Genomic DNA, 288,358 nt, shown 5'->3' on the forward strand with positions numbered 1-288,358 from the left:
AACCGAATGTGTCGTTGAAAAAGAAAAAGTCGACTGAAACTTGACACGACTAAAAGGAGAATGAACGTGACTAAAACTAATAAAAACTAAAATGATAACTTGACCCAAAGACTAGACTAAAACTAAGATTGAAACAGGCTGACAGACAGAAACCACACTACCACAGATGGTGGTGGAGGTGAAACTCCAAACAGAGCACATGGTGAAATAAAGGGAAAAGTTTTTTTTTTGGCAGATAAAACAAAAAAAATGATGAGTACAAAAAAAAGGAAGCGGGCGCGGAAGAGTCAACGCTATAAATCTCCACCGTTCACAGCGCTTCCTACCCACCAGGGTGGCTTCATCACTGCTCTCAAGTCCCCCCTCCAGCGCTCCCTCCCTCTCTCTCAGCTGCTCTGCCTTCCTTCCCTCCCCTCCCTATTTCGCGTGGATGGTGTAGCTCTCCGGCAGTCTGCTGGAGCCGCACACACGGATTAGAGGGCTGCCTCGCGTCAGCCAGCGTCTGAACGGAGAGAGAGAGGAGCAGCAGCCGTCGGTCGGAGAGAGGACGCCTGCAGCAGGAGCAGGAGCAGCAGGAGGACCAGCCTTGGTTGGATAATTGTTCTGCTGGAGCCTGACGGAGGTGAAGCACCTCGCCTCACCGAGCCGGAGCAGCACCTGGGGGGGAGGACGGAGAAACCAGAGGCACCGGAGAGCCTCCACCCGGGGAGCCATGTGAGCGGCGCTCGCCCCTCGGCCAACTTCACACCACTCAACTCCCCCTAAGTGTCTGCCCTCGGAGCTGGGGAGGGACAGCCAGGACCCCCAACCCCTCCCCTCCCCTGTTCTCCCTGCTGGAACCCGCAACACTTTCCAGGCTCTTGTGGAGGGACCCCTATAGTCACCCCCCCCCACCGGGCTGGAGGCGGCTCCCCAGCACCATGGATTACCTGCTGGGGGTGGTGGTGGTGCTGCTGTGCGGGGCGGCAGGAGCGGAGCCCCGGCACAACGTACCCAGACTAAGGCTGTCGTACAAGGGTAAGCCCGTTTTCTGCCCCCCCTCAATCCCCCTTACCGGGGCTTTTAACACACACCGGTTCATTCCTCTCGCCCGTGGGTGGCCCTCTCATGCTCTTCATCTCCTCACCACGCTGAAAAGTCCCTCTCTCTTCCTTTATCTGAGTCTATTTCTGCCTTTTTCTAACTCTCTCCTCCGCCTTCTTTTCTTTTCTTTATAACTCACCGTTCTCCTTTACGGATAGTCAAACTGCTTCCATATGCCGAGGAAAGGGGGCTCCCGGGCTGAAATTAAATGTATATATTGGCCCCCGACCCTTTTTCTGCTGGTACTGTACGACCCTGTTAAGTGCTCTGTTTTAATGGCTTCTGTCCCAAAAGCTCCTAAAATAAAAATAAAAAAGGCAAAAAAGAGGGTGAAATGGGGGGGTCTCTGTCAATCAAGACTTGGGGCCCGTATTCAAGGGGCCAAACTGCTTCCTCGGTTTAAATTCATTCAGATTCGACCTCGGGCGTCTCTCTACTATCGTGCACGTGTACGTTTTTGACGTATACAGCAAACATGTTATTCTCTCTCTCCTTCTGTGTTATTTTGAGGGGAGACTGCGGAGCGCCGGCTCTTCCTCTCCTCCTCCTCCTCCTCCTCCCTCCGTCCCTATCCCTCTCTCTCTCCGTCTCGTCTCCTCTCTCACACCCCGCACTAAATCAGGCTCTTTGTAATAGCAGACTTTTCATCTCGGCCAGAAATAACTGGCAACATTTTTGCCATATTTTGGGAATTTTCTCTTTTTTTCTTCTCCTTTTTTTTTGGACTGAAAGTATACGGCTCGGAGTGTGGTCTCGCTCCGTCCTTTATTTTAGTCCCGTTTGGGGCCAAATCACGCCCTCTGAAAATTTATGAACGGGGCTAATTTGCGGCTGACAGCAGTGTGTGCGCTTGATTGTCACCCAAAGATCTGGTTCTTCGGCCCGTTTCGATTTATTTCCAGCGAGCATTAAACGTCACGCGGGGGAGAGAAAATTCTGTTTGCCACTAATTCGATCTCTATCTTTAGCCGAGACGTTTAGCTTAAACTTATGTTTAGAGGCCTGCTATATGACATGTTTTATTCTCTCCAAAGGAGTGCAAGTTGTAATTTTGAGGGTTGTATATTTTCCTTTATCACCCTTTTCGGCTTGTTTTAAAATCTAAAATAAAAGCGTGGCTGAAGGGAGAGTTTTTCGGCTCCGCGTGGCGAGGACGTCACGGCGCGTCAGGCGAACCGTGTGAAGGAAACGAAGCCGGAGGGAACCAGAGCTGAACTTACCTGCTGTAAGTCATACATCCCTGGGGCTCCATCACGTCAGCTGACACCAAGCCCAGCCTGTAGGCATGATGGGAAAATGTCAACTCCTCTCCTTTCCCTTCGCGCAGCCATCTGTTTAAAGAATGTGGACGCGGTTCCCTCCTTCCTGCAACCCCCCCCCCGCGATGCTCTTCGCTGCTTGGTCTGACAGGCGAACGTGTTGCTGACAGCAGCGTCAGACAAAAGATGTGCCACCGAGCATCAAAGTGTGTGCTGACTGATGGACGTGCGTCGCGGCCCGTCTTTCTAGACAAATCGTACTTTTTTACTCCTTTAAAAGAACATTAAAGCCGTTTTTATCTGTTTCCCCGACTGTTGTGGATACTCAACAGCCTCGTCTGGCAGTTTTCTCTCCCTGGACTGTGAACGGCGTCTCGGCGGATGTGTTTTAGTGCAGCAGACACATGTCAGGTGTTTGTCCTCGTATAATTAGACACCTGGTTTCTCAAGGACTAGGAACTCCGAAGCTAACAAGCTGTATGAGACAAATTGATGCAGATCATGAATGCAACAACAAACGTGTTATGGACTAGAAACTCAGACTCCAGATTCCAACAACAGCAAAACCTCACTGAGCTACGAGCAGAAGAAGTCTCTGTGGCCTTATATCAACATATTTAGAAACGTCTGATTGGTTTATACATGAATCAATGGGGATTTGTGGACTTCCCATCAACCCCATCAGCTGTGGCAAGTCCACAGAGATGTCAATCATTCAGATTGATCACTCCAGAACTACATCCTCACGTGTCCACAGCTCATTGGGTGTTCTACATGGGAGCACATACACCCCTTTTCCACCAAACCGGTTCCTGGGCTGGTTCTGGCCCAGTGCTAGTTCTGGTTCAAAACTCGTTCAACTTGTGAACCAGCTGAGAAGCTTGTTTTTCCATATCTTGGGGTGCTAACAGGAGTCACATCGCTGCGTTGGTGTGAAAGTTGAAGCAACAACAATGTATTTGCTCTAATAGGACTTGGTCCACGTAGCACCTCCGTGGACACATCTAGAAAGTCTCCCCACATCTAACCCTAACCCTAACCCTAACCACTGCTGCTTTGCTGCATCCAGATTCATTCTTATTTGAAAATGTCTCCGGTTTGGTGGAAAAGGCTTAATAAGAACTCAGCAGACCCCAAAATGGTTAAATCTGAAAGAATCCAACACTTTTTATGACATATATATAAAATAAAACATGTTTTATAGTTTATAGTTTGTGTCACTCTAAAATCTCACTGCTGCTAGGTGGAAATCAGTCGGTAAAATAAATGGTGAGATGAGGTTTAAGTTGAATCTCTGACCAAGGCCTCGTTTGGAAGGGGCTGATGGTCCCGCCGAGTTTTCCCAGAAGAATGCGTGACCCGCCGGCTGCCGTGGTCTCGTGTTTTTATGCTCGGTCCGAGGCGTATCGTGTGCCACGTTTCGTCTCATGTGTCCTGGGTCCCACAGGTGTTTGATGGCTCCCAAGATGTCTGTCAGGAGACAACGCTCCGTCAACGCCGCCCGCATTGTGGCGGATGGTGGTGGCGGCGGCGGAGCAGGGGGGGGATGAGATCTGCCTTTCACGATGCATATGCTGGCAGGCGTCCAGGAGATGAGGGAGAAGGAAGGGAGGCGGGTCGTTAAGTGAAGTGTCACTCAACCCCCTCGCCCCGCGTCAAGCCAGCATGGTAATTAAGTCAAATAAACAACGGCGAGGAATCCTCCGGGGACGGACAGTCAAACAAGCAGATCTCCGGAGCGAGGCCCTGGAGTCGGGCGATCGCATTCCCAGGACTGCGGTTTGGACCCGGCAGATAAAAACAGGAGAGAAATTGAAAAGAATGGCATGAAATCCCTCCCGGAGGGGCTGATGGGAAGCCCTCGCACGGAGACGACAGGGACGGAGGCAGGTGGATGAAACGACCTCTCGAGGGACGGTCATCCGAGCGATCGGGGAGTCAATGATTTCCCAGCGGGGGTCAGTTACATGTTCAGGTTGTCATGTGGGTACGGAGGGCTGATCGCAGGAGTTAATAATTTCCTCTCCTCCTCCAGACTGAAACAGCACCTAGTTTTCAAACCTCTCGGCCGAATATCAGGCAAGGAAACACTTAATCTGGTCCAGGGGCTGACCTGGCAGTGGATGCTGGGTAATCACTGCCTGGAATCTCCGAGACCGAGGACATTACTGCATTTCCTTTTTAAAAAATCCAAAGGATCAGCGTGGATCAGCAACATACCTGCACACGGCCACATTCCTGCAGGGCTCTGCCTCCGATCGCAGCCGCTAGGTGTAACACTGACCCCTAAAGGTCGAGATGGGAACTTACAAGGGAGGAAGAGGCAAACCTCAACCAAAGGTCGTGTCCGTGCAAATTTATCAGAGTCTGAGAAACAAGTCTGGAACCGACGAGGAGGCAGATGAGCTTTGAGGAATCTGGAAATAGATGCTTGGCGTAGAACCGCACTCAGGACGGTCGTGGCGAGGTTGAACGCAGCCTTGTGAGTCTGCCGCTCTTCACACGTGATATTTATCCCCTGATACGCGCAGAAGCATGTGAGTGCCACTCACCGCGTCTATCGGCCGGCTTGGCGGATGTGGATAATTACAAGGTGTTCTCCCGAAGCGCCAACTTTGGAGATGCCTGCCACCACCTCCTCCTCTTCCTCCCTCTCTTTCAGGGAGCCGCAACGCCGCAAACCCCTAAGTGTAATCTTCATGCAGGGTTTCTCTTTCCCCCCCCTCCCTCGACATGTCTTCTCCTCCTGTCTCCTTGATTGCAGCTCTGTTGATACATGTCCTGCTTCTTCCTTTGGTCAGACACCCACACGCTCCGCGCTGCCCTTCGTCTCGGCTCCCACGCATCGGCTCATCTCTAGCAACGACCCGACGTTCAGCCGTGGCCCCGGGTTCACCTCCTCCGCTTCCTTCCCTTGACTCAAAACCCCGAACCGCAGAGTTCGTTACGATCCCATCAGCTCGGAGATGAAAGCTCGGGCGCGAGCACAACTCGCGCCGGCGCTCGTAACCTCACAGATAATTGTGCAATGACACAGCTCTGCTTACAAAACAGCCAGCCATTCATCAAGCCGGTCCCTTGTTTGCGTTACGGGCCCTGGGTGGTGCCGGTAATCAGATTATTCTCAGCTGAAATGATGATGTGGCAAGTTTCCTCCGCTCCCACTTCTGTCACTCCTTATTAGTCATGTTCAAACGTTGGCTCTTTTCTGCAGAAAGGCTGTATTTACTCAGGTTTGCTTGTGAATCATCCTCTGGGTCTCGCTGCACGAGAAAACCAGTCCGAACGTCCGTATTTCAGATGTTGCTGCAAAAATGACATCTGAAACGAGGACAAGCGAGATCCACTGATGTGCGCGGCGAGGATGAGCTCGTCACCCTGGGCAACCGAGCATCTGGGACCTGGTAGGGTCGAGTGCTAATGGCTACCTGTCGGCTAAAGGTCTGACTAGTTAACTTGAGGCGTTTTTAGATCGGATCCTGCTAATATCGCGTCAGGTAATGTAAACGTAAGTCAGACAGGTGTAGTTTTCAAAACTACGATGGATGAACGTCGTTATGAGCGTTTATTAGTCGGGCTTTGCTCGTTGCAAAGACCCGTTTGTCATCTTTGTGTCCAGTTTGTTTTTGTGCTTCCTGACATACTTGGGTTTATGGCATCCTCGTCTCCCCAGTTACTCATGTAGTAAATATAGATCCTACCTGTGACCTCCTGCTGTTGTTACTCTCAAAGTTTATTTATATAGCACCTTTCACAGACAACGGAATGTCACAAGATGCTTCACAAAAAATAAACAACATCAATAATAACACAAATAAAATACTACAATAAAAGTAAAAATACGATAAAAACATGACAATACCCATAAAAAAAGTACATAAAATCAACATGGTGGTCATAAAACAAACCTCTCACTACAAATGTTTCAAAGCTCGGAGAAACAGGTGGGTTTTAAGTTTGTTCTTAAAAGCATCGATTCCAGAGTCCAGAGATCGTAGAGACAGCTATATATAAATGTATAATATTATTATACATTTATTATCATTTATATAATAATCATATATTAATTATTTATAAAATAATAGTAAATACATTAATTAAAAAAACCTCCCCTGGTGGGTCGTACTCAGGTTACGTCATCTACAAACCCTTCCCGCCACCCGCCACCCCGCGTTAGTTCTGTTTACGTTAGACCTGACCCATTAAGGTTAAGATCATTCAGACTGTCATCTAGCTCCAGAGCTACATCCTTATGCAAAAGTGCCCCCCACCGCGTCAGCCGATGTAAAAGGGTTCTGTTTTCGGTATTTCTGGGATCAAGTTGATTTCCTTAAGCCATTAAGCCCCCTTGTGGCGGCGATAGGAATTGCAGTCCTAATGCATGTTTCACCTTAAAGCGCTGTCGTTCAGTTTTTGTATAAAAATTAGCGGTGGGACTCGATTAAAAAAAAAAATTTGAATTAATTAGAGGCTTTGTAATGAATTAATCGCATTAAATATCAATATTTGACACGAGAAGCAACATTTTTCAATTTAAATGGATTTTGGTGTATGACTGAATCATTGAATTGACACATAAATGAGCTTAAACAACAAAATTGTGTTTATTTTGATAACTGAATGTTAACATAAAGTGCAATATGAATAATAGGAATATGATTGCATTGTCCACAAGGCACAAACTTAAATTCAAGTTGGCTATATTCAAGCTTTTCCAGGACTTTTTGTAAACTTTCTATGTCTTAAACACATTTGTTTTTGTTTAGTAAAATTAAAAAACTAGGAGTGTCGTCTGTGCTAGCTGCAACATGTTTGGCATTGTGGTGCTAGCGAAGGCTGGAAGAACTCCGCTGATAGGCAAATTCTTTCTTGCACAATTTGCACACAACTGTGCTTTTATCCAGGTTTCCACTCAGTAGTTTTTTAAAACTAAAGTTTCTGCCCACCGAACCGAGCAACCACTTCCAATGCGTTATTTTTCTGTAATTAATTAATTGTAATTAACACGATAAAGTCCCAGCCCTAATGAAAATACAACGATGCAGAAACAGAATTAAATCCCCTGTTGGGGTCGGCCACGTTTGACTTGTTTTATGAGGTCTCGTTTGCGTGTCTTTCAGAGTTTTGAGTCGTTTATATACCGTCATGGACCCTTGGCTCGAGGCGATGTCGAAAATGAAATCGTGTCTATACAAACGAGCATTTTTAGTCTGCGAGAGCACAAGCGTTGTATCTGCACACTCGGAGAGGAAAATATCTTGTGTCTTTGCATCTGCGTGTGGGACGTAGGCTTGAGTTACAGCGTCGGTGGAAACGCGTGTATGGAGGGGTCGCGCCACCTGCTAAAGTCCGTCAGTCGGATGGAAAAAGGGTGCACCGTTCGATCGTGTTACCAACCAAGGGGGCATCTCTGCAGGAAGACAAAGATGGGGGGGGTTGCATACTTAGATGTTGAATAAATGGAAGGTTTTAGATGTTATTTATCATAATTACAGCCAGTCGTACTACTTCAGAGGTAGAAGTATGAGGGGAAAATTGAAAATCAGCTTCTTTTTCTGACAGTTCATAAATGGGATTTTAGTCATCATCACTTTCAATAAAATGCAAACAGGCCTCGTTTATAACGCGGCGATTTGTGACAAAAAGATCCTCAGACGCTGCTGCCGGGAGCCTCAGCCCGTGGACTCGTCTCCGAGAGCTTCGTCTGCCTCATTGTGTTGGCTGTCACACTTCTCCGGGGCTACGTTCGCGTCTGCAGCCTCGCCTCATTAATTCCTAATAAAATGGCAGCGCTGACATTCGGCTGCGCCGCGCGGGCTGACAGGCAGCTCTAACAGGCACCGGCTCCAGACACGACCACGGCGACCACAGCCGGGTTCCTCTCCAGGTCCATCCATCACAGTTTCTGGCGGCAGCGGCGGAGCCTCTCCGTTTATGAAGCCTGTTTTAGGCTGAGCCCGTCCCGCCTGCTGGTTCCGTCCCAGCGGGTTCACGTATTTGCAGATAGTCTGTGTGTGTTTTCCTGGGAGGTAACCAGCCTGGTTACACCGTGAGCGTTTAGTGGGCTTTCTGCGGCCGGGCCCCGGGCCGTCCGTGGTCGCGGCGCTGGTCTGCGGTCCCGCCGTCCAATGACAGGAGGAGACTCAGCGCTAATGAGACGGTTCCATATTTGACCGCTTTTTGTTGTGTGGGAGCCGTTTCTTTCACGAGCGTTTTCTCATGTTTCTGCCCTCGTGCGTCGCCATCATCCACCGAGCTTTCCCTCTGCCGTTGGCTTCATCGTCCTCGGGCCTCTGCTTTTCTCATCCTGGCCTCTCGTGCTCCGGCTCCCCGAGGGGGAACGGGAATGCTGTGAGATCACGAGGAAGTCAAACACTCGGGTTGAGGAGGGTGAATGTTGAAATTCAACACATACTTGGACGGCTCCGGCGCTGGCTGCGGTTCGGGGGTGTGGTCACGCGTCCGTGCTCGTCCTCCTCGCTGCTCTTTACTCCCCTCGCTCGAGTCGATGTGACAGCATATCGATGTGTCTCAGAGGTTCAAAACTATGAATCACAGTTGTGACTCACGGTTTGTGAAGAATTGGAATTGGAAATCCTGTTTTTTTGTGGATGAACATGACATTTCCTCTTTTTTTAATACTCAGAGGTACCAGCAATGACAGGCCAGAAGCCTATAAGCCAGTTTTCTCATCATTGTATGAAGCTTTTTTTGTTTTTAAACATATATATGAGGGGGATGGGGGGTCTGAAATGACACACAACGGGTACACAGGCTTTGGAATCTGCAAGAGAGAAAACAAACAAACAGAAACGGGAGAATCCAGGCAGAAACACAAACAGCAACCAGTCCAGGTCGCTAAATCTTATTATTTGTCCCCAAAACTGTGGAGTGAGGATGTAGGTGAGGGAACAGGTGTGTACAGTATGTCTGTGTAACTGTGTGTCTGCGAAGTGAAAGCCAGGCTTTACTTGAAAGGCTATTTAACAAAAAGGAGTGTTTAAGAGCAGTTAAGGAACGGGACACACCAACTTGACGGCCGACCGTCGGCAGAAAAGCAGTCCGGCTCCCGAAAAATACTCCCCACCCCGAGGCCGACTGAAATGTACATTTTGCACGTGAATGAGACGTAATACCTCCCCATAACTGCATGCGGTGCTAATCTATGATGTCGCCCAGAAAGGAAAGAAGAACCGGAAACGAGTCCTGAACTGAGCCGTTTTCATGTCTGATAGAAGTGAAGAAGGATCGAAGATACGATGCTGATAGAGAAAATGTAGTAGTAATCCCTCGCTGTAACGCGGTTCACCTTTCACGTCTCGCTGCTTCACGGATTTGCATTGTGTCTCCCCGCTTCTTCACTTCCTGTGTGTAAATAACGTTACGGTTTAATATGTACATGTACGTAAAACAGCTTGCCAAATTTAAGTTTGCAAATTTTCTCCAAAACCCATAATGACAAAATCGTTCTGCATCGATTCTCCTGTTCAAATCCAGTCACGGTGCTGAAAATAAAGGTTACTACTTCACGGATTTCACCTATCACGGTTTCTTTTTGGGACGTAACCCCCGCGAGAAAGGACGGATTACTGTACAATCAAACACAAGCCAAACCGATGCCACGATAGAGTAGTTTACCATCTGTACCATCGATGTTTAACTAGTTTACCATCGAGTTTACCATCGTCATGTCCAGTTAACTCTGATCCGTTAGTCGAGGGATTCTATATGTCAAATCGGCCAAAATGAGCCTGAGACCCACCAACCTGACCCGAGTCACCGACCTCGTCCAACAGCCGATTTTGGGCTTTGTGTGATTCTTTGGTCAAACTAGGGTTCATTGTTTGGTCGTCACAGAGTGGTACTTTAATTTGCTGCAGGATCCTCGATTTGGGGATATTTTTCTACGGTTAAAACAGTAAATTACAGGCGTGTTATGTGTCATTTATTGAGTTAACAGATCGTAACAAGAGCCACTTGTACATGTCGTTAGTCAGTGTTTTTACTTCTGATAGAAGTCAAGAAGGATCGAAGATACGATGCTGATAATGAAAATATAACACAATCAAACACAATCCAAACCGGTGCCATGATAGAGTAGTTTAGTGTTTGTACCACAGCTGTTTATTTTTACCATCGTCATGTCCAGTTAACTCTGATCCGCTAGTCGAGGTCTAGCTCTCCACCAATCAGATTGGTCATAACGGCCGACGGACGATTCTACATGTCGAATGGGCCAAAATGAGCTCCGACAGATGACTGTACGGGAAACACCAACCCGACTCGAGTCACCGATCAATAATCGCGTTGTTGTGTCCCGGTGCCGGCCTTAAGAGAGCAGAGAGAAGGTGTCCAGAACTCCTCAAACGTCCCACCGGTCCTACAACGCCGAGCACCATTGGTTCCACCTCGGACCCTGCAGGCCTCGCCGAGCGTATTAAATTGAAGCATATTACTAATAATACTACTGCTGTCATTTAGCAGACGCTATTATCCAAAGCGACTTACATCTGAAGGAACAAACGCAACTTATTGTGGTTAAGGGCCTTGCTCAGGGGCCCAAGGAGGTTCATCTCGGTTGCTTGGTTGAACCTCCTCCTCCAGAGCCAAGACCACCTCTGTAGCCACTAGACTACCACTACCACTTTATATTGAGATAAGGGCTGGGGATCAATTCAAATGTCAAGAATCGATTCGATTCTGATTCTTAAGATTCAGAATCAGGATTTGATTCCATCCGATTTGATTCCATTGCGATATCGATTTGGGTTAGTGTTATTAAAACAGTTGTTTGAGCTGTTGCATGAATTATATAACTGTGTAGTTATGCAACATATTAATACTAGTATTATATTGAGATTCAACAGCAAGTATTGCTGATAGAACTGCTTTCAGAAACAGAGTGGGTCAGAATTATCAAACAGATCCAGGGCAGCAAACAGAGACGTATGAAATCAGTTTTATTTTTTCCCACATTCCATTTTTATTTTTTCCATTTTTGGTCTATTTCGGTTTTAAATTTTTGAGAATTTGGTTTTTATGCAAATGTAACCTCCAGACAGTATATAAAATAATGAAATATAGACAATTTATGCAATTATAACTGAAAACTTTAATGTTTTCATACCTTTAAACATAATTAAAGGCAAAAACATGGCACCAGTTATTCTTGTGTCCAACAAAACATTCCTTTTTTTGGGCATAAACAAAAAAATACCAAAAGTTGTAATGTAATGATGCAAAAAAATCGATCTTTAGACATACAAATCGATTTTTAGGAATTAATATGAGAATCGATTTAGAATCAGAAAATCAATTTTTTTTCAAAACAGGCCTAGTTGACATAATCCAAGAGAATCCACGGTAACACAATTACAAGACTGAACAGGTACAGCTTGTTTGGTTTTTCTGTCTCTAGAGAACATGGGGGGTACTTAGTATTGCCCACATAGTGCTCTTCATTCATGTTAAAAGCGTAAAGTCGCTGTGATAAAAGTGTTTTATTGGTCCAAAGACCAGTTCAGTCAGGACATTGTTGTCGTTCCACGCCCATAAAAAAACAAGGATTAAAGAGACTGTTCGAGTTCTGCACGTGAACATTTGTTCACGTCTGTCAAATCTGTCAAACGTTTGTTTGGTCGTAAAAAAATCCATCAATCATCGAACTGGGATTAGACGCACACAGAGGAAGACCTTCCTCCGCCATTCAGGCGCACCTGAACGAGCACAATCCTCCGGCTGGGGCTTGTGTTGTGCAGGTTGGTCGCCGTGGAAACCGCCTCACACCTGCTACTGTGCTCAGGAGGGAGGCGAGGTGAACTTTTCAGGCGTGTGTGGGTATCCTTGAGCCTAAGATAATATTTGAACACTTTGTTGAGGGAAAAGCTCTCTGCAAATTTCCGTGGCGAGGCTCCGAAGGCTGCGAAGGCTCCGAGGCTCGTCTTTATGTTTTTCCTGCCCGACACCTGCGTTTTTCGTGGCCGCCGCCGTCATGGGAACAGCAGAATGTAATCCGTACCACACACAGAGGAAAGGGGGGGGCGCCGGACATATCGCAGGGCTGCAAGTGTTTGCTTTCTGAAAACCGGCCTCACACTTGGAAGATGTGCAGTTGGCAGCAGCGAGCAGCTCCTCAGCTGCCATTTTCTTTTCCACTGCTGTTTCTTCTTCCCCTTTATTCAGACTCAGACCTGCAGGTTTGAACAAACATCGTGATGATTCAGGGCTGTACAGTGCGACAGTTTTCATCGCATTTGCGAATAAAAATCATCCGGTGCGAAGAGAAATATGTATCCACTCGCATTTGTGCGAGTGAGTTGCGCTGGGGTCATGTTAAAAAAAGTTTGAAAATTATTATGGATGTCTCTTGACCTACATCAGCCTTTCTCAACCGGGGTGTCGTCAAAAAAATTACCTATTCTGACATTTCATATATAAACACCGTATTTTCGCGACCATACGGCCGGGGCGCCGTGTGGAAAGGCTATTAATAGTATTAATACATCCATGATCCGACCGCGCGTGGCGACTGCGCCTCGACACGCGGACCAAAATCTTACTCCGCTCAGAAGAAAGTAGTACCTTTTTGCGGTCCCGATCACGGGACTCTAGCGGGGTTTTGAGGTGTAGAGTTAAGCCTTACCTGATTGAATTAAACCTTTTTCGGGTCGTGAGTAAGATAAACAGAGGAGAACTTCTGCTGAGTTTGAGAGTACTTTACTGTCCGCTCAACAGCGTAGGATTTTAGAACATCAACACAGCAGCTAGTGCTGTATCACTCCGCCCAATTTAAAACAGACTAATCACTACAGATAAACTGACTAGTGTCATTATAGTCCCTGATTTACAGAATATAAATATGAATTACCAAAATAACCTTAACAAAAATAAATCTCCTCTTACACTTATAAGGTGAGCATGAATCAATCTTTTTTATGATGTAAAATTGTATGTATTCATTTACTTTTATTTATTTATTTAATTTTAGTTGTTACATTTCTGGAAAATAAAAAAGTCAAATCATACATGAGAGAAACTATTCAGTTTGTGGCAAAATATTTTTATTGTATGAAACTGAAGATGCATAATGCAAACCTGACATTTACTTTTAGTTCATTTTGTGGAAAATGGTTCTGGCGCTGGTACTGCTATAATATCGTATCGTTATCGTGACCTCAGTATCGTGTATCGTACCGTATCGTGAGATTAGTGTATCGTTACACCCCTACTAACTGTCCACCCGGGTGTGCTAGTACATTTTTATTTGTGCTACTAAAATTTTTAACTTGCTAGCACCAGTGCTACCATTCAAAAAAGTAGGCGTACAGCCCTGTGATTAAGTTAGCCATGGCCAGGTACTTGATGATTTTATATCTTGGTGTGATGAAGCCTTTCTTCAAATTAACGTTTCTCAAACAAAAGAGGTTTGATTTTAGACGTAAATCCCCAGTTCCTCATTGTAGTATTCTTCACAACCAGCCAGTTGAACTAGTGATCAGTTACAAATATCTCGGCGCTATAACTGATAATATGCTTAAATTTGATTTGAACTGTGATACGCTTTGGCAAAAAATGTCAACAACGCCGACGAAATGAGGGCCTTTTTTCCCCCTAAACGTGCCCCAAAAGTCACCAAATTTTGCACGCAAGCCAGGCCCGGCGAAAAATTTGATATTTCATGGTTTGCATTAATGGGCGTGGCCTAATGGCTCAACAGCGCCCCCTAGAAAACTTTGTGCCTCAAGCCCCACAATAAGGTTTGACGTACATGCACGAAAATCGGTACACACCTGTATCATGTCGCAACTTAAAGAAAAGTCTCTTGGCGCCATGGCAAAAACCGAACAGGAAGTCGGCCATTTTGAATTAATCGTGTAATTTTGGCGCAATTTATGCCATTCCTTCGGCCGCTTCTTCGCCCGAACCGTAACGTGCACCCAGGTGTGTTATACATCAAAATATGCGTCTCCATCCTGCGATGATTCTCATTACTTTTCTCAGTCAAAAGCGTTACTGATGATGATTAGTCCATATTTGATAGTCCCTACTTTCTGCCATAACTTTTGAATGGTTTGACATAAAGAGTCATGGGTGGTGTCATCGGACTTAGTTTTGAGTCCTTGACCTTCATTGGCCTGAATTAGCCCCGCCCCTTCTTCTGATTGGTCGATATTTGATAGATCCTATTTTCTGCTATAACTTTTGAATGGTTTGACATAGAGAGTCTTGGGTGGTGTCATCGGACTTAGTTTTGAGTCATTGACTTTTATTGGTGAAAATTGCACGCGCGAGGGCCCGTTCATTGCTGCTTGCAGCTTTAATTGAATCTGTTATCTCATTTTGTGTCATTTCTTGGTACGGAAATCTTGCCAGCAAGGAAAAAAACTCCCTGGGGAGAATTGTGCGTGTTGCTTCTAAAGTTGCTGGGGTGAAGTTCAGCAGTCTGGATGAAATTTTTGATTCTCAGGTGCTTAAGAAAGCAAAATCCGTTCGCAGGGACGATACTCACCCTCTTAACCAAGAATATAAGCTTCTTCCCTCTGGCCTTCGCATAACTGTTCCGCCAGCGACAAAAAATAGATACAAATTTTCCTTTGTGCCTCTCTTTCTCCATTAAGGCTTTGAATGCTGCAGAGAAGAGGAGGTGATTGTGGTTTAGAACCTGGTCCATGCTGCCACTTGTGTTGTTGAAATTTATTCAAACTATTCATGCTGATCGGTAGTCTCCCTTTCTATTGCTTCTCCCTCCTTGTGTTCTGTGGACTATGAGCTTGGTGCATCTGATGTAGTTTTTCTCTGCTCGCATCATGTATGTTTTTACGTCCGAACGTGGCCGTATGATGAATGTGTGCTGAATGTTTGTATCTGCTGCAAACCTAATCGCCCCTTCAAGGGACAAATTAATAAAGTGAAGTGAAAACCAGCGTCAAATATGTCAGCTTTGTGTGTGTCGGTGGAAACTGGCCTCGGTTGCAAATGCGAGCGGCGCAAAAAAACACTCAGAGCTGCATAATTTTAATGGATTATTATCCATCTGTTGAATCCCAGTCAAGTGTTCTCCGCCGCGGCGGCGGAGACGAGGCTTTTAGGTTCCACGTCACTCAAACACCGACGTCCATTTGGATAAACATAATTTAATGCACTGTCGCCTCTCTTTCACGCCGCTTCATTATTCTGCCATCGCGGGCCACGTAGGCGTCTGAAGCGCTGCCTGCTGGGAGGACGGGGGAGTGGAGGGTGCTCCACTCACAACCGCACTCTAAGCCTGGATGTGGAGTTTTTATTTTTTGGTTGTATTTTTTCCTCTCAACAAAAGCTTTGTGACACGAGAGGCGGCTTGTTTTCCACCATGGAGAGACAGATTTATGTGAATGAGTTGCTCGTATTTGCAGGTTTTCAGTAAAACCGTCCATATAATCAGTTCTGTTATACGAAATATGGGAATGTTGTAAGAGCTTCTGTGCAGGTATGTGAGGGTAAGCGTTCATGGTAACGAACGGAGGATGAGGAGACGTTGACCCTGTCGTTGTAAGACTGGCTCAACACAAGAACGTCTCGGAGAGCCGCTGCAAACAAATCCTCATCGATTAATTAGTGCTGTGATGGAAAATTCAGCCTTGGCCACTTGATTAAACCAAAACTGCTGAGAGCAGCAAAATACTGCGTGTGCAGACTGGTATTCTGCCCCAAAAAACATTAACACTGACCTTAAATATGTTTTCGTCTACTCGAATCGTAAGAATGAATCATCCTTTATGCCTCAAAATCATGATGCTTTCTTTGTTTCATTGTCATTCTGCATCGAGACGCCTCATGTACGTTCTGACCCTTTTGCATGTGGTTGAATTAAATCTACTGAAACCTGGATCATCAGTCTTATTCTTGGTAACTCAGTTTCAGTCCAATTATTCACATGGTTGGAAAGAATCTATTAACGAGCATTTAATAGGTTTTTCCACAACAAGCGCGTCAGAAAGAGCTTGTCTGTGTGTAAGAAAGTTTGCAACTCAAATGTTTCCGTACCATTCTATGGAGTCTGAACCTCCAGTTAGAGATTGTATTATAATGAGGGGATCTGTGTTGTTGTAGGGTCAGATTCAGGTTGGGATTGTAAACCACAGGTCTCAGGGAGATGTTGGAACCGGTACAAGTATGGAGGTGGCATCAAGAGATGGGTTGGGAGTGTTGGTCTAGTGGTGTCCGTGGTGGGTTCAAGCCCCAGGATGGCAACCAAGATAAACCACTTTGGCTCCCTGAGCAAGGCCCTTAACCCGAATAATGGCCCACTAGTTAGAGGACAAATTTCGTTGTATATTTCGATGTATAGAGGGTCTGCATTGACGTCACTTCCCCACTGGACCAGCCCCCTTACTCGCACTGAGTGGCAAAACATCAGCAAAAATAGCTGCAACTAGTGGAGAAGACGGGATAACAGCCGATTATCGGCTTAAATTAGAGGCAGTTGGACTTGACAGTGACCCGTACAGTTACCAAGAACCAGTGGTCCATGGACATTAATATTTGGTACAGTTACCTGAAGAACCAGTGGTCCATGGACATTAATATTTGGTACAGTTACCAAGAACCAGTGGTCCATGGACATTAATATTTGGTACAGTTACCAAGAACCAGTGGTCCATGGACATTAATATTTGGTACAGTTACCAAGAACCAGTGGTCAATGGACATTAATATTTGGCCACGAATCCAGTTTCCTGATATTTATATGTACTTAATTTCTAGGCCGGGGAAATACACGAAGCAAAGCTTGAAGGCATACAAAAGTCTTGACGCTTAGTCCTACTTCAAGGCAGGATTTGTTGTAGAAATTAAAGTGATGAGGACACCGAACTTTATGATTTGACCGTTTAACGTTAGATACCCAAAAATCCAACATTACCTGATACAAAATGGGAACCGCAAATCCACGTTTCAGTGTCTGGAATCCAGTTGTTTCTGAGAATTGCAGTGATCCATTTGTCTCTCTTTAGCTTATTTTTCGGCAGTCTGTAAAACGAGAACTCCGATTTCTTGCTAAATCTATGAGTACAGTCGATCGCACAACAGCTCTTTCCCATTTTAGATGTTTTCCAGTTGCTCAAACTGAAAGTTTACGCTGACACTCAGTCTTTCTGCCACTCAGTGGGTGAAACCCGCTGTGAAGTCGCATCTGTGACGTCATGCGCATTCCCTCTATTCTGACAAATAAAGATTATTATTGAGATTGTGGGGGTCAGAGTCGGTGGGTTGGGGGTGAAGCCTAGCGAATACTGAATCATGGAGGTAATTGATATCAGGTCTCAGAGCGGCTCAGGTGACGGGGGTCCTTGGTGTATTTTTCCTCTGAGGTTCATTTATTCACCAACGTTTTTGATTGCCCACCGCTTCTGTCCTCCCAGAAACTGGTGGCAGTTCTAGTCTGATCTTCTCACTGACCATTTGAGAAGCGATCAGAGCCGATCTGTCCGTCCTCGCTGATGTTCCTTAATCCATGTGGTTACTATGGTAACCTACGAGAAGTAAACAGACCAAAGTACAGGCTCATTGTGTTTATTTCCATTTTTTCAGCTGTGGTGTATCTTTCTACCTTGAACACCTTCTGGTTGGAAGAAGAAGTTGTAGTTGTAGTAGCATGAAATAATGATTAGTGGGGAGGGGGGGGGTAGTTATTTTTGTCTCATTATTAGAGTGCTATATTCTCATTTATTAATTTTAACAGGCTAAAAAACTAAATTGTCACGTATTTTTGCAATTTTTTTGGGTCAGAAACGTCCCCCTACTGAACAAATACCTGGATTTATGAAAATCCAAACATTTGAATATCTGAATATGTTGGTTCAGCAGTTTTAGTGCAGCGTTAAAAAAATGTGGTTTTGTTGAGCAAAATGAGGAAACCAGAGCAAAGATTTACACACATTAGACTAATCGGATGACTTTTTAAAGGCTCTGCACTCAATCATTTCCAGTAAAACATTTCAGAGCTTTGTAAATATATAGACTGTGAAGCTTCCTTAAGTCCCAATAAAAAGGGTCTAAATAAACAAGACTTGACGAAGCAGGACTCCGATTTCAGACCAGAGAGAGAAAAGCACCTTCAGATTCGGAAAACTCGTCACCGGATCGCTGCAAAAGTCATTGAGGGAGATTTATCAGACTCGGGCCGGGGGGCGGAGCGCGGTAGCGTCCACACCTGCACAAATACGACCTTCACGCAGGAGTCGTGAGAAGAAAAAAGGCCTTTCCCGCGTCGAAATAAGCACGACACACTTCTGAAACAAGTTCAAATTTCAGCTTTTATGAACAAAAAGCTTCATGACAAAGTTCACGAACAAACAGAAATAAAACCCACTTCCTCCACTGGAAGGTTGATCAATCACTGTGGGTTGAAGCTGCAGCTAGACATTAGGAGGGAAACGTTTCACTGGAAGAGGGAATAAATGATTTACCATCACCCTGGTGAGTCCCCTCCGCCGAGCCGAGGCGAGCAAATCCCGGCAAATCTCCACGGCAGCTCGTTGTGTTCTGTGTAATGATTTGACACAGTTTGTTTTATTTACGTCAGATGTGATTTCCTGACACGACTCGCCCAATTTATGAGGGTACTAGAAGTTGCTTTCGTCAACAAAAATTGTGACTAAATATCGTCGTCAACGAACCTTTATCACGTGAGGAAAACGAGACGCAACGAAAATGGTCATGTGACGATAACGACAATTAAATATATAATGCAATATCGTAGACGAATAAAAAACGAGACTAAAATGTAGATTACAAAATAAAAGCTCTGCTAAAATGTGTCTTCATTTTCGTTGACCAAAACGAGATGAAATGTTCTACCAAAGATCCTTAATGTCCATGTTTTCAGTAGTTTCTCTGGTTTAGTTCTGCTGGGTGACGTTAGTCCTCAATCCCAGTCGCTGCAGCGGGGAATCAGATCCAGAAGATGCAGCTGCAGAGTTAGAGGCTGATGCCGTTAACGCAGAGCTCTAGGTTCACGTAGATTAAAAACAAAGATACACAGAGAAACGCTGTAGAAATGAGGCGGGAGAAGTTTTGCAACTATCTCAGAGATCGTTGATGAATTAAAGTGCGCCTGGACACGAGTCCACAGAGTAAAGTTGCTTTCGTCAACGAAAATTATGACTAAATATCGTCGTCAATGAACCGTTATCACCTGAGGAAAACGAGGCGAGACGCAACGAAAATGCTGGTCATGTGACGATAACGATAATTAAATATATAATGCAATATCGTAGATGAATAAAAACGAGACTAAAATGTAAAACCGAATATGCTGTCGAAAAAGAAAAAGATGGGGAGAAATGCGGAAAAATGAACGTCTTCTGTATCTGGAATGAATGTATTCTTGAGTCTATAAGGTAACAATAATATAATAATAAGATAACCTTGTTTGAATTGTAAAATGGGTTTGGCTAAATACAATCTTTGACTAAAACTAGACTAAAATGGACAATTCTGACTAAAATAAGACTAAAATGCTCAGATTTTTAGTCGATTGAAACTTGACACGACTAAAAGGAGAATGAACGTGACTAAAACTAATAAAAACTAAAATGATAGCTTGACCCAAAGACTAGACTAATGTTAAAATTGAAACAGGCTGACAAAACTGGCGTGTAAGTTATTACCCCCCGCCCACCCAGACGTTGTTTTTTCTTTATTATAACGACTGCAGGTTTTAATTATATGAATGAACTTCCAGCAGTGGAACAGTGAACACGCAGGTGTGACAACAGCTTAGTATGTGCAGGTGTGTGTGTGTGTGTGTGTGTGTGTGTGTGTGTGGAAGTTTCCATGTCTTGAATGAGCTGCGAGCTCTGCAGTGCTCCCATTTCCAGACGAGCGTGTCTGTGTTTGGGTTGGGGGTCCCGAGGTTCCCCCGGCCGTCCAGACCGCAGCAGATCCCGGCCCAGATAAAGACCCTCTGTGTGTTCTCTCCACGTGAGATACGTGTCTGCTATGCTTCTTTCCACTCCGGCCCATTTGGAGGAAACCTTTCATGACAGACATTAGTTTGGAGCGTCCCCCGGCTGAGGTTCACTGTACTCTCTTCATGAAAGATCATGAAACTCCTCAGAAACACGTCCAGAACTGCAATAAAACCAGGTCAAGAGAGGAAACTAGTGTTTGTTCCCCATTTGACCTTTAATCCAGTTTTTTTTTTTTTGTAAAAACATTATTTTTTAATGCTCTTACCTGAGGATATCTTGGTTCAGGGCAAATACTCCCGCAGATGAACAATTTTTTGCTTTTTTTTCCCATCTTGCTAGTATTTATTTAACAAAACTGAAGCCAGAAAGCTGAAAGCAGCATGTTGGCAATACTAAGTACCCCCTTACTGCTTATTCTTAGGATTTAGGAGGGAAAGTTGCAGCAAAATCCTGCTAGACATTAGTGAATTAGTGAATGAATAAAACTTCTATAGAAGAAAACATTTTGGTAGTTTGATGCATGTTTACACAATACCAAGAGAGAAAGAGAGAAAGACATCATCAGTGGTCTTAGAGAAGCAAATGTTGCTGCACATCAATCTGAAATGTATGTATGTGTGTATATGTATATATATATATATATATATATATATATATATATATATATATATATATATATATATATATATATATATATATGTGTGTATATGTACCGTATGTGTATTAGGGCCGGGCGATTTTGGACAAAAATAAAATCCCGATTTTTTCTCTCTGAAAACCCGATTTTCGATTTCGATTTCGATTTTTTTGGTAAAACTACAAAAGACAATGGAATAAATTGTTTCAAATATTTTATCTTTATTTTTAAAGAAAAATAGCAAACAAATTTCCCTATTGGGAGTGAAGTGCAATTGAAAGATACTGTAAATCCTCCTTGAGTTTAGTAAAGTGACACTTATAATTTTCTTGACCCAACAAAGATGACTAGACGAGCTCTGTCTGTAATGCAGCCAGCTGCAAAAAAGGAAAATCGATTTTCCGACTTTCCTTTTTTTAACATCGTCTTGATTAATAAATCCGATTTAGATTTAAAATCGATTAATCGTGCAGCCCTAATGTGTATATATATGTATATGTATGTGTATGTACAGTATGTGTATATGTATGTATGTATGTATGTATGTATATATATATATATATATATATATATATATATATATATATATATATATATGTGTGTATACGTGTATATATTCTATAAAGCATGGAGGTGGAGGTATGATGATGAGCTGCATTCATTAAGTCAACTGTAAACTTTACAGAGAGTCCGACTTGGGGTCCAGTAGCTCAACCCTGACCAAAACTGAGTCACTAAACGGGTCAATGATCTTTAGTACGCCGACAAATCTACTTCCGAACGGCTGAAATACAAAAAGAAAACCAAAAACAATCGAGGTTTTGGACCAATCTGGTGAAAGTGTGGAATCGCTGTGATGGGACCTTAAAAGAGCTGCAGACGGGCCAACGGCCGATAACTCAAGCAATGATTTAAAGGAGAGTTGACCAGAATTCCTCCACAACACACTGACTCATGGGGGTGCTTAGTATTGCCCACATGAAATAGTTATTAGTAGTCTGAGGTTGTTTTTGACTGATTTTAAGATCCAGAACAATCAGATGGCTCTGACTTCTCCACGATACCTCTTCCTTTACTGTATTTGATCTGTTTCCTTTTCTTTCCATTCCTCGCCCTGCGCTGGTCTGCTCTCTGGTCCATCCATTTCCCTTCCTGAAATGCAGAAACAAAAGCCCGACCTCCCGGCGTTCTCCTGACTGGAAATCGCATTTCCTCGCCTGCCTGCTTGAACTCATTTCCTGACCCCTTCAGCGTCACGACTTATCGGTAACCTGAGAACGAGGAGCCATGTGATTGGCTTCCCACATCGCTATAAAACAGTTGTAGCAGCTTTTAAGTTTGACAGTGAATACTTGGTCGCTGTAATCCGATCTGCGCTCGGCGGCGGCCGAGGCTTTCCAGCGGTAGCAGTTATACATGTGTGTGTAGATGCCTGGACGATACCTCAACCCATCTGTGGTACAAATTCTCACACAGATCTCGGTACCACAGACCTCCACTCATGCCCACATCCACCCACGCCGTTTCCCGAGCCTCCCGCCGACGTAGATGAGCTGCAACCGTCTTTATTAGGTGCCGACCACTCCCTCCCTCAGCCCTCGCCTCGGCCAAGGGTTGACACACTGCTTCCTCCGTCTTCCCTTCCCCGGATTCGTCCTTTTATGTGGACACAGATGTCCGAGATCTTGCACACTGTGTGTGGGCGCAGATGGCTCCTGTAGCAGCCCGTCAATCACAGCCTCGCGGGGAGATCGCAGTCCCCTGGACCGCACACTTCTGAGTGTGTGTGTGTGTGTGTGTGTGTGTGTGTGTGTGTGTGTGTGTGTGTGTGTGTGTGTGTGTGTGTGTGTGTGTGTGTGTGTGTGTGTGTGTGTGTGTGTGTGTGTGTGGGTTTACGGTGGTTCTCATCTCAATACCATGTGCATGTTTGTGATGACGATGACAATGATGGATGATGCATCAGCGCATGAATCTGCTGCACATGCTGTACATTTTATGTTTAGTTTTAAATACGGCATCCTGGGATTCTTTATTGTGGGAGATTGCTCTTTTAATTCTGATTAAATATGAAACATCTCTTGATAAATGTCGTTAAAACCTCACTTTTCATTCAGGAATATTCCGGCCAGCCATCTCTTGACGCTCTCTTTTGGCGCTTTTACACCAGTACCTACTCGGCTCGGCTCTGCCTGGTTTCTTTTCCATAACAATGGAGCGAAGCTGCTTTGACGTATTTGATTGTATGATCTAAACGAAGAAGACAACACTAAAGATGTAGAACCTGGAGGAGATGATAGATGTGCTGCTGGGTCTGTGGCTTGTGTTGGATATCAAGTTAAAAAATGAGAGTGAAAGAAGCTTCAAGTGGCTACGCTTTTTTTTTGTTAGTTTGTCTCGGCGCTGCTGAAAAATCAGTTGGTAGCCGTGAGCAGCTATGAAGAGACAGATCTGGTAGATCTGGTCGTTCCTTATCGCCCGTCTAGATCTCTTTTTAATTCTCTCCTCAGCCACCAGGTTTATGAACATCTGCACCTCAGAATGGATCATGAAACAGACTTTTGCTGCCATTGCCTGTTGAATAAAATGAACAAGAAGCCGTCAGAGTCGCTCTTTTCGCTGATTTCCGCCTCCTGACTCAGACGTCTGACTCCAACCCCCCGACCAATCGGTGGCCTGTAGTGTGATGACGTCACAGCCCGACTCAGCCGCTTAGAACCTCTGCAGAGTAGAAACAGAAAAAGTATCTTGTCGGCACGTTAGACCCCTAGTGGAAAAGAACCAAACCGAGTGGAGGCAAGTCCAGTCGGGCTGAGTAGGTACTAGTGGAAAAGAGCCATTTGATATCAAGAACTATTCTGGGTCATCTGGGTTTAGCTTTGGTCTAATCAGAGATCATCTTGGTTGTAAACCCCGCCCCCTGCTTTTTTGAATGGTCCGGTATGTTTTGTGCCTCTGGACATATCTCAAAATGGGCGGGTACCCAACGTATTTAGTAAAAAATGATGTAGCTGGACAAGTTGGTTTAGCATTTTAACAGGCAAACAAAGTATTTGTGTATTTTTGTTGTGAAAACAGCAGCTCTAATCCCCAGAATACTTATCGTATGCGATAAAAGCGTCCTGAGCATCAGTGTCTGTCAATTTAGGATTTAGGAATTTAGGAAGTGTTGCTGAACTGAATTGTGGGTTACCAGCATCTCGGCGGGAGCGTTTGTTGTGGTAAAACCTCATTAAACGCTTCTTTCCAACTAGGTGAACAACTGGACTGAAACTGAGTGTCTAAGTTACTGTACCAAGAATTAGACTTGAGAGATGATTCAGATTTCACTAGATTTAAGGGTTAGAACATACATGAGGCATCTCAATGCAGAATGGCGATGAAACAAAGGAAGCATAATGATTTTAAGGCACAAAGGATGATTGTTTCTTACGATTATAGTAGACAAAAACATCTTTAAGGTCAGTGTTAATCTTTTTTTGAGCAGACTACCAGTCTGCACACTTAGAATGTTGCTGCTCTCAGCAGTTTTGGTTTAATCAAGTGGCCAAGGCTGAATTTTCCATCATAGTTGCTTTTTCTCTGATGGTTTGACATGAGCGTCGGCCACATTGGGACAGTTTTAAAGGTGCATGGCTTATTTGTGTAGCAGGAATGAATATTTATAGTACGATGACAAGCACTGCCCCGCTGATATCAGCTCTAGTTTAAAGACAAACTGAACAACAATAAGTGCAACTGACTGCAGGATTAAACAAGTTTATTACTTCTTTTCTTCTCCTTTTTGAACATGAAGCATTTGGTGTTTAGTTATATTCATTAATTCTTTGTTTACAAAGCTACACTTATTATTTAGTGATTATTATTGATTGTTTTGCTGTTTTTTTTAAACATCTTTTATGTGCTTGTGTTCGAATTAAAAGATATCAATCAATCAATCATCATCACCATCTACTCTGCAGCTTCTGCATCTTTGTTGAGCAGTTCTTTTACCTGCTTTCAGTCTAAAACCAGTTCACCACCGTCCACTTTGGTTTGTTTACTTCCGTTCAATTCTCGTAGGTTACCATAGCAACCACACGGATTAAGGATCTGTGCGAGGATGCACAGATCGGCTCTGATCATTTCTCAAATGATCAGTGAGATCGGATATGCTGATAAACGTAGCCTTTAAAGCCACTCTGTGGCGAAGTACTAGTTCTGACCACATGGGGGCAGAATAGCACGAGAAACTTACGCCTCCATGTGGTCAGACGTGGTATTGCTAGGTAGAGTCGTCTCCTGATGGGAGAAAAATAGCTGCTGGTCCTTTAAGGCTGGGTTGTTATGAAGTCAGATTTTCTAATTATTATTTCAATAAGAATATTACAGAAGAGTATTAGGGCCAGGCAGGAGAAAAATAAAAATAATATTTTAGATTATGCACTTCGAGAAAAAAGTCGAAATGTCGAGAAAAAAGTTGAAAAGTCGAGATTAATGTTGAAGTACAATTTCGTGAATAAAGTTGAAATGTGGAGAAAAAAAGGCGAAATTTCGACTTTATTCACGAAATATCGACTTTTTTCTCGAAATTGTATTTCAACATTAATCTCGACATTTCGACTTTTTTCTCGAAGTGCACACTAAAAAAAAATCTTCCACTCTCAATTTTTTTTCCTCTTGCATGGCCCTAATACTCTTCCGTAGAATATTATTACTTTTTGAAAGAAAAAAAAATACTACTTTTGCTTAATTTTAGTAGTTTTTGTCCAATGAATTACACCGAGAGGAGGGAATGTGAAGTGGTTTTGTTAATTCAGATGAAATTACAATTGTAGTTAACAGTATCAATATATATTTGCAGACCAGTATCATTATTTTGCAGCACTCCCAGTTTGAGTTGTATCAGCATTTGATGGTGAATAAAAAACCTTTTCATGATCCAAAAAAGACATTTAATGCACTGAAGGGAAAAGCAAGTATGGCAGCATGTTTATGAACACAAAAACTGTTTCAGTTAGTCAGACTAGCAGGACTTGTGATCCCCCCCGGAGGGGAGGCGTGTCCTTTGTTAATATAATACTCCTGCTCTTGTGACTGCTGCTAACGCCTGCAGAGTTGATGAAACTCATCCGTACTGATTAAAATTTAACCCACTGCCAGCAGCCTGACTGGACTTTTTCCACATCTCAAATCTTTCCTTTCGGCCTGAACGCCTAAAAACGCTGCACAGAAGAAACACGCAAACCTGCTGATGTTGATTTACAAGACAGGCTATTTGCAGATGCAACCGCGCACGCTTCCCTACACGAAGGAAGTGCGCTGCTCCCGATGCCGCATGAATTATTCAACCAATCACACGGCTGAGCAGTCTGAACCGTGTCCCTGATTGTCACCCGCTGTGTTCTCTGACATGTCTCACGCTATACTTGATTGTCGTGTGTCGAGTGCACATGTAAACGCCGAGCCCATGAGCAAACCTGGACTTTTCTTATTTGTACTTTCTTACAATTGGACATCTTGTCTGCAGATTAACTGGTTTTTAATTTGACTCAGTTTTGCACAGAAGCTGCAGAAGTTCTGCCTGTTTTAAACACTTCCTTAAAAACTAAGAAACTCATTTGACCGACTTGTGGATCTTTGAATTATGCAAATACAACGTTGAACAAACAACACAAAACATTTTCCGCCACACTTTTATTTATTCAGCAAACTTGAAGTCAAAAAATGAATCAACAAATCAAAGGCAGGTGCTGCTGCTCATCAGGTGTTGATGATCAGCAGCAGGTGTGCACAACACAATGCCAAGAGGGAAAGACATAAGCAATGGTCTCAGATGACTAATATTGTTGTTGAACATGAATATGGAAAGTTTTTAAAACCCTTTCCAAGCGATTTAGAGATCATTGTTTTGCGGTGAGATACATTAGATTGGAAAACGTGCCAGTTTTCTTCCCAGAAGTAGAAATACCAGCAAATTAAAGTTCAGTACAACTCAGACAAATACAAAAAAAAAACCAAAAGCTTGCAGACTCTCCAAGCCTCACTGGGCATGTTAAAACGTAAAGTTCATGACAGCAGGATTAGAAGACTGAATAAGTAATGTTTGTTTGGGAAGCGTTTCCAGGAGAAAGCCTGTTCTGTGATGTTTGCTCAACTGCACCTGGGAAAACATCAAAGTCATTTAACTTTGTTGCTACGGACAGATGAGGGAGAGATGGAGGGGTTGGTGTTTGACTCTGCAAACACTGAAACTGGCTTGCAGATTTTTTGATTTTTTTAAATCAATTTTTGCGCAACTTAACCCTTGTGCTGTCTTCAGGTCAAGGAAGGAGGAAGAGAAGAAGGGAGGAAAGAAGGAAGGAAGGAATAATGGAAGGAAGGAAGGAAGGAAGGAAGGAAGGAAGGAAGGGAGGAAGGAAGGAAGGGAGGAAGGGAAGAAAGAAGGATGGAAGGAAGGAAGGAAAGAAGGAAGGAAGGGAGAAAAGAGGAAGGGAAGAAGGATGGAGAGAGCAGTAGGAAAGAAGGAAGGAGGGAAAAAGGAAGGAAGGAAGGAAAGAAGGAAGGGAGAAAACAAGGAAAAAAGGAAGGAAGGGAGAAAAGAGGAAGGAAGGAAGGAAGAAAGGAAGGAAGGAAGGAAGGAAGGAGAAAATAGGAAGGAAGGAAGGAAGGAAGGAGAAAATAGGAAGGAAAGAAAGAAGGAGAAAATAGGAAGGAAAGAAAGAAGGAGAAAATAGGAAGGAAAGAAAGAAGGAGAAAATAGGAAGGAAAGAAAGAAGGAGAAAATAGGAAGGAAAGAAAGAAGGAGAACTAGGTCATTTTGACCCGAAGACAGTACAAGGGTTAAGTCACTGAGTTGATCGAGAATCATGAGATTACTTATTATTACTGATGATTTTTTTCCTTTTTGGCTTCATGGCACAATTAAGAAAAACAGCATGTTGTTTGATGAACTCAAAGACCCACCACAAGGTTATATATTGCTAATATGAAGGGTGATGTTGGGTTGTATTTGGAAAAGTGGGAAAGTGGAAGGTTGGCATTTAACTTAAAAAAAAAAAGAAGAAGAAAATGAAAAGCAGAATTTGATGAATGGTTTGTTTTTGTTTATTTAAATTTTTAGGTTGTTACTGATGTTGTAATTATGTCTGGTGTGTTTGTGTTCATTGGTTTGGTTAGTTTCCCGGTCTTTATATGCTTTGACCGTATAGAAACGTAACTTTCGTCAGTTGTGTGAAATAAGACCTGGAAACAGGAATTGTGGCATAAAATTGTCAAATTGGTTTAATTCACCGTACAAATTGTTACGGATTACTTTTGTAATACTGTATTTGACCCGGTCTTTGTACGTTTTGACCGTATAGAAACGTAATTCTTGCCATTGTAAGAATGAGATGTACCTGCTGTACTCTACTGCCCTTTTTAACAACTTGTGCTTTCTATTATTTTACCTCTTTTCAGATCATTTTATTTAATTTTATTTGTTATTTACTGTTAAATTGTGTCTTGCCGCTTTTAATGTTGATGTAAAGCACTTTGAATTACCTTGTGTTGAATTGTGCTCTACAAATAAACTTGCCTTGCCTTGTTTCAATGTTATTTAGTGTGTTTAAGTGCATTTGTTTTTCGTTGTTTTTCGTTTTTAACTGTTTTTTTTCATTGGTGCTTCATGTTATTTTGTTTTTGTTCAAATAAAAAAAAGAAAGACCCACCACAATCAGATGATAAAAAATGTATTTTACACGACTGTACAACACATAGTCTAAAATGATGTCAAACTTTTCATTTTTCCCAAGTATTCTGTGATTAGTTTGGGATCTTCATTTAACTTCACTCGTTCAGGATGCGTTTCCTCGTTTTAAATGTAGTCTTCTTCTTTCTTCTCGCCCTCCAGAGATGTTAGACTCCAGCAACCTCGTCACCTTCAACGGCCTGGCCAACAGTTCGAGTTATGACACGTTCCTATTGGACGAGGAGCGAGGGCGGCTACTGGTCGGGGCGGAGGATCACATCTTCTCATTTGACCTCATCAACATCAACAGAGACTACAAACAGGTAAAACTGATGCAACTTTCTGAAACCCTGCTGTGGAGTAAACGCCAGAGCTGAATCCAGTGGAGTTTCCTCCTCCTCCTCCTCCTCCTCCCGTCTCTGGAGTCCATTACTCCATCCACTTCTCTCCCGGTGTCTGTCTCGGCCCAGACACGGCTGTCCATAATTCCATTACTCCAGCTGGAGTACGTTAACAGTCTTTTTATCTGATTCGGGACGCTATCATGGATTCGCAGGACTGACACGGAGCGGCCCGCGGGCTGGAAGAGAGAGCCGCACCGGGGAATGAGAGTGCTGAAAAATGCATAGTCAATGCAGGGAGGGGAGCGTGTCCCCGAATTCCTTCGCCCTTGGCTCGGAAGGGATTTTTTTTTGTATCCTTCCCTCTTCTTTCGCTCTAATCCTTGCATCATTAAAAGATAAAGTCCCCCCCAAAAAATGGGTGATTAAGCAAACCCTTAGGTAATGAACATTAACTGTACTACGCAGATTCCTCTGAGAGCAGGACTCAGCTGATCCACGGAGGAGATAAAGTTAAGGAACACAATGAGGAATCTGTGTATTCCAGCGACATAATGATGCGTGGGCATGCGTGTGCATACATTCCCATTGTCTGCCAGCACCTGTATGGCCGGCAGCAGGCCAAAAAAAAAGAGCACGGCCGCCGCGAGCCGCAGATTTGAGTAGATAATCATTCCCTGGCTTATTACGGCTCATGCATGCGCGCTCAGACCCCTCTGTGGGTTTTCATAATTCATGCGACACCAGAGGCCGCAGATGGATGACGCCGAGACCCGTCTCCTGCGAAAGGAAAAAAGAAAAATGCAAATCCCATTTTTCCTCTTGTATTTATAGCAGAGTGAACTGTAACTCAGATGAATCCAACCAGGGAGAGAAGTGAGACCTTTGAAATGTGAACGAGAAGTCTGAAAAATGAGTCCACATCCTTGAAATTCATAAAAACACTGTGCAAAGTTTACTTCCTTTTGACTTTACTCTGAAATACTATTTTGATTTTGTCACCATTGACATAGAAGTTTAAAGTATGACAAGTCTGGAGTCATTCTTGGTAATCTCTCCCTCCCTTGATGCCTCACACCGACTCACTGCCTCGTGGCGTCGGCGACATCCAGTTTGTGACATTGACACATTCATCTCCTCTCAAGCTCCCGACTGAAGTGGTTTTGTTCTTCTCTCGTTTGTGCAGATTGCGTGGCCGGCGACTCCTTCCAAGAGGGACGAATGCAAGTGGGCGGGGAAGGACCTTGGGGTAAGACCTGAACCACAGCGACTAAAGTTGTAGATGAGGAAGCGTCACACGTCTGGGACGGTGTCTTGGACCGGGGAGGGAGGAAGAAGTGTTTCAGCTGTCGGAGGGCTGATGGTTCGGAGTCGCTTTGGCTCCTTGCCCTTGTTGAGATTAACAGGAGCTCCTTTGTAGACTGGACCACTTATTCTGTCACGGTTGAGACCAAGAACTCCGCCTTTTTTGCGATATCGGCATGATATTGGTGTGATATCGGTATGACACTGCTATGATACTGGTACCAATATGATATTGGTACAATATTGGTATGATATTGGTACGATATCGGTATGGTATTGGTACGATATTGGTATGATACTGCTATGATACTGGTACCATTATGATATTGGTACAATATTGGTATAATACTGGTACCAATATGATATTGGTACCAATGATATCGGTACAATATTGGTGTGATATTGCTACGATATTGCTAAGATATTGCTACGATAATGCTACGATATTGGTATGATATTGGTACAATATTAGTAAGATATTGGTGCGATATTGGTACGATATCGGTATGATATCGGTATGCTATTGGTACGATATCAGTACCACAATTAGCTGTTTGTCTGAAGAGGTCTATCCACACTATTAACTGAACTGAATTCAATTCAGCCTAGGTTAATTTATGTGGTGCAAAATCCTCTCCATGTCACGGTTGGTGTTTGTTGAGGACCCAAACGCAGGAGAGCAGGAGGCAGGAGTTGCAAAAAAGCAGGATTTATTTAACAAAAACAAGAACCAAAAACGCTGCAGAACAGGATTAACAAAACACGAGAGCAAAAACCAAAAATCTGACAGGACACATGGAGGAAGGAAACAGTACGGACCGACATGGAGCAGGGAAAGACAAGACCAGATATACCCAGGGGATAATGAGACACAGGTGCGGACAATCAGGGCAGATGGAACACAGGAGGAGCAGAACTGAAAACACAAACTGGGGGAAATGTCAAACCCTGACAAAATCCTCTCCAGGCACGTTGGGAATACAATTCAAGTCGTTCCCAATTAGTCAGAATCAAACAAAGCCAATAAAAATAGCAATAATTGTAACTGGTAGCTAAGAAAACCAACTGGTTGTATCAGAACTGATACAATAAAAGTGATACAGTCCCCAATTCAGAGCGAGCACCAGGCGACCGTGGGAAGGAAAAACTCCCCTGAAACATGGGGGGCGTGGCTTGAGGCTTAATATACCAATCTATTCTGAGTTATACAGATCACCCCCTCTGCCCTCCTCCCCATGGCTGTCATTAATGGACATCTTACTGTAAATATGGACCGCTTTCCTTGACCAGAACTGCCGAGCTTCACAGCCGGTGGTGTTGAAATGGTTCGGAATGCAGATTTTCACAAGTTCAGTGTCTTCATTCAAAGTTTATGATGACATTTCATTCAGCGTCCATAAACTAATAAAAAGAAACACGGCCTCACTTCAAAAAGTAAAAATAACAGCTCCCTGGACTTCCTGAGAAAAGCTTACCTCGCAACTTGACAGTTTCTTTTAACTAAAGATATTAGGAAGCACTTAATTCCTGAAGATTTCCTCTGAACCCTGAGCCCTCGGCCCGGGAACTTTTTAAATCGTTGCCGGGGTCAGGCTCAGCGAACGAAACGGACGAGCCATCTCCGGTAGACATGTTTATCTTTGTGCAGCAGCTTCGGAGGGACAATAGGATGGAAGAGGTGGGAAATTAGCTCCGATAAAAGCCGTGTTCCATTTCACCTTTGCCACGTTGCGCCCGCCGCCGCTGGCTCGTCCCCAGTGACATCGCCGGCACAAAGACAATGACGCAGAGGTTATTCGCTTCGGCTCTCCAGTTTTTGAATCATGTTGTGCATTTTTATGCGGGGGTTGCAGCGTTTGAGGTCGCCTTATCTGTTGTGATGCGTCCACTTCTGCAGGGACTCGTCCGCTACAGGTTTTGTCTGAACGCACGCCGGCGTTACGATATTTATTATCTCTTCTGTTGCCGTTTGGAAACGGTCCCCGTCCCTTCGTGTCTGATCTCAATTTCACGGCTGAGCGAGCCGCTGTTGCCGAGTTTTGGGATTATCCGGCATTACAAACATCCTTTTAAATCACAGAGGTTCCACCGGGGGTCCGGCTCAACAACAACGGCCTTTGTTGCCGAACTTCACCTTCACTCCATCGCACAGAGAAAGAGAGAGAAAGAGAGAGAATAAGAGAGCACAGAATCAGACACAATGGAAGAAAAAAAGCCGTGATGAGGAATGTGCGTGCTGCGAAAATGTTTACCTTTGAAAATGAGGCGGTGAGAGCTGCAGCGAGAGGCCTTGACTGGGACATTACCGAAGCATTCGAAGGCTCCCAAAGTGCATTTCTCCAAAACCCACAATTCAAAGCTGCAAGAGCAGACGCAACAGCTGCCCCGCTCCCTGGAAATGCCTCGGGGTTGTATCACCATCCCCTCGCCGAGCGGCCGTAACACGGCCCGCGTTGTTGCATCTCATTCAGGGAATCCAGGCTTCGCATAATGAAACGGAGCTTCGTTTTTCGACCCCGACTGAAGTCATTCCTGATTAGCTGCCCAGCTGTCACTAACGCGGCCCTAATAATCCGAAAACGATCCGACGTTTCCAGCACGCTTTTTCTGGATTCAATCAGGAAACACTCGTGTTATTCCAAACTCAATCAAAGCTGTCCGCCCCATTCCTCCAACGGGGAGGCAGTGATTAATCTCATTCAGTAATGACTCATTCATCCTCCGTGGGTATTTTGGTTCTCGTGTAATGACATAGTTTGCGATCAAGGAGCATTTTTCACTCGTGGGTGGGGGGGGTTGGCAGCTGCACTTGCCTGACCATTACTAACGCCTGTCAGACGCGAGGTGAGGCCTACAGTACCTACCACGGACTGAGACAGCCGTGCAAAATCGCATGCAGTCGGACGCCGCGGGGCATCGGAGGAGCTGATGAAATGCTCATAACAAGGGTGTGAGAACGATGCGAGGGCGACGTGCGTTCTCACAGTTCAACGGTAGGATACACACAGGGTAAAGCCATTAAGTCGCGCAGATTTATTGACGTGACGGTTTGAGGTCAAACACAAGACATCGTGTTTTTTTTCAAGATCTCTCTTTCGGATCCGGCAGCAGTCCTGTGAATGAAGGGATAACATTCGTAGCTGAAGGGTGCGACAAAAACAGGCTTAAATTAGACTTTTTAAGATTTAGGGGAGGGGGGGCATTAGATCAACACCTCGTTTAGCTCTTCTAATGAAATATGAAGCAATCATCAGCAGGCGTGGAGGAGGAAAGTGGGGGAGCGGTGAGTTAGCGCTAAAAACCTGGCCTGCCAACACCTGCAACGGTCGCTTACCAACGTGTTTGGTTTTCTCGTTTATGTCATCTATTATCAGCCGAGGTGTTTTTATACTTCAGGGTATAGTCTCCATCAATCTGGCCCAAAGGAATCTTGGGATTGTTATCTTTGTAAATGTCCAAATGAATAGAAAACCTGGCCATTCAGTTTATTAACGTGGTCAGCTGACGTTGCTGAATCTGGACTCGGATCACATGATCACACGGTCCCGGCCTCACTAAAAGCTGGTTTTCTCAAGGCTAATACATCTATCTAGTCCCAGTACCCAGAAATCTCTTCATTATTAAACATTACTGTGGATTTATTTGATTAAATTTCACTAAATATTTAACCCTTGTGCTGTCTTTGGGTCAAGGAAGGAGGAAGAGAAGAAGGAAGGAAGGAAGGAAGGAAGGAAGGAAGGAAGGAAGGAAGGAAGGAAGGAAGGAAGGAAGGAAGGAAGGAAGGAAGGAAGGAAGGAAGGAAGGAAGGAAGGAAGGAAGGAAGGAAGGAAGGAAGGAAGGAAGGAGAGAGCAGGAGGAAATAAGGAAGGAAGGAAAGAGGAAGGGAAGAAGGAAAGAGAGTCCAGGAGGAAAGTAGGAAGGAAGGGAAGAAGGAAGGAAGGAAGGAAGGAAGGAAGGAAGGAAGGAAGGAAGGAAGGAAGGAAGGAAGGAGGAAAGGAAGAAGGAAGGAAGGAAGGAAGGAAGGAAGGAAGGAAGGAAGGAAGGAAGGAAGGAAGGAAGGAAGGGAAGAAGGAAGGAAGGAGAGAGCAGGAGGAAATAAGGAAGGAAGGAAAGAGGAAGGGAAGAAGGAAAGAGAGTCCAGGAGGAAAGTAGGAAGGAAGGGAAGAAGGAAGGAAGGAAGGAAGGAAGGAAGGAAGGAAGGAAGGAAGGAAGGAAGGAAGGAAGGAAGGAAGGAAGGAAGGAAGGAAGGAAGGAAGGAAGGAAGGAAGGAAGGAAGGAAGGAAGGAAGGAAGGAAGGAAGGAAGGAGAGAGCATGGCAGGAGGAAAGAATGATAGAAGAATTGGGTCATTTTGACCCAAAGACAGCACAAGGGTTAAGGAAACTCCATGTCCAATCGTTCAAGATGCTTTCTCCACCACATTTATGCAGATTTTAAGAAATGCATAAGAAGTAGTTTTATTGGTCCTTTTATGTTCGACTTAATGATTTTAAAAGCAATTTCAAGTTTCCACAAACATCTCCGCTACTAAAATCTGAGGGTTCTTGGCTGAATTTGGTGCCCACCTCCCTGATGTGGACAGAACCGAATACATTTAATATCAATGAAGGTCTTCTCTTAGCAACAACCAATAGGCACAATGTTATTTGAGTCACAAGATCCTCAGTCTTGGTTAGACTTAAACCTGAAATTTAAAATGCTAGTGTGTCATGGATCATTTTTTATAGTGTACTGTTGCAACAAATCTTTTCCATTATGATGGAAAATTGTTTGCATTTTCACTTCATCGGTCAGGACAAGATAACGTCTCACTAACTAACATCTTTATTTGTCAGTATACATGGAAACACACCGAAATTTGTCTTTATTCTGTTGCCTGGGGAGCAATTAGGGGCCCAAAGTGTTTTTTTTTATCTTTGCTTGAACCTGGGTCCTCCAGACCCAAGCAAGTACCACTCCCCATGATAACATGATATATGATAATAATCAAAGCTGTACTTTTTCTCACCTGTTTGATTAGTTAAACTCAGAGGGTTGCCAGACAGTGCAGTTTTCATCTTTTTTCTTGGGTTTGGGGGAATAATTGTTTAGTTTAAGGCACCAAAACAAAGGCATATGCAGATTTTACTGTGTTCACATGTAATCGTAGCCCATAACACACTTCCACTTTTGTTTTTTGCTGATAATAAATGTGTCTTCTGCTTTTAAACCATCACTATTCAGACTAGTAGCAGTGGGCTGCCTTTATTCTGGTGCCTGGGGAGCAATTAGGGGCTCGGGGGCCCAAAGTGTTTTGTTTTTTTTATCTTTGCTTGAACCTGGTCCTCCAGTATCACTCTCCATGATAACATGATATATGATAATAATCACAGCTGTAGTTTTCTCACCTGTTTGATTAGTTAAACTGAGAGGGTTGCCAGACAGGGCAGTTTTCAGCCTTTTTCTTGGGTTTCGGGGGACTAATCGGTTAGTTTAAGGCACCAAAACAAATGCAGACTCAGATTTTACTGCATTCGCATGTAATCGTAGCCCATAACACACTTCCACTTTTATTTCTTGCTGAGTTTCGTGCATTTCTGTGGCACCCGGGCTTTAATACAGCCAAGAACTCGTGCATCCAAACCAAACAAACAAAAAAAAGAAGCCACAACCCTGAGGAAGAGCCATGCCAGCCGTCCCCATCGCCTGCCAGTTCCAAACACTTCACATCCGACTTCTCTGCAAGAAACGAGTTCATCCTATTCCCCAAAATGTCAAACTTTCCCATTAAGCAGATTACAGCGGAGGAGGAGGGGAAGGAGGCGGGGTAGTCTGCCCTTTTCAATAATACAAGGAAAGTCTGTGTTTTGGAAAAAGTTTTCAGTTCATGATCCCGGAGTGAATTTCAGCTGCGCTGGAAAATGTCATCACACCAACCTGATGCCCTGCGTCTATTCCTGTCCCGGGGGAGAGGACATCATCACATCATCCGCGCGCATCAGATTATCCGCAGATATGTGTGTTGAAAGGGCTAATTTGGACGTCTTGTGGGGCTGCGAGGGCTTGCGTAGCCACTTGTTAGGTGGCTCTGGGGTTTGTATTTATAATTAGCCAAACCGAGGCCTAATCTCTCAAACAGATGCGCCCAAATCGGCTCCTCGTGGGCTGCTAATAACCCTCCCACATTAGCCGGCCCTGCTGATTAGCGCTCTAATAAACAGTCTCGCACCAGCGGGACTATCAACATGTCGCGGAGAGCCAACCCAAATACCCCTCAGTTAAATCCAAACATGTGCACGGTTAAAGGATCGGTGGCGATGCGCCCGATTCCACCTACAGGTGGGCTTTCCTTGAAGTTTCCGAACCAAGTGGAAAAGTCCCCTCTTTAAACTTCTCCGGGCCACGTTTGTTCCCTGCTTTCCATTATTTTATATCTTCAGATGAATCACGTTCTGCTCCATTTGAAAATGTCAACTTTTATTTTTGTAAAGGATAAAAGTTAATGACACAGAGCGACTGCACATGAAAACTTTCATATTTTCCGAGGCCGGCTCGGATTACGATATAAACAAAGATGTGGAATCTAGTTTTGTAGTTCTGGAGACGGTTTTGGTCTCGTCTCGGTGACAGAATCTGGTGATCAGCAGTTCTTCCTCTTGTTAATGTACAGTTTTGTAACTATTTGTATTTTGCATCTGATTTAATGTTTTGGTGCATCTGCATGTGTCTGTATTTAATTACAGTTTTGTGTTTATAACGGCCTTGTTTGAATAAATATATGAATAATATTTGCATATCGTTGTGATTGATTAAGCATCAGGTCCATTTCAGTGATGCTGATATACGATGTAATCTGATTACTATAATGGTAAATAATACAATTTCAATCTTTAATATTTAAAATTCAGGTTTCATCTCCAAATTCAGTCCAATTTAAATCAGTAACATTTACTATTCATGATTTTCTGAGGTGGAGGGGGGTGTTGGAGCTGGTTATTCTGCTAGAGGACTTTGGGACTAGTTAGTAGTCGTGTCAATCCTTAAAAGCACTGGAGTCAATCCTCCAATAGTGTAGAAATAGCGGTAGTGCAGTCGCCACACATATCTGATCTCAGCTGATGGATGGAAACATTTATAGTGAGTTCAACATCATCATCCACTTCTCTGTGTTATTGTGCTGCAGTTGAAAACAAGCTCATATGGAAACTAGAACCAGGATGATGTTCTACAATCAGAGGTGTCAAGTAACGAAGTACAAATACTTCATTACCTTACTTAAGTAGAAATTTTGGTTATCTATACTTCACTGGAGTAATTATTTTTCAGACAAGTTTTTACTTTTACTCCTTACATTTTCACGCAATTATCTGTACTTTTTACTCCTTACATTTTAAAAACAGCCTCGTTACTCTATTTCATTTCGGCCTTTAAAAAAAACTATCCAGTTAAATTGCTCCATCCGGATAGAGTGAATTTGGTTGTGGTTGTTTCAGATGTTCTTGTCCAGTTTTGTTCTTACATCCGTTCCCTCAGATTCCTGCAACTAAACTTGGATGTACATTCCAATAAAGGTTAGGATAAATGATAACATGCCTCTGAAGTTTGACTTTTTGCACCATTACAATACTTATAGGTAACTAGTCATCATATCTGCTGCTCTCTGAAACACATGTTAATGCTCAATAGTACACATATATGGTTCTTTAATATATTTGCATTATACTAAGATTCATTCATTTTCAATGGCTTTTGTCCTTAATGGCTTTTTTCCCCTTACATTACTTTTACTTTTATACTTTAAATAGTTTTGAAACCAGTACTTTTATACTTTTACTTGAGTAAAAAACTTAAGTTGATACTTCAACTTCTACAGGAGTATTTTTAAACTCTAGTATCTATACTTCTACCTGAGTAATGAATGTGAATACTGAAGACACCTCTGTCTACAATCATGCAGGATCAGGAAATTACTAGGTTTCTTTTTGGTCTCAGTGTGGAGCTGAACTAGTCTTGGTCTTTTGGACTACAAGTCTATGGGAATCATATTCACAAACGTTCTGCCGGCCGTGTGTTTGATTGTGCAGAAGTAACCGGATTACGGAGGCTTGATGTCCCGTGTCTTGTCTTTCTTCCAGAAGGAGTGCTCCAACTTCATCCGGGTCCTGCAGCCGTACAACCAGACCCACCTGTACATCTGCGGCACGGGAGCCTTCCACCCCATCTGTGCTTACCTGGAAATGGGAAAGAGGGCCGAGGTATCCGTTCAGACCGTCACATCTGTGCAAAAACCTGATTTACAGGGAAACTGATGTGGGGAAGAGAGTGCAAAGGTCAAGTGAAGAGGGCGGCCGCGGGTCCTTAAAAAGTCTTAAATTCCCTTTTCCTTTTAAATGTCTTAATTTGTCTTAAATCTCAATCTAAGGGTCTTAATTTTGGATGGAATGTTTCCAGTCATGATTAAAAAGTGTTCTTACACTTTGAAAAGGAAAAGTTTATTTAATCGTTTAGAGGAGAAATACATCTGTTTACCAGTTGTTGGACACGCGTTTGCTTGACAACGCCTCAGTCAGGGTTGCCAGATTGGGCGGGTTTCAGCCCAATTGGGCTGAAAAATATAGGACTGGGCGGGTTTGTCAAATTTGGGTTGTTTTTCCTGGTTTGTACAAAATACTTAGGAGAAATTATTAACAAAAAAGTAGAAACTTACACAATAAACTCACTGATATTTTATTTGCTTTAATCTACTCAATTTAATTGTAGTCTTTGATTTTGAGCCTTAACTTTTTTTTGGGCTATTTAGTGGTTTTGTGAAGCTTGAAATGTATTACTCATTTAATAATTTATAGTTTTAACATAGAGAATGTTTGATTTGGGCTGGTTTTTCATTATTTCGGTGCGTTTTATGTCATGTTTGGGCTGGAACCTGTCAGCCAGATCTGGCAACCTTGACCTCAGCGCTGGAAGTGACTTGTCATTTTGGTCTTAAATTTTGTTTGAAAATGGTATTAAAAAGCCTTAAATTCAACTTGGTCAAACCTGTAGACAGAAGTGAAGCAGCACCCGTTCCCTCCGTTCATTATCCTCCCATCAAAGCTGCCTTTTGTGTGAAGAAGTGAGGAAAAAAGAAAAGAAAAGGGTCACCGCCGGGTTCAATTACAGCTGTCGGATATTAAACAAGCGCTCTCCTCCACTGAGGTTTAATCAATCATCTTCATCCCGTCTGCAGGTTAATCAGTGCACGGCGTTGGTTCTGCAGGCCGTCTGTCTGCATGCGTTCAGTCGGCCAGTTCAGTTGTTGCTCGTGTTTCGTTCAGAGGCTCGGGAGGTGATGTCGGGGCTAATCCTGCTTTGCTTCCTATTATTTATCATTCTGTTTCGCTGCTCCAGAAACTTTAGTTGACCCGCGGCCAAAAGCTGAACACGCCAGCGGAAGAAAAGGCATTACTCACTGCTCATGTCAGGCCAGATTTGCTTTGCGTCGTTGCCCGAAATAGCAGTTTGTAATGAGAATACATTGAAACATGAAGCTCGGGCTATAAATGCACCTTTTACTGGGTTTAATGTGGCCTTTGTTGGCCCCTTGTTGAACTCTGACCCCCTTTTCCATCGCAGGACAACGTCTTCCGCCTGGGCTCCCAGTTTGAGAACGGCCGGGGGAAAAGCCCCTACGACCCGAGGATGCTCTCAGCGTCGCTGCTGATCGGTGAGTTGGAGTTGAGTTGAGTTTACGGGTTTTACGGGTTCCATGAAGCCGACGTTCACGATGAAAACGGTGGTTTGTTCCTTGTTCTCTCCGGCAGACGGGGAGCTTTACTCCGGCACGTCCGCCGACTTCATGGGCCGGGACTTCGCCATCTTCCGTACGCTGGGGGATCACCACCCGATCCGGACGGAGCAGCACGACTCCAGGTGGCTCAACGGTACGATCCGGGTTTTCGTCATGGAAACGATCCGGGGTCTCGTCACGGAGACGAGGAGGGTTTGTGTCGGGTTCTAGACAAAAACAGGAAATTGTGGGAAAATTTTCACCGGATGCAATTTACAGAGCGGCATAAATCTTTGTATTTACGGATAAAAAGTTTCCCAAAACACAAAAACTTAAATATATATAAATATATATGCGGCATATATATATATATATATACATATATATGTATGTATGTATATATATATTGTGAGGGACCCAGCAGTCGACACAGGGACGCAGACTCAAAAAGGTTTATCAAAAATAGTTAAATTTATTTTCTTTCACAAAACTCCAAAAGATGACAAGATTTAGGGCCTTTTAAAGTTTACCAAAACTAAAACGACAGGAGATAAAAACCAAACACTCTCAACCTCTCTTCTCTCAAATGAGACAAAGAAACTGCCCTATATACAAACAGACCAAACCAAAATAAATTACAGGATAATTACGAAATCAATTAAGCTTACAAAGGAACAAAACTTGTGGAAAAGACAAACTATATATTTCTACATAAATAACCTACTCCAACTAATATTTACATATATACACAAACTTATCCAACTTAGATTAAATTTAACAAAACCCCAACAAAATCTTAAATCCCCCCACGACTGGAGAGCAGATGGATCATGCCGAGCAGGTCTTAAGCAGGAGGAACCTTTCTGCCCCTCCTTTGCCGTTTCCGCCCGGACACCAGTCGCTGACGCACACCTCACTGGGATGCCGAGTTGGCCAGACTCAGGACCCCCACAGCGGGCATGGTAAATAAATAAACAAACAGAAATTATTAACAAAAGCAAACCCATAGTCAACACAAATGTGTGCACTAGCAAATGAGTGACCATGTGCTTAAAATAAAGTCTGTATGACGTATGAAATCAAAAGACTATGTGTCATGTGTTTATTTGTTTGATGTTCATGTTGTGATGTGTGCAGATCCTAATACTAATAATGTGCAAAAGTAAACTTAAATGTTAATTAAACTAATAAACAAAGCAAACTGAATGAGTGTGAAGGGGAGGGGTTACCGACAGGCAGACTGTGTTGGTGGTTGCCGTGGTGTGGGCGCGTCTGCGACCATCACAATATATATATATATATGTGTGTATACGTACATGCATATGTGCATATATTTATATTTGTGTATATGTATGTACTTACTGTGTGTATATATATATATATATATATATATATATATATATATATATATATACATATATACGTATACATATATACTTTTGATCTCCCTGTACCCATGTATATTGACAATAAAGTATTTTATTCCATACATGCACACATATATATATATATATATATATATATGCAATATATTCTTTTATATTTTAATTAATTTAATTAAAATAAGACCTTATTTTTTAATATATGAATCTATATAAACATTTTAAATAAAGTATTTCTTAAGTGTAACCAGCATGAGTATTTACATTTTCAAAGTTTTTTTGGTACAATTATGTATTTTATTTTTATTTTCTGAAACCTTTTTTCTCAGACATTTTTTTTCCACTTTTTTTCCCTGTTTTTATTAAACTTTTTTGTCTGTCTGGTGACATGATCATTTATTTTTTTTTATTTTCGTATTTGAATATTTCCACAATTTTCTTTTAGTTTTGAAATCTGTTCAGATTTCTTCTATTTTCAACTTCAGAGGCTGAAAGTCAACCAGCTATGACTCGTCTCCAGCCAGCTTTGCTCCCGGAGAGTCAAACTTGGAATAGTTGCAGTCTATTTGCACATAATTTTTCAGCGTAAACGCCAGCCATTGCACCGCTGTCACGGACCATTATGCAGAGAAGACATCATTTAGCTCCTCGGCAGACTTTAAAATTTTCTGCGACCACTTCCCTCCGTTTGCATCCATCAGACATCAGATCTCTCCAGATCCGTGGGTGTTGGTTGAGATTAGAGTCCTCCACGGCTCGCTCTCGTCCGGCCGTCTCTCGGCACCGTCCAGGACTTAGAGGGCCACAAAGGGTTTGAACCCCCACCCTCGTTTCCCACAGAACTAATCCCCTCTCAGCTGTTTTCCTGTAGTGGAGTCAGATTCCCCCCAGGATCCCTCTCCCCCCCAGCACCGTCAGAAACCCCAGACAATGGTCTCCACGGCGCTGATTGCTATGACATATTAATAAGAGCCGTTTAAACGGGGCGAGGCCTTTCTTGGAGGGGCTAATCCCCATCGATCTTTCACCTTGTTCAAACAAATACGCCGGGGATTGCAGCCTTTCAGCCCGGAGAATCCATCACAAAGAGGGGATTGTAATTGCCTGGATTACTGGGGTGGGGTTGGGGTGGGGGGTCTCCCTTTGAGCTTTTATCAAGGAGGTTACATGCTACTCCAGAGTAACAAGAGAGGAACCTGAATGAATCCGTAATGGCACGTTATTCAGGGGGGATTTAGGGGGAAGTTGCAGTTTTTAATGGTTTGATTTGGTTTTTATTTACACATCTGTTCTCCCTTTGCAACCTGATCTCACAAAAATCCGTGAAATGCACACGACCTCTTACCAATATTTTTCATGGTGGTGCCACGGAAAGTGGTAAAAATACCGTGTGAGCACGCTCCGTGTGAGGGAGTGGTGTGATTGACGTTCAGGATCCCGACCTGTCACTCTATGACGTAGAGGAGAACACCCAGAGGGAATTCCCTATTTGTCAAAAGGTTGAAGAAATGAGAGAAATAGGTTAAAATAATGAATTAAAATATCGCCCGTATTCACTCCCTGGTTCAAAAGCCATTAAGAATGATATGTTGTGTTTGGACGACGCTCTGGTTAAGGTCTGGTTAGGTTAAGGCAACCAATTGGTTAGAAGTATGAAACGGTTGCGGGTTGTGATAAATTCACATCAGTTACGCCACCTCCGTCGTCATGGAAACAGCAAACAAAAAGTTAGAAAACACGGTTAAATACTCGCCGTCAAAATACTGTTAAAACATCATTAAAACATCAATAAAACACTGTTAAAACAGCGTTAAAAACATGCTTTTACAAACTGACAGTAACAAACAGTAACTTGTGCGGCAACACTATAATAAATAATAATATATAAATAATAATAATAATGTAATAATAAATAATCAACCAAGTGGTGATGAAAAATACACTGCAAACATATTAGTCTTATTTCTAGTTAAAATGTCTCATTTTTAGTCAAAAAAAATCTCTTTTTTTGCTTGTACTTGAAACAGGTGAAAATTGTCAAAGAACAAGTTATTTTTCTGGTAATGACTCTTGTTTTAAGTGTAATGAGATTTTTTGACTAAAAATGAGACATTTTAACTAGAAATAAGACAAATATTCCTGGTAAGATTTTGAGTTTTTGCAGTGTACCACTAAATACTGTAACATTTTAGAAACAAAAATAATAATATTAAACAACGTCCATTGAACTTCAAAATCCGTGTATATACTGTATCACGACAACGGATCCAATTGACCTTGCATAGGTAAAATATCCGTGGTTCTCACACGGATTTTACCAATTTCCGTGGCACCACCACGAAGAATATTGGTAAGAGGTCGTGGGCATTTCACGGATTTTTGTGAGATCAGGTTGCCTTTTGATGCTGGACTGGATTTAGATGCGGTAAATGAAACGTCGTCCTAACGGCTCGTATTCGCCTAACGCAGCCTGTGTGGGGTTGGCGTGATTCATGGCCGAGGCCTCGCGCCCGCACCGCTCTTATAAATCTGCCCCCCACTTTGGCCGCGCTCTGCTCTTTCACAGCTTCTCCATATCCTCGCCGGCCGCGGAGCTGTAACACGGCCCGGCTTGTTGCTGCGCGGCTAACCCTTAGACGCCTTAGACGCGGCTCGGTTTCCCCCCAGCCAGAGGTGTCAAACGGCTGTGAGGAGGTTGTCATCAGGACACACGTCGGATTGAAACGTTACATTCTGGTTTGATTTTGTGACTTCGTACAAGTCAATGTGAGGAAGTTAGCAGCCCGTCATTTAAACTTGTGTTTTTAACCTTTATAATCATCTGATTAAAGTGTATCAGAGTGTTTGGCAAGTTCAACCTCAGACAAACCAGGACACATCATCATTATTTATCTAAAAAAACATTATTTATAATATACTATACAGGACAGTCTCAGAAAATGAGTATATTGTGATAAAGTTCTTTATTTTCTGTAATGCAATTAAAAAAACAAAAAAGTCATACATTCTGGATTCATTACAAATCAACTGAAATATTGCAAGCCTTTTATTATTTTAATATTGCTGATTATGGTTTACAGTTTAAGATTAAGATTCCCAGAATATTCTAATTTTTTGAGATAGGATATTTGAGTTTTCTTAAGCTGTAAGCCATGATCAGCAATATTAAAATAATAAAAGGCTTGCAATATTTCAGTTGATTTGTAATGAATCCAGAATGTATGACATTTTTGCATTACAGAAAATAAAGGACTTTAACACAATATTCTAATTTTCTGAGACAGTCCTGTAAATAAAAAAGATTAAGTTCCCTCCTCCCTGCCTCTATAGGATTTATCAGCGTAACTCAGCCAGATGATGAAGTGTGCACGCCTCTATAAAAGTGGACATAATAATTAAGTGCAAATATGCAGCACTACTGGAAAAAAAAGGAAAATATTTCAAAGAAAAACTAGAAAGAGAAAGAAATGGCATGCTGTGATCTTTTACTCTGTTTCAGTCTCACTGGATCAAAGAAAAAAGAAAAAAAAACATTTTGACTATTCGTGGGTTGGGAGTATTTAGGCGTGTGTTAACACAATGCTACGGGGAAAAGACATTAGTAATGGTCATAGAGGAGCAGCTGTTGCTTCACGTCAGTCTGAAAAGAGTCATAAAAGCATCTCAGTACAATATGATGTTTAATATTCTGAAGTGAGAGAGATTATTCACAAGTGGAGAGAATTCAAGACAAAAGTGTCCCGGATTGTTCACCCCAAGGTCCTCGCAGTTGTCAGAAAACCCCCCCAAATTCAATACCTACAACCTCAAACCCTGCACTTCTGACTGACCAGCTTAAAATCATGGTGCGTAAAAGCACAACTGTAACAAAACATTCACAAAACTGAAGCTAAACAAAGCACAAAACTTCTGGAACGATCTCCGACGGACAGATGAGACCAAAGTGTTTTCAAGGTGTTTTCACGAGGAAAATGGGTTGTTATACATGCTGGAATAACTCTGATTAGGACGCATTATCTGGGACTAAAAGCTCCATCTCTCAAAGCTTCAGTTTGGTTCCACTACAGCCCGACTAAGGTGTAAACACGGCTGTTATAACTTCAATATCGGATTAAGGCAACAATTGGACTTTCTGTTTGTGCATGTGTTTCTGCAGTCATCAGCGTTCTGGGGAGTGACGTCAGAGCTTGGTAGGAGTTGGGTCATGCATCTACATCTGTGATCTCCAAAAACAAAAAGAGTCAATAATAACCGGTAATAAACGGAAAATAACCGGAGTCAAATTCCCTGTCTTGTTTGACCTGACTTGGCCAATAAACCTGATTCTGATTCAAGGTTTTGGGATCCAGGGATGGCCCGGTCAAATTCCAGACCTCCGTTGAGAAGCCGTGGCAAGACCTTGAGAGCGCTGGCCAAGCGTAAAAGTCCTGCATTGTTCTTACGTTGTAAAGAACAATGCACATAAACGATGTGGTTTGTCTGAGGTTTTAGAGAAAGGAACGAGGCCTGTAGCTTCAAAATATCGTTGACCAGTCTCCACACACACATGGGTCACCCAAAACTAACAGTTCAGACTTTGGAGAATGGAGACTCCTCACAGCAAAGTCCTGCATGAAGCCCCAAAAACACCGCTGAGTCCTCAAAAGTATGTGAATATTCTAAATTTAGTCCCAAACACCTTTTGGAGTTGATACCAGAGCACCAGCATGTTGGAGCATCTAAAGCGGAAGCGGAAGCCTTTGTCTCTTGTGGGCGGGACAATAATAACTATGAAATATAATACGCAAAATAATTGAAAAACGAACGTCACATGATCAAATTGCGGTTTGCATCAACTCCTAAATTTGATCTTTTCTGGTCATAACTCTGTTTACCGGCATGAAAAACTTTTTTTTATCGTTTAGTAGAAACTAAAGTGCCACCGGAAAATGATTCCTACCGAAAACGTGATTAGACTTTTTTATGTGATAAAAATATGTAATTTAGTGTGAAACAGTGCCCTGTTTTATCCAAATATGTTATTTTTTAACACATTTGGATAACATGCCTTTCAGTTTTTTCCCAATCTTTACTCATTTTGTACACAGTACAAAACAGGCTGGCAATATTTTGTATAATTGTATTGTATATTTTTATTTTGCTGTGCAAAACTGTGTTTAATAAACTATATTATTAACATTTTTTTATATTTATTTGATGCATTCTGGTTTTTAATAATCGAACACCAAGAGAGGAGACCGCACACTTTTGCTCCCTAGTGCAGATTTATTTAGCACATCAAACGTCGTAATGTTTCGAGCACATTTTGCTTGAAACATTACGTTTGATGTGCTAAATAAATCTGCACCAGGGAGAAAAAGTGTGCGGTCTCCTCTCTTGTTTTTTCCTGCATCTACAGGACTGTCTCAGAAAATTTGAATATTGTGATAAAGTTCTTTATCTTCTGTAATGCAATTAAAAAAACAAAAATATCATACATTCTGGATTCATTCGAATCAACTGAAATATTGCAAGCCTTTTATTATTTTAATATTGCTGATTATGGCTTACAGTTTAAGATTAAGATTCCCAGAATATTCTAATTTTTTGAGATAAGATATTTGAGTTTTCTTAAACTGTAAGCCATGATCAGCAATATTAAAATAATAAAAGGCTTGCAATATTTCAGTTGATTTGTAATGAATCCAGAATGTATGACATTTTTGCATTACAGAAAATAAAGGACTTTATCACAATATTCTAATTGTTCTGAGACAGTCCTGTATGTTTTGAGACCAGCACCTGTTGAGATATTGGATGTGCGCGACCTATCTTACCCTTTGTTTAATAATCAAACAACAAAATAATAGTTAGAATAATCGTCCAATTACTTGTTAGATTAGTCGACTAATCGATAAAATAAGTGAGCGATTAATGGTTTTAGACAGGAAAGTGTGTGAAGCGTGTCTCCTGCAGCTCATCAGTTTTATTCCTCCCCCCTCAGATCCGCGGTTCGTCGGTGTGAACCTGATCCCCGAGAGCGACAACCCCGAAGACGACAAGATCTTCCTGTTCTTCAAGGAGAACGCCATGGACGGCGAGCACGCCGGCAAGGCCACCATCGCCCGGATAGGCCAGCTGTGTAAGGTAACGCCCCGCCCACCCGCAGCACCACCCCCCCCACCCAGGGGTGCAGGTGGAGGTGAACTCACCCGCTTGTGTTGCTGCTGTTGCAGAACGACATGGGCGGCCACCGCAGCCTCGTCAACAAGTGGACCACCTTCCTGAAGGCCCGGCTCATGTGTTCGGTCCCCGGGGTCAACGGCATCGACACGCACTTCGATGAACTTCGTAAGTCCGTCTTTTGTTTTTGCTTGTTCTGCAGAAGCTATGAATTGGGGCCATAAGCGACATGTTATTTGGAGCCCCCCCGCCTCACACCCTCACACCTCTCCCCATCCCAAATGTATCATTGGTACAAAATGACCGTATAACATCATGCCATTTAACTTGACAACCTTTATCAATAATAACAAATGTACGGTATGTATAGATAAAGTAGTTTGACTGTATGAGTCAAAACATTTTTTTAAATCAGCCTGAAATAAATAAATATTAAATAAAAAACTCAAATAAACAAATCCGAGTCCACCTCAAAAAGCCTCAAAGCAGGTCTGAAATCAGAACTAAACACGCACGTGTGCCTTTTACAGACCCACGTTCATCTCCTTAAAAATAGTTAAACTTCTTAACAACATAAATTGATATAGAACTATAGCCAATATGTTAAATATTGGCTGGAAATTATAGCTTATATATGACCAACTGGTCATGTGACCACTCTGTTTCAACAGAGATGAATGCAGAGGGCGTTAACAAGGCGTTCAATAAATGTTCATTAGGACCCCTAGAAAAACACAATTCTCCAGTCTAGACAAAGATTCCTATCTAATGAGTGGCACCTTAGGTGTTTGTGCCACAACTTTTTATTTCAATAACATCTCCACCTTCAAATGAAGCGCGAGTTTCCTCGTGTTTTGCCCTTTCATCCTCTCTTGCTCCTGATTCGTGATGTCTTTTGAACAACATGTTGAAATCTAACCTTCTGCAGCTCTGCAAGAGCCTGGCTGCAACCCCTCTGATTGGTCAGATGTTGAATAGTTGTGCGGTCAGATTAGAGCTCTCTTTTCCCTCCTCCGCCTCACGGTAGTGCACATGCGTTACCGTGCAAATGTGTCCCCTCGCGCAAAATGTGGCCCCTGTTGGAAGAGGAGGCCGTACGCACAGCACGTGTTCTGCGTTTAGGAAGGTGTGGCTCTGGGTATGAAACTTAACTAAAAATTTCTCACGCTAGCTTTTTCTCGCTTTAAAGGGATTGTGACATGAAAAACACATTTTTCTTGATTTTTTGTGTTTAGTTGGGTGTCTTGACATCAATTACGGGGAATTTGGGAGGAGGAGCGGGGCGATGATTGACAGGAAAGGGGGAAAAGAACGCGTTTTTCTCAGGCAAAAAACACCGTCATAAAAAAAGCCAGGCATGGAGTATTGGAGTGAAGTTTTTCTTGTTACACCCTTTTAGACACATTTGAGGGATATTGGCCAAGACTTTTAATAGTGTTAAAATTTGTTCTTTTGTATTGCACCAAATCACCACAACAAATTCCTTGTGTGCGTTAAACTACTTGGCAATAAACTTCTTTCTGATTCTGATTCTTGCATTTCCTTTCCAGAGGACGTGTATCTGATGAGCTCCAAGGACCCGAAGAACCCGGTCATCTACGCCGTCTTCACCACATCCAGGTACGACCCGACCGCCACGGCCAAGTAGCGTGACAGATGTTGGTCGGATCACGTTTGTTTTGTTGCTCTGTTGCTAGGCGACCAGGAGGAGGATGATGTACGGCATTTCCAAGTTATTTCCACGTTGTATCTGGAAAAATTCCCCCACGCCTTACTGTATATCTCCTTTCAGGAGCGGATTCTTTTCACATCCCTCATCCAATCTTTTTAAATAGAGTTTCCCCGAGCGTCTTAAGCGACGCAGCAGCGCGAGCGAGCGAGCGGCCGAGCGTGGCCCCCGTAAATTCCCAGACAGCGCTCCTGTAATCCACTTAGAGGTGTCCTAACGGTTCCTGTCCAGTGGAAACGGCCAAGGGACGGCTTTTATCCGATTCCTCCGGTCCCGCCGCTACCTGTCCCCCATCTCAATGAAACCTCTTGGCAGGCTTGTGGGGAAATCACATTACGGGGGCAGGAGGGAGCGGGAGAAACACGATATTCCCTCCCCTGACCGTCGCTCTGGTCATGGAAAAGGTTCGGGGCGTGGCCCAGGGTTGCCAACTCCCTGAAAAATAAATAAGGGACACCTGAACTTCAGGGCCGGCCAACCCGATGGCCTTCACCCTTCCTGGCGTGGTGAATTTTTTTAGCCCCTTTTTTTGTGAGTGAAACGATTTTTTAACTATTTGACTCGAACCTGAATTGAATTAGATGCATATTTTTGAATGCCATGAACACATGGAAAACTAATTAGATTAGATTCAACTTTATTGTCATTGCACATGTCAAAAGTACAGGGCAACCCAATGCAGTTAGCATCTAACCTGAAGTCAACGGCATAATTTATCGGTTAGTAGAAACTAAAGTGCCACCGGAAAATGATTCCTACTGAAAACAACTTGTTTTTATTTTAGTTACATCCGCCATAGAAAGGTTCCTTTCGTGAATAGACTTATTTATGTGATAAAAATATGTAATTTAGTGTGAAACAGTGCCCTGTTTTATCCAAATATGTTATTTTTTAACACATTTGGATAACATGCGCTGCATTTTTTTAATCTTTTGTAATTTTGTACGGGAGAGATTTTTGTTGGACTATTAGAGTAAACAGCCTTTTCATTTTGTAATTATTTTGTAAATTATGCGGTGAAAAAAAATACAATGTACAGTATATACACATACACACACACACACACACACACACACACACACACACACACACATACATATATATATATATATATATATATATATATATATATATATATATATATATATATATATATGCAGTTTACATAGTGCATATTAATAAATAACTATTGTTATAAAGTGCACGTCAGATATGAATGAATGATAATACTGTATTATGAACAGATGAGATGTGACTATATGATTTACAGTATAGTATTTTGAGTGTTGAAGTATTTACATGATTGCGGGGAGGTAGTTGGTAAAAAGTCCAGTGCAATTATATTATGTACAGTTGTGCAGAATAGTGCAAAGAGTTAGTGGGTAAATTATTATCTAGCAATTCACTTTAATACAAAATAACAAAATGAACTGAATAAAATAAGTATCTTTCTTAAACAGAAACCTGTCCTGCTTAACTTAAAATTGTATATATTAATATAAAACAATAGAAAGAAAGCAGAACATCCATCCTGTAATAGTGCACATTTTTAGTGCAATTACAAACGTGCAAACAGAAAGTCTGTAGAAAACTTTGTAAACATATTTGTGCCTCAAAGGCCATGACTGTAGACTACAGTTGTAGTGAAACAGAAAAACACAACTTATGAACTCAACAGCTCAATGCCCTTTTCCATTGGCATTTTCGAACAATTTTTTGACTTTCACAGTAACACGGGACAAAGTGCGTCTCTTTTCAGCTCAATGCGGGACGCGTACTTTAGTTTATAAATAGAAGGTATGCATTGACTGGACCAGCACCCTTACTCTCACTGAGTGGCAAAAATGGCTGCAACTAGTGGAGAAGACGGGATAACAGACGATTATCGGCTTAAATTAGTGTCAGTTGGACTTGACAGTGACCCGTACAGTTACCCCAAGAACCAGTGGTCCATGGACATTAATATTTGGTACAGTTACCAAGAACCAGTGGTCCATGGACATTAATATTTGGTACAGTTACCAAGAACCAGTGGTCCATGGACATTAATATTTGGTACAGTTACCAAGAACCAGTGGTCCATGGACATTAATATTTGGCCATGAATCCAGTTTCCTGATATTTATATGTACTTAATTTCTTCTTACAAAAGTCTTGACGCTTAGTCCTACTTCAAGACAGGATCTGTTGTAGAAATTAAAGCGATGAGGACACCGAACTTTATGATTTGACGGTTTAACTTTAGCTACCCAAAAATCCAACATTACCTGATACAAAATGGGAACCACAAATCCACGTTTCGGTGTCTGGAATCCAGTTGTTTCTGAGAATTGCAGTGATCCATTTGTCTCTCTTAAGCTTATTTTTTCGGCAGTCTGTAAAACGATAAATCAGATTTCTTGCTAAATCTATGAGTACAGTCGATCCAAAATCAGCTCTTTCCCATTTTAGATGTTTTCCAGTTGCTCAAACTGAAAGTTTACGCTGCCACTCAGTCTTTCTGCCGGGTGCAAACCCGCTGTAAAGTCGCATCTGTGACGTCATGCACATTCCCTCTACGGGACAAAGTGCGTCCCTTTTCAGCTCCATACGGGACGCGTACATTAGTTTATGAATACGGGACGATTCCGTTTTTCAAGGGACGGTTGGCAACCCTAGCGTGGCCCCGTCCAGTCATGGAGAAGGGCAGATAAGTGAGCTGAGATGGTGCAGATGGTGGCACTCGTCACGAGGAGGCTGGATATGCATTCGGGAAGGCGATGGCGATGGCTTTGTGTCCAGTGCTGCTTTGTAAAGAGGACAAACACTTCACCATCAATCACAGCTAACGATAAGACACGCCGAAGCGAAGCCAACACTCGCATGGCCGGGCCCACACGAGGTTGGCGTGCGTCGGCGGGGGCATCCACCTACGCATCCGCACACATGCTGCACTTAAAATTCAATTACGGGGCACTGAGGAATTAGAGTGGTTTAATTGGTTTTCTAAGTGGCCGGTTTTCAGAGATGAATAGAGCGCAGGATTCAGACGGACCCGCTTTTAATATCGCTGCTTAATGAGGCGCAGGGAACCAGTGTGTGTGTGTTTTTCCTGGAGGTGGACTCGCCTCTAGCCTCCGAGTCTGCATCTGCAGTCACCCTCTTCTTCCCAAGCACAGATACCGGAGTGTCTTTTCTTGCCCCCGAGAGTTAATTGAATTTCTCTATAATTAACATTTTCAAATGCTAATCCATTCATCTTCCGCGCCTTGGCGAGCAGAAAGTGTGTGAATGTCAGCCACGTCCCTAATTAGGCCGATACAACTTCCACCACAGTCAGAAACACAAAGGACATTGAAGTGTTTTGCGTCTTGCAGACGTTAGAGACTGACTCCATGAAGAGTTTGTCTTTAACTTCCACATTTACGCGGAGGTGGAATCGTTCAACCTTGCTTGCTTGAATCTGGACGAGTGACAGCTAAATCTGTCCATCTGGGCGCCGACCGCAGACTCGCAAAAAAATCCTGGACGGGATTTCAAATGAAGCAGGTCTCCCGGTCGGTTTGTTGGTGGCGTGCCCACATTCCTGTCTGTTCTCAGGAGGCTGCAAGCAATCAGAGAGGAGTTCCAATCTGTCATCCCTGCTCTTAAATAACGGAGCCCCGCCGCTCCGAGGTCAGGTAGTCCAATTTAGTCGGGATTTCACTATTTCACAGACTCCTGATCCCTCCGTTGCTGCTATCTCTGTTAACGCAGTAGAAGGATAAAAATGTATACATATATATATATATATATATATATACACATATATGTGTGTATGTATGTACGTGTATATGTGTGTGTGTGTGTATGTATATATGATAAGATAGTCTTATATCTTATATATAAGATAACAGACTAAATAAACGATAAACATAAATTATAAGTATGAAAAATAAAAAATACAGTAAAAATGAAACTGAACAAGTGTACTGTAAACTGAATAAATGTATTATAAACAACATAATATATATATATATATATTTATATATATGAATATTTATATATATATATATATATATATATATTATATATATATATATATATATTTTTTTTTTAATAATTTAAATAAGACCTTTTTTATATATATAAATCTATATAAACCTTTTAAGTAAATTTAAATATTTTTTTAGAGAGAGAGAGAGAGAGAGATATTATTAAGTGTAACTACAATGAATATCTTTATTTTTTCATAGATTTCTTTATACAATTATGTATTTTAGTTTTATTTTCTGAAACTTTTTTCCCCACTTTTGAAAAACGTTTAACCTTTGTTGTCTTTCTGTTGACTTTTGTGCATCTTGATTTTGTTTGAAAAATAATTCATAATTTTTTTTTATTTTTGTATTTCAATATTTTCACGATTTTCTTTTCGTTTTGTGACCCGTTCGGATTTCTTCTGTTTTCAACTTCAGGCTGAAATTCCTCGTGTTTGTCGCTGTTGTCTCTCGTTGTCGTTCTCCTCCTTCCCATCGTCCCCTAAATCCTTGTTTCCTCTTCTGTCTGCAGTAACATCTTCAAAGGCTCGGCGGTGTGTATGTACAACATGGCCGACATCAGGAGGGTGTTCCTGGGGCCGTACGCCCACCGAGACGGACCCAACTACCAGTGGGTGCCCTTCCAGGGCCGGGTGCCCTACCCCCGACCCGGCACGGTGAGTCCCGACATTAAATTACCCAAATATCTTAAAATCACAAGCAGAACCATCTCATCTGAACTCCGCCTCCTCCACCCTCAAACCCAGTGCCCCAGTAAGACGTTTGGAGGCTTTGACTCCACCAAGGACCTCCCGGACGACGTGATCACCTTCGCCCGGGGTCACCCCGCCATGTTCAACCCGGTGCACCCCATCGGCGGGCGGCCCATCATGGTGCGGACGGACGTGGACTACCAGTTCTCCCAGCTGGTGGTGGACCGGGTGGAGGCGGAGGACGGCCAGTACGACGTCATGTTCATCGGCACAGGTACTGTACGCTCCTCACGCCAGGTCCGACTGCAGGACTTAGATATGCAACACCGGGGGCTTGAATCAAGGAAAAATTAAGATGCATTTCAACCAAAAGTGTCCAGAACCTTTAGAAATCACATCAAGGTCACTGGATCTGCCCTCTGTGACTACGTTTACATGCAGTCAAAATTGGGGTTAGGTCAATATTCCAGTTACTGAAACACTCGGAATAATGTGTTTCCATGCGTGAGCAAACAGGGTTATCCCTGTTTACATGGTAATAATCATTTGGGATATCTGGATCAAACCAGCGACGGACGGAGAACGTCATGATGCAATTCCCGTCATTTCCACTTCTTCTTCCTGTATCCAAATCCAAAACATCAACAATAACAGCAGCACGGCGGATAATGAACAGCCCAGTAGAAGTCGTTTTGTTTCTCGTCCCTGTAGTTCGCCTCTTTCAGCGTCTTCCAGCGGTGCTTTATCTGGTCTGGGGTTCTACAAATGCTGCTTCACGCAACTTTTCGCTCACCTTTTTGTAAATCTGGCTATCCCGGTACTTTCTACCGTTTCATTACATTTATGAAGTGATTAGTCTCCTCCTGGTCTTGCGTTTCTCCGTGTTTATAAGAACTTCCTGGACTCAAAAGACCAAGATTCCTTGTGAAAAGAACATGTGCAGGAAACAAATCCATGTTCCTTTTGATGGGGAAATCCCGTTAGGCGTTTACATGACCGAATATTCGGGTTAGAAAAGGAGTAACCCAAGGCTCATATTCAAGTTTTTAAAAACCGGAATATGAGCAAATTCCGGTTTTAAAGGGGTTATTGATTGCATGGAAACTCAGTCTGTGACATCACCCATATTGGCAGCAGCTGACTCCACCCAACTCCAGTTAAGCCACATCTGGGAAAATGTGTGCAAATAACAAGCCTGGCTGCTAGAAAGTTCAGCTGATGCCAATAATGCCTTCATTCTGATCAGATCTGTGGATTTGTCCTCGTTTCTGCTGAAACAACATCTGAAACACGATAGATTGTCGTGCAGCTGTTGCTCATCATTTCTGGGTTAATGTCATGTTAATTGATAAGGAACATTACAATGAACATCTAGCTATAGATACGACCCTAGATGCACCTGTTTCTGCTTCAAAGTTGGAAATTTTAACATTTGGATCAATGGAGATCCACTTGACTTAAGATTATATTAGATTAGATCTTTATTTAGTTATTGTTATATAACAACAAAATGAAAAGTGCCATCAGTCAGTGCTAAAAAACAAACAGATAAATACTATAGTATATACAACACTTTCACACAACACATAATAAAACAAATAGCTGATTAAAACCAATAAATAATTAAAATAGCCTCCACGTGCACACAAACCCTCATATTACTTACAGTTTGTTTTTGATTGTGGCAAAAGAGAAATGCACAAGTGAAGATGTTTTTAGAAGGAACCAATCAGAAACCTTCAGAATTCAACAATTATGGCACTTTTATACTAGTACCTACTCAGCTCGACTCGACTCGTCCTCGTTTGTTCTTAGACACCCAGATCAGAAGTAGGAGGTTGGAGCAAAGCTTCTGTGACGTATTTGATTGTGTAATCTAAACGAAGAAGACAACAACACTAAAGATGTAGAACCTGGAGGAGATGATAGATGTGCTGCTGGGTCTGTGGCTTGTGTTTGATATCAAGTTAAAAAATGAGAGTGAGAGAAGCTTCAAGCGGCAACGCTTTTCTTTTTGTTTGTTTGTGTTGGCGCTGCTGAGAAATCAGCTGGTAACCGCAAGCGGCTGAGAAGTGACAAAGCTCCTGGTAGATCTGGTCGTTCCTCATCGCCCGTCTAGATCCTTTTTTAATTCTCTCCTCAGCACCAGGTTTATGAACATCTGACCCTCAGAGTTGGATCACCAAACAGACTTCTGCTGCCGTTGCTGGTGGAATAAAATGACGAAGCCGCAAGCCGCTCTTGCACTGATTCCCGCTTCCTGATTCAAACGTCTGACGGCCCCCCGACCGATCGGTGACGTGTAGTGTGATGACGTCAGATACAGCCGACTCAGCCAATTAGAACCTCGGCAGAGTAGATACAGAAAAAGTATCTACTCGGCATGCCTCCACCCGCCTCGGCCCGTAATTTAAAAGCGTCGGGCTGAGTAGGTACTAATGGAAAAGCACCATTAGACTTCTAGTCAAGACCACCTAAACCGATACCGATATCCAGTACTCGAGTTGTAAAAAAAAATCAGGGGGGATGGTGGATTTTGTCATATGGTGACAGATCGTTTGTGCTGATTACAAATAATATAATATATTACAAATAATAGCACTGACCAAAACACCTGCAGAAATACTGCAGGAATGACATAGCAGCAGTTAAATGCAGCCTTCTATAAGCTTTAAATATCCACTGGGCTTACATCAAATACATCAAAACACAACAATAAAAAACACTTTTCTGAACTTATCAATATGACTCTGTCCTTCACAGGATAAGTAACATGGATCACTGCAAAAACTCAAAATCTTAACAAGAATATGTGTCTTATTTCTAGTTAAAATGTCTCATTTTAGTAAAAAAAATCTCATTACACTTAAAACAAGACTCTGGAAAAAACAACAATTTTCACCTGTTTCAAGTAGATTTTCACTTGAAATAAATAGAAAAATCTGCCAGTGGAATAAGTTTTATTTGCTTGTAATGAGAAGATAAATCTTGTCCCACTGGCAGATTTTTCTACTTATTTCAAGTGTAAATTTACTTGAAACAGGTGAAAATTGTCAAAAAAGTAATTTTTCTGGTGTTATTTTTCTGGTGATGACTCTAAATGTTGAAATAGCAGTAAAACCACATTCATTGATGAAATGACATAAGGGATGGAAAGGGGGGATGGAAGTTTTACAGGGGGGATGATTTGGACCGTTTTTATTTCAGGGGGGGATGCCGCCACCCCACCCCGCCCCCCCCATCTCCCCTCAACTCCAGTACTGCCGATACCAAGACCAGAGAGTATCAAGACCAAGACCAAGACTAGTTCAGCCCATAACCAAAACAAACCTAGTCCTGATCCTGCGTGATTGTAGATCATCAGCTCCATCCTGGTTCAGCTAGTTTCCATATGAGTTTGTATTCAACTGCAGCTCAATAACACAGAGAAGTGGATGATGATGTTGTCCGAGACCTGGAGAGACGGAGACAAGACCAAGAGAACAAGACTGGTTTCAAGAACTACAAGTCTAGGATCAACACAGAATTGCATTTAGACCTAAATGTGCCTCCTGCTGTGTTTCAGACATGGGAACGGTGCTGAAGGTGGTGACGATCCCCCGAGAGAGCTGGCACGACCTGGAGGAGGTCGTGCTGGAGGAGATGACTGTTTTCAGGGTACGACACTGACATCTGAGCATTGATGACACAAATATCCTTAATGCATGACGTGCTGAATGCCCTGTGTTTGGTTTCTCCAGGACCCCACCCCCATCACGGCCATGGAACTGTCCACCAAGCAGGTAAGAAGGGTTCAGGGAAGTGAATGACGGAGAAAACCTCCTCCTACGCCGGGTCCTCTGGTTTCACGTCCCTGCTCCTTGTTTCTCTCCCACAGCAACAGCTGTACCTCGGCTCGGCCCTGGGCGTATCGCAGATGTCTCTGCACCGCTGCGAGGTGTATGGGAAAGCCTGCGCCGAGTGCTGCTTGGCCAGAGATCCCTACTGCGCCTGGGACGGGGCCGAATGCTCCAGATACTTTCCCACCGCCAAGAGGTAGGAGCCTGGACACATTAACCCTCCTCTGACGCCTCGTTTACCCCGTCTGGTCCTTCTCAGCTGCATCCTACTGTCGTTTTTTTTTGTCTGCATATATTAATGGTTAATACCAAGTTTGGTAAAAACCTAAAGCATATATATGCATTTTAATAGAGGGTCTGCATTCCCCACTGGACCAGCCCCCTTACTCTCACTGAGAAGACGGGATAACAGTCGATTATGGTCTTAAATTAAAAGTCAGTTGGACTTGACAGTGACCCGTACAGTTACCAAGAACCAGTGGTCCATGGACATTAATATTTGGTACAGTTACCAAGAACCAGTGGTCCATGGACATTAATATTTGGTACAGTTACCAAGAACCAGTGGTTCATGGACATTAATATTTGGCCACAAATCCAGTTTCCTGATATTTATATGTACTTAATTTCTACGCCGGGGAAATACACAAAGCAAAGCTTGAAGGCTTACAAAAGTCTTGACGCTTGGTCCGACTTCAAGGCAGGATTTGTTGTAGAAATTAAAGTGATGAGGACACCGAACTTTATGATTTGACCGTTTAACGTTAGCTACCCAAAAATCCAACATTACCTGATACAAAATGGGAACCGCAAATCCACGTTTCGGTGCCTGGAATCCAGTTGCAGCGATCCATTTGTCTCTTAAGATTATTTTTCGGCAGTCTGTAAAACGATAACTCCAATTTCTTGCTAAATCTATGAGTACAGTCGATCGCACAACAGCTCTTTCCCATTTTCCATCCCATATAATGTCTTTTTTTGTGTGTGTGTGGGGGAGTGACATCCGCTGCTAGTCTGAAAATGGGCACACAAGCCTTTGAAATCTGTAAGAGAGGGAACAAACAAACAAACAGACACGAGAACAGGCAGAGACACAAACAGCAACCAGTCCAGGTCTCTAAAACTGAATCCAGACTAGGCTACTGCGATTAACTGGCCCCCAAAACTGTGGAGTGAGTATGTAGGTGAGTGAGCAGGTGTGTATGTCTGTGTAACCGTGTGTGCAAAGTGAAAACATCCTACTCTCGTGATTACGTTCATTTCTGTGAGAACGTTGAGCTGAACGCAACATATTTGCAAATAAAGCTTCAGATCTGCAGATCATGAACTGGAATCTGAACTGTTCAGATTATGTTTCAGCTTCACTGTTTAGGTCCAATTATTACGGAATACATTTCATTTAAAATACTCGACGAGACGACGACTTCACACTACATTACCCACAATGCAGTGCACACTAGCATAGCAACGGGCACCAGCTCCATAGCAACGGCGGTCCGAGCCCGGTGCAGTCTTTACATGACCAGTGAAAAGAGAGACGTCAGATGATGCTCCGCTTATGATTATCTGAGGGAATTTTACACATCGTCTCCCAAAGAGTCCGACGGTAAAAATCTAACCTTTCTGTGCAAATTATGTCCACCTGCGCTGAGAAAACAAGTCCCAACGTCAACTTCAAATCTGAAACGTCATGTGGAGTTAAAGCATCCGTCCAGTGTGAGAAAATATATGGGATTCCTTGACAATCAAAAAGTGATCAGGAAAGAGCAAGAAGACCCAACAGCCCCAAACGACCCCAGTCCCACTGCTGCACCTTCAGGGGAAGATTTAGACTGAGGCCACGTTTACACATACACGGATGTTTCCCCTCTACGTTTTGAAAAATACCATCATTACATCAGATCGTTTTCAAAATCTCTTCATTTACACAAACCTGCATAAATACGCTGTTAAGGTGCTATGAGCAGCCAAACCTACAGGGGGCAGTGTAACGAGAAGCATAAAGTCATGCTAGCCAATCAGAATCCTGGAAAAAAACATCAACAAATGACACGAGTAACTTCAGTGGCCAAACAAATTGTAAACACAGGTTGCACACTGGTGATGTTTCTGTCGCATAATGTGACGTTCTGAAGCCTAAATGTTTGTTTCCTTCTGTTTACAAGCAAACGTGAAGACAGAGTTTTTGCAAATCTCCACTTTGGTAGGAGTTTCAGAACTGATCGTTTTTGGTGACTTTGAGCTTCGTTTTCGTGTAAACGAACGGCCAAAACGCATGAAAACACCACCGTTTTTGCTACGTGTAAACGGGGCCTGGACTACATTGTTGGAGATTTACAGCCTCTGAGTAAAGTTGAAAAGCCACTAGGACAAAACATGATTTAGGATAGGGTTGCGTTTCATTCGTACTTCTCACCTAAAAATATTGAAACAAACTGAATTTGAACTAGTTCAAAGTGAAAATGGTGAATTAGGAACGTGAACTATTCATTTTTAAACCATGTGAACTGAACTTTAAACTAGTTCATGAGAAGTATGAACTTTCACAACACTGCGTTTTGAGTAAGTAGCCGCACCTGGGAGTTATCAGTCCACCTGCGTTTTGCTGATGCCGTTGGCTTTGAGATCATCGGTTCGTCCTGATGAGCGGTCTGTTTCTGTCAGCGTCAGACCTCCAACCGGCCGATTAGCAATTATAGTGACTTGAAAAAATGAAACAAAAAGGAAAAAAAAAAAGGCCTAAACATGGAAGTAATCAGAATATTACCCGGAGAACCAAAATACCATCATTAAATACACATTCGCACAAGAATGCACTCCAAGAAACACAATCCAGCAACCTGGACTGGAGCTGCTGCCAGCAGCAGTTGTGCTCACACACACACACACACACACACACACACACACACACACACACACACACACACACACATGAACAGAACCACATGAATGTCCACACACCGGCTCATGTGCGCTAAATTACAGCCAACAGGAGCCGTCCGACCGCGTCACCCTGCAGCCAGGAGGTATGAACACACACCTCAAATTACCCTCCGCTGCTACAGCAGGCCCGGCTGCAGCTCAGGCCTCACACACACACACACACACACACACACACACACACACACACACACTCACCCCCCACCACCACCTGATCCAGGGCTGCATGCACACACTCGTACCCCCACCCCCACCAAGGGTGTCAAAAGTATTCACATTCATTACTCAGGTAGAAGTATAGATACTACAGTTTAAAAATAATCCTCTAGAAGTTGAAGTATCAACTCAAGTTTTTTACTCGAGTAAAAGTATAAAAGTACTGGTTTCAAAACTACTTAAAGTATAAAAGTAAATGTAATGTAAGGGGGAAAAAAGCCATTAAGGACAAAAGCCATTGAAAATGAATGTATCTGAGTATAATGCAAATATATTAAAGAACCATATATGTGTACTATTGAGCATTAACATGTGTTCCTTCTTTCCTCCTGCTCTCTCCTTCCTTCTTCTCTTCCTCTTTTCTTCCTTCCTTCCTTCCTTCCTTCCTTCCTTCTTCTCTTCCTCCTTCCTTCTTTTCATTCTTCCTTCGTTCCTTCCTTCCTTCCTTCCTTCCTTCCTTCCTTCCTTCCTTCCTTCCTTCTTTTCATTCTTCCTTCCTTCCTTCCTTCCTTCTTTTTTCCCTTCCTTCTTTCCTCCTGCTCTCTCCTTCCTTCTTCTCTTCCTCTTTTCTTCCTTCCTTCCTTCTTTCCTTGTTTCCTTCCTTCCTTCTTTTCATTCTTCCTTCCTTCCTTCCTTCCTTCCTTCTTTTTTCCCTTCCTTCTTTCCTCCTGCTCTCTCCTTCCTTCTCTTCCTCTTTTCTTCCTTCTTTTTTCCCTTCCTTCCTTCTTTCCTCCTGCTCTCTCCTTCCTTCTTCTCTTCCTCTTTTCTTCCTTCCTTCTTTCCTTGTTTTCTTCCTTCCTTCCTTCCTTCCTTCCTTCCTTCCTTCCTTCCTTCATTTCATTCTTCCTTCCTTCCTTCCTTCTTTTTTCCCTTCCTTCTTTCCTCCTGCTCTCTCCTTCCTTCTCTTCCTCTTTTCTTCCTTCTTCTCTTCCTTCCTTCCTTCCTTCCTTCCTTCCTTCCTTCCTTCCTTCTTTCCTTCCTTCCTTCCTTCCTCATATTAAAGAAGCATATATGTGTACTATTGAGCATTAACATGTGTTTCAGAGAGCAGGAGATATGATGACTAGTTGCCTATAAGTATTGTAATGGTGCAAAAAGTCAAACTTCAGAGGCATGTTATCATTTATCCTAACCTTTATTGGAATGTACATCCAAGTTTAGTTGCAGGAATCTGAGGGAACGGATGTAAGAACAAAACTGGACAAGAACATCTGAAACAACCACAACCAAATTCACTCTATCCGGATGGAGCAATTTAACTGGATAGTTTTTTTTAAAGGCCGAAATGAAATAGAGTAACAAGGCTGTTTTTAAAATGTAAGGAGTAAAAAGTACAGATAATTGCGTGAAAATGTAAGGAGTAAAAGTAAAAAGTGGTCTGAAAAATAATTACTCCAGTGAAGTATAGATAACCAAAATTTCTACTTAAGTAAGGTAACAAAGTATTTGTACTTTGTTACTTGACACCTCTGCCCCCCACCACCTGATCCAGGGCTCCTCAGGCCGCTGGGTTTATCCTGCAGGGAGCTGGCACGCCCCGCGGTTAAAGGCCAGGCCCGGCTGGCTGCTGCCGGCTCTCCTCTGCTCTGGAAATATTTTCCCTCCCAGAACGAGAACCAGACGTCGGGCCGAGCACGCGCTCAGACAGCCGAACAGACGGGAATGGTAGCCGTGTGAAAACTCCGGTGCCCCCTGAAAGTATGTGATCAAAGGCGATGGCAGTAAAAGACAAATACAACCTCAGACTAATGATGATAACCACACCTCCATTTGGACTGAGGCCGGGACTTTGATTGGTACCACTTGTGTGTATTTTGTAGCTTTTCTAATGTGGATTTACACGTGTGCTTTTGTAAAGTTGCATTAGTCAGTGAAAATTATGAGTAAATATCATCGTCAACGAACCTTTATCACCTGAGGAGAACGAGACGAGACGCAACGAAAATGCTGGTCATGTGACAATAACGAGAATTAAATATATAATGCAATATCGTAGACGAATAAAAACGAAACTAAAATATAGATTACTCAATAAAAACTCTGCTAAAATGTGTCTTCATTTTCGTTGACCGAGACGAAACGAAATGTTACAACAAAGAAACAAAGATCCTTATTTAATATATATATATATATATATATATATATATATATATATATATATATATATATATATATATATATATATATATATATATATATATATATATATATATATCTGCTCTGGGGCTGGAGAAGAAGAACCATCTTTGGATAAACTTTCCTACATAGACGTGGAAAAGAAAACCCAATGTGTCGTCGAAAAAGAAAAAGATGGAGAGAAATGCGGAAAAATAAATATGATGTAAACTCAAATTACAGTCTTCTGTATCTGGAATGAATGTATTATATCAATAAGGTAACAATTAATTGATAATAAGGGTTTGGCTAAATACAATCTTTGACTAAAATGAGACTAAAATGGTCAATTCTGACTAAAATGAGACTAAAATGCTCAGCCTTTAGTCGACTGAAACTTGACACGACTAAAAGGAGAATGAACGAGACTAAAACTAATAAAAACTAAAATGATAGCTTGACCCAAAGACTAGACTAAAACTGAAATAGTAACAGGCTGACAGAAATAACACGTGTGTTTTGGATTATTGTCCTGATGGATTTAAACCCACGTCCGTCTAACCTTCAGGGACGGACAGAAGTCCTCACATTTACCTGTTTGACTCGGCGACTACAAGGTCTCCAGGAGACGCGTTGGGTAATCCACTCCCAAGTGTTGAAGTGTTGAAATCTTGTGGTTTGTCCAGTTTGTTAGTTTTGTGAACTTTAGTCTTAGTCATGTTGGTTCTGGACAATAAGGGCCTCTTTTTCTCGAGGAGCCCCTTCAAACAAACGTTTGGTTGTTTAGGTGCCTTGTAATTGTGTTGTTTGGGAACTTAAACATTTCTGCTGCTCTATGAGACCTGTGGGGTGTTTTGTTTTTTAATCTCTTAATTGCATGGTCTGCCCTTGGAGTAAATTGGCAGGGAGGATCAGCAACTGTCTTAAATACTTCAGAAGAACATTGGAAACAGTTTCAAAGTCCTTTCCCTTCCTTCCTTCCTTCCTTCCTTCCTTCCTTCCTTCCTTCCTTCCTTCCTTCCTTCCTTCCTTCCTTCCTTCCTTCCTTCCTTCCTTCCTTCCTTCCTTCCTTCCTTCCTCCTTTCCTTCTTTTCTCCCTTCCTTCCTCCCTTCCTTCCTTCCTTCCTTCTTTCCTCCTGCTCTCTCCTTCCTTCTCCCCTTCCTCTTTTCTCCCTTCCTTCCTTCCTTCCTTCTTTCCTCCCTTCCTTCTTTTATCCCTTCCTTCCTTCTTTCCTCCTCCTCTCTCCTTCCTTCCTTCATTCCTTCCTCCCTTCCTTCTTTTCTCCCTTCCTCTTTTCTCCCTTCCTTCCTCCCTTCCTTCCTTCCTTCCTTCCTTCTTTCCTCCTGCTCTCTCCTTCCGTCTTCCCTTCCTCTTTTCTCCCTTCCTTCTTTCCTCCCTTCCTTCTTTTCTTCCTTCCTTCCTTCATTCCTTCCTTCCTTCTTTCCTCCCTTCCTTCTTTTATCCCTTCCTTCTTTCCTCCTCCTTCCTTCCTTCCTTCTTTTCTCCCTTCCTTCCTTCCTCCCTTCCTTCTTTTCTCCTTTCCTTCCTTCATTCCTTCATTCTTTCCTCCCTTCCTTCTTTTCTCCCTTCCTTCCTTCTTTCCTCCTGCTCTCTCCTTCCTTCTTCCCTTCCTCTTTTCTCCTTTCCTTCCTTCTTTCCTTGTTTCCTTCCTTCCCTCCTTCCTTCCTTCCTTCCTTCCTTCTTTCCTTGTTTCCTTCATTCCTTCCTTCCTTCCTTCTTTCCTTGTTTCCTTCATTCCTTCCTTCCTTCCTTCCTTCTTTTGCTTCATTATTGTTGAATAATTATAATCTCATAGTAAAAACCTAATATTCTGTGGTCCATTTGAGGGTTTTTACTCATAAATCGAACATTGGAAATGGTTTCAAACTCCTTTCCCACACTGATGAGCAGCTACCTCTTTGTTTCTAAGGCTATTTCTTATGTCTTGTCCTCTTGGCATTGTGTTAACACTAACAAACTGCAAAAGCACCAGTTTTTATTGAGCTCTGAACCACAAATCGTCGAGGGTCGATGATTTACAGCAACTTAAATCCTGCAGAAGCGTTAAGGGAGAACTTAGTGTTGCCCAAATTATTATCACATGTTCTTTATCTCTTTTTCTTCAATATTGTTGAATAATAATGATCTCATCGTGGAAAAACCCAATATGCTGTTGTCCATTTGAGGGTTTTCCCTCATAAATATCAACATAACAGTCAGAAGACATTTTTTACTGTTATTGTGCAAAAAATGAAACAACATGGATCAAAAAGTGGGTCGGAACTTCAACACGTCCGAAATCGTGAAGTGAAACACTTTGCAGCGTCTGTGCATGTATATTCAGCTCTTTATTCATTTCTTCTGTTAGTTACTCCCTCAAGCTCCCCTCTTTGTCACCATTACATCACCTGTCAACAGTTTAAGGCCCTGCCAGCGAGGGATACATTTGCAGCTCGTCGGAGGAGCCAGCGGATGATTACGGTCCTCCGTCACGGTGAAAAAAAAACAAATTACATCGTGGGATTTCAGAGGAGCAGGACGAGGAGCGAGGCCGCTTTTTTTTTTTTACGAGGCTTTTCAAGGGCAAAACAATCCCGAATGTGTTTCATAAAAACGGCTCATCGGACGGAAACGAGGCGCAGGAAAAGCGGCTTGTGTTTCTTACATTATTCCAGGGTGGATTTGGTTCCCTTTCACCCGTGTGGTTTAGTTTGGGAGCCAAACTTGAGCAGATGCCCGTCTCCTCTACCGCTGGGCAACATTGCTCCCTAGTGGTTGAAGTCAGACAGTGCAGAGAGGTTTATCTCTCCTCACGTTATCCTTTGCTTCCTTCGCAGGAGAACCAGGCGGCAGGACATCAGGAACGGAGATCCTCTGTCCCAGTGCTCCGACCTTCAGCATCACGGTACGGTTCCTTCCTTCCTTCCTTCCTTCCTTCCTTCCTTCTTTCCTCCTGCCCTCTCCTTCCTTCTTCCCTTCCTCTTTTCTTTCTTCTTTCCTTCCTTCCTTCCTTCCTTCTTTCCTCCCTTCCTTCTTTTCTTCCTTCCTTCTTTCCTTCCTTCCTTCCTTCCTTCCTTCCTTCTTTCCTCCCTTCCTTCTTTTCTTCCTTCTTTCCTTCCTTCCTTCCTTCCTTCCTTCCTTCCTTCCTTCCTTCCTTCCTTCCTTCTTTCCTTCTTTCATCCCTTCTTTTCACCCTTCCTTCCTCCCTCCCTTCCTTCCTTCCTTCCTTCCTTTCTTCCTTCTTTTTCCCCTTCCTTCCTTCTTTCCTCCTGCTCTCTCCTTCCTTCTTCCCTTCCTCTTTTCTTCCTTTCTCCCTTTCTTTCTTTCTTTCTTTCTTCCCTTCCTCTTTTCTTTCTTCTTTCCTTCCTTCCTTCCTTCCTTCTTTCCTCCCTTCCTTCTTTTCTTCCTTCCTTCTTTCCTTCCTTCCTTCCTTCCTTCCTTCTTTCCTCCCTTCCTTCTTTCCTTCCTTCCTTCCTTCCTTCTTTCCTCCCTTCCTTCTTTTCTTCCTTCCTTCTTTCCTTCCTTCCTTCCTTCCTTCTTTCCTCCCTTCCTTCTTTTCTTCCTTCCTTCTTTCCTTCCTTCCTTCCTTCCTTCTTTCCTACCTTCTTTCCTCCCTTCCCTCTTCCTCCCTTCCTTCCTTCCTTCCTTCCTTCCTTCTTTCCTTCTTTCATCCCTTCTTTTCACCCTTCCTTCCTCCCTCCCTTCCTTCCTTCCTTCCTTTCTTCCTTCTTTCCTCCCTTCCTTCTTTTCTTCCTTCCTTCTTTCCTCCCTTCCTTCTTTTCTTCTTTCCTTCCTTCCTTCCTTCTTTCCTCCCTTCTTTCTTTTCTTCCTTCCTTCTTTCCTACCTTCTTTCATCCCTTCTTTTCACCCTTCCTTCTTTCCTTCCTTCCTTCCTTTCTTCCTTCTTTTCACCCTTCCTTCTTTCCTTCCTTCCTTCCTCCCTCCCCCTTCCTTCCTTCCTTCCTTCCTTCCTTCCTTCTTTCATCCCTTCTTTTCACCCTTCCTTCTTTCCTTCCTTCCTTCCTTTCTTCCTTCTTTTCACCCTTCCTTCTTTCCTTCCTTCCTTCCTTCCTTCTTTCCTCCCTTCCTTCTTTTCTTCCTTCCTTCTTTCCTTCCTTCCTTCCTTCCTTCCTTCCTTCCTTCTTTCCTCCCTTCCTTCTTTCCTTCCTTCCTTCCTTCCTTCTTTCCTCCCTTCCTTCTTTTCTTCCTTCCTTCCTCCCTTCCTTCCTTCCTTCCTTCCTTCCTTCCTTCCTTCCTTCTTTCCTTCTTTCATCCCTTCTTTTCACCCTTCCTTCCTCCCTCCCTTCCTTCCTTCCTTCCTTCCTTTCTTCCTTCTTTCCTTCCTTCCTTCCTTCCTTCTTTCCTCCCTTCCTTCTTTTCTTCCTTCCTTCTTTCCTTCCTTCCTTCCTTCCTTCCTTCCTTCTTTCCTCCCTTCCTTCTTTCTTCCTTCCTTCTTTCCTTCCTTCCTTCCTTCCTTCTTTCCTACCTTCTTTCCTCCCTTCCCTCTTCCTCCCTTCCTTCCTTCCTTCCTTCCTTCCTTCCTTTCTTCCTTCTTTTTCCCCTTCCTTCCTTCTTTCCTCCTGCTCTCTCCTTCCTTCTTCCCTTCCTCTTTTCTCCCTTTCTCCCTTTCTCCCTTTCTCCCTTTCTTTCTTTCTTTCTTTCTTTCTTTCTTTCTTTCTTTCTTTCTTTCTTTCTTTCTTTCTTTCTTTCTTCCTTCCTTCTTTTCTCCCTTCCTTCCTTCTTTCCTCCTGCTCTCTCCTTCCTTCTTCCCTTCCTCTTTTCTTCCTTCCTTCCTTCCTTCCTTCCTTCCTTCCTTCCTTCCTTCCTTCTTTCCTCCCTTCCTTCTTTTCTTCCTTCCTTCTTTCCTCCCTTCCTTCTTTTCTTCTTTCCTTCCTTCCTTCCTTCTTTCCTCCCTTCTTTCTTTTCTTCCTTCCTTCTTTCCTACCTTCTTTCCTCCCTTCCCCCTTCCTTCCTTCCTTCCTTCCTTCTTTCATCCCTTCTTTTCACCCTTCCTTCTTTCCTTCCTTCCTTCTTTCCTCCTGCTCTCTCCTTCCTTCTTCCCTTCCTCTTTTCTCCCTTCCTTCCTTCCTTCTTTCTTTCCTTTTCATTTTTCCTTCCTTCCTTCCCTCTTTCCTCCCTTCTTCTCTTCCTCTTTCCTTGACCCGAAGACAGCACAAGGGTTAAAAGTACAGACGATTGGGGAAAAAGTAGTCCTGAAAAAGGTGGGATGGAGATTGTTTGCAGACCTAGTATTGAAGTGATGAATTTGGGAATTTAATTGAAATAAAGAATGAAAACTGGTTGGAAGTAGCTTGTGAATGGATTGATAGACAAAAAGACAAATCTGAAAAACATTTACAGCAAAAATAGGGAGAATACTTAAGGATTGGAACAATGGGGTGGATCTAGTAAGTCTATTGGAAAATGTAATCATTTTGATAAAACGTTTTTGCAGGATTAAGATACAGTTTAATTTGCTCATGAAGGTACTTGCCCAAATGACATTGCAGTATGAAATGTAAGGATAAATCATAGTATAATATAAATTAATACAGATTTTTCTTGGTAATAGATGCCGTATACGTCTGATTATTCCAATATTCTTTGCAATCATGTTGGAGATGAGTGTAATATGCTTTTTCCAAGTGAGATTTTCATCAATCATAACACCTAGAAATTTAGTTACCGTAACTCTTGAACATTTGGAAGGGCGTTAGTAGCTTGTTGGTTTCTAGGGGAAAATAACATGTATGAACTTTTCATTATATTAAGTGATAATTTGTTGGCCTTGAACCAGGTGTCAACCTTCATCAATTCCATATTCATTTCAGATATTAGTTTATGTCCATTGTTACCAGATAAAAAAATGTTGGATGTTTTTGTGTTTTCAGACGACGTGGACGGGCTGGGCAGCGTGGAGGACCGCAGCGTGTTCGGCGTGGAGAACAGCAGCATGTTTCTGGAGTGCAGCCCCAAGTCCCAGAGAGCGTTAATCTACTGGCAGCTGCAGAGCCCCAACGACGACCGCCGACAGGAGGTGTGGACGGGAAACGGGGGATAAAATCCACTATGTGGTAGACGTGTAGTCAAGACCAGAGAGAAGCAAGACCAGGACTAGTTCAGATCAAGACCGAGACCAAAAAGAAACCTAGTAAAGTCCTGATCCTGCGTGATTGTAGAACATCATCCTGGTTCAGCTAGTTTCCATATGAGCTTGTTTTCAACTGCAGCTCAATAACACAGAGAAGTGGATGATGATGTTGAACTCACTATAAATGTTTCCATCCATCAGCTGAGATCAGATATGTGTGGCGACTGCACTACCGCTATTTCTACACTATTGGAGGATTGACTCCAGTGCTTTAAGGATTGACACGACTACTAACTAGTCCCAAAGTCTCTAGCAGAATAACCAGCTCCAACACCCCCCTCCACCTCAGAAAAGGAAGGAATAGTAAATGTTACTGATTTAAACTGGACTGAATTTAGAGATGAAACCTGAATTTTAAATATTAAAGATTGATATTACATTATTTACCATTACAGTAATCAGATTACACCGTATATCAGCATCACTGAAATGGACATGATGCTTAATCAATCGCAACAATATACAAATATTATTCATATATATATTCAAACAAGGCCGTTATAAACACAAAACTGTAATTAAATACAGACAGAGGTGTATAAAGTACTTGAAAAATGTAACTAAGTAAAAGTAGAAATACCATAACTGAAAAAGACTTTGGTAAAAGTTAAAGTCACCCATAAGAAAATTACTTGAGTAAAAGTCTTAAAGTAGCTCACATTAAATGTACTTAAGTATCAAAAGTATCTAGTGAAAAAATATACTCAAGTATCAAAAGTAAAAGTACAAGTATTTTATAGTACGCATGAAAAGAAGCAACACGACCAAAAATGATCTTTCCCTTGTTTTTTTTTATTTCACTTTCAGGTGAATGAAATGTAGTATAGAATACAACACCAAAAATAAACTCTTTCTTAAAATATAATTCTTTGATTATTTTAATTTGTAATGAGTAACAAGGTGACAAATGTCAAAGTAACAAAGTAAAAGCATATTTTTTTAACTTTTAAATGTAGTGAAGTAAAAGTAAAAGTCTGCAAGTACAAATCCTCAAAAAAACTACTTAAGTAGTGTAATGAAGTACATGTACTTCGTTACTATACACCTCTGAATACAGACACATGCAGATGCACCAAAACATTAAATCAAATGTAAAATACAAATAGTTTACAAAACTGTACATTAACCAGAGGAAGAACTTCTGATACCAGATTCTGTCTCCTTGGTGCAACGGCATCTCAGTTATCCGAGTCCGAGACAAAACAGTGGTCTTGAAACCTCCAAGTCTACTATTTGGTAACACACATATGCACATATTAAAGTTGATATACTGCTAAATCATTTAAAACTCCGACTCAGCGCGCAGAGCCTCTCCCTGCCCCGAGCCTCACCTCCGCCTCTATCTGATGAACTCTGCAAGGTTAATCTTTAACCTCGGGGGCCGTGGGCGTGGAGCTGCAGACCCACTCCTGACCCGGGGATGTAACTGATTAGCTCCGCAGGAATGTGTTTTTCTAGCTGGCCGTCGAGTGCGAGGCGTTTCAGGAGACACGCGATACAGGAAGTCAGGTTGAGTCGGAGATAAATGAGGCTGAGTGGCTTATCGGCTCAACCACGCCGGCGTTTCACGAGTTATCCAGACTTATCTCACATTAGGCCTGTGTTGAAAAAAAACTAGTTTCTGATTCTAAACTGATTCTCATATTAATTCCTAAAAATCGATCCGTATGTCTAAAGATCTTTTTTTTTCATCATTACATTACAACTTTTGGTTTGTTTTTTTTCTTTATGCCCAAAAAAGGAATGTTTTGTTGGACACGAGAATAACTGGTGCCATGTTTTTGCCTTTAAATATGTTAAAATGTATGAAAACATTAACGTTTTCAGTTATAATTGCATAAATTGTCTACATTATATTACTTTATATACTGTCTTGGGGTTACATTTGCATAAAATGCTAAAAACCAAATTCTCAAAAATTTGAAACCGAAATAGACCGAAAATGGAAAAAATTTAAATGGAATGTGGGTAAAAATAAAACCGATTTCATCCGTCTCTGTTTCCTCCCTGGATCTGTTTGGTAATTCTGCCCCACGATGTTTCTGAAAGCAGTTCTATCAGCATTCTGGGAGCTGATTGGTCCTTACAGCATCATTAGCTGCAATACTTGCTGTTGAATCTCAATATAATACCAGTATTAATATGTTATTAATGCATAACTACAGTCATATAATTCATGCAACAGCTCAAAAAACAGTTTTAATAACACTAACCCAAATCAATATCGCAATTGAATTGAATCAGATCGAATCAAATCTTGATAATCGATTCTGAATCTTAAGAATCCAATCGTTTCTTGACATTTGAATCGATCCCCAGCCCTACAGTATCTCACATCCTATTCATTCCTCTATTTTTTTGCTGATGTCTTGCCTCTTGTGTTTTCAGATCAAGCTGGACGAGCGGGTCCTGCGGACGGACCAGGGGCTGCTGATCCGCAGCCTGAGCCCGGCCGACACGGCCGTGTACCACTGCCAGGCGGTGGAGCACGGCTTCATCCAGCCGCTGCTGCGCCTCACGCTGCAGGTGATCCCGGCCCAGCGTCTGGGCGACCTCCTGCCGGGGCTCCCCGCCGCCGCCGGGGCCGCCGGGGCCGGCCAGGGCCACTCCGCCAAGCACCGGGTCTGGTACCGCGACTTCCTGTCCCTCCTGGACCACCCGGAGCTCAACAGCGTGGAGGAGTTCTGCGACCGGGTCTGGAAGAAGGAACGCAAGCAGAAGAAGGTGAAGACGTCCGGAGGGAAACCCGATGCCGGGGCTGTTGCCGGCAGCTCCGGGGCCGCCGTGGCGGCGCGGCCCAAAGCGATGCCCCCCACCGCCCAGAAGCAGCAGGCCGGGCCGTCGCAGACCCGGGCGTGGCTCCAGGCGGGGACTCCCACGGCGGAGGGGCCGACCCGGGGCCAGAACCCGCCGCGGGGCCAAGCCAAGCCGAAACAGGGCGGCCAGGGCGGGCAGGCCCGAGCGGCCGGGCCCGCGGTGGCGGGGGGGGCTCGCCTGAGCAGCCAGCACACGGCCAAGTGGAGGCGGATGCAGGAGAACAAGAAGGGCCGCAACAGGAGGACCCACGAGCTCCAGAGACCCCCCCGCAGCGTGTGAGGGCGGCCGACCCGCCCGCACCATCAACACGTAGTCCGAGTCGTGAGTCCAGCCACCTCTTCATCAAATAAGTTAGCCCCCCCGAGCCCCCAGCGCAGCTTTCAGCTGAACCGCATACACCTAGGTCAAATAAAACCCATTCAGAGACACCAACGCGCATCAGGATCGGAGGATTAACCTGTAAATGTGTGCCGGAGTGCCGCCTGGCACGTGCTTCGGCCTCCTGTACATAAGCTACTAAGATAAAACCGGGGTGGGGGGGGTTTAGGGTAAGCGAACGAGCTGAGAGGACAAATGTGGAAGACGTTCGTAGATCTTCAGACGCAGAAACGATGCGTTCGCTTGCAACGCAGCGCCCCCTACTGGACCCGAGCATGTGAACCTGCATAACGTGGATTAAAAACTCTTAAACTCTTATTCTGAGGAAGTGTTTGAGGAGGAAAAGGGGGTGGACACGTGTTCAGACGAGCACTCTTAACGTGAACAAACGTTGCAGATCAGACGCTCCGCCGTAGCCCCCGCCCCCCCCCGGAGCTGGGAAAAGCATCATGCATGTTGTTGTCAATCAATGTTTTAATAAGCTAATTATTTTATGGAAAAATCTACAGGCTTTTTAAAAAAAAAAAACGAACAAACAAATATTTACTTTCCTTTTTAAACCTGTGCTTTGATTTTTTTGGTGCAGAAGCAGCAGGCGACATAGCAGCCGTCATTGTGCATAACCCCCCCCCCGCAGCCCAGTTCCTGTGTAACTTATGTTGCTTCTCTCTCTCTCTCTCTCTCTCTCTCTCTCTCTCTCTCTCTGGGGATTCGTGGATTTTATTTTTTTTTTCCCACAATTCCGAGCTGAGACTCTGCTAAACTCCCAGTCTGGCCCCAGACTGCCGGTTGTCTTGTGTACATATGTACCAACCTAAGTCTCTGTGTATATAAAGTACATATACAGTACAAGAGCACCACTTGATTATTATTTATTGCTCATTGTTTTGTGAAAGGGTTGCATTTATTTTTGATATTATGGTATTTTTGGCTCATCAGTATCTGGGGAGAAACGATGGCAGCAGCAACAAAGACTTTGATGGACCAACTGGCTGAAACTGTGTCAGAGAATCTCCTTCTTTTTCTTTTGTTTTGTTTTTGTTTCTTCTTCGGGATGTGAGGTTTGATTATATTTAGAAGCGTGACTACGGTGGGAGGGGGGGGGGGGGGTCGTGAACCACGTTTTTGACAACGATAAGCACAATTTTGTCTCCTTTTGCCATTCGCAGCGAGCCTGGCCAGCCATTCCCGCTCATTCATCATCTAAACCTTCCCCGCTCAGCTGTTCAGGGGCCTATTTACGGTCTCTTTGGGGTAAAAAGGCCAGAGTTCCCCCCCGGGGTGGGTCACCGGTCCCCCACAACGCCACATATAGATGACCTGCAGTCACACTCACTTATAGCGGCTATTTAAGGTCCTAATAAGCTCACCTTCGACCTGGCACTCCCCCCTTTCCACCGGTACAGAATGTACCGAGCCATCAGATAGGGTTTATGCAGGGACGATTCAACCAAGAAGGCTGCAGAAATGCTCAGATCGGCAATTTTTGAGCGTGAAACTGATCGTTTTAGACACCCCACATTGGTACCACCCCCTTTCCACTGGTACAGAATGTACCGAGCCATCAGATAGGGTTAATGCAGGGATAATTCAACCAAGAAGGCTGCAGAAATGCTCAGATCTGCACGTTTTTAGCGTGAAACCGATCATTTTAGACGTCCCGCGTTGGCACCGCCCCCCTGGAAGTCCAACCCAGCAGGGCGGCATCAGGATGGCTGGCCAGGCCCGTTCTCAGCATCTCATTTCACCCTCCGTGTCTCCTTGTCATCCAGTACTTCTTATGTGTAACATAATTCCCCCGAAAACAGGAAAAACATTAGCTGTGAATTTTTCTGTGACAAAATAGTGGAGAAAAACTCCAGTCTGAGGAGAAGACACATTATACTGCATGTGAATGCTACCTACAGTAAGTGCATCTTTTCTATCGTCTTTTTACGTGTTTTGTGTGAGAGGTAAAGCTCCCCTTATTTAAAAGTTTTTTGTCCTTCTGCCAAAAACAGCGATATATGATCAGCTAACGATACTCCGGCCCGAGCTGCAGAAGATCCCAGCTCTTTTATGTTTCAACAATGGCACCTTCTGTCTCCCGCACTCCTCAAACGTGACAAGAGTAATCTGTCAATGCAATAAATCAGAGCAGATAGCGTTCTGAACCAACATCCAGATGTTTGTCCCTCCCTCAGAGGTAGAAATACGAGAGAGCTGCTGTAACACAGTTCTTTCTGGCATGCATTCAGTTGTCTAAATAAACATCTCGGTTCCAAAAAGTTTCCGTGTTCTCATTTCTGATTAAAAAAAAAAACCTGCAACAAAGCTCTCACTGTCTCCGATAGCAGGTTAACGTTTCTCATTTTCATGTTTTTCAGTGTAATTAGATCATTTCAACAGCTTCATTTTCACTTAAGCGAGACCTCGGACCCGTCCAGATCTCCCGGCCTGAGGGGGGGGGCTTTAATTGACGTCACCTGATAAGTGATTGAGAGGCCGCGAGCGGCTGAAAGAGCTCGGAGAGGAAGGAGGCAGGACTCCGGGACGGATCGCGTTACGCCGGCCGCGCCAACACATGTGTTACTGGTTTGGAACAAAGCCGCTCGCTGGATCGGATCTGATGAAAGCACATTTGGACTTCATCATCGTGCCATGAAGGACAAATAACTGCTCGCAGTCGCAGCCATGAATCACCTGTGAGCCCCGTGTTTACGCTTGTCTGTAAACTCCTTTCTTGCTTGTTGGTTTCCCGCTGACGCCCGGCCTGCAGGCTTCACCTGGACGGCCCGGGTTCGGCGGGGAGGGACCGGTTTCTGGGTCACGCACATGTTTGTGTAGAGAAAAGCCCCACAGATGATGCATGCAGCCGCCGTGGCAACACGCATCAGTTCACGACCTGCTGTCACCATCGCAGGCTTCTCAACCAGATGTGAACCAACATTACCCCTTTTCCCCTAAACCGGTTCCAGTTCTGGTTCTGGTTCTGGTTCTGGGTCAGTGCTGAGTAACCGGGCTTTCTTTTTCCACTGACAAAGAACAATTTTTACCAATAAAGGTCAAGGACTCAAAACTAAGTCTGATGACACCACCCACGACTCTCTATATCAAACCATTCAAAAGTTATGGCAGAAAGTAGGAACTATCAAATATGGACCAACCTGATGAAGGGTGGGCGCGCTTTTTGGCCTCTATCGTCGCCACGGTAACGCTTTTGACTGAGAAAAGTAATGCGCATCGTCGCAGGATGGAGACGCACATTTTGATGTATAACACACCTGGGTGCACGTTACGGTTCGGGCCGCATTAACGGCCGAAGAAATGGCATAAATTGCGCCAAAATTACACGATTAATTCAAAATGGCCGACTTCCTGTTCGGTTTCGGCCATGGTGCCAAGAGACTTTTCTTTAAGTTGTGACATGATACAGGTGTGTAGCGATTTTCGTGCATGTACGCCAAACCGTATTGTGGGGCTTGAGGCACAAAGTTTTCTAGGGGGCGCTGTTGAGCCGTTAGACCACGCCCATTAATGCAAACCATGAAATATCACATTTTTCGCCAGACCTGACTTGGTGCAAAATTTGGTGACTTTTGGGGCACATTTAGGGGGAAAAAATACCCTCATTTTGTTGGAAGAAAAACGAGGAAAAAACGAATTCCTACAGATACAATAGGGTCTTCGCAATGTAAGTGCTCGGGCCCTAATAATACATTTTGTTTATAATGTACTTTACATTCCTGAGAATTTCAAAGTGCTACAGTTTGATAATTAAACAAATAATCAAATCAAGATAAGAGATTAAAAAAAAACAACAGCATTGTTTAGGGATAAAATGCTTTGCTAAAAAGACTAAAGGACTAAAAAGGTTTTTTAGTCCTCTTTTAAATTGTCCGTGGTTTGTGGTGCAGTTTGTCAGGGAGGGCATTCCAAAGACATGGGCCAGCGATACTAAAGGCCCTGTCACCCATGGGTGCAGAGTCTGGACCTGGGAACATGGAGGTGGTTAGTGTGGGAAGAGCAGAGGGAGCAGTGAGTTATGGGAAGAGTAGTTCTTTAAGGTAGGGGGGAGCATTTCCATGGACACTCTGGGGAGTGAGGAGGGAGACCTTATATTCAATCCTGGTGGAGACAGGAAGCCGGTGGAGTGAGGGAAGAGTGGGGGCGATATGGTCGTGTTTCTGCACTCTCATCAGCATCAGGTGCAGAGTTCTGGACGTACTGGAGCCTCTGGAGACTTTTACTGGTGTAACCCAAGGCTGGCCCTGTGAACTAGTGAGCAGGTGAACAAATTAGCCCAACCCAGACATCAGTGTGTCTATATCCGGGTCAGCCTGGGGTCACTTCCTCTTCCTCCATCCACTTCTGGGATCAACGCTGGGCTGGTGCAGCGTGGGCAGACGGCGGCAGACGGCGACCTTAATGGCACTTTAAAATGCTTATATTCAGCTATCAGCGGTCAGGTTTTTTTTAGTTGAAACCTTCGGATGGGTTTGGACAAAGAATCCTTGATGGCGAGCTATGGACTCAATTAAACCTCCACAACTGGTGGTAGGATCAAACCTTGTTGAACTGAATGAAGATTACTTGACTGTTGTTCCTTGATTCAATGGACAAAAAGAACTCTCTAAGGAAGAGAAACTTCCAAAAACTCAGAATTTGAGACTTGTGTGTTTACTTATTGTGTGAAGCATTGCAATACAAATTATTATTTTCAAACAGAAGTTGTGTCTGTGGTTTTCATATGAATTAGACTCCTCATTGAACCTGTGTTTCTTCTGTGTTGACCTAGTAGTCCATTATATATGTTCTATTCTTAATTAATTTCAATTTACCTAACATGAATGGCTACACTGTTGATCCCGATGAGAAGTGCATTGCAGTAATCGGGTTATTGTTAATATTCCGGTTACTGAAACATTCTGAATATTCCGTTTACTTGCGTGAACAAACAGGGTTATCCCTGTTTACATAGTAATTAATCATTTGGGATATCTGGATCAAACAAGCGCCGCACGGAGAACATCATGACGCAATTCCCGTCATTTCCGCTTCTTCTTCCTGTATCCAAATTCCAAACAAATGCTGCTTCGCTCATCTTTTGTCTCACCTTCTTGTAAATCTTCTATCCCGGTACTTTCTACCGTCTACAAATGCCAAAATGTTCATATCCTTCATTACATTTATGAAGTGATTAGTCTCCTCCTGGTCTTGGTTTCTCCATGTTTATAAGAACTTCCTGGACTCAAAAGACCAAGATTCCTTGTGAACAGAGCATGTGCAGAAAACAAATTCATGTTCCGTTTGATGGAGATATTCCGTTTGGCGTTTATATGACCAAATATTCAGGTTATAAAAGGAGTAACCCAGGGGTCATATTCAGGTTTTAAAAAACCGGAATATGAGCAAATTCGGGTTATTCAAAGGGGTTATTGGTGTTTACATGGCTGTGCAAAACCGTGTTATTGCTAATATTCCGGTTTTAAAAGGGTTATTGATGCATGGAAACGCAGTCATTGACGTAATGACTTGGCTCCCCTTAGCACCCAAGATATGGAAAAACAAACCAGTTCTCAGTTGGTTCGCAAGTTGAACGAGTTGTGAACCAGAACCAGAACTGGCCAAGAACCAGCTCTGGAACCGGTTTGGTGGAAAAGGTTGTATCAGTACGACCCTGGCCGTGTTTATATGCCATGGCTTTGCTTTTTTCAGTGAGAAATAAGCGTTTGATGGCTTGAAAGTAAAAAGGCAGCAACCTGAAAACCTGCTAACTAAAGTCCTGCCCTGGAACCAGTTTGGTGGAAAAGGTTTCACACAGGAGTCGACCCCAAGGGGCCGTCAGCGGTATTGCACGTTCAGGTAAATGTTTAATTTTGTCTCTGATGTGCTGACTCTTATATTCCGTGTCCAGTCGGCTGTTTAACGGCGCAGCGCTGCAACAGGAAGCAGATGTACATCAAATATGCAGAGAACGCTGGGCTGGTAAACGTCCCCAGCACAGCTGCTAACGGGGATGATGTTTACGGTTAACTATCTGTCCTGAGGCGTTCACAGAGTTGTTAAGGGGGGAACATTTCAGCTTAATATGGACAAATCAGGAGTCTTTTTTGCAACTATGCAGTTTATTCCTGTAAACCACTCCATAACATCTGGTTAAAGCTCATTATCCTTCTGGCTTTTTTACGGCTGTTCACAGCAAACTTTAACCCGCTTGGGTGAAGGGCCTGGACCAGCATTCCCAGTCTTGGCTTTGGGAGCCCGGCTTTGGGTGAATCCTGGAGGTTTAACTCTGATTTCCGGAAGGCCAGGCCAACAGATCCAGGAGAAATGGCCCTTTGTGCTCTTTTTACTATTTTACCTCTTTTCTTATCATTTTATTTGTTATTTACTGTCTAATTGGGTCTTGACACTTTTAATGTTGATGTAAAGCACTTTGAATTACCTTGTGTTGAATTGTGCTCTACAAATAAACTTGCCTTTCCTTGCCAAAAAATCTGCAAGCCCGAGGATGTAAATGATCATTTTTGATGAGGTTTCTGTCATTTTTGTCCCCCCCCAGGGAAATGCTGGCAGGGCGAGGCTCTGCAAATGACATGGAACTGAAAATAAACTGAAATTATATATGCTGACTTCTCAAAAACGCCCTGTAAAGATGAAATATGGCAAGAAACCACTAGAAAGACGTAACATTTTTAGGGATATATCCAGACAATTTCTCTTTCAACTCTAAGTGTAAGACTCTGATCAACTTTGGCCTCCTGCAGGCCAGAAGGATGATTGCTTTTTCCTGGAGAGAGACTGAGGTACACAGTCCTGGATTAGAGAGATGGCAACGTGTGTTACATTAAAAAAGCTAATTTATGTAATTAGAGGTAAAGCACAAAAATTCAAAGAAGTATGGACACCTTTAATGGATTTTCTCAAGCAACAATAGAATATACATGTCTATAAAACAAGTGTGACAATTTTTGTTTGTTTGTTTGAGTGTGACAATTTTTTTATTTTTTTAAATGTATTTTATTATTATTTTTTTCTGTTTGTTTATTTGTTCTGTCTTGTTTTGTTTTTGTTTGTGTGTACACAGCAACACCTGCTTGCAATTAATATGATTTTTTTTGTACATTTATATTGAAATTCAATAAAAATATTGTTAAAAAAAGAGACTTAAAATGTCTTTTTTAATTTTTAAGAAAAGATAAACAATTTTTACTGGCTTCATTCACTTTTATTTTCATATGCGCATACAGGACTGTCTCAGAAAATTAGAATATTGTGATAAAGTTCTTTCTTTTCTGTAATGCAATTAAAAAAACAAAAATGTCATACATTCTGGTTTCATTACAAATCAACTGAAATATTGCAAGCCTTTTATTATTTTAATATTGCTGATTATGGCTTACAGTTTAAGATTAAGATTCCCAGAATATTCAAATTTTTTGAGATAGGATATTTGAGTTTTCTTAAGCTGTAAGCCATGATCAGCAATATTAAAATAATAAAAGGCTTGCAATATTTCAGTTGATTTGTAATGAATCCAGAATGTATGACATTTTTGTTTTTGTAATTGCATTGCAGAAAATCACAATACTTTAATTTTCTGAGACAGTCGTATGCGGGAATTACGGAGGGACGTTCTCCCTTACGGCCACCAGAGGTCGCTGTTTCTTCGCCGTCTGCAGCCGCGTCGTAAAACTCATCATGTACATCAGCTCGTAAATGTCTTGTAACAGAGACGATTGATAGTAAACTGCAACATCCTGACATGTTCTTATATCATGTTCTTATATCTTCCAGAGTCAGACTTAATTACTGAAGACAGCGACTGATATCAGAGAAACTGCAGTGTGTTTGTTTGTATGAGTCAGCTGAACTGCTCGCGGTGCTGCGTTCAGCGGCAGGGGCCGTGAACGCATCATCAGTTCAGCCTCCACACGTGTTCTATGAGTTTGCCGGCGCCGTTGCCATGGCGACCGTCCTTGAACGTAGCGTGGGTCCATCCGAGCCTTTAAAAACATTCATTTTCAGTAGCAAAGAGAGACGTCTGGGCCATTATTTGAGCTGGTTTATTGCAGTGTTTTGTCGTCTGAAGGGCTTTCGACTCATATCTGCAGCTTATATCTCTTCATCTGCTCAAAAACTGCAAAAAAGTGCAGCCTTTAGTGGACTCCTCAACTCTCTCTCTTATAAAATTATAAAACTCTTTCTCACACTCACGCAACAAAATTACAGTTGATTCTTGCACCTGTTGATCAGGCCGACTTGCCACATCCCATTGTCTTAATGGTTTTCAATGTTTTTGTATTTATATTTATTGTACATGTTTATTGTACTGATTTTATGCAGTTTTACATAACGTTGTTTTTTATTTCTTAGAACTCCCCCTTCCCCTCTCCCCTCAAAGTGCTCATGCTCTTTGTTCAGGCTGCATTTGTAAATAAGAATTTGTTCTTAAATTGCTTGCATGGGTAAATAAAGGTTAAATAAAAAATAAAAAAAATACAATGTAATAATAATTATTTGTTAATATTGGATGAAAATGAATGACTAAAATCTTTTTTTTTTCATAGACGAGTGTTAATATCAACAAAAAGAGATATGTAGTAAGAAATTACTGACAGAAAGAGATTGTACACGCCGATAAAAAAATTAAAAAATCTGGTCTTCGTATTAGGCAAATACCACAATAGAAGAATAATGTATAAATTTGTTACTGTACCATTATTTATCTAATAAAAATCACCAAAAAAAGCAGATGTTGTTGGCGGGGCTAAGCCCCTGCTATCCCTTGAGTGACAGCCAGCTGTTGCTCATCAGCTGCTGATTAACAGTCATCAGGAGGTTTGCAGAAGTTTATAAACGCGGATTTCTTCAACCGTCTGCTGGTCTGGAGACGTAAGTACTGGTGTTAGAGGAGGAATTGTAGCCGTATTTTACTCTGGAAAAGTTTATAAAACCATTTCCAGAGTATCTGGAGTTAAATGCATAGTTCTACCTTTTGTTGACACTGAAATGCTGTGGACATTCCTGTGTATGTAATTCCTATTATAGAGTCTAAATGAAAACACAAAAGGGAATTAAAGAACATTTATTTATTTTAAATATTTTCAGTTTAAATACACATTGATTGTCTTCAAGTGAAACATTTACATTTTATTTTAATTTGTCATTTTCACTCATGTGGCTTACAGACATTTCACTGACTGATGACACAGATGCATGTTTCTGTATCTCCTCTTGAGGAAAGTAAATTCAGTTTCACATTTTTAGAGATATTTACACAAAGTCTTTGTTTTTTTTTGGCAGAAATGTCTTCTCTCTCGTTACATCCATCCATCTCTGATTTGTTGTTCTTAATTTGTTCCCGTTGTTGCCACTAACTTTGTGAGAACTGCCACCCAGGATACAGCAGGGGACAATTCTCGCGAGATTAATGACAATTTAGTTTGGAGTTTAAAAATTATTATATTATAAAACGGGAAAAATACGGGAGGACGGTGGGAAAGAGAGGGGTGAAATACGGTAGTTTCCCGGCCAAAACAGGAAACTTGACGGGTATGAATCACCTTGACCCTCACTTTCTTTGGGGTTTTATTTTGGCTTTTTTTTTTTTTTTTTTTAAACTGTAATTGATGATAAGCCTGTTTTACTCATATTTTCATTTAACCCTCCTATTGTCCTCGTTTTCTCAATACTCCCCCTGTCCTCCAGGTCTAAATGACCGGTAAACCCCCATTATAAGCACCTTCATTGCATTTTAAACACCAAATTTCATCTTGCTTCAAGAAACAACTTGTCATTCATCACAAAATGCGTGAATACGCGTGAGGGAAGTTTTCCCTCTTCATTTGTATTTCTATAGGTAAAGAAATAAATGTGCAAATAGGAGTTTTGAATGCATTTCTATTCATCCCAATGACTGTTTCTTTATCTCCAGTGTACAATTTTTAAAAATATGAAATATAACATATCCCATTCAACTAATTAGCACATATAGGGCAGTATGCAAGTGCACAGCCTATATATTCAGATATATTTATTACACCTGCAGCACACAGTATAGTCATTCTTTTGAGGGCAGAACTGACATCTCTTCCTTTTACTTGCCCTAGCTGGGGAAGTTAAATTTCAAGTTAAAAACATATCGTTTAAAGGATTTTTGTTTTTTCTTTAACACAGTGGTGGGTCATTGTGACCCAAGGACAACAGGAGGGTTAACTAAAAGCATACATTTATTAGGCAGGATGAGAGCTCGTTCATGAGAGCTGGCCGTGGGTTGCAGACGCATCATTTGAGAAAGAAAAGACGTCCTAATTTCATAAGACTCTGCAGCCGGAGATTCTCACGACTCCTGAAAGTTGGCTCCGTTCAGAAGCTCTGACTCACTCCTTCTTGCTCATGAGCAAGCCCAGGGGATTGTGGGAAATCAAGGCTGCAGGCAACCAGAAAAGGAAATTAGGGTCAACGGCAGGACGAGATAGTGGCGAGCTGGGGAGCTTACAGCCCGTCGACGTTTTGTAGAGCCTTGGAGAAATCTGTGAAGCTTTTCTGATGTTTCTCATCCACGGGTTTCAACATCTGGATCCTTGTTCAGCTGCTCAACATCTGGATCCTTGTTCAGCTGTTTTCTCTGAGTGATTATGAGATAAATACGTGGGCTGCGCTTCTGCAAACGCAGACCTGTGATGTGCATCCTTGGTAAATCCTCCAGGGATCCTATAATTAGCAGCCCTGCAGGTTGATTGGCAGCTGTAGCGGAAACCACGGCAACGGGGGAGGAGCCTGACGCGGGTGCAGGTTCTCCCTGATGATGGAGGACGTTTCCCAGAACCCTGCTGGGTTCTCAACGGGGTTCTGGACTCGGTCCTGGACTTCAACAGCCACATTTAGACAGAAGTGGAGTCTGTTATCACCTAAAGAACATCTGGAGGATTAAAGGACTTGGAAGACCTGGTCAGGTTTTATCTCCAGTAGACTGGACTACTGTAACGCTGGACACACGGGTCTCTAGAACCTCCATCAACCAGCTGCTGTTAGTCCAGAACCTGCTGCCGAGTCCTCGCTGAGACCAGGAGACCCGAGTCCTCGCAGAGACCAACAAACTGGACCACATAACTCCAGTTCTTAGATCTCAGAATGTTCTCGGACCAAACTACATCTCTGATCTCCTGGTCCATCATGAACCAATCAGAACCCTCAGGTCGTCAGGGCCACGCCCACTTCCTGTACCCAGAGTTAGAACCAATCACGGTGAGGAAGGTTCAGCTTTTCTGCTCCTCACCTGTGAGACAAACTCCCAGAATGCACCAGGGCTGCTGAAACTCATTTCCTTTAAGTCAAGGTTGAAAACCTTTTCATTATTACTGCTGCAGTTCAGTAATCTCCCACAATGCACTGCAACCTTTATTTATTGCATCTCATTTGTTTAATTCTTTTTAATTTATATCTGTCTTTTAAACACTAAATATATTTTTAAATGAGAAAAAAAAATATAAAACCTGCCCACTGGTCATTCTCGCAGCATCACTGCAAACCTCAGTCAGTTGTTATTTATCCATCTATCTTTTCACCATTTCCTCCCTGATTGGAGTGATTTCCTGAGTGCTGCTCTTCATCACTTCTCTCCTTCTCTTTCCTTTCTTCAGATCAATCCACGGTTATTGATTAGCGGTATCTCATCAGCATTATTGCGCTCCATTGTTCTTGTAGTTTGTTGTGTTGGTTAGTCCACTCTATTTTTCTCTTCTGCGGATGTTTGCAGGCCAGAGCTTCAGGAGCTGCATGCTGAACTCCTGACCCCTCAGTGTCTTACCAGCTAACATGTTTCAGTCGCATGTACGCCCATCTCTGTAGCATTTAACCCTTAATAATGTTGGACTCTTTACAGGACTGTCTCAGAAAATTTGAATATTGTGATAAAGTCCTGTAATGCAATTTAAAAAAAAAAAAAAAAAAAAAAAAAAGTCATACATTCTGGATTCATTACAAATCAACTGAAATATTGCAAGCCTTTTATTATTTTAATATTGCTGATTATGGCTTACAGATTAAGATTCACAGAATATTCTAATTTTTTGAGATAGGATATTTGAGTTTTCTTAAGCTGTAAGCCATGATCAGCAATATTAAAATAATAAAAGGCTTGCAATATTTCAGTTGTTTTGTAATGAATCCAGAATGTATGACATTTTTGCATTACAGAAAATAAAGGACTTTATCACAATATTCTAATTTTCTGAGACAGTCCTGTATATTTCTACATATAACAGACAGACCAACATTTTCTAGATAGATAGAGATCTTTATTGTCACTATCACCAGGTACAACGAAATTAAAAGTGCTCTCCAGTCAGTGCATCATATAAAAAATAAAATAAATAAAAATTAAATAAATAAAATTAAACTAAAATAAATATATTATCTAGACACATTCACCCCTCCACACATACATCAACACAGGGACATTACAAGAACTTTCATCAACATACAATCATTTTTTGTTATTGCACATTAGCTCCTGTTTTTGTTAAGAGTGGTTATTGCTGTTGGGTAAAAGCTGTGTTTGTTTGTCCTTGTTTTCATGAGTCTATCGTTTCCCAGATGGCAGCAGTTCAAACAGAGAACAAATGAGTTTATTCTACAGTTTATTCATGTAGTTATTTCTACAAAATAAGGGCAGCAGCTCTGACTCAGTACACATCACCTCACCTTTTAGTTTGGACTGAACTGATTCCATCATGTCTGTGTTTCATCTTTAAATACTTTCCCTCTGTAAACATCACTGCTGGTGGTTTCAGATGGTGCGTGGAGCCTGTGGAGGAAGAAGCGGGGGTTTAACTGCTGTGAGATCGTCGTCTCAACACGACGTTACAAGGGTGGATATCGTGAACAGAAGCTGTACACACACACACACACACACACACACACACTCTGGCCGGACCTCACACACCCTCCATTCACTGATTGCCTGGGATGGACGGGCTGATCAATGTCCTAATCTCGTCCGTCTCCAGAGACGATACTGATCCGGACTGAGCTGCAGGGTTTACATCCAAGGACCGGCTAAAATCATCAAGGGCAGCCAAAGCTCTCTGGTCCAAACGTCATCTCAGATTTTACTGGAGCCGCGTCAGAAAACGGGACTGGTACCCCACGGCCCTTAGAGACAGTTGGCATAGGAGTGTGTTACGTAACCCCCTCGTTAGCTCCATACAGCCATGTGTTTGTTTGCACAGAAACGCTTGAATCTGCCCTGACTGTGACTCATCTGTGCTCGGTGAACTTAAACACAGGGGGCTTCCCCTCTTCCTGCACAGTGACGACATCACGGTCTCCGGTGCACGAGCCTGACAGCAGGTGAGTCTTATTAAAGAACCGTGTGTGTCTCACACCTCTCCTTCCAACCTGACAACATCTGTCCTGGGGCCCGTTTCACAAAGCAGGTTTAGTGAGAACTCTGAGTCTGTTAACCCTGAAATGAGGGAAACTCTGAGTTTTCCGTTTCACAAAGGGAGGTAACTCAAACCAGAGAAAGAGGAGTAACTCTAGCCTGTTTCACAAAGAGAGGTAACTTAAGCTCTCGGTCAGTTACCGTAGTAACAGACGCTCTGAATCTAACCTGGTCGGGACCAGGTTTATTTCAGCGAACCTGGAGTTTCTCTCCGTCTCCTCCCTCAGTGGCGTCAATTCAGCCAATGGGTCTTTACGCGATACGCATCCGTTTTCTGCACCACGGACAGCAAGCGGCAAAGTTAGAGAGCAGAAAAAGCGTATCTGACAAACGCAACGTATTTTATTCACTATGTCAGTGCAACAATATCACAGGGACATCCCAGTTTAACTTCAAACAGTTAAAGTCCAAATGCAAAAAGGAGAGGGAGAGTAAAAAAAAGTCAAATATTTCCCTTAAACAGATGTATAAGAGGATTTATATCTTACTTTGAGATGAACTTGCATAATTAATCCATCAGTGGCTAACAGCCTCGTTAATATATTCTGGACCCATCACTTGCCTTCTTTCTTTTTTTTTTATTGCGTGGTTGTCTGCTTCATTTTAATTTTTGTAAGTTAGTAACACTGCAGAGCGCACTTTTTTTTTTTACTTTATTTAAAACTTTATTTAAAAGTTCCAATTACAGTCAGAACATTGACCGTGGACAGTCAGGCATCAAGGAATTAAATAAACAAATACAGTATGAGACATAAAGTGGATGAAGTGCATAAGTCATTACATAAGTAACATAAATATAATAAAATAAATCAATTTAAATAAAAAGAAAGAAAATGGCAGGACATATATTATATCTGCAGAGCGCACTAAAAACGAGATTGATAGCGACCACTCTCGTCAGGGACGCTGGGACATTTCAAGATATGAGGGGGGGGTACAAGTGTTGGGATAGATAATACCTACTGAAATACATCATGTTGTTCGGATATGCATTTGTAGTTATTTTATATGTATGAAGTAATAGAATACATCAATACAAATAGATACAGAGTAATTCCATAAATGTATTTAAAAAAAACCATTTACATTCTCCCCTGAAGCCGAGGTGTGGCAGCTGCCGTACCCAATTGACGGCCCTGATCTAATTGACAATAAAATTTCATTTTTTTTTTTCAAAATATGCTCTCATACTCGCCATATGCACGTATTAACGCTTCTAACTCCAGTGGCGTGAAGTATGTGGATCTTGAGATGCAAACTAATGTTTCCTCAAAGGGATTTTGTAAATTGAAATGATAAATAAAGTTAAAAAGAAAAAAAAGAAAATGTATGTCGCTATTTTGTGTCGCCGGTTGCCATGGTGAATCCTTGTATCAGCGCTCTACTGATGCTGGCTTTTTATTTCCCTCACGCTCGCGCTTAACTCCCGGTGAAACTACTTAGAGTTGAGTAAATTACCTCAAATCCGCTGTTCTGGAACCGAAAACTCAGAGTTTCCGATCTCAGAGTAGATCAACTAAGAGTTCAGGATTAGACTCAGTGTTTGTTGAACCTGCTTTGTGAAACGGACCCCTGGAGGACTTTCTACCACCCATGAATCAGCCCATCAGACCTGGAGCGTCAGCTCACACGTCAGCCGCCGTCAGTTCCCTTGGAAAATGAAAGCATGACAGAGGAAGATGGCAAGAGAACAAGGACAAGTTGAAGCAAAACCAAAGAATAGCTATACATTATGAATGTAATTTGCAAATATAGGAAAATCTTGGACGTTCACAGAAAAGCTCAAAAATCAAACATCAATGCCTACTTTAAGCCAACTATTAACATAATTCAAATTTTTTGTAAAGAAACGTCTCTTGAATAGATGCATATAAAACTTATTTAACTATTAAACAAATAAATAAATAATGTAGATGGTATATGGGTATGTCTACATATGTATAAATATGTATAATATGTATGTATAAATAATAATGAAAAAAAGAGGAAAGAAAAGCAAAAAAAGAGGAAAAAAAAGAAAAAAAAATGAAAATACATTTTATTTGTTAGACGCCTTTCATGGCACTTAAGGTCGCCGTACAACAATGCAAATATAAAAACACAATTTAAACAGAAAACAGCACAGTTTGCAGCAGAACAAAAAAGCAACTTGAATATTAATTGTGACATTTCAAAAAGATAATCCAACATATGTAGGAACAATAGGCTAGACAGACTGCACATTGGCAGATATAACTATGACTATTATATTATATGTTTAGATATATAAATAAATGAATATTTATTAAAAATGGTTATTGGTGCAAATTATGATAACTACACATTGTTTGAATTTGTTGATGTTATAAAATGTATGAATATGTATTGTTTTCATTTATATCTAAACTGGAATTACTTTTTATTTTTCCTCCTTTTTCTGTTTTTCCTTTCTTTTTTTATATGCTACCTCTTTAGGTTTGCTTTTAATTTTTTGTTGTAATGTACTGTGTATTATGTGTCGGACCTCCAGGAAGAATAGCTGCAGTTTTGCTGTAGCTAATGGGGATCCAAATAAAAACTATAAACTATACTTTTTGACATCTCCAACTTTAAACCCTCGAAACTAGAAAATGTAATCATATCTGAGTGATCTGTAAGTGTGTAATGAGGATATATGTCAAGCTGCTTGATTCAGAAAGACGGTCTTGAGAGAAGAAGCTGCACAGCTCTATTTGCTGAGGCAACTGACCTTTTCCCTCCCGCCCCCCCCCCCCCCGCTCGTCTGCACTCATGTTTCTGCAGATAGCATCATGCTTGAGCATTATAGCTGCTTGCATCATGCCGCTACATTAACGAGCCCATCCAGTGAAAGCATGCACACTATAATGTGGCAAGATAATGAGGCTTTACAGTCTAATGATGTTAAGTGATTATTGCAAGGAACTGGTGCATCTACAAATCATGCATAGGTTATGTACTCCCTGAACCGTGTCCGAGCACGTCTGTTCCAGTCATTTGATACCCCTTTTCCACCAAACCGGTTCCAGAACTGGTTCTGGGCCAGTGCTGGTTCTGGTTCACAACTCGTTCAAATAGGAACCAACTGAGAACCGGTTTCATTTTCCATAGCTCAGGTGCTAAGAGGAGTCACGTCACTGTAAACGTCAGTTAGGTCCCTGCATTTGCATTGGTGCGTAGCCAGTGTCGGCCCAAGCCTCCACGGGGCCCTAAGCAAAATGTGATTTTTGGGGCCCTCTATTACTGCCAATAATACTGATTATTGATCATTCACACACCCACTATAAACTTATTTCATGTTCTTCTCTGTCATTGCAAATACACTTGTAAAACTAGATGTAAGAACTTTTTGTTGTAGTTAGATTGTAATCCACAGGGATTAAGACCATGGAAACCGACAACAGATTTGCAGAAAAATCTTTCAATTAATATTTTGCAAAATCAGCAACTGCCCCTACTGGCCACACAGAGAAGCAATAGATAAAAGGTCAAAGAGCTGCACAGTTGCAGCAGTGTTGTTTCCATCATCCTATTGTCAGCCTGGCATGTTTTTACCCATCTATGGTTTTTAATCTGAAATGGGAGCAAATTCAGCTACAAGAGCGGCCTTGGGTTGATTTACACTTAATATTTAAAGTGATATAGTACTAAAGTGTAGGGATGGGAATCGAGAACCGCTTCTTGTTGAGAACCGGTTCCCAGTGTTTCAATTCCTTGGAATTGTTTGTCTTTTTTGCAAAAGATTCCCTTATCAATTCCAGTGGGCGTGAATGACGTCACTATGCGCACGAATGCACAGGTTGCGTAGTTACGCAACGTGTGCATTCGCGCCCAGCAGGAAAACATTGCGACAAAGCGGCATAAACGCTTGTGACTTGCAATAGGCTACTTGCAATGTGGACATTTCAACAAAGGGAAGAAACACTAGCAACATGTAAAAGCATTTGCATACACAGCATGCAATAACTTTTAATGTCGCGTGTTGGATCTGTTCCGAGTCCGGAGTAAATCTTCTCAACCTAGCAGCAGCGACAACGTTAGCCAGTCCTCGGCTGTTAATACTGCAGGTAACTAACAAACTAACACTCCCTATCATGTTAGCACCATTTGCCTTATTGTAAAACCTGATATTACTACCTACTAACGTTAAATTAATCCCTTCTCATGCATTACATTTAGATGACCATGACCAGAGATGCTTCTCCTTTCATCAAGGGAGGGAAGAGTATGACCCAGGCCAGAACAGATGAATGTCACTGAGCAGAGACTACCATAAGTTTGTGGTGAAAGGCTTGCACCCGTTTGCCACAGTAGATGCCCCTGATTTTCGGTAGGTGAATGTGTTAAATTGTAACAAATTGTGAGAGATCTGGAGTTGTGCTGCTGCAGCCAGCATTTGTAGGGGGGGTGCAACTACCACTCCATACTACCTGGTGGCAGCGGTGTACCGCTTTTCCAGTCTACCAACAAAGAGATAACAGAAAATGATGGCAACAATGAAAGAACCGGAATGATGAGATCACCATTGAAGGAGCAGTGAGTGAGTTTGCAGACATTTGCTGTGGTGCTGAATAAGCAACAGCTCACACTCAAAGTGTACATGGATATGGCAGGATGATGACATATTTCTGCCTTCAGCACATCTAATTGGCACTCGGTCAACAGCACCCACCTCCCAACAGGCTTTTTAGAGCCCCCCCAGACAGTCTTCCTCATAGAAAGACCGGTTTGTGTGTGGTTGTGGTTTTGGAGCTGTTCCTGTTAATGGAGACACGTGTCAATGATTTCATTCTACCCTGGATGCCAGTAATGGAAAACAGAATCAGAAGCCAGTGGACCAGCACATATGGGCAAACGGGTATGTTGAGCCGTGATCCGTTTGAATTGATCAGATTTTAAAGAGATTTTGAAAAACAAAACAAGAAACAAAGGAATCAAAATGACTGTAGTTTTCAGCTGTTCACACTGTTGATACAAGTGTTGGGATACAATCTTGAATCTTGATATGTTAAATAGGCGAGAAAAACTAAAAAAATGACCTGATTGCTTTCCGATCTTAACTAAACCAAAAACTGCTGCACAAACAAAAGAAAAATCGATTTGTAATCTAGTTTTCTTGTTGTGCTCCACTTCTATTGTAAGTAAACATTGTGGTTTGAGTCTTTAGTCTCTTTCATAAAGAGGTTGCTCTATTAGTAAGGTCATCTTATGGGATATTTGGCAAATCTGGGAACTAAATCGTTACCAAGAAATCTCTTCACCAATGTGTTTCTAAAGGTGTCTAATAACATGTCCTAAAAAGTTGAAATTCAACTCCTGGGGGAAACCTCGTTAAAAAACTGCACAAAGTCGGGTTAGCAATAACCGATTTTCGAAAATTTGAAAATGCTTAATTTGGCCTTAAGTAACTTGTGGGGGGTCAAACAGGGGCTTTTCAATATTCTGAGTTCATTGCAAGTATTTATTTTTCACCAATACCACTCCCTGGTGGAAAAACGGCCACACCCACTTTTCCAGGTCATCGTTCATCCCGGCAATGCTCCCCACTCACACATAGCATATGTAAAAAAAGAAAAAAAGATAATTGTTTATTCTTTATTGTTTGACATGATGAATAGGCCAAGTCCGTGTTTAATGATGGCTGGGATACACTGAGTCTTATTCAGAGACACAAAACTACAAATACTGCTACCTTAATGACAGGAACAGAGATGGCAACCCAGATACATCTGGCACTCTTGATACCATTGTGGAAGAATTTGATGATCAGATCGATGATGAGGTTGCAGTAGATTGCACTTGAGGATATATCAATATAATTTTTAAACATTGTCTCTATTCATGGAAACACTCCCTTTCATTCCATGGGTTGGATCAAAGTAACCTCTCCGGCACCACCTTTGCCAGATCCGCGGACAAGAGCACCTGTCCACAGGGTAAAATTGAAGGCCCTTGCCAAAGCTAAGCTCCTGAAGCAAGCTGAAGTGAATATTCTTCCATTCATGAACATGAAACAGAAGGGAATAAACTCCATCACGTTTCTTCCCATTGCTGAACTCGCCTCCTCTTTGATACATAGCCAGCCATTCCTCACACCGGGTGAAGTACTCTGGGCAGCAGGGTGGGTGATCAAAGCTCAGGATCCTGACTTCCCACACACCAACTGGAATGGCTGGATGAAGAGTATCCATTCAGATAATGTCAAGCAGAGCACGCAGATTGATTTCCTCCCAGTCATCGATGGTGACCCTAATGACCACAACACCATCTTCACCACTCTCAAAGAGTGCATCCGGCTCTCTGCAGGCAAGGTCACTGTAGTGACGTTTGTTCTTCCGATTTGGCTGAAGGCTGTGAATATTATTAAGCAGACCAATCTACCCATCATTCCGAGGTTGGGCAGGTTTCATCTGCTGAAGTCCTACCTTGGATCCATTGGTAACGTCATGGAGGATTCTGAACTACTAGAGCTGATCCAGCTGATTTATCCGGGGAGTACGACAGCCAGCCACATCCTGGACGGAGGGTGTTTTGACAAGGCAATCCGTGCTCACCTCCTCATTAATGCAGCCATGTATCAGCACATCATGAAACATGCCTTCACTGAGGAGTAGCTTGTTGGAATGAGGACCTTCATGGAGATGGTTGCTGATGGGAAGATGGGAGCCAGTCACACAGATCCAGTGGTGGTATTGTTTGATCAGAGATTTGAAGAAACCTTCAAAAGACTCGCCGAAGGAGGACGAACACCTGCACTATGGGTGCAGTACCACCACATGGTAAATGTTATTAAGATGTTCATCCGAACTGAGCGGCTTGCAGACCACGATGGGCACCTGTCCTGCATTGCTACCTGAATGCTGGACATCTTTGCAGGTGCAGGCCATCATCAGTAAAAAAAAAAGAAAAAAGAAAAAAAACCTTTATTGTCCCCATAGGGAGATTCGGTTTGTCAGCCAGCAACAGAACAGTTAAGAAGAGTTAAAATAAGTTAAAAAGAGTTAAGTTAAAAAGCAGAGTAGATTAGTTGTTAAATAAAAAACAGTTAAAAAATAATAAAAGTCCAGTATATGTGCAAGAGCAAGTAGTGTGCAAAAAGTGCAAGTGTCCAAAAACAAAAGTCCTCAGGATTGTCCATGATGGCATGCAGCTTCCTCCTTGTCCTTTGTTCTGCCACCACCTCCAGACTGTCCAGGCTGCTCCCACTACAGAGCCAGCCTTCTTCACCAGCTTATTGATCTTGGCTGCCCCTGCCGTGCTGATGCTGCCCCCCCAACATGCCACCGCAAAAAAGAGGGCACTGGCAACGACGGTCTGATAAAATAGCCGCAGCAGCTACAGACATTAAAAGACCGCAGCCTCCTTAGGAAGAATAGCGGGCTCTGCCCCTTCTTGTAGAGACTCGGTGTTATCAGTCCAGTTTATTGTTCATTTGGACTCCCAGTTATTTAAAGATGTCCACCCTCTCCACCTCCATCCCCCGGATGGAAATGGGGGTGGGAATCCTCTTACTCCTCCCAAAATCCACCACCATCTCCTTTGTCTAGGTGGTGTTAAGCTGGAGATGGTCGGTGTCACACTGTTCCACAAAGTTCTCCACCAGGTCCCTGTACTCCTCTTCCCGATTGTCGCTGATGTAACCCACGATGACGGAGTCGTCGGAGAACTTTTGTAGGTGGCATTTGTCTGAGTTGACTTGAAAAACTGATGTGTAGAGGGTGAATAGAAATGGTGCCAACACCGTTCCCTGGGAGTATGCCAAAGGTGCACGGCTGTACTGTCAACTGATGAAGGAACTGGAAACTGGATGGAGTGATTCAGGCTGGTACTGCGATCTTCCACTACATCTACCATGGACCAGGTACTATTTTGGGTGAAGTTCGATACAACTTCGATACGATCTTCTCACGTAAGGCAGCGGCTGGGCTCATCAAACCGGAGACTCTACCTCCAACAGAGGGTGCAGCAGCACAGCATTCGCTCCATGCTTACCTACAGACTGCAGACTACGGACTAGCTCCTTCTACAGAGCATGTCTCTGGACCCCAGTGACTATGGATGGACAATAGGTGTTCATGGTTATGAGCCAGTTCCAACTCTAGACCCCATGGCTCCTGAAGAGCTACTCCAGTTCACAAGCTGCAATTGCCATGGAGATTGCAGCAGCCGGCGATGCAGCTGCAAGAAGAATAGTGTCAAGTGCATCTCAGCTTGTGGAGTCTGTCAAGGCATTACCTGCAAGAATGCTATTCATGATGATGGCATTGATGAGGAATACTCAGACATTGACTCATAAAGCATTCCACAAGGGGGATCACTGTTTGCTTTGACTAATGTGAAACGGATTGTAATAAATGCAATCTTATGTAAATGCAAAAAAGGGTGTGGCAGTTTTTCCACTAAGGAATGGTTGTAGTGAAAAACAAATGCTGTAAATGAACTCAGAATCATAAAAAACCCTAGTTTGACCCCTTACAAGCTAATTAAGGCCAAATTAAGCATTTTCAAATTTTCGAAAATCGGTTATTGGTACCCCGACTTTGTGCAGTTTTTTACGAGGTTTCCCCCAGGAGTTGAATTTCAACTTTTTAGGACATGTTATTAGACACCTTTAGAAACACATTGGTGAAGAGATTTCTTGGTAACGATTTAGTTCCCAGATTTTCAGACGCTTCCCTTACTATATAAAGACATAAAGAGATGCCCTATTTACTCTTTATCCCAGCTCCAGATGTGGATTCATCCCACAATGGTGCAATATTCCCTCAGGGTTTTTTTTTTTTCACAAAATGTTGCTACGCCAAAATCTAAAGACGATCCTGTTCCTCTACTTTGTGGTCCACAGTCAGTCGCTACTCCTGGACGTCTCTGTTACCCATTTTGGAACCGGTTTGGTGGAAAAGGGGTTTGTGTGAGACTCACACAGCGGTGCTGCCTTCAGTTTCTCTTTTTTTCTTCCTTTTTCCTTCCCTTTTTAATCTCGATGTTTCGAATTTTTTCTTGAAATTTTGACTTTTTTCTCAACATTTTGACTTTTTTCTCAACATTTCGACTTTTCTCTCAACATTTTGACTTTTTTCTCGACATTTTGACTTTTTTCTCAACATTTCGACTTTTTTTCTCAACATTTGGACTTTTCTCTCAACATTTCGACTTTTCTCTCAACATTTTGACTTTTTTCTCAACATTTCGACTTTTTTCTCAACATTTTGACTTTTCTCTCAACATTTCAAATTTTTTCTCGACATTTTGACTTTTTTCTCGACATTTTGACTTTTTTCTCAAGATTGTACTTCAACATTAATCTTGACATTTTCAACTTTTTTCTCGAAATTTTGACTTTTTTCTCGACATTTCGACTTTTTTCTCGACATTTCAACTTTTTTCTCGAAGTGCATAATGAAAAATAAATCTTCCCCCAGTTATAACTAATATAGAAACATGCAGCATGTGTTGCCTTCATTCTAAGGCTGATACAAGACTTTTCATTTTTTGCGGCTCCAGACATATTTGTTTTTTGTGTTTTTGGTCCAATACGGCTCTTTCAACATTTTGGGCCAACCCCTGGGCTAGCTGAAGCTGCTGGAGGATCTGCTGGAACAGAGTTTACCTTAGTCCAGTAAAAAAGTTTGATTTCACCGTCTGGATAGAATCTGCAGCCATCCTCACGCCTCCGCTATATCTTTCCATCACACAACACTCATTTTGCTCTCCCCTCATTTTGCTCGCGGAGCTCCTTGTCTCCATAGTTGCTCATTTTGCAGTTGCACTTGTCACCTCTTGCTGTTCTGACTCTGATCAGCTGTTTCCTGTTTCTTAAACTCCCCCCGGTGGGTTAGTTGCGCTCACATGAAATCATCAACAAATCCCAGCAAGGTCACGCCGTTGCGCGCTAACCTGTTCAGATGCGACCAGTCCTCTGGTTAATTGTGTCCTCGGAGGAGAACAGCTCAACATCTGACCCCCGTCTCAGGCGAGGTAGAAAGGGACGGACAGAACGCTAATTTGGGGTCATAAACACGGGGAAGCTGGTGACGTGAAAGAGGCTGATGTGAGAACCATTACTGCGTGAGTCGGCTTGTGGGGTTTTATTTTGAAAGTTGACCAGCTCAGTCTTCTGGTTGTTAACTTATGTGGTTTTGATGAGGCTGGAGGCATGAAAAAGACCAACATTTATCTATAGTAAGTCATCTGACCTCCCTCGTACATAAAACAGACATTCAAAATCAAAACCCACCTCAAAACTCACCTGTTTAAACTCGCTCAGTAACTCTAACCGGACACTGTTCATTACACTACACCAGTTTTTTCTATTTATTGATTTATGTTCTTTTTTATGCTGCTTTTTTTGTATTAATTGTATTTTAACTTATAAAATGTGTTTTTCACTGTATCTCTTGTAAGGTGACCTTGGGTGACCTGAAAGGCGCCTCTATTAGTACTGTCAGGTGATTAAAAAAATGAATCTAATTAATTACAGGATTTATAATTAATTAATCTAATTAATCGCATTTTAATCTCATATCTGCTAAAGGTCCCCAAATAAAGAATTTGAATTGTCTAGTTGTACAAGCTGAAACGTACTGCGAGGACAGAATAGTAAGAAGACAGTAATACTACAAGTTCAATAAAGAGCAGTTCAACTTCCACACTGAATTCATCGCTACATACCTGTCGACCCTCAAGCAGCCGTTATGGACGGAAAGCAGGGTACAGAAGATGAACATCAGTCTCTGGAGACTAGATCTAAAGTCCCAACTTCTAAGACATCGGGACGCACAAGTAGTAAATCATCAGCAAGCTTACGAAATTGCAGTGCATGACTAATCAATTGAATACACTAACCGTGTCCATACTGCATGCGACGCGAGCAAGCGTCAGCGTCAAAAACAGTTCCATTGCTTTATTTTTTATTTTTTGTCTACACTGGTTGCGAGCGACGCGGCGCGATGCGGCGCGACGCGGCGCGCCGTTTTGAGCTGGACTTTTGTCGCACGCCCTGCTCCTATTTTCTTCCCGTCGCTCGCTTTAAAAGCCGGTTGAAAGTTGAAAAAAAAGTGTAAAGCGCTGTAGGAAACAGTCATTTCAATACAAGAACCTCAATAAAGTGGCAGCTGCTGGGGGGAGATCAGGGAGCTGGAAGGTTCTGATAAAATAATAAGATATAATAAGAATCTTATCTTAATCTTATTAGGGCTTAATTTGTGCCGGATCCAACAAGATCTGGTACCTATTTGGTCATTTCTCGTGTCCTCTGCTTTTTTCCCACATCCCAGTAATGATCTGACATGTTTGCTGCTTTGCACCACGAACACGCCGGTCACTCCAGCTGTTCGCTGTGTGATTGCGTCACCACACTCCGTTATTTTGTTCGTTTTTTTCCCCACTTTGGTCGGACGGTAGACCTGCTTCTATTTTCTTCCTGCCTCCTGCGTTAAAAGTCGGTTGAAAGCGCTGCAGGAAACAGTCATGATGAGGAACGGCTGATCCAGTTAGTTGAAATGAGAAGTTATCTCTATGATTCCTCCTCATTTCACTACAAAAACCTCAATGAAGTGGCAGCTGCTGGAGGGAGATGGACAGGGAGCTGCAAAGGGAGCGCACGGGCGGTTGGTGGGGCGAATAAAAGGCGAGTCTCGGGCGGGTGAATAAAGGGAGATTTATGGTTCCGCGTAAAATCGACGGCGTAGCCTTCGGCGTAGGGTACGCGGCGACGCGCACCGTTCGGTGAGTGCGCCGCGTACCCTACGCCATAAGGTCTGCGTTGGTGTAACACGGAACCATAAATCAGCCTTTTAAAAGGCGAGTCTCCGCTGTCAATCAAAAGAACGTGGTAGAACGTGGGGCCGATAACGCGTTCAGTGTGGACAGAGCGCGTCCGATGCCACGCAGTGCGGCGCGACAGTCGGACGCTCGCATGCAGTTAGGACAAGCTGTAAGAAGAGAAGATTTGAAATCCACATTTTTATTGGTGAAGTGTGTTTCATAAATGAAATTCAAAAGAAAAAGCTCAAGCACATCAGCAAACCAATTAGGCCAGGTGCGTTATTCAAAAACGCAATGCAAATACAGTTAAATAAAATTCATAAAATAAGGCTGAGTCTCAAATAGGCACTTAAGCAGACTCTCAATTCAAAATTACTGACTGAATTAATGACTCAATACAGCAATTCAAGTACTAGAACCTGTAACATTTACAGTGGAACTTGTCCGGACATGTTTAGCGTTTAAATGATAATTCAGGCTGGAGCAGCTCCGGTGATAGAAACATTCTTTTTTACAAAATGTACAAATCACCGCGTTCCTGTTGATAGTCCCGTCTTCTTTCTTTTTATACATAAACTTGCCATTTAAAGGCCCTAGAAAAGATTTGCTGAGTCGCTCCCCTGAGTCGTCCAGGTCTGTCACTGCTTTGTTAGTTTGACTAGCAACAGGAGGGAAGTAGTGACCTACGGGTACCTCAATGGGCCAAATTTAAAATGCTCGCGCATTTTGCCACTCATAATTAATTGCGTTAATTTTCATAATGCATTAATTAGCAGTGTAATTAATTAATCTAATTAACGTTACAGTGTGAAGGCCCTATTGTATCTATAGGAATTTTTATTTTCCTTCTTCTGACAAAATGAGGGCCTTTTTCCCCCCTAAACGTGCCCCAAAAGTCACCAAATTTTGCACGCCTGGTGAAAAATTTGATATTTAATGGTTTGCATTAATGGGCGTGGCCTAACGGCTCAACAGCGCCCCCTAGAAAACATTGTGCCTCAAGCCCCACAATACGGTTGGACGTACATGCACGAAAATCGGTACACACCTGTATCATGTTGCAACTTAAAGAAAAGTCTCTTGGCGCCATGGCCGAAACCGAACAGGAAGTCGGCCATTTTGAATTAATCGTGTAATTTTGATGCAATATATGCCATTCCTTCGGCAGTTAATACGGCCCGAACCATAACGTGCACCCAGGTGTGTTATACATCAAAATGTGCGTCTCCATCCTGCGACAACGCAAATGACTTTTCTCAGTCAAAAGCGTTACTGTGGCGGCGATAGATGCCAAAAAGCGCGCCCCCCCTTCATCTGATTGGTCCATATTTGATAGTTCCTACTTTCTGCCATAACCTTTGAATGGTTTCACATAAAGACTCGTGGGTGGTGTCATCGGACTCAGTTTTGAGTCCTTGAACATAATTGGTGCAAATTAGCCCCGCCCCTTCATGTGATCGGTCAATATTTGATAGTCCCTTTTTTCTGCCATAACTTTTGAATGGTTTGATATAGAGAGTCGTGGGTGGTGTCATCCGCTAAATGTCCAGGCCTGAAGAATCTACATGCAAGTCATACAAACTTCCACTGCAGTACGCCTGAAAGTGCACTAGGGTGCGATGGGCCCGTTCATCGCTGCTTGCAGCTTTAATTATTATTATTATAGCAGAGAAGACGACTCTGAAACAGGCTGCCGAGCTTCTGGTGGGACCCCTCTCATCCACAATGGCTGGTGCAGTGCAGCAAATCCGATCAGTGGCCCTTCGGTTCCCAGTGGTACCCAGGGGTGATGGAGCAGGTTCAGGCATCATTTACCCCTAAAAACCTTTGGGGACTAAACCTTCTACGATCTGGTGACGTTGGCCATGACCGCTTTATGACTTCAGCCCTTTCAGAGCTCAAGCTTTCAGAGTGTTAGAGACTGTTGAGGGCAGAGAGAAGATAATCCAGCAGTAGCATCGACCGAAAATGATGACAGTTGCTCGATATTCCCACCGCAGCGGTACTGCCTCAGCTTTCCTCTGCATACACACCTCTCTGCTGTTCCATCAATCAGCCAACGGACTTGTGGCTTTGGAGATTGGCCTCCAGACAACAACCAGTAAATCCTATTAGGAGTCCCGTTGGAGCATAAAGTCCCCTTCTCATGCCCTTCGCTCAAACGCCACAACGTCTTCCTTTGAATAAATCCCTCAGAAAAACAGACTTCAGATCCCATCCAGGGTGGAAACACTTGAATCAGAGCAGACAAGGACGGACGATGGCATCGCGAAGCAGACGTGAGGACACGTGACGGACTGCTGTGCTTGTTATGTCGATATTTAACACAGATGCCAGCTCCAGCTACACACACACTCCCGTTTCTTTGTGCTGCTGTGCGTTTGCACGAAACAAAGGAGCTTATGTAACTTCGGCAGCGTTTTGAGAGTCTGAATCAGACATCTTTGGGCGTCCTTGGGGAGCGAGGAGAATTATTCACAAAAATCTAGCTGGCAGGAAGCTGCCTGCTCTGAGAAACTCCTCCGTCCTCGTTCCTCAACCCTGCAGAGGAGTCGTGTATTGTATGTTTTGCCACCTGTGTCCCTTGTTTTGGGCTTGATGGGATCAACAGATGGTGCAAGCATCCCCTTTATTGCTTTGTTGTTGTGGTGTTTTGTATCTTTTCCATCTGATTGGGCGGTTTGACCCTTTGCTTCACATGCGGTGTGTTTAAGGAGACGGGCTTACAGCGCCGAGCGGCCGGTGATTGGCCTACCTTACCGGAGAAAAGAGGATTAGAGGCGCTGCTCAGGTCTGCGCATGAGTGCCTCTGTTAGCTTCAGTGTGTGTGTAAGTCAGAGTGAAGGAAGCCAGGGAACCTCTGTGGCTTTAAACATATTTTTAGCCCCCCCCCCTGCATCTGTGGTCAGGAGGAGCTGGCAGCGAGCTGGACTTAGGCGCGTGGCAGGAGGCTAAGAGGGATGAAGGCGGATCAGCCCTAATGTACCAGAAAGTAAACGCCACTTGGAAGTACACCGTCACCTGGGAGGGGATCCTCCTCATCACACGCTGACTTTGAGGACTCAAGAAGGCACATTCCTGCACGTTAACTCAGGTATGTACCCCCCGATTGCTCTTGAACCTTCTGCAAACCCACCAGGGAAAAGTCTGGTAGCTTTTTTAACTTTTTTAAGCGTCTCTCTGGGCGTCTGCATTGTTTTTGTCACTGAAGTTGATGTTAAAACTTTTCGGCCATGGCGCCAAGAGACTTTTCTTTAAGTTGCGACATGATACAGGTGTGTACCAAAATTCGTGCATGTACGTCAAACCGTATTGTGGGGCTTGAGGCACAACATTTTCTAGGGGGCGCTGTTGAGCCATTAGGCCACACCCATTAATGCAAACCATTAAATATCAAATTTTTCGCCAGGCCTGGCAAAAAGGCCCTCATTTTGTCGGAAGAAAAATAAAAACGAGGAAAATAATAAAAACAATTCCTACAGATACAATAGGGCCTTCGCACTGTAAGTGCCCTAATAATTTTAATGAGAATTAAATTAAAAAAAAAAAGGCACATCAGTGAGGTAATAGTGAATTGCAATAGAGATAGCAACAGACCCAAGTTAGAGAAGCACACAACCCTCATCACAACAGAAATATCATATCTGCAGGTGATGAAGTCGTCTTTTAAAGGGGATAAGAGGAAGTTATGGTTAATGGTGCAGAAGGCTGAGTGAGGTCACGCAGGATGAGGAAGGAGAGGCGGCCGGAGTCTCGGCCCGGTGACTCGGTTGGTCGTCTGAAGTTATTTCAGTGTTCTGCTGAGAGCAGCATCAGATCTAAGGGTCACAGAGAGTCTGTGGTGGGAGAGGAATTGGAAATTGGACATGATGCTGGGCCCGGTTTCTCTACTACAGACCTGTCAGGGGCAGTTTTAGGAGAATCAGGGACTCTGTTGGAGGTTAGAGAGGAGTTGTGATTTGGGTGATGAGTGGAGAGATGGACGGAAGGCTTCCCTCAAAGACTGACAGGCAAAATGTGTGATTATTTTCCCTGAAATGTCTTATTTCTGTGAGACGTCTTAATCAAGTGCTGAAATTCATTTAAAGCAACTCAAAAGAAGCTTGTTTTTTTTTTATGAGTCACATCATGGAGGCTCTGAAGAGGATCTCCAGATACCCGCTAGGCCTGTGTTGAAAAAAATCACTTCTCCGATTCTAAATCGATTCTCATATTAATTCCTAAAAATCGATTCGTATGTCTAAAGATCGATTTCTTTTTAAATTTTTTATTTTTTCTTTACTACATTTTCGCCCAGTGAACTTTAATCCCAGTAGTCACGTCATTTAATTCACACATGCGCTGTTGAGCTGTTGCAATTTCTTTTTTTGCACTTTAAATGGATATTGAAAGGCATGTTTGAGATATTTATTTCTTAGTTATTTATTTCATACAAATAACTTTTGGAATTTTTTTGTTTTTGCCCAAAAAAGGAATGTTTTGTTGGACACGAGAATAACTACTGCCATGTTTTTGCCTTGTATGAAAACATTAAAGTTTTCAGTTATAATTGCATAAATTGTCTATATTTCATTACTTTATATACTTTCTTGAGGTTACATTTGCATAAAATGCTAAAACCAAATTCAAAAAAATTAAAAACAGAAAAAATGTGGGAAAAAATAAAAGCGATTTCATCCGTCTCTGTTTCCTCCCTGGATCTGTTTGGTAATTCTGACCCACATGATGTTTCTGAAAGCAGTTATTTCAGCATTCTGGGAGGTGATTGGTCCTTACAGCATCATTAGCTGCCAATACTTGCTGTTGAATCTCAATATAATACTAGTATTCATATGTTGCATAACTACAGTCATATAATTCATGCAACAGCTGAAAAACATGTTTAATAACAATAACCCAAATCGATATCGGATCGAATCAAATCCTGATAATCGATTCTGAATCTTAAGAATGGGAATCGAATCGATTCTTGACATTTGAATGGAAACCCAGCCCTAATACCTGGATCCCGGCTTGCGCCGGCCGTCATCCCGTCCTCCGTTTGGCGTGAACGATGATCGTCGGTGTCACAGCTCTGGCTCAGGAGCTGCTCGTCCAGGAGCTGCTCGTCCAGGTGCTCAGGGCTCGGGGTTTTGGCCGCCGAGGACACGCGTCCCCGAGAGCCGCAGACGACGCAGCAAACCAGCGCCAGCTGTCACGTCAGGACTTGTCTCCGTGATGTACAGCAGAACTGATGTCTTTTAATATCCTCCCTCCTTCTGGACCCGGAGGCCCGTCGTGCAGATTCTCCCCTCTGTGGAGCTAAACACACGCGAGCTGGTGGAGGCACTGATTCTTACATGCAGGTCTTTTCATTATGCAGCTTATATATTACACTCTTTTGATCGTTCGCTGCGCCTTCCACAACACCAGCAATAAAACCTTCACGAGGAGACTGGATTCATGGCCACTTATCTGCCGTCAGTCAGGGAAATATGATTTCCGAGCTCGTTTCTGTCAAGATTCAGCTGCAAATCCAGACCTCAAAGCTTTAGATGCAAAGTGAGGCCTCCACCATCTGCTACCTGGAAAAACAGCACAGGAAAATCAATCATTTGTAGACAGATGTCTTAACTACTACAAACCCAGTTTAAAAAACCTCATGAACCCTAATTTATTCACAACAGAACATCAATAACTTATCCCGTGTGTTTACACTGGAGAACATGGACCGTCTAGAGACAGAAAAGGTGATTTAAGTCATGAATTTGATGGCATCGAGACTAGGGATGATAATCGAGAACCGGTTCTCGTTCAGAACTGGTTCCCAATGATGGATTTCCTCGGAATCGTTTGCAAACGATTCTCTTATCGATTCCTGAGGGCACGAATTACGTCATCACGCATGTTCCATAGTTTACGTATTCTGCGTAGCTTACGTATGTTCGTAAGATTCGTAAGAACATTCGTAAGCCAGCAGTCAATAGTAAACATGGTGCCCACGCGATACAAATGCTCGAAAGTCTGGTTACATTTCAGTAAAAAGAGACGAAAACAGGGCAACTTTCCATACTTGCCAAGTGGATATTTTGTCTAAGGCAGGGGTCGGCAACCCGCGGCTCCTTTAGCGCCGCCCTAGTGGCTCCTGGAGCTTTTAAAAAAAAAGTTTGACCTTTTTTTTTCCTTTTTTCTTCTTTTCTTTTTTTCTTCTTTTTCTTTTTTTTTTCCTTTTTTTCTCTTATTTTTCCTCTTTTTTCTTTTTTTTCTTCTTTTTAATCTCGACATTTTGACTTTTTTCTCTAGGGATGCAGATATGCAAAATGCACAGTTTGAGTGGATTTCCCTTGATTGTCACTGGCTGACAGTTTTATTTTTGAGTTCTCAGTTACTTTATCCTTTTTAAAAAAGAGAATTTTAATTTCTTTTTTTTTTTTTTTTTTTTTTTTTTTGACTGGAAAAAATTGTCTTTTATTTGAAAGACACAAAATACAAAACAATGCTGTGCATTTGCCCTATTGTTACAGTTTGTAATGCTTTATAACTGTTTAAGTTTTAAAGAGAAAGCCAGGCCAACCATTTTCCACAAACTGAACTAAAAGTAAATGTCAGGTTTGCATTATGCATCTTCAGTTTCATACAAGTACAAATATTTTGCCACAAACTGAATAGTTTCTCTGTATGATTTGACTTTTTTCTTTTCCAGAAATTTATTTATTTATTTATTTTTATTTTTATTTTTTTTTTTGTACTTTATTTTTCTATGTGCCACACCATAGTGACGTTCAGTATAACAACACAAAAAAAAACAACAACTAATATTTTTTAATTTTTTTAATTTATTTTTTGAATTTTAATTTCTACCAGAAAAATGTTGGACATTCTCGTTGTATTTATTTTATGAACGACCTTTTGTAAATATTTTTCCAAATGAGAATCGATAAAGGAATCGATAAAGAACTGACTCGTTAGGCAGAATCGAAAATGGAATCGGAATCGTAAAAACCTCATCAATTCCCATCCCTAATCGAGACGCATCACATGAACGTTGGGACAGACTGATCATAACCACTGTTTCTTTAAACATGGGTCCCTCCACATCTGGAACTGAGACCAGTTGTTGGAGTTTTGGGACAGGAATGTTGTCCTGTTCTTGTCTCATACAGGGTTGGATCAACAGTCCCGGGCCTCCTTTTGTTGTGTTTTCTGTTTCTGATGCATCTGGACTTTTCTACTTTATCTATCCTTCTACCTCTGCATAGTTTTGTGATGGATTCAGGATGTGGTTCAGCATTGTCTTGCTGAACGATGCAGAACCTTCACTGAAAGCCAAATCTGGTTGGGACCAAATGTTGCTCTTAAACTAACAGACATTCAGGATTGATGTTTTCTGTCCAGAAAACTTCAATCAATTGTTTTTGGTGCAGTGCTGCCTGATGGTTCAAAGATTTTATTCAAAGCTTTATTCCCGGCACACAGAGCTTTCTCCAGATTCTCAGTCTTCTTATTATATTCCGTCCAGCTCATGAAGAGATATTCACTCTTTTCACTTCCCTGCTGAGGAGCATTATTCTGAGAGAGGCTGTTGCAGCTTTGTGAACCGCTTCTTTACTTCTGAGAGCCTTTAAGATGCTGTTTCATATCCCAAATTGTGTGATTGGGCTGTTGCCAGGAACCTAAGTAGCTGTCAGATGTTTCTAAGCATTTTTTCTTTTACAAGGACCATTGAGCCTCTCGTTGTCCAGGTCCCATCTCTTTTGCGTTCTGCTTTAATTCACATTTGGGGTTGTGTGTTTTTGAATATTTGATCAAAGCAGAGGTGATGTATTTTTGGAATAATTTTTCTTTGACACATCTGAAGACATTCATCAGCTGTCACCATTCAACCCAAGATGATTGACCCACAAATGATGCTTTCCTTTGGTTTAACCTACATCTGAGCCACAAAATTAGGTAAATACATTAATTAATTAATAATAATAAAGCACCAGTGAGTGCCAGCTCCCACCCTCCAGTCTTTATCCAGTCCAAGCAGAGCTGCTTAGTTGGCTGGTCGCCTTTAAATGCATGTTTTCCTGCTGATGTCTCCGGATCACCTGTCAGAGGCGGAACCAACGCTGGGCAGGAGTCTTATTGGGGAAGCTGAGTCAAGGCAGACAAAGTTACAGGAAAACGAGCGGAAGTTATCTCTAATTTTTCAAAGTAAAAGCATAAAGTCGCACATTTGTCATTTTTTAAGAAACGTGTCGCCTTGAAGGAGCAATACAAGGCAAGACACGTTTATTTATATAGCACAATTCAACACAAGGTAATTCAAAGTGCTTTACATCAACATTAAAAGCGGACACAATTAAAACATAAATAACTAATAAATGAAATTAAATGATAAGAAAAGAGGTAAAATAATAAGAAGCACAAGTTGTTAAAAAGTAAGGGCAGTAAAGTACAGCAGGTACACATCAGATTGTTTAAATGGCAATAATTAAGTTTCTATACAGTCAAAACGTACAAAGACCGGGTCAAATACAGTATTACAAAAGTAATCTGTAACAATTTGTACGGTGAATTAAACCAATTTGACAATTCTATGCCACAATACCTGTTTCCAGGTCTTATTTCACACAACTGACGAGAATTACGTTTGTCTACGGTTAAAACAAAAAGACCGGGTCAAACACAGTATTACAAAGTAATACAAAAATACAAGTAAACTAATCAGAGTTTGCGGGTGTAAATCTGCATAATTCCCTTCATTTAATGTTATAATCGAGGTTCCACTTAAATGCACTAAATACTACAGAAAAGTGGTGTTTTATTTTGTAAAAAGCCCCCGGAACTGTGTTCTGGTGAGTGTGAGCAGCGCGGAGGCGCAGAGCCCCCTAACAGAGAGCTGCAGAGATGCGAGACGCGGAAAAACAAGGAGAAACGACGGAAATGGAGAGGAAGGACGGGGCTGGGAATTAACCCCCCAGAAAACACCGCACCTGAGATGATCTCCCACCCAGAGGAGCAGCACCTTTACGGATCCCTCTGGAGATAAACCCGATCACAGCTGCGGACCTGCACGGATCCCTGCGCGGGGGACGGGAGGGGTCGACATGGGGAACGAGGCGAGCCTGGAGGGGGGGCTACCGGAGGGGCTACCGGGGGGGCTACCGGGGGGGCTACCGGCGGGGCTGGCCCCCGACGGGAAGGGCGGCTTGGTGCGGGTGTCGGACGGAACCCCCGTGGGCCTGGAGCAGCTGAGCGAGGAGCAGCGGAGACGGCTGTCCGAGGCGGTGTCAAGGGCGCAGGGCGGCCAGCCCGCACGAAGGCACGAATAACCCGTTTAAACCACTCACACACCCATCAAACTGCATGTGTTTCTGTATGCATGGCTCATTTACACCGATTCACGCCCATTTTTCTCTCTGGAGTGTGTAGAGACCAAATTCTGATGAGATGCATGACTAAAGAACACGCTTTTCCTCAGCAAATACACACCACAGTGTCGTTGATGTATCTGCAAAAACCAGGGGTTCCGTATTTGATGTGAAAAAGAACAGCCTGATCTCAGAGACACACCTCCAAGTAGCCTATTTGTGAGACTCCAATCTCGAAATGCCTGCTGGGTAAAGAAAATCTGTCGTGCCCAGTGTTTTTTTTCCCTCTCCTTCCCTCTCGTTTGTACGACGTCTCAACACCAGCTGAGGAAATGTTCCACCTTCATCAGCTGCGCACTCCTAATATCGCCAATTAAACTGCGCACGTCGGGATTTCACCGAATATGCCTTTTATTAATCGGTTTAAAGGGGGAAGGTATTGGGTGAAAACAGCACGATGTCAGTTCCCATTAAGCTTCATACTCCTCCATTGGTGTCATATTGAATAATTTGCGTTGCTGCTAATTGGCTCCAACTGCAGGGGGCGGAGGGGAGGGGGGGCAATTGTTATTTATATCTGAGGCAGAAATGGAGGGGGAGGGGTGCATCAATATTAATATGACTAAAAATAGTAACAGAGGCGATAATGTCAACCTTCCAGTCTTTCCTGCTGCTTTTTTTGGTGTTTTTTCTGCTGAAAAGTCTAGTTTTATATGCGGCTGTTCTGGAGCTGTCCATGGTGCTGAAACCCTGTCGCTGTCCGCGGTGCTGAAATACTCGCTATTGAACAGTCTTACATCAGCCGCTACAAGGGAAGCTCTTATTACTATATTAATGAGTGCGTTTACATGGGAAGTTTAATTCCTCTTTAATTCAGAATTAAAATTAAATCCGATTCCGCGCTGGGCTTGTTTTTAAAGTTTCAAGATGGCAGCCCGCAGTAAACGGTGGTCAAGAGCAGAGACCATTTATCTAATAAATAGCTTGGAGGACCTGGAAATAATTAAAAGAACAGATGGCAGGAAACATAAAAATTGTGAGCTTTTCAAAGTTGAAGCGGCTAAGTTTGTTTTACTTCCGGTAGACGTAACTTCCGGTCCGCCCCCCTATCCAATCAGAACCTTCCCAACCCCCAGACCTAAAGAGGAAGTGGATAAAGCCGATCAAACGTCTTTTCCGTGTAAACCTCAATTCGGAATTACTATTTCTATGTAAACTCGAAGGAAAATAGTTTAATTCGGAATAATTAATTCCGAATTAAAAAACATCATGTAACCGTGGCCTATGTGTATTACCCGGGAATGCAAATTAGGGAAGTAAAAACCCCTTGGGGAATTGAAATATACTGACTATTAACTCAGTACATCCATGTGCCGATACATGCATCATATTACAACAACAAACATCCAGACGGTCCATTATTGCGTTGCTGCATTCCTCCTAAGATTCAGTTCTGTTTTGCAGTTTGTGTAGGTTGTACATTTCTTCGCTCTTACCTAACTAGGATTTCTCAGCTCACCCCCACGTAGCTGAGTGTTCCTCACTCTGTCTCAACAATCATCTACACTTCACGTTCCTGTCAGCTTCAGCCTGAGGCCGCGAGCTCGATGTTTGTGGTCAGTCATGTGTTGAAAAGGCCAAGGACACAGTGGTTTGGACTAAGCTCTGTATTATTGGCACATTGGCATAACCTTTGAGCATATGTGGTGTGTAAATATTTTATGCTTAAGACAAGTGGACTGACTTAATGTTCAGTCCGCATTCTATTTGTCCAGTAATAAACATTAATTTAAAAAAAGAGAAAGGGTTACCATATACACAGTGGTTCAACCCATATAACTTTTAGACATTATATGTCTATTTCTATCATACATAAATTTTAAAATAAATCACAACATCCATTAGCCACATAATAGTCCTTTAAATATTAAAAAAGTGCAAACTAATATCCTATCGTTGACCCTGATTTGAGCTGGTGTTAACGTCTCTCCTGAATGATCTGGTCATAAGTTAACAGCATGGACAACAAGAAAAACCCTCTGTGACATCTTCATGTAGGTTTTATGAAGAGTGCTTTATAAAACCAATGTTTCAGCATTTGGGTGACACAATTTTGGCAGGAACTAACTGTGACGAAACCCTATATACAGTTACCATAACCTGTATATGTTAGCTTTGGCTCAGCTTACTTTAGCCAACCTGTTTTAGGACTGATGGGGATTTAAAGGGACCCGTTAGAGTTCAGACCTGATGAAGATCTAGGTGAATGAATAAAGTGGACTGTTAGTTGGTGGTCCATTAGTCAACAGGGAAGGTGGAGGAGTATAACCAGCTCTTGGTTGCAGGAGATCTGTCCAATCTGTCCTGTTAGCCCTGGCTAGCAGCATTTTGTTTCCAGGCCACCCTGGAAGAGGGTGCAGTGGTCTGTTAGTGCAATTAACAGCACAAGAAGTTACATTTTATGATTTATTAGGTCTTTCATAACTCAGATGTTTGGGAAAACCTAAATAGCTGAAGTGATTTGACACCATAGACTGCAATGCAGCTGTCACTTGTTAAACTACACCCATAATTACTGACACATTTCTGCTTTAATGCCAAATCTAAACATGGGGTGAGTTTCCTTTTGAGAACAGCGTGTCTTTAAATGTGTCAGTGTTTGCAAATAGTGTTGCTCTTGCTCCAGATGATTCACAGAGAATGACGTACACATGTGGATGTAACTTAAAGGGGACCTATTATCTAATACCTATTTTAAACAGGCCTTGAATGTCTTAAAAACAAGCTTTTGATTGTTTTTGCTAAATAAATTAGAAATTCAGCCTCTGATCCATGTCTTTATCTTCCCATTCTCTAACCTCATTATCTATGCAGGATTCTGAGTGGGCGGGGCTATGATAATGAGGCTCTGTGCTGATTGGCTGCTTGAATGACGCGATACACCGCTACGAAAAAATGGTGGAATCTCCGGCCGGCGGAGTTAGTTGTTGTTGTCCGGATCAGAGTTAGTTGTGGGCGTGGTTTCACGCATCGCGCCCGTCGTTACGTAACGAGAGGGAGCAGAATCTTATTGTCTCGTAGATCCACATCACACTGGACGGCTCATCCGGGCGGCTGTACAGACACTGCAGAATTTGGTTGCTTTCCTCCTTCTCTGAGTTGGCAGGCTGAGGGGAGACCAATTTATATATGTTAAAGCAAGAGAAAACCTGTTTTTCATAATAGGTCCCCTTTAATGTCGACATTTCCACTTTTTTCTCGACATTTCGACTTTTTTTTTTAACATTTGGACTTTTATTCTCAACATTTTGACTTTTTTCCTCAACATTTTTGACTTTTTTTCTCAACATTTTGACTTTTTTTCTCAACATTTCAACCTTTTTCTCGGCAGTTCGACTTTTTTTCTCGACAGTTCGACTTTTTTTTCTCGACAGTTTGACTTTTTTTCTCAACATTTCAACCTTTTTTCTCGATTTTTTGACTTTTTTCTCAAAATTTCGCCTTTTTTCTCAACATTTTGACATTTTTCCTCGACATTTTGACTTTTTTCTCTGCATTTTGACTTTTTTCTTGACATTTCGGCTGGCGGAGTTGTTGTTGTTGTTCGGCAAGAGTTAGTTGTGGTTTCACGCATCGTCGTTCCGTAACGACGGGAGCAGAATCTGAACAGCTCGTAGATCCACATCACACTGGACGGCTCATCCGGGCGGCTGTACAGACACTGCAGAATTTGGTTGCTTTCCTCCTTCTCTGAGTTGGCAGGCTGAGGGGAGACCACTTTATATATGTTAAAGCAAGAAAAAACATGTTTTTCATAATAGGTCCCCTTTAATCTACTTCTGTGTCTCTTTTCCAGACCTTCGGTATCGGATGCCCAGCACGTAGGGGCCTCCAGGGGCCCGACAGGTCTCAGCAAGAGCAGAACCGTTGACGCCTTCAACCAGGGTCCCCCCGCCAAGCCCCCGCCGGGCCGCAGCCCGTCCTCCCTCAGCCTCTTCGAGTCCAGATTCCGGCAGGAGCCCCGAGCGTCGGAGAGCAAGTCGTCCGGCATGTTCGGCTCCAGCTTCCTCAGCGGGGCCAACCCCCTGAGCGCCGTGTCCTCCATGACGTCCTCGGTCTCCTCCTCCATCACCTCCATGGGGGACTCCGTCAACATCCCCAAGTTCGGACTGTTTGAGGAAGGAGACGAAGCGCCGGACCCCAAACAGGGAGGGAAGCCCCCGGGGAAGGGCCCTCAGCAAGGGCCGGGTCCAAGGGGACCGCAGAAACAGGGCCCTCCCGGTCAGGGACCCAGACAAGGGCAGGGGCCTCCAGGACAGGGGCCAAAACCAGGTCAAGGTCCTCCTGGTCAAGGGCCAAAACCAGGTCAAGGTCCTCCTGGTCAAGGGCCACCAGGTCAGGGACCCAGACAAGGCCAAGGGCCTCCAGGACAGGGGCCAAAACCAGGCCAAGGGCCACCAGGTCAAGGTCCCCCTGGTCAAGGACCCAGGCAAGCTCAAGGACCACCAGGTCAGGGGCCAAAACCAGGTCAAGGACCTCCTGGTCAAGGGCCAAAACAAGGCCAAGGGCCACCAGGTCAAGGGCCCCCTGGTCAGGGACCCAGACAAGGGCAAGGGCCACCAGGTCAAGGGCCAAAAGGCCAAGGTCCTCCCGGTCAGCAGGGACCCAGACCGGACCAGGCTGGCCCTCCACCACAAGGTAAACCTGGACCCAAACAGCAGGGGCCCCCCGGCCCCGGCCCCCAGTCAGGCCAGGCCGGGGCCCCCGGCCAGCAGGGAGCTGGGAAGCCTGCAGGAGGACTCTGCCCCCTCTGTAAGACCACCCAGATGAACGCCGGGTCCAAGGAGCCGCCCAACTACAGCAACTGCACCGAGTGCAAGAACCAGGTCTGCAGCCTCTGCGGCTTCAGCCCTCCCGACTCGGCGGTAAGACCCTTAACTCTTTTTATTCATTTAACTGTCCCTTCATCTTAGATAAGAAGGATAATTATGCTTGTTTGTTTTTTCTAACTTTATTTTTCAATTTTCAGTCAGTAATAGAAAAACAACAACAAAAAACAGGTATACAACAATACAAGAAAACAAGGGGGGAGACACTAATGTCTTATATAATAATGCAATTTTTTCCATCTTGCTAAGTACATCTCTGTTTTAAGTCGTAGACCAGGGGTCTTCAACCGGGGGTCCGCGACCCCTAGGAGGTCCGCGGAGGTCCTGCAGGGGGTCCTCCAACTTAAAAAGAAATAAAGGCAATTTTAACCAAAATAATTTGTGAGTTAAAAAAATTAAATAAATATATTATATATACATATATGATTGAGAACGGGGGGGCGCGGCGGGGGGGTGGTACCATTCCCAGGTGTCTATGTCTTATGTTGTCAGTATGAATGGAGGGATGCTGGACCGTTTCCCCCTCCTTCTGGGGGCTCCGGCAGCACCGGGGCCCCACCGGCACCCCACTGGCACCTGGCCCGGCTCGGAGGGCCGGCCCCCGTCAACTGGATGGCCGGTGGGGGAGCGTGGGCGTCCTTCCAGGGCCGGCTCTGCTGGTCCTGCCTCCTGGCTTCGGCCTCTGCTCCCCCTCCTTCCCCCCCTACACGATTCATACGCACATAGGAAGGGGTGGGGGGGCATTGTCCCGCGTGGCCCGGCACTCCCCGCCTCACGGTTTTAACAGCACTGTAGACACTGCACATTCAACACTTAATAAATACATTTAACAAGGACACCTAGTTCTGGAGGGGGGGATCATTGTCAGCTTGATACCCTGTCCTCCCCCTCCCTGTTTTTATGGCATTAATCACATGCACTCAACACCAGGGTCGGGAGGGGGACCCACATCACCCGCGTTCCCTCGCTGGCCTGGGATAGGTGGGTCGCGATGCCCGGGCCTGGCGGGGCTCGCCGTAAACACATGTAGGCTAATAACCCAGTCAGGAATTGGTTAATAAGGTGATATAAGCAGAATAAAACACATTCAAAAGTTATTATAAGCCAGGCTTAAAATGTGACACATTAAAAAAAAGGGGAAAAAATAGGAATTACAAGCGGGGGTCCCTGCTGTTTTTCTCTCATCCAAGGGTCCCCGGGCTAAAAAAGTTTGAAGACCCCTGCCTTAGACTGTATTTCTTCTACAATGTCAAACCATTGGCTCAGTCCAGGCGAGTCCATCTTCAGCCAATTTCTTGTAATGGCTTTCTTAAAGAGATAGAATTTTAAAAATGTATATGTCCTCTTTATTTATTACATCCTCTGGTATCAGTCCTAAGTAAATAACAATAAAGTCCTAAGTAAGTAACTAAACCTTCTCCATGGCTCTTAGGATCCCAAAATGCTTGTATTTTCTTACACAACCAGAAAATGTGAGAGTGGTTGGCAATTTCCCACACTGTCTCCAGCAATATTGTTGCAGTTGTTTATTTTGGAGCTGGTTGAGGTGAGAATTATGGTTTTATTCCTTTTTCGGTTAATTTCAACCTGATATTTCATGTTATCAGCAGCAGCTAATCTGGAAGGCCACATCACTTCCTGCCATTTCCCTTTTCACTGAGTGGCACAAAACCATAAAAAAATATGTTCTTATTACACAATTGACTCTGTTGAGCCAAGAAGGTTCTTGTTTCCCAGCAGTGTCATAAAGTAACTTGTCAAAGTGACTGCAATCAAACAAATTCACGATTAAACTCTGAGACACAAGCCTTCATGTTGCTGTTCTCTGAGTCTGGTGAACCGTTTGGTTTGGTTTATTCTGAAATTCTTGGTTTATTCTGAAATTCTGAGTGTGTAAAATTGAATATTTTTTGTTGTTTGGTTCTGGCTGGTTTCAGCAATTTAAGGATGGAATTCCATCACATCTCAGATCATTTTAGTTTGGATTTAGTTATGTTTTAATTGTAAGGATTGTATTTTATTGTTTTATGTGTGCAATGTTGGACCCCAGGAAGAATAGTCTTCACTGCAGTGAGGACTAATGGGGATCCGTAATAAATAATTAAATAAACTGGGGGGGGGGTTACGATGGGAGAAACAGAAGGAGCATATGGACGCAGGGAATGGGGATCAAGGTGACTCATCTCGTGGCCACGGGAGGATCTCGTGCCAGAGAGTGAGAGCACTCGGTGTGTAAATGTTGGTCTGTGGTTAAAAGCACAATCATTGAGAAAGAACGGCGCGTTCAGCCCGAGCGTTTTCCGGGGAGTTGCTGCTCCTCAGGTCAGGGCCGGTGTCCAACGGTCGATCGGTTCAGGGAGCAGGGCTCATCCTCCTCCTGGAGAGATACATGCACTTTGATTTAAAGTAAAATAAAGACGCTGTTTCTGTTCTAGATAGCGATCAGACTGTCAACACTGTTCCTCCCAAACAGTGGAGATAGCCAGACGCAAGACAAAGAGATTTACAGTACAGGCTGAGCTGTTGCAGGAACTGGTGTGAAGTACGGTTAAAAAAACAACAGAAAAACCTCAGTGAAAGGCAGCCATTCATCTTCAGCAGTGATTAATGGAAGATAAACAGACATTCATATAGAAAAACCTGATTATAATGTCTGATAAACATCAATATATATCTTTTTTTCCGCAGTGATGTTATTACTTTGCAAAAAATCGCCCCTCAAAATTGAAATGATCATGTGGGCAATACTAAGTACAAGCAGGGGTGTTTCTAAACCCCCTGGGGGCCCGGGGCAGGAGAGACCATGGGGCTCCCCAGAATCATGATGAATGAAGTCCAGGACCACAGATCAGTAAAGAAATCTTTTATTAGACAATTAACATAAATAATAAATACTATCTTAATGCAAACTTTACATAAACACTAACTTATTATGTGAATGTGTTTAGAAGAAAATGGCTTAATTTACTTTACAGACTTTAATGTGCCATAAACTTGCTCGTTGATGACAGGAGTTTGGGATAAAGTGGTTAAAAGAGGTACTTTTTTATAATTTAACACACATAGCTTAGACATTCTTACCACCGTCACCTTTTGTCTTTTCATCTTCTTGTTTTTTCTTTTCGTGTCCCCAGAAGGATATGTCCAGTTCATTTTTTCAAATTGTCACTTTTGCCACATGTCGATGCTGGCTGGTAATGGGGCCCCATTAGGGAGATTCCTGACTGTCATTTTCATTTTATTCTTTATTTCATTCAAAAAATAAAACAATTCAATACCAATACAAATGTTCTTAAATTGTGAATGAAAAGGGAGCAGAAAGAAGAAGAATCTTATCTGATTGCCCCTTTTTCCAAGAAATACCTTCACAAATAACATAAATTAAAAATTAAAAAAACAACATTGCACTGTCTACGGGGGTTTCAAGTTGTGTCGCTGATATGGAGCAATATGAGCCATCCCTCGGGACCCCCCCTACTATCAACTAGCCAGTCATAACCTGGAAAGGGCCACGTGAGGGGGGTTTCTGATGCGTTATCGTTGCAGCGTCTAAAGTAGTTCCATTATTTTGTTGTCAGCCGTCCCTCGGGGGCCCCTTCAGCTCGGGGCCCTGGGCAATTACCTGGGTTGGCTGCCCCGTTGAGGCGCCTCTGGGCACAATAGTGGGCAACGCTACCTTTAGCAGTAATAACTGGAAGACTTAATTTCCTGTATGACTTTAAAAGTATCTTTTATCTTCTTTATCTTTAATCTTTATTTCGGTCAATTATAAGCATAAAAATCAATAAGCAAGATAGTAAACATTTACAGGTTTTTCTTTGGTCAACATGATGATTATTTTTACCGAAAAGGTCTGGGCTTGAAGCATAAAGCTTATGTTGCCCACCTTTTAACTTAATAGAAAATGCATAAAGAACAAATGAAGTGTCATGAGGCTACACAAAATAATAATAATAATAATAATAATAATAATGACTGTAATAATGATAATAATAGTAACTATAATATTAATAATAATGGTAGCTCTGAAAACAGAAAGTGAAAAGATGCTAAAGAAACCGACAAAACCAATTTAAGTTGTCATTTCATCTCATGCATGTGTATTGTGTATATACATGAAATCCTACATACTAAAATCTGACATAATTGTGGAGGAATCTTGGTCTGTTCTTCTTCACAATATTACTGCAGTTTAATGTATGACCCGAGTAGCGGATGCGCCAAGCATTAGCTGTCACACGGATGGTATATTCCAGTAATTAGATGAGTTCACGATCCGCTCAGTAACTTCTAGAATGTCATACGACTGCAAAACGGTCACAGAAACCACAAAGAGCACTGCTTATGTCTTTCCCTCTTGGCATTGTGTTCATGTAACCTGAGTCGTCCATACCAGCAAACTGTCAAAACATGTTATTTAAAGGCGTTTACACACCTTCGCCTTTCTAAGCGAAGCAAAGTGATGTTTTAAGCGTAGGATTAAATGAGGGGGTGGAAACGGTAATTAATGACTTAATGTTTTCATTAGTTTTAATTCTGTGTTTATTAGATGTGAAGTCAGTAGTATTAAGGTTGTAATCTGTCTGTCAGATGTGGGCTTCGGTTCTCCTCCAATCTAATTCACCTTTTGTTTTATTCTGCAGGGTAAAGAGTGGTTATGTCTGAACTGTCAGATGCAGCGAGCGATGGGGGGGATGGATCCGCCCGGCATTGGGAAGGCCAAGCCGGGCTCGGCGCCCCCGTCGCCCCAGAGACAGGCGTCCGGCAAACCGGGCAGGCTGCTGATCAAGCAGCAGAGCACCAGCGACCAGGGACTAACGCCGCCGACCACGCCGCGGCAGAAATCCCCGGGTCCTTCCTCTCCGGGATCCCTTTCCCCGGGAACATCCCCCAAAATCGACCCCAAGACGGGCCGGCCGATCCAGCAGCGGTCCAGCCCGCAGCAGTCCCCGGGGAAGGCCAAGCAGGAGTCCAGCTTCTTCGGCGGGTTGGGAGGGATCAGCCTGGGAGGCCTCACCGACGCGGCCAAGCCCCCGGCGGCGGCCTCTCAGCTGTTTGGGGGGTTCGGCGGGCTGATGGATTCGTCCAAGCCTCAGGCGCCGGCCGCAGCCAAACCGGCTAAACCCCCCGCCGCCGCGTCATCCATGTTCAGTTTTGGGTCATCCCTTCTGAACTCGGCCACCAGCCTCGTCACCGGAGAGGAAGAGAAAGAGCCGGAGTCGCCACCGGACTCGGAAGCGGGTTCCCCGCCGGACTCCCCCTTCTCCGCCCCGGGGTCTCCCCCGGATTCAGACTCCTGTCCCGACACGCCGCCGGCCACGGCCAGGAAGGCCCCCAGAACCCTCCCAGCAGCCCCGCCGGCTCGAGCAGCCCCGGCGGCCCCGCCGGCTCCGGCGGTCAAGGCCAACTGCCCGCTCTGCAGCGTTGAGTTGAACGTCGGGTCATCAGAGGCGCCGAACTACAGCCGCTGCTCCGACTGCAAGAAGGAGGCGTGTAATCAGTGTGGATTCAACCCGTCTCCTCACCTAGGAGAGGTAAGAACCCGGTTATCCCTCCTGTGCTTCCACTCTGCCACCGCTAGTCGTTCATGCTTTCTGTTTAACCCTTGTGATGTCTTTGGGTCAAAATGACCCAATTCTTCTATCTTTCTTTCGTCCTGCCATGCTCTCTCCTTCCTTCTTCCTTTCCTCTTTTCCTCCTTTACTCCTTTATCTTCCTACCTCCCTTTCGTCATTCGTTCCTTTATTACCTTATTTGCTTTTCCTTCCTTCTTTCCTTATTTTCTCCATCCCTTCCTTCTTCCCTCCCTTCTTTCTTTCTTTCTTTCTTTCTTTCTTTCTTTCTTTCTTTCTCCCTTCTTTCTTTCTTTCTTTCTTTCTTTCTTTCTTTCTTTCTTTCTTTCTCCCTTCTTTCTTTCTTTCTTTCTTTCTTTCTTTCTCCCTTCTTTCTTTCTTTCTTTCTCCCTTCTTTCTTTCTTTCTCCCTTCTTTCTTTCTTTCTTTCTTTCTTTCTTTCTTTCTTTCTTTCTTTCTTTCTTTCTTTCTTTCTTTCTTTCTTTCTTTCTTTCTTTCTTTCTTTCTTTCTTTCTTTCTTTCTCCCTTCTTTCTTTCTTTCTTTCTTTCTTTCTTTCTTTCTTTCTTTCTTTCTTTCTTTCTTTCTTTCTTTCTTTCTTTCTTTCTTTCTTTCTTTCTTTCTTTCTTTCTTTCTTTCTTTCTTTCTTTCTTTCTCCCTTCTTTCTTTCTTTCTTTCTTTCTTTCTTTCTTTCTTTCTTTCTCCCTTCTTTCTTTCTTTCTTTCTTTCTTTCTCCCTTCTTTCTTTCTTTCTTTCTCCCTTCTTTCTTTCTTTCTCCCTTCTTTCTTTCTTTCTCCCTTCTTTCTTTCTTTCTTTCTTTCTTTCTTTCTTTCTTTCTTTCTTTCTTTCTTTCTTTCTTTCTTTCTTTCTTTCTTTCTTTGTTTCTTTGTTTCTTTCTTTCTTTCTCCCTTCTTTCTTTCTTTCTTTCTCCCTTCCTTCTTTTCTCCTTTCTCCCTTCCTTCCTTCTTTCCTTCTTTTCTCTTTTCTCCCTTCCTTCCATCTTTTCCTACTTCCTTCCTTCTTTTCTCCCTTTCCTTCATTCGTTCTCTTCTCCCTTCACCCTCCCTTGACCCAAAGACAGCACAAGGGTTAAAGGGGACCTATTATGGCATCTAATACCTATTTTAAACAGACCTTGAATGTCTTAAAAACAAGCTTTTGATTGTTTTTGATAAATAAATTAGAAATTCAGCCTCTGAGCCATGTCTTTATCTTCCCATTCTCTAACCTCATTATCTATGTGGGATTTTGAGTGGGCGAGGCTATGATAATGAGGCTCTGTGCTGATTGGCTGCCTGAATGACGCGATACACCGCTACGAAAAAATGGTGGAAGCTCCGGCCGGCGGAGTTAGTTGTGGGCTTGGTTTCACACATCGGAGACCAACCGATGTAAATCGTATTTTCATTACGTAATGACGGAAGCAGAATCTTATTGGCTCGTAGATCCACATCACACTGGACGGCTCATCCGGTACAGACACTGCAGAATTTGGTTGCTTTCCTCCTTCTCTGAGTTGGCAGGCTGAGGGGAGACCACTTTATATATGTTAAAGCAAGAAAGAACCTGGTTTTTATAGTAGGTCCCCTTTAATATAATTATAGCAGCCGCTCGTGGAAATAGGTCACTTTGGAGATACGATCAGGACTCGTCAGCTGTCTTTGCTCTGAGCCGAGTTCTCTGGAATGATGTTCGGAGCTCGTAACGAACGTTACAGGGCCTCGAGGTGTAGAATCTGAGACTGTGAGGGGGGTGAAGGTTGTGAAGAGACCACAACCAACGGTTTGATACCTGACTCTGCAACTGAATGCTGAGTAAACGCCGTTGTGTGTGTGTGTGTGTGTGTGGGCTTGTGTGTGTCCCTGTATTGTAATGCACAGTTTTTCTTCCTAATGCAGATGTTTTATTTTGCTTTCTTAATCTGCAATGAAAGCAAATATATAGATATATACATACATTTAGAAAAGTTAGGTCTTTTTTAATCTTGTTGTTTATGTAAAAGCCTGAAAATAATTTGATTGCAGAACAAATTCAACAGATTTCAATTCTTTTTTTCACCTTTCTATTATTTATGTGACAAACTTAATCTTTTATTACAATTATTTGAAGCTAAAAACAGATGTACAAGCTACTGAATCATGGGGCTACTTAGTATTGCCACTTTATAAACACATACTAGGATTTTTGTGTTTTGGTAGATTATTTCTTTCTTGTAACAAAGCTTCTTATAATATGCTTTGTATAATAAATCTTAAACTGCTGGAAAACCTGTTTCTTTCCCATTTAAATGGTAACACATCTGTAAGGAACTTGCGTTTGTGGGAGGAGCAGCAGAGCTGAGGATGTGGGTCACAATCATGAAACATTTGCCAGATCTCCTCTGCCAGTGCCAAACAACGCTGACTCTTGTTTGGTGTTTGGTGGATGGGATGATTGGAGTTTAGAGAAACAACACTTATTGGCAATTTAACAATGGATCCATTTAACAGGAGCCTGAGTAGCAATGTGGGAAACCCTTCAGCAGCGAGGCTCCTCCCCCTCACGCTGGTCACCAGTGGCAGAAAAGATTTGGTAAATACTCAGCTCTCCTGCTCCTCCATCAAATGCATGTTCCTTACAAATGTGGCGCCATTAAAAAGGGAAATGAACAGGGTTTCCAACGGTACAAGATTTACTGCAAAGACACATGGTTACAACAAAGAAATAATCTACCAAACACAAATTCCTTACTTTTTGTGCTAAGTTTATATAGTATGTGTATATAAAAGTGCTCCCATGATTCAGTAGCTTGAACATCTGTTTTTAGCTTCAAATAATTGTTTCCTGTATCAGTGTCAATCTTTCTTTTTTTTTAAGGAGGAATTTTAGTCCATTCTGCTTCTTAAAGGGGACCTATTATGGCATCTAATCCCTTTTTTAAACAGGCCTTGAATGTCTTAAAAACAAGCTTTTGATTGTTTTTGCTAAATAAATTAGAAATTCAGCTTCTGAGCCATGTCTTTATCTTCCCATTCTCTAACCTCATTATCTATGAGGGATTCTGAGTGGGCGGGGCTATGATAATGAGGCTCTGTGCTGATTGGCTGCCTGAATGACTCGTAGAAAATGGCGGAAGCTCCGGCTGGCGAAGTTAGTTGTGGGCGTGGTTTCACGCATCGGAGGCCAACCTATGTGAATCGCGCCCGTCGTTACGTAACGACGGGAGCAGAATCTTATTGGCTCGTAGATCCACATCACACTGGACGGCTCATCCGGGCGGCTGTACAGACACTGCAGAATTTAGTTGCTTTCCTCCTTCTCTGAGTTGGCAGGCTGAGGGGAGACCACTTTATAATAATAATAAATAATAATAGATTTTATTTGTTGGTGGCTTCCTGAGCACCCAAGGACACCTTACAAAAAAAAAAAAAACATAGAAAATACGAATAAAAATACAACAGGAAATAAAATAAAATACAGAAAATTAGACTGGATAGGCAAGTCTGAACAGATGGGTTTTAAGATGTGATTTAAATTGTCCAATGGAGTCAATCTGACGGATGCAGGGGGGAAGATATTTTCAGAGCGTGGGTGCAGAGCAGCTGAAGGCTCTGCCACCCATAGTGGCCAGTTTGAATTTGGGTACAGACAGGAGATCAGCTGAGGAGGAGCGTAGAGCACGGGTAGGGGTGTACGGGTGGAGAAGGTCTGACAGATATTGAGGGACCAGGTTATGGAGAGCTTTAAATGTGAGGAGAAGAACTTTATATTGGATGCGGTGATGGACAGGTAGCCAGTGGAGCTGGATGAGGATGGGGGTGATGTGGTCAGTGCGTTTTGTACGGGTGGTGATTCTGGCAGCAGAGTTCTGGATGATTTGGAGACGGTGGAGAAGTTTGTTGGGGAGGCCAGTGAGGATGGAGTTGCAGTAATCGATGCATGAGGTGCATGGACCAAGACCTGGGTGTTGTGCTGGGGGAGAGATGGGCGGATTCTGGCGATGTTCCGTAGGTGCATGAAAGCAGTACGGGTAATGTTACTGATGTGGGGGGAAAAAGAGAGAACACTGTCCAGTATGACGCCGAGGCTTTTGACTTTGGAGATGTGGACCGGGTGACCAACAATGGGGATATTGAAGGGGTGAGTTTTGGAGAGTGTGGACCTTGTGCCGATGAGAAGGACATCACTTTTATTTCCATTTAATTTGAGAAAGTTGTTCGTCATCCAGATATTGATGGTGTTGAGACAGTCAGTAAGAGCGGGGGGTGCTTGGTTTAGTGGAGATGTAGAGTTGTGTGTCATCAGCATAACAGTGAAACTGGATTCCAAAGTGGCGCAGGATGTTACCAAGGGGGAGGATGTATATAATGAAGAGAAGCGGTCCGAGTACTGATCCCTGTGGAACGCCATGTGTGATGAGTGATGGTTGTGAGTGTACATTTTTCCTTTGAACAAACTGTTTCCTGTTAGAGAGATATGAGGTAAACCATTTTATTGCAGATTCCAGAAAATCATACTTAAGCTGAAAACAAAAGATCAATAAAAAAAAGTAATCATACTTACTGCTGCCTATGAATCACAATAACCATATGAATTACAACCCAAGTTCATTTTCTAATAACTTAAATGAAAACATTTGTATAAAATCATCATTCGTATTTTTTTGTTGTTGATACAGTTAGGTCCATAAATATTTGGACACTGACACAATTTTCAGTATTCCAGCTCTGTACAACACCACAATGGATTTGAAATGAAACAATCAAGATGTGCTTCATGTGCAGACTTTCAGCTTTAATGTGAGGGTATTTACATCCAAATCAGGTGAACGGTGTAGGAATTACAACACATTTTATATGTACCTTCCACTTTTTAAGGGACCAAAAGTAATTGGACAACTAACATAATCATAAATCAAATTGTCAATTTTTAATATTTTGTTGCAAATCCTTTGCAGTCGATGACAGCCTGAAGTCTGGAACCCATAGACATCACCAGACGCTGGGTTTCGTCCCTGGTGATGCTCTGCCAGGCCTCTGCTGCAGTTGTCTTCACTTCCTGCTTGTTCTTTGGGCATTTTCCCTTCAGTTTTGCCTTCAGCAAGTGAAATGCATGCTCAATCGGATTCAGGTCAGGTGATTGACTTGGCCATTGCAGAACATTTGACTTCTTTGCCTCTTTGGTTGCTTTCGCAGTATGCTTCGGGTCATTGTCCATCTGCATTGTGAAGCGCCGACCAATGAATTTTGAAGCATTTGGCTGAATATGAGCAGATAATATTGCCCGAAACACTTCAGAATTCATTCTGCTGCTTTTGTCAGCTGCCACAGCATCAATAAATATAAGAGAAGACTTCACCAGAGGAAATACAGAGGAAATACAGATGGGTTACACAAGGTAAACCGTTGGTGAGCCTCAAAAACAGGAAAGCCAGATTAAAGTGAACAGTTCCTTCCCTTCTCCATACTCTTCTCTTTCCATCATTGTGGTACAAGTTGATCTTTGTCTCATCTGTCCATAAGATGTTGTTCCAGAACTGCATTGGCTCTTTTAGACGTTTCTTAGCTAACTTTAATCTGGCCTTCCTGTTTTTGAGGCTCACCAATGGTTTACACCTTGTGTAACCCATCTGTATTTCCTCTGTATTTCCTCTGGTGAAGTCTTCTCTTATATTTATTGATGATGTGGCAGCTGACAAAAGCAGCAGAATGAATTCTGAAGTGTTTCGGGCAATATTATCTGCTCATATTCAGCCAAATGCTTCAAAATTCATTGGTCGGCGCTTCACAATGCAGATGGACAATGACCCGAAGCATACTGCGAAAGCAACCAAAGAGGCAAAGAAGTCAAATGTTCTGCAATGGCCAAGTCAATCACCTGACCTGAATCCGATTGAGCATGCATTTCACTTGCTGAAGGCAAAACTGAAGGGAAAATGCCCAAAGAACAAGCAGGAAGTGAAGACAACTGCAGCAGAGGCCTGGCAGAGCATCACCAGGGACGAAACCCAGCGTCTGGTGATGTCTATGGGTTCCAGACTTCAGGCTGTCATCGACTGCAAAGGATTTGCAACAAAATATTAAAAATTGACAATTTGATTTATGATTATGTTAGTTGTCCAATTACTTTTGGTCCCTTAAAAAGTGGAAGGTACATATAAAATGTGTTGTAATTCCTACACCGTTCACCTGATTTGGATGTAAATACCCTCACATTAAAGCTGAAAGTCTGCACTTGAAGCACATCTTGATTGTTTCATTTCAAATCCATTGTGGTGTTGTACAGAGCTGGAATACTGAAAATTGTGTCAGTGTCCAAATATTTATGGACCTAACTGTATATGTTAAAGCAAGAAAAAACGTGTTTTTCATAATAGGTCCCCTTTAAGCTTCAGTTAATTGTGACTTTATTGAGGTTTTTTGGGTAGTTGCTTTCGCACGAAACCTTTAAGGTCCTGCTTCATGACCCAAGTTTGACCAAATTCTCAAACCGATGGCCTAATATTTTCTTCTATATAAAACTAGAAGGTGTCTCCAAGTCCTGTGGATGAAAATCAAATGATCACTCTTCCATTTTCTTTTTAACGGAGTGGAGAATGATTTTTATAATTCTCTATAGATTGCTATACAACACGTGCCTCTAAAATGAGTATTTATGTCTTTCCCTGCTGGCGTTGTGTTAACATCCCACCCGAATCCTGCGTTTATGTCTCCCTGTGGGAGCAGCACCTCCGGCCTGCTCCCCCTCCGGAGGTGTGGGGACGGGTCTGCTGGTATTTCCACGGCGTGTCGTCTCCTGAGCCGCGGAGCAGATGGTGCTCCGTGGCGCGGCACCAGTGCATCATGGGAGCCCAGTCCAAAACAGTGCTTTTGGTTGAGCTGATTCCCAGCATGCAGGCGTATGTTGCAGCACTTCATCCTCCCTGTTTAGAACCGGAGTCATGAGTCACTCTGGATGTTCGCTCGTGTCTGACTCGAGAACCAGTTTCACGTGTTCGCCGCTCTGTTTGCTGCCGGTTTATTTGTGTCTCTGCTAATCTGCCGTGTAATTACGGCTCTCCGAGGGACCTGGTGTAACGGCGCGAGGAGCTAAGCTGCTGACCTCTGAACTGCAGAGAAGACGCTTTTAATTTGAAGGAATACTAAACGTAATAAAAAGGCGTTTTCCTTCTCTCTCCGTGAGGTTTACAGGTGAAAACATCTGGAAAGGCATGAAATGACACCCGGACCGTTAATCACATCCACTCACTCAGCATTCTAGGCCTGTATACCGCGTATGTAATGAATAGGAAGTGCTGTATAGGTCATTATGGGAACGATAAACCCCTTGTAAGCATGTTTAAACAAGGTTAAAGAGGCCCATAAGTGCAGAGCATCTATGACAACATATATCAAAGCAGGCTGGACTTAATACTGGGATCAACAGGCGGGGACGTAATCTCTTCACTGATGATAAAAACACCGGAAAAACACGGTTTTTGGATTCGTGTTAACCGTTTTGGGTGATTCTGTAAATGGACATCCTTGCTAAGAACTGGACTTGTATGGCTGTGGATGTATATATGTGTATATATTAGGGATGGCCGATATTTTACCGTTCACGATATACCGTCAAAAAAATTCGCCAAGGTAAGAATTTGTCATCTCGCGGTAAAAACGATAAATTCCCGTTGATGACGTTTTTGTGTGAAGCTAATTTATGGTTCTGTGGTTAAATCGACGCACAACGTGAAGGAAGGAAGGAAGCAAGGAAGCAAGCAAGCAAGCAAGCAAGCAAGCAGATAGAAAGAAAGAAATGAGCCTAAAAGAAAGAAAGAAAGAAAGAAAGAAAGAAAGAAAGAAAGAAAGAAAGAAATGAGCCTAAAGAGAGAGAGAGAGAGAAAGAAATGAGCCTAAAGAGAGAGAGAGAGAGAAAGAAAGAAAGAAAGAAAGAAAGAAAGAAATATATGAGCCAGAAAGAAAGAAATGAGCCTAAAGAGACAGAAAGAAAAAGATAAATTCCTGTTGATGACATTTTTGTATTGGTATTTTTTTATTGTTATAGGGATAAATGCCAGAAATTATCGTGATAAATGTTTGAGTCCATACCGCCCATCCCTAGTATGTATATATGTATGTATGTATATATATATATATATATATATATATATATATATATATATATATATATATATATATATATATATATATATATGGAAACGCGTGTATGAGCAGAAACAAGTACATGTGTAAATGTATGCTTTAATGTGTGTATAAATATCTCTTGAGTAAGAATGTTTGTAATGAATAAGATTCGTTATTCACATCGTAAATAATGTCTGGTTTTACATATAGATGAATACAGGGACTCGGGGTAAATAACCTACATTTTTACTATTGTGCAACTTTTAACTATGTCAAGTTTTTTCTTTTCTTTCATATTTAATAACAATGGTCCAATTAGGAAAAAGTTTTTTATTTCTTCCAACTCCTTTTTCGAGCATAACACATTTGCTATTATATTTATTAATTCTCGTCTACTTTGTTTAGGTTGGTACATTTATTATTTAGAGATTATTATTGCTATTTTTTTTGTTATTTACTTATTCTGCTCTTTTATTTATTAAATTTTTTTTTGCTTATGTTTGAAATAAAAGATATCAAATCAAAATCCCAAATCAATACATTAAGGAGATGAATCTTTAATATTTTGGACATCCACGGAGGAAATATGATCTTGTAGGAGCGATCAAAGCCAGTGATGCTCCAGTTAGACGAAGACTGGCCTTTCATTGGTTCTCTGTTGTTTTGAAGCTGAAATGGGGAGTTTTTCTTAAAGAAAGGCGCAGCTGGAATTTGGCACGATACAGAAGAACCTCATTTTTCTTTTTCCGTGATACTAAAACTGGAATGTTCTGTGGAAGACACAAACGAACACCTAGTCTGAGTCACGAGCCCTAGCTCGGCCTGTGTCACTCGCTGTCATCGTGTCAGCTGTCATCAGGGTTGGTTTGCTGACGCATGTGAGCGTGAGTGTGTCTGCAGAGGCGGCGCTGCTCAAAATGATGTTTTTAATTCACCAAACTGCAGCCATGCTGTAGGTGTGTGGCTCGTTCACTCGTCCCGCTGTGGCCTTTTGTCGAGTCCTTTTATCGAGGTTTTGTCGGACGAGTGTGCACGCATGCTGTAATGAGTCACCACGTGTGTGTGGGCATAATCTCTTTTTCCTAAAAGGATTTAAAGGGCAACAGGAAGCTTGTCATCTCTATTGGGGCTTGATCCCAGACTCAAGTGTTTCCGTTTAATCCCCATCAATAGTGGCGGTGAAAACCGGCGTCTCCCAAGCAAAAGCACTCACCTTAATGTGTTTTCTCATTTATTCTTGCTTTTGTCCCCCTTTCTGCTTTCCTCCACTGCCTTTTTGTCACCTTTTCTCTAAATATTTTGTACGATTTCCAGCCGTTTTACATCTTACAACCTTTTTCTGTGAAGACAAAGAGGTGGTATCTGTTTTTCGGTGCCCGTCAGGCTCTGAAACGAAGCTCCTCGTGCGGCAGATTCCCTCTCTGCGGTGCTATCCCTCTGCCTTTTCCTGCCGCTGCTCACTTTGATGTCAGGGACGTCGCTGAGAGTGTGTCTACGTCTGCTCAGCGATGTTTCTGGAGCCCGGGCTCCGTGTCAGCTTGGCCTTATCAGTGATGAATGCGCTCGTTGGGGAAGTCTTACATAAGACGGGCGAGACGTAACTTTGGCAAGAAGCACAGAGCAGGGAGCTTGAAGATACATCCTGTACCAACATTTATTCAGTTTATTAACTCTGCTGCTGCTTTAATGTGCAGGTTTTTGCAGCACACATGCTTTTAAAAGCCTCTGTTTTTCTAGGCGAACACTGAATCATGTCAATCACTCACTAACCAATAGCTTTCAGCAGCAGACATCTGCCTGTTGGTAAGTGAGGTCGCTGATTTCACTTCGGCATTTATTTAAAGTGGACATAAGGTGCTTTTAGGAGTTTTTAGTCCCATTTTGTACACAAAGTAGTTTCCAGGGTGCTGAGAACACTTCCTTCTGCAGAGTTTTTTCTAATGTCGGCTCTCAGTAACATCATAGAGGGCGGAGTTTCCTTGTATGGTCATATTTCCCCCGGCAGTTTGTGTCCACAAGAGCAAGAAAGAACGGTGGCCGAGACCCGCCATTGCTGAAAATTAAAGAAACGCTGCAAATATAAAGAAACGCAGCTGCAAATAAAAAAAAAACGACGCAAATAAAAAAGCCACAACGGAAGTGAATTACCGGGGACTATTTTTGCTGATGCACCGGTGTTTTTACGTGAGAGGAGAAGAAGAAGATGAAGAGGACGTAAGTGAAAAGGAAGAAGTAAGAAGAGCGAGGAATAAGAAGAACAACGAATGAGAAAATAAGTGAAAAAGTTAGTATTCAACATCGCTACGTGTAATTTTTAATGTGCAACAGCGGCGCATCAGCAAAAATAGACCCCGGTAATTCACTTCCGTTGTGGCTTTTTTATTTGCGTCGTTTTTTTATTTTATTTGCAGCGGGGTTTCTTTATATTTGCAGCGTTTCTTTTATTTGCAGCGGCATTTCTTTTGGTTTGCAGCGTTTATTTTATTTGCTAAGCGTTTATTTTATTTGCAGCAGCGTTTGTTTCTGTTTGCAGCGTTACTTTTATTTTCAGCAATGGCGGGTCTCGGCCACCGTAAGAAAGAGCTTCATTGGTCATTTATTCATTTTCAACAAAGAAAAAATATGTTTAGCATCTCGGTAAATCTACTAGGACTTCCTCCTGAGCATTTTATCGTGTCTCCAAAGGTGCTCCGCAGTCGCAGTTTGTGTTTCCTGGGTCAGAATCACAGTGAATGTACTTGCTTTTTCACAATAGTTCATGTTTTGTTTTTGTTTTATTAAAAAGAAAACAAAAAAAAGGCCCAATATTTATCTGGTTTACAGAAAGACTGGTATGTGCTTGTATCTGCACTTTAGTGCAGGTGTCCTGGAGACAGTGATCATAGTTGCCAGGTCTCACACTTTCATGCTCCGTCTCACTCGAGCAAGAAAAAACAATGACTGTTAAAGTATTTTGTGATTTCTGTGCTGCCGGCCTTTTCTGCTGCTTCCCACATCCACACCTCTTAACGTTCACAGAAACACATACCAGTCAGGGAAGTGTTGCATTCATCTGCAGAAACGTTGAAAACATGGTGTTGATATAGAGTTGACATGTTGAAAACCTGCGTTTGTGACCGACAGCAGGAGGTTCCAGGAGTTCAACCAATCAGGAAACACAGGAAAGAACCTGCTCTTGTGATTCTTGGTCTTTGTTGATCCATCAGTAGGACCTGCCCCCCCAAACACAGACTGTTGGGTATCACCTGGATTAGAGCTCAGGAATCTGCAGCATTCAGATCTATAGAAAAACATCAACTCTCATCTGTTTTTGTGCAGTTTAACCTTTGTACTGTCATTGGCTCAAAATGACCTAATTCTCCTTCCTTCTTTCCTCCTGCTCTCTCCTTCCTTCCTTCCTTCCTTCCTTCCTTCCTTCCTTCCTTCCTTCCTTCCTTCCTTCCTTCCTTCCTTCCTTCCTTCCTTCCTTCCTTCCTTCCTTCCTTCCTTCCTTCCTTCCTTCCTTCCTTCCTTCCTTCCTTATTTTCTCCCTTCCTTCCTTCCTTCCTTCCTTCCTTCCTTCCTTCCTTCCTTCCTTCCTTCCTTCCTTCCTTCCTTCCTTCCTTCCTTCCTTATTTTCTCCCTTCCTTCCTTCCTTCCTTCCTTCCTTCCTTCCTTCCTTCCTTCCTTCCTTCCTTCCTTCCTTCCTTCCTTCCTTCCTTCCTTATTTTCTCCCTTCCTTCCTTCCTTATTTCCTTCCTTCCTTCCTTCCTTCCTTCCTTCCTTCCTTCCTTCCTTCCTTCCTTCCTTCCTTCCTTCCTTCCTTCCTTCCTTCCTTCCTTCCTTCCTTCCTTCCTTCCTTCCTTCCTCCCTTCCTTCCTTATTTCCTTCCTTCCTCCCTTCCTTCCTTCCTTCCTTCCTTCCTTCCTTCCTTCCTTCCTTCCTTCCTTCCTCCCTTCCTTCCTTATTTCCTTCCTTCCTCCCTTCCTTCCTTCCTTCCTTCCTCCCTTCTTTCCTTCCTTCCTTCATTCCTTCTTTCCTCCCTTCTTTCCTCCCTTCCTTCCTTCCTTCCCTCCTTCCTTCCTTCCTTCCTTCTTTCCTTGTTTTCTCCCTTCCTCCCTTCCTTCCTTCCTTCCTTCCCTTCCTGTTTTCTTCCTTCCTTCCTTCCTTCCTTGTTTTCTTCCTTCCTTCCTTCCTTCTTTTCTCCCTTCCTTCCTTCTTTCCTCCCTTCCTTCCTTCCTTCCTTCCTTCCTTCCTTCCTTCCTCCCTTCTTCCCTTCCTCCTTCCTTGACCCAAAGACAGCACAAGGGTTAAATGCGAAAAAAAATGTTGTGGAATCTAGAAATGTAATTGGATGAATTAAGAGCGAATCAAGACAACATCTCCTGAAGACCGGAGCTCATCAGCTCTGGTTTCAAACCTTTACTTCATCTGTCATCAGTTGTTCATGAATTCTCTCTGACATTACTTTTGTAAGTGTGCCTTAACTGGTTTGAGATGAGACGCCTGACTGAGCCGTTGCAGGATATTCCACATATGCAGTTTCAATAATTCAATTTCAATCATGTGTTTTAAGGCTTCTTGTTCATCTGAACCACTCGTTCATCATTTTTATGGCATTGGGATGAGTTTGAGTTTATAATTCATTATATCTCCTGTCACATCCTGGATAAATATGAGTGAATCAGCACCGCTGGAAACCATGCATGACCTCCCATCTCTCCGCCTCTGGATGGGCTTTCATTCAGCCAGAGACGGCTGTGGTCTGTATTTGCTCTTACAAAGTCTTGCAGTGTGTTTTGGATGTTGTGGAGGTTTAGAGCGGGGGATTTATTGTTAGATCATGAACCACTTTCCCCCCTGCGGACATCCAGGCCTCGTATTAGCGCTCATCCATGCATACTTCCTCCCTCAGAAGAAAAACCATCCTAATGTTCATGCCTTCTCTTTGATGATTTTCCCCTGTAGCCTCTGGATAACCTGTTTTACTGGCCTGGGGAACGTCTTTGATCACATCGTCCGTGTCTTCCAACCACAAACCCCAGTCTTGGAATCAGCTGCAGACATTTTACCCACTTTATTGATAAATAAATAAGAAAGAGCCGTTTATGAAACAGCTTGAAATTGCTGTCCAATTACGTTTGACTGCTGAAAGAGGGTTCTGCATCGTTAAAAGCCGTAATTCCTAATCCCTTCCTTTAATAAGCAGCAAATACCCTCAAACTGGAGATTGTGCTCTTTAAGCCAATTTTCTTTATCTAACTCTAATTTGAATGAATAAATGTGTGGTAAACAGCTAAAATAACATTGTTTCAGTGTTTTAATTGGATAACAAATTGTCTTCAAGGCATTAATTATTCCGTGCTAGAAGACAATGGATGAGAATAGGAAAAGGTGTGAGCTCTTGCTGCTTTGGAGGGTTTTATGTCACATAATGGAGACAAAAACACAGCTTTGACTGGTGTCACAGGAAACATGGAGGCTTAACGCTCCCCAAAACGATGACCACATACTTCATAACTTTGGTGACATTTGTAGCATTGGCTTGAGTCCCTAGATTGCTTGGACTCCGCTCACATAATGTCAATCAAAAGATTGCCTTACTTGACTGACTAAGGTTGCTTTCAGACCTGTGGCCCGTTTGTTTTGTTCCGATTCAGAGGCTAAATCGATACAGTTTTTTCGTTTTTCGTTTGTGGCGTTTGTGTTCACAAGGCAACAGTCTGTAGCGGTTCAAAGCTGTTAACAAATGCCACGCGCGAATCAACTGTTCTCTCATTGGTCAGAAATGAACGTGGAAGAAGTTTCCTCTTCTGTACCCTGGGAAAAACAACAATGGTTATAACCCCTTTCACAGAGAGGGTGCAATGTGGCGACCGCCGCCGGCTTTCCCATTCATTGTGTATGTGCTACTGCGGCGCAAGAGCGGACCGCGGCATTTGCGCCACGCCTGCCTGCCCGAATTGAACATTTTTTCATTTCACCGTGCCGCGCTGTGACGACATTGTCGGCATGTCCAATAGGAGAGAAGGGAGAAGAGAAAAAAGTTGTGTCCAATAGGAGAGAAGGGGGTGGAGGCTCAGCGCCGACTCTTCTACTTGCGCCGCGGTAGCACATACACATGAATTGAGTTGTGTCGGTTGCTGTGTCGATTATGTTCTCACTGCAAACGAAACGCTCCAGGTCTGGAATGGAAGCGAGCTGAAACCAGCTCTCCTAGGAGATCTCGGCTCGCTTGTTTTGTGCCGCATCCGAGCGCGATTGCTGTGTTCACATATACCAAACGAACCGATCTTTAGGGGGAAACGCTCCCTGTTTCGGAACAACTGCTCCAAACGGAACAGGTGTGAAAGCACCCTTACATCCGTTTTAATATGACTCTACATTTTATTTTTATCTTATCTGTTCAAAACATCTTCGTTTCAAGTGTTGCTACCGTGATGACATCTGAAACGAGGGGTATCAGGGTCCCGCTGAGACTCGACGGGGGTCCCAGTACGGGTCCCAGCGGGATGCTGCTTGTAAGGGCCCTGCAATGATCTGCTGTGGTTCCCGACTCCTTCGGCTGATCCGTGCTGCGGAGCAGCTGCTGAACATGCGCAACAGGTTATTTTTTTTGGTGGTCCGTAGAGAAGGAATCACATTTGGCCCCCTAGTGGTCAGTCAATGAACTGCAACTGGTCTGTTCTGGTCAGTTTATGCCACAAAATTGGTCGTGCATATTAGTCTTGGTCTCACTTGTTTGTTTCATCTTAGAGGTCAGACACATTAACACTCTCTTGATTGGTGATCCCTGTGTCCTCCTTCCTCGTTGCCCACCTCCTCCTCCCCCGACAACAGGCTCAACTGTCCTGAGTCTGCGCTGGCTGATAAGAGCTGGTCATACATACCCTCACGGACCCGCAGGGAGCCGCTTCGGTATCGCCGGACTGTCACTCAGGTCCATTCTGAGCCCTGAAAGGCTTCATCTTAAAATGCAGTCATGAGATAAATCGGTTGGTTACTGGCCTTCATTTCCACTGTGTGTGTTTAACTCTATCTCCTTCACACAGTTCAGTTGCCTCACAGCTCTCCCAACACTTGGCCTGCAGCCTGAATGGTACAAAAATAGTCCCAGTTACAAAGGGGAGAAAGCGCGAGGGACTGCAAGGCCGCCTCCGTCCTTCCAGCGACCACTTTAGTGGCTCTTTTGTGTCTCCTCTTTCATATTTCCTCCTTTTAACAGGGTCTTTCTGCAGCTCCTGGCGACCAACAGAGTCCCCCACATGACCATGTTGGACGGCTTTAAATGGGTGTTATTTTTAGTCCTTGAGGTGGTTTGTGTGTACGCAGTGTTAACTGTGTTGGGGGGAGAGCATGGCTGTTGTAGTTGACTTGGTGGGAATGCTGGGATGGAGAGCATTGTACAGTGGTGTTTACGAGTTAGCCGCCCTTCTTCTAGTCCCATGCTCTTTTTGTAAACATAACAAAAATAATCTGACTGTAGCTTGTCTAAGTATTCAGTTACAAGTGTTGGCAAGTGTTCCCAGTTCGACGTCCAATTAGAGGTGTTTTTGATGAAAACCACTCCACTTTGGTCCCATATGTGCATGTTCAGATACAGTTTTATTGATCTCAGCGACGTAACGTTTACGACGTTTGCAGTGACGTAATGAGTCCACCCATGGCTCCATTTAGCACCCGAGCTGTGAAAAAAACAAACCGGTTGTGAACCAGAACCAGCCCTGGAACCAGTTTGGTGGAAAAGGGGTATCGGTAACTCCGACTGTTTTTGGAGTTTGCTAATATCATCGTTTCCAGATTGATGTACGGCACCAGTTGTTTCTTCTAAGACCACTGCTTATGTCTTTGAGTGTTGGCGTTGTGTTAACAAACATCTCATTGATCCTGAACAGCAAACTGCTGCTGATGATCAGATCATCAGGAGCCGCACCGAAGGCGTACTTGGTGTTCCCAACATATTTCTGACTTCATTTTACTTCTTTGTTTAATAAATAATGGCACAATAGAAACAAAGACTCACTATGAACAGATAAGTTACCTTGTTTACCTTACCCGCCTGCTGCGACTGGAATAGAGTATTCATAGGCTTCGCATGGAGCCTTTCTTTTCCTTTTGTTGTGCAGAAACACCCTCCGGTTCTTGCCATCCTCTTTGTAATTTGCTAATTTTTGCTCTTAGCCAGAGCCCCGTTTTAGCCACTCAGACTTAAGTGCCAAGAAGGGAGGAGGAGAAGAGCCAAGATGCTTAGCGTGCCAGCACAGAGTCCTCTTCAGACGGGGAGTCGAGGACGGGGAGGCGGAGATGCATGGGAACTGGAAAACACACACACACACACACACACACACACACACACACACACACACACACACACACACACACACACACACACACTGGCATGGCCTTGATCGTGTTAGCGGAGGCCGTTACAGCTATCCTGTCTGCTGCTGCTGCTCTCTCCTTCTCCCTCCATCAGGTTCAGGCTGTCTAATGCACCTAAATGACATTTAGCAGGTGAGGCCAGCAGCACAGCTTGGATCTGGGATTGGCTTCGCTGCAGACCGAGTGAACCAAGAGCCACAGCAGTGTGCTGTGCTTTTTTTTTCTCTTCTTTTAAACCAGTTCCTTTCATCTTTTAATGGAATCTACGGAGAAAGAAAAAGGCAAAAACTAGTGCAGCCGGAAGGCACAACCTTTTATTGACTGATTGAAATGTCTGATTAATTAGATTGCAACATAAACAAATTGAGAGATCTACATTGTAAACCAGCCATAAATCTGCTGGAGCTGGATGAAAAGAGGAAGAACAGGAAAAAAACCCAGACGGACAACGTTTCAGGGGGGAGGTGATAAAAACAGTGATGCAACGGCAAAATCAACACTAAAGAGACAAAAATATCAATGCATTGGATGATGGTGGCTACGGGAGAACAGGGACAAACCACTGGTGCCCCTTTTCCACCAAACCGGTTCCAGGGCTGGTTCTGTTTCTGGGACAGGACTAAGTTTGGAACTGGGTTTTCTGTTTCCACTGACAAAGAACTGGCTCCGGGCCGGAAAACCGGTTCCAAGGTAGCACCAACTCTTTGCTGGACTAGAGGAAAGAACCGCTTACGTAAGCAGAGGGGAGCGGAGTTATTAAGACCAACGGCAACAGCAAGACTGGGAGACGGAGACATTTTCAAATAAGAATGAATCTGGATGCAGCAAAGCATCATGGGTCTGAGGAGGAGACAACCTGTCTTTTAGAGATGTGTCCACGGAGGATATACGTGGACCAAGTCCTAGTAGAGCAGATACCTTGTTGCTGCTTCAACTTTTGCGCCAATGGAAACGCATCGACGTAACTTGACTTTGCAGCGACGTAATGATATGGCTCGCCTTAGCACCCGAGCTGTGGAAAAGCAAACCGGTTCTCAGCTGGTTCGAAAATTGATTTTCGCAAATTGAACGAGTTGTGAACCAGAACCAGCCCTGGAACCGGTTTGGTGGAAATGGGATGAGTCATTTGTAGCCAATGAATTACTAGAGCTCGGTTAAGTCCCGCCTCCCTGCTGACTATCTGACGCTCATTTCAGAATGACTGAGCACGCTATGTCGACTGGTTCTCCAGGACCGTGACAAGCAAGTTTTTGGCGCTGTGACATCTCCAAAAGATGCTGAGTCATTCAGTACCAAAAGACTGTAAATAAAAGTCATGTAGGTTTGAAGAACAGAGGTTTTAGAAAAGGTTTTAGGACTGATGGCGAGAAAAGAAAACCAAAAAGGCCGTATTAGAGAAAATGCGTTGTTGTTGCTTCAACTTTCACGCAAACGCATCAACGTAACTGACGTTTGCATCGACGTAACTGACGTTTGCATCGACGTAACTGACGTTTGCATCGACGTAACTGACGTTTGCATCGACGTAACTGACGTTTGCATCGACGTAACTGACGTTTGCATCGACGTAACTGACGTTTGCATCTACGTAACTGACGTTTGCATCTACGTAACTGACGTTTGCATCAACGTAACTGACGTTTGCATCGACGTAACTGACGTTTGCATCGACGTAACTGACGTTTGCATCGACGTAACTGACGTTTGCATCGACGTAACTGACGTTTGCATCGACGTAACTGACGTTTGCATCGACGTAACTGACGTTTGCATGGACGTAACTGACGTTTGCATGGACGTAACTGACGTTTGCTGCGACGTAACTGACGTTTGCTGCGACGTAACTGACGTTTGCAGCGACATAACTGACGCTTGAATCTTTGTAACTGACGTTTGCAGCGACATAACTGACGTTTGAATCTTTGTAACTGACGTTTGCAGCGACATAACTGACGTTTGCAGCGACGTAACTGATGTTTGCAGCGACGTAACTGACGTTAGCAGCGACGTAACTGACGTTTGCAGCGACGTAACTGACGTTTGCAGCGACGTAACTGACGTTTGCATCTACGTAACTGACGTTTGCAGCGACGTAACTGACGTTTGCAGCGACGTAACTGACGTTTGCATGTACGTAACTGACGTTTGCATCTACGTAACTGACGTTTGCATGTACGTAACTGACGTTTGCATCGACGTAACTGACGTTTGCATCGACGTAACTGACGTTTGCATGTACGTAACTGACGTTTGCATGTACGTAACTGACGTTTGCATGTACGTAACTGACGTTTGCAGGGATGTAACTGACGTTTGCAGGGATGTAACTGACGTTTGCATGTACGTAACTGACGTTTGCAGCAACGTAACTGACGTTTGCAGCAACGTAACTGACGTTTGCATGTACGTAACTGACGTTTGCATGTACGTAACTGACGTTTGCATCTATGTAACTGACGTTTGCAGCGACGTAACTGACGTTTGCATCTATGTAACTGACGTTTGCAGCGACGTAACTGACGTTTGCAGGGACGTAACTGACGTTTGCATGTACGTAACTGACGTTTGCATGTACGTAACTGACGTTTGCATGTACGTAACTGACGTTTGCATGTACGTAACTGACGTTTGCATGTACGTAACTGACGTTTGCATCTACGTAACTGACGTTTGCAGGGACGTAACTGACGTTTGCAGCGACGTAACTGACGTTTGCAGCGACGTAACTGACGTTTGCAGCGACGTAACTGACGTTTGCAGCGACGTAACTGACGTTTGCAGCGACGTAACTGACGTGTGCAGCGACGTAACTGACGTGTGCAGCGACGTAACTGACGTGTGCAGCGACGTATCTGACGTGTGCAGCGACGTATCTGACGTGTGCAGCGACGTATCTGACGTGTGCAGCGACGTAACTGACGTGTGCAGCGACGTAACTGACGTGTGCAGCGACGTAACTGACGTGTGCAGCGACGTAACTGACGTGTGCAGCGACGTAACTGACGTGTGCAGCGACGTATCTGACGTGTGCAGCGACGTATCTGACGTGTGCAGCGACGTAACTGACGTGTGCAGCGACGTAACTGACGTGTGCAGCGACGTAACTGACGTGTGCAGCGACGTAACTGACGTGTGCAGCGACGTAACTGACGTGTGCAGCGACGTAACTGACGTGTGCAGCGACGTAACTGACGTGTGCAGCGACGTATCTGACGTGTGCAGCGACGTAACTGACGTGTGCAGCGACGTAACTGACGTGTGCAGCGACGTAACTGACGTGTGCAGCGACGTAACTGACGTGTGCAGCGACGTAACTGACGTTTGCTTCTACGTAACTGACGTTTGCATTTACGTAACTGACGTTTGCATTTACGTAACTGACGTTTGCATCGACGTAACTGACGTTTGCATCGACGTAACTGACGTTTGCATCGACGTAACTGACGTTTGCATCGAAGAAACTGACGTTTGCAGTGACGTAACTGACGTTTGCAGCGACGTAACTGACATTTGCATCGACGTAACTGACGTTTGCAGCGACGTAACTGACATTTGCAGCGAAATAACTGACGTTTGCAGCGACGTAACTGACATTTGCATCGACGTAACTGACGTTTGCATCGACGTAACTGACGTTTGCATTTACGTAACTGACGTTTGCATTTACGTAACTGACGTTTGCATTTACGTAACTGACGTTTGCATCGACGTAACTGACGTTTGCATCGACGTAACTGACGTTTGCATCGACATAACTGACGTTTGCACCGACGTAACTGACGTTTGCACCGACGTAACTTACGTTTGCATTTACGTAACTGACGTTTGCATCGACGTAACTGACATTTGCATCGACGTAACTGACGTTTGCGTCGACGTAACTGACGTTTGCATTTACGTAACTGACGTTTGCATTTACGTAACTGACGTTTGCATTTACGTAACTGACGTTTGCATCGACGTAACTGACGTTTGCATCGACGTAACTGACGTTTGCATCGACGTAACTGACGTTTGCACCGACGTAACTTACGTTTGCATCGACGTAACTGCCGTTTGCATCGACGTAACTGACGTTTGCATCGACGTAACTGACGTTTGCATCGACGTAACTGACGTTTGCATCGAAGAAACTGACGTTTGCAGTGACGTAACTGACGTTTGCAGCGACGTAACTGACATTTGCATCGACGTAACTGACGTTTGCAGCGACGTAACTGACATTTGCAGCGAAATAACTGACGTTTGCAGCGACGTAACTGACATTTGCATCGACGTAACTGACGTTTGCAGCGAAATAACTGACGTTTGCAGCGACGTAACTGACATTTGCAGCGAAATAACTGACGTTTGCAGCGACGTACCTGACGTTTGCATCGACGTAACTGACGTTTGCATCGACGTAACTGACGTTTGCATCGACGTAACTGACGTTTGCATCGACGTAACTGACGTTTGCATCGACGTAACTGACGTTTGCATCGACGTAACTGACGTTTGCATCGACGTAACTGACGTTTGCATCGACGTAACTGACGTTTGCATGTACGTAACTGATGTTGGCATCTTTGTAACAGACGTTGGCATCGACGTAATTGACGTTTGCATCTTTGTAACAGACGTTGGCATCAACGTAACTGACGTTTGCATCTACGTAACTGACGTTTGCATCGACGTAACTGACGTTTGCATCGACGTAACTGACGTTTGCATCGACGTAACTGACGTTTGCATCGACGTAACTGACGTTTGCATCGACGTAACTGACGTTTGCAGTGACGTAACTGACGTTTGCAGCAACATAATGTCGTGGCTCCCCTTAGCACCCGAGCTATTAAAAAGCAAACCAGTTCTCAGCTGGTTCACAAGTTGAACGAGTCGTGAACCACCACCAGCACTGGACCAGAACCAGCCCTGGAACCGGTTTGGTGGATAAGGGGTATGTGAGGAGTTAAAAGGATGGGGGGAGGGCAGGGGGCCCCTTCTGTTAAAGTCCTTCAACCCATTTCTGTCTCCATGGTTCAGGCCCTTCAGATGTATTTAAATCAACCGTATGAGATAAACATAGTCAGTGTTACAATGATTGCACTTGAGGGGAAACTCTCTGTTTTTCCCCTGATGGAGAGGTCCTGACCCCTCCACTTGTGTGTTCTGTGGGGGTGGACGGGCCTAAAACAGAAGACGGAGGAGACGAGAAACCGCAGTGACAGACGAGGGAGTCCGGTGGAGGAGCTGGCGGAGGAGGGTGGTGTCACGGAGGAGACGGGTGTCAGATCATGACAGCGTGACCGCCGCGGTTAGCTTTAGCGCCTGTGAGTCATGCTCGCGTTTGTTTTACACCTACCGGTGGCATTTAATGTCAGGAAACAATTATTATAAACGATAAAACCATTAAGCACTGCGAGAGGGGACAGGAAGCAGCCACTTGGCTCGTTTTAATCGGATTTTAAATATTTTTAAGCGAAAAGTGCCCCAGTTGAGGTACATGCGGTGGATTGTGGGAGAACGGAGGGTCTCTTGATGCTGCTGGTTACAGTCGGAGCATGTCGACTTGAGTCGCGCCCCTCTTCCTGCCTCCACATCACTGTAAATCAGCCACCGTCACATCAGATTAAAGGGGCGCCGCTGTAGACGGGCTCCGACAGAAATGGTCAGGTTTCAGCACACCGGATCCCACCTGGTGCCAAACGGTGCTCCTAAAAGCGTCCTGAGTAATCTCCTCTATAAACGACCATTTCCATTAGCAGGAGTCCTGGATGGTTCTCACGTAGCTTCAATCATTGACGCTTGCCAACACAGTTTTCATCAACCTCTTCGGGGCTGAGACACGTACCTGCCGTGGGTCCTTAAAGTGGCCCCTAAAACCTGCTGGATGGGAGGGTTTCCTGGGTGCTGATTGAAGGACCTGTGGGCAGGAAAGGACGTTGTTCGTCACTTTGTTTTTATTCGCTACTTTTTTACGCCTTTGCAGTTGGTTTCATTTGATACTTTTTGATTTAACGTTGGAAAACAGCAAAAGCAGTGCATCCTACCGGGTCCATCACTCTAAACCGACGGCTGAAAGGATCGAGGAGGAGGTCGGACATGTCACAAGTCGAGTGTCCTCGGTTTCCCGCCGACCCTGCAGCCATGTCCCGTATTTCTAGGGATAAAAGCATCTACAAACTGCCTAAATGGCTCCGACTTTCAGTATCTGGATCCGTGAAATTCTGCTACTCCAGAATTGTTTGGGGCAAAACAAACTAGTTAGTTTTAGCAAACTACAGTTGTAAGACAGTAAAATGTCATAAACAGTTAAAAATATTAGCTATGACATTTTCTGAACCATATCTCCATGAGATGTTGCCGCTGGCACAGTCTTTAGCAAACGAGTTAGCAACTAGAGGAGTGAGGCGGGTCGTGGCGTTGAGCATAAAGGGGGATGCATTTGTCACATTTGGTAAGGATTTGGACTCCTCACTTCCATGGTACCACAAATGCAGCATGAGGGGAATGAGGGACGAAAAATGACAAAACAACAAATAAAAATAAGTGAATACACATATAAATAAATAAATACACCTATAAATAAATAAATAAATAAATAAATAAATGAATAAATAAATACACATAAATGTAGAAATACAAAAAAAAATGATAAAATACACAAATAAATAGAAAAATAGTTGATAATGATAAGCAAAACATATTTTATTTATGCATTTATATATGTATTTATTTATTTATACATTTGTGCATTTATTTATTTTTATATTTATTTATGTATGCATTCATACATTTATAGGTGTCTTTTATATTTATTTATTTATTTATTTATTTATTTATTTATTTATTATGCATTTATACATTTATATGTATATTTATTCATTTGTGTATTTATTTATTTTTATATTTATTTGTTGTTTGGTCATTTTTCGTCCCTCATAGAAGGGAAGTTGTGAGTAAAAAAAAAAAGATTGGGACATCTACGCCCACAGTATCTGGATCTGTGATGTCAGTGTCTTGCTAATCCAAGCTGATCAATTAGTTATTTATTTTCTGACCTATGTGGTATTCCAGACATCCTAATTATCTTCCTCTTCCAAACAAAGGATGAGTCTGAATTCTCTAAACTTAACAAAGTGACAGTGTAGTTTTTAAGTTGTTATTCAACACAAGCACAATAAATGAACAGTTTTCTTACTATAAACATTATAAAGTGTCGCTCAACTCCAATCTGCAACGAAGAGTCATAAGACTCCACACATGAGAACAGAAATGCAGAAACTCTTGTCATCAGGTTTGATAATCCAAGTTGATGATCACCCGAGGGTTAAAAGCTTTTCCGTTCTACAGTTGGATGTATTGAGCCCCCCTCCTCCTCACTAACCCATTGGGATTAAAGCCAACGATACTTTGTTACCGTTAATCTAATCTGTGGTTTCATGATTCAAATGATAATTACCGTAACAAGCACAAGTAAGAGCGAATCCAGCGCATTGAACCTGGTACAGTAAAATCTATAACGGCGTGACATTTATTATCACAAAGATCTTTTTTGGCTTTCAGAGCAGCTGATGCCGCGAAGTTCAGCCTGCAGTCCCGTACATTATAATTAAGTTGGCCGCTCATCAGTGAAACAAGGGCAGCAACTTCCAGACTTTAATTTTAGCAAGAGCTTTAGGAGTGAAAGGTGAGATTAACGATGCATTTTACGGACAAAATGTTCCTTAACATTGTTACGGTTCTTAAAAGGCTTATATTGTATTATAATATATGTTTTTGTGTCTGAGTTTGTGCTGGATTACTGAGGCCAGCTTCACTCTCATGAAATGGGTCCTGCCTCCCCTCCATTCACAACCATTTCTACCGGTACAGAATGTACCGGACCAATTATAACATGGTGGGAGTGGCCTGTAAGTGATGATTCAAAACAGTCAATATGTCTCCTGTCACACGCTTCGCCTCTCTGATTTGTCCATCCAATGACTTCCAGAGGTGGTTTCTTTTACATCCGTTGGAACCGCCTGGAAATTTAAGTAAAATCCAGAATAATAGTTCATATCAAAGAGGCCAGAGTTGGATATATCTTTAGTGTGTAATAAAATCAAACTTATACGAGGGAAAAGGTTGACCCAGAAAACACGAGTCCATCAGCAATATGTTATGACTTCAGGGAATATCTCTGATTTATAAAACAAAAAGTTAATTTTGTCCATGGCTTTACAATCTAATTTGCTAATTTTTTTTGTCGGACAAGACATTTTTGGGTTTTTTAATTACCTGACATGTTTCGGTTACTTACTCCCAGAGGTGGGTAGTAACGAGTTACATTTACTCCGTTACATTTACTTGAGTAAGTTTTGGGAAATGTTGTACTTTTAGGAGTAGTTTTGAATCACTATACTTTTTACTTTTTACTTGAGTAGATTTGTGAAGAAGAAACTGTTCCTCTTACTCCGCTACATTAGGCTACGTTGAGCTGCTACTTTTCTTTTATCCCTTTTATCCACGTACAAGTCAATCTCATGACATCACTGGGTGATTCTTTGGGAAAAATGTTTGTTTTTGCATGTTTTGTCACATTTACACAGACTCAAACACACACAGAGTTTCTATGAGTTCATGTTTGTTCTAGTTCTGCCTGGTTAAAAAAGAAAAGTACAAAGGCTTGAAATTTTGTGCTACTTGTGCTTAATAATTTCTTTTATTCTGTTATTATTTTATTATTTATTAAAGTAATTGAATCTACTTTAAGATTATTTTAATTTAAGCTATTTTTTTATTAATTCTAATTTTATTATTTTATTGGTTTAATTTCCCTGAAGATGATTATTTTGTACTTTTGTCTGTTTGAATGGTTGTGTTAAAAAAATAAATCAGACGTTACTCAGTATTTGAGTAGTTTTTTACTTTTACTCAAGTAATTATTTGGATTACTACTTTTTACTTCTACTTGAGTCATATTATCCTGAAGTAACAGTACTTTTACTTGAGTACAATCTTTGGCTACTCTACTCAGCTCTGCTTACTTCCGCCTTCATCAGTGTCATGATGGTGTGTGTGAGCCGTCATTTATCAGCTGATGTTAAAGGGATGCGTGACTCACCTGTCAGATTGTAGGAGCTCCTTCGTCCCTGTTGATGGTCCTCTCGCCCCCCCTCCTGGTTTCTATGGCCCCCCCTGATCCAGCGTGGGTGATTCTGGCCTTTTCCCAGTCCAGGATGTGGTTTTCCCTTCTGCAGTGATGGTGATGGCTGACTTGTATAGTCTTCCTGTTGTGCCTTTTCCTTTGTTGCTCTTGTTTGTCTCGTTGCTGTCTCCTTCTCTCTCTCCTTTTTATGTTCCTTCTTCCTTGTGATAAAACTCCTCCCCGTCTCCCTGATGTGTGTTTTACTGCATGAATGGATGGTATTTCATAAAGTGTTTGTTTCCTGGGTGTATTTAATCCCGAGGATGAACCAGTATCTGGCGCAGTGCTGTGTGTGGTTTGTTGTGTATTTTTTCATTGTCCTTTGGATGCGTTCTGTGAGTCCTCTTATGTACTACTCAGTATTTAAAAAAACAGGGTTCCTACGTGTGCTTGAAATCCTTGAAAGTGCTTGAATTTCAATGTTGTGTTTTCAAGGCCTGAAAAGTGCTTGAATTTTAGTTTAAGTGCTTGAAAGTGCTTGAAATTATAACTAACTAAAATTGGGATCAGACTGTATACTGTAGTTTAGTTATTACAAGGAGAAATAAAATCAGTAAGATGAAACATAACTACATGTTGTCAGCACGATACAATGTACATCATTGTGATAAAAAGCGGAAAAAATTATTATGAATATATATATTCCTGTAGATATTTTACCCCAGCGATAAGGTGCTTGAAGATTTTGAAAATTACCCTTGAAAGTGCTTGAATTTGACCTTGAAAAATGTGTAGGAACCCTGAAAAAACCTAAAAATTTCTTGTCCAACTAAGAATATTAGCAAATTAAAAAGATTTTTTTTATGTATCCTTACAGGACTCTCTCAGAAAATTAGAATATTGTGATAAAGTCCTTTATTTTCTGTAATGCAAAAATGTCATACATTCTGGATTCATTAAAAATCAACTGAAATATTTGCAAGCCTTTTATTATTTTAATATTGCTGATCATGGCTTACAGCTTAAGAAAACTCAAATATCCTATCTCAAAAAATTTGAATATTCTGGGAATCTTAATCTTAAACAGTAAACCATAATCAGCAATATTAAAATAATAAAAGGCTTGCAATATTTCAGTTGATTTGTAATGAATCCAGAATGTATGACATTTTTGTTTTTTTAATTCCATTACAGAAAATAAAGAACTTATTCACAATATTCACATTTTCTGAGACAGTTCTGTATGTTCGACACATAGAAAACAGTTTAAGTTACTATTTTCTATGACATAGACGAGCATTTTGGGACATATGCACGCTCTGTTGTGAGGAACTACATCCAAATACATTTGTGCATAAATAAAACCATGCTAAGTGGGCTAGCTCAGCACCGAGAGTGGAAGAAGGCTAAGATAACTGTTTCTGATGGCATCATCGGCTTGTTTCTTGCTCTTTACGTGGCTAATTTCACAACACTACCAGGAGATTTCAGATTTTAGTGTCCAGATTTAGACACTTCTGTAAAAAGCCATGCAGGAAGTGCCCTCTGGTTTTCAGAGTAAAAGCTCAAATGAACTAAGAAAACCAGCAAATCCGCCACAATATCGATTTTCGACGTTTTCAAATCTTGTTGGTGAAAATAACGAAAGGTTGAAGCAAGAGGGCAGAAGTTGACTCGAGCGGGAAACAGTCCTTCGTGTGTCCAGAAGTGTAAACAACGTCAGTTCTGACCTCCGTCTGCGATATAAAGGTCATTCTCTGAAGTCACCATGGGATGACGCTTCTTCTGACTTCCAGGCAATTGATGTGCAGATTTACTGTGATGATGCTAAGCGTGTTGGTAATAGCTGCTGCTGAGCCTTTTCCAAGGACCGTTAAGCTCCTTCACCCTTTAACACCTCGACATCCTCGTCTACCTCGTATTTTCCCGCTCTTTTCTATCCTCATCCATTCTCATCAAATATTTAAAACAAAAATTAGTGTTCAAACGTATGCAGTGGGAGTACAAAATTACAAACTATGAAAAAAAACGGGATAAATTACACAAAAATGATGCATTCAAGAACATGTCCAAGGATTTAGAAAGTGAAGGCAGTTTTGAGGAGGGAGAGGAGAGAGAGGATGGATTCACCCACTCCCTCTGGCAGGATCTGTCTAAATTTAGACGTGTAAATCCCTTTTATTCAAAGAGCTGCACCGACCTTCGCAAGCACTCCAACTCCCGGTTGGAAACATCAACCCAACGTGGGTTAACCCCGCCTCATCTCGGTATCTGGTTCCCATCTGCGGCTTTCAGATGGTCTGCTCCCGGTGACCTTGTCGGAGGCTCTGGTTGGCTCGGAAGAGTTCAGATACCCTGATTTTAGTCCCTGATCTTCCTCTCTGCACAGGCTTTTATGTCAGGAATGAGATGGAGCGATGTGTTGCTTTCCTCAAAGGCGTTTCATGCCTTTTGTATGACCGGCTGTAACGTATGTCATGGAGACGGCCGTCTCTGTAGCTGCTGTGGTGTGTCAGCTCCCTGGTGGCCGATGGGATGCTGGAAGAGCGTTCTTGACGGTGATGTGATCTACTCCTGAGTTTGACGTCGGAATCGCAGCAGGATGTCATGTCCCTTAAAGATATAAGTCATAGAAATAAGTACATTTAGAAAAATAATAATAATTTGCTTACTTTACATCCATTAATGTGTTGTCAAGGTGTTGCGTTTTGGTAAAAGTGAACATTTAATTTTGAATCGTGAGATTAATTCATGGCCTGTTTGTGGAGAAACACTGAACTCGAAGCATCTGATAAAACTCCACAGATGGACGTGGTGTATGTTGCTATGGTAACGGCCAACAGAACTGTACTTTGTAGTGGAGAGTTTGTGCAGTCGGAGCATCGTTTGAGCTCCATGCAGGATGGGAAGTCTGTTCCCTCGTGTCTCGTCGCACTACTGCCGGCTCTAGGAGGTTTATGAGCATCCATGTAAATGTTGATGACTTTCTTGATCTTTATTTGTACATTTTTCCACCAAAAAGAGTATTATTGATCTTTATAACCGTCACAGTTGCCGTGATTACGCCTGGAAGAAGGCTAAGCTGACTGTTTCTGATGGCATCATCGGCTTGTTTCTTGCTGTTTACGTGGCTATTTTTACCACGCTACCAGGAGATTTCAGATTTAAGTGTCCAGATTTAGACACTTCCATAAAAAGCAGCGCAGAAAGTGTTCTCTGGTTTTCAGAGTAAAAGCTCAAATGCTGGTTTCCTATTCTCCAGCTTCCAGAAAACCAGCAAATCTGCCACAATATCGACCGAGTTTTCAAATTTTGCCAGAGAAAATGACGAGAGAAGTCGAAGTAGGAGGGCAGAAGTGAAAAGGGAGTATTATTAATCATTATAAACACTTCTGGGTTCCCCAAAACACTTCCAGGTTCTCCTAAACACTTCCAGGTTCACCTAAATACTTCCGGGTTCCCCTAAACACTTCAGGGTTCCCCTAAACACTTCCGGGTTCACCTAAACACTTCCAGGTTCCCCTAAACACTTCCAGGTTCCCCTAAACACTTCCCGGTTCCCCTAAACACGTCCGGGTTCCCCTAAACACTTCCGGGTTCACCTAAACACGTCCGGGTTCTCCTAAACACTTCCAGGTTCTGCCAAACACTTCCAGATTCGCCTAAACACTTCCAGGTTCACCTTAACACTTCCGGGTTCACCTAAACAATTCCAGGTTCGCCTAAACACTTCCAGGTTCCCATTAACACTTCCAGGTTCCCCTAAACACTTCCGGGTTCACCTAAACACTTCCGGGTTCACCTAAACACTTCCGGGTTCACCTAAACACGTCCGGGTTCTCCTAAACACTTCCGGGTTCTCCTAAACACTTCCAGGTTCTGCCAAACACTTCCAGATTCGCCTAAACACTTCCAGGTTCACCTTAACACTTCCGGGTTCACCTAAACAATTCCAGGTTCGCCTAAACACTTCCAGGTTCCCATTAACACTTACAGGTTCGCCTAAACACTTCCAGGTTTGCCTAAACACTTCCAGATTCGCCTAAACACTTCCGGGTTCACCTTAACACTTCCGGGTTCACCTAAACACTTCCAGGTCCGCATAAACACTTCCAGGTTCGCCTAAACACTTCCAGGTTCCCCTAAATACTTCCGGGTTCCCCTAAACACTTCCAGGTTCCCATTAACACTTCCAGGTTCCCATTAACACTTCCAGGTTCCCCTAAACACTTCCAGGTCCGCATAAACACTTCCAGGTTCCCCTAAACACTTCCACGTTCCCATAAACACTTCCAGGTTCTGTCATGGTTTGGTTATTTAGGACCCAAGTGCAGGAGACAGAGGTAGGCTGGAGACAGGAGTTCTCAAAACAAAAAGGATTTAATCCACAAAAAGGCAAAACAAAGCGCTGCAGAGCAGGATTAACAAAAAACCAGGATCATAAAAAGGGTACGAGGAGACATGGAGGAAGACACAGTACGGACCGACAGGGAACCAAGGAATGACAAGACAAGATATACTGAGGGGATAACGAGACAAGACGAGACACAGGTGCGGACACAATCAGGGCAGATGGGACACAGGCGGGGCAAGACAGAACTGAAACTAAAACTGGGAGGAAGTGTCAAAACCCTGACAGTACCCCCCCTCAAGGGACAGATCCCAGATGTCCCCAGAGTCCTAACCCAGGGTGGGCGGAGGGGGCCTGGAGGAGGGCCCAGGCCACACATGGCCAAAGTTCCGGGGGCCGACCTCGGGACCGGGCAGACCAGCGAGACAGCTCGGGGGGGCGTCCCCGAGGCCTAGGCCTGGGTCTTGGCGGGGGGCGTGACGGGGATTCTTGGCGTGGCTCGGGGACTTGACAGGGCTCGGGAACCTGACGGGGCTCGGGAACCTGACGGGGCTCGGGAACCTGACGGGGCTCGGGAACCTGACGGGGCTCTGGAACCGCCTCAGGAACCGAGGGCTGCGGGACCGCCTCAGGAACAGAGGGCTGCGGGACCGCCTCAGGAACAGAGGGCTGCGGGGCCGCCTCAGGAACAGAGGGCTGCGGGGCCGCCTCAGGAACAGAGGGCTGCGGGACCGCCTCAGGAACAGAGGGCTGCGGGACCGCCTCAGGATCCCGAGTCGGGGCTGACCGGAGGCGGGGAGCCGGAGTCGGGGCTGACAGGATGCGGGGAGCCGGAACAGGGGCTGACAGGATGCGGGGAGCCGGAACAGGGGCTGACAGGATGCGGGGAGCCGGAACAGGGGCTGACAGGATGCGGGGAGCCGGAACAGGAGCAGACAGGATGCGGGGAGCCGGCGTCGGGGGGCAGAGGATCCCCGGAGCTGCCCGAGTGGGAACCCGGGTCCGAGGCGCCGGCTGCGGGGGTACCCGGGTCCGAGGGGCTGGCTGCGGGGGTACCCGGGTCCGAGGTGCCGGCTGCGGGGGTACCCGGGTCCGGGGCGCTGGCCCCCCCTCAAGGGACAGATCCCAGATGTCCCCACAGTCCACATCCAGGGCGGGCTGGGGGGGAACACGGGTCCTCGGAGCTGGCTGAGGGGGGGCACGGGTCCTCAGAGCTGGCTGAGGGGGGACACGGGTCCTCAGAGCTGGCTGAGGGGGGGCACGGGTCCTCGGAGCTGGCTGAGGGGGGGCACGGGTCCTCGGAGCTGGCTGAGGGGGGACACGGGTCCTCGGAGCTGGCTGGGGGGGGTCCGGAACCATCACCGGAGGAGGAACTCCAGCAGGAGCTGAGGCGTCCAGAACCACCGCCGGAGCAGGAACAGGGAGCGATGCGTTCAGGACCACCGCCGGAGCAGGAACAGGGAGCGATGCGTCCAGGACCACCGCTGGAGCAGGAACAGGGGGCGATGCGTCCAGGACCACCGCTGGAGCAGGAACAGGGGGCGATGCGTCCAGGACCACCGCTGGAGCAGGAACAGGCTGGGGCTGGCGCTGGCGCCGTAGCTTCCCCTGGGGCTGAGAACCCCCGGGCCCGCCTCGAGCCAGGCGTGTTCCCCAGAAGGGGGGAACAGGCTGGAATGCGTCCAGGACCACCTCGGGAACAGGAAGAGGTGCGTCCAGGGCCCCCACCGGAACAGGCTGGGGCTGGGGCTGGCGCTGACGCCGTCGCTTCCCCTGGGCCTGCAGGCTCCTGGGCCCACCCAGAGCCAGGCGTGTTCCCCAAAAGGGGTCCCAGTACTCCTCCTGGCGCAAAAACTCCATGAGGGTGAGGTAGTCTCCCGCTGGGTCCATATGGTCGGTCCGTTCTGTCATGGTTTGGTTATTTAGGACCCAAGTGCAGGAGACAGAGGTAGGCTGGAGACAGGAGTTCTCAAAACAAAAAGGATTTAATCCACAAAAAGGCAAAACAAAGCGCTGCAGAGCAGGATGAACAAAAAACCAGGATCATAAAAAGGGTACGAGGAGACATGGAGGAAGACACAGTACGGACCGACAGGGAACCAAGGAATGACAAGGCAAGATATACTGAGGGGATAACGAGACAAGACGAGACACAGGTGCGGACACAATCAGGGCAGATGGGACACAGGCGGGGCAAGACAGAACTGAAACTAAAACTGGGAGGAAGTGTCAAAACCCTGACAGGTTCCCCTAAACACTTCCGGGTTCGCCTAAACACTTCCAGGTTCGCCTAAACACTTCCAGGTTCCCCTAAACACTTCCAGGTTCGCCTAAACACTTCCAGGTTCCCCTAAACACTTCCAGGTTCCCCTAAACGCTTCCAGGTTCGCCTAAACACTTCCAGGTTCCCCTAAACACTTCCAGGTTCCCCTAAACACTTCCAGGTTCCCCTAAACACTTCCGGGTTCGCCTAAACACTTCCAGGTTCCCCTAAACACTTCCAGGTTCCCCTAAACACTTCCAGGTTCCCCTAAACACTTCCAGGTTCCCCTAAACACTTCCAGGTTCCCCTAAACAATTCCAGGTTCCCCTAAACACTTCCGGGTTCGCCCAAACACTTCCAGGTCGCCTAAACACTTCCAGGTCGCCTAAACACTTCCAGGTTTGCCTGAACACTTCCAGATTCACAAACCGGATCAGTAGCGACGGCCGGCCAGCTCCACCAGGAGGAGTTTTCTGAGCCCCGACTCCGACAGAGAGGGCCGGCGATTCTGCCGTGATCAATTACATTAAAGCAGTTGTGTTTATTGAGCATTAAGAGATTTCCAGAGCCGTTTATCGTAGACCGGTTGCTTCCTCATCAGCGGCAGTAAATAGTTCGCCGAACGAGTGCTTTTGAAAAGGGAATAAAAGCATTCCTGTTGCAGCTTCTGGATAAGGTCGGCGTTGAGAGGCGCTGGAGCGGTGAGGGGTTTTCAGCATCTCCTATCAGAAGATCTCTCCAGCGCTGAGGGCCTGCCCTTTCTGCTTCCCTGATAAAGAGAAACTCCCATCCCACATCCTTTCAGCCGGGACCTGTGGACGGAGCTGCACACACAGGTTTCTCATTTCTGCGTGAAGGGTTTTCCCGGCGTTCAGGTGTGGACTGAAACATGGCGCTTCATGCCTTATTTAATTTGAGCTGCTCCGTCACTCTCTCCCCCGCCGTTCAGCCTCTCTCCCTCTCTCTGTGAGGAGCTGCATGACTTAGCAGCGCTCACCTCTCTGAAGTCCAAGTTTAGCTCGTATCCCGCTGCTCGGCTGGGAGCAGGGGGGGTTGCTGACGGAGGAAGCTTCACAGGTTTTTTTGTGTTTGTGTCACTTCCATTCACGTTTCCATGCGAAAACATTGGGATTATCTGTTCCTTTTTCTTCCAAAACACTGATTGCACATCATTTACTTGTCGTAGAAAAAGCAACATAATATATTTGAGCCCAGCGATAGCTACATATCTTGAGCCGTGACTCCCTGCAGGGCCTTTGCTTTACAGTCGACGCTGGATCTTCCTCATGACGGTTGTTTTCAATATACGTACAGATTTTGGAGGCAAATATTAAGCAGCGAAGCTCTGCCAGTCATTGCTCAAAACTGCATCCCAGGTGATTGATTGATTGATTGATTGATTGATTGATTGATTGATTGATTGATTGATTTTGTCAACAATTCAAAGAGAAGATAAGAAAACAAAACAAAAAAAATACAAAGAATTTCATCCTTTAACACTTAATATCTTAATTTACATGTGCAAAAAGGAGTAGAGTAGGAGAAGAAGTGTGTGTGTGTGTGTGTGTGTGTGTGTGTGTGTGTGTGTATGTATGTATATATATATATATATATATATATATATATATATATATATATATATATATATATATATGAGAAGAACTTATTTAATCCTACCCCCATTCACTAATCATTTATTAACAAGTATTTATAATAACTAACTATACTATAATTATACTCACACACATATCTATACATACATACACATAGTTGAATATTTCTATATATTTGTACACACGTGCCCATATAAATATTTATATAAATATACTTATTTATACCATACTATCTCTATATTAACTCCATCTGCACTATATCTATATATATCTACATACATATACATACATACATACATACATACATACATACATACATACATACATACATACATACATACATACATACATACATACATACATACATAGCTGCCCATTTCTGTACATAAATACGATGTTGAGAAGGGAGTCCTGGCTAATTGTTGTACTTAAACAAGTTAAAACGCCATAGTTGTATTGTGTTCATTATGTCTTCAGATAGATATACTAAGGTTTCTTTTTTCCAGACAAAGTTCCAACTTCCGACTTAGATGGAAGGTAAGAAGTCGGAACTTTGTCTGGAAAAAAGAAACCTCAGTATAAGTTAAAACACTATCTACAGTAGGTTTAAGCATCGGGCACAAAAATGTAATCAGGATCAGAAGATCTCAGTTCACAGAGTTGCACAGAAATAATTCATTTCCTCCCGTGGTAAATGTTTAAAGTGATTGAATCAACATTGTAGGGTTTGCTGTGTGCACGTGGGACACACATCCCTCATAAAAGCACAGATGCACATGCAGCCTCTCTGTTACACTGGCTGCATGAAACGTCTGCATAATCCATCCGAGGCTGTCTGACTGGCCCTGGTAAACCCGTCCCAGGGTTCTGCATTATGCATGCGCCTATCCCCTAAAATCTCTCAGATGCAAAATCTTCCCTTGAAATCGCAGAAATATCACCACTGCAGAGTCATTTTTTGAAGACGGTTTTGAATTAAGAGGATATATTTCCAGTTATAATCAGCCGCGGGGAACTTTGAGCAATGTTGTCGAGTCATGCCATCAAAAGAGAGACACGATTCGCTGTAAAGCAAAGCTACGTGTCCTGAAGTGTCGCCAGGGGAAGATATTTCCTCTCTGAAATGAGTCAACAAACCACAAAACAAAAGAGAGGAGAGTAAAGTTGAGTTGTCTGGTCTCGATGCCCAAACCCGTGACTGGAAAACACAAAATGCAGCAGAAACTCCTGATATCCACCGTCAAGCACGGCGGCGGAGGGGTGATGATTGGGGACTGCGTTTCAGAAACCTTGCAGTAATCAAGTCGGCACCTCAGAATACAGGGAGACAAATGTGAGGCCATCGGTTCGACAGCTAAAGATGATTCAAACCTAAACTGGGTCATGCAGCAGGACAAGGACCCAAATCTATCAATCAATCAATCGTTTGGTATGGAATCAAGGCAAGGGCATATATTTGCTTTTGTCATTGGTGGGGACATGTATGACCCCTAAACAGGGGTGCTGTCCTGCTTGTTTCAGGTGTTTCCCTGCATCAACAGATGTTTCTAATTAATGCATCACTGCACATGTCTGTTAACGGCACAGTCATTAATATCAGGGTGTGTTGGAGTAATGTTAAATAAAAATGATGACTGATATATTAGTAAGATGGTAACACGTCACTGCCATCAGGATGAATGGTTCCTCTTTACATGTCAACATAACATCCTCTGCAGGATAATCATTTCTCTTCAAGGCGGCAGTTTTTCTGACATTGTTTTATCAGATTTTACCCTCTGAGGGACTGTAGGAGAGCTGACAGAATCATATTTTCCCTTTTACAATGTTTAAAAGCTGTGTTCTTCAAAGCAACAACCTTTTTTAGCACCAAAGCAGCTCCAAAACTGGCATTATGGACTAACTTACACTTTTCTTACATTGTCTTTTCCTTTTGACACTCTGACTCAGACCTGACATTACGGTCATAAACAGTTTGTGAAATTGAATATTAGTTTGAAAAAACCCTTTTCTTTGATGCTCAGTTGTGGCGCTGCTAACAGAACCGGCAGGAAGAGGCTCAGCCAATCGCGTTGGCCGAATATGGTTGGGGCGTCGTCGTTAAGGACTTGAGCGGAGAATGTGATTTAAAGATCTGTGTACGTCTAGATCAGGGGTCGGCACACAAAAAGTTGAAAGAGCCATATTGGACCAAAAACATAAAAAACAAATATGTCTGGAGCCGCAAAAAATGAAAAGTCTTGTATAAACCTTAGAATGAAGGCAACACATGCTGCATGTTTCTATATTAGTTAAAACTGGGGGGAGATTTTTTTTTTCATTATGCACTTTGGGAAAAAAGTCGAAATGTCGAGAAAAAAAGGAAAAAAAGAGAAAAAAGGAAAAAAAGAAAAAGAGAAAAAAAAAGGAAAACAAGGAAGAAAAAAAAGGTCAAATATTTTTGAAAAAGCTCCAGGAGCCACTAGGGCGTCACTAAAGAGCTGCATGCAGCTCTAGATCTGCGGGTTGCTGACCCCCGGTCTAGATTGACGGGAAGTTGATGCAGCGTTTTTTTTCTCCATTTTCTTATTGTTTTTGGTTGTTTTGTAAAGGGGGGTGTCAAAACCATTAGGATTTAATAATCGCTGGATATTGGTAGACACTTTTCCCCATTGTCCATGCTAATTCCATGCCCTTGAATCAAGGTCCAGATCCCAACCCCACTAAAACCCGGGGGTGACATAAATAAAAGCTCAAAAACCTCCATCATGCGGATGATTTTTCTTCTTTTTGGCTTCTTTACGCCATTATCTAATATCAGTGAAAAGAAAATATGTTTCTATTGTTTTGGGGATGAATTTCTTCACGGTTGCTGATTCTATTTTTCTGATCTCTCTGTTACAGAAAGAATGGCTTTGCCTGAACTGCCAGACCCAGAGAGCCATGTCGGGCCAGCTGGGAGACGTGCCGGCAGCAGCCGTGGCGTCCCCGAAGAAGCAGCCGTCTCCTCCTGCTCCTGCTCCCTCCTCCACCCCTGCCCCTGCTGCCGTAGATAGCACACCTGTAGTAGCAGCACCAGACCCAACCCCACCCGCTCCTGAGAGCAAGGTAGAGTCTGCAGTCACACCCGCCGGTACTAAACATAGCTCACCTCCTCCTGAGAGCGGCTCACAGGAAACGCATGAGTCAGGAGAACAGAAACAGCCCACAGCAGGTGATTCAGTGTCTGAGGATGTAGATCACGCCGAGCAAAAGCTTCCCAATACAGAGAGTTTAGCTGAGAGTACGACAGCAGATGAACAAGAGAGCAGCTCTGAGAAGACAGTGCAGGAACAACCATGTCCTGAGACAGAGAGTGAAGCTGTCAATGAAATCCCAGCAGCAGCAGAGGCTCATCCTCTCCCTGACACAGAGATATGTAATGTTGAGCAACAAGCGCAGAGTGAACTTGTCGGTGAAATATCTGCAGGTCAGCAAGAGCAGAAGAGCTCTGAGAGTACGGCAGAGGAGTCTCCTCCTCCTGCGGAAGGTGAGGCACAAAATCTGTCAACTAATGCCGGTTTAGACGCGATAGCAGCCTCAAATCCTGAAATCACCCAGCATGAGGATGCTGCTTTACCGGCGGATCACGAGAAAGTAGATCCCACTCCGGAGAAGCTTCCCGAAGTGATAACAGATGTGGGCAAAGCAATACCTGACTCGATCCCTGAAACGGTTCCTGCTCAGACTGATTCCCCAGATGGAAAAGAGAAAATCAATGAGGTTCTATCTGAAAAGGTGCAAACAGTCGACCCTCAAGTCCTTCCAACAGACCAGACTCCATCAAATTCAGCAGAGGCAACCCCTGCCTCGATCCCTGAAGTAGCCACGCAGGAAAAAGTTCCTGCTCAAACCGATTCTTCAGGTCTAGATACGAAAGAGGAAAAAATTGCAACTGAAATTGCACAAACAGTTGAACCTCAAGTCGTTCCGACAGATCAAACTCCATCAAATTCAGCCGAGGCAACCCCTGCCTCGATCCCTGAAGCAGCCACGCAGGTAACAGTTCCTGCCCAAAGCGATTCTTCAGGTTTAGATACGAAAGAAGAGATAATTAAAGATGTTCCAGCTGACAAAGTGCAAGCAATTGAACCTCAAGTCATTCCAACAGACCAAACTCTATCAAACTCAGCAGCACAAACCCCTGCTTTGATCCCTGAAGTAGCCACGCAGGAACAAGTTCCTGCACAGACAGATTCCCAAGCTTTAGATACGAAAGAGGAAACAATTACAACTGAAAAAGTGCAAACAGTTCCTGCTCAGACAGATTCTTCAGGTTTAGATACTAAAGAAGAGAAAGTTAAAGATGTTCCAGCTGAAAAAGTGCAAACAGTTGAACCTCAAGTCATTCCAACAGACCAAACGCCATCAAATTCAGCCGAGGCAACCTCTGCCGCGATCCCTGACGCATCCAAACAGGAAATAGTTCCTGCTCAGACAGATTCCCAAGGTCTAGATACGAAAGAACAGAAAATCAATGAGGTTGTGCCTGAAAAAGTGCAAATAGTTGAACCTCAAGTCATTCCAACAGATCAAACTGCATCAAATTCAGCAGAGGCAACCTCTGCCTCGATCCCTGAAACAGCCCCGCAGGAAAAAGTTCCTGCCCCAACCGATTCCCAAGCTTTAGATACGAAAGATGAAAAAATGACAACAGAAAAAGTGCAAACAGTTCCTGCTCAGACAGATTCTTCAGGTTTAGACACGAAAGAAGAGAAAATTAAAGATGTTCTGGCTGAAAAAGTGCAAACAGTTGAACCTCAAGTCATTCCAACAGACCAAACTCCATCAAATTCAGCAGAGGCAACCCCAGCCTCGATTCCTGAGGTAGCCACGCAGGAAAAGGTTCCTGCTCAGACAGATTCTTCAGGTTTAGATACGAAAGAAGAGAAAATTAAAGATGTTCCAGCTGAAAAAGTTGGAGCAATTGAACCCCAAGCCATTTTAGCAGAACAAACTGCCACAAATTCGGCAGAGGCAACCCCTGCCTCGATCCGTGAAGCAGCCACGCAGGAAAAAGTTCCTGCTCAGACAGATTCTTCAGGTTTAGATTCGAAAGAAGAGAAAATTACAACTGAAAAAGTGAAAACAGTTGAACCCCAATCCGTTCCAACAGATCAAACTCCATCAACGCCTTTAGCAGAACCAGCGACTTCAGGAGACTCGGCTGAAAAGGTTGACGCTCCTGAACCTCACAAGACAGAGAAAGAACCGAAACCAGAACCAGAAAAGTGTGTAGAGTCTGACGCCACTTCAGCCGTGGCAGAGAAACCTCCCGTTTCCGTTTCAGACGGCGAAAGTCAGGCAAAAGAAATTGGAAACAAACCCATAGAGAAAGAGGGTGAACCTACTCCACATCATGGAGCAGATACGCCTACGACCGCTGCTCCACTTGGAGAAGAAGCCAAACCTGTTGAGAAAACGCATGAAGAAAGTGCTGCTGAAGCAAATATGAAAGGTCAGAACGATTCCAATAATGGAGAAACAGTTGAGGGGAAAATTCCCAGGGATGCTAAAGAGGAATCACCAGTTGAGGTGAAAATAGTCGCAAATGCTGAAGCTGGTAATGATGAGGGGAAAAAAGGAGAAGCAGTGGTTACTGAACAGAAAGTTGTAGAAAAAGCAAATGACCAAACAATCGTTGAAGCAAACTCAAGTCCAGCAATCGTTAGTCCTGAAACAGAAAATCTCAGTCTTGTAATAAAGGAGAATGCCTCAGAAAAGGCATCTGTCCCTGAGGAAATGCCAAAGGATAAAGAGGTAGAACCAGATATGAAGTCTGAACCTGCTGGAGAAAGCCCGGCTGAGGCGGTATCATTGTCAGAAAAGGCAGAAGAGAAGGAAAAGGACATATTGCAGAAAGAGGAGAAACCAAAAGTCGAGTCTGACAAGGCGGAGCTTATCTCTGATCCTCATCCCCCTGACTCTGAAGATCAAGATAAGGTCAGTGTTGAGGTGAGAGCAGAGTCGGTGTCGTCCTCAGACGTCATTAGTGGCACCGAAGTCGGAGATAAAACCGATCAAGGGAAGCCTTCCCAAGATGAGGCAGAGGCTGGTTCACAAAAGCAGCCGAGCAGTGCTGCTGGAAATCAAAACGAGAACAACAACCTTGTTGATCCGTCAGTCAAAGAGACGGAAGCAGAACACGACAGGAAAGAGGATGAATCACAACCTGTGGCTGGAAACATCCAGGAAACTATTTCAGTATCAGAGGCGGGCGCGGGGTGTGATAAAGATGGCACGTCAGTTTGTGATGTGGGAGGGAGCTCAGAATCAAAGAAAGATGAGTCTGTGGCAAGAGCTTCCATCCCCGTAGCAGAACCTCCACTCCAGTCTGTAGTTAGTGAGCAGGATCCGGGCCCAGAGGAACAGAATCTGGAGAAGACAATGGAGGCTAAGGCTCAGCAGAGTGCTGAAGATGCGGTCTCTGAGGTGACCATAGAGCGTAGCAGATGTAGCAGTAGATGACATTATTACCTTTAACATTTATTTTCTGCAATGGTGAACAAATGCATAAAATTTGAATAAAAACAGAATGCAGCAAATCTCATTAACCCATATGTTGGTTCCAAACATATCAAATATTGAACGTTAAACCTCTGATAAAAACATGAAAACCCAGAACCTGTAACCAAGTAATCAAAATCTCTTTCTCTTCTTGCTGTCGGTGCTGAAACCTTTCATCTTCCTCAGTTCCTCTTTTTCTTTCTGTGGCTGTAATTCTGAAAAGAGTTTCAAATCAGTGCCGCTTCAACCTAGAGCAGCGAGGCAGCACAGAGCCGAGATCTAGTAGCTCATCAGCGATAAAATTGACACTCGTTGACAACCATGTTAACGCTGATACTCCCTCTCCACCAAACCAGTTCCAGGGCTGGTTCTGGGACAGTGAGCTTTCTGTTTCCATTGACAAAGAACTGGCTCGGGGTCAAAAAACCCGGTTCCAAGGTAGCACCAACATACATAAGCGGAGGGGGTGGAGTTATTAAGACCAATGGCAATAGCAAGACTGCAAGACTGCACCATTTTCAAATAAGCAAGGAATGAATCTGGATGCAGCAAAGCAGCAGTGGTGTGAGGAGGAGACAACCTGTCTTTTAGAGATGTGGTCCACGGAGGTGATACGTGGACCAAGTCCGTATTAGAGCAAATACGTCGTTGTTAATTCAACTTTCACGCAAACGCAGCAAAGTAACTGACGTTTGCAGCGACATAATGACATGGCTCCCCTTAACACACCGAGCTATGGAAAAACAAACCGGTTCTCAAGTGGTTCGCAAGTTGAACGAGTTGTGAACCAGCATCAACACTGGCCCAGAACCAGCCCTGGAACCGGTTTGGTGGAAAAGGGGTATGAGTCATTTGGTAGCCAATGAACTACTAGAGCTCGATTAAGTCCTGCCTCCCTGCTGTAGGTTTAACGCCAATTTCAGAATGGTGCTGAGTCATTCAATACCAAAAAAATGTAAATACAAGTCATGTAGTTTTGAAGAACAGAGGTCTTAGAAGAGGTCTTAGGTTTTGGGACTAATGGCGAGAAAAGAAAACCAAGAAAGACGATTGCTCCCTCGTAGAGAGATTCTGATTTGGGTTTATGAGGTTTAAAAATAAATGCATTTTCTCTTTACTTACAATGTATTTATTGAAATGATTTCCTGAGCACTGTAACACTGGGTTTTTATTAAATTCTTTACTGAATTTAGTTATATGAAGATTTTGTTTATTGCAGTGAGTGACTTCTTTTTTTTCAATCCAACAGGTAAACGTCGTGGAGACTTTGAAAGAACCCAAGGTGAAAGAAGTGGCGGCCAATGAGGGCAGTCCAACCAGCCCCACAGACCTAGCAAAGCTTGAGAGCACTGTCCTTCCCATTCTTGAAGCTCAAGCGACCTCGACAGAGGAGCAGAACCAAAGCGACACGCTAAAAGCCAGACGCAAATTAGAAGTACTTCCACTCTCACCAGAATCCCCAAGTTCAGAAGAGGACAATAAGCTTTCGGAGAACAATAACAAAGTCATCACAAAGAAAAAGCTCCTCGTGCCCATGGATGTCAGAGTAGATTCCCTGGAAGACAGCAGTGAAAGCTTTGGGAAGGAGAGCCCAATGTCAGGAGATGATGAGGACTTTATCAGAAAACAGATTATTGAAATGAGTGAGAATGAAGATGCTTCCCCGTCTGACGAGGAAAACCTTGTTAGGCGAAAGATCCGAGAAGAAGAGAAAAAGAGAGCGACTGTCGAGAAGAGCGCATCAGGAAAAGCCAGACGACTCACCAAGAAAACCACTATAAGTCCAGATGATGAAGACAAGGAGATTATTACCTTGGACAAACCTGTTACATGCCAAGAGGAGGGACAAGAACGAACGGAGGAAGTTCGTAAATTCAAAGCGATGGAACTGAATGCAACCAGCAGTCCTATGGCAATACCAAGCGCTGATGGAGAACCTGAAATGGAGAGCCTGACAGACTCTCCAGATGAACGCTCCAGGGGCGAAGGCTCTTCCAGCCTTCATGCATCGAGCTTCACTCCTGGAACATCCCCGACATCTGTCTCATCCCTGGACGAAGACAGTGACAGCAGCAGTCCAGGTCACATCCGTACTGGCGAGGGCAAACAGCACAGGAAAGCTAAACACAGACAAACTGGTCAAATGCTGCCGACAATTGAAGACTCCTCTGAGGAAGATGAGTTACGGGAAGAGGAAGAACTGCTCCGGGAACAAGAAAAACAGAAGGGCTCAGGGAAAAAGTCCAAGTCTAAGGACAAAGAGGAGATTCGAGCCCAGAGGAGGAGAGAGCATTCAAAGACGCCGCCAAGTAACTTGTCTCCTATTGAAGATGCCTCACCAACTGAGGAACAGAGACAGGAAGCCGAAATGGAGGAGATCAGACGATCCTCTTGCTCTGACTTTTCCCCCAGCATTGAATCCGATCCTGAAGGGTTTGAAGTCCATGCATCAAAGATTGCAGCGGTCCAAAAGAGATTTCAACTACCCACATCGGTATCTCTTCACTCCCCAACAGATGATCAAAACACAGATGAATCCCAGAAAAAATCTCTTAAATCTGCTGATGAGGCCTATGAAGAAATAATGCTGAGAGCTAAGTCCCCAACAGTTGACAAAGATGGCATTCAACCACGAAAGGAGTCCCTTTACGGGGGCATGTTCATTGAAGACTATGCCTATTCGTCATTCGACCATTCCTCTGCTGATCTGGATGAGCCAGAGAAAATCACTGTTCCTTCTCAGCCCAGAACTCTCAGATCACCAGATGAAGTGTATGAAGACATGATAAAGAAGAGGAAGGAATTCATACAGCTCGAGCAGGAATACCAAAATATGCAGCCAAAAAAGGAAAATGCTAATCCAGAAATCGTGCTCCAACCTGCAGAGAATACCTTCATCAAAAGCAGTACGGTAACACTCAGCAAAGATGGGAAGCCATTGTTAGATGCCGAAGCTGCTTACGAGGAGCTAATGAAAAGAGTCCTAACTCCCGGAACAAGTCCAACTCAGACTGAGCCAGAAGTGGAAGCTACCGCTTCAACAAAGGCACTCCGTCCCATACCAGACCTACGGGTGACTGAGTGTTCTTCCGGAGAGGTGTCCTCAGATGAGGAGAGTTTAGTTAAAAAAGAAGAGACAATAACTCCGGTATCTTATGTGACGTCAGCCGAAACTGAGCCTGTGACAGAAGTTTCTAAATCACCTCAATCATCCATGTCAGATCAGCCATCTCACCCCACAGACACACCCCAGGGTGATGTTGTGGACTTGTCTAATACGATCCCAAGAACATCAGCCCCTGTGATTGGTAGTGTAGCTCCATTACCCACGGTCCCGCAGTACACGCCCAGTATACCCAGCATAGTGTCTACTGCCCCACCTGTTCCCCCCAAGCCAAATATCCTGCGTAGGGCTTCTTCTCTAGAGAAAGAAGAACCTGGTTCACCACCCATTCCTCCGGCAACCCCACCAAAACCAACTGTCTTTCCTAGGAAAGCTCCTGTCCCACTTCCACCTCAGGCTTCACCTACCCCAACAAGACCAGAGCAAGTGGTTGTGACTATGCCCCAAGGATCACCTGTGAGACAAGGAGTTACCCCAACCTACAAACCTCATGTTCCCCCTCCTGTTCCTCCAAAGCCAGCCATTCATGCTGGTATTGGGGACGGTCACCGACCAGGACATAGTGTCAAACCACCAATTGCACCAAAACCTGGTTCTCAGCCACCTTCGCCTGCCCATGTCCCACATCCACCAAGACCCACTGCTCTGCCTACTAGTTCTAATGACGCAGTCCTCAATCTGAGTCCTTCCATTGAGAACAAGACATTCCAGTCCTCACCAAAGTCACCCCCTTCTCCAAGATATGCCAGAAATGTCCGCGACACATATGTGGTCATTACGCTGCCCTCCCAGCCAAGTTCTCCAGTAGATAATCTCACTCAATCTCAAGCTCCCTCTAGTCCCGGACCAGGATCTCCTTCACGTCAAACTCCGTCTGACCGTTATCACCAACCCCAGCCTCAACAACAGCCATATTCACAGCACTATCAACCCAAAACTCCTCCCCAAAGTACCAGGGTGCCTCTGGCATTTACACGTGTTACAGAGTCTGTTGAAAGTCAAGAGATCTGTGGCCCAGAAAAGCATGTATCTAGTTCTTGTCATATAATTGAGGCTATATCAGCCTCAGCGCAGCCACCCGTGGTTATGCCTAATCTCATCTCTCAAGTGGTTACTACAGAAGTTCAAAGAACCACTGTCTCAGTTGTTCATGAAAGGACACCACCACCCGTTCCAGCTCCAAGGGCAAATGGTGTTCCAGTCTCAACAGAGAAATCCAAGACCCAGTTCACTGCACAGAATGGACAAGTATTTCAGCCGTCTGAGGTGGTAGATCTGAGGACAGTGAAAGTGGATCCAGGATCAAATATGAATGGCGTTGATCTGTCAGCTACTCAAGATTTAAGACGTCAGTCTCTTGCAAATGAAGTCAGTCGAAACACCAGTGCAGTTCAGTCAGCTGTGGTCAACCTCAGTGCTGAATCATCCACTGTTTCCATAGTGACTGATAGCATCACCATTGTGACCTGTTCTGCGACAATCCAGCCAAGTGACCATGTGGACATATCCCAGACATCTTCAGTGCCCCTTCAGCTAACCAAAAACAAAGCATTTGAACCCGTTTCTCAAATTGTTTATCGACCAATTGATTATCAGTCCGCTACTCTTGCTACTACGGAAATCCCAATTAACCTCTCAGTTGGATCAAGCACAGGTGGAGGAATTTTCCAGGCCTCCCCTGTCACTGTTGGGCTCACTTCTGGTTCAAGCTGTGCTGCCAATGGACTAATTGCTGGTACCACCACAGTGGCAGGAGTTGTCGATCTCAGTACAGCAAAACCTTTCAACACCATGGTGTCAGTGGATGCAACGTCCGCAGACGTGGTTACAAATGTAGTGACAGATGATGGGAAACCAGTAGATCTTACTGCAGGAAAAAGAGCTGTATGTTGTGACGTTGTTTACAAGCTCCCGTTTGCAGGAATCTGCACTACTCAGCAACCTACCACACCCCTGCCTGAAGATCGTTTTGGATACCGTGATGACCATTATCAGTATGATAGATCACCTTACGGCATGAGGGGGTTTGGTGGAATCAAACCATCAATGTCGGACACCAATCTCGCAGAAGCTGGACTATTTATGTACAAGAGTAAGAACAGCTACAATTTCAGTGGCACAACAGAAGGTGCAGTAGATCTAACCTCAGCAAAGATTTCTGATGCAGGTCAGTGCTGTGACATTGCAGACCTGTCACTGAAATGTCACTTTGATCTGCCTCCACTCATACATGGCTGATGTTTCATTTTTGTTTTTCCTTTTTCATTCGTCTTGCATGGACTTTTTTTTTAATTCATGAGATTTTTGCATGTGCCTGCATGCTGATTTGCTCGTTGCACCTCAGTAATTGGATTTTGTTCTCTCCTTATTTATTTTTTTCATAATTTGCACAAGGTATGGCTTGCTTCAGAATAAAAAAGGTCTCCAATATTGAGATTAAACTAATTTTTGTTGGATTTTGACAGGTGAAGCTGTTGACTACTCCAAGAAAGGGACTTACGCCGGAATGATAATTCCCCCCTATTCCCAAGCCAGAGCCACTAGTGCTGTCAGTACACTCTTTGGTACAAGCAGCGTTTTGAGGTCATCAAATGGAGTGGTCTATTCTTCTGTTGCAGCACCAATCCCATCTACATATGCCATTACTACCCAGCCAGGATCCATATTTAGTACAACATACAACACGCTGTCAGGTATGCACACAAGTGACACCATGCCTTCACTGTCCAACCTCCAGAACCTGCCACTTACAAGGTCCCAAAGTTTCCTGTCAACTATTTCCACTACTACTTCTGAAGAACAAGTAGATGCTCCACTCAACCTGGAGATCTCTAGAGGGAGTAATACTGATGGCATTCCTACGGCAGCAACACCATCCCTATCCCTTGACAGCTACACTGATGCATCCCTGGAGGCTATAGCTGCTTCCCTGGAGGCTCTGTCTTCACCCATGGTTCCTGGTGACGGCCAGTATCAGGCAGAGCGCGAGAGGCTAGAAATGGAGAAACTCAAGCAGCAACGCCTGGCAGAGGAACTAGAATGGGAGCGGCAGGAGATTCAACGATTTCGTGAACAAGAACAGCTCATTGTACAAAAGGAATTGGAGGAGTTACAGGTCATGAAGCAGCACATACTCACACAGCAGGAAGAGGAAAGACAAGCTCACCTGATGATGCAGAAGGAAACCTATGCCCAGCAACAGCAGCAGCTTGAGCAGATTCAGAAACTTCAAGAACAGCTGCGGATACAATTAGAAGAGCAAAAGCTTCGTCAGCTGTACCCGGGAGACATGATAGGACATGGTGTGCAGGAAGCAATCATCCTAGGGCCTGATGGCACCGTCCTTGCCCGAAAGATCACTGATAGTGGGTGTCAGACAGACGATGAGGAGGAAACAGTCAGCAAAGCTTACACAGCAGGGAGAAAAAAGAAAAGTGCTAAAAAGAGTGTTGATAGTTGTGTGCAGACTGATGATGAGGATCAAGAGGAATGGGAGGCTCAGACTAGAAGCAGACAAAGCCGGCCACGTACCTCCAGAGGTGATAGGGGTGGGCATTCGGAGGTCTCGCTTCAAGCACACACTGAAATTTCTATTCAAACTGACGAGGATGGAAATATTCAAATGGATACCAGGATGGAGGTGTCTGACTCTGAAAGAACCTCACCAAAGAAACGACCTACTCCCTTAGAGATAGCCCGGTCTCCTAATCTCAAACCTGATTCATCTACCCTCCAAGCACCTCCTAAATCTCCCAAAGTGCTTTATTCCCCAATATCTCCCTGCATTTCACCCAGCAAATCCCTTGAGTTTGTGTCCTACGATAAATCACTAGGTGATACAAGCCCACAAAAACTAAGAGGGCATGCAGATGCAACAAAAACCTCTCCATCAAAATCCATGCAGCGATCCATGTCTGACCCTAAACTCATGAGTCCAACTGGAGAAGAAAGAGCAACATCTGAAACCCAGTATGGTGACGACCATACAGTGAGTATTATCTATACACACTTTATTTTATATATGTATGTATGTGTATATATATGTGTGTGTGTGTGTGTGTGTGTGTGTGTGTGTGTGTGTGTGTGTGTGTGTGTGTGTGTGTGTGTGTGTGTGTGTGTGCGTGTGTATATGTGTGTGTATATGTGTGTGTGTATATGTATATATATATGTATATATATATATATATATATATATATATATATGTAATGCTATATGTAATTTAATGAGGACATGCTTTGTGCTTAATTTTCACTTTTTTTTCTTTATAAGTGTTTCTTGGAGAGGTATTTCCTATCTTATGCAATGTCTCCAAGAAATACCTTGAGATACTGAAGTTCTGTCTGAGCAAGGCTCCACTCAGAAAATCATAAATATGTAGCCAGATGACAAATGAACTCATGAACTTGCATGAGAACTGGGACCTCTCAGAGACCCATGGAGACTTAATGTGGATGAAACTGCAGAAAGCAATGAGTGATCTGTGATGTTTGATCTTTATATACCTTTCAACAACCTAGAAAAACCTTTTCCATATGGACGTTTTCCAATAACCTTGTTATAGACTCTACAATAACACTCCAGGGTCTAATTTACTCATGACTTGATTCTACGGATCAATGCCGATGCATGTCCTTTTTAGCTTTTTAATTTAGACAAAAATTTGAATCTATATACATTTTATGTTGTAACTTGCATTACAGAATGTCATGTCGCAACATCTGAGGACTAAATAACCGATCTTTATTTTGAGAATGCAGCTACTTCTTTTTTCAGAACTAATCCGTTTTATTTTTTATGTTCTATAGGGGAAAGGATCAGGTGGCACACCAACCGGCACTCAAAAGAAGGTGAAGAGGACTCTCCCCAACCCGCCGTCTGAGGAAGAGTCGACGACTACTAGCCAGACCGCCTACCCCACCGGCTCTGCCCGCCGAAGGATGTGCAGGAACTCCAACATGGCGCGTGCCAAGATCCTACAAGACATAGATCGTGAGCTTAATCTGGTGGAGCGCGAGTCCTCAAAGCTCCGCAAAAGACAGGCAGAGCTGGATGAAGAGGAGAAGGAGATCGATGCCAAGCTCAGGTACTTGGAGATGGGAATTAATCGTAGAAAAGATGCGCTACTGATTGAAAGAGAGAAGAGGGAGCGGGCCTACCTGCAGAGTGTTGCAGAAGACAGAGACTACATGTCGGATAGTGAAGTTAGCAACATCCGCGAGACTAGAAGTGGACATGGAGGTGGTGAAGACGAGGAAATGGAGGATGTCGGTCTTGAACGCCCCAGGACCGCTCCTCAGTCAGACCTGGATGACTTTGTTCCACCTCAAACGAAGCATGAATATGGAAAGTACTCACAGTACCAATACCCTCAAACCCAATACCAGCAGTCCATCTACCAGACTCCACAGTCCTACCAGTCTCATTCCATCTACTCCTCCGTCCCGTCGCTCACTACCGCCCAACAGCAGAGTTACCACCAGATGCTTCTGTTGCAGCAGAAGGCTGCCAGGCAAGCTGCCCTCCTCTCAGAACTTGAATCTACTAAATACGATGTCATTAGCCGCCAGCCCGATCCCACCTCATCAGCCTACTTAGGTGTCAAGTACGACAAATATGGCAATCACCTTGACCTCAGAGCCTTGGAGGTGGGAAGCATCGCGAGCAGCCCAGTGTCCGTTTCTGATTCCTACTACACAGACGTAGACCACCATACACCTCGCAGTTACATGCTGCTGGAAGATGCTGCAGAACTGGCTAAGACCTCCACGGGTCTGTCTTCATCTTACAGTCTGGCTGAGAGGGAGCTGGCAAAGGCAGAGAAGCTGTTGCGGAGAAGTGCTGCGGATCTAGGGTCTACTGATTATTTGGGATCCACCTCCAGGCTCCATAGCTATGGAAAGACCCCCGATGAGGAAGATACGATGGAAGAACCCTATGAACTGAAACTTCTGAAGCAGCAGCTCAAGCAAGAGTTTAGGAGAAGCACTGGAGGAACTGACAGCTTAGATCAACTCACAGGTCTCTCCCAGCACTACTATACCCCGAGCGCCAGTCTCTCTAGCTACTCCCAAAGACACTACCCCAAGACAGAAAAGTACAGCATCAGTCGACTTACTCTTGAGAAGCAGGCAGCTAAACAACTACCAGCGTCTATGTTGTACCAAAAACACAAAACCCCAGTACTAGATCCCAAAATCTCCTCCAAGTACTCCTCTATTCCCGACAGCAGGAGTCTGGAGGCCGACTACACCAGCTATCTGGGTTCTACCAGTTCATCTCCGAGATCGAGCCGGCTCATGCAGGACGAGATCACCTTTGGCCTTCGAAAGAACATTGCAGAACAACAAAAGTACCTTGGATCCACTTTGGGGGCCAACTTAGCCGGATCGCTTAACTTGGGCCAGAGCTTGGGTTTGGACTCTGCCTATCCGAGCGGAAGCCGCTCAAGACCGTCGTCCAGGCCCACGTCTTGTTATGGTCTGGACCTCTCTCTCAAAAGGGACATTTCGAGCTCTTCATTGAGGCTTAAGGGAGACAGTGACGCATCTGCAGATGTTCCTAGTTATCAAACCCCCTCCGGTCGCACCAAACCTACCAGCCTCCCCATTGTGCAGAGTGGCCGTGGCAGGATTCCCATCGTAGCCCAGAATTCTGAGGAAGAGAGTCCGTTGAGCCCGGTCGGGCAGCCCATGGGCATGGCCCGTGCGTCGGCGGGGCCGCTGCCACCCATCTCAGCTGATTCCAGGGACCAGTTTGGTTCCTGCCTCTCCTTGCAGGACTCTCAGCAGCAGCAGCATATCAGGGAAGAGCCAACCAGGGGTAGGGGTTATGCACTACTGGATGATCTTCAGGGCACAATGTCGGACAGCGAAGGTAAAAAGCAGACTTGTCAGCATGCCACTCTTCTCCTTTTCCATGTTTTGTCAGTTAGAGTTTGCTGTTCTGGTTCTCCTTGCATGCATTTAGCAGGTTGCTTCCGTCTTTTATTTCAAAATCTGCATGTATCTGTTGAAATTCTTATGTTTACTTATGTTCTACTTTATCTTTGGTGAATGTATTTTCTTTTCTTTTCCTTGGTGTGAGTAAAAGAAGTCAGTTTATTTAGGTCATGTGTGCATGCCTTTGTATCTTTTCTTTTATGTCTGTGAGATTTGAATGTATCTTGCATCGTATTTCTGTCTGCATTCCAGATGTTGTGTGACATTTGTCTTGCATGCAACTGCACAATCCAACAAACGGTGATCGCACAATTGTAGAAATCTGCATTTCGTTTTCAGCACTTTAACTTTCATAGCTGTTGTGAAGATTTTTATAGTACTTCAAATCCTGTTTGTTAAGAATTAAAGGTTCAGTCAATAGTAGGAGAATTATCCTTTGGGGTGTAGAAATAACTTGTTTTTCCCAAACAAATCACACTGAAAAGTGCCTCTGCCGCTTGCAGAATGATTGGTCCAGAATTCTGCCAGTTTAGATGCTTGTAGATCTAAAATTGTGACACTGTTTTGTTTCTAATCACATACTGTAAGTTGTAGTAAGTTAAAGACATTTTGGGATAGTTGTTTTGTAATATGGATGTTGGATATTGCTTGTGTATTATAATACTAAACTATTAGTATTTTCTCAGTGAATGACAAAAAAAACTTCAAAGAGGCATGTTGTGTGTCAATTTTAACTATTTATTGCTTGATAAGCATGATAATTGGTGACAACGCATCTTTGTGTGTAATAAATATCACTTTGACTTGCATGTCTTGTCCTGAATATTTGTGTTTATGGTTTTGATAAATCTGTCCTCACTAGCCCTTTTAAACTGCATTTCCTAAAGGAGTTATCCAAGTATCCATATTGGATACCTTAGACAAAATAAGTGGAGCTCAACTCTGTAAATAAAGTTTACACAGGGATAGATTTTGTCTAGGGAGTTGAAAAAAAATGGTTTTCTTAAGAAAAGCAAATGTAGGAAATGTAGATAAAGTGATTTTCTGTTGTTTTGCTTACGAAAGAATATATTGCTAAGCGTACATGCCGTCACCTTCTACGTCACATATCTAATTTCCCTCCAGGGCTTCCGTCAGCTGTGGTGATCTGTAAACAGGCTCGGATCAGAGCCCGCTGTGGTTTGACAGTAACCAATTTGTTCTGACCAATCAGAGCAGACTCGCCTTTCAGGGCGGGGACTCTTAAAGGGACAGGAGCGACTTTCTTCTTTCATATCATCATTTACCTCCACCAACAATACTCCATTTCCCACACTTACTGCTTTGTCCTAAATGTTTCTGATTAACCCATGATTGATCCGCTTCCAAGCTGAGGACTATACTTTATTGGACCATGATAAAACATGTAAATGCTATTGTTTATGCCAATGACTTTTGCAAAGTAAACCCATTTGCCTTGATTCCAGCGCTAAGTGATTCCCTGATGGCTTTGAACAGAGACGATGCAACCAATGGTAGAGTATTAGTTTAGTTCTCTCTTAATCCATATAGCTGACATATTAACATGCATTACAAATAAAACACACACAACCATGAAATAATGAGTAAATGTTGGGGTGATTAAAAGGATTGGAAAAAAACAACGTTATTGTACTTTATAATTGCATTGCACATCAACTTTTGCATGATTGTTTACAAATGTGCATTTAACAATTTGATATATTGATTGTCAGATATAAGTACATATTAATGATTATATACCCAACATTTACATTCATGGGACTTTGAGATCATAGGTTTGCACATACAGTCTTAACCTGTTAGATTCACCCTCAAACTGCTTTATTTTCCTGCTTATTTTCAATCTAAGCTGTATTCTGTGCTTGTGTTGTCCTTCTGCTCTAATACCAACCACTAACCAGATTTCACCTGTAACAACCTGAGTCGTGCTCAGTGCCATCACTCTGAAACGATCTGAGCTCCATCCTCTCTGGAGCGATGCGGTCGTCCTGATTCTCACTCTGGTTATGAAGCATTGCTTGTGTTTTTTGTTTTATCCCTGAAGCCTACCACCTCAGACGGGAAGAAACGGACTGGTTTGACAAACCAAGAGATGGACGGACAGAGAACGGGAAGGATAAGAGACAGGTGAAACGGGAAAAGTACCCAGCATGCTTTTCCATGTTTTTATCTTAACTGAAGTGTTGCAATGGCGAATTATCACCTTATACATCATCATAAGCTAAAATAAAAACCAATGTAGGAGGTTTTGTTGCATTTCTATGCTAAATAAACACAGTGCATCCAAATCTCGCAGCTCTACCGTCCAAGACTTTATGTCAGCACTTAAAGTAAGCTCGTAAAGTAAACGATGCGTTCAGGACAGATTCTGGCCGTGCGTCATGATGTCACCAGCCTGGCTGATGGAAAACAGCAGTTTTGCCGGTCTAGTGATCTATCAGGACACCAAGTTAAGTTTAAAAGCACAAAGGAAGAATTAGTCAGCTTCTATTCGGTAGAACAGTTGTTTGTTTTTATTTCCATAATGTCATGGAAAGAAATGTGTTTGGTTGCGAGCCATGGTTTTTCCAAGGTTTAGCTGGAAAGGCCGTCAGACGTCAGAATCGTCTGCTATGATTTTTCAAAAAAAAATAGAGAGTAAGTAAATAAGTAAAGTTTATTTTTTATAGCACCTTTCACAGACGAGGGAATGTCACAAGGTGCTTCAAAAAGAATAAAACCATACAATAAAAACAAGACGATACAGTTAAAAAACTCCTGGAGTAAAAGTACATAAGATCAACATGATGGTCATAAAACAACCGTCTCACTACTGATGTTTAAAAGCTCAGAGAAACAGGTGGGTTTTAAGTGCAGAGAACGTAGAGACGGCGGGAGATCGGTCCAGAGCCTCGGGGCGACGGCCTGGAAGGAGGAGGAGTTTTTAAAATTGGGGATGTGAGCCGTCTATCAGAGCAGGTCAGCAGCCTTTCTGCAGAGTTTTGGACTTGAAGACGAGACGGTTCTTTCTTGTTTAGGCAAGAAAACAAACTGATCTAAACGAGATGACACAAAGAGCATGAATAATCATTTTTGGAAACAGCTGTTCTTAGTTTAGATATATTCCGTAACTGGTAAAAACAGTTCCTCTTCACCAGTCAGAGTGGTGTTCTAATGACATTTTCTCAAAGACAACACCAAGATGAGACACTCAAATCACCTAAAAACTGGTTGATAGTTGGAATGACATCAGTTTTATCTGATTTCAACTGCAAAAAAATCCGAGCCACTGTTTTATCTGAACAAGTCACTCCATCGAGGAGTTCGATTGCTGAATTTCTGAAGAGGTGGTGTGTTGTTTGTATATCAGTAGTACAAAAGTGGGAGAACCAACTTGGCATTAACCAAACCAATCAAAATCCTGCAGCGTGTAAACTGAAAATCTTTTTGTTTAATGAATTTGTGCAAAATCTTGTGCCGAGGCAGGACGTTTGGACATCTGGGAAAGCTTTCAATTCCAATTCAATCAATTCAATTTTATTTATATACCATCTATTGCAATAGAAGTTGTCTCTAGGGGCTTTCCAGAGACCAGAACATGACCCCCGAGCAGTTATTGCATAAACACTGGCAGGTAAAAACTCCCCTAGTGGGAGAAAAACCTTAAGCCAAGCAGTGGCAAGAAAAACTCCCCTTTCAAATGCACCTGCATGTTAGACCGAGGCAGGGCGTTTCCATGAACATTGGAAACAGGCGTTTTTCACTTCCTGGCAGACCTCCGGCCTTCACAGGACGTTTGCAGAAATCCGACCAATCAGACGACCAAACTCTAACATTTCTTTTTCTAAAGTCATTACAAAAAGGTTTGAAGATGTAATAACTGCAACGCCGATGCAGAAGCACCATAGATTGATTGAAATTTTTATCTCGAACATGAAACAGTAGTGAATAAAAAACAAAACAATAATAAATAAATGTAAATAAGAAAACAATAAAGAAAAATAAATAAATAAAAACATGCATCCATCATAATTAACATGCTCAAAAAGGAGTAGGAAGTAGTAAAAACGTATTAAATCCCACCCCCTAAACTCTATTTCATTATGATCAAAATTAATTTAATTTCTATACAAAAATGAAAAATAAATTCTATATATACATATATAACACATACACACACAAATGTTATATGAATATTAATAATAACACGATCAACATCACAAGCCTTAATTGAACTAATTGAAGAAACCACAAATTCCATAGATAAAAAGAAATAGATAAGATAAAAGTATCCGTCTGGTGTCCACTTTAATGAGGTTTGATAACACTTGGTAACGGCAGGTTTTTAAGGTTTTTAAGGTGTCTTTTTTTGTGTTTGGACCACAGGGCAAAGGTCCGTACTACCCGTTCCCTCACCTCAGGGTCAAGCTGCAGAGGGATCCCAAAGACCGCAGTGTTTCAGGTAAAACAGCTAACTGACTGCAAGAAGCACGTCCGAGACATCCGTCTACTTTAAACGATGACTAATAAGAATATCATTAAGAATGACCATAAAATTAAAGGTTGCTCCATAATGAATAAAGACACTGAAGTGTACATTTGTATTATGGGTCGTGTTTGTTTTACAGAGCGTGGATAGCACGCCTCGTGCCTTTCATCCCCTTGATAGTAGTAAAAATCCACATTACGTTCATCGCACCGATCCTCAGCGTTTCCTGGCTGCTCATCTGATTTGGCTCGTCTCCACACTCATCAGTCTCCGCCGCGCTCCAAACGGCTTATCCTTCACACTTCGGATTATCTTACGCAATTAACAAGCAGCCGGCAAAGGAAGAATTCTGTTGATAAGTTCTGTTGAACTGAGTCATTTCATCTTAGAAGGACGGAGAGAAGCAGCCGGTTATTAAATTTAATTTGGCTTTTATTTAATTTGATGATGGTATGAATCCAAGATTTCATCATTTCCAGTTCATATACATCTGATACGTTGCCATTTCCTCTCACAAAACGTTGGGTTGGCTGTTATTTAGTCCCATTTCTCCAGCGATTTCGTGCTGCGTTTAGGTGGCGGCTGCTGGCGTGTCAGTCAGTCCTGTACCCTTCTCTTCCCCAGACATGCGTTTATATTATGTGCAGAATGAGGTTTTTTATTGTCTCGGTGGAGAATCCATGAACATCCTGGAAAAGGTGTCATTTTGAAGGAAGCATACGTTGCTCAAAGACCTGAGTGCACTTTTCTGCATGAATGGTGACATCACAGAAGAGTAGACGTGCAGTAAAACCAGAGAAACTGGCAGCTCCTCCTGATAAAGTTGACATGAGGTTCTTTGACATTTGCAAAAGTGACTTAGGATGTTAAACTTGTATGATTCAGTCCACGAGTCCCTCTTGTTCGGTTTCATGCTTCTATTTGACCCCTTTTCCACCAATCCGGTTCCAGGGCTGGTTCATCATTGTCGGTGTATGACGTAATAGTGCCTTAATTCAATATGCAGGTGTTGGACTGGATCTACTTTGGGCAGTTTCACCAAAAGTAGGGAGAAACACTTTATTAATCCCCAAAGAGAAATTAGTAAGTGATCAAATCTTCCCTGGATATCAGCCATCACAGGCATCTGGTAGCACTGGTACCGCTCAAACGGTCCCTGTAGAACAGGGGTCGGCAACCCGCGGCTCCAGAGCCGCATGCAGCTCTTTAGCGCCGCCCTAGTGGCTCCTGGAGCTTTTTCAAAAATGTTTGACCTTTTTTTTCCTTTTTTTCTTCTTTTTTAAATTTTTTTCTATTTTTCTTCTCTTTTTTTCTTCCTTTTTCCTTTCCTTTTTAATCTTGACATTTCAACTTTTTTCTTGAAATTTGGACTTTTTTCTCGACATTTCAACTTTTTCCTCGAAATTGTACTTCAACATTAATCTCGACATTCCGACTTTTTTCTCTAAATTTTGACTTTTTTTCAACATTTCAACTTTTTTCTCGACATTTCGACTTTTTTCTCAACATTTCGACTTTTTTCTCGAAATTTTTACTTTTTCTCAACATTTTGACTTTTTTCTCAACATTTCGCCTTTCGCCATTTGCCTTCATTCTAAAGCTTATACAAGACTTTTTTGCGACTTTTGTGTTTTTGGTCCAATATGGCTCTTTCAACATTTTGGTTTGCCGACCCCTGATGTAGAAGTATCCACGTCCACTAGAGTCTCAATTTGGGGGAAAATACCTTTAAGATCTTAACGTGTATTTGCTGACGACTGAAAACGACGCGCTCGGAGCGGAAATGGTGATATTCTTATTCAGCTTTGGCTTCATCTGAGCAAGATTTGACTTTTTGTTGCCTGTAAACTCAGACAAAATGAACCCAAATGTCATATGTCCAATCTCCAGTATTTAATTGTATTCATTGTTAAACATGTTGTAGCTCTGAATGCTCCTAGACTTCAGGTCGCCTGCTCAAACAGATGAACCACAACAATGAGTCCACTTCTGAACATGACTTCAGTCTTTCTCAGATACAGTTGTTGTGCCTAATCTTGCTTTGAAATGCTGGAATGGATGTGTAGTGAGAAATTAAATTAAATTAATGAGACAAAAAATGCAATTTCTTGTGATGACACAGAAGTTAAATGAACTTAATGCTGTTTTATTGTCTTATTCTTTATTTATACATTTTTAGGTGAAACATTTTGCATGACTGACATCTAAAGGCAGTGATTGCAGATAAATGCATTATTTTTCCAGGAAATGGTCTTGGCATCCGTGTGGTTGGAGGGAAGTGTGTCCCTGGGAGCGACGGGGAAATCGGAGCCTACGTGGCCAAAGTGCTGCCCGGCGGAGCTGCAGAGCAGACGGGAAAGATTCTGGAAGGTGAGACGTCAGACATGGATGACTTTAGCTGGCTGAAGCACCAACTTGGGGATCGGTCTGTTGCCGTGTTCGTTAGAAGTTTAATGAAGAGGGAAGATCATGAGTTTATTGTTTATAAGCGTTCTACAGACTTTTGCACATGACATCTCTTAATTAGGGCCCGAGCACTTACAGTGCGCAGGTCCTATTGTATCTGTAGGAGATGTTCTCGTTTTTATCTTTCTTCCGACGAAATGAGGGCCTTTTTTCCCCCTAAACGTGCCCCAAAAGTCACCAAATTTTGCACGCAAGCCAGGCCTGGCGAAAAATGTGATATTTAATGGTTTGCATTAATGGGCGTGGCCTAATGGCTCAACAGCGCCCCCTAGAAAACTTTGTGCCTCAAGCCCCACAATACGGTTTGACGTACATGCACGAAAATCAGTACACCTCTGTATCATGTCACAACTTTAAGAAAAGTCTCTTGGCGCCATGGCCGAAACCCAACAGGAAGTCGGCCATTTTGAATTAATCGTGTAATTTTGGCGCAATTTATGCCATTTCTTTGGCAGTTAATACGGCCCGAACCGTAACGTGCACCCAGGTGTGTTATACATCAAAATGTGCGTCTTGATCCTGCGACGATGGGCATTACTTTTCTCAGTCAAAAGCGTTACCGTGGTGACGATAGACGCCCCCTTCATCTGATTGGTCCATATTTGTAGTTCCTACTTTCTGCAATAACTTTTGAATGGTTTGACATAAAGACTCGTGGGTGGCGTCATCGGACTTAGTTTTGAGTCCTTGACATTTATTAGTGAAAATTGCACGCGTGACGGCCTGTTCATCGCTGCTTGCAGCTTTAATTCTGGTTGTTATTTTGCCAGTAAAAACTGATCCTCAGTAAAACTGAGGAGTAGTTTGCAGCCACTCCGGTGCAGGTTGGATGGCGTCCTTATTGCACCGTCCTCAGGGTTGATGGCTTCACATTTGTGTCCAGGATACTCTCATATTCTTGTTCAGATGCAGAGGAGTGTTCTAGCTTTAGCACAATAAAGCTTTATCCATCACAGAGTCATGTCCAGACTGTTTTCCCTTCTCAAACGGTCTCCAGACATGTATTATCCCAGCATGTATTTGTGCTTAAAAGACTGAAAATAAACATTTAAAAAGCCACAAACATCCTTTAAACTTCTCTCACTCTGCCAAGAAAATACCAAGATACCAACATAAAAAGAGCACATCTTGAGGGATGCACAGCCGAGTGGAACGATGCGGTAAACGTTCGCTGGATGGATCTTTATAAAGAACCGATTCCAGACTATAAAAAGACTTTTAAGGACGTCTCAATCAATAACAGAGTTTGTTATCTCTGAGCAAGAGTTGTGGTAGTTGCATCTCCATCGACTTTCTTTGTTCGGTGATGCGAACAAAAGCTGCCTTCCCCAAACCTCGGGGGGATGGGGGGGGCACTACCCACAAAATGACTGCTCCGCATGTTGTCCGAGCAAACGGACAGTCAATCACACGTGAAATCTCGGCAGGAGTGAAGACAAAAATAGATTTTAATTTGAATTTCATTTCAACACCACCTGGCATCGGGCCTTGACGCGCATTTAATGTTCTGAGATGACAACAAAAACAGACATTTTTACAACTTTCTCACAGAATGAAGTTTCTCATGTCGCATAATCGCAGAAAGACCTGAAGTTGAAGTTGAAAAATCTCAACTTTATGCAAATGAGCAGCGGTGACGCCGAGGCAGCGTCCAATCACAGACCGGGATTCCCGAAGCGAGAAGCCTCAATGCAGATTGTACTTTCATGAACACACAAACGTACACTGATTCATGAGCACTGCACTAACAAACTTATTTTATCAGTAATTAATATATTTCATCAAGCAAACTGACATTTTTGCTGATTTGACTGCCGTTTTTACCTGAACTGCTCATGTGAAACACGTAACTGATGGGTGAGGAGCTGGATGGTCTGAACGATTTTATTTGCTACATCGATCCAACGCAAAATAATTAAAAAACGTGTTTATTAATCACAAAACACAGTTTAAACATTATGACCAAATCCGCTCCGACCCGGTGTGTCAGTGTTCACCGCAGACAGACTGCAGCTTCACCGGGACCAACGATGACGGTTGATGTTGATCCAGGACCAACCTGGTTAAGGAGCATCAAACTCACTCTTATCTATTTATTTTTATTTATATAGCGTCTAATACAACAGATGTTGTCTCTATGCGGAAATAACGCTAAAATATAAAGGCTTGGACCTGCGTTACATACTTTAATCTAAAACTCGTCCAGTTTTTGGTTCTCATATCTTTCTCATTCCATTTCCAGTTTTAGTCTTTATTTTATTACTTTAAATCTCTAGATTTTTAAAGCTTAAAGCGTGTGACCCTGTCAAAGTCTAATGCTAGTGTAGTTTCTGTCAGCCTGTTTCACTTTTAGTTTCAATCTAGTCTTTGGGTCAAGCTATCATTTTAGTTTTTATTAGTTTTAGTCACGTTCATTCTCCTTTTAGTTTCAGTCGACTAAAAGTCTGAATATTTTAGTCTTATTTTAGTCAGAATTGTCCAGGACTTTTTTAGTCTAGTTTTAGTCAAAGATTGTATTTATCCAAACCCATTTTACAATTCAAACAATGTTATCTTATTATTATATTATTGTTACCTCATAGACTCATGAATACATTCATTCCAGATAAAGAAGAGTCTAATTTGAGTTTACAACATGTTTATTTTTCCACATTTCTCCCCATCTTTTTCTTTTTCGACGACACATTGGGTTTTCTTTTCCACGTCTATTTAGGAAAATGGATCCAAAGATGGTTCTTCTTCTTTTCCCAGCCCCAGAGAGAGATGGAGATTAAAGATCTTTGTTAGAACATTTCGTTTCGTTTTGCTCAATGAAAATGAAGACACATTTTAGCAGTTTTTATTTTGTAATATACATTTTAGTCTCGTTTTTATTCCTCTATGATATTGCATTATATATTTAATCATCGTTATCGTCACATGACCAGCATTTTCATTGCGTCTCGTCTCGTTTTCCTCAGGTGATAAAGGTTCGTTGACGACGATATTTAGTCATAATTTTCGTTGACAAAAGCAACTTTAAATGCTTCCCTGTATTGTACGAATGTATCTCTGGCCAGAGCTGGAGATTCTCACTCCGATGAACCGCATCGCCGACAAAAAGCAGGAATTAGATCTCAGTTGTGGACGTAAACAGTTCAAGGAGCAGACCTCTGACACAAAGTCATGCTCCATTTAAACCGGGACACCCGGGATCCCGTTCCCCCGGGGATGCTGGGATACTGGATCCACATGGGTCATTAAGTCTCAAAGCACCCTGACATTCGAGCTCTCACAGGAAAACTCCCATAAACAGACGTTCCCCAGGGCGAGATGCAAAGATGACGAGGTTTACGACTGCATGCTGCAGTAACCACCTGCAGTAATCTTATAATGTGAAAAAAAATACATTTTATGAAGTGCAAAACAGAAGTTAATCGTCCCGTTCGTGCCACGGAGGGTCAGGGTTGTGCATCCACTTTCAAACTTTCTGACACCACGGCTTCCCTGTCACTCGCTCGCAATGCAGCTGGAAAGTTTCACGGCAAGAGGAGCCTCCTGATGAGCTGCTTCAACCTGTGTAAGTCCTGCGGCTGCAGGTGTGTGTTTGAGGCTGCAGTGGGTTTGCTGTGCTGAGCGGGTTCCTGTGGGCCCAGATAAGAAATTAGACATCTGCCAGTGCAAAAGTGCAAGTTTTTTTTTGTATTTCACGGCAGTGAGTGTGTTACTACGGAAGAGTATTAGGGCCATGCAGGAGAAAAAAGATTTTTTTTATTGTGCAGTTCGAGAAAAAAGTCGAAATGTCGAGAATAATGTTGAAATACAATTTCAAGAATAAGGTCGAAATTTCATGAATAAAGTAAAAATTTTGCCTTTTTTCTCAACATTTCAACATTCTTCACGAAATTTGGACTTTTTTCATGAAATTGTATTTCAACATTAATCTCGACAATTTCGACTTTTTTCTCGAAATTGTACTTCAACATTAATGTAGACATTTCGACTTTTTTCTCAACTTTTTTCTCGAAGTGCATAATGAAAAAAAAATCTTCTTCCTCTAAAATATTATTTTAATTTTTCTCCTGCCTGGCCCTAATACTCTTCCGTAGTGTTACATTTGAAATGTTGTCCCGTAAATCACGCTTTTGTGGATGGAAACGCTTTCTAACAAGAGATAGCTGACAGGAAATTCAATCAGAGGATTGGTTTGTTATCGCTTGGACTCATTTGGACACAAATGGACTGAACTCTAAATAGATGCCCATCTCCTGGCTTTGAGTTCTGTTTGGTTTGAAGAAACATATCAGTTCCGAGGTCCCTGCGTTATGTCACGGAAGAGTATTAGGTCCAGGCAGGAGAAAAATAAAAATAATATTTTAGAGGAGGAAGATGTTTTTTTTATTGTGCACTTCCAGAAAAAAGTCGAAATGTCGAGAAAAAAGTCAAAATGTCGAGAATAATGTTGAAGTACAATTTTGAGAAAAAAGTCAAAATATCAAGATTAATGTTGAAGTACAATTTCAAGAAAAAAGTCGAAATGTTGAGAAAAAAGTCAAAATTTCATGAATAAAGTTGAAATGTGGAGAAAAAAGACGAAATTTCGACTTTATTCTTGAAATTGTATTTCAACATTAATCTCGACATTTCAACTTTTTTCTCGATATTTCGACTTTTTTCTCGATATTTCGACTTTTTTCTCTAAATTGTATTTCAACATTAATCTCGACATTCCGACTTTCGAAATACAATTTCAAGAAAAAAAGTCAAAATTTCGAGAAAAAAGTCGAAATGTTGAGAAAGTCAAAATTTCATGAATAAAGTTGAAATATGGAGAAAAAAGGCAAAATTTCGACTTTATTCTTGAAATTGTATTTCAAAATTATTCTTGACATTTCGACTTTTGAAATACAATTTCAAGAAAAAAGTCAAAATTTCGTGAAAAAAGTTGAAATGTTGGGAAAAAAGACAAAATTTCTTAAAATTCTTTCTTATTCTTGAAATTGTACTTCAACATTATTCTCAACATTTCGACTTTTTTCCCGAAGTGCACAATTAAAAAAAAATGTTCCCCTCTCAAATATTTTTTCTCCTGCATGGCCCTAATACTCTTCCGTATTTTGTAACGCCAAATCGTTCATATCAGATATTTTTTCTCGGATTCAAATTCTAGGAATGCAAGTTTTGGAGTGGAATGGTCTTGTTCTGACGGGGAAAACCTACGAGGAAGTGCAAGGACTCGTCGCTCAGCCGTGCAGCGAAGCAGACGTCTGCGTCAGGCTGTGAGTTTGACCGCTGTATTCATTTATGTCTTTTCCTTCATGCTGTTTTAAATTCTTCTCCATCACACCATTCAAATATGCATGATTAATCTTTCTGATCCCGTCCTATTCAGATCATATTTCCTGACTCCTTATCTCCTCAAGATTTCCACCCGGCCTGAGCTCACGTTTCAGATATATAAATAGCCAGTCGTGATTGCAGGGCTTTGCTGGTCATCATCATCAGTCCTGCTGCATTTATCTTAGTCGTACACATCTTTTCTTCCCATTTTTTTCCTCCTTCGTCCTGCTTTTAGTTTCCTCAATTTTACTACTCAGAGGTACATGAATTATTTATTTCTTGATCTTTACAGGGATCTCAACATGCTGGCTGAGACGGAGGGTTCTCAGCAGCTGGATGTCCAGGAACACGGCAAAGGTGGGTTCAAGTGTTCATCTAATATTACTTCTTCTTCTTTTTTGGGTCCCTGATCCCTTAAGATTTTCTGATCAGATCACTGCTCGACCTAAAGGTTTTCCGATCTTTACCTTTTGTGGAAATCAGGGAAAGGACAGTTCATTGAATGGTTACTGGGGGAAGGCTGGCTCCAAAAAAACAAGTCTCGATTTACACCATTTATTCTGGGGGACATTTCGATGCCTTTGAAGCAATCTAAGAAAGCTTTTAAAGAGCTAACTTTGTTTTTTATAATACTCAGAGGTACTGTACCAGAGAAAACAGGCCAGAAGCCTATAAGCCAGTTTTTCTCATCATTGTTTGAAGCTTCTTTTTTTTTTACATATATATGATTGGGATAGCAGCACGTCTGAAATGAGAGAAACACAAGAAAACACACAACGGGCACACAAGCCTTGGAATCTGCAAGAGAGAAAACAAACAAACAGAAAGGGAAGAAACAAGGCAGAGACATAAACAGCAACCGTTCCAAGTCTCTAAGGCCACGTTTACACATTGCCGGGTATTTATAAAAACAGATATTTCCCTCTCTACGTTTTGAAAAATTCCATCGTTTACACAAGATCGTTTTCAAAATCTCTTCATTTACACAAACCTGCATAAATACGCTGTTAAGGTGCTATGAGCAGCCAAACCTACAGGGGCAGTGTAACGAGAAGCATAAAGTCATGCTAGCCAATCAGAATCCTGGAAAAAACATCAACAAGTAACTTCCAGTCATGAGCATGAGGCAAGAATAAGCAATGAGACTCATTAGCGCCACGACGACCGTCGGGGTTACTGCAGCCAACAGCGAAGCCGGCACGGGAGCGCGTGTGTAATCTCATGTGATTTTCAAATCAAGCTCTAAATATGACTTACAATGTTATCTTACCTGGTCAGTAGGAAATGAGCCATGTCAGCATCTGTTTTCAGTCCCAATTCAAGTTGAAGCTGCCTCCATGACTCAAACGCGTATATAATGTTTACTCGTGCGCCGCCGAGAACGCGCATGCAGCGTCATTTGACGTCACATCCGCAGGACAGTGCGGGAATTTCCGGTCCGGAATTTCAGCACATTTTGCAGCACACAGCCAGTTCAAGGCAACGGAGAGATACACTAGAGGGCTCATTCTTTTTGGTTTGGAACGCTTCATCTGACATTATTACTAGAAAACTTAAAACGTATACTGCGTTACACCGAGGAAGAACCTACGGCGTAGGGCCTGCGTCGGGACCATAATTCAAGCTTTACTTCCAAGACGGAACGAGAGTCTTTTGTTTGGAGTGACAGAGAAGTGGAGTTACTTTTAAGTGTGACTTTAGAATATAAAACAGGTAAAATACAAGAAAATATTGACGGTGGCCAAACTAATTGTAAACGCAGGTCGCACACATGACGCTGGTGACGTTTCTGTCACATAATGTGACGTTCTGAAGCCTAAATGTCCGTTTCCCTCCGTTTACAAGCAAACGTGAAAACTGAGTTTTTGAACATCTCCACTTTGGCCGGAGTTTTCAGAAATGATCGTTTTTGGTGACTTTGAGCTTCTTTTCGTGTAAACGAACGGCCAAAACGCATGAAAACACCACCGTTTTTGCTACGTGTAAACGGGACCTAAAACTAAATCAGTAGGCTACAAGGCTACTAGGCTACTGCGATTATCTGTTCCCCAAAACTGTGGGGTGAACATGTAGGTGAGTGAGGGGTAAGTAGATCTGGGAATGGATCCACATGGAGGAATTAAAGGGAGAAAATTATTAGCCCCAAAACTGAACCTTGGGGAACTCCAGAGAGCTGCCAAAAACAAACTAAATGAACTAATCCAGAGCTGTACCGTTAATCTTCAGCTGCATTTTCCTTCAGGGACGTAGGAATATATAAACTTGCTGCGTTCATTACACAAACATGCTTAATCAATCAACCAAAGGCTTGCAGCTGAGATGAGCCATCGGCCTGTCACGGTTTTGTGACTGCTGTGACTCTCATGTGTGAACCGTTTAGGGGACAGACCTCCCAGATCTCCAGGCGTTGATCCCAAGCAGCTGGCGGCCGAGCTGCAGAAAGTGTCCCAGCAGCAGGGTCCTACATCTGGCTCGTGCTCCAGTCTCCCAGCACCGACGTCGGCAACCTCCAGCCCCGGCCAGGGATCCCCGTCCATCGGCAAGAAACGGCACGGCACCAAGGCAAGTCCGTCACACAGGTTTCTGGACATGTTACGCATCTGTTTTTGGGTCAGAAATCTGGGCTGAAGCGTTAGTTAGAAATTCAGGCTATATTTGGATCGAAGGTGGAAGCTAATGGATATATTGAGGGGCTTTTGCAGAACTGCAGAGATCAACGATGCAGCTATAAATTGCAGGGCAGTTTGAATAAATACGTCTTAACTCTGAACTCAAAGTGAATACTGAAGCAGTTTTGCCTGAAGCGGCGCACAGCACTGTATGTTATGTACAGTATGCTCACCCACCAGTAAACACACCACCCACAGATTCGTATCCTGCAGAGAGTAAGTGTGTTGCTTTCATGTCCCACAGACTACAGAGGCAGCGAGGACCCAGACCCATCCCATCACCGGAGAGATACAGGTCTGTGAAAGGAAACCGTGAGTCTGCTGCAGCCGCTGCAGGATGTGTTCGGCTGTCTCTGCTGCTATTCTGGGTTCTCATGGGTCGACTGCACTGCTGGAAGCTCGGCTGAGGTTTAAGGTTCAGCCTGTTGTTTTACCCGTGTGGGATGTAAGGAACTCACGTCACCTCTTAAACCCCAACGCTCTGCCATCGGTAAATAAGATTAACCTGATCTCAACTGCTGAGTCCATTTGAGGTGTCTTCCTCAAACCTCGACAGGTGCAGAGGTGTTTCCTGGTTTTTCCTGGTCCAGGGCCATCCAAGGGGCCACATGTGGCTTTCTCTTGTTACACAAACCCAGAAGTGAAGAAAGGTGCAGTTCCTCCACTGACCACTGGGAGCTGAAGCGAGTCAGTCTCCATAGACACCCAAAAATGATGGACGTAGGCTTTTGATACATGATAGCTACTGACTAACTGACTTCTTTTATTTCAGAATTTCAGAATTTATTAAAGGATGGCCCCTTGAGATGTGCCATCTCATTTTCAAGCGGGTCCCAAGAAAACATACAACATTACAATACATCACATTACAGTATAGACATACATGACATAAAACAAACATAAGTCTAGTTACAAAATAGACAAAAAGAATAACCGGAAGAATGAAATGAATATAACATAACAGAGAGAAGGACAAAAAATACATAAATAAATTAAAAACATAGGCAATTTGTTTTAAGATGAGAGTATAATGACAACTTAAAACAATGAAAAGAGGTAATAGAACGCAAAAAGAGAGAAAGATCATTTAATTTTAAAGCTCCATCAGATTGGAATGATCTTTTACCAACCTCTTTTGAAATTGATTTGAAATTTGAAAGAGAGTTATATAAAATCATGAGTTATTTTAAATATGGAGGACAGTGAAAATAAACACATTTAAAAAGGAACTGAAGCAAGCCAGTGAAATTGCCGTCTAGATTTGGGATGCAACCAGTTCAATGAATCAAACATAAAACAATGATGTGTTCTGAAATATAATGTGAATAAAGACCCAACAGAACATAGCCTAGTTATTCTTGCTTCAAAGATAAAATGTCTTTTTTTTAATGCCATTTGTACTGAGAAGCTGCTGCAACAAATTTTAGGATGACCTGGAAGATTTGGGGTGAAGCAAAGCAAATATCTTCAGGTTTCAGCTCTGGCAGTTCTCTTTTCAGATATCGTTTCTGCAACAACATTTGAAATGGAGATGTTTGAACAGATTTGATCAGAATCACTGTAGCTGACATTAGTTAGCATCATAGGTTAGCATAAGCTAAGTAAGCCAAGCTAAAAAAGCTAACTTGGGCACATGAGTGGGCAGTTCTTGGCAGCGGTTTGTCCAGGTTCAAGGAACCTCCTATTCAAACGGTCCATCATGGTGCAGAATTGAGCCTTGCACTGGTATCTATTACCCCTTCTCCACCAAACCGGTTCCAGGGCTGGTTCTGGGCCAGTGCTGAGTTCAACAGGGCTTTCTGTTTCCACTGACAAAGAACTGGCACTGGGAAAAGCATCATGGGTCTGAGGAGGAGACAACCTGTCTTTTAGAGATGTGTCCACGGAGGAACTACGTGGACCAAGTCCTGTTAGAGCAGATACCTGGTTGTTGCTGCAACTTTCACGCAAATGCAGCAACGTAACTGACGTTTGCAGCGACGTAAAGACGTGGCTCCCCTTAGCACCTGAGCTGTGGAAAAACAAACTGGTTCTCAGCTGGTTCCCAAGTTGAACGAGTTGTGAACCAGGACCAGCCTTGGAACTGGTTTGGTGGAAAAGGGGTAACAGGGTCTCTGGCTCATGCACAATATGGATTTTAATCGTGCCATTAGCAAAATTGTCTGATGTTTGATTGTTTTCATGGGCCTGGATATACAGTAGCTTCACATTTAGCTTTTCAACCTTCGGTAATGTTGTTTTTAGGCTTAAATTTATGTTTTCGTCTTTGTGTTGATGACTCTAGTCCTTTTTGTTAAGTGGTGATGTCACGTTACAGACGTTAATCGCTCCTCAAGCTGTTGGGAAGAAAGTAACTAGCTCTTTTTCAGGATCCAATATATCCCCCAAGTTTATTATAGTAAATAAATATTTCTTCGTGGATGTAAAGTCCATTTTATATGCAGTTTTAGATCAGCTAAGCCTGCAGACATGTTTCAATTCAAGCTGAGCTGCAGGTTCATCTCAAAATACTGCGTTTCAGTTAGTACTTCTAAGTTAAGTTAGCCGCGTGCTAACCAGCAGTGCATTTGGCCTGATAAATGCAACCCAAAACCGATTTGATGGCTTTGGTCTCCGTGTCCTCTCACTCAGGTGCATTTGAATCCATGTAAATTCAGTTATGTTTCCTTTTCCAGCTTCAAATCCACTACGACAAGCAGCTTGGCAACCTGATCGTCCACGTCCTGCAGGCCAGAAACCTCGCGCCGCGGGACAACAACGGCTACTCTGACCCATTTGTAAAAGTGTATCTCCTCCCAGGGAGAGGGTGAGTCTGGGAAGAGAAAACTGTAAGCACACCTTGAGTAGTTCAAGCCTTCAGGTAATGAACGAGAGCTGCCAACATTTAGGTGAACCTTTTGGCTGATTTAAAAGGAGGCGTGTACGTGCGTGAGTCCGCGTGAGTTCCTGCCAGACGGGTTGAATATAACGGCACATTCAGACCAATATGATTCCATCGATTAGCTCCGACCTAAATCATTCATTTAAGAATCGGTTTACAATTGATTTTCACTTCACATGACATCTTTAGATGTGCAGCACTTGCTCGTTCCTTGATACCGGCGTCACACCACAAAGACACATTGGATTTATCAGTGTTGGAAGGATTTACTTGGCAGAACTGATCCGCTCCTTATCGCTGCTAAATGACATAAACAACGTAGGTAATGTGAGGTTTGCTCCGGAGATGGGAGTTGCGCTGCAGGTGGGAGTGCTTTCAAAATCAATGGCTCTCATATTTACCTGTAATGTGATCCAGACTCAAGTCCGTGCTTGCTTCCCCCCCTTCTCTTCAGGGAGCTTTTTATTTACTTCATATTGATGATTTAGGTTAAAAGTAATAATTTATGGCCCTCTTCTCGTCAGGCGTTGACACAGGCCTCCACCTGACACACACTCAGACACCATTTTGAGATGTTGACGGCACTGGAGCGATGCAGAAAGACATTTTCAGCTTGGCAACAACAACCCCTTCAGCCATGCTCACTGGAGCACATACTCGTGTATGAGCTCCCTGCGTATACATGCATCCTCACAGCCATCGGCACCGACTGCAGCTCATGCAGAAGCTTTTTGTGCTGCGTCGCGGATCTCCCGGCAACCACATGGAGGCTCTGCAGTGGCTGAGGACAATGGCTCGGTTCACAGCCATGAGAAAGGCAGGAAAAACCTCTACTTTAATACGATGAGAGAGGCTCACGGAGCTGGGAGTAGGAGCCTCTTTAGGCCGCCGGCCAACACTCACCATCGTAAGCCTATTACATGTTCGACTGCAACTTGGAACGCTGTGTAAAATACAAATAAAAACCCAACACAATGATTCATGAATCTCATAGAACCAGTATCGTGGTCTGTGGTTATGACTTCGAGTATTCAATCCTCTTTCTTTTTATTGGCACTTTTAATTTGAAAACACTGTTCCAGGTGTGCGTCGTCCTCTGTTCTAATTGTCGACACCTGTGTCTTGTTATTTCTCGAGTGTTTGTCAGTGTCTATATATTTTGTATTGTCTCCAGTACCTCCCTTGCTAGTCTGCCATTGGTAGACTAGATCGCGTACTTCTGTTTTGTTTTATTTTCCTGCAGTTGTGCAGGTTGTTATTATCAAAGTAGTGAGTTTAGTCCCGCCCCCGGGGGCTTCTATGTTTTGGGATATCTCCTGCAAACATTGATACCCCACATTTTTACTCACAATAGAGCATATAAAGCTTAGACAAAGCTTAAAGGAAGGACTTGAACCAGGCCTTGTAGGATATAAAATAAGGGTAATTTTTGTAATTTGATGGCAACAACACGTCTCTAAAGGGAGGAATATACATACATATATATATATATATATATATATATATATATATATATATATATATATATATATATATACACACACACATATAAAGTATGTTGTACTGTATGTACTGTGTGTGTGTATATATATATATATATATATATATATATATATATATATATATATATATATATATATATATGTGTATGTACAGTACAGACCAAAAGTTTGGACACACTTCCCCATTTGTTCAAATTCAAAATTATACAATATTGTGAACAAAATCTGTTTTATTGTAAACAAAATCTGGATATATTGAGATTTTCAAATCGCTGCATTCTGGTTTTATTTACATTTTACACAGCGTTTTTGTCAGAACCGTAGAAGTTGTAGATTGTGCAGATACGTTGGCCGCAGATGTTCATGTCGGGCTCAGAGTTTAACTCCATTAGTCGTTTCACATTTGTGTCAAAATCGAAATAGTTGTCTTGCACTTGTTCTCTCTAATGGGGATTTCTTTTTAACCTAATAAACCGTGTACACACAAATTCAATTAGAGTGTTTTACATGCATTTTTCATGAGGCCCCGGCCAACTACTCGACCAGGCGTAAGCGAAATCAGATGTTCACCTCAGCCATAAAAGAGCGGCAGGTCTCCACTGTGGTTGCCAAAAGATGCTTCACATGACCTCAGAATCCTGTCAGCACCTTCACGCGCGGCTCATGACGCACCGCAGCGCAGATCCAACCCGCCGCCGCTGCACCCCACGGTTCCCTGCTCTGGCCCTCCTCAAAAACACCCAGTAAATCACGCAGCCAGACCTCAGGCAACCCACAGGCACTCTTCGACCCCACCCACGCACCTCCCTCTGATGACTGTTTCTGTATGTTGTTCTCTACATTTAATGCATGCTGGACCCCCTCAGTCAGGTCATGGTTGTCCAGAACGCCAGGTATGTGACTTGCCCACCTTTGGTTCTCTTTTGGTTGATAAAACTGGTTGTCAGTGGGGGTTACGAGGCGGCCATGTTGGAAGCTAATTAATCCAGTCCCACTAACTCTCTTCACCCTTTTTAAAAGTTGAGTTTTCCATTACTCATGATGTTCCCTTCTGCTGTAGGAGTGATGAAAACGTTCCCTGATAACTTTAACCTAACACATGTCAACAAACCCTCCCCCCCCTGTGCTGTTCTAGTAGAAGATCTGAGACCCGGCACCCTTTAATTTCTCCTTTTTTGTAATTCAAGCCCCCCCAGTAATGTTGTCCTTTAACATCATACTGCACCTTCTACTACCTCGCCACAGTCGGCTCCCGTTACTCTCCTCTGTCCCGACTCATGCCATTGTTTCCCCAGTCTCCTGTAGAGTAGCCTGTTCTCGTCGTTTCTGAACTAACTCTGCAAACCTTTTCTTATCTTGCAATCTTAAAAAAACAAACCCAATTCTCTGCAAAAAACATCCATCTTAACTTGTAATTGTTTATCTGTTCCAGTTCATTTTTCCCCTCAAAACATCTGAGATGATTTCAATCTCTTGATCAAAACAATGATCCTTTGTGAAGATCTGTTTCCAACAGACGCTTTCGCACTCAGAGCGGACTTTTCTTAATTTTACTTTACATCTAAATTTATAGACCAAACGACTTGATGCACATCAAAATGGACTTTTTTGCAGCCCACCCTGGCATCGTGCCCTGCCGTCCGTGCACGCAGGTTCATACATCGTTACCATCAAAACAGTGTGCACCACTTCATCCCCCTCCCTCCTCACTGTCACATCGTGCCCTGCTCTAACATGTTGTCCTCATTTCAGTGTGGTGGTCCATCAACCTCCGGGGCGTCTGCATGCATGTTGACCGACATGTTACTCTGTGGTCTGTTCTCACAGCGCCGAAAACAAGAGGAAGTCCAAACACGCCGGCCGGAGCCTCAACCCCGAGTGGAACCAGACCGTCATCTATAAGAATATTCACTTGGAACAGGTGATGTGTTTATTTACACCATGGTCTGAGCACTTGCTTTAAAGACACTCTATGGAGCAATACCTCCTCTGGCCACATGGGGGCAATTTGAGCTGCTGTGCTGACAAAACTACTAATGAATGACGATGGTCCTGCGTGTCTTGTAATACCACTTTGTCTCACTAGAGGTGCACTTGTTTGTGTCTTACGGCAGGGGAACGCGTGAACTTTATTGTGAAAAGCTGTCCACATGTGGTCAGAAGTGCTACTGATACATAAAGTGGCTTTAAAAAAGAAATAACATCGGCACAAAGTGTAGAAGGAATTGAGCTTTATGAGACTCACAAACACCTTTTTTTCCACTTGTTTAAAAATAAAATATTATTTATATACATTTTTTTAAGCAGCTATGATTAAAGGTTCTGATGTATCAGATTTGATAAGGTTTCCATATGTGATAGGGACAGAAAATCCCAAAAAGTTTAATAAAATTAAAAAAACAAAAAACATAAATAACTCAAATTATTTCTAAAAGTTGTTTTTTTATTCAATTTTATTCATTTACAGTGTGTAAATAACACTTGAAAAACATAAGGAAACAAAGGGAAAAATTCAAGTGTTTGCCGTAATACAAGTCAAAAGAAGAAGCAGGCAATAAAAAACTATACAAAAAATCAATAGATAAAAAATACAAGGTATAGCATGTACAGTGTAGTATAGTCTTCTACAGGTAAGAGCAGTATAAAGTGGATAAAGTGACCAGTTAAAGTGTCCAAGATAGCATTCATTTAATTCTCTGTGTATTATTTCATATGTCAGAGAAAAAAACGGGTTAAAGTTGTCCAATGTTTGTGATTGACGGATGCTGATTACTATTCTACACCCGTCATCATCACATTGGCTACAAACACACCGCTCTTGACATTATATCAGAGGTGATGCCAACGCGCCTCATAGAGTTTGAATTTGCAACGATATCATTCGACTGTATAAGTAGGGCGCTGTGTAGGAGCCCTGAGAGATATCAGCAGAATGAGGCAGGGGCAGACGTAGCTTACGGGAAGACAAAGAAGAATCTGGCAGGAAACAAAGGAAAGCCCTCAGCATGAATACGTAGAGGTGGTGGAGGCCAGAAACCCGCTTTTGCAGAAATAAAAACAAGAAGCAAACTGAGCTCACAAAGACGAGAGCTAAGAGACAAAGATGGTAACAAAACCAACAGGCCATGACGGCAGAGAGCACTAAAACCCGTTTCTGCCGTCAGGAGAAGAACCCACATTCACACAAATACAACATTTCCTGCTTGGAGACGCCGATAGCCGGGTTTTTGATTGATATGAATCAACAACGAGTGAATTTGTTGCCATAAAATAAGTCTGAAATACACAGATTTGTTCTCACATGAAGCAACTGACTGGTTGTTGCTCCGAGGGGCCCCCCGTTCAGACGTGGGGGGTTTCATCACCGTTACACCACAATCTTAGATTCTCCCGTATGGTCCTGTTGGTTTTTTTCTTTTCTTCTGTCTTTGCATTCTTGGGTCTGTTTGGCTTTTTCTAAGATTGCATGCTGTGACCCCCCGGCATTGCAGTATGTAGCGTGTTGAGGGTTGGGGTTAGATGCAATGCATGCAGATTGTGCAGATGTTCACATTCTTTTTTTTTCCGTGCTACATTTGGAGAAAACCAACACGAACTGAAAGTGTAATATGTGGTTTCCAAAGTTTGGTTGCCTCTGCGATGCTATCCACTGTGGTGCCACACATACCCCTTTTCCACCAAACCGTTTCCAGGGCTGGTTCTGGTTCACAACTCTTTCAACTTATGAACCAGGTGAGAACCGGTTTGTTTTTCCACAGCTCGAGTGCTAAGAGGAGCCACGTCATTACGTCACTGCAAACAGTGACGTTGCTGCGTTTGTGTGAAAGTTGCAGCAACAACAAGGTATTTGCTCTAACAGGACTTGGTCCACATGGCTCCTCCGTGGACACATCTCTAAAAGACAGGTTGTCTCCTCCTCAGACCCATGATGATTTGCTGCATCCAGATTCATTCTTAATTGAAAATGTCTCCGTCTCCCAGTCTTGCTATTGACGTTGGTCTTAATAACCCCCCCCCTCCGCCTACGTAAGCGGTTCTTTCCTCTAGCCCAGCAAAGAGTTGGTGCTACCTTGGAACCGGTTTATCTGGCCCGGAGCCAGTTCTTTATCAGTGGAAACAGAAATCCCGGTTCCAAACTCAGCACTGGCCCAGAACCAGAACCAACCTAGAACCGGTTTTGGTGGAAAAGGGATAATAGATACCAGTGCAAGGGTCAATGCTGCACCATGACGGACCAATTGAATAGGAGGTTTCTTGAACGTGGGCCAATCGCTGCCAAGAACCGCCCACTCATATGCCCAAGTTAGCTACTTAGTTCTTTGTCAGTGGAAACAGAAAAAGCCCTGTTCCAAACTCAGCACTGGCCCAGAACCAGAACCAGCCCTGGAACCGGTTTGGTGGAAAAGGGGTAACTGATGTCCGACAACGATACACAGCTGTTGTGAGGAATGACCTTCACGGGGATCCAGCGTTATTTTAGATGATCGTAGGGATTGGAAACCACAAAAGCTAAATGCCGCCAAAAAAATACCAGACCCTGCGCCGTTTCTTTCAGTTTTATTCTATAATTCTCTCAGCAAACATAGTTGGAAACAGATGCATTAAAAACTATGTGTGTGTTGCAGCTGAGGAAGAAGACTCTGGAGGTCAGCGTCTGGGACTACGACAAGGCCTCCTCCAACGACTTCCTTGGAGAGGTAAACTCCATTTAACCGAGGTTTATTTGAAGTGGTACCCGTTTAACTTTTGGCCACATCTGCTGACCCGTTTTGTTTGTCCCAGGTCCTCATCGACCTGTCCAACACCGCCCAGCTGGACAACGTCCCGCGATGGCTCCCCCTGAAGGAGCAGAGCGAGGGCGACCACCACCGACGTTCCCACTCCAGCCAGGGCCGCCACAGCTCCTCCAAACCCGCCTCGCAGCACTCTTCCCCCAAAACCGCTGCCTCCCTGCATGAAAATCAGGATTCCCCCAAGTCGTCCGTCATCAAGAGCCGGAGCCACGGGATCTTCCCAGATCCAGCCAAGGGTAGGACCACATGACTTCCTGCTTCCTGAATGATGCCATCCCAGACAACGTCCTTCCCCAACAACCCCTCTGCTCTTTCTGCTCCTCCTGTGCTCTTTCCTTTTTGTCTCTTCTCTATTTCCGCTCTTCTTCTCTTCACTCTCTTCTGCCTCTTCCTCCCTTCCTCCCCCTGAGATCTTGTCAGCAGTATAGAGGGAATGCGCATGACGTCACAGCATGTTACGCCCACTGAGTGGCAGAAAGACTGAGTGGCAGCGTAAACTTTCAGTTTGAGCTACCCGAAAACATCTAAAATGTATTTATTTATTTATTTATTTAAAAGGGACAACGCACATTGATTGACATGAGCACTTGAGTCCATCATGTAAATGTGCCAGATTTAGCCATACAGGCTAATTTACATCTGCAGTCCCTGGCAGGTTGATGACATACAAATGGGAAAGAGCTGTTGTGCAATCGACTGTACTCACAAATCGGAGTTATCGTTTTACAGACTGCCGAAAAATAAGCTTAAGAGAGACAAATGGATTGTATGCCTTCAAGCTTTGCTTCGTATATTTCCCCAGTGTAGAAATTAAGTACATATAAATATCAAGAAACTGGATTCGTGGTCCTCCACTGGGAAAGGGTGGCGTACCTTCTCCGGGTGGGTGGAGAAGTCCTGCCTCAGGTGGAGAAGTTCAAGTACCTCTGGGTCTTGTTCACGAGTGAGGGAACGATGGAGCGTGAGATTGACAGAGGGATCGGTGCAGCATCCGCAGTTATGCGGTCGGTGTACCGGATCGTCGTGGTGAAGAAGGAGCTGAGTCGAAAGGCGAAGCTCTCGATTTACCGGTCAATCTACGCACCTACCCTCACCTATGGACATGAACTTTGGGTAGTGACCGAAAGGACAAGATCGCGGATACAAGCAGCCGAGATGAGTTTTCTCCGCAGGGTGGCTGGACGCTCCCTTAGAGATAGGGTGAGGAGTTGGGTCAACCGGGAGGAGCTCGGAGTCGAGCCGCTGCTCCTTCACATTGAGAGGAGTCAGCTGAGGTGGCTTGGGCATCTGTATCGGATGCCTCCTGGACGCCTCCCTAGGGAGGTGTTCCAGGCATGTCCCACCGGGAGGAGACCCCGGGGAAGACCCAGGACACGCTGGAGAGACTATGTCTCTCGGCTGGCCTGGGAAAGTCTCGGACTCCCCTCGGAAGAACTGGAGGAAGAGCTGGTGTTTGGGGTGAAGGAAGTTTGGGCATCCCTGTTGAGGCTGCTGCCCCTGCAACCGGGTTCCGGATAAGCGGAAGAAGATGGATGGATAGATGGATTCGTGGCCAAATATTAATGTCCATGGACCACTGGTTCTTGGGGTAACTGTACGGGTCACTGTCAAGTCCAACTGCCTTTAATTTAAGCCGTTAATCGGCTGTTATCCCATCTTCTCCACTAGTTTCAGTTCGGGTAGATGGGGCTCATTAGCCTTGGATGGCAGTCCATCTAGGAGAAGGATCACCCTGATTTCAAAACCTTGGGAGTAAACCCGAATAAAAATCTGGTCCCATGGTCCTGGACGAGACACAAACTGGAACCACAGACATCGGGCAGCAGGATGTCTGTCAGTGGAGGCAGCAGAAGAGCTCTCAATAGGGCCAATGATGCCTCCACAAGACGGCGTGCGGTATAGCTTCCTGTAAGCAAACAGACGGCGTCAACCAGCAAGTCAGCTGCTACTGCGGGGCGATCGCTTCATCTGCACTGTCTGTTGCATTCTTTTGTACCACAGTGCATATGATGTCGAGAACCAGAGAGGCAGTCTGGTGGGGGGACAACACCAACTGGCTTACGTATAGTGCAAGGCGTTTGTGTTGGAGGTGGAAAAGCCCTGTGGCGATGGAGTGACTATGACGGTGGCAGGCTTGAGAGGCTGGAAGCTGCTAGTAGGAGCTCTGCACACAGGCGACTCGCATCTGATGGTCGCAGCTGATCTGAATCTGAGCCCAGTAGGCTGAGGCAGCAATGCGAGTGACCGGGCAGCCCTATTTAGGGATAGCACTGCCCGCCCCAGAACTGCAGATCCTTAGCGGGTCTGCAGGCCCACATGATAGCCTGCCAGAGGAGACACTCAACTTGAACATTAACAGTTAACGTCGGCCACGACGAACTGCCATTATTACTAGTTTTACTAGCCATTTTTGCTGATGTTTTGCCACTAAGTGCGAGTAAGGGGGCTGGTCCAGTGGGGAAGTGACGTCAATGCATTCCCTCTATTACCCGCTCCTCGCTCCGCCCATTCTTGCGCCCATTCTAGCTTTTGCTTCATGCTTTTTTGCTTTCTCGTGGTGTGTTTTTCTTGGTCGCCATGATGTCATCCAGCTCAGGGGGGCGTATCCTCAGCCTCCCTCTACGTGTCCATTGGGCGACAAGGCCGTGGAAGGCTTTGAATGCTTCACATATAACCAGAAAAATGATCAAATTTAAAAGATGAGATTGTAAACTCACGAGCAAGGGAGAGCGAGCCCCGTACATCACAGCAGTGAAAAGCACAGGCTTCTTTTAGTAATTTGGTGAATTTGGTTGTTTTAGACACGCAGGTGCCCCCAATCGAGAAATCTCACAGTAGTCCCGGCACATCGAAGCCTTCCCCGTCCCCAGAGGGCCAGAGCCACGGATACAGCCAACACTCTCGCTCACACGGCACTTCACGCTCTGGCAAAAGCGCCGCACGGCAACACCGTCCGGACGGCGGCACTGGAAGCGGCGGAGGCGCTGCGATAGCAACCGCCGATGCCCAACAGCGGTCACAGCAGCAGCAGCAGCAACAACAACAGCAGCAGCAGCAGCAGCAGCAGCCGCCGCCGCCGCAACGCCTCCAACCAAGTAAACCAAGACGCAAATAAAGCCCACGCAGCATGGCCTCCTCGCACTCATCTCTTCCTCCTCCTCTCCAGTTGTTTTTGTTCTCTTCTTTTGGTTTCCTTCCCTCACGTCCTGCACTTCGTGCCCAGCGTGTATGCACTCACAAGGGTTTGGGCAGCACGTCACTTTCCCAAGTTTGACCTTTCAGGGAACCTAAAGAGGTGCAGGGATGCACATGCACAGATCCAGCTATTTAAAATCCTATCAACAGCATAAAAGAGTCTGTAAATTGTATTTTCTAAACTAGAAGTGGCGTTAAGAAGGAGGAACGACTACTTTCAGCCCCGCTGAACTCAGGTTGTGCAGTTTAAATACAATTAAAGTTTTTTAAGTGAGAAAAATAAACTTATTCCAACTATCATCAGTGACATTTCTAACAAAATTACAAGCAAAGGGATTAATTTATCCATCTTTAGTAACAGAAGAAAGCTGCTCTCCCATCCCCCCACCCCCTTTTATTAACCTCTTTTGATAGTTTTATTTTAATTTCTGGAGTTATTTTTTCTTTTCTTTTGTTTTTCCTCTTTTTTTACCCCTTTTTTTCTGAAAAGAACAACGACCGGCTCATCTGAAGCTCCTTCCCTGAGATGGCTGTGCATGCATGCCGCCACAATCACCACCCCCCTTTTTTTTTGTTCATTTGAACGACTACCGGACACACGATGCACCTCAGCGGATGCAGCACACGTGCACTTGCACACGGTGGCTGCATGTGATTGACAGTCAGGCTGGTTGCCATGGTGAAGACAGAACCGCTCTCTGAATCGTCATCTCGCTCCTCCCCCCCTCCTCCTCCCACCTTGAACTGCGATCCCCATGACCTTCGGTTCCCGGCGTCGAACCTTCCCCCCCCCCTGACCTCCGACCTTCAACCTTCGACCTCCGACCTTGGGAAACGGACTCGCCCAGGCCGAAGGGCCCGCTTCCCGCTCCGGCACCAGCGGCACAGCGTGGCGGGGGTGCTCAGCCTGCAGCGGGCCCAGTCCGACTGGCTGCCCGCGCTGCCCTCCATCGCGGCGGCCCGAGGGAGCCGGGCGGACGGCAGGCAGCTCACGCTCAGGAAAGCCGTGTCAGAGGAGAGGCCGCAGAGCACCGGAGGTGAGAGTCCCCCCCCCACCCACGGGTCTGATGGAGCGAGGAGAGAAAGAGAAAGAGAGAGTGAGAGAAAGAAAGAAAGAGAGGATGCCGTACTACTAACGCACACAAGAGGGGAGTCTCATCAGGGAAAGTTGCACATCAGCAGAGATTCATGCAGAGCGGCACGTTTCCTCCGAGGGCACCGACACGCTTCACTGATACCACGTAATCAATGTCTCACGCCGTGAAACGACTCCTCCGCGGCTTCGTTGAGCCATTGTTGCGGTCGGTAAGTGATGCCGTGTCGGTGTGTCCCAAAGGAGAGGCGTGTCGGCATGGATCCCGCCCTGCACCGCATCCACGCATCCCACATCATTCATATTCGACCTCACTGTCTGAGAGCAAAGTGCTGAAACCTCAAACATCATTAAAAAACAGGACAGTGTTATAAAAGATTCTCAAACCACCTCTGACATAAATATCTCATATTCTCCTGTAATAGGGCTTGGTCGTCTTGACGTCATCACTTGGCGGAGCCGCCATGTTGGAAGCTACCTTAACAGTTGCTAGAATGGAGCGCGGCTTACTTTTGACCGGTTAACCGCGTTCCCACTGTTTGCCGGCTTTATGATCTGAAGCTCCTGCACCCATTCAATTCAATTCAATTCAATTTTATTTATATAGCGTCTAATACAACAAAAGTTGTCTCTAGACGCTTTCCAGAGACCCAGAACATGACCCCCGAGCAATTATTACATAAACAATGGCAGGTAAAAACTCCCATAGTGGGAGAAAAGCCTTAAGCCAAACAGTGGCAAGGAAAAACTCCCCTTTAGGAGGGAAGAAACCTTGAGCAGGACCAGGCTCATAAGGGGGGGACCCTCCTGCTGAGGGCCAGACTGGGGGTCGGGGACGTCAACAGCACAGCAGGCAGGTGGAAGCAGCAACGGGATGACTGGGGGTGGGGACCACAGGCCAGCACACAGCTCCCGAAGCTCCGGCCCAATCAGCAAGCACCAGGTTAGGTGCAGGGTCGGGGAAAGGTTGAGAAGGGGCAGGGCCAGGGAGAGGAGTCTTGACGGACAAATCTCTCCCCCGCCTGACCGGGCCGTTACCCTGCCCCTCTCACTCCCACGCTGCAGGTTCCGGTGTTGTGCATTCAGAGATGCTCTTCGCCATCCATTTGTGAACTGCACATGAGACTGCTCCGAAGTGTAGCCGCTCACACCGCAAAAAAGGTAGCCAAAGATGTCAGTTGTGCAGAACTGCGGCAGTAAGTCCTAGTCGGAGCTCCACTCTTTAGCAGGGATTTCATATGGATCCAAACTGTTAATAATCATTATTTTCTCCATATACCGGTCCATGGCTTCCTTTTTTTAAGGTATCCTGGTAAATTCCAGTTCCTTTCCAACATTTTAACTTTTTTTTTTTGCGTTCCGTCTGTTCACTTGGTGCTACTACACTGCTGTTTGTTTACACTCATGAGGCTGCCAACATGGCCGCCGCGTCCCAGAATGCAACTTGGCGACCAAGCCCTATTGAACCTTTTGAAAACTCTAAATCCTCATATAGATGACTAACGATGCCAGTGCTGTCCTTGTACTTGTACATATGTGATACGTGTCCACATGCTTCCTGCTAGTCTTCGGTGTCTGTGCTCTCTTCATCACAGTCTCGTGTCCCTTAAAGACGTCTATTGTGATGAATTTCCATCCCAGCAGGTGTTAATTAAAGCTAATTGTATTTGGAACCAACGAGGTGTACGTTTGTTCCCCCCGTGCTGGTCGTCTCTCCGCTCAGCCCGGGCGAGCTACAGGTCCGACGCCCCCGTCTCTGCGGCCTCGCTGGACAGCGGCCTGAGCGGCAGCGCCTACAGCCTCCTGGACGAAGAGGACGAGCTGAACGAGGTGGACAGCGCCATCTTCCAGGTCCCCCGATTGTGAGTTCTATTCAAGCCTCGTGCTGCCAGCTTCAGAGGTTCAGCAAATTCAGTACGGTCTAAAACTGGGAGGAGATAAAAAACGGGGGACTGATTCTACTCTGGTCCGGATCTGTGATGTCACAAAACCCCACTAATCCAAACAGCTCACCAAACGGCAGACATTCAGACTCTAATGTTTTTAATCTGAGAGTAACTTCAGAGACCCAATCATATGCTTTTCTTATGATTATCTGAGTCTTTTTCTTTTTCATAAAAAAGCCCCTCTGATGTAAGGCGAATGTCTTGGATTGGATAGTTTAAACTCCAGTTATCTTGTGCATTTTCTCCTCCCTTGACGTCAGAAAGCATCCAAACCTGCCAACACTGACTGTAGTGATGTTTCTGTCAGCCTGTTTCAATTCTAGTTTCAGTCTAGTCTTTGGGTCAAGCTATCATTTTAGTTTTTATTAGTTTTAGTCACGTTCATTCTCCTTTAAATCGTGTCAAGTTTCAGTCGACTAAAAGTCTGAGCATTTTAGTCTTATTTTAGTCAGAATTGTCCAGGACCATTTTAGTCTCGTTTTAGTCAAAGATTGTATTTAGCCAAACCCATTTTACGGTTTTAAGGTTTCTGATTATTATATTATTGTTACCTTATACACTCAAGAATACATTCATTCCAGATACAGAAGACTGTAATTTGAGTTTACAACATATTTATTTTTCCGCATTTCTCCCCATCTTTTTCTTTTTCGACGACACATTGGGTTTTTCTTTTCCACGTCTATGTAGGAAAGTGTATCTTTTGTATATTTTGTCTCGTTTTGGACAAATAAAATGAAGACACATTTTAGCAGAGTTTTTATTTTGTAATCTACATTTTAGTCTCGTTTTTATTCCTCTACGATATTGCACAATATATATTTAATTATCGTTATCGTCACATGACCAGCATTTTCGTTGCGTCTCGTCTTGTTTTCCTCAGGTGATAAAGGTTCGTTGACGACGATATTTCGTCATAATTTTTATTGACGAAAGCAACTTTAACTGACTGTGGCGCTGTGTCTGTTAAACACGGTGTTGGTGGTGTCATGGTTTGGGAACCTTTGGCTGGATCTGAGTGAAGACATCTTCATCTGATCTGATGATATTTTAGGTCACGTTCATGTTGTAAAAAACATGTGAAATCTTTTGTTTTGTTATTGAAGAAAAATATCTTTTGTCTATTTTTACTTTCTCTGTTTAGTGGAAAGATCCCAAATGGCACAGATGCGGTGATGTCATCAACGGGACACAGCGACTCCGAAGGTGAGGGACAGCCGTCTGATGAACTGTTAAATGTGTGTTTTTACCACGTGTCATGGTAACCGTGAGTGAGGTTTGGGTTAGGAAAACGTACTGCCTTTCCCCTGAGTGGCCCTGGTCCCTTTTATGGAGAATTCAAACTTAAAATCTAATTTTTCTTTTTGTTTTCAGCTGTTTTTTTCCTCCTTCTTGTCTGTGATTTATAACATTGAGTGATGCAGAGTTAAGCTTCGTGTGGAGGTGCAGATACTCCCTCAGACAGATTATTGCCAGTAAGACACAGTGACCTCGTCTGTGATTTACCAGGGTCTTGTTGACCCAGCTCTCAGCATTTCCACTCTGTTGCCAAGGCAACCGGAACCCGCCTCCTCATCCGTGTTAAACACATAAAAACGACGAGCAGGTCATGATGGACGTGCTGGTCGTTTACCGCTGACGACCGTCAGACGTATTCACATACGTCTGACTCCGTGTGTGTGTGTGTGTGTGTGTGTGTGTGTGTGTGTGTGTGTGTGTGTGTGTGTGTGTGTGTGTGTGTGTGTGTGTGTGTGTGTGTGTGTGTGTGTGTGTGTGTGTGTGTGTGTGTGTGTAAACTTAGGTAAGACTCAGGTTATGGGGGAGATCAGGATCGCTCTGAAGAAGGAGATGAAGACGGAGGGCGAGCATCTGGTCCTTGAGATCCTTCAGTGTCGCAACATCACCTACAAGTTCAAGTCTCCGGACCACCTGCCCGGTAAAGGACACACACTCACCTTCACACCCTGACACACCCTCACACACCCTCACACCCGCCACCGCTGGTTCATTTACTGGACTACCTTCACTCGCTCTTCACGTCTGTCCAGGCTGGTTTAGGCCCCGTTTACACGTAGCCGGGTATTTACAAAAACAGATATTTCTCCATCTACGTTTTGAAAAATACCATTATTTACATGAACCCGCATAAATACGCTGTTAAGGTGCTATGAGCAGCCAAACCTAAAGGGGGCAGTGTAACGAGAAGCATAAAGTCATTAGAGCCAATCAGAATCCTGGAAAAAAACATCAACAAATGACACGTGTAACTTCCAGTTAGATGGAACATTGTCTTTCGTTTGGAGTGACAGAGAAGTTCAGTTACTTTTAAGTGTGACTTTAGAATATAAAACAGGTAAAATACAATAAAAATATTGACGGTGGCCAAACAAATTGCAAACACAGGTCGCACTCATGACGCTGGTGACGTTTCTGTCGCATAATGTTACGTTCTGAAGCCTAAATGTCTGTTTCTCTCTGTTTACAAGCAAACGGGAAGAAGGAGTTTTTGCAAATCTCCACTCTGGCTGGAGTTTTCAGAACTGATCGTGTTTGGTGACTTTGAGCTTTGTTTTCGTGTAAACGAACGGCCAAAACGCATGAAAACACCACGTTTTTGCTACGTGTAAACGGGGCCTTAGGATCTGCTCTGTTCAAAGAGACAGAGAGATGTTGTTGTTTTTAAAGATCTGACAGCTCTGACGCCCACACAAACACTCGTTCTGGTCATGTGACCTCAACAAATGGTGTTCTCATGGTGGCACATTCGCTCTTTTTGTCCCTGAAGTGTATGTGCATGGTAGAAATAAAAGCATCACAGGTGCAGGAGCTCACTCAGGAACTAGAGGGACACATGTTGAACATATTATCAGTATAATAGCTCGGAGAAGTGAAGTGAAGCTGCATTTACAAGACTGTCTTTACTGTTCTTCGGCCTCTTTGTCGCTCCCGCCAGGATGTCCGTTGCAGCTCTGAGAATCCGTCTCTCTGCTGCTGATGTGTAATTTAGATCCAGAGCAACAAAAGGTCGTAAAAGGAGACCCGGGTGGTTGAAGTGACATTAAGGATGAGAGAGCGCGTCAATACGTGAAATAACAGCTGATGTAACACGATCATCTGCAACAGCTGAAACATGAAATATCAAGTTAATGCTGCTGTTATTGTTATTGCAATCTAAAAAATATTTAGTTCCTGAATCTTTTTAAGGACTGAAGGTCATACATACATGTCTTTACTCGTGCTTCATGGTGAGTATAGACAGATAACATTGTAATTCTGCATTGACCTGCTCTCTCATGTCACTTCTGAGATCAACAACATTCAGGTACCAACTTAACCTGCTTTCAGGTCAAATTTAAACACATTTCTTAACATTAAAAACTCACCTGTGCACCTTTGATCCACATCCATATGAAACTGAATTCAAGTCAGAATACTTAAGGATTTATTCAAGTTAATTTAGTCTATTGATTACAATTTAATTTGCTAATTCTTTTTTGCCAGAAAAATAATTTAGGTTTTTTAATTACCTGACATGTTCCATCTTGTGACTCTGATGAACGCGAAAGGATTCCCGAAACATGTCAGGTAATTAAAAAATTATTTGTCTGACAAAAATAATTAGCAAATTAAAAAACAAAAATACTTAAGGCTTTATTTTTTACTTTTTTTAGTCATTTAAGCTCCTTTGTTTGGGCTCATTCATCCCAAAACAATGACATACTGTAAGTTTCTAAAAGTGGAAGGCAACTAGTTGGGTGGTATGTTTCCTCTGGGTAAACTTTTAGCAGATTACAAATGTACATATTTGCAATTATAGTGTAAATTGATTTTTTTTTTTTTGTTAATCAGATTATAAAATGTGCTTCTAATTAACTTTGACGTGCTGAACTCACACTGAACTACATACTGGAAGCAGTGAGATGCTGGCTGTAAACAGATGTGTGTCTGTGTGCACAGATCTTTATGTGAAGCTGTACGTGGTGAACATCGCCACCCAGAAGAGGATCATCAAGAAGAAGACGCGAGTGTGTCGTCACGACCGCGAGCCGTCCTTTAATGAGACGTTCCGCTTCTGCATGAACCCAACCGGACACTCGCTGCAGGTAAAGTCCTTGTTTACATGCGGAGGTACAACATGATGGGTGGTTTAAGAATGCAGACTTTCTGTAAAAGGGCAATTATTATATATATATATATATATATATATATATATATATATATATATATATATATATATATATATATATATATATATATTTATTATTATTATTATTATTATTATTATTATTATTATTATTATTATTATTATTATTATTATTATTATTATTATTATTATTATTATTATTATTATTATTATTATTATTATTATTATTATTATTATCATTATTATTATTATTATTATTATTATTCATTACCGGAGTTTGCTGCATATAGAGTGGAAATTTTAAAGCCAAAAACTTTAAAGCCACTCTATGTAGTAATGCCACTTCTGACCACACGAGGGAGCCAGATCACCAGGAAGTTCTTGTATCAGTTAAAGTGGTTATTATTTTCAGACCTGTGACTCTGTTGTCTTCACAGCAGGTCTATACGCCCCCGTGTGGTCAGAAGTGGTATTCTTCTTCTTCTTCTTTTAAACTACTTGGTTGCTTATTTTTTGGGCCACAGAGGCGACAGGCCTCGTAGCTGTCGTGGATGTGAAATCAAACGATTAAGAACGTTTTATCACAGGAGTCAGTGGAGATTGACTCGCGTTAGCAGCCTCTAGTGGCCAGTCGGGGAACTGCAACAAAACTTAGTTCCCTGTGAGCCTCAACCCGGAAGTTAGATGGTCGGCTCTGGGTTTGCATCTGCGTCTCTTCAGCCATATGAGTAGATATATATCGTCTTGTGGTTCCTACAGAGTTGGACTGTTAGATGGCTACGGTACTAAAAAATAAAAGTCCTTTATCTAAACGCTAACGGACGGACCAGCGGGACCAGCGCCTCCTCACGGGGACGACGAGACACAGGTGCAGACTAGCATGGTTGACTGTAACAAGAGAAGTAAAACTGGAACTGAAGAAACCAACACAGACTTTCAAAATAAAATAGTACTAAACCCCAAATCGTAAAATAAGGATGCATATAACTGTGTCGCTTTTGGAGCTTCGACAGCCAGTTATGGAGTTTTAACAAATCTTATTACGGTCCCACAGGACACGGGTGCTCGCAAAAGGTTCCTCGGTTTGTGCTGAACCATGAAACCAACACAGACTTTCAAAATAAAACATGCATCAACCAGAACTAAGTATCCTTGTTAAATGTATTTATTAAATGTTGAATCTGCAGTGTCTACAGTGTTATTAAAACCGTGAGGCGGGGAGTGCCGGTCCACGCGGGACAATGCCCCCCACGACCCGGACCCCCCGCCCCTTCGCCTATGTGCGTATGAATCGTGTAGGGGGGAAGGAGAGGGAGCAGATGCCGAAGCCAGGAGGCAGGACCAGCGGAGCCGGCCCTGGAAGGACACCCACGCTCCCCCACCGGCCATCCAGTTTTATTTTCTAAAAAAAGACTTCTTCTTAACTTCTGTTCCTCTCACGGCAGCTGTTCCTGGTGTCCAACGGCGGCAAGTTCATGAAGAAGACGCTCATCGGCGAGGCCTACGTGTGGCTGGACAAGATGGACCTCCGCAAGCGTGTGGCGAGCTGGCACAAGCTGTTCGCCAGCACGGCCCAGATCCACTCGTAGGAGGTTCCCAGGACTCGGAGGGGCCCCCAGGGGCCCCGGCCCCCCCCGCGGACGCTGAGGCCCAACATCTGGACCGCCGGTCCGGCTGTCCTGCCGTCGGGGGGGTGCAGGACGACGAGGAAAAACACGTGTCTTCAACCTTTCGTATCAGCACCGGGCGGTTTGAGGGAGGAAGCATTCAGCACCAGGACGGACGGACGGATGGACGAATGGATGGACGGAGGCGTGTTTACATGTTTACAGGACACACCGCGAACAGTCACAGGTGCTGAGTTCAGTTCGGAGGTAAAACGCTCGGAATCAACCAGGTATAACACGCTTTAATCCACACACACACACGCACACACACATATGCACACACACACACACACACACCCTCACTGCTACACGGAGGAGAACCTTAACTCTACCAGATACAGGGAACGGACACACTTGTAGTTTCTACTTTTATTTATTCAGATGTTTTATCCAGCGAAAGGTTCTTTAAGTGGACGTCACCGTTGCTTTAATACGACCTGCAGAGTTTTATTGATTTAACCAGAACGAGATAATGAAGACCTCTTATTTATTTTTGTATTATAATATTATCGTAGAGCTCTATCATTTGTCTTCTATCCTCGATTATTTAAGAAAGAAAAAAAGATGTAAAAACCCTATCCTTGGAGGACTTTTCTAACACTACCTACGGCATTCCACTGCAGCGGGCACCTTTTTGATTAAAAACAAACAAAAAAAAGCGACCCCCCGATGATTATTGTTTGATAAAAGATCGATATAACTCTAATATCGGATTGGATCCTGTACCGTCTGTCGTGCGCATGCGTCTACTCGGCATGCGGCGCCGCGTTTTCTGCACAGAAAAAAAAGAAAAAGGCCTCCAAGGTTCACTTTGTACATAGTGACGTGTCATCGGTGGACATGAGTAAACATAGATATATAGAAAACCTTTATCACTGACAATCCAGTCTTGATGATTGTTGCAGAGACGTGTCATTCATCCATGATTTTGTCGTCTTCATCCGTCTTTCGTCGGGAGCGCGCTTCTGTGATACTTTGCACTTTTTTCTGCTTAGAATGTAAAACATCCTCCAGACTTTTATTTAACTTTTATTTTATTTTTTAAACCAGCGTGGGGGAAGCCCAACGAGCCGTCCACGGAATAAAAAACAAAACAATCAGAGAGAATAAAACCTTATTGGCATTTAAAGAGTAGATGTGAGTGTCGTACCTGCTGGTCTTACTCCCAACTGTCCTGGTTCGGTCTGTTCAACCTCGTCTGCTCATTATGTCTTGAGAAATGTCTTTTCTTGTGTTTTAATTAATTTAACGCGTTCAGTCTAACTCTTAAGCGGGATTGATTCCTATGCAGCATCCACTGGGAAAAAAAGAAAAGACAAAATAGTTTGTTGACTCGCCAGAAAGGCTGGTTTTTCCTTCTTTTTTTTAAAATGTCCTCCACCAAACTGCTTTTTCTTTTATTTAAATTGTGATTTTATGTTATTTTTGTACGTCTATACTGATCTTTTATTTATTGCCTGTGAGACTGTTTCATATGTTGTATTATATTTGTTTACGGTACATATCAGGTGTACAGAAAAGTGCGAAGAACTTTTGTTTTTATACACGATGTAGTGCTTGTTTACAACGTCTAGAGGGCCTGAAACTCAGAGATCTAACTTTATAACCGACATACACACTCACCTGAGAGGTGACCGAAGAATCAGAGCAGGTAGAAGAGAGCACTCGCCCCCTTTTGGAGAGTTTTGATCCCAGTCCGGCTAACGGAGACAAAAAAAAGTGTTATAATTAGCAGAAGTGACATCTGATACGATCGTATTTTGAGGTCTTTGTTTTGGTTTTTTCTCCTGATTTTATATCCGTCTCATCTTCACACCAAGTTCATGGACATGTTCCAGACGCTCAAAAACTACGCACTGCCAAGATTTGATTGCACTTCAGTGTTCCTCGATGTGATCTCTCACCTGTTTTATTTTTTTTTATGAGATTTACTGTCCTGCACCCAATTTCCTGACCGTTTTGACTGCACCGTATGCAGAGGTGGGTAGTAACGAGACATTTACTCCGTTACATTTACTCAAGTAAGTTTTGGGAAACGTTGTACTTTTAGGAGTATTTTTGAATCACTACACTTTTTACTTTTACTTGAGTAGATTTGTGAAGAAGAAACTGTTACTCTTACTCCGCTACATTAGGCTACGTTGAGCTGTTACTTTTCTTTTATCCCTTTTATCCACGTACGTGTCAATCTCATGACATCACTGAGTGATTCTTTGGGAGAAATGTTTGTTTTTGCATGTTTTGTCACATTTACACAGACTCAAACACACACAGAGTTTCTATGAGTTCATGTTTGTTCTAGTTCTGGTTAAAAAAGAAAAGTACAAAGGCTTGAAATTTTGTGCTACTTGTGCTTAATTAATTTTTTTATTCTGTTATTTTATTTATTTTATTATGTATTAAAGTACTTGAATTAACTTTAAGATTATTTTAATTTAAGCTATTTTAAACTTTTTATTAATTTTAATTAATTGTATTATTTTATTGATTTAATTTGCCTCAGTACTTGAGTTACTCAGTACTTCAGTAGTTTTTCCACCAAGTACTTTTTTACTTTTACTCAAGTAATTATTTGGATGACTACTTTTTACTTCTACTTGAGTCACATTATTCTGAAGTAACAGTACTTTTACTTGAGTACAATTTTTGGCTACTCTACCCACCTCTGACCGTATGCAGGTCACGTCAGAAAAACAGGATCAAACACAGTGGAAAGGCGTGCGTAAAGGCGTGCGTAAAGGCGTGCGTAAAGGCGTGCGTAAAGGCGTGCGTAAAGGCGTGCGTAAAGGCGTGGATAAGCGATCTGGAACATGGCCCACGCTTGTCATTTCCTCCAAAGCATTTATCTTCCTTTTTAAGTGTCGTCTAAAGATTTTCACGTCTAAGAATCAACTAGGAGTAAAAACACGACCACACAGATGCCATCCCCTTTGTTTCCAGCTTTGTAAATACATGTTTTTTTTATACGGGGCTTTGGGGAGCAATAGGTCTTTTAGCAGACGATAGGAAGAACGATGCAGTCTGGTGGTGGGAGTCAGCGGAGCTCGTGTTTCCTCTCCATCACCGTCCAGCAGGCGGATTAACCAGGAGCTGCTGTGTTTCTGCCTGCAGGGACCCAAATTTACCCAAACCCTTTACACCAAACACTTAAAGTTTACCAGAGCTTAACACAGAAGTCTTATCTTAAACAGCTGCAAGTAGTTGCAGGAGAATTTAAATGTGCTCACACTGGATGTTGCATGTTTCGTTGGTGGTTCATACTATTTTTGTGTCCAGATAATATTACAGGAAAAAAATAAATAAATAATAAACAAAGAGTTAGAGCTAAATGTCATAGAGAGGGGGAAATTATGAAGAAGACTTATAATTATTGGTTCTGTATGCTGACTGTACAAAGATGATGCTTGTAAAACCTGTCTGGATTTTCACTTGTAAGTAAACAGAAAAAATAAATCTACTGTCATGGTTTTGTGATTGTATACAGGAGGTATTGATAAATTATGCAAACTGTGCTGTAAAAATGGCTGTTGCCCTATGTCTAAATATTAAATATTGATAAAAAGGAACCATTTTCGCTGCTGCAGACTGTTTCTCTGGAGCTGCTGTTCAACGAACTCGCAGGTTGCAGACGCTGCAGTGACCGGCCGCGGCCACCAGGGGGCGCCAAGCCCCCGTGTATCGGTGCTGGGACGCGAGTCTGCTGGAACATGAATTGATTTTTTTTTTATTTTATTGACATTTTTATTTCGAACATGAAACAGTAGTAAATGCAAAAAAAAAAAACAATAATAATCTATAATAAATAAATGTAAATAAGAAAACAAAAAAAAACAGAAATGTAAATAAAAACATGCATCCATCATAATTAACATGCTGGAAAAGGAGTAGGAAGAAGTAAAAACGTATTAAATCCTACCCCCTAAACTATATTTCATTATGATCCAAATTTATTTAATTTCTATACAAAAAACAAAAGATATCTGTATATACATATATACCACACACACACATACACACACACACACACACACACACACACACATATATATATATATATATATATATATATATATATATATATATATATATATATATATATATATATACTGGTGTGTATATATATATATATATATATATATATATGTATATGTATACTGTCACGCAGGTGTTCTCACTTGATTTAGCGGATTATTGCTCTTCCTGAGACGATGTGGGAGAATGCAGGTGGACTTTTGTTTACAGCTGCAGATTCTCATCAGCACCAGGTTTTATGCTCATTTAATCCGTGATGCATTCGTAAAAGTGGTTTGTTAAAGTTTATAAAATATCTATAGGGTTTAAGTGAAGTATATTGGTAGGAGACTTGGTCTATGATTATTAGATAGATAGATAGATAGATAGATAGATAGATAGATAGATAGACAGCAGCGCGTGGCACTGTACATAATGTTCACCAGTACCACAATAATTTGATTATTAGAATGATTTAACCAACAGATAAACCTGTACATTACATTTCTCAAAACAGATTGCAGTGTGTTCACTCCAGCACTCACAAACATCTCACTAGCGCTCGTCCATCTGGGCCTTTTTAACAGTTTCCTCAGAGCATCATTGTAGCCACTTGCAGTCTCTGAAGGCTTTTTTATAGTTCAGCCCCAGATGTGCAGTGTACAGAGGTGAACAATATGCTTTGAACAGAGTCAACTTCACTCCAACAGTACAACAACCACATTTACGTGACAATACATTTGCTTGCACATACAACACACGACACTGACGATAAATGTCCTCTGTTGATCTGTGATCACGTGGTCAAGATATTTCACTTCACTACAGATATTCAGAACATTACCTGATAGTTTAAAGTCAGGACAAGTCATATGTCTATCTTCCACGGTTCTGCAGATCATAATAACACTTTTTGACTCGTTATACTTTACATCCTGTTGCTCCCTCCACACGTGATCTGATCTGATGCACCTCAGTGCCTTCACTTGTATTTATTTCTGTCCACTTGTTAACATTGTGGGTGAACTGGATATTAAACCTCTAAATGACGTAAGAAAGTCACATGACCTCTTAAACCCCACTGAGTTGTTGGCAAAATTTCACAGGGGGCCCCTCCAACTAATTAACCAACCTTATATACTAAATAATGTGACATTAGAAGGAAAATGTGAAAGAAAAAAATTATTTTTTTTAAATAGTGCACGTGATCATTGTTTCAAAATAAAAAATAAACACCACTGGCGCACAAGATAAGCTTGATGTCAACCGCCCTGTCCTAATAAGGAAAACAAAGTCGCATGACCTCCTACGTGTCTGTGTATTTGGTTAAACCAGATTTAATGTTATTTTTAACAAGAATTCAAGTTTCGTCACCATAAGGAAACGTGTATCTCACGACACACACACCATATTGTTCACAGTTCCCCTCATTTAGGCCCACAGAGTCGGATATATAATAAAACTAAATAAAAATACAGTAGTTTTATGCAGGTTTAAGATGCATTTTCATTCACCCTTAAAGGCTAGAGGTCAGAACTGATCCGTTAATTTACCTCAATAGAGCAGAAACACGCCCAGTGATAAAAAAGTATAAACAGTATGTGTTTGACTTTAACAGAGTATTATAAACAGTAAAATAATTTTAATGTCACAGGGAAGGTGAGGTTTCTCCAACTTCCTGAGCTGGAATTCCAACCTGAGGGGTTTGTTCCGGTTGAAATTTCCTACTGGGAACTTGGATATTCCCACTTGGAAGTACAAATCCTTCCATCCTTCCATCCAATCCGATGCAGGGTTTCTAATCCGGGGCCTTCTAACCCTTAAACCCCCTGCATGCAGGACCGGTTCCTCCTGAAACTGAAGGTTCCTGGCATCCCATTAGGTGGCGCTGGCAGCCTGTTGCCACGGCGACGAATCCCCGGCCGAACCTGATGCAGCATCTTCCAGACAAGGCAAGTTTATTTGTAGAGCACAATTCAACACAAGGTAATTCAAAGTACATTAAAAGCGGCAAGACATAATTAAACAGTAAATAACAAAGAAAATGAAATAAAATGATAAGAAAAGATGTAAGATAATAAAAAGCACAAGTTGTTAAAAAGTAAGGGCAGTTAAGAGTACAGCAGGTAAACATCTCATTCTTAAAATGGCAAGAATTCCGTTTCTATACAGTCAAAACCAGGGCTGGGGATCGATTCAAATGTCAAGAATCGATTTGATTCCAATTCTTAAGATTCAGAATCGATTATCAAGATTTGATTCGATCCGATTCAATCTCCGATATTGGGGGTTAGTGTTATTAAAACAGTTTTTTGAGCTGTTGCATGAAATATATGACTGTAGTTCTGCAACATATTAATACTAGTATTATATTGAGATTCAATAGCAATTATTGGCAGCTAATGACGCTGTAAGGACCAATCAGCTCCCAGAATGCTGATACAACTGCTTTTAGAAACATTGTGGGGCAGAATTATCAAACAGATCCAGGGCAGCAAAGAGAGGAACTATGAAAATGGTTTTATTTTTTCCCACGTTCCATTTAAATTTTTTCCATTTTCGGTATATTTCGGTTTTTAATTTTTGAGAATTTGATTTTTATCATTTTATGCAAATGTAACCCCAAGAAAGTATATAAAGTAATGAAATATAGACTGAAAACTTTAATGTTTTCATACCTTTAAATATTTTTAAAGGCAAAAACATAGCAGTAGTTCGTGTCCAACAAAACATTCCTTTTTTGGGCATAAGCAAAAAAATACCAAAAATTGTAATGATGAAAAAAAATCGATCTTTAGACATACAAATCGATTTTTGGGAATTAATATGAGAATCGATTTAGAATCGGAAAATCTATTTTTTTTCAACACAGGCCTAGTCAAAACGTACAAATACCGGGTCAAATACAGTTTTACAAAAGTAATCTGAAGACAAATCGTTGCAGAAACCCTGAACATATGTGAGTCTCGTCCTGGATTTGTGTCGTCCCTCCAGCGGCTCCATCGCAGCCCGTTTGTGGCGTCACGGCTGACATTTGACAACAACGTGGACTCAGGCGCCTCCCAACCTTCTCTCCTGCAGACGGATCATCCTCGGTGGGGGAAACACGGAAACGGTTTTAATTCCAGCCCATCTTCTCACTTTCAGCGTCTTCGGCCTGTTTTTGGAGCTCTCTTTATTTTAATCAAAGACCTGGAAACAGTTCAGCTCCACAAGCCTCCCCTCCTTTTCTGTTTCCTTATTTGTCCCTGTTTTGCATGTTTCTGCCTGCAGGGGGGTAAGAAACCAACCAATCTGGTCCTGGTATCTGTATTTGTTGAGGTGTTTTCAGAACTCAGGCGACTTCCTCTCAGACCGATGTCATTACATCCAAATCAACTGAATGCTTTTTTACTTTGGCGTTTTTAATTTCTTAAACTGAGTGCGTGCAAGAGTTTGTGAATGGACTGCATGAGTCAGCACTTGCCGAATGTCGACTCAGCAGCTGCTTCTGCCGTCTGTCTTTTAACAAAATTAGCTGGAATGGAAAAATATTAAAATTACGATCTTTCCAGCAGATTCCTCCATCGCCGACTTGTTTTTACCCAACATCCAAAACACTTTTTAAGTTACAAGTTGTGTGAAAACTACTAAACTACTAACTCGCCCCTCATTTACTGCTTCCTAAAGATTTATGAGAAGTGTGATCAACAACGGAGGAGTGGAGGCTCATGAGTTATTATTTAATGTACAAACGTGCAGCGATGCAAGAATCAGCCTCGTCAGCGGCTGAAGCGAATCACGTTCCTGCAGAAATTAAGAGTAATTAAAGCTGCAAGCAGCGATGAACGGGCCCTCGCACCCTTGTGCACGTTCAGGCTGCAGTGGAAACGCTTGTATGAGTTGCATGTAGATTCTTCAGGCCTGGACATTTAGTGGATGACACCACCCACGACTCTCTATGTCAAACCATTCAAAAGTTATGGCAGAAGGTAGGAACTATCAGATATCGACCAATCAGATGAAGGGGCGGGGCTAATTTGCACCAATTATGTTCAAGGACTCAAAACCATGTCCGATGACACCACCCACGAGTCTTTATGTCAAACCATTCAAAAGTTATGGCAGAAAGTAGGAACTATCAAATATGGACCAATCAGATGAAGGGGGGTGTGCTTTTTGGCGTCTATCGTCGCCACAGTAACGCTTTTGACTGAGAAAAGTAATGTGCATCGTCGCAGGATGGAGACGCACATTTTGATGTATAACACACCTGGGTGCACGTTACGGTTCGGGCCGTATTAACTGCCGAAGGAATGGCATAAATTTCGCCAAAATTACACGATTAATTCAAAATGTCCGACTTCCTGTTCAGGCGCCAAGAGACTTTTCTTTAAGTTGCGACATGATACAGGTGTGTAGCGATTTTCGTGCATGTACGTCAAACCGTATTGTGGAGCTTGATGCACAAAGTTTTCTAGGGGGCGCTGTTGAGCCATTAGACCACGGGCATTAATGCAAACCATTAAATATCAAATTTATCAAAATTTGGTGACTTTTGGGGCATGTTTAGGGGGGCAAAAAGGCCCTCATTTCGTCGGAAGAAGGAAAAAAAAAAAAACTGAAAAATTCGGTCAGTGCTCGGACCCTAATTACTGGGATGGTTTTCCTCCGATGGAAATTAAAGAACAAAGAATTAGCAAAGCAGCTCAGTTTTCTGCTTCGATGCTGATTGCAGCATCTCACCCACATACAGTATGTGCAACATTTCATAGTGTGTGTTTGTGCTTTTAATTAACAGATCTACATTTTGTAAAATGGATTCATGAGCAGTGACTTGCACGTTGGTTCGTTCAGGTGACGTCTTTTGTTAGATGACTTTGATCAGGATTTATTGTTCAGAGCAAAACAGATCTGGAGCATCAGACTGAAGCTTTTAGGGCTTTAAAGGAGACATATGGGGAAATAAATCCTAGCTTACTTAAATTATATTGAGTGACTACCTAATCAAGAACTGTTTGTGGCCCCACTTAAGTCAGATTTACAGGGTACTGTGACATCACAGACCCACATCAGAGTAGGACCTCCTATTTATCCTTCACCCATCTTCATATTTCTGATCCTCTGAAGTCTGGGATACAAAGCTTTGGCACTGATTTCATAAGATTCACCCTCCGTCGAGGAAGAGGGTGGGGTTTAGTCAATGATGTGGCCACGCCCCCTAAAACTGGCTGTTATGAACAGAGCTGTAAAAACATGTAGTATTCTGGTACTGACTGCAGAACGTCACACGTCATTTACGTCTCAGTAAGAGGTGGATAATATTTGTCCTTTAACGTTCCCATGTTCTTCTTCTTCCGGCTCTCGGCGAAGGTGGACGCTTTTCTGCTCCTCTCCCTTATCTATCTGCCCTGCTACTGCTTTTGTCCTGTCTCGTCTTCAGAGGCTCTCCTTTTCACTCCTCCGAAATTCTACAATCATGGAATTGATGAACTGGTCTCTCAGCACAATTGACCAAATTTTTGAGACAAGAAGTCAGGGGGTAAGGGAGCCCTCTTGCCCCGATGGGACATTTTTTGCTGGATACACAATGGATTCCTACAAACATTGGAAACCGTTGTGTTTGGCGATCTTGTCTGTCAAGGACGTTGAAGATGCCTTCATAATTGGATTTATGATAGCAGGACAGCTGTTTTGGCCCTTTCAGAGTTGCCGGACGTGGCTGATGGGATAAGCACGGCTATCAACACTTAGACTTTAACGCTGTGGGAGCAAAGCCGTAAGCTGGATGCGATTCTTGAACAGAATGTCAGGCTGGCGGCGGTCTTTGAGCTCATTGGCAAGATGGAGAAGACCTTGGAGAAGTTGGAAGCTCGGCTTGGCGGGAATTGATCACAAATTCATCTGTTTGGAGTCACCATTGATGAACCAGAGACTAAAGGCAGACGGAAAATTACTGAGTCTGTCTGTTTGCAATATAATTGTTGATTCTATAATCTGGCCTTGACAGGGCGGTTTGGCCGATCGCTCTAGTCACAATCTCCCTGGTGGAATGTAAACAAGGTGACTCTGCCCCCACTAACCCTCCCCTCTTCAGGAACATCTGTGGAACTGTTTTCAGAACTGACCGAGCCAACTGATAACATCAAGGACATTGGCTGAGGAGCAGCTCTGAGCGAAGTTCACGGACTTACCGCTTACACACACACTTGCTGATAACCCCACCTCCCTCATTCTCAACACCCCCCCCCCCCCCCCCCCCTTCATTTAACCAGGTTAGTCCCATTGAGATCGGGGGTCTCTTTTACAAGGGAGACCTGGCCAAGATAGCAGCAACATAGTTACTGAATTAAAAGATAAAAATCAAACAAACTAATAGATGAATTACATAAAGACATAATGAATTAAAACACTTGCATACAGACAGTCTGAACTCCACTGTTTTCATCAGAGCTTTAAATTCAGTCACAGGTGTGAGTTTTCATAAATGCAGTTCGGATTGAAGTTTATTCCAAGCATCTGGTGCTGAAAACCTAAAAGCTTTCTTCCCAAATTCCCTTCTTATTTTTGGAACAACCAAATGCAAAATGTCCATTGAGTGGAGTTTGTAACCTCCTTGTTTCCATGTTAAAAGAGGAGATAAATAAGAAGGAATTCTACTCAGAATGGCTTTATAAATGAACATATACCAATGACTGAGGCGACGAGCTTGTGACGATGACCAGTTTACTTTGCAGTAGTGGAGAGAAGACAGTGATGGCTGAGAGAACCACAGTTTGTTATAAATCTCAGTGCGGCATGATACACACTATCCAACATGTGAAGACGATGAACAGATTGAACAGGTTGAAGTATTGTAACACAGCAGGACAGCCGCGGCTGTCCGACGTCTGTGTTTGAACTCTTCCAGCCATTCCTGTGACGCAAGGGTTTGAGGAAACAGTTCGGTCAGTTCTCAGACACTTCTGTCTGGCAGCCTCCGGATTGATCAAATAGCTTCGCTCCCTGCTTTCTATCGTTTTTATTTTGCTTTCTCGTGTTTATTTTGTCCCCTCCTCGGTCTCGTCAAGCCTCTTCTCAATGACTTCTAATGGATCTCTAAGGGACGTTAGCTCTGAAGTTGTGTTTGTTCCCCCTCTCCTGCCTTTTCAAAGACATGGCTTGCGTCAGACGGAGCACCAGAACGTGCCGCTGTCGTCTCTCCTCTGTGATTCACCGAGGGGGAAGGTTGTTCACGATGACAGAGATCTGGCGGAGCCACATCGGGCGCCGCTGCCTGATGCATCACTTCATGGGAGGTTGGGTGGAGGTTACCATGAAGACAAGGTCTTAATGATTCATACACTCCATGACCTGCTGTGAAGGAGTTTTCTTTACTTCTACCATAACAGAGTGTATTTTTAGTGAAGTATTTTGATAATTACTTCATATATTTATGTCTCGGGTCACAGTTTGTTCATCTTTACTGCATATGTACAATTTATTATCTTAGTTTGGTCGGCTCTGAGGGGCCCAAGTGTGCCTTTGTGCGGGGGGCGAAGCTTAGCTTAGCATCCAGAAGCAGCCACTATCGCCACTTTTACACTGAAGGTTATAAGAAACGGTGTCCGTCAGTATAAAACAAGGCTGGAAGCTGAGATTTTGGAACACAAATTTAAAAAAAAATGTATATATATAAATATATATATATATATATATATATATATATATATATATATATATATATATATATATATAATATGAAATATATTAAACTATTTATTCCTTTAAGGCTGCAGTGTTAAGTTGTGTTTACCAAACAGAAAAACTACACTCCAGAAGCTGGGATTAAACAAGATGTTCTCCACTGAACCATCCAAAACGTACGTCAGTGGCGGGGTGATTAAATGGTAATACATCAACTCCAGGCTGAGAGTAGAAACTGAGAAAATCATTAAATTAAGTTAAAAACATCCAGAAATGAAGAGCTGGACAGCACGAGGCCCTGACAGGATCTACTGTAGACCAACAGAGATAAACGGCTGCCCTTGGATGAGATTCAACCACAGAACCTGGACCGTCCTGATCGGGAAGGATCCAGTTCATCCAGCTACGGGACCGTACAGTACCATACCATAATATAGCCATACCATAGTGTACCATACCATACTATAACCATACCATAGTGTACCATACTATAACCATACCATAGTTGTTACTCCTCTCAAAGCACGACGAGACGCAGGTTTTCTTTTACGGGTTTATCATTTTGTTCATTCATTCATTATGGTGTGATTTGTGTCAGCTTTTGTCACTCTAATACTGTGTATTATATGTTTTAGTTTTCACGGTTTTGGGAGGTTTAAGAAGATGAACCAAAGAATAAACCCGTAAAAGAAAACCTGCGTCTCGTCGTGGGACCGTACCATACCGTACAGTACCATACCATACTATAACTACACCATAGTGTACCATACCATACTATAACCATACCGTATAGTACCATACCATACTATAACCATACCGTACAGTACCATACCATACTATAACCAGACCGTACCATACCATGCCACATCAACCGTACCATAGTGTACCACACCATACTATAACCATACCAAACTGTACCATAGTGTACCACACCATACTATAACCATACCAAACTGTACCATAGTGTACCATACCATACTATAACCATACCGTATAGTACCATACCATACTATAACCATACCGTATAGTACCATACCATACTATAACCATACCGTACAGTACCATACCATACTATAACCAGACCGTACCATACCATGCCACATCAACCGTACCATAGTGTACCACACCATACTATAACCATACCAAACTGTACCATAGTGTACCACACCATACTATAACCATACCATACTGTACCATATGGCGCTTTTCCACTAGTACCTACTCAGCCCGGCTCACCTCCACTTGGTTTGGTTCTTTTCCACTAGGGGTCTAACGTACCGAGTAGATACTTTTCTGTAACTATTCTGCCGAGGTTCTAAGTGGCTAGTCGGGCTGTGATGTCATCACATTACAGGCCACCGATTGGTTGGGGGGTTGGAGTCAGACGTCTGAGTCAGGATGTGGAAATCAGCGAAAGAGCGACTCTGACGGCTTCTTGTTCATTTTATTCGACAGGCAAAAGTCTGTTTGGTGATCCAACTCCGAGGTGCAGATGTTCCTTGTAGCAGGGCGAGTGCTACGGGGCCCGACCGGCAGCCACGCCTTATGAAGGCAGGCAGGGTGGAGAGGTTGATGAGCCCACCTGTGCCCCATCACCTGATCACCTCCACCCTGCCACATTCCTAAACCTGGTGGCTGAGGAGAGAATTAAAAAGGGATCTAGAGGGGCGATAAGGAATGACCAGATCCACCAGGAGCTCTGTCTTCATAGCTGCTTGCAGCTCCCAATGGACTTTTCAGCAGCGCCGAGACAAACAAAATTTAAAACAAAAGCGTTGCCACTTGAAGCTTCTCTCACTCTCATTTTTTAACTTGATATCGAACACAAGTCACAGACCCAGCAGCATATATATAATCTCCTTCAGGTTCTACATCTTTAGTGTTGTTGTCTTCTTCGTTTAGATCACACAATCAAATACGTCACAGCAGCTTCGCTCCAACCTCCTTCTTCTGATCTGGGTATTGAAAAGAAAGAAAGAAACGAGGGCAAGGTGAGTCAAGTCGGGCTGAGTAGGTACTAGTGTAGTGTACCGTACCATACCACACCATACCACACCATACCCCACCGTAACATACCATACGATAGTGTAACATACTATAACCATACCTACCGTACCATAGTGTACCGTACCGGACCGTACCATGCCAAGGAGATCCTTCTGTTCTGTTCTGCATTGGGTCAAACCCCCTCAACCAGCCCGTCAGAGCCTGGATGTGGTTACTGGTTCTGAAGTGGAGCATCCATCAGCTGCTGCCTTTGAATGGATAACAATCTCTGCGTGCCAAAAAAGTTTGCAGACCTATCCGTACTCACGCACAACAGCTCAGACTTTTCACGTTAAATCACTGCGGATCCCCCCTGAAGACAGCCTCCCATCACTGGGTGTCCTGCTTCCCGCCTCAGCCATCCTTCTCCCAGCCTGCTGGCAACATAACTTTCACTCGTAGTAATGTGATCCGTCAGGGCACGGAGGGCGCCGGAGCGGCCCGGTCCTGACGGAGACATCATATCACACACACTCGCCGTCACTTCCCTTTCACTCCAGTCCACGAGGTGTAACTATCTAAACCAGCGCCAATAAAAAAAGCTGTGATGGCACAAAATACGTCTATAGAAGAATTTTAGTTTGATCTAAATAATTAAAAAGTTGTTTCTCATTGAAAATACCAAGGAGATCACAAGATTACAAAAGCTAAAGTAAAATATGAACTGCCGGGTTTTCCCACTATAGTAAAGACTGCCTTCCTCTCAGAATGAGATCTGTAGACCCTGCCATCTCTTTTAAAAAGCAGCTGAAAATGCATATTTTCAAACTTGCTTTTGCATAGTTTTTTTTATTGTTTTTATATTTTACGATTTGTCCTGTGATTTATTGTGAAGCAGTTTGTGATTTTTGTCTTCAAAGATAAGATAAGACAAGATGGTCCTTTATTCATCCCTCAGTGGGGAAATTCACTTTGACAAGCAGCAGTACACACAACACACACATGCAGAGAAAAAAAAAGGTTAAAAAAGTAAAAAATATATAATTAAAAGATAGAAACAGTATATACAGAGGAAGAAAATTACTGAAGAGTATTAGAGCCAGGCAGGAGAAAAATAAAAATAATATTTTAGAGGACGAAGATTTTTTTTTTATTATGCACTTCGAGAAAAAAGTCAAAATGTCGAGAAAAAGTCGAAATGTCGAGAAAAAAGTCAAAATGTCGAGATTAATGTTGAAGTACAATTTCAAGAAAAAAGTCAAAATTTTGTGAATAAAGTTGAAATGTTGAGAAAAAAGACTTTATTCACGAAATTTCTACTTTATTCTTGAAATTGTATTTCAACATTAATCTCGACATTTTGACCTTTTTCTAGACATTTTGACTTTTTGCTCAAAGTGCACAATAAAAAAGAAATCTTCCCCTCTCAAATATTTTTCCATAAAAAATTTTGCAGTATGAGATTTTTAAAAAAGCAGTGCAAAAAACAGGTAAGATATGTATGAAATTTGTCCGTTTACTACTGTGAAAGGTGCTACATGAACAGAATTTTACTTATCTATTTTCCTGTATTTTCTCATCGTTGTGATCTTGTTTGTACCTTTTGTAATCAAAGCAAATGGTGAAATAGTGCATTGAGTGACCTTTTAAAAACATTTTTTGCTACCTGGAGCTTCTACAGCAGTCGTGGTACAGGAGTCCCACAAGGCTGGGTCCTGAGCCCCTCCCTGAACTTCCTGTGCACTCACAAGATGAAACAACAGCAAAGGGGATGAAAGTACTTCCAGGGAGGCCACTGCGGTCACAGTTCAGAGAGGGTGACAGGATGCTGTGCAGTAAAGAAACCAAAGAAACGATCACAGACTTCAGGGGGGGAAAGATCATTGGCTCGTAAGTGGGGAGTGCTCTGAGAGGGCGTCAATATCCCCGATGTTGGACACAAATATCTCAGACGACCTCACATTGACGTATAACCCAGACCGTCTGGTCCAGAAAGCACAGCATCAACAACACTTCCTGAGAAAAGCTCAGAAAAAATCAGCTTATCTCAACAGCGACTGCTGTATTTGTGCCGCTGCTCCATGGGAGGTTTGCTCACTTACGGCCTCCTCGTGTGGTACAGCAGCAGAGTGTGACTCAAGCTGCACGGAAAATAAACAAACACCTACCTGCCTTGGAAGGAACTTCACCTCCCGCTACCTCCAGAAGGTAAAAACAAACCTCCTGCAGGATCCGTCCCATCCAGCCCACCATCTGTCTGAACAAGAAATAGCAGACTGTCTAACAGTTTTCTCTGAAAACCAAATCCATCACCGCACCGAATGCTGATTACTGCAGTAATTTAGGTAAAAATGTTCAGCTTGAGAGATTGAAAACTGTCATCATGTGCAATTACTGCCCCTATTTTATGTTAGAGGGTATGTTTGTGATGGAGGATCTGATCGAATCTGTTCAAAAGATAATACATCTTTAAAATGAAAAGGCTTTGCTCTATTTGGTCTTCAAACACATCTCAGAACTCAAAGTTAGACATTGCTACGGTATACTGTACGTGTTTAAAGTGATGACAGACAGCCATTGAAATAGCGAGCTGTCAATCAAAAGAGATGCCCCGAGTTGTGCAGAAATTTACGGCTTAACATAATTTCATGCATTGCGGTACAAAAAAAAATTCCACCGAAACAGATTTTCGAACCAGACTGTAAATATGTTTATTTCAATGTAGAGATCAACGCGGATCGGCTAATTCTGGTGCCGCCCCCTTGTGGTCAGTCATAGAACTGCATGTTATTCTATTTATCTCAAGTAGCCTCTTAGCCGTAACCTATGGAGCTAGAACAGTCTCATAATTCGCAAATGCACACACCGTTTCACAAATGCACAGGACAAAATTCACAAATGCACACACCGATTCGCAAATGCACAGGACAAAATTCACAAATGCACACACGATTCGCAAATCCACACACCATTTTACAAATGCACAGAACAATTCACACGTGCGTAGGACAAGATACACAAATGGATGTGTGTGCAATTTCTGTGTGCATCAAAAATACATTTGTGTATCTTGTCCTACGCACGTGTGAATTGTTCTGTGCATTTGTGAAACGGTGTGTGCATTTGTGAATTTTGGCCTGTGCATTTGTGAAACGGTGTGTGCATTTGCGAAATTATGAGACTGTTCTAGCTCCATAGTAACCTCAAAGCAAAACCAACGGGAAAAAAAATCCTTTGACAGCAGCTAAAGCTGATTTTCTAAAAACAGAAGAACGGATTCTGTTGTCTAAAACAACTATTTTTAATGTTTGGGTGACAGGAAAGCCAACAAATTAGTAAATAAAACCAATAACTAACATAATAAAACCCTGTCACTTTCATCCTGGCCAGTGAGATGAACAAAATACATCTTTAGTGAACTGTTCAGGGGGTTTGTGACATCACAGACCCAGAAAAGCTTACAATCATCCGGGTTACCCATGGCGATGTCCATCCTGCATCCCAGCATGCTCTAGTTGCTGTACCTTGAACGTGGGTACCACAAAACTGTATGAGCAGTTTTAAAGAGGAACCATGAACAAAACAGGGAGGACGGAGTCAAGTTACTGACTCCGCCCCCTAAAATCAGCTTGGATGGGCGGAAAATAGTTAATGATGTTTCATCAACTTTTAAAGTACTTTGTGGGTCAACTGGTATGTTATAGCTTCATGTAGTGTTCAAAAGAAGCCGGCTCAGGTCCGTGTGACCGACTCGTGTCAAGAAAGAAAAAAAATATAAGGTCCTTATGAAGGAACTTCAAGATAAACCAAACATAAAAAAAGCCTAAAGAGGAGTAATTTCTGCATCTCCGTCGGCGTCCCTGTTCCCTCCGTCACATTTGGAGCGGTCACCAACGCGTACATCTGTGTCAGCTTGTGCACAGACCAGAACACATGTCCCGTCGTCGCTGCCAGGAAGACGCAGTGAGGGGGTGATGGTGATTAAAGTTTAAACTTGGAAATCATTTGTTGCCACGGTAACTCAGTCGGCCAGCAGAATTAATGAATTGCACTTGGCAGCCTGGAGGACGGAGGAGGGTGGAGGAGATGGGTGGCGTACGAGGGTACGATAGAGTGCAAAAATCCTCACATGAATGCTTCTCCTCTTTGGCGGAGGCTGATGGAGACGGACGTGCTTTTATTTGTCCTGCAAAAACGGTGAAAGATGTGACTCGATTCAAGAGTGACATTTTAACTTTGAGACGAGTCAGATTTGACAGATGCTTCATCATATTGAATCATGCCCCGTCGCTCCCCGCCCGCTTACCACCGCAGTTCTCCAGGAGACGTCAACATAAGGAAACGCGGCTGCAGAAAAACTGAAGAACGGGTAAAAAAAACGTGGCTTCATGAGTGATGTAAGTGTAATTTTAAATCCACACAGAAGCAAAAGTAATTAATTAACTCCAGTTGTACCTTATTCCCATTTTTAGTTTCTCTTTGTGTGTTTTAAGTCCTCTCGTGTTCACACACACACGTCCAATGTGTGTGTGTGTGTGTGTATGTTCACTGGTTAGGAAAACAACAGCCTTGCCTGGAGACGTGAAAGAGTTGCTAGGCAACGGCAGACGGGCAATTCCCAGGACAGGTGGGCGGGGTCAGAGCCGAGGACCACACCTGCTGCCACACACACACACACACACACACACACACACACACACACACACACACACACACACACACACACACACACACACACACACACACACACACACACACACACACACACACACACACACACACACACACACACACACGCGCGCGCACACACGCCGCCGTCGCCCCGCGTTACGCTCACTTCCTCTCATGCTCTTTTCTGGGGGCGTGGCCTGTGGCCGCCTGGACTTTACTGGTCAACAGGTTGCAGGAAAAGAGCAACGTGCCAAGTAAAGCCGGATGCACGTGGCCTTTAGATGAATCCAAGAGATGAACATTTCTGATATCCGAGCTCCTGGTTGATGCCAGCTTTCATAAAGTTGGTGTGACATTTGCAGGATGTGCTTCCCTGAAACATTAATGTGCGCCAGAAAACAGTCAAAACAGTTAATTCTTTCCACAAAGGTGAAAAAGCTGTTTTGGCATCCCTTTGTCGTAGCTTCTTTGTTTTCCAGCACTTCCTAAAGTGGGATGTTTTTTTTTAATTTAACCTTTGTTTAACCTGGAATAATCCCATTGAGATTCAGAATCTCTTTTTCAAGGCGGGTCCTGGCCAAGAGAGCAGCACAGTAGGTCCACGTAAAATACACACTAGAACAACAAAACAAAGATAAAAACGGCTAAAACAATTTGACAAACCACGTCATTACAGTATAATTAAGCATTACCTCGGAGGTTAGAGGTGACCTAACGGCACAATGTTCCAGCTGCACATTTGGAAGAAAAAATAAGAACACTAGAAGACCGATACCAGATCTGTTTGCTCTAAAATCGATTCTCAAACTAAAATATCTTTACTTTTGATACTTCAGTCATTTGTGGTCATGTATATCATTAACAGGAATATGGTGGAAAGTGACTAAACTATTCAGATTCTGTCTAAATGACACGCTGCTGGTAGGAACTACTTTTCATTTTTATCGTTTTTCTTATTCTGTTTATTAATCTCATTTATTTTAATGGTTTTATTATTTTACGTAGGATCTTTTTTAAGTGATGGAAACACCTTTTTCTATCTGGTTTTTCTGTTGTTGTAAAAGCTCGGCTACCTCAGTATACTTCTGACTTTAAAATAAATAACTTTGATGTCTTGTATTCTTAAACTATCTAAAATACACCATTTTTTTTAGATTTACTGGCACATTAGGTGTATTTATACTGCAGAATTGGACATTTTAACATGGAGGTCAAAGGTCACGGAGGTGAATACGGGCACAGAGGAGTTAGCAGACCCGGGTATTTTCACGCTCACCTCAAACATAGAAAAAAAATAAGCGTTCAACAACCATCAAGGCTTTCAGAGAGTTTTACTTTTGGTTGGAAAGAAAGAGGTAAAAGACTTAATGGACTCCATGGACAGACCAACGTTTAACTGTTGTTAAATCTGGACCACGACAGACGGGCTGAACGACGACCGATGTCGAGCATATTTTCCGGGGCTAAATAAGGGCGAGGGCGGAGTGAGCAAGTAAGGCCCAAAGAAAATGTCCGAGGGCGTCCTGTATCTGGCGTTTAACTATTAAAGTGGTAAAATTAACTCAGTGTTTACATCTCTGATGTGAGTAGATGAGGTTCATCTGAAGTTGGAATGTGGACCACGGGAAGTGTTCCAGTTAACTTCCAACTAAACTTTGTCAAGACCGAGACAAACTCACTACCAAGGCCAGAGAGAATCAAGATTAAAGGAGCTTGAGGCCGGATTGTGGCAAGATTTATGAAAAAAATCCGTATACATTTTAAGTTTTCTAGTAATAATGTCAGATGAAGCGTTCCAAACCCCAAAAAATGTTTCCTCTAGTGTATCTCTCCTTTGCCTTGAACAGGCTGTGTGCTGCAAAATGTGCTGCAATTCGGTCCCGAATTTCCCGCGCTGTCCTGTGGATGTGACGTCACATGACGCTGCATGTGCGTTCTCCCCGTTCTCCCGTGCCGGCTTCACTGTTGGCTGCAGTACCCCCGACGGCCGTCGTGGTGAAGGGTGGCGCTAGAGAGTCTCATTTCTTAAAAGGAGCCTCAAGCTCCTTTAAGACTAGTTCAGCTCCAGACCGAAACCAAAAACAAACCCAGTAATGTCCTGACCCTGCGTGATTGTAGAACATCATCCTGGTTCAGCTAGTTTCCATATGAGCTTGTATTCAACAACAGTAACACAGACAATAACACAGAGAAGTGGATGATGATGTTGAACTCACTATAAATGTTTCCATCCATCAGCTGAGATCAGATATGTGTGGCGACTGCACTACCGCTATTTCTACACTATTGGAGGATTGACTCCAGTGCTGTTAAGGATTGACACGACTACTAATTAGTCCCAGAGTCCTAACAGAATAACCAGCTCCAACACCCCCCTCCACCTCAGAAAAGGAAGGAATAGTAAATGTTACTGATTTAAATTGGACTTCATTTGGAGATGAAACATGAATTTTAAATTCATTTTTGTCATAAAAACAGTGGCTTTGATGATTCATACATAATGAAAAGAGTAATCGGATCATTTACGGTAATGGGATGTCGGTGAATGTTTTTATAAAGCAGCTAATCGCTGTGAAATCTCCTGTTTAATCCTGTTCAGTTTCATCTTGTTCCGAGCTCCTGTTGGCCAATAAACAGAGGGAACATCCTCATCTGTGATAAAGTGTTTTGTTTTCGTCTTTCCCAACCGGCTGCTCCTCTGCACCGCTGCTCCGTTGCTCGGTAAATGCCCTCCGACCCGATGTGCCAGCAGCTCCCGGAGGAGCCGCCCTCACCCAGCCCAACAGAAACCTGAGAACGGGAACATAAACAGGTCTTTGCACACTGAAACTGTTCCTGTGATTCAGATAATAGCAGGTGAGTCTGCCAGCTGCGTCCCTCGTTTGTTTTGCACTCGTCCAAACACACACAGACCAGAGGACGAGAACTGAATAACGAGTTTAGCTGCGACTGCAGAAGTCCAGAGAGATACGTGTTAAAAAAGGGGCTTTGAAATAGACACGAAGGCTCCGAATGATATGCATAATAAAGCAGGGATCCATTATTGATTAGGAGTTATGGATCTCTGTGTGACGGTCCGGTCCAGGGCCCGGTGTGGCTTCAATGACACATGACATGTGGCCACATGCAACAGAACCAGCCATCTTTCACTGCACGCTTGTTTTCCAGGATGCAGAGGAGAGAGAGGACAAACAGCCATAAACATTAAAGTCAGAGTCAGTGCAAGCCTCTTGTTAGGATTTTATGAAATAGTTTAAAGGTTTGAAGGGTTTTTCTATCAGATTCTGCACTGGTGGTTGCTTTCATGGCAGGATCATCTCCTGGTTTTTATGACTTCTTTAGGTGAAGAGAAACAGATGTTTTAAAACTGATGGGTCTGATCCTGTTTTTATTAAAGTTTTAGTTATCTTGGATCTTTTCTGGGTTAACATCTCACGTAAGAAACAATCAACACAGATATAAGGCTGAAAGGTGTGACATGTTTGGGTGTCTTTCCCCGCAGCCGGCTCCACAGATAAGGTTCAACATCCGCACCTATAACTTCACCTATAGGTGAAGTGTAGAGTGTCTGATATTTATTGATATTTATTGTTATTTTATTCTTTTTATTTCCTGTTTTAGTCTTTAAATGTTTACTCCTTCTCATTCAGATTCAGACAACTTTATTAATCCCTTTGGGAGGTTCCCTTGGGTAAATTGACATCTCCATCTCACTCACTTAGCACTGTCATGTACAAATAAAACACCCCAAAAACCAAACACCCATATAAAGATAAGAAGATAAAAATAAATAAAAAGTGCAGTGCTATAAATATAATTATATGAATAGAAAAGAAATAAGTGTTATGTCATGTTTGTACTCTTGAGTGTCCTCTGCACAAGAATTCCCATTGAACAAATGTACAAATAGCAAAAATAAACCTATGTTTTAGTCTTCTTTGATCCACAGCAGAGATTTACTGACCAAATGTAACAGACTTTGCAAGCGGACGATCCCCGGCCCACTGAAAGCTGACTCAACAGGGCTTATGGGATTTCACCTTTGGGTCCGGTCCATTTGAATACAGCTTTGATTTTAGGTAAATTTGATTTTAGGTTGCAGCACCAGCTGTCAGGTGAGAAACTGCCTCCAAACGCTGACTGGAAAGGCATGCAACCAATCACACAAACAATGCACACAGAAAACATTTACAGTAACTTGCAGTAAAGTGGATTGCAGGGAAATGACAGTTGTGAACTTTGCAGCTAAAACTAACGAATCAAAGTGTTAATTCGACAGCCATCGAAGTTCTCTTGAATAGTTGCTCTTGAATGATCCTGGCATAAAGCCTGCCCCAAACCCTGTAAATCCTACAGAGCCAGACAGGGGATACTTGGTATTGTCCACATACCCACTCATATGAATACACTTGCATACCTGTCAAGTCTCCCGTTTTAGCCGGGAAACTACCGTATTTTACTTTCTTTCCCGCCGTCCTCCCATATTATTATTTTCCCGTAAATTTCCCGTTTTATGATATAATAATTTTTAAACAGCAAACTGAATTGTCACTAGTCTCGCAAGAACGGCCCCCTGCTGCAGCCTGGATGGCAGTTCTCGCGAGTTTAGTGGTGACAACGGGAAAAAACTCGGAACAACAAATCAGAGATGGATGGATGTGACGAGAGAGAAGATATTTCTGCTAAAAAAGCAAAGACTTTGTGTAAATATCTCTAAAAATGGGAAACCGAATTTACTTTCCTAAAGAGGAGCAGGATGGGGAACAGTTATTCGTTCTGAAAGATGAGTAACTGTGATTTTAGTGTCTCTCATGGGGGACCGATGTCCATCAGCAGCACCAGAGAGCCACATGAGTGAAAATGACAAATTAAAAGAAAATGTAAATGTTTCACTTGAAGACAATCGATGTGTATATAGACTGAAAATATTTAAAATAAATAAATGTGCTTTAATTCCCTGATCCAGGCTCTATTACATGAATTACACACACAGGAATGTCCACAGCATTTCAGTGTCAGCAAAGGTCGGCCTATCAGATTCTGAGCACATAATTGTAGTTTACAAAGGTTTGACAGGTAGTTCTTTTAGATTTCTTGTAAATCTGTCTCAAAATGTAATACTGAACCTCAGTTGGGCTGGTGGGACAGCAGGTGGTGGAAACTTTCCCTTGTTTTTAAATCCAAAACTTGACAGGTATGCACTTGTAAGTTGTGCCTCTCTCTAAGAAATGTTCTTTGAAAGATGTTTAACGTCTGCCGACCGCCAGCTGCTGGCCATTGTTCTGAGGGGAAGTCAACATGTTCACTTGAGTGATCCTGAGGAGGTGAGGCCTTTTTCCGAGAGTCTGGTAAGGCTCCGGCGGCGGGAGAGAGAGCCGTGGGTAATTGCTGCTGCGTTTAATGAGGAAGGAGCGTGCCAGCAAACCCATTTGTGCCAGAAGCACAAACACAATAACATGTACTCTAAAAGATATCACTGACTTCACAGCACACTGTAAAAGTGTCCACATTGTGTGCTCCGACGTCATTTTTAGGATTCTCTGTGCAGAAAACCGGACAAAGTCGTCTGTGATGTCACCCCTGAATTTCTGCAGGAGGTTCTGAAGCCTCCACATCCTCAGTAAATCCAGAAATGGCCAAATGGGAGGTTGGTTGGAACTAGCCCCCCTTGCTCAGTTACCACAGCTGAGCTATTTTAGCTTAGCTACTGCAAGCTTACTATACTAACTAACATTTTATACAAATCTGTGCTGAATCGAGGGCTGTCGATGCCTGAAACGGGGACTGCTGGATCTGACGTGACCGCTTTTTGCTTCAGCTGGACTGAGAAACCCCTGATTCTCAGTCTAGCTCAGGGGTCGGCAACCCAAAATGTTGAAATGGCCATATTGGACCAAAAACACAAAAAACAAATATGTCTGGAGCCGCAAAAAATGAAAAGTCTTGTATAAGCCTTAGAATGAAGGCAATACATGCTGCATGTTTCTATATTAGTTATAACTGATTCCTTACGCGAATCTATGGAAGAGTCTTAGGGCCAGGCAGGAGAAAAATCAATATAATATTTTAGAGGAGGAAGATTTTTTTTTTTCATTATGCACTTCGAGAAAGAAGTTTAAATGTTGAGAAAACAGTCGAAATGTTGAGAAAAAAGTCAAAATGTCGAGAAAAAAGTCGAAATGTCAAGAAAAAAGTTGAAATGTCAAGAAAAAAGTAAAAATGTCGAGAAAAAAGTCAAAATGTTGAGGAAAAAGTCGAAATGCCGAGAAAAAAGTCGAAATGTCGAGAAAAAAGTCGAAAGGACAAAGGAAGAAAAAAAGGAAAAAAAGAAGAAAAAGAAAAAAAGGAAAAAAAAGAAGAACAAAAAGAAGAACAAAAGAAGAAAAAAAGAAAAAAAAGGTCAAACATTTTTGAAAAAGCTCCAGGAAGCCACTAGGGCAGCGCTAAAGAAGAGCGGGTTGCTGACCCGGTCCAGCTGAACCATTCTCCCCCCCTGAATCTTTCCAGTCCAACGCAGATCTGGTCTCAGAGCTCTCTCAGCTTCAACTACAGCTCAACAGGTCACATTATCTTCAGAATTAGAGTAATAATGCACTGTATGGTCTTTATTCACAGTTCTCTGGAAGTGCTGAGAAGCTAAAGTGATGACATCAAACTGATTGACACCATAAACTGCATTGTAGGTGTCACTCGAATAAAACCCAACAAAAAACGAACTAAAAGGTCTGTGATCATGAGCATTTTCACTTTTCTGTGCCCGGCTGTATCTTATTTTTTCACTTGCACTTTATTTTTACTGTTTGGGACTCTGACTTTTGAATGTAGCTGCTGTCCCTGCAGGATGCTGCCGAACTAAATGTTGTTGTATACTGTACAATGATAATAAAGCTTCTTATTCTTATTCTTCTTATTCTTATTTTGGATTGAAACTCAAACATTTTAAATCACCTGTTCACCAATCCCAACTATTTTTTCTCTTCAGTACAAAGAATTAGTCTTGTTTGTCTGAATTTGACTTTTTAGTTGTGGCTACCAGCTTTTTCTTTGCCAAAATCAGAAACAACCTCTGTGTTTCGATATGGCTGGATCTGATAATTCAAGATTCAAGATTCTTTATTTAAAGGGAAATTAATTAAAGGAATCAGTTTATGGAACACTCTGAACAAAGAAAACAAAGAATCCAAATCAAACATTACATTCAAAAGAACAATTAAAGCCTGTATGTTAAGGAAATATAATGAAATATAATGAAATATGTGAGTTACGTTTGATTGACATACCCATTGTCATGAAAGGTATGAACATTGTTTGTTGTTGTTGAATGGTATTAACTGAGTTGTGACTTGGGAACTAAGAAGGAATGTGACTGTCTGTGTTGGCCGGCAGCTATTTTATTTTTTGTTTTTTGTTTACTTTATTGTTTTTAATTTTTTAATTTACGATCTTTGTGAATTGATTTCTTGGGAAAAAGGGGCAGATTAAATAATATTCTTCTTCTTTCTGCTCCCTTTCATTCACAATTTAGGAACGTTTGTGTTTATATTGGATGGTTTGTGGTTTTATTTTATCAATTAATTAAATAAAGAATATAATAAATAAATAAATAAAATGATTGATATTTCATAACATGAAATTACAGATGCTTCATCACATTTGCTGGTCCTAATATAAGTGCAAGATAAGTAAAGACAAACATAAATCAATATAAAGTGCAAGATAATAAATGAAATAAATGTTGTCACGCCTTTGAGTTGATGTTTTTCAGATTCCGATTCAGATGACTTTATTAATCACAGTTTTGGTATTTAGTTTCCTGTTTTATTTTGAAATCCGGGTGCTTGTGTTTCAGTTCTGTCTTGACTTCCCTTGTTCCAATCAGTCCTGATTGTTTCCACCTGTGTGTCTCGTCAAGCCTTCTGTGCATATCTAGTTTTGTCTTCCTCTAGCTGCCTGCTGGTCCGTACTGTTTCTACAAGTTTCAGGTCAGGTTTTTTGGATTTTGTCATGTTCATGTTCTGTTTTTGTTTTTTAATCTTGCTTAACAGAGTTTTTTGTTTGTTTAAATTTGAAATAAACATGTTTTTAGCCTCCTGCATCTGGGTCCTATCCTCCGCAATCTTCACAAATGTACTGCTTTATATAAGTTTTCTTGACGTGGTACAAACAAGTTAAGATGCAGAATAAAACAATGGAGACCAAAAAGGCTGCAAATATGTTCACTTCTGCTGTAAAGATGCATTTTAACCTGGGATTGATTTGCTTTTGGATCCAGCCTCCAGTGGTCAATCGAGGAACTGCAACCTTTATTTCCACATTGATCTGTAAGTGAGATAGTTGGTGGAGATGGTCGTGAATGTACGGAAGAGTATTAGGGCCAGGCAGGAGAAAAATAAAAATACTATTTTAGAGGAGGAAGATTTTTTTTTGTCATTATGCATTTCGAGAAAAAACTCAATTTCATGAATAAATTTGAAATGTTCAACTTTATTCTTGAAATTGTATTTCAACATTAATCTTGACATTTCGAATTTTTTCTCGAAATTGTATTTCAACATTAATCTTGACATTTTGACTTTTTTCTCGAAGTGCACAATAAAAAAAAAATCTTCCCCTCAAATATTTTTTCTCCTACATGGCCCCATGGATGTATTATAAAACTGGATGGGACGTCAAAAATGGCCGCCAATTCATTTCAATGCATTCTGCTCAACCAGCGCATAAGCCGAAAAAATCTCTGACTTCCGGGTTTACTTCCGCGTTATGCGGCCCATAGAGCATGCGCAGTTGAGTCACCTCCCATGATGCTCTGGGGCCTCCCATCATGCCCCGGGGCAAAGACGCGAGTATTAATATAATATGTATTAATATAATATCTTAATTAATGTATATTATTACATGTATAGTATTACATATATTATTAATGTATTAATATAATATAATTACATAATATATATTAATATAAACATCCGTGGAATGCACGGACACGGCTGTGACGTCAGCCGTGACGTCACGCCCAGAAAGAGACTTTTCTTTGACTTTTCTGGCCGTTATAAAACATTTTTGACAGATATAAAGTCCATGACTTAAAAATATAGCATACAAAGATTAGTAATTAAGGGTGATTACAGCTGGAGGTGTCCTGTGAACAGTTTTAGTGGCTTCTCTTTTACTATTGCGGTCTATGGGAAAAAAGCTTTCTGGGCCGCATGGGATTTTTGGTTGCAGTACCGCGGCTGGCCACTGGAAAAAATCGGCGCGCCTTCTGAGTGGGAGACCCGGGGGCTGCATGGCCCTAATACTCTTCCGTATGAATGTGAGGGCTCACAGACCCAAGAGTTTCCCTAAAAGCGAGTCACGTGGGTTCAGCGGTGTGAAGCGCCCCCTTGTGGCCGTTAATGAAACTGTTTCAGACTGCACAGGGAGGTGGCCCCTTGGGTTTCTGCAGGAAAGAGGGTAAAATTAGACTTTAATCACATTTGTCTGGATTTCACCACCATATTTGTCAAAAACCCAAAATGAAAGAACACATTTTAATGTTGTAAAAGCTCAACTAGGGCCCCTAGTTTTTCCATTTTTCCATGCCTAATGGACCAGACTCTGCTTTTACCTCACAGCCTGGCTTCTCAAGTTGGAAAAAGGCATTGTCCAAGGAGTCTGGGTTTAAGCTCCACGCAAAAACAGAGATGCATGTCAATGCAATGTACGGATGGAGTCAACGTAAAAAAGCTACTGAGAGGAACACAACCATGTTAAATTCTTTAAATGAGAATCGACAAAAAGTGGAAGAAGATTGATATTATTTGAAAACAATAGCAAATGTAATTCTTTTGACTGCAACCCAAAATATAGCACAGAGGGGTCATCGAGAGTCTGAGGACTCCAAGGATAAGGGAAACTTTTTGGCCATATTAGACGAAATAGCGAAGCATGACCAATTTATTGAAAAAAGACTGGATGCATGTGGGGACGCAAAGTACACAAGTCACCAAATCCAAAATGAGATTCTTCAGGGCTTAGCTGAGATGGTACAGAGTGAAATCATAAATTAAGTGAAAGAAAATGAAGTGTTCAGTGTGATTGCAGATCCCAGATCTCTTTTTTTTTTTTTTTACCTTTTGTACAGTGTGAATAAACTTAAATTTATATACTGTATACACAAATCTCATCTCCTGTGCTTAATATGTACATTTCAACATTTAGAGACTCCGATCGCAATTGATTGTTGGAGAAACTAATTCATTGTCATAGTCTGTGGACCCCCTGAAATGGCCCTTGTCCCCCTCTCGCCCCCCCAAGGTTAAAAGTCTAGCTCCGTCACTGGTGGAACGGAAAAGCCGAAAGGAGAAGAAGTCAACGGAGATTGATTCGCTTTTGGATCCGGCCTCCGGTGGTCAATCGAGGGACCGCAACTTTTTCTTATTTCCACATTGATCTGTAAGTGAGATAGTTGTCGCTGGTGGAGATTTCTGTGGATGCGAGGGGTCACAGACCCAAGAGTTTCCCTAAAAGTGAGTCACGTGGGTCCAGCGGTTTGTGAGGCGCCCCCTTGTGGCCGTTAATGAAACTGTTTCAGACTGCACAGGGAGGTGGCCCTCCTGGATAAAATTAGATCGACTTTCATCACATTTGTATGAAGAGTATTAGGGCCATGCAGGAGAAAAAATATTTGAGAGGTGAAGATTTTTTTTTTTATTGTGCACTTCGAGAAAAAAGTCGAAATGTCGAGAAAACAGTTAAAATGTCGACATTAATGTTGAAATACAATTTCTAGAAAAAAAGTCGAAATGTCTACATTAATGTTGAAATACACTTTCAAGAATAAAGTCGACATTTTGTGTATAAAGTCGAAATTTCGTGAATAAAGTTGAAATACATTTCGACTTTATTCTCGAAATTGTACTTTGACATTAATTTCGACATTTCAACTTTTTTCTCGAAATTGTACTTCGACATTAATCTCAACATTTCAACTTTTTTCTCGACATTTTGACTTTTTTCTCTCGACATTTCAACTTTTTTCTCGAAGTGCATAATGAAAAAAAAATCTTCCTCTAAAATATTATTTTTATTTTTATTTGTCTGGATTTCATGACCATATTAGTCAAAAACCCAAACTGAAAATGAAAGCATAATTTTTTATATCTTAAAAGCTCAACTAGGGGGTGTGTTGAGAAACCCTGATCTGTGAACCACGTGTTAAACACAAGGATCTGTGCAGGAAATCAGTTTTTTTTTTTTTTTTACAGTGTGCAGGATCGGCCCTCCCCTTTTTCCCCTCTTTTTATTTTGATTCATTTTCCTCCCTGACACGCGCCGCGGATCTTATCTCACTTTTTGAGACACTTGACAGTGACGTGCGCGCGCACGGGAGCCATAAACAGCGCACTCCCCCCCACCAGCTCCGCGGGGGCGCGCACATGAGATCCGTCTCCAAAACGCGCACCGATGGCGCTGTGAGGGGCGTCGCGCTCACAAGTAGGACTCCCGTGGATTTGTGGGCTGTTTTTTTTTGTTTTTCTTTTCTTTTTTGAAGCTTTCCACCTTTCCTGGCTCCAGCTGCTTCAGGGGGGACAAGAATCCCAACTATGGATTACTCGTTATGCGTGATTTTCCTCCTGACGACCATCTCGTCGGGCTCGACCGGACATTTCCCAACAGCGCAGATGTGAGTAGATCCAAACCCAGTCCTGCCATGTGTTGTGTTGTGTCAGTGCCTTAATTAATGTGGGAATTAGTGTCTCTTCCCTGAGTTTGATTGATTTGATTTGAGTTTGATTCCTCTCGGAGCGCGTTTGGAGCCGGACTGACGCGCAAAACCACCGTCCCGGTGGTTTTGCGCGTCAGTCCGGCTCCAACGCGCAACAACTGACTTTGTGAAACCTGATATCCAAAAGCTGAGCTGTCTTTTTGTTTCCCTGTGACATGTGCCACGGCTGTCACGGTAATATTCCCCGGAATATCAACTCTGGAGGTCTGAAGTTTGTGCGTCGCACCGCGGAGCTGCGCATTTGTGCGGGCTTGTACACTGAAAAAAATAAATCTAAGCGCATGTAAATGTAACATATTTAAATCTGTGATATTAAGAATTAAGTTTGTTGCTTGAACATGAATACATTTAGTTTTGAACTTTCAAAAGACAAGATATTGTGCATTTTTTTTCCTTAACAAGCAGTATTTATGTAATCCCAGGTAATCTTTTCCTTTACACACAAACAACAAGGAATGATCTTGTCGTATTTACTTTTCCTTTAACAATTTTAATCTATTGGGCAGACTGACCAACGTTTAGATGAAACATGCTTTATTTGTTTAAGAACACCACAGTAAAACATATCTTGCTTGATCTACTTTAAGAAGATTAAGGCAACTTTTTCGTATGAGATTTTTATGTAGATCAAGAAAGACTAGTCTTTGTATAAAGTACTTAATTTTTAGTATGTACAAAATTAATTTGCAAGTAAAGTCAACTTAATTTTGGTAAATAAAGTGAACTTAACACAATTAAGTTGCCTGTACTTGCAAAATGTATTATTTATATACAAAAAATTAAGTAGTTTATACAAAGACTAGTCTTTCTTGATCTACATAATAATCTAAAATATTTGTATCAGTGTAGCTGTTATCTGACCAGACCAGGGCTGATTCTGGGAAACTAAAGTGGTCTGTGCTTGACATAACACCTAACCCCCTGACATATCTCCACCCCCGTCGCTTTGTTTTCAGTCCCTGAAGTCTGAAAATATGTCAATAAGACGGGAGTTTCTGTTTAGAACGCTCTGTGATGTCACAGTTCCAGCCCGCGGTAGAGTTCTCCATCCTTCCCATCTTCATTACGGAGCTGCAAAGGGGATTTTTGTTACTATCATGAGGTGGTAATGAGTCTAAACTTTAATGAGGGATGAAAACAGCGTGTTTGAAGCAGTTTTAAGTGGGAACAGAATGTGTTTGCAGCAAAATTGCAGTAAGCACTTGTAGGAATTGATCCTGTGTCAAAACAAAATGCTATTTCAAGCCTGTAACAAGACTCAGTCGTCCCTCCAGATCAGAGGAGGTTGGGCAGTGTCCCTGCGGACCAGCTCAGATCATTTTTAACTTTGCAAGTGTATAAAAATCTCAGTCCAGCTGCTGCCAGCTGGTTCAGTCCGTCCAAGCCGAGTACCGACGTTATGCTGATTAGTGTCTGCAGACGTAAAACGAGGAGAGTTCATGCCTCTTTTATGATAAATACCTAAATATGGATCCAGTTTTCTGGAAACAGAGGCTATGAACTCTTGTCTGTGACACCGGTCGGAGTTTTTCTATAATATAAATTCATCCTGTCAGCACAAATCCTGCCCAGAATAGCACTGAAGTGGAATGGCATTTCTGAGTTTATGAGGCTTAAAAGAGCGATTTATTCTGACGTAGGGCATTGCCCCCTCCACCGTGCTAAAATTAGTTGCCATTTTGCGGTAAACATATATTCTGCAGAGTGTTCTTCAACACTGAAACGGTCTGCTGTGAACACAGCTGGGAATACATGCTTGAGAAGGGTGCTTTAGTACCCTTCTGTGGTGTTTTTAAGGTTTTGTATCAGGTATTTGGATCACAAGAGATCAAATATGTCCCCTTTAAAGTGAAAGCTGAGCTTATTCACCATTATCTCAAATAGCAAAGTGCCTTTTCTTTCCCTTTTAAATGATAATTTGAGTTCATTGATTTTTTTTTTCTTCTATTTTTAGTCATGTTAAACAGATTTCTCAAATTGATAGCGGGATGATTCCCGTTAGCCTGACCGGCTCTCCCAATGGCGTAAAAGCGGTTCCCGTGAGTCAGACTTCCCAGATCCATCTCACAAGAGTGGGTTTCTGCAAACTGAACGAGTTCTGGGCGTCAAGCAGGAGTGGAGTGTGTCGTGTCCCGGCGGGCACTTGTTGGTCCAGTTGTTGCTCTCCCAAGACGTACGATGAATTTAACTGGGATTTCTGTCATTTCCAACATGCAGAGCAACGTTTTAGCATCCCTCTTGTTCCCTGCGAGGGTCTTGGCCCCTCTCTCTGCCCTCGGCCCAGAAATGAAGCCGTTCTGCTGCACCAGCAGGATGTTAATTTGGATTATGAACTCGTGTTACAGCGTTGCAGATATGGCCGGCACAGTGTCTCTCTCTCCCTCCATCTAAATTTGACTCCTGACGTCTATATTTGAAGCGCGACACTAATAGACGCAACACATGGTCCGTGCACGGTCAAATGAAGGCGTGGGCCGGTTCACGCAGCGCCTCGCCCCTCATCAACAGGTTGAAGCCGTTTCTTTCTCCTGGTGGCTCGAAGAGAGCGAGGACGGCGGGGTTTGGGCTTGACTGCCGCCCAAGTCTGGAGCCACGATGGCACTTAGCCTAATGGCTGAGCGCGATGATGTCAGACTGCCGGAGCGGCCCATCCACTCCCTATATTTCACTGGCACTAAGTGGATTGATCTGTGGGTGAGGTACATGATATCCATCCAGCAGACTGCACGCCCTGATGCAGCCGGATGCTGCTGCTTTAAATTAGCAGTCGTCCGTCTTGGACGAAGGACTCGGGAGTCGCTGCTGGGGCTAAATTTAGCCCCCACTCTTTTCTTGGGGGTTGTAAAAACATGAAAATCCAACAATCACGTGACCTTTATGGATCTCTCTGATAGGCAAACACGACCTCACGCCAACAAAGACTCTAAATAAATCAATAATTGTGGGTACCACCTTAAATCTTACTGATTTAAGCCAGGCGGTGAGAATCAGCAGCACTGGTCAGGTGTTTAACACAATGCCAGGAGGGAAAGACATAAGCAATAGTCTTTAGAGAAGCAATCAGGGCTTCACACGAACGTGAGAAGGGTTATAAAACCAAAACCAGTGGAAGCTCAATGTTTTAAAGTAGGAGGAATTGTCCTCCAGTGGAACTCATTCAAGGATGTTTCCAGGCTTCTCAGGAGTCGACATTCCAGTGGATTTATCCCAGGTCAAATGGTGTAATGCTCAGAGAAATACAACCCCAAAGCTCAGGCCGAGTATGTTGGGCTACGTCCACCGAACAAGTACCGTATTTTCCGGACTATAATTGACTCCGGAGTACAAGTCGCACCAGCCATAAAATGCATAACAAAGAAGGAAAAAACATATATAAGTCGCATTTTTGTGGGAAATGTATTTGATAAAATCCAACGCCAAGAACAGACATGTCATCTTGAAAGGCAATTTAAAATAAAAATAGAATAGAGGCAACAACAGGCTGAATAATTGTACGGTTTGCTGACGTTACATGACCCAACTGAGAACGTGCCTGGTGTGTTAACATGACATATTAAGAGTTATTCAGATAACTATAGCATAAATAACATGCTAAGAAGTTTACCAAACCATCCGTGTCACTGCAAATAAGTAAAATCCAATGAAATCTTCATCCTCGGTGTCACTTTTAAACAACTCCGATAACTCCGGAGGTAGAAGATGCGGCGCTTCCTCTTCTACGTCGCTTAGTCAGACTCATCGTCAGTTGCGGTTTTGTGTGAAAATAACATGTGAAATGATAAACCGGTAATAATGTGTTGATAATTTCACACATAAGTCGCTCCAGAGTATAAGCACCCCCGGCCAAACTATGGCAAAAAACGCGACTTATAGGCGGAGCTGGGTAGAGGAGCCAAAAATTGTACTCAAGTAAAAGTCCTTTTACTTCAGAATAATATGACTCACTTACAAGTAAAAAGTAGTCATCCAAATAATTACTTGAGTAAAAGTAAAAAACTACTTGGTGAAAAAAACTACTCAAGTACTGAGTAACTGTTGAGTAACGTCTGATTTATTTTTTTTAACACAACCATTCAAACAGACAAAAGTACAAAATAATCATCTTCAGGCAAATTAAATCAATAGAAAAATAAAATAAATTAGAATTAATAAAACATAAAAATAGCTTAAATTAAAATAATCTTAAAGTAAATTCAAGTACTTTAATACATAATAAAATAAATAAAATAATAACAGAATAAAAAATAAATTAAGCACAAGTAGCGCAAAATTTCAAGCCTTTGTACTTTTCTTTTTTAACCAGGCAGAACTAGAACAAACATGAACTCATAGAAACTCTGTGTGTGTTTGAGTCTGTGTAAATGTGACAAAACATGCAAAAACAAACATTTTTCCCAAAGAATCACTGTGATGTCATGAGATTGACGCGTACGTGGATAAAAGGGATAAAAGAAAAGTAACAGCTCAACGTAGCCTAATGTAGCGGAGTAAGAGAAACAGTTTCTTCTTCACAAATCTACTCAAGTAAAAGTAAAAAGTATAGTGATTCAAAACTACTCCTAAAAGTACAACATTTCCCAAAACTTACTCAAGTAAATGTAACGGAGTAAATGAAACTCGTTACTACCCACCTCTGCTTATAGCTACGAAACACGGTGGAGGGGGCATGCTGGTCTGGGTCAGTCACTTTTCATGGAGTATTGTGAAGGTAAAGTCATGGAATCAAAGTTTGGGAGTGGCCCGGTCAAAGTCCAGACCTCCACCCAACGGAACTGCTGAGTCATGACATCCGGAGACCTGTGGAGATGTGAATACCTAAGGACGGCTGCAGCGCTGCAAAAATCCAGCCACGGGGGAGTTTGGAGAAGTGGGCTTGCAAAGTTCTGCACATGGCTGTAATTAAACTCTTTTTTTTTTTTTTTAAATGGAGCGACTCAGTCGGAGCGATGCTGAGTTTGAGTGACAGGCTTCACACCGACTCCTGAAGGTGAAAGTGAGAGAGAAGAGCAAAGACGGAGACTAGCCCGTGTCTCCTCCTCTCAGAGATCTTTCTCTCCATCCTCTCTCCATCCAGCTCCCTATGTCTCCCTCTCCCTCTCTCCTCTCCTCGGCTGCCTGAAGGCGGATGATTAACATCATCAGATCTAAAACGTGCGGTCTGACGTCGGGGAGAGTTCTCCAGAGATCTTGGCGCCATCTCGCTCGCCGGGAGATCAGAGGAGATAAAACGACAGGATGGAGAGCGAAATCGAGACGACTTGGCCTCCTCGACCTCGTTCGCGTTATCCGTTTGGTTAATTGAAGAAAAAAAGCAAATGTCCGAACCACTTTGTCATCGTGTGCTGCTAGATTTGTGGGGGCGGGGGGGGCTTGAGTTTCCCTCCAGCTTTCACCCTAATCAGCCGCGGGATTAGATAACATCTCCAGCCGTCAATTCTCCACAATTTTCTGTCACCCTCCGCTCTGTTTCTCTCGCTCTCCTCGCTTTCTCCCTCTCTTTTTTTTAAGGCTAACTAAATTTCATGCTAGACCAGCTCGAGGGTCATGCTTATCGTGTTTGCAGCCTCGGCTCTGGCGATCAGAGGGGATGATGGGAGGGGGGCGACATGGGCAGATGTGCGGCAATGAGATGGGAAAGGTCAGACGATGCAGCTGGTTCACGAGGGTACGATCCAGACACGGGGGAGAGAAAATAAACACATTAATATAATAATTCTGTAACATTCAGTTCAAAGGACGAGTGCCGAGATTTATGGTTTCTTTTCCAGACTTTTCAACTTCCTGCCGCTGCTGCTCTGTGAACAATCTCACGGTGATTAGGGGACACTTTGCCAGGCTAAAAATGGTCAGAAAAGTTCAGATTTAGGCTACTGGACTGCGTTTTCAGGAGGTGGGGGGTGGATGCCACCAATGGGTTGCATCTGGTTCGCAATTTCTCAAACGGCCACTAGGGGCTGTCTCGACAGCTTTTGAGGTCGGGTCCCAGCCCATGACTGAATTAATCAACCTGGAAGAGTACAGGCCAACCAGGAATGTAGCCACGCCCCTAATTATGATTGAAATGATTTTACATGATGAGGCACATAAAAAGTTCGTATCAATCTTTCAAGCGATCCCTTTCTTCTCTCGTCAGAGCTGATAAGTCTGTTTCCTGGGGATCTTCCGGCCCCATTAGGTCTGGGGTGGTACGGTTGCATAGTCGGTGCGGTTACATGCACATCTAAAGCCTGAATTATGGTTCTGCGTCAAATCGACGCCGTGACGCCGTCGTGAACCCTTCTCCGTCACTCCATTTCGCCGCAGTGCAGTACCCCCCGTGACCGCTAATTCGCGATCTTTTCCTGAATGGTTTATCCGACTTTTTCCGGTCACAGTGACTCAAAGAGATAAGGACAACTATTGTGCAAAAAACCAAAACAAAAAAAATCACACATACACGAAGAAAAGAACGCTGAAAGTTCATGACTGCTTCAAACCGGAAACCGGAAATGCGTTGCTACCAGGCGAACCAATCACAGCCCTCTCGGTCTGCGTTTGGTCTGCGTCGCTTCCACGCGTAGTTACAATTTTTGGGAGGTGCACGTCAGTGACGGCGTCAGTGACGGCGTCAGTGACGGCGTCAGTGACGGCGTCAGTGACGGCGTCAGTGACGGCGTGTGGTCTGCGTCGACGCGTACCACACGCCGTAGGCACGGCGTCGTTTTGACACTGAACCATAACCCAAGCTTAAATCCAGCTACTGGCAACAATCCAGTTAAGGATTAAACTGGAGGTTCAGAGAAATCCAAGTATAGATGTGGGAGAAAACAATTGATTATTGAGTGAGGTTGTTTGACTCCGTGACGCTAGGTGGCGCCACACGCACTTTTACGTTGCATTCTTCCGGTTCCTTCTTTGTTGTTGTTCTTCTTCTCCTACTGAGTTGATATTCTGGTTTTCACGGTGTCGTCACTTCCACAAGACGGGGTCCCGGGGCGGTCGCTCGCTCGGCTAAGCGTGGGTTGGTTTACATGCTTGAATAACTCGGGTTAGGACGAATTATCTGGCACTAAAAGCTCGATCTCAAGAGCTTCAGTTCAGTTAAACTTAGGGTTGATCGATATGACCTCAAATCAATATCACGATAAATTGGGCAGTTTTACCTCTAACGATAAATGCACGTGTTGTGGATTACTTAGGTAATCCACAACACAACGTAACTTAGGTTACGTCGCTACGCATTCATGGAACGCTTGAAGCCGAAACTCGGACCTTACCCGGCAACAAAAGATTCTATTTTCTGATTGGCTGACAGGTTGGTATTTTCAGACGGCTGCTCGCAGTAGCGTACCGTGACTCGTTTGTAAGATGTGCTGTTGGAGTTACTGTTTGGCGAGAGAGCGTGTGACTGTTGAAATGCGTGAGACTTGAGAGCCGTTATTTCATCTGCGGCTTCTTCGTGTGAATCGTCAGCCGTTTTGTTGGGTTTCCCTTCTCGTTCGGGCTGGATGGATGGAGTCACGTGATTACAGACACGCCTCCTTAAAGGGGAACTATCAGCACACAGTCAAAACAGACAAAAGATGTTTATTTTCTTTTTTTCATCAAAGCACAGAATCTACCAACAAGGGAAAATTCACGTAGGTCATCTCAGTAAATGTCGGTACATTTTCGGTTTATCGCCCAGACCTAATTCAACTCCAGCCCGGCTAAGGTGTACACATGGCAGCTAAAACTTCCATATTGGTCGGATTAAGGCAACAATTTGCATGTAAATGTACTGAGTGTGGTTTTAATGAGCTCAAGAGGCCAAAAATGAGATAACGAGAGCAAAGTGACCATCAAGTGCAAGTATACCCGACTCTGTTGTGGTCTTAGCATTAAAATGTTTTTCCTGATCTAATCTATCTCGGCATAATGGTTATAATTGAGATACGCCAAGGATGTAAGACGTGTTTTTATCCCAGGAGCTCCTTCTCCAATCGTAGAGAGGAAGAAGATGAGTTGCTGGTGTCTACGTGCAGCCGGCTGTGTTACGCGTGCACAGACCTTCTCCTAACTGCATCACCAAAAACAGAAGCAGCTTCTGCTTTCTCTCATGTTACATCTCTCTCATGAGTGGGATTAATGCCAGTCCCCTTTCAGGACGACTTTATTTGTAGTTCTGAGCAGGTCGGAGCACTTTGTTCGGAGACGTCGTCCAGAGCTGTCACATCATCTGCTGCACTTTTCACTGTTTTTTTTTAAACATGTAGATAAATGACTTGATGGTTTTTAAAAAGGTCTAAAATCAGATTTTATTTTTAGATATATTCAATAATTTTTCCACTTAATGCTAACAAACTTAAAAAATATAAAATATAATATATAATTAAATTAATATAATTAAATATAATATAATAATATATATATATATATATATATAATATATATTTATAAATATATATATATATATATATATATATATATATATATATATATATATATATATATATTTATTTATATTTAATAGATCATTTCTTTATCTACAAAGAAAATAAAGATAAAACATGTGCTTTACCTCTTGTGAATTATAAATTATAATTCTCGTTAAAAGTTGATCCGGATCCCAGATGACTGGACTCATTGCTGCATCATAAAACATGATGTGATGCAGGAAATAAAACTGTTAATGCTTTAATGTAATCATTGTGCAAGAAGAAGATGTGAATCAGCAAATGTGTGTCCACTGGTAGTTCATCAGTCTCAAGCATCTTGTTTTATTTAAATCCACGTTAAAAGTCTCCAAACATCGTTTGCTGATTGAATCAGAGAGTCATGGATGGAGGAGGATTTAATCTAAAGAAAACAAAGAGCAAGAAAAGCTTTCTCTTTACTAAAATGTGTAATCGTTGGTGGAGTCTCCCTCCACCATGAATAAAAAGGGAGAGATGTGAGCGGGATGATGCTAATGTGATGAGCAGCAGATGGAAATGATCACCTTCGGGCCGTGTCGGGTTTCGCTGGCTGGGACTCGCACATCTCGGCCGCGGGGGAGGCGGAGCGGGGGAGGAGGATCGGGGGGGTATTTCAGGTCGGGAAGGCACCCTGTTGCTCGGAATCAAGCAGCTGACGGCTAATATAGCATCCTCACATGCCAGGACGCCCAATCTGTGCCAGCGAGTAACATATTCTCTTTCATTTCAGTTAATTTCCTTTCACCCGTTCTCAGTTTTTTTTTCCTTTTACCCCCCCACGTCCCCTCCCTTTTTGCCCCATTCTCAGCTCTGTCTATATTTAGCCCGTCTTTGGGGAGGGGGCGTTGGGCGTCCTGACTCAGATGAGCAGGAAAGGCTTGCAGGACGGCGGCGTGTCACCATAAATCTGACTCCGGAGCTTCCCTGACACCGGGCCGACCCGCGGCCGACGCCAGGCCTCCCACTGTTGCTTTAGTGTCTGGTTTAAGTTCCCCCAGCGAACATGTACACGGACGACTCTGATGGGGCACAGTTTCATCAACAATCCCACTGCCACATGGAAATTCCTGAGAATTTTCCATTACGCCGTTGCCCTGGCAACCTGGTGAATATCTTACAGCTGTTTTCGATGGGATCTGTGCGGTACAGGAAGCACATGCACACGCGGAGATATAAAGCAGTAGGAGTGCGTTGTAAATCAACACCACTCACTGGTTTTGAGGTTTAATTATTTGAAAGCTTTTACTACTAATGTTCAGGACTTTATGGAGGGAGAGAGAAAGAGAGGGGGAGGGAAAGAGAGCTACCAATATAAACAAACAATAAAATAATACCACATGCAGTGGTTTAAAGCTTAGAGGCGAGGAGGAGACAGACTGAATTTATCTCTAAAAGTACAGCAGAGAAATGTGAGCTAAACATCTGTGTGTTTTACTCTCCAGATGGGATGCAAACACTTGATCTTAGGTTTCTAAAAAGCCTGAAACATCTACTTGCTTTTCTTATACTATCTCAGCTTTTGTAAACTGTATTTTACTACACATCAGTCACTCATTAAGGTTGCTGATCTCCTCCGCAATATTTCTGTTTGTCTGGTCGGACGACACAAGGAATGTAAAGAAGTTAAGACTACACGCTAAAGTGACCATATTATGCCTTTCAGTGTTTTTTGATAAATGATCATATTATACTTGAACAGAGACTTGAGACCTAAAGCAAAACAAAACAAAGGAACAACAGGTAAACGTTCGCTTTAGCATCATCTGCATGAAAAACCTGGTTTTCAGAGGGCCTACAATGCTTCCTAGAAGTTGTTTTTTCTTCTACGGGCTCTCTGACATCATAGATCGCAGAAATTGAAAAGTTAAGTTGAAAAGTAAAGTGTAAATGTCACCACTAATTTTTTTTAATCATAGCTTTCACAATAAAGGAACAAGGATTGAGAATGTTTTTCCATTCTTGTTATTTTTAGTAATACTTCATGGAGGACTTTGTTTTGAACAAAGACCATTATGCCACTGATTTGCAGAAGGATTGCAATAATACGGTTGGTGCTGTTCCAACACTCGTCATAAAGCAGTTGCTCACCAGTTCAGTTGCTTGTCTGTTTCTACAAATGTCTCTGTTGTCGCTTTACCAAAACTTCCCACATCTACGCCCATAAGCATATTCTGATTGTGATTCTGGTTTGGACATGTTGGGAAGGATTTAAGGTGTTGAGGTCATTTACAGAAAATTTAAATAAAAGGAAAAAATGGCGCTTTTACACTAGTACCTACTCAGCCCGACTCCACTCGCCTTGCCCTTGTTTCTTTTCAATACCCAGATCAGAAGTAGGAGGTTGGAGTGAAGCTGATGTGACGTATTTGATTGTGTATCTAAATGAAGAAGACAACAACACTAAAGATGTAGAACGTGGAGGAGATGATAAATGTGCCGCTGGGTCTGTGGATTGTGATCGATACCAATTTAAAAAAATGAGAGTGAGAGAAGCTTCAAGCGGCAACGCTTTTTAATTATTTCTAGTTTGTCTCTGCGCTGCTGAAAAGTCCATTGGTAGCCGCAAGCAGCTACGAAGTGACAGAGTCGATTCTTCCCTGATGACTGTTTTATCGTTCTTTCATCTGTTATCACTTTTTCTATCATTTGTTGGTTTCAATCTTTGAAGGTCAAAGACAGAAATTTGCTCAATAAGGTTGTCAGTCTAAGCAGTAAAATCATCAGATACAGGAAAAAGTATCTACTCGGCACGTTAGACCCCTAGTGGAAAAGCACAAATGCGAATCGAGTCAGGCTGAGTAGGTACTGGTGTAAAAGCGTCAAAAGACATAACTAGTTAACGTCTTAATATGTGGAAAACGTGTGTGTTTAAGTCAGCATCAGGAGTTGTGTGCGTTGATGAGCATTTGCTCCGCCCATTTGCAAACCTCCAGGAATTGGACCATTCAAAACAAATAGTTGGCCAATTTTATTTTATCTCTATTGTTGTCAATATAGTTTAATTTTCTGTAAGGCATTGTGTCTTTTGTAAAGTGGGACCATTTGCTTCTGAACTTTTTAACCGCGGGATCACTACACCTGCAGTTTCTTTCAGAAATGATCTGCGTCGGCGGCCAGACATTTACCATTAAGGTTTAGTGCACACAAAAATTGACATTATGACTTTGATCTCACAGAAAGACGGATTATGTCCAAAGTAAAGCAAACGAGCAGTAATTTTGCCATAGTGTAAATAAAGGTTTTCTTTAAATAGGAAGCATTATTCTTGAGGCCTGAATGTAATCGCACTGATCTAAGTGTATAAAATGCCTCATGTCAGGCCATTAGAAGTGTTTTATTTTGAAAGAGGCCCTGAAAACGCACCCATGATGGCGTCTGATGGCTTCTCTTGAGCCTGTTAATGGAGCTGCTGCTCTGAGAGCTGCCAACGTCCGCGTTGCTCCGGCCTCTCCTACGTCCTGCAGTGGTCGGGCAGCGCTTGAGTCATGATTGACATTAATTGGACATTTTTGGTCAGTGGGTTTCTGAGTTTTTTTATAGTTCACATGCAGCGTAGCTGAAGGCTGGTTTTGATGTTTGAACGAGCGGACGGGTTTGCTCAGGAAGTGTGAAGGTGACGGGGATGATGAGGTTTAATCATTCCAGCAGACTTCAAGAAGACGTGCAGTGGAGTCAGAGGCAGCTGAAGGGGAGATGACGACCTCGTCAGCCTCTGTGTCATTTCACAAGCTTCTTTTTTTTTTTTAGGCGTAAGACCGCAGGTTTAAACCATGACTTGGTTACAGCTGCTCTTTAAGAGCCTGGTGGCTCCTGTGGTGTGATCTGGAAAATCAATCAGACTCAACTTGACTAAAAAGAAATCTGTGCTACCAGCCTGCCCATCCACTTACATCACTCTCATTCACATCCAGTTCAACCAGGACCGGAAGAACTGGACCAGTCTTGGGCTTTAAGCAATGCTTCATAGGCAAGGCAAGTTTATCTGTACAGCACAATTCAACACAAGGTAATTCAAAGTGCTTTACATCAACATTAAAAGCAGCAAGACACAATTAAACAGTAACAAGTCAATTAAAAAGGGAAATAGAAAATAAGAAATAATAATACAATACAGTGAAATAAAATAGAATAAATAACAAATAAAATGATAAAAAAAGAGGTAAAATAATAAAAAGCACAAGTTGTAAAAAAGTAAGGGCATGGCAAGGCAAGTTTATTTGTAGCTATAGCACAATTCAACACAAGGTAATTCAAAGTGCTTTATATCAACATTAAAAGTGGCAAGACACATTTAAACAGTAAATAACAAATAAAATGAAATAAAATGATAATAAAAGAGGTAAAATAATAAAAAGCACAAGTTGTTAAAAAGTAATGGCGGTAGAGTACAGCAGGTACATCTCATTCTTACAATGGCAAGAATTACGTTTCTATACGGTCAAAACGTACAATGACCAGGTCAGGTGACCTCAGGGGTCTGGGAGCTTTATAGGGAACTGACAGATCAGCATGGATTTTGGTCCAAGACCATTCAGTGCTTTGTTACGACGGAGTATTAAAGGGATTGTGACATGAAAAACACATTTTTCTTGATTTTTTGTGTTTTGTTGGGTGTCTTGACATCAACAGGGATTAAAGCAAAAAAAAATCCCAGGACGGAAAGTTTTCAGACACACACCCCCCCCCCCCCCCGGTGGTTTAAATTTAGTCATTTCAACCATCAGGGGGAAGGATAGGTTGCAAGTTTGGATTACAAGGTAGACCATACCTGTTACGTGTTGTAATCATATCCTTCTTTCTTTCCGTTGCGATTGAAAACGTAAATTTATAATCCATTCCTGTGAGTTAACTTCAAAAAATAAATAAATATTGCAGAAGCTTGCGCGTAACCTACGGCGTAAGGTACGCAGCGACGCATACTCTACGCCGAAGGCTCTGCGTCGGTGCGACGCGGAACCATAAATCAACGCACACGTGGATGTCGGCGCCGCAGCTCCGCTTCCTCCCGGCTCCCGGCACAGAGTACTGCGCGGTACTGCGGTAACAGTCCTGGGGCCTCATCTATAAAGCTTGCTTGCGCAGAAAAAGCGCCTGAAAGTTGCGGAAGCCGCCATCTACGCAAAGCCTCGGATCTAAAAAGAAAAAACTAACCGATGGCTGCCGCTCCAAGCCCACTACTCCACGCCGAAGAGGAAAAAAGAAAGTGTTCTGATTAAAATAAGGAAAGTTGGACTACCGTATATAACAATTGCGTTCATAAGGATAAAGTTTAAAAAAAAAAAAAAATTAAAGAAATTGTCTCTTCTCCCCGTGTGTGTCTGCCTGTCATGCACGGGTACTTGGGCGCATGTTGTTTACTTTTAAGCCGGAATTATGGTTCTGCGTCACACCAACGCAGAGCCTACGCCGTAGGGTCCGCCGTAAGCTCTGCGTCGGTGCGACGCGGAACCATAAATCAACGCACACGTGGATGTCGGCGCCGCAGCTGCGCTTCCTCCCGGCACCGGGGCTCGGCGTGTCCCTCCGCGGTACTCCCGGGGACTCTAGTCCCTAGTCCCGCAGCCCCAGTGAGTATTTTCACCGGACATTTTGACCGGAGAGATTATAAAATACCGGACTTCGGCATATTTTACCGGACAAAGTCCGGCAATTACCGGACAACGGAAACCCTGGTGCAGTACCCCCCGCGACCGCTATTTAGCGATCTTTTTCAATGAATCAAAGAGATAAGGACAATTATTGTGCAAAAAAACAAAATAAAAAAAAAATCACATAAACGTAGAAAAGAGCCAACCACACGCCGTAGGCACGGCGTCGTTTTGACGCAGAACCATAACTCAGCCTAGGCTGAGTTATTAGGTGTCAGGTTACGTTCATCTAAAACCAGAGGAGAACTTTACTGTGTGTGCACAGCCAACAGCTGATTGACTGCAGTGGGCGCCGTTCGACAAGTCACCGCGGCGCTACAGACACCCCGGTGTTCATATTTTTTGTCGGATTTGCGCTGATCTCATAAAAAAATATCCCAAAAAAATCCCCAGGACGGAAATCCGTACCCAGTACGGAGAACTTTAATCCATGCATCAATTACACCCAAAAAACAACGAACTTTTAACATTCAGTGTATTGTGTGCTTTCTGGGATTTTCCGCATAACTATGCAAAAACAGCTCATCTGGTTTGGTGGCGGATCGTTACGTAACGATCCGCTAAATCACCGCCCCCTCCACCCAGCTCCCTGTCTCCTCTCCTCTCCAGCGCACCATAAAGGCTGATTTATGGTTCCGCGTTACACCGACGCTGAAACCTACGGCGTAGGCTCTGCGTCGATTTAACGCGGAACCATAAATGAGGCTTAACACGGAGCTGTTAGAGCCTCTTTTGTTCTAATCACCGGAGGAAAACTGCTAAGAAGACCACTGACTGGACTTAAGATAAGGGGACAGTGCTGCTTGCATGCCTTTATTTTTATGATTGTTTGCTGTGGTTCGCCCTCCTGCTTTTCCGTGCATGCTTCGCCTGTCGCTCCCGGAGGAGGAGGAGGTTTGGAGGAGGAGCGGAGCAATGATTGACAGGAAAGGGGGGAAAGGAAGCATTTTTCACGGCACAAAAAAACACTGTAATAAAAAGCCAGGAAAAGAGTACTAGAGTGAAGTTTTTCTTGTTACACTCTTTTAGACACATTTGAGGGATGTTGGCCAAGACTTTTAATAGTGTTAAAAGCATGTTAAAAATGATGTCACAATACCTTTAAGGCCAAACTAAGACAAAAAAAAATGGGGAAATTACGAGAATAAAGTCGTAAAATTACGAGAATAAAGTCATAATGTTGCCAGAATAAAGTCGTAATGTTGCGAGAATAAAGTCGTAATATTACGACGATAAAGTTGAATATTACGAGAATAAACTCGTAATATTACGAGAATAAAGTCGTAATTTATGAGAACTCTAACAAGAAGAGCAGTCTTCTCCCTGTGTTAAAATGAGGAATATTAAGCATCTTATGAAGTCATATTTTGGTAATATTTTGCTAATATTACGACTTTATTCTCGCAACATTATTACTTTAATCTCGTAATTGCCCTTTTTTTTTGTCTTAGTTTGGCCCTAATACTCCGTCGTGCTTTGTAGACCACCAGTAAGATTTTAAACTCTATCCTTTGACTCACTGGAAGCCAGTGTAGTGATTTCATGACCCACCGGTTTCCTGGTGTTTGTAAGGACTCTGGCGGCAGCGTTCTGGATCAGCTGCAGCTGCCTGGCTGATTTCTTGTTAAGGCCTGTAAAGATGCCGTTGCAATAATCCAACCTACTGTAAATGAATGCATGAATACATTTTTCCATGTCTTGTTTAAACAGAAACCCCTTTAGTTCTAGCAATGTTTTTCAGGTGGTACTAGGCAGATTTAGTGATAAACTTTAGATGGCTGTTGAAGTTCAGGTCTGAGTCAATAATTACGGTACACCAGATTTCTGGCTTGATTTGTAGCAACCACTACTCAAAACAACCAAGATGGCCTCTGTTGACAAGGGATAAATAGTTTGAAACAGCTTTCAAATGACCAAGACAGCGTTTTGTTGTGATACCGCCTTCACTGGTGCAGCGGTCAGCCTTTGCTCTGGTGTCGGGCCGCGACCCCGGTAGCAGGTGGAAATGCTCCCGAGGGAGTGGAAACACTTACAGGTGTCAAAACAATCGGCTTCATCCGCTTAAATGCGTGCAGACACCTGTGGGCAGAGGTGATACCGGGGAAGGTGTTTGTTCTGTCTGGACGAGGCGTTCGGGGGACAGTCGGTCCGTCCCGGTTAGTCAGAGAGCAGAGTGTGAGGTCAAACGCAGTAAAAGGGATAAAGGTGACTCTAAGTTCCCTTTGTAGTCGGTACAGACGGCAGGGATGTGTCATGGCAACCAAGCGGTCTCACATCGTCGTCTAAGGTTTCTTATTAATAAGTATTTATGAACATTTCTGAATTATAAAAGACAGAAAGAAAGAGGAAATGGGTTAACGAGGAGTGTGATAAACAAATAAAATAGGGAAAAATGGTGTATTATACTTGCTTAAGATATGTTTAGATATTTATGTGGATATTTATGTAGTGTTTATTGTACGTAGAGAGGGATAGTTATAGTTGTGTAATGTATGTTGTACGTTTTTTGTGTATGTAGCATATGTATATTTATAGGGATGTTTATGTAGTTTGTGTAGTGTATATTTGTGTAGATTTATGTAGTATTTGTGTTTTCTATAAATTCATAGAGTTGTAAAGGGGTAGAAACTAGGATAAAGTGTATACTTCCTCCTTTTTCGAACCTATGTGCATATGAAGTTTATTTTTATTTTTTATATACATGTTCGAAATAAATTCGTTCGTCCGTTCGTGTTTTCTGATTGGTTGAATTCCTGGATGCCTGCTGATGGGAGGAGCTAAAGGCTCAATGGTGTTTCTGTTTATGAGACTTTACGCCCACTTCTGCATCTTTCACTCTCTAATGCAGGAATCGGCAACCAAAAATGTTGAAAGAGCCATATTGGACCAAAAACACAAAAATCAAATATGTCTGGAGCCGCAAAAAATGAAAAGGCTTGTCTTAGAATGAAGGCAACACATGCTGCATGTATCTATATTAGCTATAACTGGGGGAAGATTTTTTTTTCATTATGCACTTTGAGAAAAAAGTCAAAATGCAGAGAAAAAAGTCGAAATGTTGAGAAAAATATCGAGGAAATAGTCAAAAATGTGTGAAAAAAGTTGAAATGTTGAGAAAAAAGTTGAAATATCGAGATTAATGTTGAAGTACAATCTAAAGAAAAAAAGTTGAGAAAAAAGTTGAAATGTTGAGAAAAAGGTCAAAATTTCGAGAAAAAAGTCGAAATGTCGAGAAAAGTCAAAATTTCGAGAAAAAAGTCGAAATGTCGAAATTAAAATGGAAAGGAAAAAGGAAGAGAAAAAAAGAAAAAAGAGGAAAAAAAAAGAAAAAAGAAGAAAAAAAAGAAAAAGGAAAAAAGAAGAAAGGAGAAAAAAAAAGGTCAAACATTTTTGAAAAAGCTCCAGGGAGCCACTAGGGCGGCGCTAAAGAGCCGCATGTGGTTCTAGAGCCGCGGGTTGCCGACAGCCCCCCAGTCTCGCGCTCAGAAGGTGTGCCGATTTTTTCCTGTGGCCAGCCGCGGTACTGCAACAAAAAATCCCATGGGGCCATGGGGGTGACGTCACGGCCGTGTCGGTGCCATTGATGTGCCCCAGAGCATCATGGGAGGTGACTCAACTGCGCATCCTCTATGGGCCCGTGTACCAGGAAGTAAACCAGGAAGTCAGAAATTTTTTCGGCACACGCGCTGGCTGAGCAGAATGCATTGAAATGAATGGGCGGCCATTTTTGGTACTGTATCCAGTTATATAATAGATCCATGGTTGCCGACCCCTGCTCTAATGTAACATAATAAGCCATGTTCAGTATCCACATCCATTAAAAAAACAGACATTTGCATATAAATAACTAATAAAAGTGATAACTTGAGGTATTTTGTGTTGGGTATGGACAGACCGTGGGGGATGTTTGTGAGGTCATGGCTGGTTTGACCGCCTTAAGATCTATTTGATATTTTTTCTGATGCAAATATGCCGTGTCATCATTTAGACGTCTTTGAAACGCGCTTCATAATTGTCTGATTAAATTGAACTTGTCTCAGCTGCATGAAGGGAAGGAGAGAGAAGGTAACTTGGTGTGTTGAACCCTAACCCTTCTGAACGTGGCTCCTCTTGGTCGGGGTTAAGTAGATAAGTAGAGTTCAGGCTCAACATACTCCAGAGTTTCAACACGACCCGCTTTGTGAAACGGACCCCTGGAAACCCTGCTGGGAAGAAGGAAGACAGATTAATAACAGCAACAATGATGTCATTATTATTTCGTTTATTTCGGCATGTTTATATAGACACATTTCATCTCCAGAACATTATACATTGCATACTCAGCACATGACGAAAAGGGTACGGGAGAAGCTGACGCTTATCAAAGTCCCGCCCCGTTCTATGTAAGATTCATGATCACATCAACAACAGAATTCAGTAAGATACATAGTTTACCACATAGCAATTTGTCTAATTTCATCCTTCACGTCCAGATAGCATGTATGTTTGTACACGTGTCCAGTCCACTCATCCTGATCACCGTTCCTGTGATTTACTACTGTGTCCACTGTTCAGTTATTTTTATGTCCAAGCCTCTTTTTGCATGCAATCCACTTTGCAATGGAGGTGCGTGTGTCAATGCAGATTTTGATTAGTCGCTGTCCTCTGGCTCTCTAGCCGCCACAGCCTTTGCCCCCTCCGCTCGTACTGACTTCATCTCCTCCCGAGCTTTGGACACTTCCGACCATACACTGGTCATTAATAGAACTGAGGGGTATTCCAGGAAGCAGGTTCAACAAATTCCGAGTTTAAACCTGAACTCTGAGTTGACTTAACCTGAGATAGGAAAGTCGGAGTTTTCGGTTCCAGAACAGGATATGAGTTAGTTCAATCAACTCTGAGTTTGTTAAGCTCGAGTTAAAAAGCCATCATCAGTAGAGCCCTGAAACAACGATTCACCATGGCAACTGGTGACAACAAAAGAGCGACATACTTTTTCTTTTTTCTTTTTAAACTTTATCTAACATTTCAATTTACAAAATCCCTTTGAGGAAACATTAGTTTGCATCTGAAGATCCACATACTTCACGCCACTGGAGTTAGAAGTGTTAATACGTGCGTAGCTTGTCACCAAGGTCTGCCCAGCTCTGTTAATGACACAGGTACTTGTATCATGGTGTGCTGAAGCAGGGTAGCATCTAAAACATGCAGGACAGGGGCCCACGAGGACCAGGATTGAGAAAGCACACTGTCTTATAGTATTACAGATGAAAACAGTGGTGGAATGGTATTGAATGAAATTCTATTGTCATTTAGATCAGGGGCAGCCGCCACACCTCGGCTTCAGGGGAAAATGCATTTATGGAATTACTCTGTCTATTTGTATTGATTTATTCTATTACTTAATACATATAACATAACTACAAATGCATATCAGAAAAACATGATGGATTTCACTAGGTATTAACTTTCCCAACATTCATAACCCCCCCCCGTTGGTCGGTCGCTATCAATCTCGTTTTTAGCTCTGCAGTGTTACTTTTTTTTTTACCTCCCTCTGCTTTTTGCATTTGGACTTTAACTGTTTGAAGTTAAACTCGGATGTCCCTGTGATATTGTTGCACTGACATAGTGAATAAAATACGTTGCGTTTGTTAGATACGCTTTTTCTGCTCTCTGCCGCTTGCCCCATTGGCTGAATTGACGCCACTGAGGCAGGAGACAGAGAGAAACTCAGGCTTTATTGAAGTAAACCTGCTAGCGAGCAGGTTAGGTTCAGAGGCTCAGTTGCCATAGTAACTGACCCAAAGTTTGAGTTAACTCGCTTTCTGGAACTGAAAACTCTGGATTTCCCTCATCTCAGGCTTAACAAACTCAGGATTTTCACTAAACCTGCTTCCTGGAATACCCCTCTGGAGTCATGGGAACAGCGTGAGGAAAGGTGTACCCCAGGTTTACCCCAGCTATGGCAGCATAACGAAGGGATGTTTCAGTACACATGAGCCAATCCTATAGGCTTCATCAGAAAGATTTAATCTCTCCCACTCTACTCTCAGAAACTATAGCAACAAGTAAATCTGCTGTTTAAGATGGCAGTTCTCTGATTAATACTCGAGAATAGAGGGTCTGCATTGACGTCACTTTCCCACTGGACCTCCCCCCCTTACTGAGTGGCAAAAATGGCTAGTAGGGGAAACTGTGGAGAAGATGTGATAACAGCCGATTATGGGCTTAAATTAAAGGCAGTTGGACTTGACAGTGACCCGTACAGTTACCCCAAGAACCAGTGGTCCATGGTAATTAATATTACCATGTTAATGTTGGCCACGAATCCAGTTTCCTGATATTTATATGTACTTAATTTCTACGCCGGGGAAATACACGAAGCAAAGCTTGAAGGCATACAAAAGTCTTGACGCTTGGTCCAACTTCAAGGCAGGATTTGTTGTAGAAATTGTAGAAAGGACACCGAACTTTATGATTTGACCGTTTAACGTTAGCTACCCAAAAATCCAACATTACCTGATACAAAATGGGAACCGCAAATCCACGTTTCGGTGTCTGGAATCCAGTTGTTTCTGTGAATTGCAGCGATCCATTTGTCTCTCTTAAGTTTATTTTTCGGCAGTCTAAAACAATAGCTCTGATTTCTTGCTGAATATGAGTACAGTCACAACAGCTCTTTTCCATCTTAGATGTTTTCAAGTTGCTCAAACTGAAAGTTTACGCTGCCACTCAGTCTTTCTGCCACTCAGTCTTTCTGCCACTCAGTCTTTCTGCCACTCAGTCTTTCTGCCACTCAGTGGGCGAAACCCGCCGTGAAGTCTCATCTGTGATGACATGTGCATTCCCTCTATAACACAATTTACATTTATAAAATTCTTACTAATAATTTGTGTAACCTTTAACTATGTCAAGTTTTTTCTTTTCTTTCATATTTCATAATGAGGGTCCAACTAAAAAAAATAGTATTGACTTCATACGTTTTTTTTACTAAATACTATTATATTTATTAATTCTCATCCACTTTGTTTACAATGGTACATTTATTATTTATTGATTATTATTGTTCTTTTTTATGTAATTGATTTCTTGTTCTGCTGTTTTATTTTTTTTTATTTTTTGTACTTATGTTCAAAAATAAAAGATATATAGTCATATCAAAGATATCAAATGTGATGATGGACGGACCCACCAACACACCATCCCAACCCCAAACACACAAGCTGCTTAGTAGTAGTAGTAGTAGTTTTATTTGGTCGATCAGTTTAAATTGATACAATGCATTTCATTTCCTTTCGTAGGAAAGAAATAATATAAAAAATAAGTAAAAAAAAAAAGAAATAAGGGATAAACCAACCAAAAGGTGTATGTATGTATATATATATATACCTATATATAGTTTTGTATCACACTAATGTTCTGTATCTTTCGATTATATTGGATTTATACATCGTTTTAAATGTATTTATTGAACTACAGTTTGTTAATTCCTTATTTAGGCTGTTCCATATTTTAACTCCTGTAACCGATATGCATCTTTCTTCAGTATTTATCCTAGTTTTGGTTCTATTATATATGGCAGTGCCTCTCAGGTCGTACCGGCTATCTCTAGCCTGGAGCAGTCTCTGGATACAGGATGGATGGAGATGGTTGTGTGCCTTATACATTAGGAGTGTAGTGTTTAATTCAACTATATCAATTAATTTTAAGGATTTGAGGTGTTTGTAGGTGAGTAATAATCAGACTTGCTAACAATTCTTGATTTTGGTGTCAATTCTTCATCAGAAATAACTCGCCACCCTGGTCCCTGATGTAAGCAGTTCTTGCGGTGCCCCAGAACAGGTGTGGGCCCAGTATAGCACCAGTTTTGAGAAGAGCCGCTTTGGTGGAAAACAGCTGCATTTTGGGAGATTTCTTCCACATGACAGCTAAAGATCTCTTGCCTGGGGTAGTTTGATCCTAATAAACGTTGTCCCGGTGTTATACGTGTCTCAGCTGTCTCTGGTCCAGCCTGCGCCACCAGCATTACCTCATCAATTCAAAATGATCTCATACTATTTCAAATCACCTCATCCTCCGCTGTAGCTCCCATAAAAGCTTCAGACTCACAGGAAATACTTCCCTTTAATGCAGCGCCTCACACCGAGGAAGCTGGGCTGTTGAGGGGAGGCTGAAACATCGATAAGGGCTGGTCCCAGAGGATAACGAGGTCGACAGACGTTTACAGAGCCGACGATTATGGTGTTACTGACCTCGCTGAAGGAGAAGATGTCACTCAGAGTGAGAGACACATCTGGAGGGGGTGAGAGAAGAGACATTTCCATCCAGGAGTTAATTTGAACTGTGAATATCAGCGACAGTAGTTGCTTCTTTTGAGCACAAAGGCTAAAAGAACAAAGAAGGAAAAAAAGACACAAAGAACTGGCTGTTTGTCTTTTCCAGCTCTCAGTCGAGCCCGTGGCTTATTAGCTGCGTTTCCTCGTAGTCTGAGCTCTCATTTGCGATCCCCCAGTGACTCAATTACATCCCTGCCAACATCCCTATCTTCCTCCACATCCTCCGCTCCCCGTAATGGTGTCAGTCTTGTTTCTCTCTAAGAACAGATTAGAATCCCAAATTACTACTATTAGGGGGGATTTAGGGTTTCTCTTCCAGTCCAGGGAAGCATGTTTGAACGAGAGGACTGCTGTTGAGTGATTGTTGGGATGGTGTGAAGGGGTTAGGGTAAAAATGGTAAAATAAACGGGGATGTTTATGAGGGGGTTGTGAGGCCAACTCTTATCACTTAGACTTCCTCCGACTCTTTCGAGGAGAAAACAGGAGGACAGAGGTAAAAAGGAGACACTCAGACGACCCATGAAGTAATCAAATGGCACTTTTCCACTAGTACCTGCTCAGCTCGGCTCCCCTCGACTCGGGCGCTTTCCCACTAGGGGTCTAACATGATAGATACTTTTTCTGTAACTATTCTGCCGAGGTTCTAAGCGTCTGAGTCGGCTGTATCTGACATCATCACACTACAGGCCACTGATTGGTCGGGGGGTTGGAGTCAGACGTCTGAGTCAGGATGTGACATCAGAGAAAGAGACTCTGGCGGTTTCTTGTTCATTTTATTCGACCAGCAACGGCAGCAGAAGTCTGTTTGGTGATCCAACTCTGAGGTGCAGATGTTCATAAACCTGGTGCTGAGGAGAGAATTAAAAAGGGATCTAGACGGGCGATAAGGAACGACCAGATCAACCAGGAGCTCTGTCACTTCATAGCTGCTCGCGGCTAACAACTGACTTTTCAGCAGCGCCGAGAAAAAAGCGTTGCTGCTTGAAGCTTCTCTCACTCTCATTCTTTAACTTGATATGGAACACAAGCCACAGACCCAGCAGCACATCTATCATCTCCTCCAGGTTCTACATCTTTAGTGTTGTCGTCTTCTTCCTTTAGATACACAATCAAATACTGTACGTCACAGCAGCTTCGCTCCAACCTCCTACTTCTGCTCCAGGTGCTGAATTGTTATGGAAGAGAAACCAGGCCGAGTTGAGATGAGTAGATCCGAGTAGGTACTAGTAGCTACTAGGGTTGTCACGATACCAAATTTCTGTTTCGATACCGATACCAATATCTATTTCGATACTTTTCGATACTTTTTGTAAAAAGGTGGAACACTCTCAAATGTTAATATTTTCCTTTATTTTAAAGCAGACTTTGGGAACAATAACAACAATGAATAAAATAAATAATTGGCATGGTATAAGAAAATTCAAATATATTCTGGGAATCTAATCTTAAACTGTAAGCTATAATCAGCAATATTAAAATAATAAAAGGCTTGAAATATTTCAGTTGATTTGTAATGAATCCAGAATGTAAGACATTTTTTTTTTTTTTTTTTTTTTTAAATTGCATTACAGAAAATGATCTTTATCACAATATTCTAATTTTCTGAGACAGAGGTAGGATAGGTTTAGATATTGTGGGCTAATGGAATGTTTTACCAAAGTGTGTTTCAATATGATAATAATTCATTGCCTTAATGGTTTATAATATATATTAAACATTAAATAATATTAAAATATATAAAAATATATTTAAGTTATATACTAGTCTGTGGAATGTATTTAAATATTTTAAGAATGTAATTTTACTTTTTTAATATTTTAAAAATTGCATTTATTAACCATGGACATGTTTTAACTCTGTATGTAGGCTGCTGTAAACCTATAGGTTTACTACGGGGCTGGGAGAGGCTCTGTACTTCTTTCATTGACATGACAGTGCAGTGAACTCGTGAACAAAGTTATCAGCTGTCGTTCTTGACTGAAGTCGTGCTACAAGTCCGCGTGGTTGTCCTTTAAACGTTTGGACAAGTTTGAAGTGTTGCCTCCTTTTGCGAGACACACTTTGTCGCACCGCTTGCACTGCGGTGCATCTGGTTCAGTGGCTCGCCCTTATTGCTCGGTTTGAACCCGAAATATTTCCACACCGTACTTCGGGCCCCCATTTTGTCCACAAGTACGGGCTTTTCTGCAGCTGCCATCTCTATTTATTTCAACTTTATTTCAACCCGCTCTGTCTGTCTAACACGCGACTTCTCGTTTCTCTCTTTTTTCCTCCGTCTAAACATGCGAGTGGGAGTGGCTCTGCTTCTGCTTCTGCAACTACGTCACACTCGCGGACCTCGCCGTGCTTAAAGAGACAGGCTCCAATTTACCAATTCGTTTGCATACAAAAAATATATAAAAGTACCGTTTGTTTTTAAAAGCTGGTATAGTACCGTTTTCAAAACTCTAGTACCGCGGTACTATACTGGTACCGGTATACCGTGCAACCCTAGTAGCTACTAGTGGGAAAAGTGCCAAAGGCGACCCAAGAGCTCTTCAAAAGCTTCAGCCGTAATGTCTACCTGACCAAGAAGCTGGTGCACGAACTGTGAGGTTTGAAGTGTGGGCTTTCGACTGAAATGAGAAGACTGAAGCGAGCTGAGTCCCCGATGGGTCAATTATCTGACAGGTTGCATTTTGACATGAGTGTAAAACGTCCGTTTGTCTGAAGAGAACCTTCATAGTTGTTGATTTCCTCTTTTAATGGAGTGAATATTTCTGTCTCTGACACTGAGAAAATAGATTTTTGTGCAGTGAAAGTAGCCGAAATCAGATTTTAAGTGAATTTGACCGGACTGCGATCCCTCTGACTGACTTTTTATAACACGTTGCAAGTGATGAGATCTGATCGGCATATCCGTGCTGACGTTCCCCGTTTGATGTGGTTGCTATGGCGACCTACGCAAACAAGGAGGGCTTCGCTGCCGTCCCCCCATGGTTTTGCAGCGCTGCTGTAGAAACTTTGTGCAAGTTGCAAGAAATCAGTAAAGATGTTGCTCTGTATTAATGTCCAGTTTATCACAGGGCCACAGATGTACAGTAGACAACCATGCAGGCTCGCATACACACACCTACGAGCAATTTAAAATGATCAATCAACCTGACGTGCATGTTTTTGGACTGTGGGAGGAAGTTGGAATACCTGGAGGATAAACCCACACATGCAAGGATCTATAAACATGCTCCTCTTATGGTACTTTTCCACTAGTACCTACTCATCTCAACTCGGCCTGGTTTCTTTTCCATAACAATCCGGTACCTGGAGCAGAAGTAGGAGGTTGGAGCGAATCTGCTGTGACGTACTTGAGTGTGTGAAGAAGGAAGAAGATGATATTTGTGCTGCTGGGTCTGTGGCTGGTGTTCGATATCAAGTTAAAAATGAGAGTGAGAGAAGCTTCAAGCGGCGACGCTTTTTAATTTTTCTTAAGTTTGTCTCTGTGCTGCTGAAAAGTCCGTCGGTAGCCGCGAGCAGCTATGGACTGACGAAGCTTGTGGTGGATCTGGTCGTTCCTTATCGCCCGTCTAGATCCCTTTTTTAATTCTCTCCTCAGACACCAGGTTTATGAACATCTGCACCTCAGAGTTGGATCACCAAACAGACTTCTGCTGCCGTTGCTGGTGGAATAAAATGAACAAGAAGCCGTCAGAGTCTCTCTTTCACTGATGTCACATCCTGACTCCTGTTTCCAACCCCCCGACCAATCGGTGGCCTGTACTGTGATGACATCACAGCCGGACTCAGCCGCTTAGAACCTCGGCAGAGTAGATACAGAAAAGTATCTACTCGGCACGTTAGACCCCTGGTGGGAAAGAACCAAACCGAGTGGAAAAGCGCCATTAGAATTAGGGATGCAAATTATCGATTATTTCATTAATTGACAGTTGATAACCTTATCGATCGATCATCGATTAGTTGATAAGCGGCGTTTTTCCCCCATCTGAGATACAAACATAATTTTTTTTGCTTATATAAAATACAAAGGACATTTTAATGTACTCCTTAATCAAATATTTATTTGATACAAAAGTAACAAAAAGACAGTTTTGTACCAGAAGGAATATAATATAAAGTGCACTTCAAGGCTATTAGTAGTAGCAGCAGCCATAATAGTGTCATTTGTGTCAAGCAAATTTTAAGTTCTAGTTACGTTTTAAGTTAGAGTTTTGGCAGTGTTCAAAATAAAATGATGAGACCTGCTGTATTGGAGCACATTTTCTTTTAGTTAAAACTGTAGCGGGGACAGATGTTTAGAGAAACCTATGTATGTTCCGGGTGAAGGCTGATTTATGGTTCCGCGTTACAACAACACAGAGCCGCCGCCGTAGGCTACGGCGGCGGCTCTGCGTCGATTTAAGGCGGAACCATAAATCAGGCTTTAGGGGAGCATATCGGAGAACAACCAGAAGAATATAGAGTGGATTAAAAATAAAAGTTAAGCACTGAGCTACATGTGTCTCCCGTCTGGGCCATTGCAGACTCATTGCCTGAGCATGATATTACTAAAACCAAACATATCCGCCGTCTCTTTCTTCTAACTTTATGTGCGCGGTGCAGCGCGTTGTGTCGCATTAAATGTGGTCCGGGCGTAATACCAGCTGGTGAAATTAAACGAAAAAAATAAATAAATAAATAGATTAATTGTAATCGTTAATTTTAATCGGGTAATTTCATAACGGCAATTAATCGAAAATCGATTCATTTTTAACATCCTTAATTAGAATCACAAAACCAAATCTTCTACCGTTACAGAAGCCATTCTTATGTATGAATGACATGTATTATTGCAATTATCGATAAGTAAATTGACATCATACAGACGGATCAGGAGGAATAAACTCAACTATACCAGTCTTAAATACTCTGAGGGCCGTGTGAGGCCAAACATTCTTCCTTTTATACATGTACGTTTGGTTTTGGTGTGTTATCTCGTCTCTTTTCCTAAATGCATCTGGCCTCAGGCGCACAACATAACGCTTGAGTCAAAGATACTTTATCCGTAGTAACTGAAGCGGGGGTTTCTTGAGCGTCACATGATGCCCTGTTCCTTTCATTTCATTACATTAAGAGCTGGCCGGGCCGTCCATGTGTCCTCTGACCCCGGAGCAACCACCCCCCCCCGACTGCCCTCAGACAGAGCCACCGCTCTGGTTACTGACTCGTCAAGTGTGGACTCACGTGTGCAGGACAGCGGGTTAATGGTGATGGAGGGATGGGAAGGAGGGGCTGCTTGGGGCAGCAATGAAGACCCATCCTTACTCGCATCAGGGAATCAGCAGCTATCGACGTTTACGTCGTCTCCTGGGCGTCGATCGCAGGGACGCGGCATGCCAGGAGTTCAGCCAGCCATCTCATTTCACGCCTTTTACCTCACTGTCACATCTCTGTACGGGGAAGGGCCTGATTAAATGTTAATGCCGTTCATTCAGAGCCGAAGCCCTCATGCCGTACGGCCCATTTGTCTAAGCTCCAGCCGAGTGTGACTCCAACTCCGTGGGGTCGGTGAACCCGGGCTGATCCGTACTCTTACTGTACATGAGTCAAATTTCACCAACGTGAGGTAAAACGGAGCGATGCGGGTAAACGAGCAGCTCGTTTAACGGCAGGAACAAACCAGTAGGGAGGTGGAGGTTAACGTCATGTAGCGTATCTGATTGAGTGAGATCAATACATCAAATCATATATTTGTATGATGTTTTTCTTTATTTCCTTTTTTGTAATTTTATTTAAAATGTACTTTATGAATTGAGATTGTATGTATGTTTTTGTATTTTATTGTCTGGACCCCAGGAAGACTAGCTTTCGTTTTGGCGTCAGCTAATCCTTTTAAATTAACAAATAAACAAAGGTGGAAGTAAAGCAGCGCAAGCAACTTTATATTTCAAAACTCCAGATGCCACCAGACCCGATGAAGATGTCTGGTCCAGTTCTTCAGCTGGTTTTGAGGACAGGCCTGATAAACAGACTCGCCGTAGGTGTACGGATCAGACATCAATCACCATCCCTACAAATAAGAAAGCACTGCAAAAACTCAAAATCTTAACAAGAATATTTGTCTTATTTCTAGTTAAAATGTCTCATTTTTAGTCAAAAACTTAAAACAAGACTCATCACTGGAAAAAACAACAATTTTCACCTGTTTCAAGTAGATTTTCACTTAAAATAAGTAGAAAAATCTGCCAGTGGAAAAATATTTTTTTTGCTTGTAATGAGAAGATAAATCTTGTCCCACTGGCAGATTTTTCTACTTATTTCAAGTGAAAATTTACTTGAAACAGTTGAAAATTGTCAAATAAGTTATTTTTCTGGCAATGACTCTTGTTTTAAGTGTAATGAGATTTTTTGACTAAAAATGAGACATTTTAACTAGAAATAAGACAAATATTCCTGGTAAGATTTTGAGTTTTTGCAGTGAGTGGGGCTGCTTTGCTTCGTTTTGATGACATTTCTGATATTTGCTTCTGAATAGAATCAAGATCCAAAGTTTTATCCCCTTGCAGAGGGTAAACATCATCCCATTCATGTGCTGTGACAAAATGACTCGCTGTAACACACAAGCTGAGCTCTTTGTGGGGAAATGAATGAACCTAATCCAGATCCAAACAGGGATTGTGATTGTGATATGTGATGATAATAGTTATCATCATCTACCAGAATAAAGTCCCTGATCATAATGATAGCTGAGATTCAACCGGATCGCAAGCACGGTGACTTTAATTAAGAATATATAAATCAGAACTTAGATGGCCTTAGATGTTTTACCAGGATGGTAATTTTTTTTTTTAAGAAAAAAAAAAATGTATCCCGATTTTTTTTTTTTTTTTCACCCGGTGCTCCTACCTAAGTAAGCCGGTTTACAGTCCAACAAAAATCTCTCCTGTAAAAAATTATAAAACATTAAAAAAACTGCAGTGCATGTTATCCAAATGTTAAAAAAATAACATATTTGGATAAAACAGGGCACTGTTTCACATTAAATTACATATTTCTATTACATAGAAAAGTCTAATGACAAAAGGAACCTTTCTATGGCGGATGGAACTAAAAAAACAAGTTGTTTTCAGTAAGAATGATTCTTCTGGTGGCACTTCTATACTTGTTTATCTTCTAGACCATAATTTGATCTTGTGATGTTCGTTTTGCAGTTATTTTGCAATTATTATTGTCCCGCCCACGCGAGACGAAAGGGGGGCGGGCCTCCGCTTTAGATCCTCCAACATTGCTATTGTGCTGGTCTGGTATCAACTCCAAAAGGCATTTGGGACTAAAGTTAAAGTATACTTCTGATGACTTAGGGGTGTTTTGGGGGATTTTTGCAGGACTTTGTTGGGCTGTTAGGAGGTCGCAGTTTCAGTCTCCGTTCTGCAAAGTGCGAACATTTTGTTTTGGGTGACCCACATGTGCGATGGCAAGGTTGACGATATTTTGCTACAGTTAACTGAACGAAATCCCTCCAGACTTGGTTCACTCCTGCACTTTTCTCGAGCCTCCATTTGGCTTTGACTGTGAGCATCGGCTCTTTCCTTCCGTATTTTGGGGGCTTTGGGCCACATCTGGCCCTCACAACATATGGCGAAACTCGAGTTTGGCCCAGGTCATGACCTTTGGGGTGTGGCTGGTCCACACGGCGCTTACCAGTGATGTAACTGAGGCGTAAGTGCCAACGGTTTCCCAGATCTGATCTGGGATCTGATCCGGATCACCAGCCGGTCAGACAGTCAGACATGCTGCGCTGACGTTTGCTGCCTTATATCGGGTAAGCACTGTAGGATTGTGGGCTTTTCTGGGTAAAACATGACCGGTGTGGTGGTGTCTTCAGTCATAGCTCCAAGACGGTGGTCTTGGCTCGTTGTCATGGTCGCTCCCTAGAATGCAGGATGAGCTGAACTTGTAAAATAATCCAGTAATTATCACGATGATGGAATAAAAAAATGAAAACAACGATGAGAAGCAGAGTTAATGAAACCAGCAACGATCCCCAGCAGTACATGTGATGAGAAATGTCAGAATTATACTTTCAGAAATAACAAATCCGAGGTTCCTTTTCCTCCCGTCGGTTATGAATCATTATTTCAGTGTAGTTTTGAGTCCTGAATCAGAATGCAGCTCATTTGTGAAAGTTAACCCACGCACGCTCGCGCTTTTCCCAGAAGACATCTGCTGCTGTGCTTTACCTTTCTCGCCTGAGGTGACTGGAAAGGTAACGGATAATAATCACAATACACTCCTGCTTGACTCGGCCGGTGAACCTCACCTGAACTCCTGGAGCTTTCCTTTACTCTCACAGAAACTCAGCTATACATGAAGAAACCTGACTGCAGTGAGCTGTTTTATACCAGGACTGGGGATCCATTCAAATGTCAAACTTCGATTCTGATTCAGAATTGATTATGTAAGGGATAATGCCCGACGAGGTGTACATTATCATAAATATATGGACGACGTGGGGGCGCGAACCGTCCGACGCAAAGTCCATATATTTATGTTAATGTACACCTCGAAGGGCATTATCCCGCTTATACCACAGTTACTTACCAAAAAACATAAATATTAAATCAGTTATTCATGCTTTAATGTGTTTTCAGTTGAAATCATTAGTTTTTTTTTGTTTTTTTTTTCATGTTTCTTTATTGGGTAGTCGATGTAATGCATATTACACAATAAACATTTTTTAAAGGATTCGACAGAATATTCCATTTTATATTTTACCACACACACACAAAACAAAAAAAAAGTAAAATAAATAAGGACACAAAACTTAATATGGAGCCCAGTAAACCTGCAGGCTGCTCTCACAGCGATGACCCGTCACCGACATAATCTGGCCAGTTTCCAGCCCGGCATGAGAGAGACGGTCGACAGCCGTGCTCCGGAGGCCATGTCACCTCTGTGTGCCGTTTCTTTTCTCTCCTCTTCTGCATCCCAGTCATCAAAATTGTTAAATTCACCAAATAAATTGAAACAGGTGACAAAATCCCTCATGTCGCCGTCCTGCGGTACCCGGCTCTTCTTCTCTGAATCTCTGTTGCCGTGGTTACCACCTTCGCAATGATATTAAAGTTATCAGGCAATTTGACCGAACTTTTTTTCTAGGTGTAGATTATCACTTTTAATGTACACCTGCCAGCCAATCAGAATCGAGTATTCACACAGACCGTGGTATAACAAGATTTGATTCCATTCCGATATTGATTTGGGTTAGTGTTATTAAAACTGTTTTTTGAGCTGTTGCATGAATTATATGACTGTAGTTATGCAACATATTAATACTAGAATTAGATTGAGATTCAACAGCAAGTATTGGCAGCTAATGATGCTGTAAGGACCAATCACCTCCCAGAATCCTGATATAACTGCTTTCAGAAACATAGTGGGGCAGAATTACCAAACAGATCCAGGGAGGAAACAGCAAGACAGTAGATAAAGTAATTAAAATATAGACAATTTATGCAATTATAACTGAAAACTTTAATGTTTTCATACCTTTTAAACAATTTTAAAGGCAAAAAAATGGAACAAGTTATTCTCGTGTCCAAACAAACATCCTTTTTTGGGCATAAACCAAAAAATACCAAAAGTTGTAATGTAATGATGGAAAAAAATCGAGACATAGACATACAAATCGATTTAGAATCGGAAAATCGTTTTTTTTTTTCAGCACAGGCCTATTTTATACTAACAAAAATCTCTTTCCTCCAGTGTTCTCGAGGGTTGATGGGGGGGGAAACTTGCTGACAGGACTTCTATCTGCCCTCAGCCGGTATCAGCTGTCACTGGGACGGCTAAATATACGGCATTATGCAGCTGCCGTGAGCTAACCTCGCTCACATTACTGTACTTCTTTAATTGGATCGTTCAGACGTGTGTTTGTCTGTCAGAGGGGAGAGAGGAGGGTAATTCCCACGGTGGGGGGGTGAATGGTTGTACGAGAGGGCATATGGAAGCGGTTACAGTGCAGCACTGGTTTAATTACACGGCAGGCCTACGGACGTGGATCTGCAGCCGAGCAGCAGGAGGATGACACATTGCATTGTGGGTACGTCTGTTTACCTGTGGGCATCGCCTCTGGTGGTAAAAGTCTCAGTCAGCACTTGTTAAACAAAACAGTGCTTATCATGAAAAACTATTCCCATAATCCACTGGGTTTAAGGGCAAATACTTAGGAAGGTAAACTCTCTCTCTCTTTCCGAGAGGATGAGGAGGCTGATCCAGCCGCCACGTCTGCGAGTTCCTGCTTTTATTTAGTTTTTGTAAACTAATAAAATGTAAAGTTAGTGTTTAAGTCAGTAGTTTCTGGCATCCTCGAGGGCCAGAGAGATGATCGGGGAGGTCCAAGATTCAAGTTTCAAGACAAGTTTATTAATCCCTTGAAGGGCAATTTGATTCGGCAGCTCGCGCCCAAACACACACATAACAAACACATAACACATTCAATAGAACACAGAGAGAAAGTTGGCAGCTGTGTGCAAAAATCTGCAATTTGTTGCATTAAAGTTGAGGGGGGATGAGGGGGGATGGCACCCCCCCCTGAAATAAAAACGATCCAAATCATCCCCCCTGTAAAACTTGCTATTTCAACGTTTAGAGTCATCACCAGAAAAATAACACCAGAAAGATATGTTCTTTGACAATTTTCACCTGTTTCAAGTAAACTTTCACTTGAAATAACTAGAAAAATCTGCCAGTGGGACAAGATTTATCTTCTTATTACAAGCAAATAAATCTTGTTCCACTGGCAGATTTTTCTACTTATTTTAAGTGAAAATCTACTTGAAACAGGTGAAAATGGATGTTTTTTCCAGTGATGAGTCTTGTTTTTTTTTACTAAAATTAGACATTTTAACTGGAAATAAGACAAATATTCTTGTTAAGATTTTGAGTTTTTGCAGTGATCCATGTTACTTATCCTGTGAAGGACAGAGTCATATTGATAAGTTCAGAAAACAGTTTTTTATTGTTGTGTTTTGATGTATTTGATGTAAGCCCAGTGGATATTTAAAGCTTACAGAAGGCTGCATTTAACTGCTGCTATGTCATTCCTGCAGTATTTCTGCAGCTGTTTTGGTCACTGCTATTATTTGTAATATATTATATTATTTGTAATCAGCACAAATTATCTGTCCCCATATGATAAAATCAACCATCCCCCTTGATTTATTTTTTACAACTCGAGTACTGGCTGATACCAATAAATTAATTAAAAGAACAGTACAATACAAACACTGGATGATATCATTCCTAGAAGGTACACAGTACCTAAATGCACATACCAAACAAATTCATAAGGATAAATTTAAATTTTAAAGCCGGACAGCAGAGGGGATAAAAGACTTGGAAAAGCGATTACCCTTACAAACAGGTTGGGCATAACGACGTCCTGAAGGCAGCAGTGAAAAGTCCACAAGTCCTCTGATAACGTCAGGATCTGCTCCGTATGAGCGCCGGCTGGACGAGGGTTCTTCAGAGTACTGGAGGATGGAGCTGGAGGTGGTTATGGCATCAAACGCCGGGAAAAACAGCATCAGATAAATCTATGTAGACCTGACGGGGATGTGGGTCACCTCTAAAACTGAACTGGAACTGATTTGCTCCACTACTGGTACCGGCGACTGGTGGTGATGCAAAACTGACGGGATATCAGAGCGAATCCACCGATCAAAAACACTATTGTTGTCGTCTTTGGTTTTTTGGGTAATTTCTGGGCTTTGGGTATCGGCTGATACGAAACCAGTGTGTTTATTTGAAATGTTTATTTTGCTAAATAAAATAAAAATCTCACATGTTTTCAAATTAAGATCAGTTATACTACGGTGTGTGTGAATACTCCATTCTGATTGGCTGGCAGGTGTTCATTAAAAGTGATAACCTACACCTAGGAAACAAGTTCGGTCAAATTGCACAGGTGGTAACCACGGCAACGGAGATTCAGAGAAGAAGAGCCGGCTACCGCAGGACGGTGACAAGAGTGGTTTTGTAATTTCTTTTAATTTATTTGGTGAATTTTAAAATTTTGATGACTGGGATGCTGAAGAGGAGAGAAAAGAAGATGAAAAGAAACCGGAGAAATGGCACAAGGAGGTGTTAATGAAACGTTTATTTTTTTGAATGGTTGATCATATTTGTAACTACGCGTCGTCCTTATATTTATGTTAATGTACACCTCGTCGGGCATTATCCCTTACATAATGAATATCTGTTAAATAAAGAGCAGTTTCAGAGCCGTCATCCCGGCCTGGACGTGGTACCAGGGCTCCAGACTCGTCATGACATCCAGCGTTTTCGATGACGATAACTATTTAGTCTACAATTCTACATAAATGATTCCCATGACGTGAGTCATGTGACTAATGTCAACTTTAGAGTGGAAAAACGAGCTAGCTAGCTGTTTAAGAAAAGAAAATTTGTTCAGAAATTGACTTGACTATTTCATATTTAACGCTAGTTAGACCTGATGGATAAATTAGTGACTATAACAAAGCCTAAAGCTGGAGATTGTAACGTTACAGCTCGGCCTAACGTTACTCCTTCCACGTCTGACAAGGCCAAAGTTTCATCAATCATAAACACGTGTAATAACCCAGTCAGGAATTGGTTAATAAGGTGATATAAGCAGAATAAAACACATTCAAAAGTTATTCTAAGCCAGGCTTAAAACTTCACACATTAAAAAAAAAAAGGGAAAAAATAAGAATTCCAAGCTGGGGTCCCTGTTCTGTTTTTCTCTCATCCAAGGGTCCCTGGGCTAAAAAAGGTTGAAGACTCCTGATCTAGGACGATAAAATAGATAAGATAAAATAATATCACGTTTATTTGCCATTTGTACATTTGTTAAAGTACATAGGAATTCTTGTGCAGAGGACACTCAGAGTACAAACTTCTGCAGTTGTCCATCAGGGTTCTGGATTTAGCCTCCAAACCGCAGCCTTGCATCACAAGGTCCTCGCACTTTTCCTGGTGGGATTTTCCAGCCCGGAGACTCAGAATAGGAATTCCCAGAGCAGTACTGAGTCATTCCTGGCTCTTAGAGCTACAAAGGACAACTGGATTTCCCTTCTCTGCCTATTTGTGGCAGCATTTGCCGGTTTTTCTGGTACTTGTGATGGTTTTGGAGCATCTAGTTAAGAGTGTCACATTTTTGAGTTGATGTCACGGCTTTGGGGTTTAGTTCCTGTTTTATTTTGAAACCTGTGTTCTTGTGTTTCAGTTCTGTCTTGACTTCCCTTGTTCCCATCTGTCCTGATTGTTTGCACCCGTGTCTCTGTGTATATCTGGTCTTATCTTTACCTTCCTCCCTGCTGGTCCGTAATGTTTCTTTCCTCCATGTTTCAGGTCAGGTTTTTGTAGTAATGGATTTTGTCATGTTCATGTTCTATTTTTTGTATCCTCCTAAGCAGCGGTTTTTCTTTGTTTTAAGATAAAAAATACACCACATCCTTGACACAGATGGCCTTACTTGATTGATCCTGGTCGTTGTTCTGAACTTAAGATACATCACAACTAACCCTCCTCTGATATCAGTTGGCATCACTTATCAGCTTTCAATGCATCTCTGTTACGTTTTGCATGACTGGAGTCGTATATAGTTTTAAAAATTGATCCTTTTTTGTTTTTCTGTAGTTTCACCTCAAGCTGTTTGCCTGAAGCTAGAGATCATTAGCCCGTTTGTTTAAGAGGGCTACTAGATTATAGATGTGTATATACTTTTCAAGGTAATAATAAAACTGCAAATGCTCAAATAAACTCTTAAATATTTCTGTCCAGAAACCCCAGTTCGACCTCGATGTTGCTTAATTCTTAATATCAGAATTTAAATGAGTGGCTATCGTAACAGAGGAGGTAGTTTGACAGTTTCAGTGAGCTTTAATGAGCTTGTTTAGGGCTTTTGTGCGCGGTGTGACCTCGTTCATGCACGATGTCTGCAGCAACGCCAAGGACTCGATGGAATCGATGGGTTCAGATTTCTCTGGTTTAAATTGCGGATCATGCATTTGATTTTCAGCAGTTCGGACGTGCTGCTGACCGCGGTTGGGACGTGCTCGTGGAAATATCAGGGAGGTCACAGAGCGCTGCTGGTGGCGCTGCTGGTTTCCAAGTACAAGGTTGATGAATTAATCTGGACTTGGGCGATGATGCTCGGCTTGTTAGGAGATGATCTGATCACACCAGAGCATCAGTTTGTCTCTTTTACGTCTCTTTTCAGAGTCTTTTCTCAGGGAAAAATGCATTCAGCAGCGTCTGAAGCCTGAGGACGTGATGATCTCTCTTCAACGTACAGCTCAAGCATTAGTCCCATCATGACTACTTCACCTTCCCCGAGTCCATGTGGATATTTGAGGATATCGGTCGAGAGAACTTACAGTTCCAGTAGTGGGAGTTGAATGAACTCAAGCAGCTCAACACATTTGCAGAGCCCAAATTGAAGCTCCTTGTTCTCCTTCTTTTGCATTTGCAGGATAAAAGAATGGGTGGACCAGATGCAGAAAGACTTGATCACGATGACAGACACAGCCAGCAGTCTGGACAGCCTGGTTCAGGTAAGGGGGCGTCTGCGGTCTCATTAGGAACTGAACTGAAATGTGTTTGCAAATGCTGCAGTTTATATGATAAAACATATGAACGTAAAGAAGCTCGGTGCTTCCTGGTCCCGGCCCCGGTCCGGCCTCCATTCCCTGACTTCTTGCTGCATCCATTTAATGCATCTACGCAATAAAAAAAAATTTAAAAAAAACTCCTACAGAAGAGAATTAGGGCCACTGGAGAAAAGAAAATTGAATAGAGGGAATACACACGACGTCAGAGATGCGACTTCACATCGGGTTTCGCCCACTGAGTGACAGCGTAAACTTTCAGTTTGAGCAACTGGAAAACATCTAAAATGGAAAGAGCTGTTGTGCGATCGACTGTACTCATAGATTTAGCAAGAAATCTGAGTTATCGTTTTACAGACTGCCGAAAAATAAGCTTAAGAGAGACAAATGGATCGCTGCAATTCACAGAAACGACTGGATTCCAGACACCGAAACGTGGATTTGCGGTTCCCATTTTGTATCAGGTAATGTTGGATTTTTGGGTAGCTAACGTTAAACGGTCAAATCATAAAGTTCGGTGTCCTCATCACTTTAATTTCTACAACAAATCCTGCCTTGAAGTCGGACCAAGCGTCAAGACTTTTGTATGCCTTCAAGCTTTGCTTCGTGTATTTCCCCGGCGTAGAAATTAAGTACATAGATATCAGGAAACTGGATTTGTGGACAAATATTAATGTCCATCGACCACTGGTTCTTGGTAACTGTACGGGTCACTGTCAAGTCCAACTGACGCTAATTTAAGCCCATAATTAGCTGTTATCCCGTCTTCTCCAATAGTTGTAGCCGTTTTTGCCACTCAGTGCGAGTAAGGGGGCTGGTCCAGTGGGGAACTGACGTCAATGCATATCCTCTATTCTGAGGAAAAAAAGGCAGAATTCTGACTTTTTTCAGAAACCTAAAATAAAACATTTTTTGCGAGGATTTCTTTTTCATTTCTAAAAAATTTGGACAAAAATATTTGGACTTTTTTCTCAGAATCAAATCCTTTTTGTTTTCCATCAGTGGCCGTAATCCTCTTCCGTGCCCTTCAAAACTAAAAAGAGAGGGAAATAAAAATTGAATGGACTATAAGTTTCAAGTGTGGGCGTGGCCCAATGTTGATCTGAACCCAACAAATCTTGGTAGATGCAATAAAGTACGACATTTATTACAAGCTCACCACATTAGGTGACATTTCGTCCGTAGGGGGCGCTGCAGCTTCAAGAAGATAAGATAAGATAGTCCTTTATTGATCCCCAGAGGGGAAATCCGGTGCTACAGCAGCTCAGAGTCGGACAACATGAACTCAGACTAAATAAATGATAAAGATAAAGATAAAAAGTATGAAAAATAAAAAAAATACAGTACAAGAGAAACTTAAACTGAACAAGTGTACTGTAAACTGAATAAATGTACTATAAACATAGTAAGTACAGTATAATAAATAGTGTGTGATACTTCCCAGACAAAGTGAGATAACTCAAGTCAATTTATAAAGCACTTTAAAAACAACAACATGGTCCAAAGTGCTGGACAGGAGAATGGAAAACAAATCACCGTAAACATAAGACACATAAATAAAACAATCATGGTAAGTTAAGTGAATAAAATAGGATAAAATAGAAGATAAAAGAATAAAATAAAGAATAAAAGGATAAAACATAGGAGATAAGAACTTTTTTGGACTCTTTTTACAAAATGAAACCTATGTACAGTAGGCTTGAACATAAAGACGGCCAGAAGTGAGTCCGCTAAGCAGCCACTACCGTGCCTGAAACGTCTTCTAGGATGGAGTTGACGTATATCTTTAATATTCAGTTCATTGATTTCTGCTGGGAAAATCTTCCTGCCGTTTTCAGAAACCTGCTGGTGAAAGCTAAAGGAACTCGTCTGATTCTCACAAAAGCTACGAACCATCATAGTGGAAAGTCACTAAAAGAGTTTTGATTGGACGATCGGTTTTAAAGTTACTAGCAAATTCAGATTTGTGGTTCCTGGAGATGATGTTCAGGTGACAGATTGAAGCGTCTCTGAAGGTTCAGCTCCGAGTCCGTGACTGCATCCAGATTTCAGGCCTTATAGGGACAAAGTAAATGTTGAACATTTGGTAAAATTTGTGTGAAGCGGTTACTCGAGTCCAGACTCTCACCGAGGACTGTGACCGGACTTCAGGTCAGGTTTAGGTAAAATCCACCAGAGTTATTGTCGTTACTGGTTCCCGTTACTCAAATTAAGTCTCCTGGCAGGAGTGAAGCTGTCGCGACACATAAGCGACCCGAACGCAGCAGCTTCTCATTAGACGCGGCGCTGCATCGGCTCCTTCTGCTCCGTCGACCAAGTCGCTCAGATTCATCAGCGTCCGGACGCCGAGACGACAGGACGCTTTCTGGATCCCCCCTGATTGACAGAGTGCAACTGGCATTTCAGATCCTCTGAGAGTAAACTCAGGCAGCTTCCAAACATCACTGGAACGAGCAGGCAACACATTTTCATTTCATTGATTTTTGGAGTCTTCTTTATTTAAAATGATCATGCAGACTGATTGTTTCTGGCTCTGGAGTCATCGTGTACAGCCAGCGGGAATAAACCAGGACTCTTTGACCTAAAGAGGAGATACAGAGACAAAACTTAAATGTTTTAACAAAATCCAAGTCTCAAGTCCACTAAAAGTCCCGGTTTATACGACTTAAGCCGAGTCCCTGGGAAGCCCGGAGGAGAAAGACGGATGTTTGCATGTGCCTCAGCTCTGCAGCTCGAATGTCGGCCAGTGAAATCCCTCCAGGCTGCAAAATAATTGGCTGTTTGGCATTTGTGTGTCTTGCTGCCGCTGCTGGAACATATTCTGTTGCAAAGTAAATTGTTCTGTTACATAAACTGACACTCCGATTTGATCATGGGACATGTAACCTTCCCTTATGATCACCGGGCTCCGGTCTGATGGAGGGAAAAGAGACGACGAGCCATTCCCTCTCGGAGAAGCCAGGCCTCGGCCAGGAAATGCTAGAGATGCACCGATCAGGATTTTGAGGGCTGTTCACCGATAATCGATCTCCAAAATCAGTATCTGCCGATCACTGATTATAGCGTGAAATCCATAAATTCGTCAATATTGTTGTCTCATGTACAGAACACTGACATTGTATTATTAGGTATAAAAATTAGGAGATGAGAAAGTATCATGAATTGACTGTTTTATTTCAGGCTGAGGCAATGAGCAATATTTCACCCTCTAGAAACTCTTAGAGACGACTTGGGCTCATGTTATTTTTAAAATTTTTTTTTATTATTATTACGTTTATTGAACAGGGACAAATGTATCAAACATTATTTCATAAAAATACAAAACAGATGTCATACATACAGGTTTCTAGCCAGAGCTAATTTGCAACCCCTGTCCCTGGTTAGGCCTTTACTTAAAATTCGAAAGCAGAGTTAAAACAGTACAAAATCATTAAAATACAAAACATGCAAAACAGAATAAACAGAATAAAGACAATACAAGGACAAGAAGCAAAACCACAAACCAGATAAATAGAATAGAAATAGAAAGCCTTTATTATCATTATACTTCTACAATGAAATTAGGCAGCAGCTCCGTCAAAGTGCAAAAATGCAAGACTATATAAGCAAGTACTGTAAACAACAAAAATGAACAAAAAAAGTAAACCTAAATATAAATATATATATATATATATATATATATATATATATATATATATATATATATATACTATAAGAAAAGAGTGAATGGGAGGATAAAAAAATGTACATGAATGGGTGGAGGAATATTGCACTTGGATGGGTAAGGAATATTGGGACATTATGGACAGGAAATAGCAAATATTGCACAGTGTGAGGTAGCTTATGAGTTCAGAAAGTTCACAGCTTTGGGGAAGAAGTCTTTTAAGGAAAGAAAACTAAAATAATACAGTGGTACAGTATGTTAAAGTCAATGTTCACAAGCTTGTTTCAGTTTCGGCCATTGTTTTACTTGTGTGCTACAACCTTTGAGCTCTGTCAGTATTTTGATTTCAGGTAGCAGTGTATTCCATAATTTGATACCTATTACCGAGAAGGATGACTGTCCAAATGTTGTTCTGCGTTTTGCTATCCTACAATTACTGCTTGTTGCACCCGTAGTTCTAATTCCACTGTTTTGTTTGTTTACCAATTGGCAGAGTATTTCTGGGGCAAAGGTTATTCACACATTTGAAAATACGTTTTAAAAATGAGAAACTGTCAAAACTTAATAGATTGTATTTTGTGATATTTTGGCAGTGATGCCATCTTACAGGTTTTCCATCCATTACTTTCAGTGCCTGTTTATATAATGAGCTAATAGGTGTAAGTGTTGTCCGATTAGCTGCGATTAGCTCCGATTTGGCCCCAAACAGTTATACAATATGATAAATGAGAAAATATCATGGCATGCATGAACTGTATGTGTAACATGTGCACCAAACACACACAACCACAGACATGTCACTCTCTAAAAGTTGATACGAGTTGTAAACTATAAACCTTAGTTTTCCTGTGGAAAAAGGAATTAAATCTTAAAATAAAAATGAATTATGAATTATTAAGCTTTGTGAAAGCTTTAGAGATGGTATCCGTCGCGTGTGAGGAAACTCTTCACACTAGAACTTCAAATGTCACTCGTGAAGCGACTGACACGACTGTCGTCCTGCGTGAGGGTTTGGATGTGACTGTATATATTCTGGTAAAACTCCGGCGAACATTTATCAGTGAAATATTTATGACGGATCCACGCGTAAGCATATGAATTCATTACCTTACGATGTGTCTCTTTATTTTTCTTGCTGTCGTTTATATGTCTCTGTTACAGCTGAGTTAGCGGCGTTGCTCCTTCTCTTTCTCTGCCTTAGCGACAGTAAACTTTGGCAACTCAATAAACTCCTTTGTGTGAAAAACTTTCAAATGTCTTATCAGCTTCGTTGTGTTGAAATTCTTTTGTAACATTCCTCCTCGGGGTATCTCCCTTGGACACACCTTGCAAACTCCCATACCGGCCAGGCCATTTTCAGTGTTGATGTTTTGTAGAGACGGCCACGTCCCCTTAGCAGACCTGGGTATGAGATGTGGGAACGCAGCGCTGGCGGCGGTTTGTTGATGTAAACGTCATCTGATCGGCCTTATTTTCCGATCTCAGATCAAAACCGATACCGATCGGTTGCCAATCGATCGGTGCATCTCTAGGAAATACTAATAAAGATGAAATGTTCCCCTAAAAAAAGACCCGGGTTTCCTCCTTACGGTATCAGCTGGACTAAAACGAGAGCATTTCTGATCTCCTCTGACTTGTGTTTGTCTCCTGTGCTCGTCTCAGATTTATGAAAGACACAGGACTCACTTCAGCGTGGAGTCCAACAACGCGAGGGAGCTGGTGTCGACGGCGGCGGCCGACATCGAGAGACTGCTGGCGAACCGCTCCCACGCCCTGGAGGTGAGTCCGGCGGTGAAGGAGCTCTGTGGCGTCTGGAAGCCAAAGCTGCTCATTTTGTGGACTTTGAAAAAGGGAAGTTCTTGATTGTTTGTGGCGATCGGGTCCAGCGTGTCTCGTCGCTCGGTGGCAGACGCCCAGGAAAAGACACGGGTGCAATCTGCCTCCCTTCATCTCCCGTTAGACGGGACGCTGGAACGCGGCCAGCGCTTCAGGCCGAGCTCTGATCCAACATAATCAGACGTCCTCCACGCACATTACTGCATTTAAAGTTACCAGTCTGAGCGACTGCATGCTGAGAAAAAGCATATTTCTTCTTTGTATGATAAGAAGATTCATGTAAATGTATAATACCAAATAACAATATTTAAATGTATTTGTTCCCCAGTGGCATTGTTTATTAAACGTATACAGTGAGGCAAAAAAGTATTTAGTCACACACCAGTTATGCAAGTTCTCCCACTTAAAAAGATGAGAGGCCTGTAATTTTCATCACAGGTATTCATCACTATGAGAAAAAAAGAAAATCACATTGTCTGATTTTTAAAGAATGGATTTGCAAATTATAGTGGAAAATAGGTTTTTGGTGAATAACAAAAGTTCATCTCAATACTTTGTTATATACACTTTGTTGGCAAAGAGTTCTATATCTAAAAAGTTCTATTTTGGTTTCATCTGACCAGATAACATTCTCCCAATCCTCTTCTGCATCATCCAAATGCCATAGTGGAGTTTGGAGTGAGACTGTTTGAGGTTGAGGACAGATGTCTTTTATACTGACAACCAGTTAAAACAGGTGTCTTTTATACTGACAACCAGTTAAAACAGGTGTCTTTTATACTGACAACCAGTTAAAACAGGTGTCTTTTATACTGATAACCAGTTAAAACAGGTGCCATTAATACAGGAAACGAGTGGAGGACAGAGGAGCCGCTTAAAGAAGTTACAGGTCTGTGAAAACCAGAAATCTTGCTTCTTTGTAGCTTATTTTACAGAAGAATTTACCAATTCATTCAGTAAAAATCCTACAATGTGATTTCCTGGATTCTTTCCCCCCATTCTGTCTCTCATAGTTGATGAAAATGACAGGCCTCTCTCACCTTTTTAAGTGGGAGAACTTGTGGCTGACTAAATACTTTTTTGCCCCACTGTAGGCAAAATAATGTTTTAATCACGTGGGCAATACCAAATACCCCCATGGTTCGGTAGCTTTTATAGAACCAACTTTAGCACCTTGATGGAGGTGTTTCCTGTCTGAATCTATCCGTCTCTTGTTGTTTTGGAGGAATCTTGGCCAAAGTTCGTAAAGGTTTCTGTTAATTCGCTTCTCTTGAGGTCCCGTCACAACATCACAGGTCTGTTCTCTGACTCGGTGAATCCAAAAGCTTGATTCGTTTATTTCCAATCATCCTGATGAAGGTTTGATGATTGGCTTTGAACCATATTTGGTTCTAAGATATTCTGGTTATAAAGAGAAATCCTGATGGATGCGTCTTCCCCGGGTCCTGATGTTGTTTCAAATATCTGCAGATGTAAGTAAATAAAGTTTATTTCTATAGCACCTTTCACAGACAACGGAATGTCACAAGGTGCTTGACAAAAAATATAACATCAATAATAACACGAATAAAACACGACAATAAAAATAGAAATATGATAAAAACAAGACAATACAGATAAAAAACTCCTAGAATAAAAGTACATAAAATCAATATGATGATCATAAAACAATCGTCTCACTACTGATATTTAAACGCTCGCAGAAACAGGTGGGTTTTAAGTTTGTTCTTAAAAGCATCGATGGACAATTGGAAAAATATCGTCAGATTTTTTTATAACTCCAAACATTAGGAAGGAAACGGTGTGTAACCACCAGCCGTGCTGGGGACTATGTAGACACATGGATGTGGATGCAGTCCCAGATGCAGATTTTCTAGGATATTGGGATAAAATATGGCGGGGTTTAAGGAAAATAATAGGATACGAGATTCCCAAATCTTGTAAGATACTTTTTTGGGGAAATTTGACACAAGATATAATACAAAATAAAAGGATGAATATCTTGTTAAAGTTTTTCTATCGGCAAGTAAAAAAGCAATAACGAGGTTATGGTATAAAGCAGAACCAGCGACCCCAAAATGGGAAAAAATGGAGAGATTATAGAGCACAGCGAGAGGACGCCACCATCACCACTGGACAATAAGGACATTGATATGAGAATAATTGCTTTGTCAAGTATTTAAAACCTGACACTGTAATTGTTGACGGAATTCATTAAAAAAAAAAAAGCATCGATGGAGTCCAGAGAATGTAGAGACGGCGGGAGATCGTTCCAGAGCCTCGGTGCGACGGAGCTGACCATGCCGAGCTCTGAATATCAGCACCAAGATTTTAAAGTTAAAAAGGACGGAGAGCCAGTGAAGAGTTTTAAAATTGGGGTGATGTGAGCCGTCTACAGGTCAACAGCCGTGCTGCAGAATTTTAGACTTGCTGAAGACGAGACAGTTCCTTCTTGTTTAAGCAAGAAAACAAACTGTTGCAGTCGTCCAAACGAGATGACACAAAAGCATGAATAATTAGCTCAAGATCAGTTTTAGATGCAACTGTTCTTAGTTTAGAGATATTCCTTAAATGGTAAAAACAGTTCCCCGTCAGCTACTTGGAGTTTTGTTCTAAAGACATGTCTTTGTCAAAGAAAACACCAAGATTTCTTAGACTTGACTTAAATAAGACACTCAAATCACCTAAAAATTGTCTGATAGCTGGAAATATGTGAGATCATCACCCGGAAACTCCTTATCTGACCACCTTTAGGGCCGTCGGCATCATCAACCTCACACAGCTCCTTAAATACGGCGTCTGGCCGACTAACTCTGGATCCTGCGAGGCTCCCGGTCTCGATCAATCCCACTCAGGGGACCAGAAATATCCAGTTAAAGTCTCTCCGCCTGTTGCCATAGTTACATTCGCATTGATTGGCACATCAATCCAGCCAAGCATCCCAATAATTGTCAGGGGATGAGGGACGATTTGTTTTTCGGTGTTGCACCTTTGCAGATGAGCACGGCTGCTCAGTGAATTGATGGCGCTGGAATAAAGATGTTAAACCAGAGCTCGGTGTTATTACGCTAAATTGACACCACCTGCAGTGAGTTATTGGCTATCCTGTCTTCTTCTTTGTTTCCCTTTTTTTGTTTTGAAGGGGGCTGAGTCCACATCATTAATTGATCTTGTAAGATAATCTGCTGTTTTGTCTGAAGCAAATACATTGAATTGCCTAATGTGTGTTAGGGAAATTATGATGGGCATGGAACTAAAGAGAGGGAGAGAACAGCTGACGGTCTGTGAGTGCATTACAAGTCCTCTTTCCACAATGCAGCATGCAAACAACCAGAAGCTTTCAGCAAACCACCGTCCATTAGGGTGCTGGCCCCTCAGGGTGCACGTCAGAAAACATGCACAGGTACAGAAAAGGGTCGTTTCCTCCCCTGAAATGTCCCAAACCATCAGAGCTGATATTTTGCTGTAAAATCCTGCCAATGCTGTTTGAGATAAATGCTTGCTTGAGTTATTTTAGGGTTGAAATCCCCAAAAAGGCCCCAAGCAAAGGGCTCTCAGTGGACAGATGTTGATCTTGCTATATTATGGTCATCTAATTTTAATCTCTGGAACCATGAGAGCAGCTTTGCACCCATCACAACCCCAGAAGAGTGATTTATTTCTGAGGACGGAGGGTCACCAGGAGAGGATCTGCAGGAAGTCTTTCCTGACTGGCTGAACTCTTGTTAATCAGTTAGTACACGTTTTCAACATGATATATTATCAAAGGTGGGTTTTCAACATTTATTGAGAATGACCTCTTTTAATACCTGCTATCGTGTATCATTACAGATGATCCCATCTTTCAGTCGCTCACCGTCTGCATGTATATTGGCTTTTCTGTATAAGCGAATGGTAATAGCTGATACAAGGTTCCATCATTGGACCATCGCCGATTTTCAGTTCTAGTTTCTGCAAATCTAGGAGACCTTGTTCATAAAAACAGTCCTTGGTGATTACAGTATATGCAGAAAAAAAAACACATCCCAACAACAAACAAACCCAACTGCGAAGGGAAAAACAAAACCCTACCAAAACTGCATCGTCTGCACCGTGATCAGCCAACTCTCTCTCACAGTTAGCGACAGTTTCTTTGGGAACAAAGCTTAAATGTTTAGTAGAAGTACTGGAAAACATATTTAGTTTCTTCCGAGTACTTGTAAACCTAATTTAAATCCAACTCTGAGGTTAATTCTCCTCTGGACAGTGGCTGCTGAGAGAACACGACCATAAAAGGAAATTCCGCCCTCCGTGATGTCACAGAGAGCCAATGTTTGAAAAAAACATCTTGAAGAAAGTGTTTGTGACCGTTTTGTGTACAGGAATACCAGAAAAAGAAAATTTACTTTGTATTATGAACCTCACATCAAAGGTGATAATAGAAAATATAAAGTAATATGAAGTGAGTTTGATGTTAAATGTCTTAAATGACACGTCACCTATATGAAGGGGTTAAGGTGGGAAGGGACATTCAAAGCCACAATTTCCTGTTTTTACTCCCAAAGACCAGACGTAAATGAGTCCCCGTCTCGTATCTGTCAGGGAGCAGCTGCCGCGGAGCCCTTCAATTCTGCGAGGCTCCCAGTGTGACGTTAAACAGCAGCAGTAAATCTCAGACGGAAGGCCTCATCTCCTGATTGATCCACGGCCGCGGCGTGGTGGAGCTCATAAAAAAACACATCCACACAACCCTTTCTGTCCGGTAATGGCTCTACAGAGTTTGTCACTCAGTCAGACACAGCAGAGATACTGACGGGTGGACGGAAAATATTATAAAGCAAAGCAAATGGCTGATGTCGCTCCTAGAAATGAAGTGTTGCTGGGCATCGGCCAGCGCCGAGTACAGATTCAGAACCAGTTACTGGGTTTCAGGACAGTTTTGAATAACTGTCTCTTCTGGCATTTAGAGTAATGAAGAAGAGGAATAAGGAATCTGCAGGATTTGAGATGATGCAAAGATGCAAATCCTCGCAGATGCTGATTCCCTTATTGTCACCAGAGTTTCTGAGTGTTTCCGATGCCGACATCCGGATCAGAACAGTCTCACTTGTTGGTTACTTGTAAATATAATGATGGCATTGAGGCTTCTGGAGCAGTCGGGGGTGTGGTTTTTATTCTGCTGCAGAGGGGGAGGTGGCGGGAACGGTTCAGGGAGCAGAACATGAATCTTAACCAAAGGTTGAACTCGTATTACGTTTCTTGACAGAGATACTAGCTTTCTGAATCTCTGTCAGTCACTACGTTTGGCTACGATTCTGCGGTCGCTGCTCGGGCTGGGAGAGATTTGTCATGACAGCTGAGATGTTTACATTATATTTAGTGCTGGGCGGTATACCGGTTCATACCGAATACCAGTGTTTATTTTTCTTATGATATGATTTTTTCATATACCGTAATACCGGTGAGTAGCGTACACAACGTTGGGAACGCCGCGCGGCGGAACGTAGCGCCGCTGGACACTGTTTGTGAGGGGACTGTTTAGCGAGTGAGCGAGTGAGCAGAGCCGGCAGGGAAAAGTCAACAGTGCGGTGTGTCCGCGTGTAACCTAAATTTACCATGGCCTCAGCGTTAGGGCTCGGCCAAGTGAGGCTTTATAAATATATGGGCTTTATAAATGTATTAAATATATGAGCGCAGAGTTGGCGAGGAGCTGCACGCGGCGAGGAGTACGAGCCGGGCGCACAGTGAGTCGCGCTGCGAAGCCTGATTTATGGTTCCGTGTTAAATCGACGCAGAGCTTTCGCCGTAGGGTACACCGTAGGTCGTGTAACCTACGGCGTAGGGCCTGCGTTGGTGTAACGTGGAACCATAAATCAGCCTTAAACCACACCTGCAGCCCGTCAGCTCATCAGGAGGAGAAGTTAAAACAGCGGGGCTGCTAGTTGTTCATTGCTGGTTCGTTTTGTTAACTCTGAGCTTTATTGGTTTGTTTGTTAGTTTGCTGGTGTTTTTTTTTCTCTCTGGGATTTTTGAGTTATTTATGAAGAAGTTCTGAGTTCCCTGTGAGCAGTACTCAAGTTGAGGGGGGGTGAGGGGTGATGTGATGGCCCCCCCCCCCCCCCCCCCCCCCCCCCCCCCGAAAAAAAAAACGGTCCAAATCATCCCCCCCTGAAATAAAAACGGTGAAAATCATCCCCCCTGTAAAAACTGCCATCCCTCCTTTCCATCCCTTATGTCATTTCATCAATGAATGTGGTTTTACTGCTATTTCAACATTTAGAGTCATTACCAGAAAAATAACTTATTTGACCATTTTCACCTGTTTCAAGTACATTTTTACTTGAAAAAGTGAAAATCTATCATGACAGAGAAATAAGTCAATTTACTGCAGCAATTCCTTTCCAAATTATTAGAAAATATGGTCAACAGCCAGTTGTGCATGAAAAAAAAATACCGTGAAACCGATATAATTTTGCAAAAAATACCGTGATATAAATTTTTGGTCATACCGCCCAGCACTAATTATATTCACAGTATTATATTGACTCTGTGTTGTTTTCTTCCATAGATGAGTAGTATGAGTGTTAAACATCCCACAAATATCTTTCAGCAGATGAACAACAGTACAATAACTGCAGAAACCTGCTCTAGAAACACTTTCCTCACACAAGGGTTGATTTAAGGAGCACAGGAGCTGGGAAAGTATAAAAAAAAGAAAAGGAAATGCCAGGAGCTTAAACAGGAAGTTCAATGTAAAGGACTTTTTTTAACAGTCTTCAAAATCAGCCACTATATTTACAGTGAAAACAGAGTCTGGGTGTGGCTCAGAAGTCTTTTGCTCACTGACTGAACTGACCTCCATCATAAATTCTGGTAAAATCTTGCCAGTGGAAGGAGTTGTAAAGGCTCTTTAATATCTCGCTTAGCACTTTAGATATTGTGAAATCCCACATTTATTTGTCCTGATATGTAGAAGGCTGTACCAAGACTGGCTTACAACCAGACTCAGGATCTTTTCTTTTTTTTCAAAGGGGACCTATTATGGGATCTAATCCCTATTTTAAACAGGCCTTAAATGTCTTAAAAACAAGCTTTTGATTGTTTTTGCGAAATAAATTAGAAATTCAGCCTCTGAGCCATGTCTTTATCATCCCATTCTCTAACCTCATTATCTATGCAGGATTCTGAGTGGGCGGGGCTATGATAATGAGGCTCTGTGCTGATTGGCTGCCTGAATGACGCGATACACCGCTACGAAAAAATGGTGGAAGCTCCGGCCGGCCGAGTTACCGTGTCCTAACTGCATGCGATGCGAGCGAGTGCCAGCGACAAAATCAATTCCATTGCTTTATTTTCTATTGGACTGCCCTAACTGGCCGCAGCGCTGCGCAGCGCCACGCGGCGCGCCGTTTTGAGCTGGCCGTTTCCTGCCGCTCGCGTTGAAAACCGGTTGAAAATGCTGTAGGAAACGGCCATGATGAGGAACGGCTGATCCAGTTAGTTGAAATGAGAAGTTATCTATATGATTCCTCCTCATTTCACTCCAAAAACCTCAATAAGTGGCAGCTGACTGGAGGGAGATGGACAGAGAGCGTCCGATGTCACGCAGTGCGACGCGATAGTCGGACGCTCGCATGCAGTTACACGGTTTTATAGTTGTGCGCGTGGTTTGTATTTTGGTTACGTAACGAAAATGCGCAAATCTGAACAGCTCGTAGATCCACATCACACTGGACGGATCATCCGGGCGGCTGTACAGACACTGCAGAATTTGGTTGCTTTCCTCCTTCTCTGAGTTGGCAGGCTGAGGGGACACCACTTTATATATGTTAAAGCAAGAGAAAACCTGGTTTTCAGAATAGGTCTCCTTTAGTGTCCGACCGATCAGCCTTTTTTTCCATTATTTCGATCACCGATTAGGGGGAAATCAAAAAGACCGATAGCCGATATCAGCCGATACGATTATTACCCTTTTTTACCTTTTTGGGAGAAAACAAATTTCAATACAATAATTCATTTAAATGAATGGTGAGCAATGTATTTCAGTAGAGCACCTTTATATTAAATTGTAGGTGCAGGGACTGCAATGTTTCATCCTCTCCTCCTTTACTTTGCATCACTTTCATTTATTGTTAGAAATATGACGCCATGTCGTCTTGTTTGACTTTGTTTTGACGACAGTGAATGATTTCATGTGGCCACATTTAAGCAACACTAGGTGACGTTTCTCAGCTCTGGAAGAGAAAAGCCTGAATTATGGTTCCTCGTTAAATCGACGCAGAACCTACGCCGTACCATACGGCGTAGGGTACGCGGCGACGCGCGCTTACGCCGTAGCTCTGCGTTGGTGTAACGCGGAACCATAAATCAGCCTAAATGCTCGGCTGCGCGTGTCGCGCTGAGCGGCTCCTCAGTTCTCCGGAGCCGTGCGAGGAGAAAACATCCCCTCCCGTCTTTACTAAACCGGTTTGCTTTGAAAAGAGTCGCGTAACAACCGCGCGGATGAGCTCATGGCGCAAACAGGCCGAGTTTGGAAAAGTTAAAGCGAGCGGCGGTGCCGGACAGCAGCGCCGACACCTGCAGCTGGTCGGGGGCCAATGTTAACGCACACACGACAGCACGTGACTGACGTGTGTAACAGGGAAGGTGCGCTTGTTTTATGTCTCAGAGAAGGAGAGACGAGACGAGAGAGCGAGAAAAGCCTGTAATTTAATGGAGAAAAAAAAAAGTATAATAAAAAAAATAAATTCAGGCGTGGCGGCTATGATTTAGCAGTGGCGGGCCACCACTGCTAAATCATCAAAAATGTAAATATAAGATAAGCACTTTATGCAGCCGATTTTCTTAAAAAAAAAAAAAAAAAAAAAAAAAAAAAATCGAAATTATTTTTTTTCGATTTTTTTTGGGGGGGGGGCCGATATCAATTATAAATAAAATTATGAATATCGAATTCCGTGGCCGATTATCGGTCGCCCACTAGTCTCCTTTACGTAAGGATAATCACAGTTCCTCGTCTGGTCACTAGGGCACTTTTTCTGCTGGGCCCCCCTTTGGTTTGTAAGAAAATGTTCCTCCCAATGAATCCTATAAAATAGTGTCCTTAGCTTGACAGTTTATTTGAACTGGACACAGCTTTGATTCGACAGCTGAAGAACGGGTTTTGAACAAGATTTTTATTTTAGCTAAATTAGCTCTTGTGTTATCTGCACTACTCATCACGTTCTTGATGGGTTTTTTTTCCTCCTGCTTTTTTTTCTTTTGATTGTCACTGCCAGATGGATAGCGTCTCTCCATTTTTATAGGGTTTGTTTACGTAAGATGCAGCGAGAACGTAGAGGTGGAGCCCCTTTAGAGGGTTCTCCGCCGGCCGACCACAGTCATTGCAAATTCTCCTCCGTCACTGCTCTGTTAGAATTCAAAGTTGGTTGAATCCTCTTATGGCTCGGGGGGGCCTTAAGCATACCATGCCTGGTATGCCTGCTGGCAAGTAGTGCCTCTGATTATGCTAGCAGTGTCCAAGCATTCATTTAAAGACTTGTCTCCAAACCTGGAGTCATTTTCATAACAAGTTTGCAACATCTGTATGAGGGGTGAAGTTTTATGTATCTCAACAGGTAAAATGATGTAAAGCCACAAAGAAACACACATTTTCCCGTCATTGTTTCAGTTGTTAGGTAGATTTGATTTAATTAGGCTCTATGGGTCTATCGTCAGCCCCAAGTGGTCATTCAAGGAACTGCACTTTTGTGTTTGGCTTTCTTTTTTTTTTTAAAACAACAAAGCTTCTAGTCACATTTACAGTCAAGCAAACTTTGAAAAGGCTATTTTTAATTATTTATTGGTTTTAATCAGTTATTTGTTTAATTTTATTTTGTGTGTAAATGTTTTATAAACTGTAGTATTTATCTATTTATTTTTTTAGCAATGACTGATGGCACTTTTAATTTCATTGGTATATAACAATGACAATAAAGATGTAATCTTAATCTAATCTAAAAACTTGCTTATGCAGCTTGCTACAAAACCTTCATAAACAATCTCCTTTTAACATAATTAATCTTCCATCTGTTTCAGTTCTGCCAGAGAAACGTTCCTCAACAAATATTGATTTAAGTGAAGAAACAATAATGATGTATCCATGGCTCTTGAAGCCGATCAAAGGATCTTTTATGCTGCACCACATTATTCCTGCCTTCATTAAGCGTTCTGGAAGGGATGTGAAGTAACTGGCAGGATGATAGAGACTCGTCCGCGGTGCTGCAGCTGATTATTGCAGGTTCTGAGGAGACTGGCGGAAACTTTTCTCCCTGATCTCTCTCGGGATGATCAATCAGATTCTTCAGGCTGCTGCTTCTCTGCTGCTTCAACTTTGGAGAATACGGTCGCCGAATTTAACCAGGTCTTGTTGACTTTTCTGAAGTTTTCACATTGCTTTTTGCAGACTGCTGGTTGCTCCTCAGTCCCAGTTGCCAAAAAGCAGATAAGTATTTTCAGGAGGCCCTAGTGTCAGACGGACCCTGTCGGAGCCTGTTTTGGGAGAAAATCAATTAAGGCTCAAGAGTGGTTGGCTGCACAAAATGAATCACACACACACACTCGCTTTTGCTATAATGATATATGAATACCTTTATTACCACAAGAAAAGCAAGCGTTGCACATAGAAGACACACACACAATTGCTCTTTTGCTAGGATAAATGTGTCAAGTTATCCCCCGCAAATGATAGGGCAATAGATCACTGACAATTACACAGGGCTAGGCTTTATAACTCTTACCTCGACACAGAAGACTGGAGAGCCCAACAGTCCTGGGCAGAGTGGCCAAAAAAAACCCGGCTGGGCGTCGTGCACAAAACCCGCAGCTGACTCTGCCCGAACTTCCGGCTGTCTCCGTCTTTATAACTTTACTAAGTCTTGGCCTCCCGCCACGTAGCTGCTTCCCACGGGAGCTCAGTCCCGTGTGAACAAGCCCCATAGGGGGTGCCTCTCTCACAGTTACATTTGTTAATAAACAGCAGGTGCAGAGCTGATATGAGCGTCCTTCGACCGGACTGAGACTGTGTTTTGGGAATTCAGGGCATTTCCAGGACACAAAATATATATTTCTCCCTTCATTCCACCTCTGGCCTGAAAAAGTCCTAATTCAAAAACAAGCATAATACATGAGCATAATTAATATGAAAAGTTGAATTCAGGGCATTCCAGGACACAAAACATATTTTACCTTTCAGAGCCATATTCGTATTGTTTGTATTTTGTGAAGGCGGTGCATCCAAGTGGTACTGGTGATAATGTTGACTGATTATTGAAAATGGTGAATGGATTCTGTTTGTTATTGTGATTGTTTTTCTGCTGCTCACGGCCTCCTCCTCCTGGTCGGACCGCCCTCCTACTGTGATTAAGGAGAAGTTCAGCCGGGTGCGCCGGCTCTGGTTTTTGTGTTGAAGGAGTGAGGAGTGAGACAGTTTTTCTACCGCTAAATAAGTTCTGTTTTTCGATCATTGTAAAGTCAACCACGGAGAATATTTATGTTGAGAAAATAAATTCTAAATTTTTTTTAATCTGATCTCCGCGAGTGCTTAAACCATTTATATACCTCCTCCTCAGACTACTTTGCTATTTAAAACATTTTTTATTTAATGCAAGAGTAGCCATTTCAGACCCTGATCTCTCAGGTTGGATGTTTATACTATTATACTAGTTTATAATATCCTGTTTTTCTCTAAAAGTTAATAGAAA

The 288,358-nt window shown here is 42.8% G+C and overlaps 3 protein-coding genes across 3 annotated transcripts in view; all 3 read left to right on the top strand.

The window, feature by feature from the left end:
- The first annotated feature begins 417 nt into the window (after positions 1-417).
- sema3aa (sema domain, immunoglobulin domain (Ig), short basic domain, secreted, (semaphorin) 3Aa) lies at positions 418-73,958 on the top strand. Its single transcript, XM_061715191.1, has 17 exons — positions 418-1,017; positions 28,801-28,961; positions 30,166-30,228; positions 38,398-38,517; positions 39,875-39,965; positions 40,063-40,182; positions 47,394-47,536; positions 47,626-47,740; positions 49,123-49,192; positions 53,829-53,973; positions 54,064-54,283; positions 57,575-57,666; positions 57,750-57,791; positions 57,887-58,044; positions 65,958-66,025; positions 69,012-69,157; positions 71,660-73,958. Exons 1-17 carry the CDS (start codon positions 921-923, stop codon positions 72,365-72,367), a joined length of 2,559 nt encoding a protein of 852 aa, XP_061571175.1. The 5' UTR covers positions 418-920; the 3' UTR covers positions 72,368-73,958.
- Positions 73,959-106,735: 32,777 nt separating this feature from the next.
- On the top strand, positions 106,736-206,001 carry pcloa (piccolo presynaptic cytomatrix protein a). The gene is made up of 26 exons (XM_061715000.1): positions 106,736-106,950; positions 110,856-111,924; positions 116,532-117,422; positions 154,144-154,347; positions 159,035-163,076; positions 163,375-164,897; positions 165,716-167,783; positions 169,315-169,362; positions 169,914-169,996; positions 172,235-172,310; positions 174,582-174,707; positions 179,953-180,061; positions 180,415-180,479; positions 182,503-182,684; positions 183,036-183,086; positions 185,467-185,597; positions 188,041-188,067; positions 189,002-189,095; positions 191,800-191,871; positions 191,957-192,203; positions 196,011-196,199; positions 197,979-198,117; positions 199,346-199,407; positions 200,003-200,137; positions 202,159-202,304; positions 203,791-206,001. The coding sequence occupies exons 1-26, from the start codon at positions 106,736-106,738 to the stop codon at positions 203,932-203,934; spliced, it is 12,138 nt and encodes a 4,045-aa protein (XP_061570984.1). The 3' UTR covers positions 203,935-206,001.
- Positions 206,002-233,745: 27,744 nt separating this feature from the next.
- The window catches only part of LOC133424606 (voltage-dependent calcium channel subunit alpha-2/delta-1-like), a 237,407-nt gene continuing 182,794 nt past the window's right edge, over positions 233,746-288,358 (top strand). Inside the window, exons 1-3 of the mRNA XM_061715302.1 lie at positions 233,746-234,010; positions 271,006-271,087; positions 276,468-276,584. Of these exons, the coding sequence (XP_061571286.1) occupies positions 233,931-234,010; positions 271,006-271,087; positions 276,468-276,584 (279 nt within the window). The 5' untranslated portion in view covers positions 233,746-233,930. The remainder of the gene's footprint in view (positions 234,011-271,005; positions 271,088-276,467; positions 276,585-288,358) is intronic.

The sequence above is a fragment of the Cololabis saira genome, chromosome 23 (assembly GCF_033807715.1).
Source record: "Cololabis saira isolate AMF1-May2022 chromosome 23, fColSai1.1, whole genome shotgun sequence".
Classification (NCBI taxonomy): Eukaryota; Metazoa; Chordata; class Actinopteri; order Beloniformes; family Belonidae; genus Cololabis; species Cololabis saira.

What these genes read in the sequence shown, in the direction of transcription:
- sema3aa (XM_061715191.1), top strand. Translation starts at nt 921, where the DNA reads ATGGATTACCTGCTGGGGGTGGTGGTGGTGCTGCTGTGCGGGGCGGCA. An exon ending in ACTAAGGCTGTCGTACAAGG is followed by an intron (nt 1,018 to 28,800) that starts GTAAGCCCGTTT and finishes CTCGCCCTCCAG; the next exon opens with AGATGTTAGACTCCAGCAAC. An exon ending in TGGAACTGTCCACCAAGCAG is followed by an intron (nt 57,792 to 57,886) that starts GTAAGAAGGGTT and finishes TCTCTCCCACAG; the next exon opens with CAACAGCTGTACCTCGGCTC.
- pcloa (XM_061715000.1), top strand. Translation starts at nt 106,736, where the DNA reads ATGGGGAACGAGGCGAGCCTGGAGGGGGGGCTACCGGAGGGGCTACCG. An exon ending in CAAAGACCGCAGTGTTTCAG is followed by an intron (nt 172,311 to 174,581) that starts GTAAAACAGCTA and finishes TTATTTTTCCAG; the next exon opens with GAAATGGTCTTGGCATCCGT. An exon ending in TATCTCCTCCCAGGGAGAGG is followed by an intron (nt 185,598 to 188,040) that starts GTGAGTCTGGGA and finishes GGACCCCCTCAG; the next exon opens with TCAGGTCATGGTTGTCCAGA.